Below are 288358 nucleotides of genomic sequence, written 5' to 3' on the forward strand. Positions count from 1 at the left end.
AGCGATAGGACAGTCCTTGGCCCAGGAGATCACAGTCTGGGTAACATTTACTTCTGCTTAAACCTGGGGAAACTCTACTGGTGCAAATTGTGGCTTTCCTTGCCTATAAGTGAGGGCTGTTCTGGTGTAGGTATATTGAAGTCTGGTCATTGGTTACTGAGCTAATTCCTAAAAGAGATGAGGCCTTTGTCTGGGACCTGAGCAGTGTTGAAAAGCTGCTAGAAAATGGTTTCTGTGGCCTGGTTACAACTCCGTACCACCACCAATGAATGTAGTCTTGTTAATGAAAGTGAAGCACTCTGCTAGGTAAATTCTAGTGAGCACTTTGTGGACTCTTCAGTACATAAAACTCATTTGTCTGAGCAACAAAATGGGTGAGTGTATTACAAAGCAATAGGGCTGATTGGCTGTGCCTCCCTTGCATATCTGCATAACAGCAGGTGTCTAGCTTCCTCCTGAAAAAAGTTAGTTTCTCTTTAAACTTTGAAGGAGTTCAATATGGGACTTCCATTACCAGGCATTTGAGCCAAAATTCACATGGATAGCAGATGAAATGGCAGACTCTCCATTCCCAGCCAGCACACTGCAGCGGTTAAACCATGACTTTAGCCCAAAGTCAATGTATGTTTCTGGCTTTGTTACAGATCAAGGTTGCCATGGTGAACTGACCTTTTAAGCACCTTGAAAAGTTCAGCCATTTGGCTGAGAGGCAGCTAGTCTTCAATGCTGCTTGCGAAAGCCAGTCATCAGACTTGTTATACTAGCAGAGAGCAGGGCCCTTTGACAGAGTTTATTCACCCTGGAGGTAGCAAAACCATTTCTCTGCCCCCATTCCCAATTACAGAGTTTTTCCCCTCTGCCCTACTGTTTTATAGTGACCTTATTGCTGGTGGCCAGTGCAGGATGCAAAGCTCGTTGTTCTGACATCAACCACAGAGGCTACTAACGCCATCTGATTTGAGCATAATATAGCAACAGAAGAAGTAGAGTTGCAGCAATTTTTTTTATGGGGTTATGATTAACAGAACTTCAGTCCGAATGCAAATAGCCCCTAATCCCCTCCTGAGCTTTGTTTGTGTTACGACACAAAGAACAAAACCCCTTATGTTGTCTTTGAGGCATAATACATGGAGGCAACATGTCTGAAATTAGCTGCTTACTGCTCACCACTTAGACACCCACTCGTAATATTGCTGACCACACAGCAGTCACTTGGCTTTGTTCCTTAAAATCAGGAGTGTGGGGCCCACCCAACAACATTAAGCTTTGGGGATTCAGGCTTATCCAGAGTGCAGTGGTGGCCAGATCTGGGGTTTTGGGTCAGACCCATCTGTGTTATTTATATGAGCAAAGGTTTATTTTTTTCCTCTTGAACAAAATCCTTTAGCAGAGTTACACTGTTATGCTCCTGAGCTGTGGCTTATAGACCAGGCATCAGATGTATTTAGAAGACGTAGGGGAATTCCCCTATGGGGGAGCAACAATTGCCCCCCTCTTTTCCAGATGGCTCCTGCCATCTCATCCCTTCCATCACCTTCCTCCTGAAGGTAAACTCTGTTGCTGCTACTCCCAGTCCTAGCACGTAATGTGCTGAGGGGCATCCAATGCAAAAGGACACCATGTGACTGCACTGTTTGCGCAGGCCTAGCTTTTCTTTCTGGTAGCAAGCAGCAAAATGCACAAGAGAGATGTCCTAGGTAATTGTAATTCCCATATTTGGAGCAGCTGGGCTGCAGCCCCACTGACTTGCTCTGTGAGAGTCATGCTATTCTGCCCAGAAATCTAATAACCAGGATTTAAGAGGGATGGGTGAGGTGAGTCAGGAGACTGGTATTGGGTTACAGTCTGTCTCCAGATGAAATCCTGCCCAAGTCAATACACGATCCATGGCTGCTACTGTCTGATGACTGGTGGCCTATGTGAAGTGATTTTGGGAGGTCTCAGCCTAGTTCCACCACTGCATTTGACAGCAACTGCCACCCCTGTTGGCAAACTCAAGAGGCCAAGAATGTGACGTGGCATGTAGGAGCTTGGTCTCCAGGGCTATCAGTCCCTCACCCTTACCTGAAGGGACAGGCCTTTGGTTCCTATCCTAGTTATCAGCTAGGCTGGCACCTCTGCCCAGTATTAATGCACTTTGATACTCACCACTTACTGATGGGAGCTGGTAGAATCAGATGCTTTAGAAGTTGCATGGAAAATTAGCTAATAAATGTGCATTTGCTTCTTTTGTGAAGTGGTGCTGGACACTTCATTAATTACCAGCAAACAGCCCCCTGCTTGCCACTTTGCAAATCCACAAATAGTTTGGAGAGATGACACGTATGAAGTTATAAAAATAGGGGCCGGTAGGACGGAATAAATGGAGTGAGTTGGAATTCTATGGGCCTGGTTCTCCTTGCCTAAGTTTTGCATTGGGGTAACCCCACTGACTGCTACTGGGCTACTCCCAATTTACATCTAAATGACAGGATGATCTAGCCCTGTATCTCTACTGCAAAACCACCTTGTAGACTATTTTCAGTGTCTCCGCCTAGATCAGAAGTGTTTAATTTTAAATTCTTAGCTTCATCATTCATGATTATGTTCTCACCAACATGCATCGTATAGTCATACTTTGGTTGTATTTTTTATTGCTCCAACTATTTGCCTAGTGGCAGAACTGGGAACTGTGTTCAAACAGCAAGTGAGAGGTCACTGTCCCAAGGAATTTAATCTAAACTAAGCATTTACAACCTAAATCCTGTAAGCCTCCTTGCTGAATGGAATCCTTAATGGGGAGTTAGTGGTGTTCCCTTTCAATGAACCCAGAGCAGGAGAGTTCACCCAGCCACCATCCACAGTACCCATCTGCACTTTCACAGCCAGAAGTTTATGCTGATCTTGTGCACCTCACAATTAAGTAACAGTTCATCAGGTGTACAGCACTTCTGGCACCTACACCATCCTGACAGAAATAATAAGAGTAGAAGTACAAGCTACTGACAAGAACTAAAAAAAGCCCCACAAACACAACACCCCCCATGAACTCTGGATTTGTGCTACAGTTGAAATGAAATAATCTCTTTAAAACCAAAAACAAAATCTTTCTTCATGAAGCAGAGGTCCTGGAACAATTCGTATAGTGGGGGTGCTGAGAGCCATTGAACCAAACTGTAAACCCTGTATATAATGGAACTCACTTCCAGCCAGAGGGTGCAGCAGCACCCCCTGTATCCCAAGCTCCAGCACCTGTGTCATGAAGGATCCCATAGTGTGTGTGCACTTGCTCTCTTTCTCTCACACACACACGCCTCCCCACTTCCCCCCTGCATCATGCTGACCAATATTGTCTCATTGTTCACTTGTACTTCGCCATCTGTTTATGTGCCTCTATCGTCTCTCACTTGGGGCAGGGATCATCTAGTTGGTCTGTTTGTATAGCACCTTGCACAATGAGGGTATGGTTCATGACTAGGACTCTGAGGCCACATGAACTTACAGGATTCCAATAAAAGTTCTCTGGTGCCTAGAACTGTAGCATTCCCCTTTTAATTGGGAAATTCAATATAGGCATCTCCTCAAAATGCACAAGAGATTTTTGCTGGTTGGCACCCACACAGACCAAATATTATTTGCAAGCTGAGTCATCCCTACACTAATGGTTTTGTATGTGATGTACAAGTCACTCTTCTATGTCTCAGGGGTTTTCATTATTTATTGGGCAATTTTGACAATTCTATTTTCCCTGCCTACACAGACATCCTGCCATTCTCTCCCTGAACAATTCCATTTGAAGCCAAGAAAGCCCCTGCATCCTCTCTCCTCTGTATTCAGTCCTCTTCAGATCAGTCTCTAACAACATTTCCCCAGGCGGTTATCCGAGGGATCGATTAACATGCAACCGCAAACAGATTGGATTCCTTCCCCTCCCGCTCCAAATGTAGCATCACAATCTCCAGGGCCATGACCTAGTAAGTCTGTAATAAATCTGCTGCCCCTGTAGACTGGCTCAGCTCTGTACCTTCAGTAGAAACACTCTCTCTGCAGTTACATCTACTTTAGATTTTTTTTTCCTCCCACCCCCACAGGGAGCTTGTCTATCAGAACCACAGCTCTTGCTACCAGCCAAAAGTGCTACTGAAGATTGTTGGGAGGGAAAGTAAATGGTTGTTTAAATAAAGCTTAGGTTCAGGGAGGCTGCAGAGTCACCCCTTCAGCAGCTTGGGAGTTTCTGGCACCCCATAGTCCCATTCCCGGGGCAAATCCTGCCCCTACTTTACTCCACGGGCATGGACGAACCTGCCTGCTGCAGAGCTGCTGAGGGTCTGCTGCATAGGGCAAGAGGCTAGTAACTTGCATTCCAATAGGCCAGGGTACAGATCCCAGTACAGGGGGAGAGATCTGGGGATGGTGGTGGAGGAGGCATGGGGATAAGAGTAGATCCTCACCTATGTATTTATTGGCCAACCCTCTCCCATCCTGCAGAATTGGGTGCAACAGACTGCCTAGGGATTCAGCAGGAATAGAACTCGGGGCCTCTCACTCCAGAAACCACTCATCCCTGCCACATGAACTGTAGCAATATGGGGGCTCTCTGATACACTTAAGCAGGTGTGACATTCCACTTGGAGGGTAGTGGTAACAGTATTGTAAATACAGCCTGTCTCTCTCAGGTGCACATGCTCTGGTAGAGACTAGCATTCTCATGATTAACTCTGGCCATTTGAGTTTTCATCCTGACTTGTGCATGCTTTGGTGCCTAGTTTTTCCTCCCAACCCATTACCCCTCAGTGTTTCTCATGCAGGTGCCTCCTAGAGCTCTATGCAGACCTTTACTTCAGCTACCTCACCTAACCTGTGGGCTGCAGGGGGTTTGCTGAAAAGCTATATCTTGCATATACGGAATAGGCTTGTTTGAAAGGTGATTAGTAAATAAAAGCAGAGAAGGCTGTGGTACGATTCAGGCCCTGGATGTGAGTGTGCCCCAACATTCATTCTCCATCCCAAAATGCAAAGCATGCTGTAGAAATAGACTCAGTGCGCCCCTGCCCCCCCAACATTCCCCAGCCATCGGATTAACCTCAGCATGAGGATGTCAGCACAGCTGTGAGATAGGTGGGGAGACTATTCCAGACAACAACTCAGAAATCAGCACACTAAGTACCTATCTACCACATATTATGGGACCTGCTTACAGCCTGGGTCAGTTCTGGCTACAGTAAATCATTAGCCATGACAGAATTAAAAGCCATGTTGTAACCAGCTCCCTCAAGAGTTGTTTTTTTTTAACCCTGCTGTGTTTGAGTTCCTGTAGTGAGTACTGTCACAAGAAGTAGCTTTCTGAAGTGTAGTGGGGTTTATACACCCACACATGCAGCTATGTCTTATACAGAGATGCAGTTGCGAAAAAGGCTAATTTCATTCTGGGGTATATTAACAGAAGTGTCATATGTAAGATAAGGCAGGTACAGCATTAGGAAAAACTCTCTCTGTAAGGGTGGTTAAGCACTGGCTTCCCGAAGGAGGTTGTGGAATCCCCATTTTTAAAGTTAATTTTTTTTAAAAAAACAGCTTGACCAAACATCTGTTAAGGATGGTGTAGGCTCACTTGGTCTTGCCACAGCTCAGGGGGCTGGGCTGGACTTGACTTTGAGAACCCTTCCCGCCCTCCAGTTCTACAATTCTAAGATTGTCAGGGAGGTGATCAACCCAGAAACCACAGTCATTTTTAAAAAGCTGTAGGAACAGTTCTAGTTCTGTTTAAAACCTAGAACAGCAACTGTGCATGATCATCTCTATCACAATCTGATTGTGTTACCTCGTGATAGCTCACCCCACTTTTTGTTAATACAATTATCACAACCTTGATGCCTAATGATGATTCAAAGGCATTAAATAGCATGCTGTGGAGACGGGCAGATACTAGGCTGCCAGCGGCAAACCCTGATTTTCCTATTAATAACACCTTTACTGGACTAGTGACAGACTTGCCACCCTGGTTGCACCCAATCTCATCTGCACTAAGAAAATAAACAGGGATGGGCCTGGTTAATGCTTGGGTAGGACACCGTGTGGGAAGACTGTGTGCTGTAGGTTAGGCACTTAGATACCAGGAAAATCTCATAAAACCTAGATGGGATGATTTTGCTCTTTCAAAACAAAAAGCAACCAATCACAGTGGCAGGATCTTTATTCTCTTAAGCCTCTTCCTACCTACTTAGATAAACTAGGACCCAAACCCTCCACCTCAAACTCAAAGGAAGTTTTGCCGTTGACTTAGCGGTTCAGAGGACAGTTCAGCATTGCTTGTCCACAACGGAATTCCCACTGAAGTAAATAGATGCAAAGGATCACAGCTCTTGCTGAGCTTACGTACCAGACAGATGCTGTGTGGCAAGGGATTCTATCATTGTAATAGCCACAAACCCGGACTGTGGCAGCAACTTAGTCAGTCAGCTGACAGGATACCGGTGCCTCATCTACTCCTCAGGTATTTGGTGACTTAGTGCTTTGGCCCTGATGCTGAGCCAAAAAGTGCCCCCCTTCTTGGGTGACTGACTCAGGGGCTAACCAACATGTGTGTGTGTGGGGGGGGGGGGGGGGGGAGACACAAACTTCCTCCAGTCTTTACTGGGTCTGCCCTACAGCCAGAGCCTCCTCACCTTCTCCTCTTTCCAGGGTGCAACAGCATTTGCCCTCCCTGGCCCACAGCTTCCTTCCCCTTGTTTGTAGGAGTTTCCACACCACCACCAGATATCGTTGCAGGGGAGTGCAGGCCCAGGCCTGTCACATTGTCTACTACAATGGGTTGCTGCCCTCAAACTCCAACCCTACCACACTCCTCACAAGGCCACTTCCTACATTATCTATCTGTAGGATTTCTCCCTGACCTCATTCCCCAAGTCTCAGATAGCTACTCTTCTCCAGGTATCTCTGAACCCAAGTGAGACAGCTTAAACACAAATCTTACCTCTATACTCATTCTCACCTGGAGTGAATAAAGCACTTGCTTTATATAGTCCTGCCCCCATTTCCCAGCAGGGCTGCCAGCTTGGTCCCAGAATGCCTGTCCTTAAAGGGACACAGCCTTGGAATGGGGTTGGCCGGCCTCAGGCCTGCCCTGATGGGGCAGACTACACAGTTGAAAGGACTATTGGCATAGCTAAGACCCTTCTGCTCCCAGTAAACTCTCCCTCTTCACCCAGATGCACAGAAGAAAGAAAAGGGAGACTGACATGAAGGATTCGTGAGCTCTGAAAATGGTTGTAGACTGAATATCCTTAGATAGAGAGATCTCTGAAAAGGGGGCCTGACCAAGACCGAGCTCTTTTGTAGCCAGTGGCCTTTGTCTTCACTGTGCCTTGATATGATAATCACTGTTTCCATATGGCATCACCAGAGGCACATCTGTGACTCCGTCTCCCGAGTGTTTTGCCAAATCAACTACCCACCCCTTTCTGCAGATTCGCTCTTGTTACATTGGATCATCCAAGCTGTATTTAGCCAGATCCATTGGTGAGTGTTTTTGGGAGTCTCCCTTCCAGGCCTCTTTGGAGATCTACCTCAGTGCTGCCAAATTAGGAGAATTCTGTTTTTCTCATAGTTGAACCATAATGTCAGTTACTCAGCCCAAGGTGTGTTTCTGTGTTCCTCACCCCACCAGCAAGAAGCAGGCAGTTCAGTCAGCCTGCCCAGTGCTACCACAAGCAAGCTGTGTACTTGTTAGCTGTGTGAGAAATTGTCCAAAAAAAGAAGGGGGGAAGGACCCAAATTCGGCCCGGTTACACCAGTGCATTGTGAATGGTTCCATTGGAAACTGACAGCTGTAACTGAGAGCAGAACTTGGCTCTGAGTTACTAGAATGTGCACTAATTTTTTTGTCCCTTCACTGCTTAGTTCCCCTGCCTAGAGATGGGGGGTGGAAGGGGAGAGAAGGGACACGGACACCCAAAGGAAAGCACCTGTATACTGTGCTGTCTCTTCCTCTGCATCCTTCACCCCTTAGCTAACTCAGCCTAAGCGAAATGGACTATGGGCTATGCTGCAGATGGCCCGACCATATGGATCTATCTGGCATATAGGTGACTATGTCCTAGCCAAGTAAGTAGGGAGAGAGAAACAAATTGAGAGAGAGAGAGGGAGCGAGGGAGGATGGGACCTCCGGACTGTTGTAAAAATTCCTTATTCTTCCCCCAGTGCCTCCTTGTGCGCTGAAAGGTGGCAGTGAAAAGCAGATGTGGCATCTGGGAAGCTTTCTAAATTCATCTTTATTATAAAATAAACAAATAAAAATCTCTGGGAGATAGTCTATCATCAGTAGAACAGGATGGGTAGCTTGAGCAAAGAAATGCAGGGCTTGCTGATGCCAGCCACCTGGCCTGGATCCCCACCCGAGCCTTTCAACATGGGAAAATACATGTAGGTTCATAAGTTCTTGTCATGTATTGGTTCTTGCACAAGGCCCTGGAGTTTATAATGTGGTGGGGGAGGAATGAGAAAGGAGGATGGGGCCTGTGCTACTGCTGCTTGATAGCTTGACAGTGTAGTCCTGGCTTCGTCAGCATCTCAGCGAGAGTGGTCATTGCGCGGCCCTTCCTCCAGAGACATCCTTACATGACTGCTCTGAATACACTACTGCTGCATGGTGCTCTTAGTGATAGTGCAAAAGCAATGGAGCGTGGCAATAGCACGTGTGGCTAGTTGACTGAGTAACGATGTTAGGACAGGTCAAAAAATGTTCTGTCAAAATTGTGCTTCAAATTGAAAAATGAGGTTTCTGACTAAACAGATTTTTTTGTGTGAGAATTATCTGCCTTTTCTGTGAAATGCTTCAGTTTCTTGTTGCAAAAGTGAATGCCAAAACAGTGAAAAATGTTGGCCAAAAAAAATTCTATGGTGCTGCAGGGAGTTGTAGTTTGCCTGTTTCATGCCCCATTCGCCTGTACGGGTCAGGCTTACCGGACAGATTACATGGTTCTCATGCACCAGGGCCAGGGATTCCTGTCTTGAAGAGGGGAGACAGGGCATCATGGCAGATGTAGGCCAACCAGAGAGCCCAGCTTATAAAGAAGAATGTTAACAGGTGGTGCCCAAACTTAAACTCCCATGAGACACTGGGGCAGTATTTCTGAATTGAAAATTTTGGGTTTAGAACTAATTTTTTTGGCATTCAAACTTTTAACCAAAAAAAAAAAAATTCCACAGGAATCCACTCCCCACATTTTGTAGCTAGCTCTAGGTGGGCCCCATTGTTCTCTTCTAGGGAAAGCTCCTTCTTCATCTTCTCTCTGCTCCGGAAGCTCTTTTGAGCTCCACCCCATGGAGCTGAGCAGCTTGGGGGGAGCAGGACTGTAAAGCCTCTCTTGCCAGCCCTACTACACTACCACCAAACATCTCAGCCAGCTGGGCTTCAGCTGCTTCCATTCATTCTGATTATGGGTTCAGTTCCTGCGAGGGAAAAAGGTTTTGTTTTTCTTAAATTATTGTTTCCCACTTTTTTAAAAAAGACATTATATTTTAGAGTGAGAACAACCTGGGTGAGCCAGTTTGTAGGAAGGGTGGGTGTCATGCCAGCCAGAGAAAGGGATTTGCAGTATACAGCATGTTCAAGAGAGGCCTGGATGGAAGTTCCCCCTCTTCCCAACCCCAGTGCCAGCACCCCTGTTATGGTCACTTTTCTGCTTATATTCAGCTTCTTTGTGTGTTGGTCTGCAGAAGAGTGCTGTCATGGGGGCCAGGGGAAGTTCACAGTGGAGAAGAAATTCCAAGCTAGCTTTGGCAGGTTTAACTAACATGTCGGTTTCTGAGGAAACTGATAGTCTGGCCAATTATCTCTTGTAACCCCACCCTCTCTAAGCAATCCAAGCTCCACTCCTTTGAGGAGGCAGCGGCTCTAGACTTACACATGGTTTCCACAATGCAAGAATCCAGTCGTATGACGCTTTAGACCAGAGATAATTTGTGCCTGCCTTGTGCAAACTACTATGTAAACCTCCATAAAAGGCCCTTGGCATGGCACATGCAACCATTGAATGAAATGCTGCATCCCTCCCACTTGGCATAGTGTGTTGCTAACCTCCAGCCTTTCCAGCTGCAGTGTGGGTGTACCCACCAGGAAGGCAACAAGGAGGAAGATACATTTTTCAAGGGGTGAAATTCATCTCTATGCATAAAGCCAGCCCCAGTGTTAGACCTCAATTTAAATCCCACTTAGGCCCGATTTCAGGGGCTGAAGTGTGGCCTCGCCCTTTGGGCTGGCCCTCTGCACGGGGCTGAATTCCTTTAATGGGAAAATAATAATCAAAGCCTATTCAGTCAGTCTAGTAAGAGACAGCATGGCAGCATGACCTTCCGGGATACCTTCAATGTCCTGTTTCTCAGCAGCCAGTGCTCTAGGCCCAGTGAGATCTCAGCACCGAACTGTATCAACTCTGCATCTCTGATACTGCACAGTAATTGCTAGATTGGGAGTCGTGCCTGAAGTAATGCTTTTGAAGCAGACAAACACCTATAATGTATCTAGCAAGCTGCAGAGTGCTGTAGAAGGAAAATTCCTTCCTGACCCCTGTGGCAAACACCAAAGACCCTGACAATGAGAGAGGATTCCCCTTTTCTTATGTGTGATTGCTGAGCACAGGATACTTACAACAGTCTCACCTGGACCAGTACTTAAGAGAGGAAATCCATAACCTGAGACTTTACAGAAGTGAATAGGAAGGCAGGGAGGGGAAATATGCAGCCCCACGATATATATTTTCCCCTTTACAGTTTCATGTTGTCTCTGAAATTGCAATGGTGCCATCTTGTGTTCAAAATGCAAGTCAGCTCTTCGAACTGCACACTGTGGATTTTGTTTGATTTTCCCATTATGCATCTGGAATAGTCACTGAATGTCATGATCAATAATTCACATGATCTGTTCCCTTTCTCATTGCTTCACTATAAATATTGCAAAAAACAGGGAAGCCATGCCTTCCCAAATCTTAGCTTATTGGCTAAAAATAAAAAAAAAAATTTAATTAAAGATAATTATGTGCTCACATGGTTACAACAGGCCCAGACAGGCAGTCGAGTAAAGCTTCTGCGTGTGCCAGGAATATCCTAAAATGCCATGACTTTCACAGGAATGCTTAGTAGAATTATGGTCACATCTAGAGGCCACAACTGCAGTCAGGGACCCTAAGGTATTGTATACACAAGTCTTAGGAGAGAATTCCTGCCCCAAATCACTTACAATCCAAATAGATGAGCCAGACAAAGGGTAGGAGATAAAACAGAGTTACAGAGAGGTGAAGTGAGTTGCCCAAGGTCACACATGAGATCAGTGGCAGAGCCAAGAATAGCCCTCCTCACTTCTTTCCTGGGGTTCCCTGGTCTGTGTCCTGTCCACACTGCCTCTCTGAACACTTAATTTCAATAATATCTATTTTAGCAATGTATTTTTTTAAGTTATAAAGCTTCCATCATGAGCAAGGCACCCAAGCTGCTCTATAATATAATAAAATAAACAATTAGCCACCTCCCCTTTTAACCCTCAATCAGATAAAACAAGGGGGATGATCTGGGTGCATAGTTGATGGCAGCATTGTAAGTAGTACAGGGTGTGGAGGCCACTACAAAAAAGGCAGGGGAGAAAATGAAAGCTCAAGATAAGAAGAGACTTTTCCAAAGTCCATAGACAGTAAGGTGGGGGTGGCACTAATTGTTTCTGGCTCCCATCCCATACTGAGGCCTTTCAATGTAGTAGGAGGGATCTTTGCCATCAGCTCAGATGTTACAGTTATAGTTACCATAGAAATGCCTATGAACATATAATCTGTGGAGCCACTCTTGTTTTCCAAGTAAATAACATAACTTGCTTAGCTCAATCCCCTGCTAAGGGGAGTCCATTCTGGCAGTTAGAGCAAGCGACTGAGCGTCAGGACTCATAGGGTCTATTCCCAATTCTTCTACTCACTAGAAAGGTAACATAGTAAGAAAATTAGATCATAGTTCTAAACGATACATAAAACCCAGTGAATTTATCCTACCGGTCACTTGCCTTGCAAGCAAAATGTATAATAAAATCATAAGTACAGTGTATGGTAGCCACAATCCAGAGACGTGCACAGGAATAAAAATCTGGCCACCTTTGAAGGGGCACTTTCTGTGCCCACCATGGCTAGAGGAGCTGCCTCTCCCTCTCCACCCCTCGCGGCTAGAGGAGCTGCCTCTTTCCTCCTGTGGCCAGAGGAACTGCCTCTCCCTGCGGCAGCCATGGCAGAGCTGACTCGCTCTCCCTCTCTCTCCTCATGGCCCTGGGGCCCGTGGAGATCACTCTCCCCCAGCAGCCAGAGGAAATGGCTCTCTCTCTGCAGCTCTAGGGCTGAAGGAGCTGTCATCTCCCACGGTGGCCCAGGGCCAGGTGAGCTGACTCTCCCTATCCCGGTCTCAGAGTTGTTCTGTGGCCTGTGCCCCTGCTTTGGCCGCTCCCCTTGCACACACCCCTGCCACAATCAGAACATGAAAGTGTTTATCAACCCACCCAAGGCCACAGAACTTTTAATGTCCAGTCTGTCCCCACAGATGTCTAAAAACCACAGCAAGGAACTTTTTGCAAGCAAATTTCTATAAGGATTTCTTTGGGGGAGACTCCCCCCAAATTGTTCCATCCCAGGGGCAGAGTTTGTATCCCCAAAGGAAGTATTTCTGGCTGCCAACTTTCATAGTGTTTGACTTAACCTTTTATCAAACCCTCACTTCACTCTCAACTATTAGGTATGAGAAACACCTCTAATCTGGCAGTTCGCATCTAAGTATATGTTTTGCAGTCTGGGTTCATTATATGATGCTTCCAGGCCAGGGGAGGGATGGGCAAATATGTAGGTTACCATGTAACACCCCTGCCTGAACAAGAGAGAGATTTGCTGGTGCTAAACTGAGTGACAACTCGGTCACCCCAGTCTGTTAGCTACCCCTGCAAAACTTCTCAGGACTCTGCCAGCCCTTACTTGCCTTGTTGGTAACACTTGGTGCATCCCAATTCATCAGCCACTTAGAACAGTGTTCCCCTGGAGTATCCAGCCTCTGGCACTGGACACTCACAGAAATGACCACATTTACTATCTCCAAGAGGCAGCGTACACACCAGCTTGTTTAATTCAACTAAGAATTCACACTTTACTTAATAGTACAGCTTTGAGGTCTACTTATGATAAAACAAAGAGACATTCACTGACAAAGCTTTAAGTGATATAAAACAAGGATAAGGGAAACAGAATGTTACAAAGGAAGCAAAAGTATAACACGCTGCTAAGAGACTGTACATAATTTTAGCAGGCTACACTCCTTTGGCTAAAGCAGTTTTCTTACCCTCTATGTTTTTCTGTAGAGCTTGCTGATTTTCAGTCAAATCAGGCTCCAGATTTTCATGATTCCCCATGCCCTGGCAGGGGGTCTCCTCAGTAAATAGATAACCATATGTCCTTTTTCTTCACTCTATGCTTTCCAGAGTTAATTGTCTTTGTTTCTAGGCATCCCATGCTGATTTTACATCTCCCTGTCAATTTGGCTTTTCCTGTTGATGTCCCTGCAAATGCAGCTCCCATTGCATTTGGTTCCACACTAGCTCAATTTGTATTAGAGACATGGAGATAACTCCCTACCTTCCCCCCTGTCTGGGAGAAAACCTGTTTGTCCCTTTGGTTACAAACTTTAAAGCATAATATCAATAGGTAGCCATAGTCCTCATTCAGTGTTACTTCATAAGTTTTACAATTATATCTGTCACCACTGGTACCAGCTTTCATCCAGTACCTTTCAAGACAATATGAAGGTAACAGCAATGCATTGGGTGTACTGAGTTTGTCAGGCCTGGTAAGCGTTGCTGTCACAGGATAGTGAATCCTTTGCCTGTTGGCATCGGGGGGGGGGGGGCGCGGGTGGGTATGTGTGTGTGTGTGTGTGTGTGTCAGACTGTTAGATGGGTCATATAAGGTCTACTTAATGTATGAGTGTGTTCCAACGTACTGCAGTGGCTTTTGTACATTTAGGATCCTATTATGTGGTTTGATTTTAAACGAGGCACGTTGTTTTGTAAGACCACTGCAGCTAAAGAGCTTCTTTTTGGGGGTTTGCCAGTCATTGCTGGCGATCTCTGCATCTCAGACTGTCATTACTGCCATCCTTTTATAATATTCTTCATGGTTTAACTGCCGTGAAAACAGGAGGTAATTATCCCCATTTTATCAGAGTGGAAACGGAAAGATAAAGTGACTTGCCTAAAGTCATTCCAGTCACTGCCAGAGCTGGGAGAACTCATGCTCCTAGCGTCAAAGTCCAGGGTGGAGCCTGGCATGCATCTGTGTACAGTGGACAGCAGTGATTGTGCCTGCACAGTGGTAAGTGCTCCAGGAAAAAGGAACTTTGGCAGCAAATCAGGTTCAGAGATGGCAAGCTGAAAAATCTTTGTAAAACAAGCTGCAGGGAATCTTTCAACCCCGTAGCGCCGAAACTGTGATTTGCCCCAGATAATACAGGGGGAAATACATCAATCTGCCCTGCACTGACTGTGGCATGTGGCACTTCTTGGAAATTGCAGGGAGGAAGTAAAAAAATAGGCTTGTAAGGGTAAGTTAGCTTCATCTTAACTAGCATCCATCCTATAAGGCTTTACCTTGTGAAAGTGCTGTACGCTTAACTGAGTTAGTGCTGTAATGAGATGACCGAAGAACCAGTTTTGAAAAGCCACTCACAACTTTAGCATGTCACTTTCCTGTTTTTTTCCCACACAGAGGCACTGCAGGAGGGAGTCTGAGCCCATGTAGCTAGTAACTCCAGCTCGCAGGGAGAGTGCTATGACCCTCAATAGAATGCGTCTGGCAAAAAAAGCAAACCAAAACACCCCCCCCCCCAAAATTTAACCCGCCTCCCCCAAAAAACCCTAGGTAGCACAAAAGTTTAAATCAGGAAGAGATGTGGCAGACCTACACATTGGCCTTTTTTATTTGATCCCAATCCTCCATTCCTGCCTTTTAACTATCCCTCTTAATCCTTTTTTCTCTTTTGTCACCAAAGAATGTGTAAAAATGTATTCATAGGCTGAACTTTAGCAATTTTCCCTTGTAACTGATCTATAAGAATTTTCTTTTGTTCAAGAACCCATTCTCTCTACATCTATTTCTTTCTAGTTTCAAGTACTCAGCACTGACTTAAGGAGGCCAGCTGTAAATGGATGTTCATTGGCAAGAGGCTGTTGCAAGAAACTTCTTAAGTTTTTAAAACACTGGTGAGTAAAGCCACAGTGGAAATTTTCTGAGCCATGGACTGTTTTACGCCAGAACACACGCTTCAGTTTAGGCATGGTTTTATAGTCCTAGCAATCCTTAGCACCTTGCTGCACTTCTCAGCTGTAGCTCAGGGTTATCCCAGATGGGGAAATGAGACACTTCGATTACTTGCTCATGCTCTAGCTGCTTTAGTAGAGGCTAATTTATCTACCAGAGACAGGTAACAGTTGATGGGGGGGGCACAATTTAGAGGTTCTGGGAGGCCACCTGACCACGCCATATGTCACTTCTGCTGCCCACCCATCAGCCATTTGCATGCTTCCCTGGCCAGCACCATAGGAAAGCCCAAGACCCTCCCACACGGGCCACTGCCCAGGAGGAGCCAAGCCCTGCGTGTGCCAAAGCCACCCAGAGCGGCGCCAGCTCAGATAAGTGCTGGAGGGGAGATGAGAGGAAGCGATTTCTAGACTGTTCCTGCCCCAAACTCGCAGAGTCTGCAGAAGCCCCCTGAGCAGGGACTTAGAACCCTCTTTGCCCCTCACTGTGCTGCTTGGTGTGGGGCTGCTCTGTTCCCTAGGCTTTGTGAGTGAGGCAGCAGCCACATGTGGTGCTTCTCCTCCTGTGGCGGTGCCCTTCCTTGCTGAGCCACCTCCAGCTGGGCTCCACAGCTGCTGAAGCCCCTGCAGAGCCCAGCACCTGCAGCTAGTTCAGGGAGAGTGGGGGTGGGATCTGCTGGTCCCACCCAGCTCAGCTCCCCACTGCTGGGCACTGGCAGTAGCTCTGTCCCACCTGCTCCAATGGCCCCAACATACTGCCTACCTGAATGGTCCCCTCCAGGGAGCACCCTGGGATTCAGCTGCTCCTGCTGAGCCCTTAGGACTGCGAGGGCTCTGACCCATAAGCCCCCGCCAGCGCTGGTGGATGCCTGGCTAGAAATGAAAGACAGAAAGCTGGGTGGGGGAACACATGACCCCCATGTCTCCACACCCATCACCTCTGTTATCTACCATAAAATGTTTACAAGACAGGTGTATCTTTTAAATACCTATCATCACTTGACATAGGTTCTACAATGGATTGTGCTGAACTACACTATCCTCAGCTGTAGCCTTCGTTGGCAGGGAAATGGACTAGATGATGTAACTAGTGTTAGAACTATAGCCACATTGCCTTATGTCCCATAATGCTTTGGGGGAGGAGGGGGGAGTATTTTCAACTTTCTAGAAGGCAGTTAAAAATATTAAATAGTTTTAAGCAAATGGCCGTCTGAGTTTACTTTTCTGTAAATCTTTTAAAACTAAGCCACACATCTAACAGAGGGCTAAACGGAAGCAGGTAAGCCAGCAAAAGCTGGAAGCTGACTCTAGCTGAACATTGTGTCCATGGCATGAAAAATGCATCTCTTGGCATTGTCTCTCTCCTTTCCTTCTACCTTTGTAATTCACTATGTATTTCCTGTGGGTGTCTGGCCTCTAATAGCTCCACTTGTGTTTTGGCTTGAAAGAGTCAAGTCAGATACTTTGGCAACATGTAAAGAAAACTTGGAAAATAGAGGCCAGAAACTATTTCATCTGTGCTGCAATCAGAAGTGGAAATCCTCTAGATTCTGAGCATATGAATTATAGGTTGATTTGTCTGTGAATAGAGCCAGCTTTTTAAAACAAAAACTATGGGGAGGAAGTGAATAAGGCAGTAAAAATGTCTCTGAAAAGGGAGGAATAGTTAACCAGAGAAGTCATAAGCAGTAAACAAGAACTGGCTATAGCCAACAAAGCGAGCTAGTTTTCATGTGTTCCCAAGACCAGAGGGAAAATGCCAGAAAAAAAAGCAACACCAAAAGTCTTTAAGCCGCTCTATCTGAACAAGCCAGGGTAAAAAAGTTCAATGAAAGGGACAGCCTGAGCATGGAGCAGCTACAACTTAAAATCCACCCAAACCAGCCAGACGGACTCCCTGAAGAATGGAGTGAAAGGCGAGACCATACCTTTGTGATGTCAAGGTTAATCATGTGCAACCTGAAAGTCACTTAGGCCTTGTCTACACTTGCAAGTTGCAGCGCTGGTGAGGGGGTTACAGCGCTACAACTTAGCAGGTGTCTACACTTAAAAGCTCAGCTAGCGCTGCAACTCCCTGTTTGCAGTGCTGGCTGTACACCTGGGTCTGCTTCCAGTGTAGCGAGACCAGCGCTGGTGATGCAGCGCTGGTCATCAGGTGTGGACACTCACCAGCGTTTTTCTTGGCCTCCAGGGTATTAGGACTTATCCCAGCATTCCTTTTCAGCCTCTCTGGTCAGGCTTAGCACTCCACTGCCCTGGGCTCAGAGCCTGGAGAGGAGGGAGAGCGGGGCTTGCCGGAGCTCCGTCCGGGAGAGCAAAAAGGGGGGAAAAAAAAAAAAGCAAAGAGAATTGGGAATTTTTTTCAGCCCCAAACGGACCCGTGGGGGGGGCCTTTTTTGGGAAAAAAAAGACCGACCCAGGTGCCCTGCTGGCCCGGGAAAGAGACAAAGCCGGGGGCAGCTGGAAGGGTCAGTCTCTGGGACTCGGGGAAGGCCCCTGGGCTCTGCCCCCCCACCCCCAATGCACTTTGCTGAGTGTCCCTGGTGGTGCTAACCAGCCCTGTCCACGCTTTTCTGTGATCAGTGCCACTGGCTGCTCTGTCTCTGGGGACTGGGTGAATTTTCTCTGTGATTTTTTCCCAGCACCTGGTCTGCCTTCCCCCTGGCCAGCAGGTACTGAAAGCCAGACAGGGACCCAGCCTGACCCCCCCTCCCCCACGAGCCCCGTGTTCAAGATGTGTTCAGACAATGGTAGACATGCAGGCAGACCATACCGTGGATGCCTCAGTCCATCCAAAACTCAGCACATTGTGCCCCATGTCTTCTCAAAACACCCTTCTCCAGCATCCTGGTGCTTACCACCACCAACTGCCCCCAACACCTGTACGTTCACCTCACAGCCCTGATAACTACGACCGTTACCCAATGCACTCAAGACCCATCACCATGCAGCATTTTAATCCCCAAGTGCAGCAGCAGGCAGTGCCCACCAGTTGCAGAGCAGCGCAGTGCCCCAAGTGCCAGCAGCAGGCAGTGCAGAGCCCTCAAGCGAAGAACATATTCAAACCTGTGAGTGTAATGCTAATAACCGTACCCCCCTTCCTGTTTTATGTACTGTATTTTTAATAAAGGATTTCTTGTTTTTTTTCACTGTTTATTTTACAAACTGTAACATCTACTACAAGTAAAAAATAGGAACGCAAATCAATAAACCACTGCAAGTAACTGCTGTGAGCAATGCTCTTAACTGCAGTGGAAGGCACCCAACATTATGTTGGCTTTCAGCCTCAAAGTGCTCCTTAAGGCATCCCTTATCCTTGAAGCACTTGTGTGCCTCTCTATTAGCCCTGCTCTCTGGCTGGGCAAATTCAGCCTCCAGGCGTTGAACCTCGGAGGCCCATTCGTCACTGAAGGTTTCACCCTTCCCTTCACAATATATTATGGAGATACAGCACGCGGTTATATCGCTGGGATGCTGCTCTTCCAACACGTGTTAGCTTCCCGTAGAGACTTTCCATCTCCCTTCAAACGGCCGAAAGCACACTCCACAGTCATTCATGCACCGCTCAGCCTGTAGTTGAACCGGTCCTTCGCTCTGTAGCTTCCCTGTTTACAGTTTCATGAGCCAAGGCATTAACGGATAAGCGGGGTCTCCAAGGATCACAATGGGCATTTCGCCGTCCCAACTGTGATCTTACGGTCTGGGGAAAAGTCCCTGCCTGCAGCTTCCTGAACAGGCAACTGTTCCGAAAGATGCGTGCACATGCACCTTTCCAGGCCATCCTGTGTTTTACATGTCAGTGAAACGCCCACGGTGATCCACAAGCGCCTGGAGAACCATTGAGAAATACCCCTTCCGATTAATGTACTCGGATGCCAGGTGGGGTGGTGCAGGATAGGAATATGCGCCCATCTATTGCCCCTCCACAGTTGGAGGAAACCCATTTGGGCAGAAAGCCATCCACATGCTCCTGCCACATTCCCAGAGAACTCAGCGGTGTCCTGAACACGGATGCGATTAATGGACCTGCATACTTGCATCACCACTATTCCAACGGTCGACTTTCCCACTCACAACTGGTTTGCGAGCCGTCGGTAGCTGTCTGGAGTTGCCAAGCTTCCAGACTGCAATAGCCACCCGCTTCTTCCACTGACAGGGCAGCTCTCAGTCTCGGTCCGTGCGCCGCAGGTTGGGGCGGCCTCAGCACACAGTCCCAGGAAAGTGCTTTTCGCATCCTAAAGTCTCTGCAGCCACTGCTGCGTCATCCCAGACTGCAGGAACGATGTGATCCCACACTCAGTATTGTTTCCCGAGCCCAAAGGCGCGTTCCACGCTGCCAGGCACGTCCGTTACTGCCCCAAGCAATTAGTGTCAGCAGTTGTCAGCAGCATCTATTTCATCATCTGAGCTCTCACTGTCACTTTGGAGCATAAGGAATAATCAACTGCCAGACGGGGATGTGCTGGCACATTCATCAGCAACATCCTCAGCAGCTCGGGCTCCATTTCCTGAACACACGCTTGCAGAATCAAATGGACCAAACGGGCTGAAAAGGGAAGCGATGCACCACGGGTGTTGGAACAGGAACGGAATGACCCGCACCCTTCCGTCCCCTTCCCCACAACCCCAGCAGCCCAAATTGGGACGATGGTGCTCTGTGGGATAGCTGCCCACAATGCACCACTCACAACAGCGCTGCAACTGGTGCAAGTGTGGACACACTGCAGCGCTGGTCGCTGTCAGTGTGGACACACTGCAGCGCTGGCCGTACACAGCTGTATGACCACAGCTGTAACGGCCAGCGCTGCAAAACTGTAAGTGTAGACAAGCCCTTAGAACATATCTTCCTGCAGTTAACTTCTGTGTTGTTCCTAACTGTCCACACAAACCCTAAATGTGAGTGTGGTGATGTTTTAAACTAGAGCTGGTTGCACTACAGTCTGAGTCTGGGAGTGGGAGATACCAAGACTTGGTGGAGGGGTGATGAGAGAGATGGCTTCAGGCTGAGAAGGAAAGTCCTGGGGATTCCTACCTGCCGCTCCTAGGCCCAATCCTGGGCCTCACCGTGGTAGCTCCAGCCTTGCTGGGGCCCACTTTCCTCCCCTCCCCCAGACATGAGCAAATTTAAAATTTCCATGGCTGGGGCACTAGCCCCTCTGGCTAGAGTAGTTCTACAATTCTGAGTTAGCTGGTCATCCAGTCACCATTGCAGCTGGAAGTCTGTATCACACCCACAGCTGCTCTCTCTTGAGCTAAGCTAACACCAGGAGTTGACTTGAATTAACTCTCCCATGAAGACAACCTTAGAAGCTTAAACTATTGCAGAATCTGGATAACTGTGCAGGGTCGGCTCCAAGTTTTTTGCCACCCCAAGCAAAAAACTTTTCCCGCATCCCTGCTGGCCCTGCCCCAACTCCACCCCTTCTCCGCCCCATTCCAACCCCTTCCCCAAATCCCTGACCCCACCCTGGGCACACTGCATTTCCCCTCCTACCCCTCCCTCCCAGGCTTGGGAAAAGCAGAACGGGAGCACGCTCAGGAGACTAGGCGGAGGTGAGCTAGGTGGGAGAGCAGTTCCTCTGTTCCCCCAGGTTACTTTCTGCAGCCCTCCCCACGCCCCCCACTGCCGAAGCTCACCCCCGCTCCACTTCTCCTCCCTCCCTCCCAGGGTTGCCGCAAAACAGCTGATTTGCATAGCAAGCCTGGGAGGGAGGGGGGAAGCGTAGCAGCAGCATGCTTGGGGAAGGAGGCGAAGGTGAGCTTGGGTGGAGCAGTTCCCTCTGCCCCCCCAGGGTTCCTGCAGCCCTCACTGCACCCTCCACCACTGCAGCTCACCTCCGCTCCACCTGCTCCCCTGAGCACGCCGCCCATGTCTCCCTCCAAGGCTTGCTGCAAAACAGCTGATTTGCACAGCAAGCCTGGGAGGGAGGGGGGGAGAAGTGGAGCAGCGGCATACTCGGGGGAGCAGTCGGCAGTGGAGCGGAGGTGAGAGGTTCCTCTGCCCCTCCCAGGGTTACTTCCTGTGGCCCTCCCCATGCCCCCCACCACCGCAGCTCATCTCCGCTCAGGGCCAGCTCCCAGTTTTTTGCGCCCCAAGCAAAAAAAAAGAGAGCTGGTGTGCCGTCCCTTGGAAAGTGCCGCCCTAAGCACATGCTTGTGTCTGTTACAGCTATCCCCCTATTCCATTTTGTTTCTTACAGCTGTCCCCATACTCCATTTTGTTCTTGTTCTCCTGTGGCCGCCCCTCCCTGGCTGTTAAATTGTTTACCAAGAGCCATTGCCCTTCTCAAAGGGAGGGCCACTTGTGCTAAGTGGAACCACTGCCCTGTTCAAAGGATTAGTCCAGTTATCACCTTGTTAAACCTGGGCTCGGTGTAGGGTAGGCAATGTCCAGAGCTGCAAGACCTATTGTGTTTTTAAAATCCTGGGCATGAGTCATAGGCCTCATGTGCTTTTGAGTCACCTACTGCACAGGACTCTGCCCAGACATGTCTCTGTGCTCACCTACAGTTTGTCCCTGCCCCCTCTCCTCCCCTGTGACAGAGGGAGCCTATCAAAAGTACTGGCGGGAAACTGCCTGAGTTTGCCTTTAAAAACAGACATTTTTAAAACTAAGATCAGAAAGGTTCCTGCATTGCTGCCTGGTCTGATCAGCCAGGGGTTCTGGGGGGTCCTTTCTCCACTCTCGTTTTATTTTTGAGCGTACCCCCATTTTTTAAACCCCCCCCCACGAAGAACGAATTGCTGCCTGAGAGATCTCCTGATTATTGAGACTGTACCCAGCCTTCTGATGATTTTGCTGCTTTTACCTCTGCTGCTTCCTTTGGGGCTGGTAAGAATCCCTCTGTGAAATTCTGTGAAATTCTCTATACTTTTATTTTATTATCTTAGCTGCTCTCTCTCTTTCCCCAGCACCCAGACTTAACCAGCACCCAGCATAGCTGTGGTTAAGTTAGGTTTAGAGAATTGTTTGTATTGTGTTCTGTAAGTTAGGTTTAAGAAATTGTTGCATTGTGTTCTGTTACTTGCTAATTTGTGTAGTCTTGGTTAAGTTAGGTCATAGATAAGATTTTGCTGTGTTCTGTATAGTTGTGGTTAAGTCTGTCTTCCTGCTGCCCCCACCGAGCTCTCCAGTCACCCCATACCCCTCAGTCTCTCTGCTGTTTAAACCTGCAGCCTGCCTGCCCTCTGTCTCCTGAAGCTTAAATCTCCCTCTGCTCTCTGCTGTTTAAAGCTGCAGCCTGCCTGCTCTCTCTCTGCTGTTTAAACCTGCAGCCTGCCTGCTCTCTGTCTCCTGAAGCTCTCTCTCTCTCTCTCCTTTTTAATCCCTTCCTCCACACTCTCCTATTACCCCCAAACCTCAATTGTATTACTGAAGTCTAGCATAAAACCCCATTGGTTACCCTTTTTCTCTCTAACACACCTCACATTTTACATTTATACCACTGTGACACATTTTTACCTAGAGTTGGTTACTTACCACATTTTCCCATAACTGTTAGTTGGCTATATGCTGCTGTGACACACCTTTTATATAGAAATTGTTAGCTACTTGTTACATTTATACTTCAGTGTTAATTGGTTACCAACTGTATTGTACCCCACTGTAGAAACCCCCTATACTATTTGCTAAAAGAAACCCCTCCCCAATTGTCTACCTTAACAAACCCCATACCCCTCACTATTGAATTTTCCCTGTTTTTTGCATTTTCTTAATAAAGTTTATTTTGCACCCCACCTGTGTGGTAATTGCTCCCCAAGATCCCATATACCTGCTGGCAGGGACAGCTTGGAGCGCTGGTGCCTAGAGCTGGCCCTGTAGCTGTGTCACGTACAGCAGTGCAGTCATTACACTTGTGCTTGATACTCTGTACTAAATCCTTCTAGACCAAAATCAAGATCCTGGCTACTGTCTAGCAAATCCCAAAGGTCTAGTGTTCTGTAGGGACCAGTAGCCTTGTGAGAGTGGGGAGCAGAGCCACAAGGACGCAGTCTCCCAGCCAACACAGAGAGATGCTTTTTGGAAAAGTGAATGATCAGGCCAAATTCTGAACCCCTGCCCACACCCACCCTGTGGTGGTGAACTCCACATTTATGGGGCTGCTGAATAGATGTGGTCAGGATAGGTACAGGGGCCATGAGGAAGCCAGAGCTGGTGCAGTGTCATGAGGTTTGTGAATGGATTCAGTTCTTTCCACCGAGAGGTAAACTCTGCCCGTTCATCCACCCCAAAGCAATCAATGAGAAACTCCATGAAGAGTTTCCTTAGCCCCCTTCTGCTGGTTTTACCATGGGAGTATGCAACCTGGCTCTTGGTTACAGATATTACACATTTACATCAGTTACTTAAGATGAAGTTATTTGACCATTAGTTTAAAACTATTTGACAATTGTCTTCTGGTACCAATTGTTACACGTTTAGCATGAGGCTACAAAGAAAACACCAAATCCAATGTATGTTTCATATACATATTTATATATTTAATGTACAAAGTTACATTCTGAACCCCGAGGATTCAATAGAAATAAATACTGAAATAACTACACGGCTATATGAGCTTTCTTGCTCACAGAAAAGCCTCAAATTTTAACAGACAGCAAGTTGAACGCTGTAGAATCCATCTCAGATTACAGAGGCAAGTAAAATTCAGCATAAGTGTCTAAGACAAAACTGTCAAATTACAGACCATAAAATGTTTAAAATATGTTTAAAAGGTTGAGAAATGTGCAACAAAATTAATAAAGGAAACTTAATTTTGTTAGAGGATGGGACAGACATTTAGTGTATAGAAAAATGCTCTGAGGTGCAACATATGTTGTTACAATATGGCATAACCCTGTTAGAAAAAATATTTAACTTTCGCATAGAGCTGTATTTATTTATTTATTTATTTTTTACTGTGTCTTATTTTACAGACGAGGGTCACTCACAAGACCCCAGCTCAACAGGGTCACTTACAAGAGTGCTAAATCAGGTTTAATCCTTTGGTAACTTTCATAATACTCACATGGAAATAAATATTCAGTTACACCATTTTAAAGACATACGTTCTTTAGAACAGTTAGTATAATAAAACAGATTTAACATTTGTTACTAAGGCAGCCTATGATAAAGTGTCTACGCTCTGCCAGCTCTATCTGATCCAACGCAGGAAGACCTTTACAAGAAATTAACAATACAGCAGCTTATATAAGTCATTTTACCTTTACCATGCAAACACACTTATCCAGACAAGTAATGTGCTGCATATTTTGTGCTCGAAATGTTTTCAAACTATTAACAAGCTGTAGCTATCAAGAAATTCATTCCTATTTAAAGGACTTTTAAACCACAAAAGTCTGTGATGCATACATACATTCTTGAGATTTAGATTCTTAGGAGTTTGTCATCTTGATGCATGGGGTTTTCCATGCTTTACCCACCTTTCAAAGTGATCTGGAATTTATAAATCCCAGTGCATTGTGAGGAGAATAAGTACACCCTTAATCTATGTTCCTTAGAACAGGGGATAAATTTTAAAATGAATAATGCAGAGCAGTGTGCAACCCCCTCTTCTACACCCACAGTTGTACTGTAGTGACAGGTAGTGTTTCCTTTAAAACCCTTCCACTATTGGAAAGAAATGACTGTCTCTGCAGCCATTTGCAAGAGCTGGTCCATTGAAGTGAATAGAATGGCACAGTGACCAGACTGGGCAAAAAAGATTAGGTATGCACTTGCCAGACATATCTGCTCTATTTGACAGCAGTGAAGCAGTTCAGAGAAACAGTGCATTAATAATTACAAATAAAATGCTATACAAGATTTACGGAACAGAATTGTGCGTTCTGAGAATACATGAATGAAAATCCACTGGCGCATAAAGCTTGTAGAATATTTTCCAAATAGCCAATAAGTTAAATTTAAAAGGAAAGATGGCAGGAGGAGCAATAAAATTGCACCAGTTGTAGTGATGTTTGCATCACTGTTAAAGTTTAGTCAGCATTTTTCCCAGACACCAATTTCATGAGCTATAACTCAAATGTCCTTGAAGTTCAGCATACAAATCTCAATATATTTTTTTTAAATAGGTCTTTCTTATAACAATGTTTAAGACAGTCTGCCTCCCCCCCGCTACCCCCCAAGTTCTCAGATTCCATATTTAAGCCAAAGCAATTCAAGATTGATTTTAAAAATGAAAATTTGGGAAGTGATTTGTGAACATCACATCACATCACATTTGGCATTCTGGAGAGAAAATACACTACCAAGATATTAGGCATTTTTAATAAGAATTTTTACTACATAGCCTATGTCCTAAATACATATTTACGAGAGTGGAACATGTGTACAAAACATGCTGTTTAAGAAGTATTTATACATATAAATCTAACCAATAGACCTGAATGGAGTTTTTCTGGTTTATCAGATATGATATGCATTTGAAAAAAAGCTGCCTAAATATATATTTACACAATAGACCTCAGCTAAATGTGTTTTTAAAAAATTAAGAAAAATATATAAACACGTTTGCCTGATAGACCAGAACTGCTCCTATTGCATAAAAATGTTTAGGCAGTTTTAAAAAAAAGTTTGTCTACATTTATTCCTTTGAAACTGTTCCATTCTGTCACAGACAGATTGCTCAGACAGTCCCAGTCTTTTGGGGATACGTGCTGAATGCTCAGATTTAAAAAAGTCTGTTTTTCAGAGACTAAATTAAGGAAAAACCTGCCTAAGCGTTATACATTTTACAGAAACTCTATAGAAAGGGTTCAACTCAGTTCCAACTCTGGAAATTCAAAGCAAAAAAGAAGACACTCAATCCTGAACTCACTCTATTGTGGTTAAAAAAAAAATATATGGTGAGTAGACAGAATGTCCGCCTTGATATTAGACTCTCCTGGCTTCTATCAGTTAGCTTAATCAGTTAATGTGTTTTTCTTCTCTCTAAATAACATAGTATTTCACTACCTAACAAGGGGTATGAAACTAACAATTATGTGTTTTTTGCCTAATTACAGAGCTGAAGTTCCTTCGCAATTTCATTTGGGCAGAATGTATTATCTTTTTTGTCAGTCAGTTCTCTTGCTCTGTTTGAGGTCTCTAACCTCCAGAACAGTTACTCAGGAGTTTGACTAGTTAGGCAGAGAAGAATTGCTCCAGGGTCTAAGAGAACATATATGGATTTAAGTCATGAAGAAAATTAATGTATCCCCTGCTCAAGGATATTACAACCTTTCAGTTTTATAATCATCCCAATGTCTAAATGTCCTTTGGAAATTACTGAAATGTTGCCATTTGACAAGGAAAAAGCGAGAAGACGGTTCTCCAAACTGCTCATTATTGATGTTCTCAAATTTTAGAGTTTTTCAGCAGTTAAACATGAAACTTTAAGTATTGTTGTTTTAAGTTATTCTATACAATCCCCTCTTCCCCCAGAAGTTTGGATGAAAACCACAAACAAAACTGTACACACTATATAAACAAGATTTGTCAGGTTTGAAAATAAAAGTTAGAATTTACAATTCACTTTAGCCCTCACTGAATGTATACATGAATCTTGATAATTCATTTGATAGTTTGTCAACGTTATAATACACTGGGAATAACTTTGCTGTTTCACTCAATATGTTGTGCAGAGAAATTAATCTCAGTTGTAATGAAGTTTAACTCAATTAGTGATAAGAGAGTGATACTAGCAAAAGAAGTGAACTACATTAGGTTGTTGTGGTACAGTAAACTGTCTGGATTGCTTACCAGTAGTCATCAGTTTTGAGAAAGAAAAAACACTGATTTCTTCATTATACTGATCTTACCTATGTAACACTGGTGCAGTAAAACAGCACAAGCTCAATCCTGTATTGTTACGGTCTGACAGATTTGCAATATAAAGTTAAACAGCAAAGATGCTTCAACACCATGTAGTGAAACAGATTCTGCAAAAATAAAAACCAAAAAAACATGCAGAAGCCTTTTTTCAGTCTCTAGCTGCTTCTTAGTGGGTTCACTCATTGCCATACATTACTTGCCACACTATCAGGTGACTCCTCTCAGCTTTGGCTACAGAAGGTTCCAGTTGCAGAGCTTCTCCAAGAAGTTCAGATTCCCCACCTTCATCACCTGAGAAATGACAACTTAGATTCAGCTGAACATACCAATGAAAATAAACTGGTATTACCACTACACACCAGTGTGGTAAGAGACAAGAATACACAATAAAAGATAGTTGCCATCTGTCCCTAGAGTAGCAGCAGATTTCAAAACCCTTAACAAAAAACTAAGTTAGCAAGCTGGAAACTTGCACTACAAATATTCCACAACAGTGCATTCTGAAGATCATATTTATTAATACTAGCCCTGGCCTAAGTTAACTGTAACTGATAAATGTCTCATTTCATTTATTTTCTGCTAATCTAAGGTTTGATGCTAGGGTACATAAAGCAAAGTAGAAAAGGGACACTGTTTACCCTGCATATCACCCAAGCAGAAGTGTTGACATGGGTGGGACTGCAACAGAGAGGAAGAGCTTGCAGACATACAAGCCAAATAAACAGAGCCATGCATCCTGATACATAATATGCTTCTCTGACCTAGGAGTGAAAACTGAATGCGAACTGTCACCATGAAATGTTAAAGTAATCTGTACAGAAGCTGTAACACTTAAATCTGCTGTGAATTCTTTAGTCTTTGCTTTCTCATTACTTGTTCTCATTTTAACTGCTTCACACCATTAGTTTGTCTCACAGCTCAACCACTGTACCTCAGTCCTAACCTGCATTAACCCTCCAGTACTGCAGTGCTGCACTGATGCCCTTGAACAGAAACCAGTCATGGCAGAACAAGTGATTTTGCAATACATATGAATAAATGGAGGTTTGGCCTAGAACCACCTGAACTACCATCTGAAGTCTGTTTACAGGTGACAGGCTAACACACTAACCCATACAGCATATAGCCCTCACTGGAGCTTGCATGTGACATCTGTACAGAAGAGTTTTTATATATCCAGGTGATGTGGGAACAGGCTGAAAACATTAGAAAGGCTTGAAATGGTTGTCTGAGTAGGTTAGACTGATTAAATCAAAGTATGACTTAGGAAGCTAAACAATGCCTGCATCTTTAGACTGAACTTCAATTGTATGTTACTGTTTTTCACCAGACAGTAGTGTGCTAGAAAATTGCGCTGTCTTCATGGACTTTGAGAAGATGTTTTGTCTTTATATTAGAGAGCGATGTAAAAGTGCTGGAAGTGAAGCAGTCAAAACTAGATCCAAACATGAGATCAGCCACACTTTCTTCACTAAATTATCCATTTGCAGGCCAGTAAATTAATTTCTGACTTTGATTTGATTTTATAATTTTAGCCAGAAGAGGTAAGGGGTTGCACATTGTTAATTGCTTTGTAGTGGTTACACCTATTAACTCTGACACTTCTCATTCATGTATTTCTTTCCTAAAGCAAAGGCTTTTCATTAAGTAAACCCTTGTTTATTTGGTAAACGTACACCAAGGCTATACAGGTTGGATCAATGCAAGAGTTTACCAGAACAACAGGAACTGTTACAAGCTTCTGTATGAAAAAAGGGCAAGTATAGAACTAAATTGATTTTTCCTTTTTTCTTATAAAGGAAACTTGAACATTTTCTGGACAAAGACTCATGTAATCTTTAAAAATCCAGTTTGTTAAAAGGTAAATTAAGACAAAGGCACATGCTCCAGCAATGTAATATGTTAACACAAAAGGACTTAATTCCTTGTTGTCAAAGTAGTCCAAGAAATACAGTAACATGGCTCAGGGCTTAAAAACGGGGTTTGAATGAATATTTGTATGCAGACTGCATTAGTCTTGAGGAAGACTTAACTAAAATCTTTTCACTTTATCCATCTCTCCTCCACTTTTCCACAGCCTGAGTTCAAATGCATCACTGACTTATTTGCCTAATAAAAAACAGGAAGACATCTGCCACTCCCAAAATAAAGTGTTTGTCCTAGCTTAGGTAGTGTACCTGTGAAACAGCTGTTCGGTTTTATCCCAAAGGTGGCTGCATTTCAGAAGTGGGTGAGTGAAGAGATTCCTAGATAATATATGAACTACAGTGTATCTAAATGTACAAAAGCATTCTGAAATCCTTCTGGATGAATGGCATTAAGACTAATATAACTCATTTTCACAAAGAACACGGTTACAGTTTCAATTCAGTCTTATATTAAATCCATACAGCACTTTTATCCAAATTTAGATACCAAAAACGTTCATAAATTACTGTCCCCTTCCTCAGAAACCTCATAACAGATTTAGCTTTTAAATAGGAAAATAATCAAGTCATTAACTATCATAAAGCACTTTTACTGCATTATACAAAGGTAATGAAAACACATTTCGCAAGATCCAACTTCTTACCCATCCTGAAGTCAATATATCCCTCTCCTCCACTTATCACCAACATAGATTTTAAGGGAGTTTGGCTGAAGAATTCTTGGGCAGATTTATCACCTGATAGTTCTGCTCCACCACTGCTGGCTGGGCAAACAACTTGACCTGTATTTCAGAAAAAAACCACTGTTTTTATTCGGTACCTTGAATATGAAATCTTTTCAAACCAACTGATTAGAGACTAATAGCGCAGTGGCTTTGCTAGACGTATTTTATGGCCAACCGTGCATTCAGCTACTTGCAGCCTTGATGGTAGAGGTCATTGGCAAGAGACAGAATGCTGGCCATGCTAAGATTATTTCCTCTTTAAAGAGATGTGAGATATAAAGGTTACTTATCCCTAACTGGAGGCTCTTTGAGATGAGTGGCCCCTATCTGTATTTTGTATGTGTGTACACTATGTGTCTAAGATCGGAAAATCTTGCAAGTAGTGTCTGTTGATCCATGCCTGTGCCCTGGAGCGCCTCATACTCTGTACTCAGGGTATAAGGGGAGGAGCGGATGGACTGCCTCTCTGGTTACTTCTCTACCGCGAATCCTGTCATGATCTAAAGCAGAGGAGGAGGGCAGGTAGTGAAATACAGATAGGGACCATACATCTCAAAGAGCCTCCAGTTACAAGTAAGTAACCTCCATTTCTTTGAGTGCTGGTCTCTGAGTATTTCACACAAGTGACAGGTGAGAGGTAGTCAAATAGGAGGGGGTGCAGATGTCTAATACTGCCATTCCAAAGGCTGCATCTTCAGAAGAGGCTTGGACTAAAGTGTAATGAAGGTGTGGCTGGAACTCCTAGTTGTTGCCTTACAAGGCGTCCAGCATAGGCATTTCTTGAAGAGATACCACTGAGGTTGCCTGTACTCTAGTGGAATGGGCGCTCACCTCATCCGGGGAAGCGAGATGCGCTGATATCAAAGGAGCATACAAACAAAAATCCACTTAGTCTCTGAGCAGATATCACTTGTTGGCATTCTTGCTCTGTTACAGCAAGTGTCTTGGCATTTTTATAATTGATTTCGTACTCTGCAGGTAGAACACTTTGCAAAGAATACTGGTAAGTTAATTGATTGATTTATATGTGTCATAAACAGATAGCTAAGGGTTAATGTTTCTTTTACCTGTAAAGGGTTAACAAAGGGAACCAAACACCTGACCAGAGGACCAATCAGGAAACTGGATTTTTCAAAGCTCAGGGAGGGAATTTTTGGGTGTGTGTCTTTTGTCTGTGTCTCTGTTGCTCTCTCGGCTCTGAGAGTAATCTTTCTATCTCCAGGCTTTCTAATCTTCTGTTTCCCAGTTGTAAGTACAGGTATAAGACAATATAGGTTTTTATATTGTTTTCGTAATTACATGTGTGTAGTTTGCTGGAATGTTTTAAATTGTATTTCTTTTGAATAAGGCTGTTTATTCATTTTGTTTTCTTTTAAGCCAATGACCCTGTATATTGTCACCTTGATACAGAGACCTTTTTATGTCTCTTTCTTTCTTTTTATATTAAGCTTTCTTTTTAAAACTTGATTTTCTTTTTCTAGTTGAGGCTCAAGGGATAGGAATCTCTGTGCCAGGATTACGGTCTCTCTCAGGGAAAGACTGGGAGGGGGAAAAAGAAGGAGGGGGAGAAGGTGAATGGTCCTCTCTGTGTTTGTGTTTCAAGGACTTGAACACGGTGATCTTCTAGTGTACCCAGGGCGGGAAAATCTGGGAGGAGGTAAAGAGGGGGAAGGGAAGTGGGTTATTTCCCTTTGTTGTGAGACTCAGGGCATCTGAGTCTTGGGGTCCCCCAGGGAAGGTTTTGGGGAGACCAGAGTGAGCCAGACACTGGAATTTCTGGCTGGTGGCAGCGCTATCAGATCTAAGCTGGTAATTAAGCTTGGAGGTTTCATGCAGGCACCCACCTTTTGAACACTAAGGTTCAGAATTGGGACTTATGGTTTATGACAAATATGCAACTCTGAAATTACCTTACTAATGAATTTCGGGTGGAGACGAATGTATACCTTTTCTTTATGAAAAAGTAGTGTATAGTAGGTCAGCCAGAAGTGCCTACAGCTTGCTCACCCTCTTGGCTGAAATGATGGTGACAAGGAAGACAACTTTCATGGACAGGTGGGACATCGAGCATGTGTCCAGTGATTCAAAAGGTGGCCTGGTAAGCAGTGAAAATATAAAGATTGAGATCCCTTTGCAGTGCTAGCTTCACTTTTGGTGGGAAGGTCCTAGTGAGACCCTTCAGGAATCTGGTTATCAGGTGGGTAAGGATAGAATAGCCCTCTACTTGAGTATGGAAGACACTGATTGGTCAAAGATGGACTGCAGGAGCTAAAGAATAGATCCAACTTTGTGAGAGCAAGGAGGTAATCTAGAATAGCAGGAATACCTGCTGTTTCTGGAGATAACTGATTTTGTTGCACTCAAGTAGAGAAACGCCTCCATTTACCTAGATAGCATTTTCTGGTGGAGAATTTTCTGCTGTGGTTGAGAATGATTTGAATGGTCTCTAATGTGAACACTCCAAGTCTCTCACCCATTCAAATACCAGGCCATATGGCAAAGAGGGGACATCTAATCCTGCCATTTACTTGAGTTAGCAAATTTGGGAAGGGTCATACACAATGGGAAGATGGGCTGATATGTGCAGGAGGGTCCAGGAAACCAGAAATACCTGGGCCAGTTAGCGCTTAGTTGTGATGAATCTTCTATAGAACCTGTTGTAGTAGTGGAATGGGAGGAAAACTGTACCTCAGGTGGTCTGTCCAGGATAGTAAAAGGGCACCGCTCTTGGGAGTCCCAACTTAGTGGCTGCTCTGGAGCAATACATGTTGGATTGCTTGTTTGTCTGGGAGGCAAACTGGTCCCAAGATGGTATTCCCCACTGAGTGATGATTTCATTTAGCACTGAACTGTGTATCTCCCACATGTGGTCAGTGGAGAAGTGCTTGCTGAGATTGTCTACCTCTTGTTTTGTGCACCCAGGAGGTATGTCACAGAGAGTGTGATGTGATTCCAGAGGATCAACTCTATGCACAGAAGAAGAGATTTCATCCCTCCTTATTTGTTTATACAGAAGAGAGTCATCAAGTTGTCTGACATTATCCGGACATGTTGGGATCGGATACGTGGGAGGAATGCATTGCAGGCCTGTCTGGCTGCTCCAGGAGACCGATGGGCATTCCGGCCTCTGAAGGTGTCAACGCACCCTGTGTCATGTGGTCACCCATATGGGCTCCCTAGCCTATGAGGGATGCCTCCTTGATTATGATTGTATCAGATGTGAGAGGAAGGAAAGGGACTCCAGCACACACTTGCTCTGGGTTCATCCACCAGGTGAGAGAAGCCCTGACATTGGTGGGGACTGTCACTTTGGTATTCATATTGTCTGTCTGTCAAGTAAAAATATCAAAGTTAGGCCATTAAACAATGGAGATGAAACCTGTCAAAAAGCATTATGCAAGTGTAAGAAGAGACCATGTTGCCTAGTAGGGAAAGACAGACCTTGACAGTAGTTGGAGGTCTGTGAGTGATGTCTTATCAGGCTGCTCATGGCCTCAAATCTCTCCATAAGGAGGCATGCCCTTGCTGAGGTCAAGGCTAGGGTCACTCCTATTAAGTCTATGGTCTGAGAATCGGTAAACTTCTCCATGTTCATGCAGATTCCCAAAGACGCCAGGAGGCAAAGCAAAGATGAACTTTGCAGCTGGATCTTCCTGGTTGGAGCAAGTCCACATCTCGGAAGATGGTGTAGCAGTTTTGTCTCATATGTGCCACCTCCACTGAGAAGACCTTTGTGAAGACCCTGAGTGCTGTTGCCAAACAGAACAGGAGTACCTGGAACTGGTCATGTTCCTGCCCTACTAAAAATCTGAGAAATCTTCTGTGCCATGGATGAACATTCACATGAAAGTAATAATCTTTCATGCTGAAAGCCACAAACCATGTGTCCTCCTCCAGAGATGAAATTATCAGTGCCAACATAACTATGCAGAATTTGCAAATAAAAGTATTTAGTTGATGCAAGTCAAGAATGGGCCTCCATCCCTTCTTGGGAACGACGAAATGTGAAGAGTAGAACTCTTTCCCTTGATGTTGGATGGCATTTGCTTTATAGCTCCTCACTTGAGAAGAGTGTCCACCTCTTGTCAAAATATTAGATTCATCTGATGAAACAGTCAGATCCAGTTCCATCTGTGGTACTGTTGATGCTGGTGGACAGAGACACCAGCTTTTGGACAGAGCAGGAGGTTGATTCCTTTTCCGGTGTTGAAATGTCTCTTGGAAGGACTGGAGCTGAAAGCAGAACAGATAGTGGCTATAGGAGGGTGAAGATATCCTCCAGGGAGGTTAACTCTCAGTCCATCCGGAGCATGAGGGATCCCAGTAGTCAGTACTGTCAGAACAGGCACATCCACAGGCTTAGTTGTTGGTGGGTCCTTATGAGATTGGGCTGGTACCATTGGAGGAGAAGAGTCCCATCTGGAGCTCTTGGCCAGTGCTGGTAATGCCTATTTTTTGGCTTACTAGCTGGTACTGAATTGGTACCATTGGATCCTTGCAGTCAGGAGGATTAAGCGGATCAAAGTCTTTAGGAACTGAGTGAGAGAACTCACCCAATTTGGAAGGAGTCAGGAGACATTCTCTCTCTTGGGAGCAGATCTGAAAGGGATCTGTTTCTGTGTCAGTATCCACTACACTCATGAGAAGCGCAAGACAATACGTCTTTTGTTTTTATCAGATCTGGCCTCTGCTTCGGAGCTCGTGCTCAGAGCGGAGATGCTTGAGGGCTGAGGCCATGTATTGGGGGGTCCTCCCCAGCCTGCATCTGACTGGGGTCTCATGGCTTTCTACATAAGATACTTGCTCTCATCTTATTTGGCATGGGCAGAGAGAGAGAGCAGCCGATACTGCATTTGGAGGCGATATGGGCCTCCCCAAGGCAGCAAAAACAGCACTGGTAGTCATCACTGGCCGAGAAGGAGCAAGGCACAGAAAACAATTCTTGAACCCCAGAACTCTGGGCATAGTCCTTCCTGTAAGGAGGGAAATGGAGAGGATGAGGAAAACTAATTTACACTACTTATAAAGAGACTACCAAAACCACTAAAATCTATATGCCACTATATTTACAGATAAAATCCTGCAAAGTTAGCTTCAAAGACACAGAATTCCAACTCAGGCCATGAAGCAATAAGAAGGAACTGGAGAGGTGGTCAAGTTTGCACCTGCCTTTATACCCTCAGTACTGAGCATGTCGGGCTCCAGGTGTGGACCAAGAGACACTACTTGCAAGATTTTCTGGTCTCGTATGCACATGTACCCATCTGTGGAAAACACATAGGGACCAGTGCTCGTAGAATTTCAGCTTCAACCTGAACAGTCCAATTGGACAGATAGAAAAAGACCTCTGTTTAACAGCTCACATGTCAACTCATGCCTGCTGCTCCCTGACTGGTAGAGCTATAATGCTGATAATAAACTTGTTATTGAATAGGAGGAGAGAAATGGTCTAAGGCAAACTGGAATACCAGTGAATAAATAGTCTCTTTCTAAGGAACATCTAATCCAAACAGGTTCAGTTTCTCATGTAAGGTTTGAAGCAAAACATCGGTGGAGTATATTTGCACATATCTTGTGTTTTAACCCCTCATGTTTTAGGGACGAGAAAAATTGATGTAGGGTTACTTGAATTTAGGTAGCAATCATTTGTTTATTGTAAATTAAAGAATGCAACAAGTCTAGTCTGGTTACTTGACATTGAAATGTAGTGAAACAGAATTAGCTTTACAACATTTAAATCCACTTTCAACAGAGGCTTTAGAAAAGAGCACAGCAATTGCAATTCTTTACGTATCATCAAAGCACCATCATCTTTTGAAGCAAATAATCTAACTTCTGCCTTTCTGGGGCCAACTCGTCTGTGTGCATGCACATTCAATAAGGGCATGCATCTGGCATTCTAGTTTTTTTAAAAAATGGCTTGGCTTAGCCTTTTTAACCGAGATTCTTTTACAACAAGGGCATTTGCTATCAATTGTGCTTCATTCATACAGAATGTTCCTTGATGACAGGAACTGGGCTACCTAATGCCAAATTCTTACGCTACAGCTGAAATAATCTAGTTTTCATTTCACTACCTTTTTAACAGCAAAGTGCTCAACTCCTCTCTTCTTCACCACTGCATAGCATCTCTTCCCAGATGAAAGCAAAGCATTTTCTCCGCTTCGGCCCAGACCATTCTCGTACCATGAAACAGGGTGGAGCTTTCTAAACTGAAATGCTTACCCACTGTCTCAGAAGCAAGGAGGTCTCCCTCCAAATGCACTATGGTCTGAAGTCTAGAATCCTAACTCCATTTCTGAACATGGGGTTTTCCTCTCACATTGGCTCTGCCTGTCTCAACACTGCATCCACAGAGCAGAGATCTAAAAAAGGAAACCCCCCGCATTTTAGAAACAGGAATACAGAGCTTACCAGGTACTGCGACAAAGAATTTAACAGCATCACGGTGCCCATGGAAGCAAAGCTGTGCATGTGCCATTGAACAATATGGTATGAATGTTCCAGGAGTCACTTTATCACTGTTTTCATCCCCATATACACGTATAACACTCCCAGGACGGTTTCCAGAGCCTGCTGCTGTTTTATTAGCTGTAAAAGAAAAGAACAAAAATGTTTTCCACTTGAAATTTCAGTCTGTAGAAGTGGTTATTTGTTAAGTAACCTTATGGTACTATCTAAAAGCTAAAGCCAATTCAGATAAAATGGAACAGAAGGGCAGAAATGCCAATTCAGGACAGAGCTGGAAAGAAAAAATAAGACTGCATGCTTGGTTATTTGAAGTACATCACAAAATGGAGTAGGATTCTTATTCGTCTAGCATAATTGTTTTAAGATTTATTTTTTAAAAAACACTAAATTCATGAGGGAAAAATCTCTAATATATAATACAGCTAACTGATGTCTCAATGAACAAATCCTAAAGCATTCAAATGTATAACTAAATTAAAATGTTAAAGGAAGATTTCCTTAGCATCTGTGATTATAGGGTATCCCATTGCCAGCACAAACCCCACCAAAAATAGTCAGCTGTGGGCATAAAGGAGCTACACCATTATAAACACTGTTTAGTTTTTGCTGGGATGATTTAAAATCCACTGACAGAAAAGTGCTTCTTATTCATGCTAGACAGACAAGCCATCTCCATTCCAAAGACTATCAAAGGAGTGAAAGAAATGTGATTTGTAATGAGACAAAGTCAACGATGTGGATTAATGACAAAGTTATGAGATATGGTATCAAATTATTTGCTGGAATAAAAACAAAGTCTGTATGAAAGTTCAGCTGCAACACAGAATGATACACTAAACTGCTGAGCAGATTGGTGGCCATTTAGCAAACATAAAACTGCTGCAATGCAGTAACTGAGTGGAAAAACATTGAGGAACATACAAAGGGTCAATCTATAGAAGTGGGAAACAGCCTCAAAGTGGCTATTAGAAGCCTGAAAATAGATTTTTGTTCAGGATCTGCACTTACCCCTCAGCCCCAGTAAACGTCCCTGGTGGAGGATTACAGCTAAAGTGAGAAAGGAGGAAAGGGGAAATGGATAGGTATGACAGTAGAGGATAAGTATTAATGAGAACCTGCCATTCTCATATTTGAGTATTTGATAAGACAGTTTTAGATTTTAGCTCCTAACTTATGTTAAAAAACCTAGTTAATTAAAGAAGATTCAATAAAAGTAATCAAGAACAATACCTTGTTATATGGTTTCAGGATAAATTGTCAACGAAGGCCATGTCACTTTAATGGGATATTTTTGTTACTGTTAAGCTATATAATTAAATAGTAAAGTTTCCCCTTTCTCTCTTTTCTTAAATGGACACTATCAAAACCGATGGGCAAAACAATGTATAATTAAACAATATGTTTTAACATTTCTTCCTCACCCTGAAAAATCCATCAGCTCTAGAAAGTGACTACTATGCACTAGATAAGATATCCAGCTCATCAACGCACCAACAGACCAATGGGATGAGTTTGTTCATAGTTGTGCATGCATGCAAGCTATGTGGTCTGTTCTTGTAATCATGAACGTTTACAGTGGCAGGGTACTGAAATTTACAAAATCCCCTGCCTACTCATAAATACAATGCAGGGAGAGAAGCATAATTGTGTTCATGAACCAGAACATTAATAGACCTAAAATTAAGCCTACAAGCATTGATAGGGTCCTTTTTTAAGTTCACAGTATTCAAAAAGGAAAATCCCCACCAAACTTTTAAAAAAACTGACTTTGCTACAAACTAAGTGCAACTATTTATTTTTTGGAAGCATGATTTAACTATTTACGTCTTTGCTCAATACACCCATGCAATGCAAAAACAAACATTTATTTAATGGATGATCAATGTAATGGAACAGTATGAGAAACATAATGCATGTGCTATCAACAAAGGAATTGAAACATGAAGATTTACCACCAGCAAATTTAGAAGAACGGTCTTCCTCAGGATTGATTTACAGTCAAACCTTAAAAACCTTATACAGTAGGATGTTTAACATCACAATTAATACTATAATTAAAGTTGCCATCTTTTCCTTTCAGAAACCTTTGTTCACGCATTTTCTGTTATTAAAAGCTTTGATCCAAATTTCATCAATGAAGTCTGTGGCAGGGAGCTCTTTTTTTTTTTAATCAAAATTTTAGGGAATGAATTTAAACAGATGTTTGGGATTCGTTCATAGCATTTAAGACTAGTTTCTGTTTGAATTAATAGTGGTTTGTTTCTTGGGGGGGGGGGGGAGTGGAGAGGAGGTTGTCAGTTCTATTAGCCTTTATAAAGGCTAACTGCTTTTCCTAGAATGCAACTATTTCATTTTTAAATGTACCACCAGCATACAGCAAAAGTTCACAACTTTTTTTTTTTTTTTAAGCATAGACTTTTTGAATAACCAGTGGCTGAATTTTACCCACCAACTGAACTCCTCTATTTGAAGAATGTGGTTACAACTCATATGCCCTTGTGCAATGCCTTTAAAAGCAGCTCAGTTTCACTGCCTGTCTAGTCGAAGACGCCAAGGACATTATCGATTGTGTGATGGATTCTGAGAAAACAAGGCCATTTCGAATTGTGCTAACTATAGCCTTACTGTCAAAATAAGTTTTAAAATGTGAATTTAGAGCTCAAGGGAAGTGCCAAATTGTCATGATCGAGAAGCTGAAATCCTCTATTCACAAGCAATACGTCACAGGCAGTGCTATCAAACTGACAGATCACTGCCAATATCTCTACGTGCTTTAAGGTACAAGTCCCAGTATCCATCCAATCCATGGCATTCCAAAGGTGCCTTTTGGGATGAAGTGTTTTATATGGAGAGATGTCTGCTACCAATCCATTTTATGCAGGCTAAATAGCCCTCAGATATTTACTAACCTAGAGCAGATTCAAACCTGGAGATGAGTGTATCTACATCCTTTACCAAACCCATGGATGACACTTCATATTTTAGTCTTATTGCTATAGTAGTTTCATTGATTTTTTTGGTATTCAGCTACAGACATTCATTCACATTTTACTTACTTTCTGTTAATGGAATGGAGATGATGACACCATTTCCTGTCCCCACCCACAAACGATTACAAGACACCATAAGAGCTGTGATTCTCACAAATGAGAATCCTAGTTTTCCAGTACCTAAAAAAAAAAGTGCTTCAGTAAAAATTCTGGGCACCAATAATAATCATCTGGATTTCTAGAGAGCTCAGAGCATTTTATAACGTCAACATCCACGTGAGATGGGGGAATGTTCCCTCTTACACAGAACCAAGGCATAATGGTTGTGTCCAGAGTCACAATCTAGAGTGGGAACTCATGTGGGCCAATTTTCAGGCCTGTTCTCTAGTCTAATCTTGATTCTGTAAGGAATAAAATACTATACTTATATAAACAGTTAATTTTAAAGAATGTCATCATTTTTTCACGCTGCACATTACAGTAAAATGCTTCTGGGATTACAAGGCAAAGGGATTTAACTTAAAGGCAAGTTCAAAGAGCTCTGACACCATATTTTTCTGGGCTAGTTAAGAAACACAATACTGTTTCTTGCTTTAAAAAAAAATTATACAGAAATAAATCTCAAAGACTAATTTTAATTAGAGCTATCTCGGAAAAAACAAAATGATAGCAACATCAGAAAACAGGTATTCAGTTTTACGAGAAGCAAATTATGTGAGGTTTTGCCTCAGTATTCTCCCCATATAAGTGCAAGGCAACTTTTTTAGGCAACCTACAGCCTCCTCCCACATGTACAGTCTGCAAAACTGAGGCCCAGTTCCAAACAAAAGTTGAGGGGAACTAGGAAGGAAAATCTCAAAGGCTTCATACACTTCTTCCCACTACTATCTATTCTTCCGAAATAGTTCTGAATTCCTAACGGCTGTCCAGAGTGTCCTTAAAATCAGGAGATTGTCTGTAGCCAGTATTAGACAGTTTGACTTGGACTGTAGAATCAGATGGGTTGGGGAAGTTAAATTCCATGCCACTATAGGCTTTTGATGTCTTGTTTTAAGTTTCTTCTTTGGTTGAGACAAGCTGTTTGACCCATGGTAGATAAAAAAAGATCTAAGTAGCAACAGGAATGAAAAACACTATGGTTAATTTTATTACAGTCAACAACTTACCTAGCATTTTGCTTACATAGGGTTCAATGTCCACATCTTGTAGATGCTGATATGTGTGTGCGTGATAGAGTCGGAGTGTGGAATCCAAACGAATAGAGACCCACACGCCATCACCCACCCAGGCCAGCTGTCTCACTTGGCTCTCTTTCCTTGGGTGTGCATCAAACGATTTCTATGGAAGATTGTACTTTGAATTAGATTAGTCACGAAAAAGACAAGATGATCTCTCTTCTCAGCCAGATCTTACACATATTGGTAACTTTTCCCATAAACTGTCTACTAACCTTGCCCTGAGTGTTTTGTCAAGGCATGGCATAGTGTTGCCTCACAACACGCATCTCTACAGTCATTTGCTTTGACATCCCCATTTATGAGCCATTATGATCTACCAATCCTTCTATCTAGAGAGAGAGCGCGAGAAAAAGAGTGAGACAGAGAGAGATCATATATATTTATATTTTTGTTATTAGGTTCGCTGGTACAGTTTGAGACATTTGCCTAAAAAGTGTTTGGCTCTTTCCACTGCTATCCTGTCCTCTTGTGCACAATTAAATATAACATACCAAATAATCCTGGAGCTACAAGATGCATGCCAAACCTCAACAATAAGCATTGGAATGAGGCTGCATCAATCCCTTCTATTCTTCACTTCCTTTTCCCATATATTGCCTAATAGATTGCAAAATGCTCTGAGCAAGGATCTTGGCCAACATTTCCAGAGTGATTAGTGATTTTTGGAGCCCAACTTGAGATACTTTAAAGAAACCTGCTTTTCGAGAGATGCTGAGCACTCAGCCTCTAAAAATCAAGACCCTTTAATGTGTTCTCAAGTTAAACACCCAAAAACTAAAATGCCTAAAATCCCTAGTCACTTATGCTGGCTATTTCCTGTATATGAAACATGTCATGTACCTGTAGGGCACTGCAGAAACAACAGCTTAGACTTCTAGGTAAATTTTAAGTTTGCTCGAAGTGGAGGGCAAACGCTCTCCTAATACTACAAGTTAAAAAAATCCATCCCCTAGAAATAGAAGTATGGAAAGCCAAATCCTAGAAGAGGCTGCTGGTGGACGGGGGAAGACCACAAAGTTCAGTGTGTTGTGTGCTCCCCCTCTAGGCATTGCAGCAACTGGTTGGTTACTAGGTTTTATTTCACAGGATCTGTTCAGGGAGAGGAAGTGTTGGTGATGCAGATTCCACAAAAATTGATGTACACCTCTACCCCGATTAAGACAAATTTGGATATAACACGGTAAAGCAGTGCTCGGGCGGAGGGGTGGGTGCACGCTCCAGCGGATAAAAGCAAGTTCAATATAATGCGGTTTCACCTATAATGCAGTAAGATTTTTTGGCTCCTGAGGACAGCATTATATCAGGGTAGAGGTGTATTAATTTAATCACTTTTATAAACAGATGTGAGATACTCAAAGCAAAAAAGCTGCTTTTTAAAAACCATAATGTGAAATATTATCCTTGAATTTTAGAAGATATTTGACTAATTTCTCTCCAAAATAATAATTTGTTAATGATGGCCTGTTTTTGTGCTGATGAACAGTGTCTTCTTAGGATTCATAGATAGGGAAGGGGGGATGTTTAGACAAAGATAATGGCAAAAATTAATTATACTTTAACTAAACATTGTTTTTCACTTGCCTCTATTTTCATGGCCTTTGGTTGAACAACATAGATTTTGTTCCTGTAGCCACACCAGACTTTATCATGTACGACAGTCATGCATCGGATGGAGTGATGAGGTCGGCCCAGGTCTAAGAGATGATAGTTTGTCAAGTCCCACTGACCATCTTTGAAAAACAAACAGGAATAATTCACAGAGGTTAAGGTAATTTGCAGAAGTTAATTTGCATGCATATGTGCTTTTAAAATGGTACATCTCTACTTTTAGAAGAGTAAAAACAATGAGGAGTCCTTGTGGCACCTTAGAGACTAACAAATTTATTTGGGCATAAACTTTTGTGGGCTAGAACCCACTTCATCTGAAACCTTTTAGAAGAGTGTTAGACTCATTTAAAAAGTCAATTCAAATTCAGGGTTATACTTTCCATTAAATTGAAACAACAATTAAGTGTGGGACTGTTGTCTAAGGAAATAAGTGCAATTTTTGTTCCTTCAGAATGTGATTGTACATAGTGAGTCAGTGAAAGTATGCCAAAGCATTTTAAAAAGCAGTCAGATACTGCTAAATGCATTTGCTTGGATAGGCATATAACAGGTACAATGAGCAACAGCCTACACATAGCACTGAACATTAGCTGTTTGACTGAGCATGGAAATGCTGGCCATGCACTGAGATTATCCCCTCTGTTGTCTAAGTGTGCTATGACATCTTTAAATGCTGTCTACTATCAGTATGCCTTTTTTAAAAATAGCACATACAACGGCGTCACTCACCATTAACTGGAGTTCTCCTCTAGGTTAATCTCCTCCAAAGATCATCATTCTTTGACATATACTTGAGATCCCTCAAGGACCCTGTAGTCATTGGAATTTTAGGTAACTAAAGTAAATATCAGTATCAAGCCAGTTGAGCCTTTCCCTATATTTGCATCAGTGCTGCATGCCTGCTTAATATTGTTAGAAGCTGATTGCAAGGATCCAAAACACCACAAGGAAGAGAGCAAATAAGTGAGGAATCTGCGGTGATGACCCAACAGGAGAATTCCAATTACTGGTAAGGAACACCCCCTTCTCTCCTATTTGAGATCTCCCATAGAGATCCTTACTCAGAAGACAGAGGAACAGTGCCTGCCCAGGAAAGGTAGGGCTGAGAATTTTGAAAATAGATTTTGAGAAACAATATTATCAGAAAGAGGTTAATGTTGGCAGCCATGACCAATTACTAATGTTCACAAAAAGGTGGGGGTATATAGTGCATCTTCTGGACATGATTAATTGGCAGAATAACCTAAAGTCAATTCTCAAAGCAGAACAAAGTATCTTTTGCTACATAGCTTGTATATAGAGACTTCCCCAGCTGTCCCATCTTCTGCCCAAAATATGAATGAGTTTTAACAAACCAGAAGGATCGTGGATTGGTTTCTGTAGAATTCAGAATAAGCCCTCACTTTCCTCAAACTCCATTAATAAGAACAATGTTATTTTTATGGAAAAATAATTGATGGGACAAGATTTCTGGCCGCCACAATGGTCAGGAAAAAAAAAAAAAAAAAAAAAAAGGCTATCCTGCTAAAAGCAAGTCTCAGAAATGCTCAAAGAGCCTGGAAGACTAAACTGAAGTTTATGGAGGATATAAATCAATGTGAATGTTTTAAGGAAAAGATTGGAGAACAAGAGGAAAAAAACTGATCTCACCAAGGGCCTGCAACTAAAAATAAATTTCTATGACAGACAACAGACCAGTTATGAATTGTTATGGAGATTACTTACAGCTTTGAATTATGCATTTGAAATATTTGCAGCAATGCTAAACTTAGAGAGGAAGATGCAAGCTTGATGAAGTGAGACTGGATAATAAAAAGCCTCCAGAAATTCACGAGACAAAGACAACTTCCAGTTAGAAGATTTTTTTTTTTTTTTTGGACTTGTTGATTTCAAAGGGAAATATATTGGAGTATATTAACTCCCAGTGTTATTTTTAGTGCTTCTATGGTGCAAAGGTTTTTTGAACTGATGGATGGTTTCTACCATTTGACATTAACAGAAAGGTCTTGCAGAACAAGTCAGAATGGTGGCCTTTACATGGCTAAGGATTCAAGGCAAAAAATATATAACAGCCTTCAAAAAGCCTAACTTTGGACATAAGTGACAGTAAAAAACCGTCCTATATTTATGACCTGATACATCAGAATTGGCACAAGACAGAAATAAACAGCAATCTCATTGCTCAGAGGTGGGAAGAATAGTGACAACATAAAATATGGATTATTGACTAGATTCAGCTACACAGTGTGGCCAGGATCAATAGATAAGTAAGGTTTAATATATACAGTTCAAAAGTATAGCGGAAGCCTAAATATGACAAACTCTGTTTTCAAGTAAGGGCATTAAGCATTCTATGACAAACAAATCTTCGAAGACCAGCCTCAACACCACAATACCCAACTAAGGCAAAACAAACCAAGCTAATGTTAAGTTTCTCTTTTAAAAGCAAGAAGAACTTGAAGTAGAGACAGGCCTGAGTGAAACTAACATGGAGTTCAGATCACCCAGCTGCCTGAAAAAAATCTGTACTGAAGGGGTGCACAACAAATGATGGAGATACAGGCAGAGGGTCGACTGGCTTAATGCATGCACTTTACTTACTGTACCTATAATTCAAAATTTCAATTACTCCACAGTCCTGGAGGCAGCTCAAAAGAACTTCAGAGTGAGGATCCATGGTGGCGATTCCAAGTAGGAGAAATTCTTGGCTATTTACTAGAGAGAAAGGGAGAACAGGGGAATCCCTAATTACTGTAAAATAAGTTTGTCTGAACATATCTAATGCTACACTTCATCAACCAACATGCTAGCAAATTAAGTTTTTTTGACAAGGTACACAAAACATTAGAGATACTGGAAATGCTTGTTGCAGTAATACTGTTTGCAAAAATCAGATAATTCAGTGCATTCATTTTCAAAGTAAAATATTTACTAATGATACATTTTATTTACTCGGTTTTGATTATGAAGCATCTCTGTACGGTCATTGATTCTGTTTAAGATCATTCAGCAGAATGCTTACCAACTCCTCTGTGAAATATTGCTAATGTTCCATCAGCTAGTGCGACTAATACTATTCCTTTTACATGTCTGGGAAAAGAAAGGAGGCAAAAGTATCATTAGTGTTTAATTCATATTATCAATATAAAAATATAAATAGGACATTTTACAGTAAATATAATTTTACAGTTCAGCATAATTTAATAAATGAAATTCACATTTGCTCTTAAATACATAGTTCTCTACTTTTTAGAATACGGTTGATTGAACAGAAGGGGCCGTGAGACGCACAGGCTGAAAACAGAAAACTGATAACAACAATACATTAGCTACAAAGTAAGTAGGATGTATCTCTAGGAAAATTATAGTTTCCTCTTTATACGAGTCCCCAAAACCTGGAAATACCCTTGATATTTCAGTATCCATAAAATCCCCTTGATTTCCCCTTCGCCCCATTATGCTGACTGAACCCTCCTCTCCATCATCTTCCCCAAAAGAATAAAGAAATGTAGTTTTTTTTTTTAAAACTAGCGTCTCAATGAACTCAGACTGGAAATCTACTTAAACTACATTGTAATTACTCTATCTATAATAAAGGTTTACTTTAGGTTAGCAAAATTTACAAAACATTATTTCAGACAACTTACACAATACTGAGAATAGAATCTTTAAGTTTAATGGCATGAACACATTTCCTCCACTGGGCCACTGAAGAATGAACATACAAGCTGCAAGGACATAATTGGGATGAATTAAACATGAATACATCAAGACCATGTTAACGTCTCAGACAATACAAGAATTTTAATCAATTTCGGCCAGGGTAAAGCTTTAATTATGGAGAAAAAAATCTCACACTGATAACTGCAGGATTGCTACAGCTAATCCACCAGCTGCCCAAAACATTACTGAACATCTATCCACAGAGCCTGTAACTGGGATAGTAAATGTTCCTAGTGATTGACATTCAGCGCTACAGAATCCTCAGATAATACCATATTTCTTTCAATAAAAAGAAAGCCTTTTCTAGAGACATGTCACAGACAACTTTGTTTAATTTGGTATTGAAAAAGAGATATATTTGTTAAACTCCTACAATATATAGTACAGTATATTACACTACAGAATGATACATTCTGTATGTTCTATAATGCCAAGACACAATAAGGCATAGTGAATGGTACAACTATAGCTTTGGTTCAGAATTTTCTTCCCTTTGTGGGTTTCCTCACACTTCATCTTAGTTCTTGGAGCCCCCCAGGTTGATATTTAAACTTTCTGAAAGCAGGTTTAAAATGACTCCTAATCTTTTTAATTTAGTAGTTTTATAATTAGCATTTTCTTACCATCCATTCTGTGCTCCAAGCCACATTGTAGGTAAAAGGCTACTCATTTTCTGTGCTTCTTCTCTCACTAGATCTTGCTCATTTGGCAATTCTACCACATCTTTACACAAGTCTGATTCACTACTGAGAAAAACAATGGTAAAGTGATAAAAAATAGTCTGAAAACAAATGCACAAACTGCTCAAACTGTAACCCAGATTACAAATTCAAAGCTGTTAAATGTTTAAATATTCTGTGTATTATAAGTATATCTAAAGCAGAGTAAGAATCCCATTAAGCATACCAATTGTACGAATGAAATTAATACCTTTTTAGAGTAAATTTCATGAGGCTATCTACTTCTTATGAGGAATGAGAGATTGCATTCAGCCCCATTATTCTGCTCCCATACAAACCAACACACGGGATGGAACCTCCTGTGAATAGCTGAAGGCCTTGAAAAATCTGAGATGTTCCAACTTTATTTCTTTATTAATGACTCCTACAAACCTCACTGAAGTTTTCTCTCAACTGCCACAGCTAATGCACAGCAGTTGGCTGGACTAAGAGGCAAGTTACATTTGTTCCCATAAACTTCTGAAGAGCCAAGTGCCAGACATGACTAATAGAGCAAGTGTGATATCAATGAGTACACCGGGGTTGAACAATACTAAACCAGCAGTTGGCTGAAATGGTGGGCTGAAAGGAACAAATAGTTAAAAAAAAAAAATAGAACAATACACTCCCTTTTGGAGGTACCTGCCTAGAAAAAGTAATGAAGTTACATTGAAACTATTCTTCATTCTCACTCGAGACCACTTTAGAGAAACTAGTGCAAGACATTCTACATAACTATTGTGTAAAGCTTAATCTGCACACACACCTAGAAACACTTCAGTTATATAGTGCTTTCCAAATGATGGCCTCAAGTGCTTTACAAATATATGAACCTTTGTCTCAACAGTACTCTAAAATAGTATATTTATGAATTTTAATACATTTTAATGGTGTGGACCATTGACCATGTACCTAGGCTGGTATACTGGAGAACCCTCTGTTGTATTCTGCACCCCCAAAGGATCTGTGAAGACATGCTCTGTATACACTCCAGTTTGAGCTGGATCAGCTACATCTTCTCCTGACCCAGCACTGACTTCCGTTGCCTCCGTTGCTTCCTCTGCTGTTGGAACGTTTTCATCTACCACATTACTTTCAGCTGCAGTTTCTATGAGACAAATATTTCAGTTAAAAATTAACTTGAACTCATTCTGTATAGACACCGTGGCAAGTTCATGGGCAAATTACTATTAATTCTTTGCCTTCTATTTCCCTATGTGATAGACTATTCCTTTGGATTCCACGGAATAGCCCCATTAAATGGGAAAGGATTAGGAACTGAAGGACATGAAAAGACAGCTTTTGACTGAACTAGCGCTCTCTCCAGGTTTCTCTCAACCCATCTCTGCTCTGTTACTTTATTGCTCTATCTGAGGTACTTCACACTATCCCTATTGCCATAGTTTCCGAACACCTCACCGCCTTTGGCACATTTAGTTTGTCACCCCTGTGAGGTAGGGAACTAATACGATTACCATTTACAGATGGGGAACTGAGGCAAAGAGTCTACATGACTTCCCCGTGGTTACAGAATAAGCATGTTGGAGACCAGGTCTCCAGAGGCTGAGGTTAGCATCCTCCTCTTCCTTCAATACAGGTCTATTCAATTTGTTTTGATGCTGTTGACAACTTACCCTGTATCCCCACTTAAAACTCTAAACATACATGGATGAATATTTTCATACCTGGCTGTTTATCTGTCACAGATGAGGCACCATTAGCATTGTGTGTTATGAGAGATCCTGTAATACCCTCTGCAGTACAACCAACCACTGTGATTCCTCCTAACAGGCTATCAGTTTCTGCTGAGCTGTTGCTGGTCATACTTCCACACAATGAGGTCCTGTCCACCTGATTAGAGTCTGCTTCTTGTGACCCTTCCTCTCCTACAGGATAATCCGTTTCTCTAGCCCCTGAAAGGCAGATTAAGCTTCATGTAATTTCTTGGATACAGTAAAACACAGTGCATAATCAAGCAACAGGATCCAAGTTAGACAATAAAGATATTTACAGTCTACAGAGCCTGAGAGTCACACGACTAGAACATCCTATAAAATCTGCTTTAATGGCACAACACGAAAAGGCATCTTAAACCAAGCTGCCGCCTTTAAATTAAAATGGGACAAAGATCTAAAGAAGTGCTGCATGCTTCTACCTTGCATGTCAGGTTTCTGTTTGAGCAAAACTTTGCAGCCAGGTTAAAAGCAGAATTGAAACAGATCCTGATAACAGGGGGAAATGCTAACAGACCCTCATCTAATTCCATTCATTCTGATTTAAATTTATGCACATAACTGCTCATTTCCAGAGGCAAGAACGTTGCTTGTGTTTTGTATGATATTGTTTGAAATATGGATCAGTCAAGACAATCCCAATAGTAAGAATCATCATATGCAGGCTAATTCAAGAACTTGCTCTGTTGGAACTATTCCATTTTCCTGTCTCACTTTCAAGGTCTGTCCAACTTCATTGCTCTACTTGCCTCTCTACACCACCTCCAGCACATTCTATTCTTCTCAAAGTATCATGTCTAAACATGCTCTGCCTTCATTTCCATATATACACCTTCATACCTTACTTCCAGGCTCTCTTCTGCACGGACAAACCTCCTCGATTTTACTGTGCTACGTTAGCAGCCTTACTCAAATCTCCACTCAAAGGAATTTGCTTTTTCAAAGCCTACTAGCACAAACCTTCCACTGGAGGCTAATTTTTAATAGATTTTTTTTTTTTTTTATGAGTTAACAAGATGCACATAAAGCAACCAGCCTCACCTCCTGAAGTGTTGTATCCACCTACTTTTCTTGCCCTTCCTATATACTCTATTGTCTCTTAATTAGATCTTTGGTTAAATGCTAAATGGTAAAACTCCTTGGGGAGGTATCTCACTGTCTCCTGTAAAAGGTATCATACATCTCTATGGGCTCAATAATGTGGAGATCTACGGAATACTCTCACTACTGAAGAGACTATTTACCTCTAAACTGGCGTATGGGAAGATAGCAGGCCAGTTTACTGGTCCTATTAAGTCACACTCCTGCCTTGGTGTGATTAAGGGCTGCTCTAATTTATGATAATGGCCAATTCCAGGATCAGAGATGATAGAAAAGTGGCACAGGCCTGATATAAGATTAAGCCCAGTTTCCCCTCAGCTATGCTGTTTGTTATGCTGCCAGCTACAGTGTATTTTTATCATCATGATTAATCACAGAACTTGTATCCTTTTAGTTCGTCACCTCTAAAACGTTCTGGCTCTAATTTTCTGAGATGAACACTCACCACTCCTGGGGAAGTCAACTGGCACCAAGGACCGGGTGATTCTCTTACCTGGAATGCTAGCAATACAAAGAACGTGAGAATTGCAAACAATAAAATTGTCTAGGATGTTTCCCGGCTGGTTAGCATCAACAATGATCACTTTTGTAGCTGAGTGTGTACTAGTGCAGATCCAAACTAGACTGGATAATTCTTCCTGATGTTTCAACTGCTTCTGCTGTTCCTGCAAGAGCAAACAAACAGCAGATGTACTAATTACCAGAAAGGAGTCTGAAAGTTATATACCCATGTATTATATAAAATTCATACTGGACAGCTAGGCATGTGTTTAATACTATTACAAAACAAAAAGAAAGTGTACTTGGACTTAGTTTCCTGGATGCACAAGTAATGTATAAAACTTATGTTCCATACATGAATAGGAAACTAAATGAAAAGTAACAAAACTACACAAAACTATAAGTTTTAACTAGTGACTAATCTAAGACTGGTGTTGTCAGAAGAAGAGTTACATTTACATGCCTGCACGCTCTCAGTATTGCCAACTTCAAGTGTTTAATAATCGTGAGTCAGGCCCCAAACCATCATGAGATTCAGTTTAAAAATCATGAGCATTTTTAAAAGTAAGTTGAGTTTTTTCTTTGCTTTTTAGTTTCTGAGGAAGTTTTCATGTTTTACTTGCAATTATTCAGGATAGAAATTTTTTTAAATGAAAACAGATTCTCATGCAATCTCGAGTTCAGAAGCTGGAAGTTTAAGCAATACATAAAAAATGTGGAATCATGATAGAATTGTGAAAGTTGGCAATGCTGGTATCTAGATCAAGTAACTACACAGATTGTGTAAAAATACTTAGCTATTTAGATTTACCTCAGAGCCTGTAAACATCAGACAAAACGTGAATATTTATTTCAGTAAGTGGATTCAGTACAAAGCACCAGGTTTTTTTGTCTTGATCATCATTTCAGTTCTACCTGAGAAAACATGCTTATCCATTGCTGACTAACAGAACTGATTTCCAATGAAGTATTATTTACGGTAATGTTGTTTAAATATTCAACATTATAGAACAGAACTGATCTTACCTTGAGTTCCTGGTCTAGTCTATCTAAACTACTCTGAGATCCTGTTTGGTGCTTGTTCCCATCTGCATCCGAACCCCCTACATCATTGTAGAATACACTGGCACCAACCACAGAGCCTCCATCTCTTGTTTTCCCTCCTGATAAGTTCACTCCTACAGCACACCAAAGCTTGAAAGAGAAGAATTTGAGCATTTCATTTGCAGAACACATGGGTTTTTTGGCTTATGAAAGTAATAAAGGAACTAACTATATAGGCTATAACAGTGCTATGTAGGCTGTAACAGAGGAGTCGAGTACAATTTTTTACAATACAATTTATGGAAGACAGAGAAAATGAATCCATTATTCTTAAGAATGCAATTTTGAGAGAGAGAGAGAGAGAGAGCGCGGATGAATGTAAACTCGAATAATTGTGATTCTGCTGCAGTGTGCATTCTGTATCTCACATTTGCTTTAGGTGCCCAGCTTTATTACCTAAACAGATAAGAAAATCATTCAATACTTTAAGGTTTCAGATCAAGTAAGTTACCAGTTCAATGTCTCATTGTCCTTCATCAAGGACTACCTCCTCTAATTTTCATAATTCTATAAGTCCCACCTTCATAGATGTATCCTTTTCATCTAAGGGTCTCAGATAGACAGGCACAGGCAAATTCTTCATCTTGTTATCACCCTGACCACCATTTGCTACCTGAAGAGAAAGAACATTATACTTTCCCCTAAAAAAAAAAAATCATTGTTTGTGAATCTTGTCAAACACGCAGAACAATATTTTGCCATGGCTCAGCGCTGGTTTGGCTCATGGCCCATAGTTTGGTCAGCACCACTCAAAGGAAACAAAGATGACAGCAAAAACATTTCAGTGACTTTTTAAATAGAGTGGCTATCACAATCTCTTTAAAACGACTGAGCTTGGAGACCCCAGCCTTCCTGCAAATTAATGCTCCAGTCTTACTAAAGAAAAAAAAGTGAGTTTTCTTCTACAGATATTTGCCCTCGTCCTTCAGTTGGACGATTAAAACTGCCTTCTCAAGGTACTAATTCAGAAAGCAGACTTATTAAAAAGCTGACAACTAGCTATAATATACTAGCATCAAACACCACAGTTTTATGGAGCCTTAGTACTTTATCCAGTAATTCTTATTTATGGTTATTGTTAAATACCCTAGACAAAGTCATAATCTTAATACCTGTTTGTACTTCTGAGGCAGACTCCAGCCAAAAGCTTGCACTCTACCATCTTCCTTTTGAACGTGTGCTTTCACTTGGCGGTATTGTTCTCGTTTCTGTTCTCTGCGTGAGGCTAAATTGGCTTCAGATCTAGAGGGAAAATGGATATTTTTTTCCAAATTCATCCCTGTTCTCCTAATAAGTTCTTTTAATGTGTAGGTATGCCACAGCAGAAGTTGCCCCCTAACTACTGGGGGTAAACAATCCAAACTATTTTCAGAAATATTTATTACAGTAAAAGAAAAATGCTACATTTGTTAGTCTGAGCCAAGGATTGTATACTTCTATTTAGTCCTGTCTCAGTGCAGGGGTATGAACTAGATGGCCTCTTGAGCTTCCTTCCAGCCCTACAGTTCTATGACTCTAGATAATTAAGTCTATTTCTGCTTTCTCCCAATGAGCTTAAAAAGGAATGTATTCAAAGACTACTGTGAACTTCGAATTGCCAGGGGATTCAGTTATCTGGTAGAGACCACAGAAACAGCACATCACTATTTCCCCCCCCAAGTTCCTTAAAATGTATGGGGTTTTTTTTGGTTTTCTGTTCACATTTGGAAGGGTTTTCTTGGCAGTTGAGAGCATCATCATCTACTCAGGTCCACTCTTCTGCCTCTCCCCATTTTTCCATCTGTGATCTGCCTCCTGAGCTTTAGCTTTCCTGTTGTTTTTACTGGTAATCACTCTTCTGCAGAGCTTGAGGAAAGGCAAATGAAAGTGACTGCACACACAATGCTGTCAAATACACCAAGTACATGGATTTTTTTTTAAAAAAATTTTGAATTAAAGAAAAGTAACCACAAAGGTTAAACAGTAGTAGATACAACATTTTCATGTGGAATATTATTTTTAACTTAAGTGTTCTTTTACCATGTAGCTTTGGAGAAGGAAGCTAAAGAATTTGTACTAAAAATGAAAGCAAAAGAAGATGTGCAACAGGCCAACTCGACAGTGTCCCTGTGGCATGCAAGATGCATCCAGCTAGGGCAAGGGTGACCATAAGAACAGCCATACTAGTCAGAGCAAAGGTTCATCGAGCCCAGTATCCTGTCTTCTGACAGTGGCCAATGCCAGGTGCCCCAGAGGGAATGAATAGGGAATCATCAAGTGATCCATCCCCTGTCACTCATTCCCAGCTTCTGGAACAAAATTGTTCTACATAAAATTCATACCAATACTTAAATAATTTCATTTGATGAAAAATTAAAGCTTTACTGGCATAAATTATATAAGCACTAATACAGGTTCTTGCTCTGATCTAATTTTGACTGTTTTATTATTGTGCTAGTTATGATCACTATACATACTGTAATGGGTGCAAAAATTGGATTTTTTTTTTAACAATGGAGATTTTTTTAAATTTCCTAGGTTCATCAAATATTTTACCTGCTTTGTTTATCTCAAAACCTCCTTATGTATGGATATTACCAGATTACATCAGCTATATAAACAAGTCTCTCAAACTGTACTATATAACTGCTTTGTTTATATTTTCAGTTATCTAAGATTGTAAATTTACAGTAGAAAGACTAACTATGAAATACATTGATCTTTTTATTAGCACAATTATATAATCCTTAATTATGAAATATTTCTTGTATAGAGATATATTAATTATAAAAACACTGTTGGAACAGTGTTATTTTGTTGAAAGTCATGATGCTCATATAGTAGAACCTCAGAATTACAAACACCTCAGGAATGGAGGTTGTTTGTAACTCTGCAATATTCATAACTGAATAAAACGTTATGGTTTTTTCACAGGTTTACAACTAAACATTGATTTAATACAGCTTTGAAACATTACTATGCAGAAAAAATGCTGCTTTTAACCATCTTAATTTAAATGAAAGCACAGAAATAGTTTCCTTATGTCAAAAAATTTTAAAGCTATTCCTTTTAGTAGTTTACGATTAACAGTACTGTACTTGATTTGCTTTTTTGGTCTCTCCTGCTGCCTGATTGCATATCTACAGTTTCAAATGAAGTATGTGGTTGGTATGTCATATGAGATGTTAGTTTTTAACTCTGGGGTTCATAAATTGGAGGTTCTACTGTACTTAAAACATTCTTCTGAGTGCTAACTATTTCTCCAGGGCCTAGAGGTAATTTTTTGAGGGAGCAACACTTGAAAATAGCAATGTCACCCATGCCATCTCTTACATGCAGCCATCACTCTACACATTACAATTTTCATAATCCTGATTTCATGAGTATCTTCTTTAACATGTTCACTCTAAGAAAAATAATTTGACATAATGTGAACAGTCAATGGCAAGTAATACTATTGATTTTTATCCTGTCTGCCTTTATGGTCACTTGATAAACTATAATAAATATACAATTAAAGATTTATTATTAATGAACAAATTAGTTAAATAGCATAAGTTACAATGGGAAAATAAAAATGTATCTTACTCTTCACTGAGGAAGTCAAAGGCTTTAGATTTGTCACTAGGTAACTGAGATAAAGTGCTGCTTCTTTTCTTTACTGATGGAGTAATATGTGAAGTTGGAGCATTATACTTAAGATTAACAGGTGGTTCTGGTTTCTTAGCAGTATTGCTTGATGAACTGAACAGCCTGCTGAAACTGAAGGACAAAAGAAGCGTGGTAAGTCTGTATGCATCCAACAAAACTGACCTCCTTTTGTACTAGGATGACGAGATAAGTGTGAAAAATAAAGACCAGGAGGGAAGAAGGGGCAATAGGCTGTCCATACAAGACAAAGCCCCTAATATCAGGACAGTGCCAATAATATTGGGACATCTGGTCACCCTATTTTGTACACAGGGCATTGTGCATATTACACTGCTCAAATCAATGTATTACAGTGTTTGGAAGCGAGTGGAACCAAACAGCAGCTATTATGTGGTTAGCAATGCCTTACACACAGCCATAACGTGAACCTGTGTTAAGAGGAGGCATGTTCATTGAAACATTGGTATTATCCCATCCTCTTCCTTTAAAGGAAGACTGGATCTTAAGTTTCACTTGAACATCCACCACAAAATGGGCAAAAGGTAGCATATGTTCTTAGCTGAAGAGAAGTCTTAAAGAGTGCATTAGCTCCATCGTGAGGAACTGCAGGTAAGCCCAAATCCTGGTGGATCCACAACCTTCTATTCACTTAAACCCTCTAAGCCCAGTGAACCTACAAACCTTCCAGACCAGAAGTGAACTATTACCAGTTAAGCCATTCACACAAAATTTTTTTTTTTAAATTTACGGAGATTTCAACATTTATCTCCCTTTTTTAGTTTTGACATTTACTTTATTTAAAGAATTGACAATCAGTAAACATTATTTCAGGGGGAAAATAAAAAGTGTTGAAATTATATGCAAAAAAAGTTTCATCATTAAAGAAAGTTACAAAAATGCTCAGGATCAGTGTATTTAAAACCTGTTCATCTTCTGATAAATACTGTACCATTACTTTGAAGCACATTAGCATCTAACTCCAGTAAATGCACAACCATTCACTATAGGATCCAGTTAATGACACATTTTGTCTTTGAGAACAGCCGTACCAAGTTAATATGCTAGGTATCAGAAAGAGAAGCATCTGAAACATCTTTATCCCAAAAAACAAAATAATTAACTGACATACAAAACACATTAATACCAACTACTTGGGCTTTTTCGCAGCATCTCCCTGTATTTCAGTACTTACAACTGCCAAATGCTTGATCTCTTCTTTTCTTGCATGGCTGGATTTTCTCTTGATGCTCTAAAGAAAAAGGAATACTAAGTTTACTAAATAAGCAACACCACCAAAGGTAAGATGTACGGGAATACACACAACTTTGGGTATTTAAGTAGAAGGCACTGCCTTGAGCCATGGAGACAGAGGTTGAAGGTGTCAATACCTGCATGCATGTCTCTTCAAGTCAAAGACTAGTTTTAACATTTAAACTCAGCTGCAGTTGGAGTGCTCTCCTTCCAGTAAGTTAGTAAGCACCCTTCCCTAGTCTTAGATACCCGTTTTATTAATAGGGTTATTCTGTTATGTGCCTTACAGCAGTGGATACTGATCCAACCTTTTGCAAAGGGAAACTTTCAGGTTTGGGCTCCCCCCCCCCCAAAAAAAACACTAGTTTTAAAGATTTGGGGATGATAATTCTCAAATCATCTTTAGAGAAGACCAATACTTAGTGTTCACTTTCAGCACCAGAAATCAATATAGAACACTGTACTTTATCAATTAGAGTAGAACCCATTTATCCGAACCTCCATTATCCGCCTTCCTGTATTAAGCAAACCACCAGTGCGCACACAGGAATCTGGGAAACTGATCCTTCAGCCCCACTGCCCAGGACTGATAGCCCATGCCCTAGTGTGGGGGCTGAAAACTCACATCTGTTTTCTTAATATATGAACAAAATATTGTTTGCAAGAACTAGGGGTCTGTATATTCTGTGAAGCAGATAAGAAGGGGGGGTATTTTTTAATGCTTTTCCAGGAGGGGCCCGCTAGTTTAAAAACAACTCCACATCTTAAAATAACGGATAGAAAGCTCTTTGCCCATTCTCCTGATTGGATAATCAAAAATTTGGACAATCTGGCCCTGGTCCCAACCAGATCAGATAAACGGGGTTCAACTGTAACTTGTAAAAGGGATTCCTTAACAGGAAATTGAGAGAAAGGTGCGTACATTAATTTTGTGCACATATCAGTGGATGTGAGGAAACAAAGGGAGGGAAGGGAAGCAATGGAGAGAGAACATACAGAGAGCTCAAAAGAGCAGTGGGTGCTCTGTACATATTTAAGAGACAAGACTTTGGGAGCAAAGAGCTTACACTGAATATAAAGAAAGCACCCAGGTGAAATGCAAAAACTTGTTTTTTGGTGTTTTTTTTTTTTAAACACTGCAATGATTTTTCTAAAGTTTCCTTTTTAATTTTAAAATTTCCACTTTTAAATCCCTATCTTTTTAATAAAACCTTGGAGTTAGTTTTTAACTTAGCTGTCACAGTCCAATTTAGTGCTTAGGAATTAGCTAGTGACAAAATGATTTTTTCCTGAAGCAAGCCAACTACTGGTATTTGAAGGAAGAAGAGAGAGCGAGCAGAATTCCATTACAGAGAGTAACCATGGAAAAATGAGCCATCTCTACCTAAGAAAATGCTGTTTTCCCACCAAGTTCTGGAGTCAAAATGGCTAACATACCAAATATGTTATAATTAAAACCCTGCTTCAGTTGCAGAAGGATTGTCAAAAAATTGAAGCCAAATTACGATCAAGCCATGGAAAATTGCAGAAAAATAATAATGGACTTTATTATTTGCAGGAATAAAGTCTATTATTTTTCCACAAATTTTCCACTGTCAGCCACCCAGGACTGAGAGTGGGGGCCTGGGGCTGACAACAGCTGCCCAGAGCTGACAGCAGGGGCTCCAGCTCTCTGCCCTGGGGTGGCGCTGCCACTGTCAGTCCCACACACTATGGGGCTCCTGCTCTCAGAATCGCAGTGGAAGCCTAATACTGTGGAATCCACAATTTCCGCAATATTGCACGTTAAGTAGAGTCTTAGGTCAATGTGCGGCAGCTTACATCAATCTAATTATGTCAGTGTACACACTACAGCCTTGTGCCACCGATGTAAGTCCCCTACTACAGACATAACTATCTCCATGAAAGGTGTTGGGCTTATGTCGCTGTATATAGGGTGACAGTGTCTATCTAGACACTGCATTACTTACATCAGCTATTGGATGTCTTGTACATTTCAAGGCTCTATCCTGGAGTCCTGATGCTGACCAGAAAGCTGGGCAGCTAGAGCTGGCTTCCACCCACACTGCACCTGCCCTGATCCCTGCCAGACTGCTGCCTGAAAGCTCCCCACTCAGGGAGCCAAGAAACCTGGGTGGCTGGCCACCACTCCCACCGGGGAGGCAAGAGCCGGGGAGAGGAGGTGAGAAGGATAGCTGGGTTCCCATGCCTGCCTCCCGCCCCCTTCAGTCAGTGGAAGTGCTCCTAGTGAGGATGCACACCACCAACAGAAGGAGGGTAGTGTGCACATCAGCCACCACAATAATTACTGTGGTAGCTGTATGTCAATCTAACACAGGTTGACTCAAATCAGTAGTGTAGATATATGCCCTCTGTTAAAATACTGTAACGGAAAAGTAAACGTTAGATGTAATCATTACACCTGACCACTAGATGGCAATATATGGTGGTATGAACTATTGGATGACATATGGGAGCATTGTAAGAAGTGGTACAAGGAAGAACTTTGTGTTGAGGTCGGAGGTGAGAAGCCACGTTTAACTATCCAGAAGGACTGCTGTGTACTTTCTCTGAAATTCAGGACACAGTAATTGATTAGGACTGTTCTATTTCCAATCTTTATTTCCTAAATATGACAATTCTTGCACCTTTTCAAAGTTATAATAATTACTTTTTACTTGAGCTGACCAACCAATTCTAATTTAATGATCACATCTGAGCCACAGACCAATTTTATTTTATTGTTTGTATGACTGTCTTAGATGACTTGAGTACAAACAGTAAGAATTCTTCCTGCCCCAAAAACTTAAGGCTGAAGAGACTTATGATGCACTTAACATTACAAGCTCAGAGGAGTCCCTTTGGCTTCAGTGGTGTGTGTTTCATACTTGCTTAAATCTTTATGGGACATTTTGATAACAGCAAATGGGTAAACAGAGGCCCAGAGAGGGGAAGTGACTTGCCCAAGGTCACCAGAGGTCAGTGGCAAATCTGGTAACAGAATCCAGGTCTCCTGGTTACCGACCAGTGTCCTATCTTCTAAACCATGCTGCTCCCCAGAAACCAATCTGCTAACATGAAAGGAATATCAAAGGATCGCATGTCATTTACCTTATCATTTCAGTCCATCGCACAGCTTCCTGAAGCTCCATCAGCCGCTCTTTATATTGATTTCTTTCCATCAGGACACGGGCCATTTCAACACGTGTAAAACGTTTTCTCTGAGCAGTGGGAACATCACTCTGCACGTACAGAAAGCAAGCTTATAGTACTACAAAGGAGTATCGGGGCATGAAGTCAGCCACCACCATTCTGCTTAGAAAACAGGGTAATTAGCTCAAGTGCCTTGAATGACTACAAATGCCACCGAACTGGACAAGGCAAGAGTTGGATAGCCAGGATTCAAACTGTTTTGGGCTCGCAGGCCTAAGACAATACCTTGAACTCCACCTAGAAATCGATAAATAGCCAGTGGAAACTAAATCAAAACCAGTTTACTACAGGGAACAGGAGGCAGGAAAGGATTAGAGCAGGTTAGTCTAAATAAACTGACATTTTGTTTCCCTTAACTTTTCATCTCTTTCCCACATGGAAAATAGTTTGTATCTTGATTAAGCCATGCAAGTTTCATAGAATTAAACCAATACAATGGAATATTAGAAAAGGGCATGACACAAACTTAGTGTTAAATATATACCTACATCATCATCCTCTTTCGCTTTTTGTCTTGCTTCCTCTGCTTCTGCACGAGCTCTAAAGAAAAAAGATGAGGTAACTAAGAGAATCTTTAGCAGATGTTTTTAAATTTTCATGAGGACAACACTCACTTTCTAAGCTCTTCTTCTAATTCCTTGTTCTTCTCTTCAAGCTTCTGCTTGGCTTGTTTTACAGCTTCTAGCTCTCCATGCAGTACATCCTTCTCACAGGTCAGTTCATCCACTTTTGCTATCAAATCATTCTTTACCACATTCAGCGCATTTCTATGCAACAAACATTTGGAATACATTTTTATAACAACTCCATTGAAACCTAACAGCACATAGCTTTGTAACACTAGCATAATTTAATTCCTATACTTGGAAACCTCCAAATATATAGTATTGTATGCAACAATTAGAAGTTGGCACTTTCTAAAACAAGCTTAAAAAGTACACAACATGCAACACCACCACTGTGTTGTAAACACGTGACTTCAAGTGTCACCACCTTCTCTCTAAAGCTGCTAAAAACCTGGAAATAAAAATATCCAAATGAAATTAAAGTTCAAATTCACGTAATCTACATAGCGAATAAATTCCTATAGTTGGTTTCAATTCCGAACTGGAACACATTTTCAATAGCTGATCAAAACAGGCAGAAAAAAGTAAAAATACTTGACTACAGTCATGCTTATAATGGGAAGTACAGTGGCCAAATGGTAGTATTGTATACTACAGACATGTATATAACAGAAGTTATTGGGTGCTGCTATTGTACTAGAAAACAGACTGGCCAGGTTCCTAGGGCTAAAATATAATAAAAAAAAAATCTTTATTTACACTGGACATCTTAGCCCTGAAAATTCCTAAAAGAAAGATCAGCAAAGCCACAAATACTCTGCCAACAAAACCTACAAAGTAGGGTTGCCAGATGTTCGATTTTCAACTGGAAACTGGCAGTAACTGGCCTTCGCCACTGGGGGCAGGAAGAGCAGCAGCTGCTCCTGGAGCCCGGAGGAGTGGCTCTGCTTAGCAGCTGCTGCTCTTCCAGCCCCCCAGCCTGACGGACCGGACTCCAAAGTAGGTACCAGCGCTATGGGTGGAGGGCAGGGGTAACCTATCAGTCCCCCCGCCCTGCTGTGCGCCAATTTCCCCTTCCCAGCCCCTTGCTCGCCTGCCCCCCTCCATACCCCTGCTGTGCCCTGGCATGCCCTGATTGGACAGGCAGGAAGGCTCCATGTCAGCTCCTCCCAGCCCAGCTCTGCAGGTGACAAGAGAGTCCCAAGGGATGGGGGAGCAAGCAACAGGGATGGGGATGGAGAGTGAGTGAGTGACTGGTGGGAGGGGGTGCCTCAGGGGGGGCAGGGGTGTTCGGTTTTCAGGGATTAGGAAATTGGCACTGCACATTGTTCTTGTTTTGCTCTTGGAAGCTAGTAGATTACTGAAAATGACAAGATTTCTTACTCCTTAAAGTTTTGTATCATTTTAATACTCTGCATACTAACAAGAATGAAGGACGCTGGCAGAGTGCAATTCAAGTCTACCAAGAAAAAGTATAACTGGTAGATTGAAGTGACATTTTAGACAAAATCAAATACACTGTGCTTCATTCAAAAAGCCAGACATAGTACACAATTGTGGGCAGCTCTGAATACTAATACATACCATTTAATGCTAAAGTAAAAATGTCACCATTTGTCAGTGATCCCATATGGCACGGTCCATTGTGGAAAATGATAAAGAGTGAAAGCAGAGGGAGCAGGCAGGAAATACTCCCTAATTAAAAGCTAAAGTTTGACACTTACTTGGTCTCCAATAGCTGGGTGTTCTCCAGAATAAGATTTTCAACTTCACGGCCCATTCCTTTCCAAGACAGAGTAAGAGAATGAATTTCAGAAATAAAGAATGAATATTTTTACAACAGAGAAATCAAATAAAATATTTTATTTAAATATGGTTAAATCTACATTTTGTCTTCATCTGCCTAACAAGATGAATAGAGAATCACTTCACAGAAGCAATGTAAATACTCTCACTGAGCAAATATCTGAAGCTTTCTCTCCCATCCTTCTCTGCTTATCTTTGCTTTCATCCTTCTCCAGGTGATGCCTGAAGACACCCCTACCTAACGACCAACGAAGTGTCTCTGCTGTTTTTCCCCCTCCCCAATATGAACTGAAAGCTTTAGGGAACGGTTAAAATACTTCTAGGTCAAATAGAACATCTATATCCTTAATGGATAAAAAATTAACCATTTACAATGCGCAAATTCAACGAAGTGTTCTACAAAAGAGGTTAGAGAGTATATTTTATGTTCAAAATATGCCATTTTTAATACACACAGGACATGCTGAACAAGAAAGCTCAGAGAAAGTGTGAAAGCCTTGAAGAACTCCCCAAAGCAGATGGTACCTTACCAAAGAAATTATGGTCTTTAAAGCCCATGCATTCCATGTACAGCAAAAACAAGAACAAGAAACATTTAATGTAAGGAGTAGTATGAGCAAAAAGCAACAACAAATCAAGAGCTTTGTAAGCTGTCAGAGTGAATTAAAGAAAAGCCAGCACCGAAAATATGAAATGACATGTTCCATGATTTGAAGCAGATTGATATGCAAGATAGACAGTAAAATGAGTATCACCAAATGAGTTAGCCAGGCATAAACAAAGCTTTACAATGGATTAAAAGGTAATCTTCACTTCTGTAGCACGATTTAGAAGCACAGTACACCTCTACCCTGATATAACGTGACCCGATATAACACAAATTCGGATATAATGCAGTAAAGCAGTGCTCCAAAGGGGGCAGGACTGCGCACTCCGGCAGAGCAAAACAAGTTCGATATAACAAGGTCTCACCTATAATGCGGTAAGATTTTTTGGCTCCCGAGGACAGCGTTATATCAGGGTAGAGATGTACTTGGAACAAGTGCTAAACCAATCAATGCAAAATTCAGATTAAATATTCGATTCTGAAAACAATTCCAAGTTTTGAGTTTAAAGGCTTTCAATTGTTTTATGCATCCATAAGGTTCATTCATATTTCTAGGAAGTTCCTATACATTACTGTCTGTATGCTTAAAGAATATTTTAAGTAGAATCTACTACTATAGAATTAAGTACTGATTTAGTTTTTAAAATGTATAATGAAATAGCAATAATAGTTGTTAAGTCTTGTTCAGCAGATTATTTTCAAGACAACCAAGCCCAGCATTATGTACACACTGATAAAAGGAGCAGTTATGCCAGAGGTTAGCATTACACAGCAAAATAAAAAAATCTTAAAGAATTACCCTCATTGTAAGAACAGTGTGCACGTCTGGTTTTAACAAGTTCCCTAAACATAGTAATATCTTCCAAAATATTTGGAAAGGAAAAAAAATTAAAAATGAACAAATCTTAATAGTAAAAAGTAACAGTTAAAATAGGCATGCAAGTTGAAATTTATTTAATCTTGTGAATGATTAGTGTATCATATTCCCCTAAAAGAGAAACACCAGGTCTCTTATAGAGCTCATTGGACTTTAGATTGAAAGTAGTAAGTTAAAATAACTTGTATATTGTTAAGGTATCACAGTTATAGAAAACAGAGGTTTGCAATCATCAGGAGGTTTTGCTTGTTAGAACAGAACAGCTTTGCTTTTTTTTTTTTTTTTTTTTTAAATAAACTGCTATTTTACAAGCATACCTAGGAAGATTTGCACAAAATGCAAATAACTGTTGGGATCCCTACATTGCCAAAAAAAGTGGATAATACACCGCTGGAAAGCCAAAACGACACAAGGGCAAAAAATGTTTCTAAGCAGAAACAACGCAGATAATGTAGTATATGAAAGCAGTAGCCAAGAACGCCTAACTGTAGAAGCAATAGTTTTCAAAGTATTTAAAAGCATACACACCAGAATATTCCCCTGGGTATGTAGCCCAAGAGAAAACAGATTAGAGAATCCCAATTAACTAGGTTTTATACAACTAGAAACTCAACGCTAACATTAATTTAGAATGGAACAATCCACTAAAAGCACACTCAATACACTGTAAATAGATATGGCTTGTGTGAGATGCACGTTAGGAAAATGTATGATTGAGACAAAAATATCCATGAGCTGTAATGCTACATAAATGAAACAATATGATCATATCAAAGTTAGTAAGTCAACACATATTTCCACATGAGAAACCTAATTAATTACATATATTATAGGAATAGACTTAGTAAAAGAATTGTTCTCTAAATATAAGTAACAAAATAAAACTTTGCTTAAATAATGGGAAGACTAAAAAAGGGTGTTCATTTTTGTTCAAGGAAAATGGGGTGCCCAATATGCAGAAAAGTCTTATAGATTTAAATAACTATTTTGTAAGATCTACTATGTAGGAGTAGGCACTAAAAGTTGCTGCTAATAGGCTATGAAAATTCATCTCAAGATCCCATTTTTGAATGCAGAATGTCAGTAGCAACTAAAAAACACCACTGTATGAGGACATGTAAACTGAGTTATGGATGCCTACCAAAACTAGGAAGAGATGACCACATAAAAAAACACCGTAACAGTTACCATCATTGCTTGTGATCTCAGCAAGGAAGTCCAGAGTATGAGAAAAAGAACAGAACTATTTTCCCCCCCAGTGGTGGTCTTTCCAGAATAGGGACAATGGCACCTAACAATAGGTACATTGCATTGCTGCTGCCTATTCAAAATAAAACCCGTTCCAGTGCAACTCTCTATCCAGTCTTCCCCACTAAACAAGAAACACTCAGGAAAGCGCACAATGTGAATCACTAGAAATACACTATTCAAAAATATATGTTTGGTCCCTGCAAATTCTACACCACACCTCCTTAGAGAAGACGTTTGAGAGTCAAACTGCTATTCATGCTTTCTACACAGCCCATTTTCAGACTCAAAAATCAGCTGCTCCTAAGGGCTTGTCTACACTACTGCTTAAATCGATGTAATTTATGTTGCTCAGGGGTATGAGTGATGTAACATATAGACTTAAAACGGTCCCTACACCACGCTATGTTGGCAGGAGACGTTCCACCACTGACACAGCTTCCGCCTCTCGTTGACTAGGATTAATTACATTGACAAGTGAGCGCTCTCCCATCACCGTAATGTGTCTTCACCAGACACACTGCAGCAGTACCGATTTAGCATGGTAGTTAAGACAAGCCCTAAGATATGTTCTCTAATGTTTACTGCCATCTACTCAATAAAATAAAGCATGGATGCTGAAATATGGCTCAGTTGTTTTACCACAGGAAAAATTTGATGGTACAGATATTACTGAGTTATTGCTTTTTGTTAAACACTCAGGGATGCTAAAGAATTTCTAAATTGTTTGGTTCTCAAACATCACCAATTGATTTCACAACGTAACAGCAATATACAATCTCCCTCATAGGCAAAAATCCAAATATGAGCAATATAAAAAGCACAGTGAGGCCCAATTTGTTACCCAAAAGGTTTTAAGCAATGTTAATTTGATTGTCCAAAACGAAGAAAAAACTGCTTGGTAAGAAACATAGCCTGTTCCTGTGTCATACCATATACAGAGCAATTCAAATACTAAGCACTTTAAAGAATTGATGAAAGGCTCAATTTTAAAGAAGTGTGCTATACCACAGAAAATTCACACTGAACTGTGAGATGGTTTCATTTATCAGTACAGGAAAATGGAGCCTTATTCAGCTTCAGGCAGCAGCAACTAGAAGAATTATCCTAACTGAAGTGAATCAGAGTTTGAACAGTCACCAAGTTTACTATTGCATTTGTAATCTTGACTCAAGACCTCAATGAAAATAAATTTGTCTCCACTGAGTAATACCCAAATTAATCCACAAAAAATTTAGGCATCACAGCAGAAGCTGAATAGGGCAGTAGAGATTTTGCAAAACGTGGACAGACTGATTCCAGTGTTCTTGTTCAAGTGACCTTTGTCAGTATTAAGAAAGGAACAAGAAGAAATTTCACACTGAAAAAAACCTAACCATGAAGTAGCACACACATTTATTCTACTAACTTAACTGAACCCTTTCAAGGCCACTGAAATAGGAGCTTAATACAATGAATCTTGGTGTATATTTCAGGAAATATATTTAAAGGGAGCTGCAATTACCAGAAACAGGCTATAAATACACTAGCATAATTATTTCTTCAGCTAACTTGTCTTACCCAATAAATCTGCTCCTTCATCCACATCTCCAATTAGGCCAGAGCCAGCAGAAGACAGCTCTTCGAAGAGAGATTCTGTGTTACGATCAAATGCTTTGTTCTCTATACCTTTGGTAGGTGTGCTAAGCAACAGAATTTAAATTTTTTAAAAAAAGTCAGAAAATGGAACGAACTATCATTCAAACATTTCACACAGTTGTACAGCAAAGGAAAAATGTGACTTTAGACAGCTGGTCTATGGTTTGGCTTATAGCTCATTTATTAACATAGAAATGAACTGAAAACCTTGCTGGATATTTCTTAAGTACCTATGTTGGAGGAGTGTACCCCACACATGCCCTGAAGGAGTTAATGTGAGCCAGAGAAGCCACTAATATACATGGCAGCACCTGGGAGAGACAGAAAGCCAGGAAGTTTGCTTCCTGCCATTTCTATCCCCCCAGAAAGCAGGCCAGGGAGGCAGCAAGGAGTCAGAAGGAATAGACCTTGGCTGCCAGCTACAGGGTCCCTGGACTACAATCAAGAGCAGAGAGAGGGCCTGCATTTCCCTACCAGCCACCAAGGAAGGTAGTGTGAAACCCCCAGAGATAAGGGACGTAAGAACCATGGAGCCCAGAGACAGACAGAAGACCTGCTGTAAGGTCACTAGACCATAGCTGGGCTGGAGACTGTTACCTTGGAAGTGGTGGACTACCGCCTGACCTGGCTAGAGGGTCAAGTTGCAAGAAGAGAGACAACAGCAGCAACAGAGCAACCTCAGCAGGTGGTACCGTAGGAGGAAACAGTCGCTGCACTACACTTGATCACAAGGAAGTGCTCTTGCAGTGAGCAAACCCCTTTACAGTACCTAAGAGCTTGTCCACACAGACTTAGTACTCTCTGAAGTAAGCACACCACGGAACTTTTAGCGCATGACAGCAGGATCCACACAAAAGAATTAACAAACAGCAGACTAGCGCACTATACATTCACGCCCTGCCTTGCTGTGCAGCAACTCTGCATATCCACAAGCCCTCATTGTCATTTTCAAAAGTGACTCAAGCACTTGGGTTCCTAAGTGCCCACTCACTTGCAATAGGGCTTAACGTGCTCTTGAAATTTTTACCCTCCATCCTCTCATACAGCAAGGGATTGAGGTCTCACAAACAGGAGTTTGTTGCAGTAACGTGAGAATGTGGAGTGCATCTGAATTTGCTAACATCTCCGGCAGCAAGCTCTGAATGACATTAGACACTACCCCATCTTCTAGGTCAGTGGTTTTCCAACTTTTTCTGGGGACCCAGTTGAATAAAATTGTTGATGCCCACAACCCAATTGAGCTGGGGAGGAGGGGTTTGAGGTGAAGGAGGGGCCCTGGGTTTGGGAGGGCTCTGGGGTGGAGCACAGGAGGGGCTCCGAGTTTGGGGGGCTCAGGGCTGGGGCAGGGCCTTATCTCTGGCAGCTCCCAGTCAGCAGTGCAGTGGGGGTGCTAAGGCAGCTTCCTGCCTGTCCTGGCACCGCAGACCACGCTGTGCCCCAGAAGCAGCCAGCAGCAGGTCCAGCTCATAGGTGGAGGCGCGCACAGGTGGCTCTCATCCGCAGGCACCGCTTGCCCCAGCTCCCATGGGCCGGTTCCCAGTGCGGAGCCAGTGCTTGGGGTGGGGGTAGTGCGTGGAGCCCTGTGGCCTCACTGCCTAGACATTGGACCCGCTGCTGGCCGCTTCCAGGGCATAGTGCGGTGTCGGAACAGGTAGGCATTAGCCTGCCTTAGCTGGGCAACACCACTGACGGGACTTTTAATGGCCAGGTCTGCAGTGCTGACGAGAGCTGCTAGAGTCCCTGGGTGCTGACAAAGGCAGCCCAGTGCCCTACATGCCTGAACTTTGAAAAATCATTACTCTAGATGTCCGTAAATCTCCAAATGCCAGAAGCTGGGATTGGACGACAGGGGAGGGATCACTCAAGATTGCCCTGTTCTATTTATTTCCTTTGATGCATCTGACACTGGCCACTGTCCAACAGGATTACTGCACCAGATGTACCATTGGTCTGACCCAGTATGACCATTCTTATGACTCTGAAGGACAAATGCTGTGATGATACCGCAACATAAGGGGGTAGACAGGATTTTAAAGGGATGGGTGAAAAAAACTACAAGAATCCAACTTAAAATGACCCAGTATCCTGAGCCCTTCTCTTAAAAAGATAAGAGCCCTCTTTTGCACACACTCTTAGCTGGGAATGGGAAAACTGCATTTAGGTGTCCTGAGTTCACCACAATATACAGCATTTTGTATATTTGTACTTCAAATGTAGGAATAAAAACAAAACATGCTGTTATAAGAATTCTTCAGGGAAGAAAAACAGGTCATGGGAACTCATTACGCAACATGTGCTCTTAATCGGTTGAAACTCCAAACAAGTCATGCAAATTCAAAATGAGTAACTGTGGTACCTTTTGAAATCCTAATCTGTGTACTCAAGTCACAGTAAGCAATTTACCTTGAACCTTTATATCCACTGAGGTCTTTATCCATATCCAGCTCTGGAGTGGACTCAATGATTGCTTGAACTTCAGATTTTTCTTCATTTTCATTAGCACCTGGGGGTGGAGGTAGGGAAAGTAATATATATCCATTAACCACATTGAATAGTCACATACAAGAAAATCTCTGTACGTTATTGGCTTAAAGAGAGTCACATGGAAGGGTCCTCCTGACAAATTTCATATATTATTGTGGCAAAGCCTCTGAATTGTACAAAATTTGAGTTCATATAGTGGTAATTCTATATCGGCCTCACAAGTTTAAAAAGTGATGTCATTCATTAAAATAGAAGGACTAATGACCCAATTCTATTTAACTCTACTTAAAAATCCATTTTACAATGCCCAGATTTCAGGTTCTTTCTGAAATGGTGCCAAATACACACTACTTGGCTCTGCTTGCTGATAAAACAGATTGAACAATGGTTCGGGTACAATTCTCATTAGCAATATGTAAAAATTAATATTGTAAAGACAAGGCCTTAAACCATGCAATAGTCTCCCAAAGAAAGTGGTGGAAGACCCATTACCTCAAATATTTAAAACCAGACAGAACAAAGCAGTCAAAATATATTGTAAGGGAAAATCATGAAGGGAGGTGGAATTAGCTCATTTAGTCTCTTCCTAGTTTTTTTTAAAATAACCCTGGAATGTAGTTAATACATAGATATACTTCACATTCTATGGAAAATAAGGTGTGAACAGCCCAAGAGGTATAGTGACCCTCACTTCAACATCACCAGTACTCTGCACTCCCAAACCACACATACTACTTCCCTCCAGGGATCAGTGACTGACTTTGTATTGCACTGCATTGAACTGAATTGCGTATCAAGCACATCACATGCTGAACTGTTACAGCAGCTTACCGATGGACACAGTTCTTGTTTCTTGAGCTACCTGCACTTCAATGTGCTTGCTTACATCTGATTTCTTGTTCAGTGCATCTGCACTCTTTGCAAGCCCTTCATTATCCTCTTTCAGGGGAGTTTCAGCAGATAACCCAGGCACATCTGAAGCAGCTGTTGATGCTGGGGTAGTAGATTTTGAGCCTGCTTGACTAACATCAGAAAGTTCATCCTAAAATTGAAAGTTTTATTGTTTACACAATTGTCACAGGCATTAGTTTACACAAGAAGGATTCCAAATGAAGAAAAAGCATTAGTGCATGAACTTACTTCCCATGCTCACTGTGTAAACTCCATTCAAGTTGAAGCAATAATTTAGATGTGGTAGAATATGCTGACTCTCATATGAATTGGAACCATTAGATACATCTCCGTGATTTTAATATTTAGGTTTATGGTAGGTACGCTATAATAAGTAGAATGCTAAAAAACTTGGCTTGCATGGTCAAGAAAGCGTCTCCAAAAGCTATCAAAGACTATCAGCAGTATGAATGGAACTTTATTTGAGCTTCCTTAGGCAACAACCTGGGTGTACCACTTCAAGAAAAAGCATTGAAAAAAAATGGGTAACACTCTAATTTACACTACTGTTCACTGAGAACATTAAGACAGACAAAAAAATAATATTAATATGTCTAAGGAACGGAAATCAGTTGGCTATGAAAACTAATCTGATCAAGTTGGTTGCATGGAATCAATCATTTCTATTATCGTGTTTTCATTTACCAATTAAGTCCCCACACAGTGGTGTACTATGATGGCTAAATGCTACCTAGCTGAGTAAAAAGGACTACTTCATTATAGGACTTCCCCTAATGAAAAGACATGTAGAAGCCTTGTCTAGACTGAACTTTGCGGAAACCTCCCATTGTTGCAACTCCAGTGCAGCTCTACCAGTGTTAAGAAAACTAGCACTTATGGAGCTCCCTGTCCAGAGAAGCTCTACACAACAACAATAGTAAGGTTATCCATCACTAGTACACGCTATCATTCCCCTGCTAATTTCCCATTAATTCTCAGGGCAGACACTCTTCGGAGACTGCCTTCTAGACATACAGATTCTGAACAGATAGATAGGCACCCAGACTTAGTCGAGTCACCAAACAGACTGAGACCTGGTCTACACTAGGTGTTTAAACCGAATTTAGCAGCGTTAAACAGATTTAACCCTGCACCCATCCACACAACGAGGCCCTTTATATCGATATAAAGGGATATTTAAACCAGTTTCTGTACTCCTCTCCGATGAGAGGAGTAGCGCTGAAATCGGTATTGCCATGTCGGATTAGGGTTAGTGTGGCTGCAAATCGACGGTATTGGCCTCCGGGGGGTAATCCCACAGTGCACCACTGTGACCGCTCTGGAAAGCGATCTGAACTCGGATGCACTGGCCAAGTAGACAGGAAAGGCCCCGCAAATTTTTGAATTTCATTTCTTGTTTGCCCAGCATGGAGCTCTGATCAGCACAGGTGGCCATGCAGTCCCAGAATCCAAAAAGAGCTCCAGCATGGACTGTACGGGAGATACTGGATCTGATCGCTGTATGGGGAGACAAATCTGTTCTATCAGAGCTCCATTACAGAAGATGAAATGACAAAGCATTTGAAAAAATCTCCAGGGTATGACAGACAGAGGCCACAGCAGGGACTCAGCACAGTGCTGCGTGACAAGCTAACAGAAAGCCAAAGAATCAAATGGACGCTCATGGAGGGAGGGAGGGAGGACGGAGGACTCCAGCTATCCCACAGTCCCCGCAGTGTCCGAAAAGGATTTGCATTCTTGGCTGAGCTCCCAATGCCTGTAGGGTCAAAAACATTGTCCGAGGTGGTACAGGGTATATCTCGTCAATTTACCCCCCTCCCCCCCCAAAGAAAAGGGGAAAAAAAAATCGTTTCTTGCCTTTTTTCAATGTCACCGTATGTCTACTGCATGCTGCTGGTAGACGCGGTGCTGCAGCGCTGAACAGCAGCATCCTCCCCTTCCTTCCCCAGTGGCAGACGGTACAAATGACTGTATCCATCCTCATCATCATCCCATGTGAGTGCTCCTGGCTGGCCTCGGTGAGGTCGGCCAGGGGCGCCTGGGTAAAAATAGGGAATGACTCCCCGTCATTCCTGGCAGATGGTACAAAGAATGGCTGGTAACTAACCGTCCTCATCATAGCAACTGGAGCTGAGCTCCATCAGCCCCCCCCCCCCTTTCATGTCTAAAGAAAAGATTCTGTACTGCCTGGACTATCATAGCAGCGGGAGGCTGGACCTCTCCCCCTCCACCCACCCTTTAATGTCCTGCCTGGACTATCATAGCAGCTGGAGGCTGCCTCCCCCTCATTTTATCTCACTAAAAAGTCAGTGTTTCTTATTCCTGCATTCTTTATTACTTCATCACACAAATGGGGGGACACTGCCACGGTAGCCCAGGAGGGTTGGGGGAGGAGGGAAGCAACGGGTGGGGTTGTTGCAGGGGCACCCCCTAGAATGGCATGCAGCTCATCATTTCTGCGGGATCTCTGGGGCTCTGACCCAGGCGCAGCTGTGCTCTCTGGTTCTCTAGTACACTTGCCCCATATTCTAGGCAGGACTGACTCTATTTTTAGACAAAACAAAAGAAGGAAATGACCTGGGAGTCATTCCCATTTTTGTCCATGCGCCCCCGGCCGACCTCAGCGAGGCCAGCCAGGAGCACCCATGACAGCAGCAGACGGTACAAAATGACTGATAACCGTCATCGCCAATTTCCAATTGCAATCAAAATCATGATAACCAATTTAATTTACAAGGCAGACGGTGCAATAGGGATGGTAACCGTCTCTGCTACCTTGCAAAGGCAAATGAATGCTGCTGTGTAGCACTGCAGTACCCTCTGTCAGCAGCATCCAGTACACATACACGGTGACAGTGACAAAAGGCAAAACGGGCTCCATGGTTGCCATGCTATGGCGTCTGCCAGGGCAATCCAGGGAAAAAGGCGCGAAATGATTGTCTGCCGTTGCTTTCACGGAGGAAGGATGAGTGATGACATTTACCCAGAATCACCCGCGACACTGTTTTTGCACCATCATGCATTGGGATCTCAACCCAGAATTCCTAGGCAGGGGAGACTGCAGGAACTATGGGATAGCTATGGATAGCTACCCACAGTGCAACGCTCCAGAAATTGACGCTAGCCTCAGTACATGGACGCACACCACCGAATTAATGCGCTTAGTCTGGCCGCGTGCACTCAACTTTATACAATCTGTTTTACAAAACCGGTTTATGTAAAATCGGAATAATCCTGTAGTGTAGACATACCTAAGTGTTCAGTTTTCTACAACAGTATCTTGTACCTGGGATCTGTAGCCAGAGATGAGGCACTCCATTTAGCCAACTTGCTTTATACCATATTTTCTATATTAGGCCACGAATATTTTCTTTTATTCAAGCTATGGGGAACTTTATGTGACAACTTGAATTCGGAATATTTGCTAGGCTTTTGTCCAAGACACAAACTAACTTCTAACCTGAGAGAGGCAAGAATGAGGTACTTAGATAAAGAGGGTTGCAATTAACTTCTCCAAACAGCGCCAAAAGGGACCTTGGGACAGTCTAGCACTGATACAGCAAGAGCAAAACATGACAGTTCTAAGGCTTTTTACACTGAGTATGCAGATTAAACATCTTGAGACTGATACACAGAAAAAGTACATTGATTTAGACATTACAGTTTAACCTTTCCAAGGCTTTCTGAAACAAAACTAGAAGAACCAAATAGCTGCAAGCAACCTATTTAAGTATCAGGAAATATGGCTAAAAGCACAACACAGATTTGATCTTGGAAATGCTTTTAGATCAAGACACCAAAAACAAAGTCGAGGTTGAAACAAAGTTTACAATTCATGACGCACAAAAGATCACGTTGAGGAGAAATTCAATTGGATTATATTAAATGATCATTCAATTAAAAAGCAAATATAAAAATGAGCATATGTAACTGGATCTGCAGCACTACCAAAAAAAGTTTTCACCCATTCTTAACACACAAAAGAAGTTTAATTAGGATTTCAGTCTTCACATTCATGTTGAGAATTTCTTGCAAGATGAGATTTTTAAATTATTATTACAATAGGGAGAAGCTAAACAATGTGAATATTGCCACTTACATGGGAATTTTACTGCAGAGGGAACTGAGAGTGAGGAAGACAGTCAAACAAAGCAGCACTTTTGAAAAACAAAATATTACACACTTCGGATACAGTATTTTTCAATGATACCAGAATTTAGGCAGTGCTCAGTATGTGTCATTTAACCACTTTACATACTTATGGGGAAATTACAAAAACAGAGGAAAATGTTGCTAGTTTTTGAACATTAAATTATACACACTGCACATAATCTTCAAAAAATCTGTATAGCCTCTAAAAAGTAGATGGGCATTGTACATGTATAGGAAATTTAAACTGGTGGTTTTTTGTTTTGTTTAATCTCGTATTAACTAGTTACAAGACAGAAAGCCAAATAGGATAGCAAGCAGAACATGTAGCTGCATTTTGAAAAAAGACTTTGGGAGGGATGGAGAGGAGGTTTTAATGCAAACCAACAATAAACAGTGTTGTAATCTCAAAAATCCTAAGCATTCTTCCCTTTGCCATTTAGTTTTCTGTACCAATACTTCCTGTAGCATCCTCCATTGTTTGGTATGCCAATCCAATTCACTTTCTATTCAGAATAACTGACTGCATGTGAATTTACTGCTGAAATACAACATTACTATATGGAGCGTTCAGACATTTATTCTGAATTTTACTCTGTTGTCACTACAATATATGAAGTAACAAGCTGAAGAGGAAACTGGTTTAATATATTGACTATTTATATGCAGAATTATTCAGAATCAAAAAGATATGTAATAGAAATAAGGTCATTGCACAAAAACGTGTAATATATACAAATAAGAGGTGACACTTCAAATGTAGCTGAAAACTCTTGGTATATTCAGACTGCTGAAATGTTTGATTTTCCTTCAGACATGGACTCAGCTGTAATTCTTTGTAGTCTCCAAGAAGTTAACTAGGTGATCAACAACCTCCCCTTTCTTTTAAAGTACATTTTGGTTCACACCAGCTAATAGTTAAATTATGAATCCAGATCTTATGCTTACAGATGTTTATTACAGCTGCACCGAAAAGCTCTAACCAGGATTGGGGCTCCATTTTGCTAAGCACTGTAACAATACGTATGAAAACAGTCTCCGGTAAAAAAAAAAAAAAAAAAAAGATGACAATCTAAGAAAAGTGGGCTACAAATGGTGTGAGGGGGATTGCACTGACTATGTTTAAAATATATACTTTCATACCTATGTACCTATGCACATGTTCCCTGAGAATTATAATATAAAGTACCTACTATCCCCATCATCCCTGAAGATATCAACTAAAACGTAAACCCTAGTGATATTTCTGAAGTTGAACCACACAATTTGGATATAATATGGAGACGGCTTTCAAAAAAGCAATTAACACTGAATTTAAAATAACTAACTCCACAAGGCTGCCAACTTCCACATCATGTGTGCCTCTCTATCACAATTGATCTTCCCAGTTTTTTATGAAACAGTCACTGGGATCCAGGAAGATAATTGCCATATTGCACCGAATTAGACAAATGGTCAAATCTATTCTAGTATTCCATCTCGCACTGTTGCAAGTACCAGATACTTCGGAGAAAGACAAGTTCTCCACGATGGGCAATTAATGCAGTATCACACACCAGGAAAATATTTCCTCCTAACTCCAGGCGGTCAGTGACTAGCTTGTGTCCTGAAACAAGAAGATAAATATCCCTATAATATTTAAGTATCTAATGTAATTCCACATAGTTTCATTAACCATATTTTAATTGTTTGCCACCATTTCTTGTGGCAATGAGTTCCAAAGATCGTGTTGTGTTAAAAATTTAAAAAGAAAATTTGTCATTTTAACTTTGTTACAGCTGAGTTAGAACAAAGTGGTATAGCTGGAGATCTACTGTGTCACAATACCCACAAGTCAATTTACATGTACATATAGACTAACCCTGATAGGGTTCAAATAAATAGTTTGTCTGTCCACTATGTTTAAAAGGTGCTTTCTAGATCCCTAACTAGTCTAGAAAATAGTTTTAACACACTATCTTGTTTGTTCCTGCCACAAGTTTGCTTGCTTGAGCAGGTTCAGGGAACAGTTTTAGCCTCAGTTTAGACTGGACTACTGTAAACATTCACATACTGAAGTGTATACAAGACTTTGCATACTGAGGACCCTTGGGCTCACAGGTATTTGGGCTTAGGGCCTCCATCTGGATGCTGCTCATTCAATCTTTCAAACATAAATGATGGGTACTGTATAACAAACATACTCTCAGTTGTACACCTTCAGGTGTGCATCTAGATTAGTCTAACTCAGTACATCTCAAACATGAAGGCAACAAACGCCTCTCTTCCACATACTTCAGCTTACTTATGAAATTTACATGTTTTACTTGGAATCTGTGTAATTACTACTCTGGGCTCCCTCTCATCCTTTAAATTCGACTCTTGACAAAAATATTCAAGAACCAGAATGGTTACACAGCTTTCAGAACAGCAGACCCCTGAATACAGAGTTTTTCACACGAGTAACAAGGCTTTAAAAATTATTCAGCATTTATTAGCCTGGGGACCAAAACCACTATTCAAGGTGAAAAATATCTGTACTGTCATGTTCTGAAACCCAATCCCTCCTCCCACATCCATAGTTCAAAGGAATAAACAACTGTGTATTCAATAAAATATTCTGCATTTGTGTAGTATACATTAAATAGGAACATAATATATTCTGTATGTAAACTTACTATGCCTCTCTATTTTGTTTTACCGTATTTCCTTCACTCCCACTTCCTCACTACAGCCTAAACCTGCTTCTGCATTTTCCACATTATTTCTACTTCTCTTCCGCATATATCCCTTTTGCTTTCCCAACAGTGCTTTCTGCTATGTCTCCTTTATTTTCCATCCCATTTCCCTCCCGCTCCTCCAAAAATCCTGACTTTGGATCTTAATTTATCCCTCCACTCTCTCTGGCACCATCCATCACCCATAGAAACACACCACACCCAGCCTTGCTGATCATCCATCCCTTCATACATAGGGCTTGAAAATAACCAGAAGACTAAACTAGACCATTTAATTAGATGAAGGGCCTCATTGTCTAGAGGCAACATCCAGCTAGGAAGCCAGCCTCCCCACCAGTTTGTGCTTTGTGCTCCTTGGATCCTGCTCAGAGGCTCCATCCTTTATGGCCGCCATTTAATAAGTGTGAAATAGGAAGCCTTCCTACCTTCCAGCAGCCAGCGGTTTAAGAGGGAGTTCTATTTCCCCACTCCTAATCCAGAACCTCTAGACTACTGCAAAGAGAGGACATCCTCTACTGAGCTGACCCTATAACAACCTTTTTATAAAGCTCTCATTTAACCTGCCTCTGCTGCTGCTTACAGCTGTCTCCCAGCCAGCAGCAAGAATCTGACTTGATCCACAGGTCCTTAATAGCAGCCGTAAAGTTTACTAGAGGCTTGTTAATTTCACTCTGTGGTTGAACTCTACCAGCAGCAAAGATGCTGGTGCTATCTAAGGATTTAGACAGGCAACAACTAGTTTGTAATCTATTGTTTGGAAGAGGTTCTCTGCAATCATAAGTGAAAAGCAAATCTTACTGTAAATGCATAAATTAATGGTATTTACCCCAGATGAAGTTCCTAGTCTCATGAATTTTTCAAGCCCTTATGATTAATTTTGCACTTTTAGGTCCGGCCCCATCAATGATATCAAGCTTCATCTTACCATATTCTTTACTAAACACTAAGAGTTCACTGTACTGGGTTACATATGTAATACCAAATTCTGAACATCTGAAACAACTTGCTGTTAATAAAGTCTCCAATTGTTTGGAAGTGTCACAATTGCTTGCATTGTCTCCATATACCAATATCCTTCATCATAAATTTAAAGGTGACCAAGATGGGACGAGTGAATATTTATTAATCTCACAGTGAATCAACTGGAGACTATAACACAGCATGTGTAACACCTGACCATTGGACATCTCTGATGGATTCCAAGAATATGTATGTTCCCCCCAAAGATACTCAGGAAGTCATGAAGCCCAAAATTAAGGAATTATGGCAGACAACTGAAGTCCATTTTCTAAGAAGACTACATGATTAAATATTATAAGCCACCTTTTGAATGTTAACTTGTAATAGATTTTTTTTTTTTTTTAAGGTTAAAGTTAAACAACCGGATAATGATTCATTTTTTAACAAACACGTAATGAAGGGAAGAAATTGTACTCTTACCAAGTGAATCCAGAGCTCACCCACACGGAATAAAACCTCAACATGAATGTTGGCTCTGTTCAAACATTTCTCCAACTCTGTATTCCGAATGCATCCACTGAAGAATGCAGCACACACTGACCATTGACTGTAGCACACAAAAAGCCCCAAACAAATGGGTTGATTGCCCAACAGAAAGTGGCTGTGAAGAAAAAGGGTCTCAACTGATTTTGAATCAATTGTTTGCAAAAAGAAGGGATTAACCAAGGGTTTCCGTATAATTCAATTGTTTTGCTATAACTACTTAATTGCTTTCCTTGCATTTGGAAACTGGATTTATCAACAGATTCAGTGGATAGCAACCATGCGCTCCGGAAATGAGTGAGAGAGTTAAATGTAATTCCATTAAGCAGGAGTGAATCCAAATATTTCCCCCAAATATTTTAAAAATTTGAAATAATCAAATTGTATTTTATAAGCAATGTTTCCTAAAGACTCTTTACATGGAAAGAAGTTATGTATTTAAAATTCGGTCACTATGTTTGTAGAGAACTAAATAGTGGTTTGTATGCAATGCAATCAGAGTAGGGATAGAAGAAAACAATACACAACTGCATCTTGTCTTCCAATGACACCCAATATCGTCCTTACTGTACAAAGTTACAGAATATCCAGATCAACTCTGGTCTGTGTTGCTCCTGGGCAACTATACAGAGATGTTTTTGTGTGTATCATTCTGCATCCTTCAAATACTACTGCATGAATAAAAATGCAGGTATTTGAAAGCAGTAGTACAAGACACTGGCAAGATAGATCATGTTTAAAACTATAATAGAGAGAAATTAATATTCAATTCTCAATAGTGACTGCAGCGTATCATGCCATTCCACAGGATCATTTATTAAATACAGGCACTGTGCTTGGTACTGTGCAAGATAAATAATATCTAACTTACAGATATGGTCCCTGCCGTAAGGCACCTAGTCCTGTAACTAGACCGAGATGTGTATATATAGAGCAGCAAAATTGTGCATGCAAGGTAGCCATTTTTAAGTGTGTACAAGTTAATATTTTTAAAAGGACTAATGCCAAGAAATATAATTTGACAACATGAAGTGACAGGTATTGTTTTCTGGAGGGGACAGAATAGATATCAGAAAACCTCCCTTTCTATCTCAACTTCACCCACTCTTAAATCATATGGCTCTAACCTGTATTTCAGCAAAGTAACTCCTTCTAAAGCCTGTCAATTTCGGAATTACTGAAATTGCCATGGGGAAATACGAATACAGGGGATTACTTGGGGGTACACAAGACAAATCTGACTCCTGAAAAGGGTACAGTAGCCTGGAAAGGTTGAAAACCACTGTACTATAGCATTTCTGTTCATGGATTGCAAAGGGACAGAAAGCTTTCACAGGGTCTTCTGATCCTTTTTCAGTTTCTGTATGCATCAGGATCATGAAGTATGCTATAGTTTAGACACATTTTATCTCCTGAGTTTGGGGTACTTAACCACTTTTTGTACCGCCAAAACTAGATGGGTTCATTAGTGGTAAGGCCCTGGTGACACCCCAATAACCTAATTACATGACGGTGGTGAATATGTTTTGTACAAAGTATGTCTTCTGAGGTATTCTAAAAGTCTTGATCTGCTAGACATCAATATCTTGTTGGATTGTATGTGTTATTGTTGTATGTGAAATTATGAAGCTTGGCTATGCACATGTTACTGAAACATGTGAGGCTGAAAGCACCCACAAGCAGCCCTCCAGGTACAACAGTAAAAAGGCCAAGCAATGTTAATGGCTTATTGAGAGAATGCACACAAGCACAAGGATTACCCTATGAACTGTGCACAGTGGAAACCTCTCAGAGACAGCATTACACAATGGGAACTATTTCAACCATCACAGCAAAAGAGCTTTCCAGCAAATGGGAAGAAGATAAAAAAGGGGGACAGTGACATCATGGGGAGGACTCTCTGCAACAACACACCTGGAAACACCCAAGGAGCAAGGACTGAACTGTGGGAAGCAATGGTCCCAGGCTAGAAGAATCTTTACTCTGTGTAAGAAAACCTGGGAAACCAAGGCAACTTGTGCCTTAAGAATCTACCAGCCTGTTTATCACTCAGGGTGAGAATTTGCTAATTTATATCCTACTTATCTAGTGTCTTAAGCTCAGTTGCATTTTATTTATTTACTAAAGTAATCTACTTTGATCTGTTTGCTATCCCTTATAATCATTTATAATATCCTTTGTAATTAATAAACTTGTTTGTTTCCTTAAACTAGTTTGAAATTCATAAATGGGGACAAAATGCTGTGCATATTCTCCTCCGCACTGAGGGAGGGAGGAAATTTCATGAGCTTGCGCTGTACAATTTTCTGTGCAGTGCAAGACAATACAATTTTGAGTTTACATCCCAGAGGGGGAGTGCACTTGAGTGCCGGGCAATCCCCTAGCTGAGTTCTCTCATGCAAAGCTGATTTCAGTGTCTGTCTTTCTGCAGCTGTGCATGTCCCCAGGCTAGTAGAATGGGCGGGCTCAGTGGTACCCCAGTACATCCAGTGGCACGTAGAAGGGGGGCGGGGGAACACCACCGCCCTTTTTAATAGGATAGGAGAAAAGGTTAGCCATGTGGTATAGTCTCACTCTTGCTCTCACTTCCTGGACTGACAGAGTGATGGAGGTAGCGCACAGTCCATCACAGAAGGAGTGTCTCATGAATCCAGTAGTTTAGACACCTGCTTTTTAGGCCAATTTAAATTCTCTTGGTTCAAGGATCGAGCATCTAGGGAGCCTTACTCTTCCAAGAAACTGTTGGAAAGCACATATTTGGTAAACTTGGATTAGAGGACAAACCCTGTGGGCATAGCAAACCCCACAGGATTTATGTCCTCATCTTCAGGTACTAACAATTAAGGTCTTCAGTCATTTCAATAAAAAGAGCTCAAAAATTAAATACTGAATAACAGAGTTAAAGAGGACAACCTCTGTCATTCCATCAATCAGATTTCCTTCTTCCTTCTGAAATGCTGTAATCAGATGGTCTCTTGACAGAAAGCAGCTGTAAAATCAGACTCTTTCCAAATTGTATGTGAGGCAGAAAGCTTATTAGTTCTATAGAGCTTTGATATCAAAGTCCTTTTGAATGCTCCAAAAAATTATTATATAGTTTTAGTCTTCCCAAAAGACATCTAAAGAGGATAGGGCCATTCAGATGTTCCTTCATCTTTTTATGGCAACGAGTGCGGGATTATATTTAAAAACAGTTCAAGTGGAGAACACTTTTTGTACTTCATTTGGTATTTTTAAATATATATATAAAACATGTTTCAGGAATCTCATATTAAAATTAGAACTATTTTCCTTCTCTGAGACACCACTGAATATTACTGATTTGATATTTTAATTTTAAACTACGAGCACTAGAATTACACAAATTTTATATACAAATATATACATATGTATGTCACAGCACTTGAATACTCAAAGTTTTTCATCCCATAGAACATTAAATACCCAAAACTGTTTATACCAGGGGTCTCAAACTCAATTTACCTTAGGGCTAGTGTCAGCCCTCAAGTCCCCCCAGCGGGCTAATGTCACTCATGCCGCCCGGATCCTGCCCCGCTCCCCCATCAAAACTCCACCCTCCACCGAGTAGGGGATTGGGGCATGGGCTCTGGGAGGGAGTCTGGGTTCAGAAGGGGATGTGTGGGAAGGCGGTGCAGGCTCTGGGAGGGAGTTTGGGGGTGCGGCGTTTACCTGGGACTCCAAAGCATTTGGAGGCCTCCACACATTTCTGCCCCCAGGCACCACACCTGCACTGTCCAAATGGCCTCAGGGACACTCAGGGCAGGGGCAGTGCCCAGAGGCACAGCCCCGCCCCTGGGCAACAGGGAGGGCCCTCAGCCACTGGCATGAGCAGGCAAATGCCGCTCAGCTCTGCTGCGCTGCCAGGGCCCCTGAGGGGGGGGTGCTCGGGGGCGGCAGGTGGGGCCAAGGGAGAGACCTGGTGCCAAAACTGATAGAGCCCCGTGGGACACCTTGGGGAGCCCCTCAGGCTGGGAGTTTGAGACCCCTGGTTTACACTGTCTGTCCTGTCTGTAAATACTGGAATTGCAGGTCTTAAAATTTTTTACTTCTGAAATAGCAGGAAGCAGATCTTGTGTTCCCACCCCATGCTGGAAGTGCAGCCCAAATCCCCATTCACTGAGCTCACTAAGTTCCTTTCAAATACAAGGCTCACTAAAAATCACATGCAATAACTGATGCATTGAGGCGTTTATATAACCGGAGGACGACGACAGTTCAGCCTTTCTGGTAATGTAATTATCACCGACAATGTACTGAATCCATAAGATGCAAAACAAACCTGAAAAACCAATAGCTAACCTTTAGGCTGGTGTGGGAGCGTGGCTGGCTTAGCTCATGGAATTTCCAGTGCTCTGACCCAGGTGTTTCCCCGCCTTCTCTCTGAGTCTCAGGTGTAAGCAGTGCATCTCCTGGAGGTAATGGGAAGATGCCCAGTGATGTAGGACGCTCTTTTCTGTTTGGAAAAAAACAACACAAAACAAAACCAGATTTCATCAACTTCAATTTCACACATGCACTGCCTATGCTATACCTGCTTCTGAATATGGTAAGGGAACAGAATTTAGATTCAGTCATGCATACTGTATTTCTCATACACACATGCAAGTATACACAGTTTGCATTATTTCATTTAGTAATTCCTCAGATTCTGCTTATAAATTCCAAAACTGAGTACTTTAGACTGATTTAACAGATTCCAGTTTTGAACAACTTTGTGCAGTGTTTATGCTGGACATCCCATAGCCATTCCAGGTGGAGAAGACTAAAAATTTTTAATATGAAATAATTGTTGGACCATGAACATCAGAATCAATGTTTTAAAAGCAAGTCTAATTTTTTTCTTTAATTCAATGAAGCACTAGCAATCCAATTGCATTCAGAAGCTGCTTTTGAAAATGCATTTCTCATTTGCGCAACTGTTGTACAGCACCACAACTTTTGTAATGATCAACTACTAAATCCAGACAAATCTTTTCAACTTTCCCATCCACTTCAAGCAAAAAAACTCCTTACCCTGAAGTTTAACTCCTATCTACTCTTAAAAGCATTTCACATTTACAAGTACAGTTTGTACATCTAAAGAGCACAGTTTGTACTCTGGTTAGCTGTATATTTGGGTGTGAACAGAGAGACCTGTTATCAGAACTGGAGGCTCTGAAAATTAGGCCACTATTTTTGGAATGGACTAAAATTAAGCTTATAGCTTAGTTTGTAGGAGAGAAACTATACAAAACCACTTTCCCAGTTAAACACTTAGATCTTATGGTAATACCACTGAAGAGTTTTCAGTCTTGGTGTCCTTAGATCATTATAGTTCCCAAATTAACAAATGAGATGGCAGGAAGCCTAAGTTGAGATATGAATTTAGATAGCCTTTTTAATACACAGACAGATGACAGAAGTTACAGATTGGCTTTTTTTTTTAAATCATCAACAGTACCAATATTATATGGGGCATCGAGAAAGCTGGTAGCAGAGAGGTCTGTCGGGGCGCAGGAGCAAGTTCATGGAAGATTTTAATCCTCATATTACCTGTCATATTACCAAAGCTGCTATTCAATATTCAGCTGTTAAACTAGATAAAACAATCAAATCTAAAACACACCAGAAAGCGCACAGAATTCCACAAAATGGCATGAAATGGGTCCTCTCTCTCCCAAGATCTTTGAGCTATTTGGATAATGGTCCCTTGAAGTATTTTGAAGTGTTGGCACCTGTGTATGGGAACACAGCACCAAAACTAAATATCACTTTACAGCAGAGAAGACTAGTAAAAGCCAAAAGATTTCACCCTCATCTTCATGGAGAAGACACAATTTGGGAGACCCTGAAGACTCATCTTGAAGAGCCTTCCCAAAAATCCCAGGACTGATACTGTGGCCAGTGGTGTGATCACAATGAATAAAACCAGATTACATCTGGGGAGAGAGACAAAAATGTTGTTTAGAAAATCTGCAGAATGATGATGTGGCCAGCTCTGTAAAAGAATGTTAGTGTCTGACACTTTACTGAAGAAAGTTAAGACGAAGCAAAAAGTTTGCTTGGTCAAAACAGCATGATCCAAAAAGAAATATGTGCAGTTAAGCACTACTGCCAAAAGTAAAGCTGTTGTTAAAGTTAGAGATAAGTTTACCAAAGGTAAGGAGGTAGAGACAGTACACGATAACCGCAGAAAATTGAGCTTTGCAATACAAAGCAGGTAAAAATATAGTCCATAAACTTGTGGGCACCTCTCAAAGAGAAAACCAGGGTAACTGTTTTCAGAGTGATTATGGAGACTCAAGTCTATAGTATTGACTTGTAAAATGGTTAGGGCCCTATCTACATTAGCCAGGACAACTTCACAGTCTGCTAGCAAGACCTGTGCTGAAACACTAAATATAGCCAATGGAAGGTCCATGCTCCTATGCAAAGGGTGCAAAAAAATCTAAAGTAAAGATAGATAGTCAAGATGTGCTCGTACTTGAGGCCCAAGAAGCAATCAGTCCTTCTGAGAACATTCACTATGTATGGATAATAATTTTCTCAAGAGATTAAAAACTTTTAGGAAGTTAAGGAAAATGCCTGAGCAAGCAACTTGTGCGTACCAATATAGAAAAGACCATGACGTACAAGTATGTCTGTATGACTAAATATGCTGTAAAAAAATCAATACCAAAGATTCTGCACTAGGAAACTAGTACACACAGGAGATCTCTGGGTAGGCTCTTAACCAATACAGGAAGACAGCTGGACATTCAGTCAGCATAAATATAGTTAAGCACAGATAATGTGAAGCAAATGAAAAAAGCAAAAGCAATCAAGGCCACATAGATAAAAAGTATTGAAATAATCGGGTTATGCTGGAACAGTAACAACTTTGAAGAAAAAAACCTTACTAAATAGCTGCAGAACTAAACAGAAGTTTTTTCTACAACAGCAGGAGTCTTTGGAATCTATTCAAGTACTTCCTTTGTTTAGAATTCCCACATTTCTAATTCATGTTGGGGGAGGAGGGAGAAGATACACACTTAGTTTTCATTTCAAGTATTGATTTTCTGGAAAAAAAAATCAGTGCCAAAAATCAAGTTGTACCCCTTTCAGTTTAAAAGAGGGCTCACTTTAAAGCATGCTCTGTGAGAGGCCCTTAGCTTTTGAAACCACCTTCTGCACCAATGGTACAAAGAAGCCCAGATCTGTATCTTCAGAGTATGCTGCAAAACCTTCTATACAGGCTTTTAAGGAGAGGAGTTTAATGGGGAAGAGGATTATGGACTAAGAAAGCAGATGGGGAAAACATCAAAGACAAATTCTTTCTTGGGTTGGGCTCACTTTATTGGAGGGGAATTAGCTGGACTGTCATTTTTTAAATTATAGTCACCTATAGTAAATAGACAGAGGTCTTGTATGTATGACATCAAAATCAAAATACATGCAAGGGAGAGGTCATTATGTTGTAAGGGGGTCTGTCCTCCTTTCTGACAAGCAAGATGTTCTCCCACTAAAAATAGGGTATTAATTTGTTTATGGGATGGGGAAGAGTCCCCCTTTCAGTTTCCAAGAAATATCTGGAAAGATGCCATTTTGCTGAATTAAAGTCAGACATTATAATTTACTTTCTAAACAATAAAAGTATTTATTTAGTCTTTATTTCTTTTAACAGTGGCTTACTGAAATATTATAGCTTTACTAAGTATTTTCGCAGCCACTCTACATTATATCTTTTTGATTACATAAATAATCAAGTTAATATATTATATATTCAGACCATAATGCTTTATCAATAACAATTTTCTACAATATTTTTCTTCACATTAGCTAACAAAAAACACCACAGTCTTTAAAAGGACTGGCTTATTTACATATTAAAATAGTTCTAAAAGTTAACCAAAAGGCTCTACTAAAAAGACAGCACAGTTTCTGAGAAAGACTTGAAATATAAATATTAACTTGAAAAGTGATGACATGCTACTAGAAGATTATTTCTTTATCTAGCTGATAGCATTAGTTTAAAGTGTTAGAGTTCAGACTTTTTAAACATACAAAAGTGAAATATTATGCTTTACTTTTAAAGTATAACACCTTAGTAATTGATTATTCTATAGTAATATATTACCCTATTTGTCACAAACAGAAATAAAAAAAATAAAAAACCCACTGAAGGCTAGAGACCAAATCCAGGCCATGTGCTATAGCTATTCTTTTAAAATAATCTTCCATTAGAACTAATTTTCCGACAATCACATTTTTAACAAGTTTACAAATTTATTGAAGCCAGAGTAACAAATAGTGATTAAAGAATGCCAAGTTTACAAGTCTGAAAGATACAATGGGCCACATTAAAATTTTATTTCATTTAAAACTAGCACTAAAACATGTCAATTATTTTTTTTCTCTTTTTTGTAATGATGCAGATCTGCTACTACTCTAGCAACCAGGAACAACAGCACATAACTCAAGGGAGGAAAGAATTGGTTGACTGCCATACAAGTAGAGAGAGAAAGAGGAGAGAGGATAACATTTGACTGAACAATAGTGAATAAGCTGTTACAGCTCTAATACCCAAATACAAGATTTTTCTTTCAAAGTGTTTTAAATGATCAAACAGTATTTTTTTAAAATATGTAAAGAATACTGAAATAATTATATCTGAACGAGCGCCCATTACCATATGCTACATATAAACTGGGTAAATGAAAGGCCTAAGCCATCACAAATTTAGGGATATATAATATTTGCTAAATACCTTACAACACAATGCGTGCAAGCTCTGTCCACAGTGTTTAACAAAGCACCTCTATTCTGCTGGCAAGTTAGTGACAAAGAGATTGATTTAACAGATTTCTAAAAAAAAAAAAAAACACACTGACTGACCTTGTAATTACTTAAACCACCAATGCAAATTTCCGGTAACCATTTAAAAAACAGTGCCTTGCCTTAGTCTATGAATACTAAATATACAGGACTTCAAATCCCATTGCCTCCTTTTATAGATCAAAAGATGAGGAAAAATGAGGACGATAACAAAGAATGCAATAAGCAGAGGTTCAGTAGGGCAGAGTACCTGAGTATCCTTGGTAGAGTCTGCGTCAGAGCTGGCACACCAGTAGAAATAGAAAAGTGCACAAGCAGCAAAACAGAAAGAGATACTAAGATAGCTGAATTAATGACCACCGCCCCGCCAACGAAGCCAAACACAAATAGCAGCATGCATCCAGGACTCATGGCGCTGCGCTGGCATGGTGAAACGCCGAAACCAAGGCTACAAAGACGATGAGGGTGTATCTTTGTAGTGAAAGTCTGTCATTCAGCTGCTGCCACAAAAACAATGCCATCAGCAGCAGATTTCCACTCTCTCCTGCAGCAGCTCCAAACCAATGACATCACTTCTCTCCTCCCCCACCTCCATAAACCATAGAGCTGCTGCTCTTAGCATCTATGCAGCAACCCAGAGAGACAACCAGCTTATTAGCTATTCTCTCCCCCTTCCAGAGGTCATTGGCAGAAAGCTTTAAGATCTACATACTATATTCACATAAAGCTCTCAGCACAAGCAGACATTTAGACATGTTGCTTTGTAAATCTGTGTATAAAGCAGCAGCAACAATGCAATATTCTTTAAGTATTTTTTAGACTCTCGTATTTCTGCTGTCTGTTATTTTGAAGTTATCCATACCCTAAAAGAAACCCTGTCTAAATTTATAAAAATGTGTGCCAAAATTATTGCCCAAGACCAATGTACAGAGTATATATATATTAATATTTAGTGTTACAAAAGCAAGTGTTTTAGCCCCCCCCCCCCCCCCGATTTCTATACTATTCTTCTATTGCATTCCAATCACTCGACAAATCTTTCTGACTCAGCCAAACTGTTGTTGTAGGATTAAAGAACAGACAGTCTTGCAAACATACATGAATGGATTTTTCTTTCATTTCAGGGTGAGAGCATAATAATGCTTACCTAATTCTACCATGTGTGGTGGATTCTAGCAGATCACCCCCTGTTAGTTGATGAAGTTTGGTTCTTTCCAAGTGTTCCATATAATTGTGAATCATCTGTTTAAAACAAAATAGAGATACTATAAGAAATATTAAGTATCATTTAAATGTATTGCAGTTGTGTATTTTACAGCCAATATTGTACACTGCTTTGCAATCCTCTTCTGCATATCAGAAAAAAAAGATACCAGGAGCCCGCTCCATTTTACAGTTTAGAGTTAATTTCTTTCAAGAAAGTAAACAAATGTTAGCAAAATATTTGACATTTATGGCCACAAGTCTGAACTGAGACCTTTTCCTTAAAAAAGGAGTGTTAGAGAAAGAACCTTAAGTTATTTTTCAAAAATAAAAATTCAGTTTCACTTTAACCCCCTTGAACATATTCCCACATTCATGCACAGGAAATATATGAATAGCAACATAAATGTACATGGTATTTCAGACAGAGTTCTGCAACTAAGTGCCCATAAATGGAAATAATGAAACACCAATGACTGTAACCTGCTGTTTAAACACATCCATGAAGTAAAAGCAGGGCTTGTGATGTTTCTTTGAATGAATGGCAACTAAATCTTTTATATGCAGCGATATTAAGTATTTATAAAAACACAGAAATTAGTATTATATATGTCGAAAGTTTATTGCATTAAGTGTTAATACAGTACATAGCAAAGACAAGCATCGATCTAGAATAGTCACCAAAATAATTTTTTTTTAAAACTACATTATCTAAGTTTTGAGCAGTTAGTTCCTTTATCAAAATGTGGCTTAATTTACTAGTTAATACATTAACGAAGAACATGGTAAGTGTTTGGAATTTAGAAAACTGAAGTGAGATTTGGTGTGTGTTTCAGGCTTTCCTTTGCCTTCTTGGTAAAATACTGGTTAAAATTCCCCATCTGCACCAAACTGCTACATAATGAAGATAAATATCAGACACCAGAAGACTGAAAACAGACACTGAAAAAAGTCACTGTGTAAAAGCGAAACTTCCTTTGACTCCACTGAATAAATTAGAAAAAGCAATACGCAAAATCACAGATAGATACAACAATTGGTCATTATCTCTTTTTTTTTTTTTTTTTTTACCACCACATGTATGGTCTTGTAAATTTATATAGTTTTCCGAAAATAAATTCCGTATTGAATTTTGTGTTCTTTAAATGTGTATTTGCGGTAGAATGTAAAACAGGAATAGGTATTACTCTGTACATGGTAATCTGTATATATTTCATGCTTTTATTCAGTGAGGGTTTATAAAATTGCAAGCATGGTGATTTCTTACTAAACAAAGTATTTGTAAACAAAACAGTTATAGAAACAGCCAAGCTATTTGAGCTGTGGATGTACTATTAACCCATTTTATTTGTTTTTATTGCTTAAGCAGTCCTCTGTAAAAAGACAGAGTTGCACTATTTTAACAATTATTTCACACCCTGGATAAATATAAGCCAATAACCAGAACCCTTCCTAGTTTATTAAAATTTGATCGTATCTAGGATATCCTTTGTCTAGATTTTGACCTGAAAAAAAAAAAAAATAAAATAAAATAAAGGAACATTGTCTGATTGGTATCTTAGGTAGTACCCACGATAAACTGAGGGGTGCATTATCAATACCTAATTTGGCTAAAATTTGATCAACCCCTTTCCTTCTGTTACCATTTCCTCATAATTTTGCATTCCTACTTTCCCTTCCCTCCTCCACTCCACAGTAACAAGTTTTGTACCTACAAAATGAGGAAGAAATAAGACATCATAAAAGGCAGTACATTTCAGTTTTAAGCTTGTGAGTAGTTAGAATTTTTTTCTGATCCTTTTAAGCTTTATCTTATTTTATTCTTAAGGTTTTCATTATTAAGTTATGCTGTTCTAGCTAGAATTTCACAGGCATTTAGAATAATGTTTAATCTTCAATAGCATGTGTGCTGTTACACTGGAGCACAACAGGGTTTTATAAATCTATCAAGCCAATCAGGAGCATGAAGCATAGGGCTGAGTGAAATTAGAGTGGTAATGATAGAGCAGCCGATTTTATTAAATTTGTTTAAATGATAATGGTCATAATTGAAAACAGGCATTAAAACTAAAATAATACGTAACAGCAGATTTTATATCGTTAATGCTTCATCGTAACCACCATTGTGCAAAGCACCATAGAGTCACATCAAAACAGTAAATCCATCACGCAAGTCACTGACCAGCAACTTCCTCTACATTTTTCATGCACACCTGAGAAGTGTGCCATACTACATCCTGTCCAGCTAGCCAGCCACATCATCGAACCACACTTGTTGCAGGTGTCCCCTGCCCCTGGTCCTTGCAAAACTTGCTTTGGCTATCTTCCTCCACTTATAATCCTTGACTATTTTAAAATACCAAGAGACCATAAACATTCCAGACTTCTGTACAATATGGTTCCGATTGCATTTACAATATAGCCTTAGTAAATTTACCAGGTCAGGCCCAAGACCATGGGATGGTGTTCAGAAAAGAATATCTGCTGGGAAGACAAGGAGCGCACTTCACCAAGAAGGGGAAGAGCATCTTCACGCACCAATTCGGCAATCCAGTGAGGAGGGCTTTAAACTAACTTCAAAGGGGACAGATGACAAAAGTTTGCAGGTAAGCATAAAAATATGACCTTAACAAAAAGCTAGATGGGGGTGGAGTCACACGGAAAATTACATTATGGTTATTAGAGCAACAAGAGGGAAATCAGTGAGGGAAATCTGATCCACGTCTTCTCCATGTCTATACAAATATGTAAGGAGTACGAGGAACAAACAGGAAGAACTGGAACAATTAGTACATTAGCTAAATTTTGAGTTCATTGGTGCTAGAGACTTGGTGGGATATTCCAGACTCATGACTGGAATATCGGTATAGAGGGGTATAGCTTGCTCAGGAAAGACAGGCAGCCTAAAAATGGAGGTGATGTTGCATTATACATAAAGAACGTGCATACTCGTTCTGAGGTGCAAAAGGTGGTCAGAAGCAGACCAGTTAAGAGTCTCTGTGTAAAGATAAAAGGGGTAAAAAACAGGGATGATATCATGGTATGGCTACTGTAGTCCACCAAATCAAGGAGAGGAAGTGGATGAGACATTTCTAGAACAAACAGAAGTATACAGAACAAGACCTGGCAGTAATGGAGGACTTTAGCTACCCAGACTTCTGTTGGAAAAGCAATACAGCAAGACACAATGTTTCCAACATGTTCTTGGAATGTACCAGGGATAACTTTTTCCCCAAGAAAGCAGAGGAAATAAGGGGGGGAGTCATTTTAGACTTGATTCTGACCTACAGGGAGGAATTAGTAGTGAATCACTCCATTCACGCCTCCTCCACCCCCCCGGCACTCAACTCTCCCTCACTCCCTCTCCCCGACCCTCGCTCACTTTCACTGGGCTAGGGCAGGAGGTTGGGGGGGGGGTGGGGCGGTGGGTGTGCGGGGGGGGTGGCGGGGGAGGGGGGGGGGGTGGGGCGGTGGGTGTGCGGGGGGGGTGGCGGGGGAGGGGGGGGGGGTGGGGCGGTGGGTGTGCGGGGGGGGTGGCGGGGGAGGGGGGGGGGGTGGGGCGGTGCAGGCTCTGGGCTGTGGCCAAGGGGTTTGGAGTGAGGGAAGGGGCTCTGGGCAGAGCCTGGGGCAGGGGGTTGGGAGGGCATATGGGGTGCTGGCTCTGGGAGGGGGGGGCTCATCAGGCAGCACTTATCTTGGACAGCTCTCGGTTGGGGGTGCAGCAGAGCAACGCCGGCTCCCTGCCTGCCCCAGCTCTACATCGCTCTCTGAAGAGGCCAACATACCCCTGTGGGAGGAAGGGAGGGAGCACGTGGCTCCATGTGCTGCTCCTGCCTGCAAGCACCATCCCTGCAGCTCCCATTGGTTGCAGTTCCCCATTTTCAGCCAATGGGAGCTGCAGGGGTGGTGCTTGCAGGCAGGAGCAGCACATGGAGACTCCACTCCCTCAAGAGCTGTGGGGTGTGCTGGCCACTTCTGGGAGTAGAGTAGGTCCAGGGGAGGCAGGGAGCCTGCCTTAGCTCTGCTGCACTTCCTGACTTTTAGCAGCCAGAGATTGTGATTGACTGGCAGAGGCGCCAGGATTGACCAGCCAATCGCGCTATACAGGTTGGTGACCACTGATCTACATATATAGGCTAAGAGGAAGGTTATATTTACAGGGCTACACGGTTCAATACATCCTATCCCACTGACATTATGATCCTTTATTCACCATTACCATTTTTAATCACATATTTGTAAGTTATTCATTAGCATCTCATTAGGAAATTACATTACAGAAATCCTCCTATGCTGCACAAGCCTGAATAAGAATCCTTCAAAGTCACTGGAATAAGCCAAGATTAGTCATCCAGACCAAAGGTTGCCTGTCTCCTATCACGAATAGGTTTCTTTCCTCATAGTTTCTTTGTCTGCTAGAGACTAGCAGGAAAGTCCTTCACTTTAAAAAAACAAGCATTCTACAAGTTTATTGAAAAATAAGCAAGCCGACATTCACTCTCAAGACAGATGCACAGATTAAGCCATTAAATAAACTATTCTTGCAGGTCAGAGAACGCTTCCTGTGTTTCTCCAGGAAATCCTGCATTAACTCAGCCCACTGCTATCAACCTCTTAGTGTTTTCTCCAGGAGTTTTGATATCCTTCTGAGATTACTCCTCCCACTTCAATCATCTTAAAAAAAAGTTTTAACTCCTCAAGTTTTCTACATTTCCTGTGTTTATTTTAAGAGTGGATCTAACTCGAGGCAACAACTCCCTCCTAAGCATTATGTTTGAGACGTAACAGATTACTCTAAGTGTTACAGAAGTCTTGCATTAGACATTTGACCTTTAAAACATTAGAAACTTTTGCCTTCCTTCTCCTCTCAGTTATCTCTTCTTTTTGTAAGATTTGCACTCCAGATTCTATTCAATTCCTCATGACTTCCTAGTATTGTTAGCTCAGCATCCTGTCTCCAGATCCCATGAACATTTCTGGCCAGGTCCAGTTGTCCAAGTGAAGCCAGCCATACTGTTTTAATTGAGCAGCCTGTTATCTTTCTGGTCATGATGTTGTGGTCAGGTGCACCACTTGGGCAGATCTTCAAGATGGATTTAAGTCTTCTTCAAGTCTTCCAATAGCAGCACTGACCAGAATCATCCCCTGATGATAATCCAGGCAGGTCTAATTTCTTCAGACTTCCCCAGCAGATGTGTGTCAGTCAGCTCTCTGTCCTAACAGGTACCCAACACATGCCTCTCCTCTCTTGATAAAGTCCCTCTTAACACAGCCAAGTCTCTTTATGCTTGCTAGTTCCCAGAGTCCTGCAGGCTCAACACAAGATTGAGCCAGATTCCCCAGAGCCAGTGAATGTCATTGTCCCATCATACAACCATGAAGTGTTTGCCAAGGTGTTTTACCTTGAGCTAACTCTTCTCTGCCTGCTTGTTTTCCTTAAAATCCCTTACCAACATAGTTCTACAATAAACATCCCAGTAAGCTGATTAACACATAGTATACAGTATTTATATATTAAAGTAGCTCCATTTCCTTCATATACTGCATGTACTCCTTCCAGTCTGCAATATTCCTGTGTCCCAGATAATCCACTTTAATGTGGCATTTCTATTTTAGCAGAAATTTAAGGGACTTCTGCATCCTGTCACAAAGATGTTCTTCTAAGCATAGTTTGCACTTTAATGCTACTTTTAAAAAAAAGTTATGCACCCATTGGGCAGAAATTATCTTGCCATCTTAATTTAAAATTAAAAGCATTCTTCCCATTAACAATGACTTCTGCACAGATGTATATCAGTTAAATAAGATGATGCAGATGGCTATGGTAACATTCTGAGGCACTAAGCTTGTTATTTATACATTACATTATATAATATTTCTGAATATTAATTTTAACACAAGGTCATTTAAATCTTATTTGGGAACACTTTTGGGGAAATCGTTTTACCTCAATTAGATACATACGATTGGTTTAACTCTGCTTTGCCAAATTTGTAACTAAAAAGTTATTTGCATTTCTTCTATGCTAGCCATCCTCCTGGCACTAGGACTGCTCAGGATATTTGTTTATCTGAATGAGTTTGACAAAGTATATTCCAAATGCTAAAGAAATGCTCACTGTTCTGTCACATTTTATCAGACAGAAACAGTGAAACTTACATGGCCCAATTATGCTTCATTAAACGAAGCCAAAACTCACTGGGGTGAGGGAGGGAATAAAGATATTTTGTACAGTACCTCTATGTTTTCCAAAGAAATGTTTCCATATAAACAGGGAAGGTATTTGGGAATTGCTATCAAACCATCTTTATTATACATCATTTATAGCGTGTCACTTTTGTCCAAGCTAATTACAAATTGAGAGTTTCCTCAGCTGTTTGTTCACACAAGTTCTTCCTCCCAACTTCCCACAGGAGGTAAGGAGAAAGCTGTCTTTGTGGCTTGGCTTTTCAGTACAGGAATATCCTTTTCTTTGCTGAATACAGCTGTTAGTGTCAGACACTACTTACAAATGCTACTGCAAGCCTGAAAGGTTAGATGTCCTAGTTACATATATATGCAGGTGAATGAAGTAGTACAGCAGTTCCCAAACTGTGGGTTGTGACTCCATTTTAATGGGGTTCCCAGGACTGGCGTTAGACTTGCTGGAGCTTGGTGCCCAAGCCCCACCACCCAGGGATGAAGCTGAAGCCCAAGCCCCACCACCTGGGACTGAAGCCCCAGGGCTTCAGCCCTGGCTGCTGGGGCTCAGGTTACAGGCCCCCTTGGGGCTTCAGCCCTCCCCCATGACGGGACTGGGGCTCGGGTGGGCTCAGGCTTCAGTCCCCCCCTCCTGGGATCATGTAGTAATTTTTTTTCTGTCAGAAGAGGGTTGCGGTGCAGCAAGTCTGAGAACCCTTGAAGCAGCAGATTGTGTATTCATGAATTACAAAAATATTTAAATCTATCATTCCTTAAGTTCCCCAGCATCTGGTTCATGCATTGCACTAAGAAGTCTACTGTACCCTATACATTAGCAGCAGAGAGAAATTTAATAGAATATTGACAGTATATTTCAGTCTGGTGCAGAACTACTACTGCTTTGAGCAGTAATGTCAAAAAGAGGAAAGGATAAGAGAACACCCCAATGAATGAAAGACGGGAAAAAAACCTAGACAAGCCTGATACACTAAAAAGTGGCATGAGGAGAGCAAGAGAAAAAAAGGGTAACAAACAGTAAATAAAAGCAGAGGACAGTCACATTGTTTTCAGCAGTTCTCAAACTGTGGATCAGGACCACAAAGTGGGTCACAACTCTGTTTTAATGAGTTTGCCAGGGCTGGTTTGGACTTGCTGGGGCCAGGTGTCAAAGCCCAAGCCCCACTGTCTGGGGCCAAAGCCTGAGGGCATCATCCTTGGATAGTGGGGCTGAGATTACAGGCCCCCTGCCTGGGGCTGAAGCCCTTGGGCTTTGGATCCCCCAATCCCCCAGGATAATGGAGCTTTGCCCCCCTCTACTCCCACCCCAGATGGCAGAGATCGGGCAGACTCAGGCTTTGGTCCCCCCTCTTGGGATCACGTAGTGATTTTTTTTTTTGGTCAGAAAGGGGTCGCAGTGCAATGAAGTTTGAGAACACCTGGTTTAAACAGCTGTCAGAGCTAATACTACAAGCTTCAAACGCTCCTTTCATTATTTGATCAACTGACAGGAAAAATCAACTGTTATTTCAGTAAGCATCACGGATTATTATTTGCAAAGACAAAACTGAAGTTGATTAAAGAAAAGAAAAATATTCCTATTTAGACAGATGAGAGTAGAAGATAAGTTCCTCAAGCAAATATTGTGGTGAAATCACTCAGCTGAATCAGAGGTTTGATTTCATGCAACAGACCATTGAAGGCAACTTCAAAACTACATTCAGCAATCTGTAGAGTGATGTTATCCAAATAATTTTACATTAAATGAACAGTGAGGTTACCAAAGCAGAACTGAAATGCCAGGAAGGGTAGTGAAGGGGTTAAACAATAGGAAAAAGAATGAAAAGACAATATCAGATTTTCTCCAATCTCGTTTCTCTCAGTTTGAATCCAACTCCATCATGAATCTTTAAACAAAATAAAAGAAAGACATGTGCATAGGCCAGGTGAAGACGGACTCAGTCTTGTACTGACATGACAAGACCACCTCTGAGCCGCAATATAAAGAAGCAGGTGAGGTATGAAAAGAGGTTCATGTTTTCCAGGATTCTTTAGTGACCCTGTAATGGTGCTAGAAAACCCTACAAATTAAGAGGAGACTACAAATTAGTACCCTGTTATTTCCTCCACTATTACGTGTATTGCAGTAATGCCTAGAGGTCCCAGCCAAGCCCATTATGCCAAGCAAGGTATACACAGTATGAGAGAGTTCCTGTTCCAAACAGCTTAGAGTCTAAATACACACAACAGGCAAGGGGTGAAGAGAAACACATACAACACAGAAAGAATAATGTGAAGTTTGGCAAGTGTCACGTATGATTTTTATAAAGGGTTTGCGGAGTATTAGGTTGTGAGAGGAGTTACTAAAGGGAGAAAGCCAAGGAAAAGAAAGGAGGGGAACATGGAGTGACACCTAAGTGAAAGTGACTGGAAAGGAGTAGGGTAGAGCAATCAGTCAAAAAGCACAGCACAGGAATGCCCAGAGTAAAAAGGGAGCAAGAATTGTGACTTGAAGGGCATGGGACAAGAACGAGCTGCATTCAATCCTTTTCCTTTGTGGTAGAAGATAGTCACCTCAGTGATGATAAAATCTAAGGAAACGACTTTCCCACCCAAAAGAGTGCATTTTAAATTGTAGAAATGTTTGGTAAATTAATTGAATAAACCAAACCTGCATAGCTTGTTGTCCGTTTTGGAAGAAAGTCTAGATAAAAACAAGACATTCCAAACATTCTATTAGTGTTCATTAAATCAAGTTAAATTGATTATACACATTTGTTTCTCTCTCTTGTAAATGGAGTATTGGGGAATGGGGAAGAAAAATTTAAACCTTTATATTAATTTCTATTATAGTCAGGACCAAGGCCCATTGTGCTAAGTACTGTACCAATACAAAGAGACATGGTCTCTGCTCCAGAGAGTTCACAATTTAAACAAGCAACACGAAAGGGTGCAAGAAAGTGATTCAAAGTCTGAACATTTTTTTAAATATACCATACATCTTATATGAGGTGCAACTAGCCCTGCCTATTAAGCTTGCTTGTCACTTCCCATTACAAAACCCTGTTTTCAATTGCTTATAACTTTACCAAACTAACCATTTGGGCTGAATTTTTCTATACCACAGGTCTGCCTTTTTCTAAAAAATGTAAGACTGTTTCAGCCAACACAGTTCAGTTGTATCCAAGACTGAAACCAAGGGAAAAAATTTGCAATGTTAAAAATAATCCTGATAACCTTTGAGACTGCAGCACTCCTGTGCTTTGGAGCAGACGTGGTGTCTGTGCCAGGGATGTACCTTTTACTGTTCCTGTGATAATCCACCCAAGTCTGGCCTTTGAAAAAATATCAGTTCACAAACTCTAGCACTTCTCTACTTGAGCAGAACAGCTAAAATGCCTGAAGAATCCATGCTCAAGGAGCATGCTCCAGCCCCTCACAGCTCCTAGTGCTGGCTAAACGAAGCATGCACCATCCTCACAGAGCACCTGAGTATACTCTATTCCAGGGTCAGCAACCTTTCAGACATGGTGTGCCGAGTCCTCACTCATTCACTCTAATTTAAGGTTTCGTCTGCCAGTAATACATTAACGTTTTCAGAAGGTCTCTTTCTATAACTCTATAATATATAACTAAACTATTATTGTATGTAAAGTAAATAAGGTTTTTAAAATGTTTAAGAAGCTTTATTTAAAATTAAATTAAAATGCAGAGCTCCCTGGACTGGTGGCCAGGACCCAGGCAGTGAGAGCGCCACTGAAAATCAGCTTGCCATAGGCTGCCTACTCCATCTCTATTCCCAGAGGGGGCCAGGGAGCCTGTATCTCCTGCCTTTATGCTCTCAATGACACCCTGCTGGCACCTAGGCAGCCACCTGACTCAAACACAAAGGAAGTACTGAACTGGGGGGTGGGGGAGGAAGGGCAGCAGGATATTGGACTGGAAAAGGATGGAAGCGAAACTGACTACAAATTGAGGGGGACCAGAGCTGGCTAGGCAAAAAGACTGAATGGAGCGGCAGGCGAGTATTGGTTGGGCATCAGACCAGAAGCTTAGGGCAGAGGGGACACGGACTGGCCAAAGCAGGAATCAGTGTGGGGGAAACATGAGACAGATTGACAAGGAGCGGGGAAGCGAACTGGGACTGGCTGGGCAGAGTCTGGGACAAAGAGCTGGGTGAGAGGCACTGGAAGACAGACTTCTCAAGGATCCTGGAGATGAAGACTGAGAGCCAGTGTGGGGAGGGGTAAGACTGGAGGCCAACAGGAGACATGACAAGACTAGGTTAAAAGAGACAGGGCAGAAGGGAACACGTTTTGATGGGGGGGGGGGAAGGTGCAGAGGAAAGACGTGCAGAAGGGACAGGGCAGAGGGGATTAAGACATGCAGAAGGGTCTGTGGCCACTACAATCGACTCCAGAGCCTGGAATGGCCTTGGGATATTCACAAATGGGCAGTAATGACACAACGGTTGTGGACAGCAAAAGATGAGCCACAATTTGAATTTTAACTGGTTTTGATGTAAAGTTCATTTCCAAGGATTTGATCAGAAATTTCCAACTCAAATTCCACAGCTCAACAGATATTAAAGTTCTGGTTCTGTCTGGGAGACAACTTCTATTCAAAACCAGAAAAACAGGCAATATGTCTACACAATCTGTTCAGAAGGACAGTCTGGCCTACTTGTAATAATATGAATGGAGGAATTAAGACTTGTGGGTACTAGTCTTAGCTGTACCACTGATTATCCTCTGGAGATAATTCTGCATTGCTCACATACTCTTAACTTCAGAGGCTACAAAAACTTCCGAAAACCCACATCATGGGATTCTCCCAGTGCTCTGTCTTAAGTCACCTCTTCTTGGCTCCCCCCCCCACCCCGTTAGGCCTCTTATTTCCTTTACTTTCTCATCCCCATGAAGAAGCCATTCAGTCTTGTCTTGATTTTTGCTCTTTACAGCTCTTTCCCTCCTGTTTGGTTGTTTCTGGTTCTCTTCCTTTTTTTGGTCAGCTTCAGGACTTCAATGAGAGATTTTAGATGTATAATACAAGGACTGGGTACTCACTCTCCGTTTTCTTGTCTACTAAATGTATGCAAGTCTCTCTCAGTATTGTGAGGCTAATTCTTAAAGCATGGAGATCCTTACATTAAATGTATAATATAAATTCATTATATAGTTTAGAGTCTCAAACCGTTATGCTCCAAGCTTTGCTAAACTAAACTAGTGGCAGAAACAGTTATCTACCCTGTAGTGTTGTTTCAATTTCTCCTGTTTCACAATTTTAAGGTCAACTAAGTCTACTTTAGGGGTGTTATTTTTCTGCATTAAAAAAAATATTTTTCTTTAGGAAAAATATGTTATGGAAGTCTATATACATATAAAGCCTACTACAATAGACAAGAGTTATATTAACATTAACATTTATACACTACAATAGTGTGAACATGTATTTAGAATAATAAACATGGATTTCTGAAAACACAGTTTCAAGGATACTATGCTTGATCACATACTTCAAAACTCTGTGCACAATTTGTACACTCAAATTTCCACATTAAAAAACAGGTTAATTAACAGCTACAGAAAAGAACAAACTAAGCGTAACATTTTCAAAAGTGACTTTAGGCATTTAGGAGCTTAATTCTAGATGAAAGCCAGTGGAACTCGGGCTGCTAAGTGCCTAAATCATTTGTGAAAATGAGACTAGGGCCAAATTTTAAAGGCAGTTAGGCACTGTTATGCTCAGTGCTGCAATCCCCAACTGATATTAGGAGCATAAATCTCATTTTCAAGAGAGATTTAGGAACTGAGGAGTCTATATCTGCAGACAGAATTGCAACGCCTACATACTCTTAAAAATATGGGCTGTAGTCACATCTGAAAATTTTATCTTAAACTTTTAAAATTAATAAAAAATTTTCTGTAAAATCTTTAGAACCCTAACATCATTGAATTTTATTTTTAAAATCTGGACTTTTAAACATAGTTGAGACCCTGTTTTGTACTGTTTGAAAGCCCCATAAACATCATGGTTCCAGCTCCTATGAAGCTTCCATACCCTTTTTGCTACTCACTGTCAGTATTGTGATGCCTCATTCGCCTAGATGAAAACTATGCTAATGTTACAGATAATCTAATGTCATGTTTTAAGGCACAATATTTTTAGCTGAAAAGGCCAGAAGAGAATTGCTCTCACTTTGAAAGATCAAGTTTTACTACTACTGGAAAGCTAAGAAAGAACAGAACAGTAAAAGGGCTGGATTCAGAAAATAAAAGGATCAACAAGCAAGATTCTCTCAATATCAGAACATAGTAAATTTAGTTAATTAAACGTACTCAAATTAAAGTTTTATTAGACTGAAATACTCCCACATATACATGAACACTGGGCCAGCTAGGATCCCTGCCTGCACTAGGAAGATGACCCTTTGCTAATAGTCATTCAGTACAGGCCTCTTTCACATGGTTTATAACTGTTCAGCTGCAAGAACAGACCACACTGAGAACAATTTTGTTTGGTCTCACGTAGCAGTTATTGTTAATAGTTGAGAGAAAGAATGAAGGGAAACTCTCCTGACAATGGTTGTCAACACCAAGTTGATTTCCTATGGTAAATGAACTCTCAAGGAAGAAAGTGGAACCACTGGCATTGAGGAAAATGCATGCAGAACCCCAGAAATAAGGGGATAACATTGCCTTTTTAGTTATTTGTTTGCAGCTCATTACATTTGCTTTGAAAAATTGTTTTGGAGGCATAGAAACTAGAAGGGTTGATATAACTGACAGTTTTGTACAAGCAAAGTAACCTGGAAAACATACATACACTCAAACATATGGCAAATAAAAACTACTAAATGTCAAACGGAGCCTGTGTACAATGGATGCTGGCAACAAAAGTATCAAAATCCATAAACAGAATTTTGTGTACACTGCTTAGCAAGCTAGAATGGCTAAAAATTTTCCACTTTGGCATTAACTGCTGTACATAGGAAGCTTAAGTTCACACATGGTGTAAATATTTTATATCATTTTGATATAGGAGTATTTTGACACCTACCTCTGTATGTCTTGAATGAAGTGCATTGTATTCTTTCTTCAGTTCTGCCTCCCTCTCCTCAAGTCTGCTAACTGGAAAAAAAAAAAAATTAAGGTTAACCCAAGGAGACTCAATACTAGCTACTGAAAGTCTGATTTCCACAGACCAAAACTCACTCCAGACGTCAGGGTATTCCAATTGATAGATATCAAGCAGCAAGAGGGCACTTGAGTTGAGGAAATTCAGCTCTATTATTGTCCTTCAATCTTTCTCACCTCCCCCCCTTCTACAACTAAAGAAAGCACTTCCCCAAAAGGTTGCAAATAGCCATATGAGAGCTGAAATACATTTTTCACCGACAAGTAAGACTATCAAAATCATCAGATTTCCAGTTAAATTTGTTTAAATTTGTCCAGGAAAATTGTTTACATTAGTTCTACCAGTTCAGCTCTTTTCACACATGCACAACAAGAGAAAGTAGGAAGCAACAGAGATCCTATCACATGCTATAGTGTTAATCTTGCATTCAGAGGTCACATCTATGAAGAGAACTGCAAGCTATCTATCGGCATTACCAATAGGAACTCACACAAGATGATCACAATGGTAACTTCTAGCCTTGGAATCTAGAAAACTTTTCTTCTACATTAACAGGCAGCCAACTCACAGGCCTAAATCAAACCTATATTTCTCCACTGAAAAGTTTTAAATGGCCGAAACAGAGAAAATATTAACCAGATACGCTATGTTACAGTGATCTAAAGTATTAATCATTTGGCCATAACTTACTGTATTCTGCATGCCATAACTAGAGTTCTTACATTTAAGAGTTCAACCTTGCACTCCATTGTATATTAAAGTAATGGTCCTGCAGATCCAAAACTAAACTTTTCATTCTCTTTCAATGCTTACATTTGAAGACAAATGTACTGAAATTAATCTCAAGTTTATTAAAACACAACTTAGAAAATTTTTTAGCCACCAGTGCAGTCTTAATTTACAAGATTAAAGATGATAGGGTTTTTTGGTTATGGCTTGTCTTCACATATGCTACAGCAGAACAGCTGCACCGCTGTAGCACGTTAGTGAAGAGACTAAAGTAGAATCACTACTGGGGCCCAGCTGTACTGATGTAGTACTGTTAGTGCAGATGCTCTACACTGATCAGCGAAAGCTCTCCCATTGGCATACTTATTCCATCTCCTTGAGCAGCGCTAGCTATGTCCCTCCCCCACTGACATAGTGCTGTCCACACTGGCGCTTAGGCTGGTATAACTTATGTTGCTCGCAGGGTGGGTTTTTCATACCTGAGCAAATTAAGTTATACCGATGTAGGTCTGTAGGGTAGACCTGGCCTTAGACCAAGTTATCTCCAAGGTTATCGTATCCCTATACCACATTTCTCTTCCAACTGTTTATAAACCCAATGCTCTCTTCACACTACATTTTTAGTATAAGAAGTAGAATTCTGAACAGCCAGGCCTATGTTAGAATTAGCTCTCACAGTTAAAATGTTGGTTGTTTTTTTGTTTTTGTTTTTAAATTTAAAAATCTTATGGCTACCTTTCAAAATGTAAATTATTTAAAAAAAGGAGTACTTTAAATCTGCATACTATTGGTATGTCAAAGATATACCAAATTGATCAGCTGCTCCCCACAACTTAGAAATGGGTTAGAAGTAAAACAAGTACGTTTTCTGTCCCATTCTGAAAAGTAACAAAGTACTTTACCAGTACAGGATCATCTATAGCTCTCAGCAGATAAAGCCAAGGTTACCCTTGGTTTTAACACTTTCAGCTCATAACTTAACTGTAATTGGAATCCTCACACTAACTTTCATATAACAAAACATGTAATTCTAATATTTAGTACAGTGTTAGGAAGCTTCTTAGAAAATCCTTTTTCCAACCAAAATGGTCTGTCATGGCTTTCTGCAGTGTTCACTCATGTCATTTTAATATAAGCTGTTATCTGAAAGTTTTGTTTTTTCCCTTTCGTTCAGCTGTAGAGCTTTTTTCCCCCTGCCATTACAAGTTTGTCAACTCTAACTTTCTGCTTGTGGAACATGCGAGAATATTACATTATGTATTCTTTTGATTTAGGCAAGTGCTCCATATTTTCTAGTTGAGGTTCTCTTCTTCCACTTGTCCTGTTTAAACCCCTCAAGGATGATTTATAATACAGTTACCAACGGTCTGCAGCTATAGACTAAGTGTTGTGTTAGTATCACAAGACCTATGCCAATATTTTCTCTGCAATTTGTGCATTTCTACTATTGCCAGAGTCCTCTTGTCATTAATATTTCTCAATGCACCACTTTTTTAGTGCCCTACATTTTCCACATAGGATGTATTTTATATAGGTACTTTATATAGATACTAGTTTTAAAATGTTCAAATTGAATAGATTCAAAAGATGTAATCATAACCTACAACTGTCTGTGCATGTTGATCAACATTACTCTAATCTCATCTTGCTCTTCTAAGAACATTAATATATTTGACAAGACCTTTTGCACTCTAGTTATAAATACCAAACTGCTCACAAGTATCACACATATATACACATACACATACACACACACACCTATGAACCATTCTTACAATACAGTAAAAAAATCTAATGCACGTAATGGCAGGCTGAACGAGAACTCTAAGGTGAACTTAGCAGCAATTAAGGATGTATCCTTAAAATGTAAATATAGCAATAAATACATGAACATTAATTCTGAAAGGCTTGATATAGGATGCAAGATGCTTAGCTGTGCGTTTCTAAAGAAATTATCAAGGCACTGTAGAGTAAAGCAGACAAGAAGAATCTAATTTGTCAGAGGCAATGTCCATTCTGAACACTCAGGGAGAGAAGATAAGTGCATTGAAGCTTTGGATAAGTATCCAGAGAAACAACCGATTTTACTTGAAAAGCCAACTTTTGCCTACTCTATCAGACTATATGAACTATTATCTTTTAGTACAGCTAGACTACAGCATATCAGTTTACAATCTAAGTTAACTATGCCTTGGCCAGATGGAAAGATACTGTAAAAATATTTACAACAAGCAAGGCTGGCTCACCTTAGTTTTTCCTGTCACTAATACGTTTGTCAAATCATCAGCTTTAGGACTTTTAAGAGGAAAGGTATTATGGTCATTCCCTTTTGCCCTCACAGCCAAATTTTTCAGGTGCTCAAAAACTGCCTCTGTCCAAGCAAGCAGTTTGGAAATCAGGAAGAGCAAATAGCATTGCTCATTTGCTTCATGTTATGGGAGACCAGTTCCCTTCCTTAGAAACAGTTTCCAAGTACACTGAAATAGCATCAGGACCTAGATAATGCTAAATATTAATTAATGATGGCTTGGGTTTGAAATTTTGCTTCTCAGTGCTGGTGACTAGATGATTATATTCACTGTAGTCACAGCTGGAGATTAGCACAGAAAAAACACACTGATACAAGTTTAAGTCCTCTGACTTATGTCTTAACTAGTACTGGCTCAATGATTTTCCAGAATTCACCAGAGGTGACCTAAACACATGCCACATTTAAATGACTATCACTTTACAGTTAAACTATGAGACTAATTCCCAACACTTCATTTTGATCACCACAGTCTACCTAAATGAAATCAGCAGTAAAATCTGCTTTCTACAATTTACTGTGGTTAACAGTTTAAGATCACTGATGCTGTCCTACTGCTACCCCAAATTAGGCTATTTGCCTCCTTCATTGGGCCTATTCTAACAAGAATGGCAGCTCCATAATTAAAGCTATGGATGAGTTTCACTAGATGCAGGCACTAAAGACCCAGGGTGAACACCCACATAGATTTATTTCATAACCATTCTACTTGTTGTGGGAACATTTTAGTAGAGGAAGGCCCTGCAATGTGACCAAAATGTCTAACTCTGGTTTAGTCTAATCTCTTCAGGAGTTCTTTCTTCAGCAAGATGCCTACAACTGAATGTCTAGTCTCTTGCTCACGCATTTCATCCTGGGATTTGCTAGTCAAGCTGTGACAGCCTTACACTCAACTTGATGGCATTTTCTTGTCTGTCTGTAATGAAATAACTTTTGAATGCCACATCTGATCAATTACAGAATTTCATGGAAAGTTGTAGGCATCAATAAACAAAACCCTATTGATTTTGAAGAAAAACTGGAAACCAGAAGAGGAAAAAGTGAGACAGATGAAGCCCCTGTCAGCTTTTCATCATAGTCTCAAGCACTTCTGCAATTGTTTATAGATCAAAAAAAACCTGCACAACATTCCAGCATAATACTCTCACCTCATCTCAGTCCATCCTCCCAATAAAGTTTAACATGTTGACATCCTGAATGACTTTTCGCCCAAACAGAAAGAAGAAATGGGGGGGAGGGGAGAGGGGACAAATGACAGTGCGTGCACAGTCCCTGGGGGGCAGGGGGAGGAGAGGGAGGATGGGAGCACACAGCCCTTGCCATGGAAAGAAAAACAGGCAAACTCTGAAATGAGGACAGGAGCCTGTCCATCTTTTACCCAACACTGCAACATATTTTTTTTTTTTTAAAACAAAAAAGCCTTTCATTATAGCAAGAATGACAACACCCACAACCCCATCTGAGACACAACTCACTTCCCCCCCACAAACTAACAACCCCGTAAAAGAAGCCAATGAAGCAAAACAAAACCCAATACACCCAACCCCAAGATTTTTACTTAAAAAGGGAGAATCGGACACTCCATGGAATCCTTCAGGGACTTCACTATTGCTACTGAATTTTACACAGACGATGCTCAGATACAGCACTGATAAACAACAGTATAAAACTCTAAGACACTGAGTAAGGGTATCAGAACCTGGTTCAAAAAAGAAACAAAAGCTTAGCAATTAATATGGGCTTACAAATGGGTCTCCTATTCCCAAGATAAACAGGACATCACCACAGCAATAGGCTAGATGGCAGCACACAAAGCTCTTTAGACTGGCAATACCACCACCAGGGCAACAAATTTAAGTCTGAAGGTTGCCTCATTTTCATTTTGCTCAGCTTGCACATGGAGCAGAGTAGGAGTCTGAAATCGGCCAGGTAACATCCATTTCAGTAGGCTAACTGTAGTGGTAGGCTAACTGTAGTGCCATTTGGAACACCCTACAGCCTCACAGCGAAGGGATTTAAAAACAAACATGTAGAAATTTGAGATTATATTAAAGAAATGATCATAAAGCAACTGAAAAAGTTCCTTTTGCAATCCAATGTCTCAGACCCCTATTTCTGGCTAGAAAAGTATTGAAAAGATATCACCATAAGGATGGTGGGGTGAAGGAAGCCTACAGAAAGTTTCAAGCAGAGATTAAAAACAACCTGTTTTGGCCCTTTCATTGAAATAAATACTTAAATTGCTGAAAACAAATCCATTCTCAATTTTCCTGCTAGCCAAATACAACTATTCAGATGAAGGGAGAGATCTAACAGTTAGCCTTATTTATAATTATATTCACATGTATTTTAAGAAGATGACTTGGCAAGATCATTATCTGCTGCCATTTAAGACAGACAGGAGAATCAAGAATTGAGCAACTTTTGTCAGACTTAATCTGTACTAAATTGTGTGTCAGCTACCAAGAGTATCTAACCACAAACAGTCCTTTACTTCTATTGTTTAATATTCAGCATAGATTGAAGTCTAGTTTCTCAGATCTTGCATATCACCAATTTTTTTCAGAAAAAATTACAGTTAGTGAAGTTAATTGAATGCCCAATTTGTCATAACACATTACAAGTTCAATACTGATTTTGCAGTACTGCAGAGTAGATTTTCTTCTAAAAGTTCAATCTTTCCAGGTACAATACACACCTACTAAACAACACCTTACCTAATTCATTTAAATGGTGTTTTACACATTGAAAAATACTATCCTGAACAGTGGAAGAATCCCCATTGATCAATTTAAGGAAGTAATTTTTTTTTTTAACTAATTTTTTTTGGACAATTCAATTTTTATACAGAGCTCTAAATCCTCAATCAAGTTCTGCATCTATACAAATTAGACAGCTTTGAATGTAGTATGTAAACCAAGTTGTAAATATTCAAAAAATCAGAACACTAGACTGAAAAGAAAACAGATTCCACTGAAAAAACAAAGCTTCCATGAAAGAAACTGTTTACTTTAACACACGCTCAAGACTCATCTGCAATCTGATATACAGCACAAAGTGAAACAATATCCAAAGATCTGAAATACCAGTACGCCATATGAAAACTTAAGCCTCCTTGATTTAAACTTATCCAGTTCATCTCAAGCTGAACCAGTCAAGCCTCAAAACAGGAAATAAAGTATTAAGGGAAACTGAGGTGAAGCATTTGGAACTTCCACCTCCATCCTGAGAACAAGTATGAAGGATTAGGCAATAAAAGCTGCCTGGCCTGCCTGTTCAAAAATCAGATCTTACCTCCCAAGTTTGATGGCTTTTGCCAAGTTTGGAACACCCTCCATCTGTTTGTTGTCCTCTGCCTCAAACTGCTGATTAGCCTAAGGGGGAGAAAGAGAAACAGACCTGCTAGAAAGCCAAATCCAACTGATCAGATGCCTCCTTAAGAGGAATTATCAGCCCCTGCCATGCAGGCAGGGCAAAGAGATCCCATTTATTAGTGGGCCTTACTTGCATGACACTTAAGCCCATTCTGAACGTTCTCCTTGGAAAGTCTTCCTTCACCTGATTCCCTAACAGCATGTCTCATACCAACTTTAAAAGATACAGAACACACCTTCTTTAATCTTTAGTGACTACTTGTTAAACTGACCATCCCAACCTTCGCAGGGAAAAACTAAATCGATTCAACACAAAGGTTTAACTACAAAGAAATAAGAAAGCTAGACAGAATCTGAGGGTAAAACATACTGTTTAAGACAAATAGTAAACCCAGTTCCTTGGCAAGAGTTTTAACACCTTCAAATAGTTCACATTTAATACTTGTTCTACACTGTAGTTAAAGTTTTTAAATTGACAATATGCTGATTTAGACTTCCAAGATTACAGAAATATTTGCTCTTGAGAAAATAACAATGTGCATATATTCAGTTTTTTGCTTGCAGAATTCCATAAAATGAACAAGCAGCAGAGAGTCCTGTGGCACCTTACAGACTAACAGACGTATTGGAGCATGAGCTTTCGTGGGTGAATATCCACTTCATCGGATGCATACCCACGAAAGCTCATGCTCCAATACGTCTGTTAGTCTGTAAGGTGCCACAGGACTCTTTGCTGCTTTTACAGATCCAAACTAATACGACTACCCCTATGATACATGAAATGAACCGACATCCATTACCTTTAGACTGTAATGTGTCCACTAATATTGCTTTAAGTCCCACTGAGTTCCCAATTTGATCGAGTAGAAACTATCACTGAAAATCTTTAAACTTGACAAACAGTGAAATTTTTTAAATAAAGTTATCATCTAAAATGCATGTTATTTTCATTTAATGTTTATATAACAGTAGCACTCTAGGATCCCTCCATGCTCAAGAGCTGAAGCCCACTGAGCTAGACTCTAAAGACACAAGCAAAGACAATTTCTGCCAGAACAACTTGAATCTACCACATTGTTTAGCCAACCTACATCCAGAAGTAACGGAGCATCCTGACAATGACTACAGGGCGAAAAATGGACAGAGTGAAGAATGGAATCACGATACAAAATGCTGCTGTTTCTGAAAGAGCTCAATACCAGGAGAACAGTGATGCTAAAACTACAGTGCATTAACTTTATAAAAGAAGCCAGGTTACCAACAATGACAAGCCATAATGTAAAATCCAAAAAGACATTTAAAATCTTACACACCCTTTGCTGTAAGTAACAACTACAGCAAGTCAAGTTTTTTGGACAAGCAAAATTTAGAAGGCAGTCTAAAATTTAACAAACTAAAGATCCTCAACAAATCTGTAGCTTATCAGGCCTGGGCAGTAGCTAAACCTTTTATTGTTAACTTTCCCCTGAGAAATACATCAGTGCTGATATTGGTCACGTAATATTTATGATTAATACTGGTTAACTTTAAACGTCCTGTCCCCTTCACTCCCCGCCCCCACACACTTAGTTTTATTAATAGGCTTCACATGAGTAGAGTTTAAAGCACACTGATCCATTATGTTGTTCTGATTTTCTACTACATGTGTGTCTCCAGTTCTGTAACATGACTGACTCCTATGACAAGCTCTCTAACTGTAGCTCTGCTCCATCTAGTGGGCTATCGATTTCCACAGAATACAGAGGAAGAATCAATGCCAGTGGGTGCAGTAGGTCAACAACTACATTAAACAGGCCAGCCTGTTGTCTCAAATAAAGGATTGATACTGAAACAAAAAACAAGGTTTTTCTAGAAAACATTTTAAGTTGATAAAGTTATGCTATAAGACCGTGTCAGCTGGATCCTCATCCTTTTCCGGTGCTATATAAATAATTTTTTAATACAGGTTGAATGCCTAGCTCAAGTTCAAGTGAATAATATCCAGAGTTTGGCCATCTGATGTCCAGTTTTGCAATTTATGTGAAGTTTGTAGGTGGTTTTCATTCATTTCTTAGAGACAGTGAGGGATCAAACCACAAAGCCATTTCAGGTAGGCCCACCAGTACCAGACTTGGCAATAGTTCAAGAGAGTTGAATGGTACGGCACTAACTACCTCACTGCACTACGTGGTTGGTTCCTCCCAGGGAGGTTACGCTGTCAAGACCAGGAGTCTCAAACACGTGGCCCACGAGGTTATTTTCTGCAGCCCGTGAGCTCCTTGTGGCCTCCCCACCCTCCCCCAGCATTTACCTAGAGCAGCTCCGGCCTGACACGTACCAGGCTCCTGCCCCCACAGTGCCTGAAGCAACAGCAACACACACAGACTCTTGTGCCCCTCCTCCCCCAGGTACTGGGGAAGGGGCTGGAATGGGAGTAGGGAAGGGATGGGAAGAGGAGGGGCAGAGGCAGGGCCTCATGGAAGAGGTGGAGTGGGGTGGGGCCGAGGGCAGCGCGGGAAGGTGTCAGTAATGCAGCCCTCAGGCCAATGTACAAGTCCTCATGTGGCCCTCATGGTCATTTCAGACTCCTGATCAAGACAATGGATATGACAGGCAGGGAGAAAATTGCCCTCTATCTGTGACCCAATATATTGCAAATAAGACTTCAGCTTGTATTGCTGCAATTCTAGACTCAAACTTAGTTTAAAAAAGAAATTTAAGTTAGTGCTCAACAAGAATGTTCTGAAGACTCACATGTTTTGCAGTTATTTTGTTGCACAATGGAGTTTAATCAATTTTCTACAGAACTAGGCAATGTGATATTTGCTTCAAGAGGTTAGTGTTCAAAAGCAGCAGCACTTAGGATTTAAGAATACATGCATTCTAATAGGAAATGGTATCCCACAAAAATCCAGGCTCTTAAATTCACATCATGTATTAGCTGTAGAAAGTCTTTCGGTTCAAAAAGCAAGAGCTTTTAATACCACAATATACTATATGCAGTCCTATTAATTTAACTGTTATGAACAATTAGGGAACAGCATTATTGTCTAAAATTCCAGTATTTAGTCATTTATTGGAGATCAAGGCAGCCTCAGTGTAAACAGTAAATTAGAATTTAAATATGAAAATGTATCACTGGAAATATCACTTAAGCAAGTATGATTTGTAGTTTTTCCAAGAGTAAGCCTCTACAACCAGGCCAGGATCTTATGAGCAAGACTTAAACTGCCTAGTTATAGTTAAAACAATGGATAAAGTGAATAATTAATTCTATAAAATTTGCTTCTAGTATGATAAAGCATACGAGACAGTTAATGGTGGATAACTTATATAAGACAGAATCTACCATCTCAAAACAGTAACACAGATCTAGAGTGGCTCAATTTGTCAAAGAAAACATGATTTGGGCCTTTCAGATGATTTCAGAGACAGGTAATAAGTGATTTCTGCAGTAGACAATTATTAGGGCCAGATTTACATTCAGTCCCACAGAAACATTCCCATAATAGGTTTCTGAAACAAGAAGAATGATTAAGGAGGCATTCTGATTTGTGTATACAAAATCACAAAGTACGAAGGCAGGACATTTGTAAAAACCCAATTTATTTTCAGTATGTTAATGGTCTTATCTAACTCCAAAAAAAATCGGCAGTCAAAAATTACTAAAGAGCAGGAATATATTATTTCTGTACTGTGTAATACTTCTATCCTAAAGCTTAAGTTTACACTGGAGATGCGTGTAAGAGTAAAGTTTAGCATAGAAGAAGTACTTGATCACACAGAAAGTAATAACATCTTCAAAGAGTTACCACTCAGAAAAGCAGGAGTCTCTACTCATTTCACATGAAACGAAACAATATCACATCCAAGAAAACTGCTATGTAATCAAAAGTGTGAAGGCAATTCCAGGCTAACACACTTAGTTTCAAGTTGACATCTTAATGACAAGAATCTTCCCAAATGCTCCAAAGCCTAGTAACAATTATGGTGCACCTTTATCTAAATATCACCCTTCCTAAATAAATCAGAAATACAATAGTCAGGGGCTAAATGGCTTCTTGAATTATACTCTTGCGCTCACACTAACATATACATGAATCCCTCAAAGATTAGTAAATGAACATGCACCAGTGCAGTTCCGAAAGGGCTGAGCGCTATTTTACCTGTTATTTCTCTCTACAGCCACGAGGTACTGTGGACCCAGAACTGAGAGTGGAGGGACTGACTCCTGTGCTCCCAATGCTCCCTGCTGGTGCCCAGAAAGTAGAAAGAAGTAGAAATACATAGCAGTGAGAAGCAGAGAGATGGAAAGGGTAAAGCAGGGATAGGCAACCTATGGCAAGCCGAAGGCAGCATGTGAGTTGATTTTCAGTGGCACTCACACTGCCCAGGTCCTCTGCATTTTAATTTCATTTTAAATGAAACTTCTTAAACATTTTAAAAACCTTATTTCATTTATATACAACAATAGTTTAGTTATATATTATAGACTTATAGAAAGAGACCTAAAAACATTAAAATGTATTACTGGCATGCAAAACCTTAAAATTAGAGTGAATAAATGAAGACTCGGCACAGCACTTCTGAAACACTGCTGACCCCAGGGCTAGAGGGAAGAGATGCAGAGGTGGAAAGGAGCAGGGAGAATGGAACATAAGAAGGTAGGGACACTAGGGTCTTTAAACACTAGAGTGGACTTGTCCATATAATACAAAAGAACCAAGAAGTCCCAACATTCCTCTGCTGTCAAGCAAATAACTGTGAAACCCACTGGCAGAAGATGTGTCTCAGCCTCCTCTAGTAGCTGGTCTATACAGATAGTGACTGAGGGCTTGTCTACACTACCCACAGGACTGGTGAGCAGCAATCGATCCAGCGGGGGGCGATTTATTGTATCTAGTATAGACGTGATAAATCAACCGCTGAGCACTTTCCTGTCAATTCCGGTACTACACCAGAAGGAGAAGCCTAAGCAGAGTAGACGGGAGAGTGTCAGCTGTCGACTTACCATAATTAGATCTAAGTACATCGACTTCAGCTATGCTATTCATAGTTGAGTATCTTAGATTGACCCTGCGCGGTAGTGTAGACAAGCCCTTAGTATTGCTGCCAGTTTCTCCACTGGATGAAGTTGTAGTCATCTGTGCTGCGGTCCCCTCTTCCAACCCATGAGGAAGTCAATACGGTTCTGCAAGATTTTTATTATGTTATGAGCATTGAGATGGAAAATTCAAGCATTCAGAAGTTATAATGTGCTAAAATTCAGATTCCTTTTGAAACCTTAACAATCCCCCCTAGCACAGATGTGTTATAATACAGTCTGCAGTTATATGATCACATTTGATTGTCTGCAGGACTCTGCTTCATTTAGTGCACAGGATAGAGGGTGCTCAAGAAAATCAATCAGAGTTGTGGAGTAAATAAGGCATCTGTCTCTATATCCTCTGCCCTATTTGCAGCAGACGGCGTATAGTAAATAAGGCCGATAACCACAACAATATCCTTTCCCTTCCTGTAGTTAAGGGAATTAAATGAATCGTAGAGAACAGGATTCTATCCCTGCTCTCCCATGGAGTTGCTACGTGATGCTGAGAATATTAAAATCAAATCAAATTACGTTTCTCAATTTCCAGATATACAACTTGAGGGACCCGATTTGCAGAAGAGCTGAGGATCACAACGTAGCCCAAGCTGATGGGAGCTGCATCTTGAACACATGAAGTGCTGACAAAATGCTAAGTACTCTGAAAAAGTTAGTTCCAAGTATCTCAAGCTGGGCATTCAAAATTAGTGGTCTCTTATGATAGTTTTACCTTGGTTTCTTTGTGTCTCAATTCCTCAGTTGCAGAATGGGAATATCAGCACAACCATACATCTTGCAGGAGTGTTGTGAAAATAATTTACTTAATATCTGTAAAGCACTCAGATACTATAGTGATGATCTCAGTAGAAAAGCCCATGAGAAACCTAAAAAAACCTGTATTCATTGCAGTATTTGGAAGGTATGTGGTAAATAAAACATGGGGCCACACACTGCATGATAATCATCATATAACTAACCATTTGAAGTATGCACTGGATGAGGCAGGGATCGTGTGGAAAGCATATTATATGATCATGTAATTAAATACATATACACAAGGAAAGAACCATTTCCTATTTTTTGACTGCTTGACTTTGCAACCTTTGCAATCTTAATGCTTTTAATGTACATTTTTAATATAATTTGATTGTAAAAGTCACAGAAATAAGTACAGAATCCATGATTCCCCTTTTATACGGTTACTCTGCAGATCTTAATCAAACTTGAAGTAACTTGCCCAAACTATGGAAGGAATTAACTGCTGGAATAGAAACTAAGGAGTCCATGTTTTCAGACCTGTTCTCAGCCACCATTAAAATTTGCAGCTAAAATTTCAACCCTCATTTGAGCTTTTAAAAATTATCATACCATGCACACAACAGGAGACATTCACAAATCAAGCTTCCAAAATCTGCCAACATCCACTGATATTAAGGACCAATAACAGTAATAAAATATTGTATCTTCAGTATACTCAGGTCATACAGTGTTGCCACCTTGGGCTCTCTGAAGAACAAGGCAAAGTCAGGTCTCAGTTTCCTTACTCTGTCTCAAATGTTCACTCCATGTCCTTTAGCAATGCTAGCATAACATCCAATAAGTAATTAAGTGTTACCAAATGATGCCACAGGATAAGCCCCTTTAAAAGCCCAAAAGTTGAGGGAAGCAAAAGGAGAGAGAAAAGGAATGTAAACAAAAAAATAAGCATGTAGCAGTATCCAGGGAATTGAAAGGGGGACATTATGTCCCATAGTTTGGTACCATAGGACAGACATCTAAATAGGTCTCTCAGCTAAAATGGGAAAGATGACACCACCACAGTACAACTGGACTACCTTATAAAATGACGTGTACATCAGTATGATTTTCACAATGCCAACCACTCAGGTCTTTTTTTTTTTTTTTTTTTTACACGCACAATCCATCTGTAATGCGCTATTTGTCAGGCGTCAACTGAATTTTTTTGTCCCATTCCTCTTTTACACTCACTTTCCATTAATCATCTGTTGAATGTTTGCAATCTTGTTTTCAAATTCTCCATGCCAAGTTGGCCACTGAGGTAGCATATGAAAAACTCATTAAAGTTTGATTGGTGCACTATTTAAGTATTCAAAAACCAGTGTTTCTAGCAATATGTATACTTCCAAAATTTTAGAAAGGTTTGCTAGTCAAGTTTCTAATCCTTGAATTCTATGTTTCTGATGACTTATTCCAAAAGCAAAATGCAATTCTCCCCTAAAAACACCACTTATCAGTACTAAATTCCGCTTCTGGAACAAGCCTTTTTCCAAGCAATTAATATGAATTAACTTCCAAATATGAACTAGCAAACTATTAACTGTTTCACATAGTAACTATTCTGATCTATCAGAAATGGCACTGAAACAGAACGCCAAACCTGCACTGCTTCCAATAGCCTTAACGTGCCTACTGCAATAGACATGCCAAATCCGAACGAACAGCAGAGTCTTCACATTAAAAGGCAGTAAAGTAACCATACATAAACTGATTATAGCAGATACTAAATAGTATAAAAATGTGGCATTCTATGGTGTTATGTACTGTCACCATGTAACAAATCCATCTTGATTTAAAAAGACATTCCATAGTAAAAGTAAGCAAGTCCATTTTAAAAAAAATATTAATGTTTGAGGGCTTTATAGAAATCTGGGTAACTCAGACTGAAGTTAGATATTGTATTTAATTCTCCAATATTTCTAGGTTATTTTAAGGTTAAAAATCTTAAATACACATTAAATAGTATTAGTTTGGCAGATCACTTCCAAATGTGCTGAATTTCTACCAAACACCTCATATTTCTTGTCTTAAAGGTGAAACATGGAGCACTCAATTTACACAACAAAAACTGAATCAGTGCTATAAGAGAAGCAAAAGTAGAACTGAATTTAAACCACCATTCCTCAGTATGCCACAACTACTTCCTAAAGAAATCCAATATCGTATAAAGTTTAGTGAAATGGCCTGCGACAACTTTAACAGGAACTGCACTTTAGAAAAAAGTCAGGCTGTAATTTAGCATTAAGAGGCCAGACATGAAGCTAGCTTTTTCCATTAAGGCAACCATTTCCTCACGTAACTGCACAAAAAGGAACACATGGAGTGATCTACCAAACTAAATGCTAGACCACCACAATTTTTTAGGTAGATGGTAACAGGCGAGGAGTTAAGAGTCCTGAGGTGAGCCTCTTCAGTAATACGCAGCTTCTGACAGAGAATATCAGAAAAAAATGCTCTGGCAGGCTTATACATACACCCTGTGCTGTTACAGTTTCACTGCTTTAATATTTAAGCCAGCTAGATCAAAGCTACCTCGAGTATGCCTACACATATGACAGTCATACCTCTGCTTGCAGTGCAGACATACCCAAAAGGAGACCTAATCCCTCCAAGAAACTAGAAAAGGAAGATAGGTTATGGATGAGCAGAGAGAGGCTGACCAGAACGTACCAGACATTCGGAGACAGGAGAAGGCTAAAAGCCATGAATGCTTTTTCTCCCAACTAAAAGATGGAGAATAAGCCAAACGCACTTGAGCTATGGATAGAAAGGTAAGTTTAAGTAAGGAAATATGAGTGTGGGTCTGTATTTTAAATCTACTCCTCTGTTGCAAATCTTTTGGGCAAAAATAAATCCTGCTTTGTTTTCAAGAAGCTGTTTATGTCTCCCTACAAGCATATGCTGTCACAGGCTCCCAAAAGGAAACCCTTGCAGGGACCAGCCCTCATTGGATCTGCTGAATTAGTCAACATTGTTACTCAGGGGTTGTAATCTAGAGACCTAGACAGAGTGGCTGGATTGCAGGATCTTACTGCAGAGAAGTGGAGGCATGGGTGTAGCATTTTAAAGAGATCCACTCAGGGGACTGAAAGAGGGTCTTAGGGGGGCAGCCTATCCAGGGTCAGTGACACTGAGTTTACTTTGTCAATTCCTATAAGAGTGTCTCTGTTTAGCATATCATATACAGTATCTGAGGCACGTACTCCTGCACAATGCACTCTGCAAAGATCTGCCCATAATATTCTAATCCGGCGAGGAGCAGGGTCTTGGTCTAATCAGACACCATATAACTCCAATATTTACTTTAAGAAAAAACAGTTAAGATGATCTGTATCACCCTCCTTTTACATACTCCAGAGCACAACATTACCTAGCTCTTCAATCTCTAACCTTGCTGTAGATGCATGCATGCCACCGAAAAACAAAACAAAACACAAGTGTCTTCCTGTTTTTTAGGTGAGAGAGGAGAACAAGAGCTACATATTACTCATGGAAAAAAAGACAGCTACACATTACTCATTAGTATTACAGAGAAATCATCCACCATGAAAGAAAGAAAGCTGGCTGAGGGAAGGAACAAGAGGAGACAGGAAGGAGATGGTACAAAAAGTGTGTTTTGATAAGTAGTATCATGGTTAAAAGGGTGGAAACTGAGAACCAGTGCCAGGTAACAGCATCTGGACTGGCAAGGCTGTGCTGTAGCCCAGCATTAGGCGCTATATATATATATATATCACTACCTTTTCTAAGTCTTTAATGTAACATTTTTCATCAACAGTTTAAGCAAATTTTAAAGCATTGCACATCCTTATTTTGTTAAGTTACCATTAAAAGAATATTCACATTAATAAATGTGTAGAACATTTCTATACCTATGCTATGAACACCACTAGATTAACTCATATAATCTAGGGACATTTAACAGTAGACTAGACAAAACACTAATCAATTAAAAATCAATCTAGCACCAATACTGTAGATCCTTCATCTTCAACTTATGATTTGTGGGGAGAGGTTTTTTTTTTTTTTTTTTTTTTTAAAGAAAAACACCTTCTACAATTCAGTTAGCTAAAATAAATTAATTTCACTTCGATTTTCATGTAGTCCACAATCTTTGTGTCAGAAATAATGCAGCAAAAAACATAACCCAAAATATATTTAAATTATTTTTCTTCAAGTTTTCAGAAAGACACTTCTATTTGCACAAGTTAATTTTGGGGCTAAGTTATCAGAAAGTATCCCTATAAGATGAAAGAGTTCTATTTAAAAATTAGTTTTCTGTAAATACTTGGTCCCCCACTTAGGGCAAAAAAGTATTTGAGCAATTCCTCATTTCTCATAAAACAGGCTAATCAGCATTAGAGGTGAAGTTGCTCTCACTTCTAAAGCCTCAGCTGACATTTCATTTAAAAGTAAACTTATTCCCACATTACTGACTTCAGCACAACAGCTATTTTCCTACTCCAACAATATGCCACAACGAAATTACATCAGTATTTTAAGGTAATTATACATAGTAGAGTAAACTAGTGTAGAACAAATTCTCTCTGCCTCCAGCAGAATTAACTAGACTAAGGAGGATGCTTCACTAGTGGACCTATATTGGAAGAATGTATATCTGAAAGTTAGTCAACTGACTAAAAATTTGCATTCAGTACTTCAGCAACTATTCACAAACAGCATACAATTTTTCTATCTTCATGCAATTGAAGCATCTTTAAAATAACCCAAAATATTACACTTTAAAAAAAAAACCAATAGGTTGAAATAGCTGTTTCCTAGAAAGACAATGGTCTCAGCAGCTCCACATGTTCCAGCAGCCCCTTTTTTATCAATGACTAACGCATTTATGATACTGAATCTTGTAGAAGCCATGGACACACCACATTTACCTGTCCGGATGCTGCAGAAATATAGAACACCCTTTCACAAAGCATTACTTTGTCAGGCTGGTAAAATATCAGTATTCCAAGGTTTATAATGGTGGTAATAAAAATATTTTCTGTTCATGCCTGGCCCAGGAAACTGGACAAAAAGAATGATAACATTAGGGCATCCGCCCTTATTGCTAACCTACTGAGGACTGTTCTGGCTGATTTCCCAAAGTCTGAAAGGTAGATGGACACACCTAAAATCCCAACAACTTCCAAACAGCTGCCTGTCAAATCCTTACAAGAGATTCCTGCTCAAGCCTGGACAAGAGGAGAAAAGTAAACCAGGGAGGATTAGGAGTAGTAATTAGAAATGGAAGTGAGGAATTACAGATGGCCATTTTATGATGAGAGTGAACAGGAAAGTGGTGTTAATAAAAGGTCCAATATTGCTCTAGGCAAAATGAAAGTCATCAAGACTGCCACATAAAGAAATAAAATGAGACATTACTCTAGAAAAAATATGGAGTCTCATTCATCTCCTGTTTGGGATTTCAGTGAGTTTCTGACTCTCACGTTTCTAGGTTTCTGTGATTTGTACTTAAGGTATTTTCTCCTCTAATATAATAATCTTGCGTCCCGTTATCATACATAACCTTTTGCCCTGGGCTCTGAAGGAGGTCAGTCTAGAATTTATTCTAATCTTTCAACAGGCCACAGCCTACGGCCCAGTACCAAACACCCTGAAAGGTCTTTGTAGCTAGAGCCTGGAACAGTGGAAATGATCTCTCAGCAGACAATTGGCATTCTCAAACACTGAAATTGAAGCAGGAGATTGCAATAAAGAGCAAAGATGGGGGTAAACGTTCAGATTAAACTTTTTTTGCCAAAAATTGAAGATTTAGGTCAACCAATCCAACCGTTTCAGTTCAAAAAAAAGTCAGCATGTTTCACTGATATTTTCTACACAAAGTGTTATGACCTTTCATTTCAAATTTTACTTCAAGTTTATTAAAGTATAAAATCTGGAAACATTTTAATGTTTCATTTTAGGTCAAATGGAACATTTAATTTACCGAAATTAATTTCTGACTTTTGTCAAAATTTCTGAAGTATTTCATTTCACATCAAAACAAAAATCTTGATTTTTCAGTTTGGTCAAACGAAAAAAACAATTGGTTATTTACACACACCTCACACACTAAGAGTCTTCTTAAAAGCAGCAAAGTGGAAAGAGTCAGTAATCAACATCAATTTACAGACTGGATCGCTTAACACTTCTTGCACACTAAGGCATGTCTACACTATCCCTTAGGTCAGTATAATTTATGTCACTAGGGGTGTGAATAAGCCACCACCAAGCAACATAAGTTACATCAACCTAAGCGCCAGTGTGGACGGTGTTATGTCCGTGGGAGCACTGCTGCCACCGCTCATTGAGGATGGATTAATTAAGTCAATGAGAGAGCTCTCTGCTGTTGGCTAAGGGCTACACTAGAGAGCTTACAGTGGCACAGCTGCAGCAATACAGCTACACCACTGTAAGCTCTTTAGCATAGCGATAGTTTAAGACTTACACCCTGACCTAAAAAGTGTTCTGTAAAACGAAGATAGCGTTGTGTCCTAGAGTACAGGATGATAAAGGAATCATCAGAATAAAATGTGTCGGCATCTAAACTTCTATCCTACTTAGAGGTGGAACATTAAAGCTAGTCTAAGTGCATATGTCAAGAGTGGTAGACCAAGCATCAGAAAAAGATTTGTCATGTATCACTATTGTAGGTTAAATCAGAGTGAAATTTAACATCATCCTGAAGTCATAATGTAATCAAAGTGCAGTTACAACATAAGCTATTTCTACTTACTTTGATCAGCATAATTTTTTGCTTTCAGTTCAAGCTGTCGTGTTTGTGATTCTAATGATTCCACTCGGGTCTGTAAGTCCTTTTTTTCTTGTTCTTGAGAATCTTCAAATTCAATGAATTTCTGACAGACAAAAAAAACAAATAAAATATTCACTAGTGTGGTTAGACACTGAGCAGCAAGGTTAGGATTTTTATAAGAAGCCAGAGTTAGTCCCCTAAAGCTCATAAATTCAAAGGAAGTGGGTAGCTAACTCCCTCAGGACCTTTTGAAAATCCTAACTTAAATTTTATTAAGAGGAATATATAGTAGTTTACTTTATTATAAAAGTATGTTATTAGTTAATTATTTTTCCTGAAACACTAAGCTGCAGAACTTCAAACATTTTAGATACTGAACAGCAGTTCTCACTAGTGTGCCAACTTTTCAAAGTCTTAAAGAACTTAAATTAGGGTGACCAAATCTGCAAGTTTGGCTTCTCCACTTCCTCTTACCTTTTACATGTAACTATAGACATTATTCTTTCTACTCCAACAAAGTGGTTTTTTGCTTTTAAAGATGTAAACCCTATTACCTGCCCGCCTCTGAATCTCTTGTCCTGCCCATACACCAGAAGAGGTGTGAGGGGCTTCATGTGACTTCTAAGGCAAAGTTTTCCTTCCCAGCTCCTACTGTGGTACAAGTAACAAAGCTCTGACACAACATGACCGTGCTCCACCTTCTTTAACTATTAAGCATTCTGTGTTACTTTGAGATCAGTACTGAGTCAACACCCATTCTGGATTTACATGAAGTGTAGAAAATTGATCTTATTCTCTTAAGTAGAATAAATTCTTCATAAGCCAACCTGTTTTACAAAGAGTAAAATATGAAGTATTGGAAACAGTACCTATTTGTTGCACAGGCTACAAAAGAGCTAACATGCAACAAGTTTTGAAGACGTGCTAAAGAAAGGTGAGTAATTCTACTATCCACAGCTTAATCATCAGCCATACCACTAGTCCTCATGTTGCAACATCTATTTATGATCCTATAAAGCTATGGTCATCATCCTAGAACAGTTTCATTTCCATAAACTATTTTCAATAGACTGACTTTCACTCCTGAATGTAGAAAGCAGCTCGTGGGAATAAAAAAGTTTGCATTTCACAGGAAAATGTTGTGTAGTCAAGAGTTTACAAACAGAAGTGAATCTATGAACCACACTTGAACAACAGGTTTCAGAGTAGCAGCCATGTTAGTCTGTATCAGCAAAAACAATGAGGAGTCAGGCAACTCCAACCTTTTCAGGTGGTGTAATATATATTCTGCTTAATGTATTTTTCACTCCATGCATCTGATGAATTGGGCTTTAGCCCACAAAAGTTTATGCCCAAATAAATTTGTTAGTCTCTAAGGTGCCACAAGGACTCCTCGTTGTTTTTACTTGAACAACATTTACAATTTATGTTTATAGTGAGCACACAGCATGCCATTTACCTTATGTAGCATTCCAGTATTAATTTTTGGAGCATTTTGTCCAAATTAACTTCCTTTGATCACTTGGCCAATAAGGTGTAATCAAAAAACTTTAAAGCAGTGCCAAGCAGACTAAGATAACTTAGTCCTTGACAACCACTCTGGCCCTTTCTAACCATAGATACTTGCCTTCCAGCACAAAGTATGAACACATACAGCTATTAAGCATCTCAAAATCCTTTGCACACAAGTGGAAGTGGGAAGGAGGGAAAAACAGGAAATGTGTGTTAAGGAACAAATGCCAGCAGCACTGCTGCCATCCAGTTAAAATCACACCCAGGAATCAATTTTTTAATACCTGCCTCGCCATCTGATAGTTATTACTATTCAGTAGCCTATGAGAAGTTCATGATCTGAGTCCAATTCCTATATGGGCATTATGCAAAATCAATTTGTACTAGTAGCTGAAATCCCATGCTGTCATACAGGTGTGGTGGCTGGGCCACGTAATCCACTATCTGTGTTGTCTCCCTCATACAATGATTAAAAATGGCAAAGTATACATATGCCTAACCAACTCACATACAAATCTTATTAATAATACTGCGTGGGGGGACAGACAGCAGTTTTAACATGCATAGCAAAGTTTTAAATTGGGAGTTAAAGACATGAAAGCTAAAAGGGTTTAAATGAGAGTTAAAATTCTAGATGAGTTGTTCCAGGTAACGTTACTCTTCGTTGTTCAAGCAAATGAGTGCACGAGTAATTTAAGTACAGTTGTACAGTAATGGTATTATATGCAAGCTGTGGGAGCAATGTAATGAACTAAGTTGTAGTAGTTCCAATATCAGAAGCGTCCAACAATCAATGCTTTATTGTAGCTACACTGTACATAACACTTTTAAAGTTCTAGCTAACTTGTTTTGATTCTTTCAGGGATGGCTGGAAAGTAATAATAAAATAGTCCAGTTACTAGCTTCACTTCATAGTAACTAATACAATATATTATCCCATATTCTAGTATTCAGCATATATAATAATGAAGATAACAAACAATAACCTAAGCCAGAAAGCTAAAACACAGTGTTATAGAAAGGGTGCAGCCTTATCTTCTGAAATTGTCCCCCCTCATCCCATGACTGTGATATGTGGAAGTGATATCAGGAGGAGGAAGTAAACCAGATACAGAAGTATGCACAATAAACTAAATTCAAAACTATGCAGATAGCGAGCACAAAACCTGTAGATCTTTGGCAGTGCATAGGTCTTGTGCTTACCCTCTGCGCAGGGTGAAATTCACTAAGTATATTTTGTAGGTAATGGGGCTTCAAAAGTAGACAACAACAAAAATGAAAGTGATACATGAAGTTCTGACTGCTCAAAAGTACCTTTTGGGTTCAAATAAATTATACTTGAACTGATTCGACAGCCTAAAAAAGGGTGGACTTTAAAAACCACAGAAGTTATATTGTTAGGGAAAGCACACCACTTCAGCAAACAGACCACAAAATAAATAAAGAAGGCCTGAGAGTCATTCCCTTCCCATAGTAGAAAGCTGAGTTCTCTCTATATTTCTGATCTAATGACAATAGGAAAAAAAAAAAAACTGCTATAGGTATGCAGCTCCTTTCAGTGACAGACTCCTTGACCTCACTGCAACTTCACTTAAATCATCAATCGTCATGCTGTCACACATGGCGCACTGGTGGCCCAGAGAACCCTTTCTTATGGACCTAAGAGCTAGCAGGTCGCATGGCACTCCTTGTTTCTAATTGCAAAGAGCGGTCTATTCTTTACCAAAATTACTTGTCCACATAAGCATCTGGCGTAGTTGCAACAGGGATGATACACAATTATGAATAAAATTAACAAGAAGTTGGGAAGATGATCCACATGATGATCTATTTAGATGAGGCTGATCTAGGACTCCTGTGTGAGCAAGTAGCTTTTCAAAAATATGTCAAAGTTGAGCGTCACTTTTGAGATTATCCCCTATATTGAAATAGCTTGTTCATAATTGTTTACACCTAATTTTTTATGCTCCATTAAATTTTAGATCATCAATAAAGGGAAATAGAGAAAATTCATAACACTTTATAAAAGCACTTCATTTCTACTAATGCAGACCAACCAGCAAAAAATTCTGATTAAGCCAAATTATCTAAATGCATGGTTTTCTATTCATACTATAAACTTGAACAAGAGTGCTTTCACATAAGCTGTTACATGGCTATCACAGGACTCAATGGTGTTCATATGACAGTGCTTGGAGCAAAATGCTAAGAAAAGCAAGAAACAGCTGATGCTGAAAGACAGGTAAATGTGTTTTTGTGGTTCTCTGCTTTAATGAAGGGAGTTCATATATAAATGTATTAGTTTATACCAATATTCCTATGAACTGCCGGAAGAGGGAGTGAACAGTTTAACCATTTTCCTTTGTTTTAGGAATATTCACTAGTGAAATATATGGTGTAAAAATACAACAGGAAACTAGAAACATACAACTTGCACTTTTTTATTCTGACAGACAGAGGGTGTAAAATGTTTTTTTGTTTAAGTTTTTTGGCCTTTTTTATGAACATTTAAGACCAGGTCTAGCTTATACATTCTTGTTAGTCCTGCTTCCCTTTTAAAATGAAGAAGTTTAACACAGGCCTTGCACTGATTAACTGCTTCTACCACACTACATTAAAGTAAGCAGAAGAAAATGTGTCAGAATAGGTTTAAATACAACTGCAACATTGTTGCTAATCTTTTGCTCTCATGTGACACACATGACTTCTGGAAATCTAGTGTTAAATAGAAGCAAATTAACAATCTTACTTCTGAATCAACAGCTTTTTTAAATCAATTTTAATATCATCACACAAAACCAAATATCAAGTTTTTCATTCTTACACACAATTTCTTCTAAAGCTGTTCAGGACTTAGCTAAAAAACACCCCAGTTTTCAATTTAAGGTTGTTGTAGTTTTGTTTGCTTGTTTTTTTTTTTAAACTAGTTACATGTAATTCTCTTGGACATTCCACTGCTGTTTTAAAGATTCGCACTGGGCAATCTAAAGAGATGCTAAAGACCCAAGTTCTATCCAAAACAAAAGAATATTCACCAAATAAAAGAATATTCAAAATAGGTGAAGTTATTCAAAGGGACAGCACCAACTTATTTTTATTTTTGCCCATATTGTTACAAACACCTAACATGAGAGAAATGTCAGGTTTTTTTCCTATTCTCCCCGTTATGCTCATGTTTACTTTTTGCATTTGACAGCACTATGCAGAGTCAGAGTCACTATTTCCTTGTGTAGTTAGTTTCCCCTGTTTATGCAGATCTTTCACACAGCAAAAGGGAGGGGGAAAAAAAAACATTTTGAAAAATAGCAAAGTTATTGTGAAGCCACAGACATTAGCAAGGCAGTACAGCTTACATTACTTCTAACTTTTAAAAGGGACTAGATTTCAGGATAACATTCCTTTAAAAGTCAATTGACATTGAGGACCAACTTCAACAATTCTATCAAATGACATTCCACAAAATGTCAATTTGTAACAAGCATTCCCTGAAATTTAGATGAACATAACACAGCAATTCAACATCCCACGTATAGCCACTCCTTGGTTTTAAAGGTTAAATTACACTAACACTTCATACTTCTTCAAAGCGTTTTCTAGGTAATTATCTTCACAACACCCATGTAAGGCAGTTAAATTTCCCATTTTGCACACCGCGAAATAAAGATATTTAAGTAACTTGCCCAACATCTCAGTACATCAACAGCAAAACCAGGGGTGGGACCATATGTTCCTGGCACTCAGATTCATGCTCCATTCACTTGATTACTACTTAGCACAGATCAAAAATTACACACTGAAAGTATGTGACATTCAAAATGTTAAATCTGGATACGAGTTCTACTCTTATAAAAGTTAGAGTATTTGATTTTACTCACTGCTGAATAAGACAGTAATTTTAAATATTTAACACTGTTAACCTGAAAAACACTTAAGCAGAAAAACTTTTGGCCATTGTCTTCCTCGCTGTTTCCAAGTAACATATAATACTTAAACCCATTTAGTGGGAAGCTGAAAACTAATTCCCTTTTCATGCCTACAAAATAAAAAAAGATGTATGTATTAAAGATATCATGTTTCAAGAATAGGTTCATTGAATAAGTTATGGGGCAAGTCTATGAAACCCAAGCCCCAGATAACTCTTTCTTTGCTGAAGAAACAGGGCTTTGGTGCGAAGCCCAGAGCTGGAGCATGGAGCAGCTCCAGAGCAGTGGAGCTGCAGGTTTTCACCTAGAGCTGGTGCCGAGCCGGAGCACAGCTCCAAAGCCCTGGAAACAAATTGTTCGTGGCTGTTTATAAAACCAGAAGTAACATTAAACAACCATGTGACTCAAAGCTCCCGTAACAATTTTCTGCCAGCTACCTAAACACAGACTTGTGTGCTCCTATGGGAACTACAGTCAGAAGTATATTTATACATAAGACACTGCAGCATAAAAGTTATTTTCTTCCTCTTCCTCATTTCTTTGCTGCTTGGTACTTTGGCTATACTGGAACCTTTATTAAACAGTTTGCCTAATGCTTATTTTTGTAAATATAAATTGTCACACAGCAGTTACATGCAAAACATTGGCAAAATATCCAGATATCCCATCTTCTCAATGCTCATGTTAAACCAGGAAACTGAACAAACATCACATACATAAAGTTATGCAGGCGGTTTCTTACTGGTTATGAAAACTGATCACATCCATTAGTCATTAAAGAAATGACTGGCACCCAAAGAAAAGTTAAAATCTGCTTCTTTTAGCTACTCATTTTCGGAAATCATTACCAAAAGAAACCCACAATCACAATTTGCATCATGTCACACAATGCTAATGAGGAAGAAATCCAACAAAAATGGGAGTTTGATGATTAAAAAACAGTGAGGCAAAAAAGGTTCTGAGTTAAGAAACATCATGAATATTTATCATGAGACTACTCGAAAGAAAAAAATTCCTATAATGATAGTGAGAAAGGGGAAGAGAATTATTCAGAATAGTCAAACTTGGCAATCCAAGCAATATCAGGCTTTTACTAGAGAATATGGAAAAATCTCTTAACCATTAGGTCAATCGAGCAATGAAAGTTCACCCAAGTCAGTCAAAGAACTATTAAAGCCAACCATTTGTTAAAAAATTACCCCTTAAAAGAAAGCAATAGTACAAATCTGTAACTCATGTACCTTCCTCCTCATTTTATTCCTGCTGGTTACCCTTTTACCTCTACCTCGATATAACGCTGTCCTTGGGAGCCAAAATAATCTTACCGCATTATAGATGAAACTGTGTTATATTGAACTTGCTTTGATCCACCCGAGTGTGTAGCCCCCGCCTGAGCACTGCTTTAGCGTGTTATATCCAAATTCGTGTTTTATCAGGTGGCATTATATCGAGGTAGCAGTGTATTAAAAATGGTTGCTATGAGTGCATTTGGAAAACGGATGTACATCTTTGATTGTATCATGCATTTTTTAAATTTATCATGCATGTGTTAATGGAGTAACTGAAAACAGCCTGTGAATACTACAGGTGCGTGTTCATGTTGAAAGGACAAGGGGTGTGTTCACATCTGAAAACACTACCTTTAAGTCAGCTGCAGTTTTAGCAACTATAAGGACTTCTGCTGCAATTCAATAACAATTTTAGTCTATATTAGTCACCTCAATTGACTTATAGAAATAGAACACTACTATAATGCCACAGAGATACCTACAGGTGTGCAACTTCTGAAAAGTCCATAAGAGCTGAAATAACAGCATCACATTTTGTTTCTGTGATTTGTTATAGTTTCTGCTCCATGATGCTGAGACTCTTTTTTCATATTCCATCTAAGTATGAACCATCCTTGCAATACAGTCATGAAAATTTATCAGTCCAGGAAAATAAGTCAAATACCCCCTCTTCCTTGTCACTTTGATAATAAAGTGAAATTCAATCACCTATCAATAAACTGATTCAACTGGAGTTAATGAGCAATTAATTTTGTAAATCTGGTATAGAAATTTATCACTCTTTTTACTCGTTTGGACAAAAACTAGATGTAAGTCTTTAGAGAAAAGTTGTGTGTATTCATACTGTATTTCTTCATAACTTTACAAAACAAAGGATGTTTGTTATAGTCTTCTTGTCTGTTCAAGTGTTACCTACAGCAGTTTGTATCTTAACCTTTTTTCACACTTAGAACTATTTCCATTGCACCCTAGGGTTTTGTTTTACAAGCCATGTAAAATTCTTTTTCTAAGTTAAAAAAGACAACACTAGTACAGAAAAAAGCTACTTTCAGTAACAATGCTTTTCAGTTTTCAAAACAACAGAAATTAAAGAACATACAGGTGAGTGGAGGACAAGAAGCCTATGTCTGGACATGGAGTATTTTTAAGATAGCTGGCTAAATTAAGAATGGTGGTTTCACTCCAATTTCTTACTGCAATTTCAGAGAGAAAGTGTGTTGGAGGAAATAATTAAAGCAACAGTGCAGGACAATATTGTTTGATACTTTTACACAAGGATGCTTTACAAATATCTACACTCTGAAATAAAAAACTAGATGAACTACCTTGACACACCTAACCATGGGGCTTATTATGTATCATCATCACTGAAGGACTATGCTACTGAACAATCTCTAACCACATGTTGCATGGCTGAAGCTTCCAACCACCAGCCCAGGGAGTTACAGCCTGAACAGCACTGTCCATTTCTACACACCACATAATGTATCTTTTTTTTAAAATCACACCCACACAAGATATTTATAAGGAATGACAATAAAAATAACTATGGAGCTCCTTAACTTTAGAAAATTCACAGTGGGGAAGTTTGAGATACTGATTCATTTAATGCTTGGTTCCTTGGTTACGCTCAAATAGTATTTGCTTCTGTATAACCCAGGGGTCGGCAAGCTTTCGGAAGTGGTGTGCTGAGTTTTCATTTATTCACTCTAATTTAAGGTTTTGCATATCAGTAATACATTTTAACGTTTTTAGAAGGTCTCTTTCTAGAAGTCTGAAATATATAACTAAACTATTGTTGTATGTAAAGTAAATAAGGTTTTTAAAAAGTTTAAGAAGTTCATTTAAAATTAAATTAAAATGTAGAGCCCCCTGGACTGGTGGCCAGGACCCAGGCAGTGTAAGTGCCACTGAAAATCATAGGTGCCATAGATTGCCTACCCTTCGTATAACTGATGTGAATAAATGAAAAACAACCTTCTAGAGCTGTTCTAGGCAGTTATTTTAAGAGTCCCAAAGAAAGAAGAGCCACATAAATGAGTGGAAGCTGCGGAATAAGATAAACAGCTTGCTGTAATCAGCTCTGTATTCTCATTTCTAACCACAGGGTTAAAAAAAGAATATGATGTACAATACATTCCTCTGACCAGGATGTTAAGTGCCAGTACAGTGTGAAGAAAAAGGAAAATGTCTGTGTCCCTACCCCTACAAATAAGCCAGTTTTTTAGCCATGATATGGTCATCTCTGCACCTTAGGTGAGACGGTACGAAGCTGGGTGTCTGTGTGTAACCTACCTCGTACGGGAACCGGGAGGAAGGCAGCCTACTACAGAGTAGGGCCACTTGCACGCTGGGAAGAGGGGATCAGCTCCACCGTCCCACCAGCAATGGGAAGAGGATGTTAAAAACACCCTGCACCTCTCCCTACGAGGTGGAAGTGAGACCCGGGAAAAGGAGCTCGGAGCCTCCATCCCATTCCCCGGAAAGGAAACTAGGCTTAGGAAACATACAGCCGACCCCGGACCTCGTCAGCCCGGCCCCTACTCTCACCTACCGCGACCCCTATATTGCTGTCTCCTCGGCCTGCGCCAGCGGCACCGCCTCCCAACTCCTGCCGAGCCAGCAGGATGGCCCGGTCCCCTCAGCTGTGCCACGGGCCAGTCCCGGATCCCCGCCCAGCGCCTCCTCCAGCTCGTACCGGTGAGCAGCCCGAGCCCGCGGCCCCTCACCTCCTCGGCCTGCTTGCGCAGCGCCTTCTCGCGCTCGTACTGGGTGAGCAGCTGCTCGTTGTCGTCCCGCAGCAGCTCCAGCTCCACGCTGGCCTCCTGGCTGTGCGCGCACACCGAGTCCAGGTTCTCCAGCACCGCCACCACCAGCGGCATCAGCTCGGCCACCACCTCCTCGTCGTAGCGCCCGATCAGCCGCTCGAACTCGCGGTAGATGGAGCCCGCCAGCCCCGACACCCGCTCCGACATCATGGCGGGGCCAGGGCCCCCCGGGTCTTCCTGATACACCACGCCGTCCGCCAGCTCCATGGCCTCGGTGCGGCCGGCCCGCCTGACTCCTTCCCTGACAGGGCCCGGCCGGGCGGCGGCTCTCAGCGCCTCCTCCCCACTCTGCGGCGGGGCCTTGGCTAGAGCGCGGGCGCACGGCACTGACCTCACCCACAGCGCCGGGGCGGGGCGCGGGGCAGCGGCGTCACCTGGACAAGGCGGGGCCGTATGCGATGGGGGAAGGGAGGAATGGCGCGCGTGCGTCGCCGGACTCGCCACTGCACAGGGGCGGAATCGCGGGCCACGCTAGAGCGTATAGGGCGGGGCTTGCGTGAGGGGGCGCGGCCTTGCAGAAGGAGTGTGGGTGGGTCGGAGGTCGCTGGGGAAAGGGGTGGGGCTTGTGGGGGGAGGTCCTTGCGGGGACGGGAGTGGCCCTGTGGTGCTACGGAGACAAAGTGGGGGAGGGGCTTAATGAGGGAGGGAAAGGAGTGGGCGGGGCCTGTTGGCTGAGGGAGAAAAGGTGGGGGGGTATATGGGGAGGAGACTTATCAGAGGCTTTAGGGGGCTAAGGGGAGGAGGATGCCTGACCTCAGGGAAAGGAGAGAATGGGGGGGGGAGAAGGGATAGGTGGGTCCACACCTAAGTCTTGTGATGGTTTGTATGGGATCCAGGCCAAAAGCCTTGAGTCATCCTGTGTGTCATATGGGTGGGGAAAGGCATGGGGAGATAATACATGTGGCAATATTGTACTGTAGCCAGCTCCTACTTCCTGAACATCTGAGTCAACAAGAAAATACATTCCAGAAAAATGACATCAACAAGCTGTGGAAACTTGAGGCATTTATACTGCTGTGTGCTGCATAAATGGTCTGAAGTAAATAGGCTGAACTTCAATAAGGACAAATGCAACGTACTCCACTTAGGAAGGAACAATCAGTTGCACACGTACAAAATGGGAACTGACTGCCTAGGAATGAGTACAGCGGAAAGGGATCTGGAGTCCTAGTGGATCACAAGCTAAATGTGAGTCAACAGTATAACACTTGCAAAAAAAGCAAGCATTGTTCTGGGATGTATTAGCAGGTGTGTTGTAGCAAGACACAAAAAGTAAACTTTCCACTCTACTCCGCACTGATTAGGCCTCAACTGAAATACCGTGGACAAATTAGAGAAAGTCCAGAAAAGAGTAACAAAAATGATTAAAGGTGTAGGAAACATGACCTATTAGGGACGTTTGAAAAAAAATGAGTTTATTTAGTCTGGAGAAGACTGAGGGGGATAGGGGAACATGATAATAGTTTCAAGAACATAAAAGGTTATTACAGGGAGGAGGGAGAGAAATTGTTACCTTTAACCTCTGAAGATAGGACAAGAAGCTATGGGCTTAAATTGCAGCAAGGGCAGTTTAGGTTGGGCAGTAGGAAAAACTTCTTAACTCTCAGGGTACTTAAGCACTGGAATAAATTGCCTCGGGAAGTTGTGGAATCTTAGTCATTGGAGATTTTTAAGAGCAGGTTAGACAAACACCTGGATGGATGGTCTAGATAATACTTAGTACCCTGCAGTCAAATCAGGACTGCACGAGAAGACCTCTCAAGGTCCCATCCAGTCCTATGATTCCGTAAAGCACTTGAAACAGCTGTAGGAAACACATCAGGCTGGTTGACGGAGCCCAGGTGAAAGCATTTTCTGTAATATGTTTTATTAGCATTTTCACAAATTATTAGATAATGAAAAAAGTCTCACAATCCTACTCACTGTACGTTCTCTAACTCAGTAAGTCCTTCAAGAGTTTCCACGGACTAGGTCATCCATGTGTTCCTTTATAGTAGGTTGGTGTTGCTTATAATTTGAGCGCCCTCTGCTGGTTATGATGCAGTAGAATTTTAGGATTACAAGTGACAACAAGGGTCATCTAGTTCAGTGTTTCTCAGTGACTGGTCTGTGGACTGGCGCCTGTCCCTGAGATCAACCTGATGCAATTTAGGAAGGTAGCAAGCCTGTCCCTGGTATCAAAAAGGTTGAGAAACACTGACATATAGTCTAAGCCCATGCCATGAAAATCCTACATTAGCAGAAGTTCTTGGAGTTTTGAGGATATTTTTTCCTCATTTCTTGGTGCCAACTGCTGGATTTAAATTTTTTTTAACCTGGAATAAATTTCGCTCCAGATAATAATTTGAAGGCAGGTCAAATTTTGGGATTTAAGCAGATTGAACAATTGCTCTTTAATTGTGATAATATTTTATTATAAATACACGAATGAGTGAAGCCTCACAATATGCTGGAGAAGCAAGCAAACATTATTATCCACTAATTACATATGAAGAAGTTGAAGAACAAAGAGGATAAGTGAATTGCTTAAGGTCCATTGTGAGTCGGCGACAAAGGTGGAATTAGAATTCAGTAGTTCATGGTTCCCAGCCCAGTGCTTAGTTCAAGGGCTTTGCTAATCTCTTATCATGTAGTTTTATGAAGGAGTTCAAGGAATTAATATCAGGTATATGTTTCAATACCGGTAAAAACTTTTGGAAAAAAATTGTACACTTGCTGATAAAAATTGGTTTATAATGAAAGATCCCTAAAATATAGAATGATGAGCTCCAGTTTCGACATATTATATTCATATCTGAATAATATAGGCTAATTTCTATACTATTTTAACATTAGAGACAGAAACAGAGAAACTTAGGTTTTAAAAAGTGTTAGATACTCCATATTCCACAGTTTTCATTGGCTATTTCAAAATTGTTTTGGAGAACGCCACCATAGAAATTTTCTGCAGATTGCTGTGAGCTACTGGCTTTCTCTGAGTTTTAATGCTATAATGAACTGTATCGCCTGAACTAATATTAATATTTATATCGCTAAGGTTACAAAGTCTATCAAATTAACAAATACTATTTCAAAAAATCAAGAGCTAATCAGATAGTGAAGATCTAACTAATAGCTATTCCATTAATTTCCACTGGAGAGCAGCAGAGGCTCATACTGCATTTTCATTTGTCTGGTCCGGAACAATTACTGTACCTATGACTTGTGTGTTGCTTGTGTATTTACATATATCAGATCAGCGGGGTTGCATAGATGTCAGTCTAGTTATGACAAGTAGATCCAAGCTACAAGGTGTGTACCCAGACTGGAACTTTCCCAATATTTAGAGTTGTAGAGATGTAGGTTTTTAACTCAACACTACAAAGTAGGGGCCAGAGTCACTAACTTAGGATCTAGACATGAACTCTCCTAAAAATTGAGGGGAGGTGTTCATTTCCAGGGCTTTGGGTCAGACCTGTCTCATAAAATGTCAGCCATTTCTAGGTGGCATACAAGAGACGTTAAACAACTTGATCAACACTCCATTGTTATATTGTGTAGACCTGTGTGTCACATTTTCACTTCATGTGCTGTTCATTCACTGACTATCCTGTGGTGTGACCATCCCTCCTCACCTTCACTTCTTCCTTTCTTCTCACTATCAGCTCGTTCCAGAAAGCTACAATCTCTCTATCATAAGCATAAATCCCAATTCTGAACCTTAGCGTCCAAAATGTGGGTGCCTAGCATAAACCCTCCAAGCTTAATTACCAGCTTGGATCTGATAGCGCTGCCACCAGCCAAAAATTTCCAGTGTTTGGCTCACTCTGGTCTCCCCAAAACCTTCCCTGGGGGGACCCCAAGACTCAGATGCCCTGAGTCTTACCACAAAGGGAAATAACCCCCCTCCCCTTGTCTTCTCTTTACTTCCTCCCCAGGCTTCCCCTCCGTGGGTTATCCTGGAAGATTACTGTACTTAAACTCCTTGAATACAAACAGAGAGGGCAATTTCCGTTCCCCCCTCCTTCTTTTTCCCCTCCCAGATCTTCCCTGAGAGAAACCGTAATCCTTGCACAGGTTTTTATCCCCTAGAGCCTCACTTAGAAAAGAAAATCCAACAGGTTTTAAAAAGAAAAGTTTATATATAAAAAGAAAGAAAAACATAAAAATGCTCTCTGTATCAGATACAATATAACAGGGTCATTGTTTAAAAGAAAAATATGAATAAACAGCCTTATTCAAAAGAAATCATTTTAACATTCCAGCAACTACACACATGAAATACATAAAAACAATAAAGCCTAATTGTTTTTCTACCTTTGTACTCAACAACTTGGAAACTGAAGATTAGAAGCTTGAAAGATAGAAGATCCTCTTCATAGCCCAAGAGACAACAAAAGACACACACAAGGGACACACACCCAAACATGCCCTCCCTGAGCTTTTAAAAATCTGGTTTCCTGATTGGTCCTCTGGTCAGGTGTTTGGTTCCCTTTGTTAACACTTTACAGGTAAAAGAAACATTAACCCTTAGCTATCTGTTTATGACACTCTCTTATTTGGATTCATTATATAATTGTATACTTACCTAAAATACAATGAAAACTTTTACTCAGGAAAAAATATGCTGGCATGGTACATTATAATTATAAATACAGCAGACTTTTATAGCATGTTGTGTACTTTACATTGCTCAACATTCTGTGCTAATCATGGATTAGTCTCAGAAGTGGCAAAGAGAACCCTGGTTTAATGGGTTTAAATGATTTGGCAAAGATCACACAGCAAGTCTGTGGTAAAACTAGAAATAGAACCCAGTTCTCATGGCAAGTTCTGTGCGTTAATCACTAAATCATGCTTTCTTTTTTTAAATTTCTACTTAATGATGAAAAAAATGTACAGTCAAGAGCACTGATAGCATACCTCTTTAGGCACCCATTCCTGCAGACACTTATTCTGACTTTAACTGTTGTTTTTCCTGAGGAAGGACTGCAGGATCAGGCTCTATATCAATAATATGAAATATCTTAAATAAAGTTGCACTGAAATAATATAGAATATAACCCAATGAGATATGAGGAAAATATTCAGCTTTTAAAATAACTTTAAGATAAATATGCTAGAACAAGTAGGGCTTTGTATTTTGTAGTATCTTTCAATAATTTTTTTTAAAAAAGGAAAATTTAGCAGATCACAGCCATGGTGAAACCAGAAAAAAAGAGAATTGAATACTAATAAACATATCATGTGAATACAGGACCACCAGCGAGATGCATCTATTTACACCAAGCCTATGTTTGGCCCATTGCAACCAGAAATAAAGATAGATGTGGATTTTGGACAGAGTAAACTGTCATAGGGAAAAAAAGAAGAAATAGGGAGCAAAAGTCCTTGTCCTTGAGCTTTATCCCAGATTGTTGCTAAGGTCTTGAGAAAAGGAAGTCAAATCTACCCAACTTTTCTATCAAGAAAAGCCAGGAAGTAGATCTTAGAAAGTTTGTCTCAATCTCAGAAATAGACTCAGAACAACATGGGAACACACTTTTCCCACTACAAGAAGCAAAGGGAGAGCCTGCCCATTAACTTCCCTTTAGCAGAGCATTTTGGAAATGGGAGAAGCCTGGGGACTTATATATTATAGTCTTTTTTATTGCTCAGTTAGTGCTGGGGACAAAAAACAATCGCAGGAAAGAATGTGATAGCTCAAACAGTTGTTGGAGATCTGCAGGTAGCATTTTCGTATATAAAAAGGCACACTGATTCATGTAAGGGGAAGAATTAAACCAGTAAGACTTTGATAATGAAGTACCTTTGGACGATTAGCTTCTATGTAACTTTCTGTATCTACTGATTTAATAAAAATCACTATGTCTAGGGAACAATTCCATCTCTATCTTTCTTTATCCCACAAATTCGGTGGTATGTGCAGAAATTCTGGCCTGTTGATATGACTCAGCAGCAAGGAGAATATTAACTTAAAAATAAAAGCTAAACATAGGCTAAAAACAAGACTTGAATCAATGTTTAACAGAGAGACGTATGGAAAAATGACTTACTTGTAAAATTCTTATAAGGCCTTATACAACCTTGAAGCTGTGCGAGCTAAATATATATATATATATATTATAATATAGCTGAATTATATGCATATACTTCAAAAATATACTCAGAGAAACTTATGGTGTAGACATGGGTATAGATTGTTTGTAGTAGAATCCACAATGTGCTAGTTACTTTCCATGCACTTCATGAGGGATAGTCTTTGCCCCAAGAAGTTAAAAGAATAAAACTTGCCTTCTAGAAGCCATTTCCTGTTTGTGCTGATGTGCTTGCCCCTCACTTATGTTGATTAATGGACAACTAGTTGCAAGGATGGAGTTGGAAATTCTTTAAGCATTGCTTGCCTGCAAACATATTTCATCTTGTGAGAATACCAGTAAGTAGGATGACCAGATATCCTGATATTATAGGAACAGTCCTGATATTTGGGAATTTTTCTTATATAGGAACCTATTACCCCCCACACCCGTCCCAATTTTTCACACTTCCTATTTGGTCACCCTACTAATAAGAGCCTTTTATAACTTGACTTACCTTGGCTTTAAAATGACCTGTAGGATTTAATCTGTCTTTGTAAGGCAAAAATTCTCCTTCTGTGCAAGTCTGATTTGACAAACTCAGGGACCTCTGGGGCTGGAGTACTTACCACTTGGCTACAACTATCAAAACAGAGGTACTTAAAATAGGTTTTTTGTGAAGAGAAGAGGAAAAATAAATTACCTGTCAGGGGAGTTACTGAAGGGTTGAAAACAAGGAATAGATATATTAGAGAGGGGAATTTTCCTGGCATCCCCGCTGCAAATAAATTGCGGAAAATCAGAGGTCGTGGGCATAAAAATACTTCATTGGACTTACATTTTATGTAAAAGGAAAGAAGAAAACATATATCAGGAAATGAAATGAGAGCTAAAGGTCTGATGAAAAAAGGATCAAGGGCATCCACAGGAAAATAAAACGGTAATAGAAATAAAAATCCAATTAGTGGATTAAAGGTAAAGGCCAAGGTATAAATAAAAGGGTTCTAAAAAAGGATAGTGAAAGGATCAGAACAGGACAAGGCCAGGAGGCTAATACTATGCAATTGGGAAGGGAGGTTAGAAAAGGAGAATATAAAAGAATGAAGTGAAATGAGAGATAAATATACAAGTGAGAAAGGCTTAAACGTGAAGGGACAGAAGGTAGAACCGTTTATTTATAAAGAACCACTTTATTTCACCATTTCCAGAGAGTAGTTTTCAGCGGTTCCCAGTCAAGCTACAGCGGATCAATTCTCGGTCCAGTTTTGTTCAATATCTTCATTGATAATTTAGATAATGGCATAGAGAGTACACTTAATCTGCAGACAATATCAAGATGGGAGGATAGGATTAAAATTCAAAAATTATCTGGACAAACTGGAGAAATGGTCTAAAATAAACAGAATTAAATTCAGTTAAGAACAAATGCAAACTGCTGCACTTAGGAAGGAACAATGAGTTGCACACATACAAAATCGGAAATGACTGCCTACCAAGCAGTACTGCAGAAAGGGATCTAGGGGGTCACAAGGTAAATGTAAGTCAACAGTGTTACACTGTAAAAAAAGCAAGCATCATTCCAGGATGTATTAGCAGGCATGTGATTAGGCCTCGACTGGAGTACTGTGGACAAATTGGAGAAAGTCCAGAAAAGATTATATCTATAATCTGTAACACTTCCCCATGTAGACACAACTGCATGTGTATGACTGGCAGAGCACAGGGCAGCGTAGGGTGACCAGAAAGTGTGAAAAATCGGGACAGGGAGTAGTATGGCAACAGGCGCCTATATAAGAAAAAACCCCATATGGGATGTCCCTATAAAATCGGGACACTGAGCACCCTAGGGTGGTGCCTGCACCTGGTTTGCACCCACTGTGCTCGGTTAGCATGAGCGAAGTCTCCTTTGAAACCGTATCCGGCATATACACTCTCCGCCCCGTCTTCCCTGCTGGGAAACCCTGGGACTGCCCTGCGCCTCTGCTGGGAAAGCGCCCAGAGCAGCCCCTGGCCGCGCGCCAGAAGGGGCGAGCAGAGCCTCCAACCTCCCTTTCCCTTCCCCGTCCCTGCCATAGAGATACGCAGCAAGAGCGCCGCCCACTTCCCGGCGCAGCTAGGACTCGATGGTATGAGAGTCGCTCTGCTCCTTCCTTGATCTTACGTCCCCCCTAGAGCGTCGCCTCAGTCTTCCCCGATGGCGTATCCGCGACAAGGGTCCCCGTGGGAGTGGGGAGGAACAAGGACCCCATGCGGCTGCCCGGCCGGCTCCGGCCCGGGATGCGCTGACACATTGGCTACTCCAGTATGACTTTCTGACCTTCCAGTCCCCATGCACATTCTTAGCATACTTCATTACAACTCTGACTGGCTGTAGATAACGTTAGATCAAAGTGATACACCTGGTCTTAGTTTAGCCTGTTTTGTCTTAAAGTGAGGGCAGCATCCTATCAGTGTGCATCTTAGAGTACACTGACCTGCAATACAATCTCCATTCAACGCTTAATATAAAATCTCTTCATTCTTGGTATGGACTAATTGCTCTCTTCGATATTTATAGGGGTGCTACGTTTACATTTATTTCTGTAGCACCTTTTGGATATTATTTGACTTATTAGATCAGTACACATAAGCACAATAAGGTTGTGGAAGATTGTGGGTATGCCTTCTAGATTTCTGTTGCGGCTGCATTTGCCTTCTGGTCCTGGAATACGGAGTCCCTTTTTCTCCTCTTGTAGGACGATGGCATCCATTTCCGAGCGCACTTTCATTGCCATCAAGCCTGATGGAGTCCAGTGGGGACTAGTGGGAAAAATCATCACGAGATTTGAACAGAAGGGTTTCAAATTAGTGGCCATGAAATTCATGCATGTGTTTCCCTCATTTCTATATTTCTCCTTTATGTATGAAATGAAATCTTACAGCAGACTAGTGTACTCCACTTAGTGGAAAATCTATTGTAATTTTTTAAAATGAAATCTTAGCAGAAATATCAAATGTCAAATTTTGTGTCTAGATATTTTTGGAGACTTTCCAGCATCCAGCTGTTGCTAAATGCTTTTGACAGCCTAAGCAACTTAATTTTAGTAAATTGAAATCCTTAGTCTGCAAGGAATATTCTTATAGGTGCCATTTACACTTAATAGGCATCTATGGATCATCCACAGCAAAAAATAGGTTTCTTCTCAAAAGTAGTTAGATATTGATGAAACAACCTTGCTGAGTTAAACTGCACTGATATAATTTTATATTTTAAATTCATATAAACCAAACAACACATCTAGCCAGTTGCTGGAATCACTTATTTTTAAAGAGCATGTCTGTTTAAGGATTAATAGTGCTCTGTGGTTAATCTCTTGTGATTTAAAGATGCTCTTAAGTTCTTACAGTAAACTGCTTTTTTTTTTTTTGTGCAGGCGTCTGAAGACCTTCTGAAAGAACACTACACTGATTTGAAAGATCGGCCATTCTATGCTGGTTTGATTAAATATATGCGCTCTGGACCTGTTGTAGCTATGGAAAGCTTTTATAAATAAAACTTGCTTAAGAAAAACTAAGCTGTTGATGTGTCTTTTGTTCATAACTTTATTACATATTGAAAATGATACTAACAACTTGAAATTAAATATTTAAAAAAAATTGAATAAATGTAGTTACAGGTACAACATGTTTCCCTTTAATGTGTGGTTTTACCAGTAAATCTCTTTTTTTTTTTTTTATAAAAACCAAAACATTCTTTTCCCAAGGGGGTAGGGGATGAACAGTGGGAAACTGACTGCACAAAGTGCTGTCAAATACACAAAATAAGCAAACTGGAAAAAAGAGCAGTGAAATATTTAATCTTTCAAGTAGAGAACTCCTATGTGTTAGATGTTGATTGTAACCTATGATTGCTACAAGTGTCACTTTTGAGGGGTGGGGGGTACAGAGTGTATACCTCTAAAGTATTTGAGATCTCTATGAAGCTTTATGTATTTAGGAAATTTTGTAATGGTCTGCTTACTTGTTTGTTACACTGAAATCTGTTCAGTACCCTCTCACTTTGGCTAGCAGTCAGTGGAATGACCATAGCTTGTCCGAGACAGTTTCACTCCAATCCTTCTATGCCTTGCCAATAGATTGAAAACAGGGGACTTAATACCCGTACCATGATGGGATCAAGTTTAGATAACATGGCCAACTCTTACTGTGTTAGTTACAGTTTGGATTCTGTAATCTTAATGGATTTTATTTTTAAGGTGTGGGAAGGTCTTAATGTGGTTAAAACTGGCAGAGTAATGCTGGGGGAAACTAATCCAACAGACTCCAAACCTGGCACCATCCGTGGTGACTTCTGTGTTCAAGTTGGCAGGTATGTTCTGAAACTATCTTATCAAACCTAAACCAATTTTTAATCTTATACATGCTGACCTACTTAGTTAACTGATTTATGACGAAGTTTTGTAATGTGAATCCAGCTGAAACTGACAGAAGAATTCAAACAGCAGAATGTAAATATTGGAATTTGATCAACCTTAGAGTAAAGACATATAGACAAGGCCTGAAATACTTTCTACAGAACCTCCATTTTTTTCTTGGAGGTCTCCCATTTGAGTACTGACACAATCCTACTTATTTATTTTATGAGAACTGGTCCCTTTCTATAAGACTGTCCTGGTAAACAAGAATATGCCATTTTGTAACATGTATTTTTAAATGTTAAATAACAATTGGTACCAAAAGCTTGCTAACTACTGAAAAACCTCATTATACATGGAAAGACCCCCATTAACTTCATCCACATGCAGGGGTCCAGTAGATAATGTAGAACTGGAGTCAAAGGATGTAAATAGAAATGTGGCTTTCCTTCTCATTCCCCCACTATCAAAACTGATGAGAGAAGCAGCTTATGTTGCATATTTACATGTACATTTTATTAATACTTGTAGCCATAGTAACGAGAGGTTTTTTTCTAAAAGAAAATTCATGTGCTTTTAATTCTATAATTATTAACCTTTATCTTCTCTTAGGAACATCATTCATGGCAGTGATTCTGTAGAAAATGCTGAGACAGAGATCAACCTGTGGTTCACTCCTGAGGAACTGGTTGAATACACAAGCTGTGCTCATCAGTGGATCTAAGGGCTAGTCTACACTGGCAACATTAAAGCACTGCTGCTTGTGTCGTAGCGGCAAAGTGCTGGGAGAGAGCTCTCCCAGCGCTCTAAAAAACCCACCTCCACGAGGGGCGTAGCTCCCAGCACTGGTGCACTGTCTACACTAATGCTTTATTGCACTGAAACTTGTTGCACTCGGGGGTGTGTTTTTTCAGACCCCCGAGAAAGTTGCAGCGTTGTAAAGTGCCAATGTAGACAAGGCCTAAGAGTAAAACCTGGGTCCTATTGCCATTATCCTTTAGTTATTTCAAGGCACTTCTGTATAAACTAGTGGAAATCTCTCTCTTTAATCTGTATTGTGAATATTATATGTAACCAGTGTTAATAACTGCTGCTCTAATTAAAAAGCTATTGAATTATTAATTGGGAAGCTTTCTAACTCTGTGTGGACAAGAGAAGACAATTACAGTAGGAGAAAGGATCTTTAATTAACGAATAAACACAAAGCATAACCTTTCATGAAATACTCTGTACCCACAGAGGATAACTTGGTATCTGGTACACATCAGCAAACAGTCTAAAATGGCTTAGTGGCCTTAATTTGTTATCAAACTTTATTAAACCACCAGGTCATGCATCCTGCTATGTAAATAGATCCATAATATCCCTAAAATACAGAAGTTAAAGAATGATATAGAAATAAGGTTGAGCAAAAAATAATTTAAAAAACAAACATCTATGGGAAAATTTCAGTTTTTTTTCTCACCAGAAAAGTAGTGCAGTTATACATAGGCAACAGCTTCACTTTGAAAATAAGAGGTTTTATGTAGATTGATGAGTTTAAAGTAGCATTTTCCACCTTAGGATCAGTCATTTATGTAGCATTTTAAGGCAGGATTAATATGGCAGCTTTTTAAAATGGCCTTTTATGAGAAAAAAAGATTAACGTATAAGGGCTGCTCAGTAAGCTTTACTGCCTGTCACTTCAGTGTAGCATTTTGTTTGATATTAGTAAGCATATCAGCACTGCATCATATCTCCATACAAACAACTGAGGACAGCTCAGATATGTTCTTTCCTTAATTGCTTGAATGGCAAAGTAAACTGTGCTTAGATAAGCTTTTTCAAAAGTGACTTTGGCACTTAAGAGCCTAAGTTTCAGTAGTAGTCAACGTGCTTTTTAAAACTTTACCCATTGTATTTAAACTTATTCATATGACAGTGTTTCCTTAATATTAAGCAGGTCCCAGTTGTGCAGTTTAGTTCTAGCCACAAACCTTTCAGCGTCCTGCAGAGTTGCTATGGCTGTCCTCCATGTCCAACTGTTGTATTCAGTTCAGGAGCCAGAAGTGGTATCTGGCTGAATAGTGGACACAGCAATAAATGACTAGCATATTTATTCAGCTGTAATAGGATATTAGTTAAAAAGAACAACACAACAATAATTATCTGAACACCCTAACATTGCAAATCACCATTAGAAATAAAATTTCCTCGTGTTTTGCTAATAACTTGTTGACATCACTCATTCCTAAAACAAAACCTGCACATAAACATTTGCCTTTGATTAAGCAATAGAAATTTAGTAATATTTCATGTCTAATACCCAAGCACGATGAAAGCATTAACCCATTTTTTTAAAATGACACTGGCAATTTAAATCTATTCAGAAATCAATATATTTGTAAAAAAACTTAATTTTTCTTTAAAAAGTAGACCAATGTACTTCAGCACAGTCTCTGTTCAGAATGCTCCTTTGACTGTAATAGATACTTCTACATCACACTATTTAGATCTGCCTTTTTAAATATTTGATACCAGTAAAGTGAGTGTTGGAAAAACTCAGATTAGAGAGAGAGGAATGATGAATAATCTGCTATCGCCCTATCTCCAAAACTGTACTCTTCCACAGTCTGTGGCTGTGGGATGCCAAAGGGAAGGGTAGTGAGATACTCTATCTCCAAGCTTTGAGGCGGAAGAGATAAATGGTTATTTTCACTGGGAGGAACCAGAAGAAAGTAGAGCTTTGCCCCAACTTGCTAGTCCGTTATCATAAATGATCAAGAGGAAGAAGTGGCTGAATTAAACATGTTGCACATACTGCAACGGAGAAGCAGTTCTTTGTAATTTGGCTACATCTGTATATTTGGAAAATCACTGGGCAAATCAACTGAATGTATTAGATGGACCATTTTGGGATCTGTTAGCTAAGTCTTTCAGTTCACATTAATGTTTTTTTAGCTCATAATAGCATGTACAATGTTAAAAAAATGTGAAAAGCATCACTCATCTTGTTTCTTTCCTTTCTTTGTTACCTACTAATCTCTTAATGATCATGGTCGTAGTCATCTTCACTAAGCACAGTGGATATGAGACTACATAAAAGACTAATTTTCTAAGGCTTAACAAACACTTTGTCCTTTCTGTTTAAATAGATGCACTTAGGCCTTCAACAATGTTATACTCTGAGGCAGACCTCTACTCTCTAATTCATCTATGCATCTCACAATACCACTCGTAATCTCGTATTATATAGTAACACCTATGAACCCTGGCCCCAGAACTCTCTCTTAGAAAACTTAATCCATGGAGTATAAATAAAATACACTACATATTTTTATACAGAAGAAATGTGTCTCAGGTAAGCAGTTCAAAACACAAAGCAATGAGAGAAGTAAGAATACAGTTACCTCTTCTGTTGTATTTCTCATTCTTATTTTGCTCTATCCCTCCTTTACTGATCTTGTTTTTCCTCCTTTGATACTGTTGTTCTTCTGCATTTCTTCCTGCTTAGGGCCTGGATCTTGTTTTTTCTCCTCTACAAAGGTGTAGATTAGGTGCCCTGCTGTTGTCACTATGCTTTCTGTTTGCTCAAATCTAGCTCTTGCTCCCTCCCAATTGCAGTTCTACCACTATCACTTCTCCTGTTAAAGGACAATGACCAAATCATTCCACTGATAGTCTAAATAGCAGTGGGGATGGGGCGGTATCACTCCCATGCATCTTTTGTTATAGTAGTGCTAAACAAAATTCTCGATAGTAACCTCATTTAGGCATTCTCAGCTGTGGGCAAAGATTCCCGTTTTATACAAAATAGACCTTAGGTACCATTCTTTTGGACTACACATAGCATTCCTCTCTCAAATCCCTGACTAAATAGTATTATTCATACTGAATGAAACAATATATAATGTGATATTACACAAGAAATTTTCACTATTAAAAAGGTGTGGGGAGAAAAAAAAAATGATATTCACCATTTCAGAAGTGAAGTTAAAGCTTCTATTCCCTGTACTCTCTTATACTGTACAAAAAATGTCCATTGGTAACCACTATACAGGGGCCACGTCTACACTACGGGATAATATCGAATTAGCTAAAATCAGTTTTATAAAACTGATATTATAAATTCGATTTCATGCGGCCACACTAGGCACAGTAATTCGGCGTTGTGCGTCCATGGTCCGAGGCTAACGTCGATTTCTGAAGCGTTGCATTGTGGGTAGCTCTTCCGTAGCTATCCCATATTCCTGCAGTCTCCCCGCCCTGGAATTTTGGGTTGAATCATTAATTGTCGCGGGTGGTTCTGGTCAAATGATCGTCAGTCATTCCTATCCTCCGGGAAACATCGCTGGACTCCTTTCGCGCCGTTTTTCCCTGATTGCCTGGCAGACCCATAGACGGCAACATGGAGCCCCGTTTCAAGCTTTTTTTTTTCCGGCACCGTTATGTGTACTGGATGCGCGGACACGAGAGGCTGATACTCAGCGGCTACACAGCAGTATTCACTTGCTTTTGCATGATAGCAGAGATGTTACAGTCGTTCTGTACGATCTACTTGCCGAGTAAACTGGCAATGAATGCGGTTATCTTCCCCCTCTGTTACTGTCCGCTGCTATCATGGTGACCCCGGCGTGAAATGGCTGGTGGCGCAACGCAAAGCAAATTGGATTGGACTCCCCGAGCAATCTCTCTTATGTTTCTTAAATAATAGAGTCAGTCTCTAGAATAAGGGGAATGTGTATGAGAGGACCAGTGTATCAGAGAGCAACAGCTGCTCCAGTGTTCAGTATTCACAGGGGGCCCCTCAAACAACCCCACCGTTGGCTTCCCTTCTCCCCAACTTCCTGGGCTACCGTGGCAGTGTCACTGCCATTTGTGTCATGTAAGTATAAGAATGAGGAATAACGGAAAACACTGATTCGTGACTAAAATGAGGGGGAGGCAGCTCCCGGCGCGTGATAGTCAGCAGGACATTAGCGGTGTGGGGGAGAGGGCACAGCTTGCTGTTGCTATGACAGTCCGGCAAGTACGAACTTTTCTTTACACAGTAAGGGGGGCTGAAGCCCAGTTGCGATGAGAACTAAGTTATTAGCCTATCGTCCTATCTACTGCGAGTAACCAGAATGATGGCTCATGTCAAATGTATGATATTCATGAGGAGGTTACATAGTCTACTGCCGTTCTACCACCAGGAGGGGAGAGGTGAGAGGAGCGGATACTGCTCTTGCTGCTGCACATCGCGATACTACTGCAGCAGGCATTCTCAGTACACAATAGGGTGACATTTGAAGAAGTTCAAAAAATGATTTCTTCCCGTTTTCTTTCACTTGTCTGGGGCGGTAGGAAACTTGAGGAGCTGTCCTGAACCACGCGACACTGTGTTGTTGACCACAGACATTGGAGCTTCAGCCAAAATGCAAATTTACTTTTCAGAGACTGCTGTGGACTGTGGTAGCTGAGTCTCAGTCCCCTCCACTTCTATGAGCGTCGCATTGATCGTCGGCTTCCCCGTTACGCTTGTCACGCAGTGCTTGTGTATCCTCGAGATTATTTCAAAACGCTTTGGCATTCGTTTCTGTAACGGAGCTCTGATAGAAACAGATTTGTCTCCCATACAGCGATCAGTCCAGTATCTCCCGTACGGTCCTGCTGGAGCTTTTTTGGATTTTTAGATCTGCATCGCCACCTGCTGTCAGAGGCTCACGCTGGCTAAACAGAAGAAGTAATTCAAAGTTCGGCGGGGGCTGTTTCCTGCTTACCTGCCGCGCATCGAGTCTAGATTGCTGTCCAGAGCGGGTCAGTGGTGCATGTGGGATACCTGTCTTTGGCGCCTCGGAGGGCCAATAACGTCGTTTCCGTCCACGCTTACCGATCGATATGTAATATCGAATTTAGCGCTACTCCTCTTTCGGGGAGGAGTAAGAAATGATTTAAAGAGCCCTTTATATCGATATAAAGGGTGTTGTAGTGTGGACGAGTACAGCGTTAAATCGATTTAATGCTCTTTAAATCGATTTAAACGCGTAGTGTAGACCAGGCCTGGGTACTGGGAGGCTACACTATTTCCTCCTCACTCCTAATTTTCTTACTAGGTTGGGGATGTCCCAGTCAAACAATTCTCAGCCTGGAGCTGCAGAGCTCCTGCATTATTTTCATTCCCCACAAAAGTGTGTATTTGCATTTAGGCTTACATAAAAGCACAATCTGTTATAGGTTAACAAATTAACTTATCTGTCCTTTAGCATCAGTTGCACATAAACTGTAGGAGGTACTATAAAATAAACTAAAAAGGGAAATATGCTTAAGTATCCAAATTAAAAAACAGACAAACCATAACACTGAGACTAAAACTGTCCTCTATTATAAAAGTTTGATAGCAATCCAGTCCATTTTTTCTTTTCTCTGTATGTGGTTGGAAATAGTCAAGAGAAATGTACTGCAAAGTACCTCAGAGTCCTTTAAAGAACTGGAACACAATAGCTTGTTAAGAACCACTAGGAGGAGATATCATTCTAATCCTACATAAAAGATCTCATCAAGTACTGGACAGGTTTAATAATCTCACTCACCACTAAAATAAATTGCTGTGGTAATAGCATCCAAACTAACTAGAGGCTTTCTTATATACAGCTGGAGTAGCAATGTTCATATATTTAGTCACCAAAGGATTATTACTCAAACCTGCATGAAAAGAAGCTGCCTCAGTGGTTTCAGCATTGGCCTGCTAAACCCAGGGTTGAGAGCTCAATCCTTGAGGAAGCCATTTAGCGATCTGGGGCAAAAATCTGTCTGGAGATTGGCCCTGCTTTAACCAGGCGGTTGGACTAGATTGGGGGTCCTCAACATGGTGCCCGTGGGCACCATGGCACCCGCTGGGGCATCCATGGGCACCTGCTGAAATGCTGCCAAGAAGTGGTAATGTCAAAAAGTGCTGCCGCCGAAATCCTGTCAAATTTCAGCGGCGATGCCTCTTGATGACACTCCTTCACAGTGGCTAGTGGTCCAGAGCCCGCCTCACAGAAAAGGTTGGGAACCACTGGACTAGATGACCTTCTGAGGTCCCTTCCAACCCTGATATTCTATGATTCTATATCTGACCTCTCAGTCCACATCCTCGAAGCAAACCTGCACAATACCATCAAAAGACAAGCCTGGGAGCTTTAATTCATAACTTGCTAGACATGAAAATTATAGACTCAATAAGACACTGAATTTATGGTCATTACAACCTTTAAGTAACCCACTAACCCTCCTTTGTCCCCTTCACCCTCCTTGCATGGTTTCAGAGCCCAGGCTCCAGTCCAAACCCAAATATTTATACTGCAACGTTTATTCCTACAGCCCAAGCCCCACAAGTCTGAGACAGCTGACCCAGGCCAGTCATGCCATGGGTCTTTTATTGCAGTGTAGATGTACTCTAAGAGGACATTCTCCCAGCCCCAAAGAGCTGTGTGTCTCAAAAGCTTGTTTCTTTTCACCATCACCAACAGAAGTTGGTCCAATAGAAGGTATTACCACATATACCTAACACCCTTCCTGACAGCTAACATTTCTCACCACTTTTACCTTAATACAATCCAAGTTAATATCCCTTTCTTTGTACCATTAATTGTGGTTCATGTTTAGAAATAATCCAATTACATGATCTACAGGAAACTCATTTCAAACCCTGCTGAACATCCACCAGATTAGGAGACAAAATCACTGTGATAATTGCTGAAGTGTATGTGAAATACTGTATCTTATTAAAGAAGTAATCTTGAAGGAATTGAGCATTGCTAGTAGTGATTAATGGCTACGTCGTCACTTAAGCAACATATTAAACTGAGACTAGCTAGTGCACCTGCAAACCAATACACTTTTTTGATGTTTCTGGTGCATTATTGCACTAAAAAATGAACTAGAAACAAATAAATTGAATTTTCAGCTCAAGATTTGTATTTTATCATTAGGGTGTAGATCAAACATAATTTTGTTCATATATGAACAAATTCCATTCAGAAATTTCCATGGAAGATGGGAAATTCAGTGTTATGTTTAACAAAACGTATAATTGTAAATAATCCATAATTTATTTATCAGGATGGGCAATACCAGAAAGGCAAAGTTACACAAGTCTTGAACCACATCCTTGTACCCACGATGCTCCAAAATATAATTGTTTTTTGGTAGGGGGAAGAGATCATATCCAAACTTTCAGGTTAGTCCTTATCTTAATAATGAGTCAAACCAAAATCTCACATCTAAATATTTTTGAAAAGTTCAGTTCCAGGTCTGGATCCAAACTTTGCAGCTCAGGTCCATCTCTAAAACTTGACATGCTCAAATAGGACCCAGTCCACTCCCTCCTCATCCCCCAGTGAGAGAGTATTTCTGTTAACTTGAATAGGAGTGGATTCAGGCTGATAGAGAACAGCCCCAAACACAGCACTCTCCCTGTATATCTGTTTTGCTCAAGATTTGACTCTTTGTACTTTTATATTTGATATGGTTTTTGCTTATCATCTTAAGCAGCAAGATCAACAGAAGTCTGCATGAACATCTAATGAAATCAGAGTGGATATTTGTTTAAATTCAGCAAAGACTTTCCTATTATCTTCCTTATTGCCAAAACAAATAATTGTGTACTCAAAATAAATGTAAAAGAAAAATAGCATTAAACTGATGTCACAGTGTGAATAAAAAAGGTGAAGAAACAGAAAAACCAAGATAAGCCAATTTTCTATTCAAATATGTAAAGGAGCACAACAGGGAAAACAAATCAGCAGACACTGCAAAACACAAATGGGTGAATAATGAATAATAAAATGTTTTGCACTTTTTATGCATCTTATGACTTCAAAGTCAAACAAACAAACAACACTGTACTTATGGCACTTTTCATTCAAAGATCGCAAAGAAATTTTCAAAATGTGGGGACATATCATTGCCTCCATTTTATCAATGAAGAAAATGAGGCAGAGAGGAGTTAAGTGACTTGCACAAAGTTACACAGTAAATCAGAGGCAAATGATGAAGAAAACCTTGGAGTCTTGATCCTCACTAGACCACACTCCTAAACTACGTAATCTATGCCAGTGTAGTTTAGTGTAATATACTGAGACACAGAAATATGCAAATTATAAAATACAGTGAACTCTGTGGAGGGATACAAATTATCAGGATTTTACAGGTAAACTGAGATAGGAAAGGTTCCCAGAATTTAGCTGAGAATTCAAGGAGAGATCTGATACATCAAGAGAAGGGAAGGTTGTCAAAGGGTTTTGAATTGCCTTCCAGTGTCTACAGACAGAAATGAATGAGAAGGGGAAATCAGTCAAGATCAGGTTCTTCTGGAGAAATGCAATATTTGCCACATCTGAAGTGACTGAATCAGCATTTCCAAGTTCATAATTTAGTAACTGGATTAATCACATATTTAGATTAGATAGAAACCTGGATTAATCTTGAAAGCAACTGAATATAAACTGATTAAATACTGTAAGTTTATGCAGTATTACAATTGTAATTGGTTAGAGTAAATTAGGGGTAGAAACTGTGTTTTCTATGTGTTGTAATTATTAATAATATTTGAAATAATATTAATGCGGGAAACCACACCACACTAATTTAACCATAAATTCCTTTATTAAATGCAAAGGCCAACTTATACAATTGCTCTCAACATGCCTAAAAAGGCCTAAACAATCAGCAATTTACTACAGCCACAGAGTAACAAAACATTTATAAATATCTGATCAAGATACTTTACAAACTGGCTAAACCCAGAGATGCTTAGCCACCGGAGCGTGGGTTGGGAAAGGGCTGTGTTGGCTCATTTTAAGCAATTACCCCCTATCTGTCAAGGTCCTTCTTTTTAGAAACTTCCACTTATCTCATTATTCTTTGAACCAGACATCTTCCCTACTTTATTCCTTCTGATCTTATCACTTCTTATTTTCAAGGCTTTCCTTCTACTTGCTAGTTAGGGCCTTTCTTGACTTTACAACCAAACTTAAGCTAACTAGCAATAACAACAGTAATTAATAAATAGCAACCTAGTGCTAGGTCTATTGGTCTAATCACAGCAGTAGGAGCTGCTAAGTTTTAGTCCTGATTCTTACAATTTTCGCTATTCTTACTTTTAAACTTCAACCACGGCTTCATTCTCCTATGTAATAACTAAAGAATCTGGACCAGTCCTTCCCCTGGCCTCTGGCCACTTTACATTACCTCTTTGTGGATGATGTAATTTCGAGCAATTGTGAGGTGCAGTGCAATTTGGAAGACGCAGCTTCACTAAAACAGTGGCAGAGACCAACTGTCTCAAAGCAAAAGGTGTTAAGAATGCAGGACTCAAATTGCAAGACAAAGGTCTATTCTCAAAAGATTGTGCTGGGATAATTAAACAGCCTTCAAATATTTGAGGTGTTGTTGTGAAATCACATCATACTGTGGTTCAGAGCCATAGCTGGCTCAAGACTAGCCTTTGAGAAAGGCAACATAAGTGACCTCCCAAGCTGAGACCCTCCTTTGTAAGGTTGCCTCAGTGTCTGTCCAGGGATATGTGATCACCACAGAGTTTCTAGCGAGGCTTTTAGGGTAATACCCTGTTCCTAGCCCTCTTCCCTAACCCTGGCCCTGGCCCTTATCCCTCAGCCCCTTTGTTTGGTATTTGTCTCGTGTCTCGCCCCTCTGGCCAAAGCCTCAGCCCCATGCCCTTTAGCAGATGCCCGCTTCCCCTCCACCCCCAGTTTAGCCGTGGCCTTACCCCCTGCGGCCTGGGTCTCTCCCATCCCCCTTAGCCTGGCGGTTTGGGAGCAGCCGGGCTTGTGCTCTGTCGCCACGCCGGGAGCGGGGACAGCCCCACAGCGGCTTGGGGAGCCGGACGAGCTTTCTGCGAAGCCCCGGAAGTGCAGGCTTCCCTGGGCATGAGGGCGGGCTCTAAAGGCGCCATATTCCGCCAGGAGGGAGGCCAGCCCCTCTTCTTCGGGGGTGGGTTCCGGCTCCACCCGACCTCGCTCCTCCTCTTTCCCCGTAGACGCTGAGGGAAGTTGGTGTCCAGCTCAGCAGCCGCCTTAACAGCTCCAGGAAGGTGAGGCCGGTGTGGGGGCTGGGGAGGCCCGCGGGAGAAGGAGACTGTGCTCAGACCGGGAGGCGCTGCCCCTTCAGCCGGGGCCTGTGCTTCCCGCCAGGCCGCGGGAGGGGGACTGTCGGCCGGGCTGGGGCTCCAAAGCCGGCCGGGGCGGCGGAGCGCGGCTGGAGACTGAACGGCAGGCCCTGGCCTCGCCCGGGAAGAAGCCGGGGTCGGTGGCCTCGCCGCGTGGGGCAGCCAGGCGGGGCTCGCCGGGTCCCTGTGGGGCGAAGAGGAACTGAGCGACCGACACGCGAGAAGAAAAACCGGGGGATCCCAGCTACCACGTGGCCCCTGGGCTGGGAGCCATTGAGGGAGCGAGAACGGCGGGCGTGTAAATAGAGGTCTAGACTGGAAAGGCTCGGGGCACCGCAGTAAGGACTGAGCGGGCTTGGGGGCCAGGGAGAAGGTAGCAGCAGCAGGGATGGATCCTGCACGTGTCTGGAATAAATCCCTGTAAGTGGCCTCCCTGGGTGGCATCCCTCGCCCCTTGAAGCACCGCTGACCTTGAATCCACCCCCGGGGTGCTTGAAGTCACCTCCTGGGGCATGTCTGTTAATCGGGACAGGATTGCGGTGAAACTGGCTCTACCGGTGTTGTCGCCTCGTTTCTCTTACTGCTCCCCGTTTCCTTTCGCAGGACAATGGCTTCTAATAGCGAACGCACTTTCATTGCCATCAAGCCGGATGGAGTCCAGAGGGGCCTGGTGGGAGAAATCATCAAACGGTTTGAACAGAAGGGCTTCCGCCTGGTGGCCATGAAATTCATGCATGTAAGGTCCTTAGAGGCAGGGCTGTTGTGAGGCTTAATTAATGCTTATAGGGCTCCCTGCAATTCTTTGCGATAAAAGTCAACCTATTATTACTACATGTGTGTTGTTTTTTTTTTTCCCCTCTCTCGATTTTACTTGCAAATCCTAGGCAGCAAGATAAACTATACAGAAGCTTCATTTTCCCATATTGTTTTTCCCACATCAAGGAGTTGTCAAAGTGAAAACGTGTAGTCCAGTCTGCACAAGAGTTGATATGCTTATTAAGTATCAGAGGGGTAGCCGTGTTAGTCTGGATCTGTAAAAAGCGACAAAGAGTCCTGTGGCACCTTATAGACTAACAGACGTATTGGCGCATAAGTTTTTGTGGGTGAATACCCACATACATCTGACGAAGTGAGTATTCACCCACGAAAGCTTATGCTCCAGTACAGGACTCTTTGTTGATATGCTTATTGTAACTTTTCAGATATAAATACACATACCAGGCCAAATTTCCTCACACAGTCTATTAACTGGATGAAGCTGCATGAATGTAACTGAACAGAAAATGTGAAAGAACTGTATTTAATTTAGGCTCTGTCTGGTGTAGCTTCCTTTCGGTTGTGTCTTGTCATATCAGACCATAACTATACCGGGTCGCTTATATTTCTTGTGAACCAGAAAGTTGTAATCATGGTTTGATATGACACAAGACAACTTAGCCTAAATTAATACAACCTAATGTTCAGTAAGCAAAAATGACCATGACTAGAAGGTTACATCAGGAAATGCAGTCTTCCAGATGTCTTGTATTCATAATAATCCGCAGCCATAAATTAATATAAAGAAGTAATCACAGTTTAACAAAGAGCTGATGGTATTGAACCTGCCTCAATGTAAATTCTTTAGTTAATAAAGAAAATTAGACAAAACTTGTCCTGAGTTGCTCTGCATGTAAAATATGGAACAAACATAATTAGCTTGCAGACTTCTTGCTGTTGATACTTGTTTCATGACTAATAAGAAGTATTTAATTATTAACGCAGTAATGGGCTGCTGCTGCTTTTTATATTTTATTTTTTTAAACATTGCTCTCAAAATCTCACATTCAACTTTTCTTTAAAGGCTTCCGAAAACCTTCTAAAACAACATTACATTGACCTGAAAGATAGGCCATTCTACCCTGGTTTAGTTAAATACATGAATTCTGGACCTGTTGTGGCCATGGTGAGTAGTACTGTATTTACTTAAACATAAATTATGCAGGAAATGGTTAGGTATTTTTTTCTAATTACATAAGCTATTTTTTTAATTGTTAGCGTCTGCGGACACTTTACAGCTTTAAAAAAAATTTCCTTTTTAAATTACACTGTCCGAATGTATAAAATAAAGTGGTAAAAGAAAACAAACCAATTTCCACATCATCCAATGCTGCCCAGAGCACTTTTGAATGGGGATAACAGTCTGTTTATAAAACTTGACTTGAAAAGCCTTCCCCACTTCCTATGAATAGAACATGATGACTTCATTAGGATTCTCTGCCATTCATAATGGTTTTTGGATTATAGTGAAACAGGAGGGATGTGGGAAGAGTCCTGAAATTTGCCTAGCAGGTGAAGTAGTAAGTGGTTGAGATTTCCAAGGCAATCCAGGGGATTTAAACACTTCAGCTGACTTTAAGAATTAAGGAGTAGACTTTCAAAGTAGTATAATTTTAAACAGGGGTGTGTGTGTGTGTGTGTGTGTGTGTGTGTGTGTGTGTGTTTTCACTGTTTTGTGCTGAAGTGGCTCCATGGAGTCTGAGCTATTTAAAGATGTTAATTGCAGGCCACTTCATTAGAGATTTTTCAAGTTGCATCTATGTGAGAGCCACTCAGGAGTGGAAATAAAGTATCTTCTCTCAATAAGCTTCTGTTTACTAGTTTAGTGTTAACAATGGTGTCCATTATTCTTCAGGCCAGGTGTCTCTTTTAAATCTCACTTGTTTCAGATATGTTCTGGTAACAGGTAGCCATTCTGATTCTATTTACTCTCATGCCTTATCACATGAAAGATAACCAATGAAACAAGTGTAATTTACAAAGAATTGTAGCCATTTATTTTATAATTTTCTCTTGTTCCTAGTCTTTTTCTTTTGCAATTTAATTTATACAGATTCTAAGATAGATTTAGATCTTTGTGGGGGAGGCCTTTGTCTCCTTGGAAAGTGCCAAAGCTGAATCTTCTGTGATGGTTTGAATGGGTATGGAATAATAATTTTTATTTTTTTTTAAAAGGTTTGGGAGGGTCTTAATGTAGTTAAAACTGGCAGAGTTATGCTGGGAGAGACTAATCCTGCAGATTCAAAGCCTGGTACAATCCGTGGTGATTTCTGCATTCAAGTGGGAAGGTTGGTGCTAAAATTATTATATAAAAATTTTTTCTAAATATTTTTCCAGAGTTACAAGATAAGTATATTTACTGCTTTCATTGTAAGCATCACTTGAATAAAAAAACTTAAGAGCAGAAATTGTGCAGTCCCCAGATACCTTTCAAAGAAAGAAATGGATATGTTCTTACCTATACATAATGTATATGTATAGAGAGAGAGAGAGTCATTCTGTGTTAAAGCCACAGTAAAACAGCTTGCTGTACTGTTTCCTATTTAGTGATCCAGTTTGACATAGGATGAACTTCATGTTGCCTTCTGGAAAGCTTAGGTAGTTAGACATAAGAATCCTGGTCTGAAGCTGAGTTTAATTTGTAGGACACATTCCAACAAGAATGTTGCTTATACCAGGCATTTTGGGGTTTTAAACTATACTTCAGAATGTGATGAATGATAATCAGGTCATGGTGATGCTGTTAATAGTTTCTATTGTGTTTAATAGAACTATATCTGTTATAGACTGACTTCACAAATAGAATCAGGGCTTTTTTTCTTTAAGAGCTGTACCACAAGCTCAAGCTGTTCAGCAGTAGATGAGTATCCAGACTTCTGTCCATATGAACAAGTTACCAACTGTTTCTTTGAAATTTTGTGATTGGCTTTCTTCATAGGAACATCATTCATGGCAGTGACTCCGTAGAAAGTGCTCAGAAGGAGATCCAGCTGTGGTTTCAGCCTGCAGAGCTTGTGGACTTCAAATCTTGTGCTCATGACTGGATCTATGAGTAAAATGATGTCTCTCTAATTTAATTGTGCCGCCTTAACACAGCATCTCATTCCAGCAGCTACTGAGCTGGGAGCAACTATTATGACAGTTACCTTTACATAGTACTGTAAAGTTTATTAAACAGATTATGGAAACTAGGTGTAGTCTGTATTCACTAGAAAGCATACTTACGTATGCATGGAGTAGAACTGGTCATTTGTACAGTAGTATACAACTGTGCTTTGGGAGACAAAATGAAATCCACTCAGAGAAAACCACCCTGAAAACATGTTTAAAATGAAACCAAATCAGTGCTGTTATAGTGCTAAAAACTGGTATGTTAAGTTGTGATGAGAAAGCAAATTTACTGGGGCAGGTGAGACTTCCTTCAGACTGCCCCTTAATCTACAGCTTTTGCAGCTTATTGGCTAAAGTGAAAGCAGAGGATGAAGGAAGCATATTACTTCTCCCTCATGGTGTCTACTGGTGCTTAAAGAAAAGCACATGTCTCTGCTTATGTTTTACACAAGTTGACTCACCAGTCAGAAAAATCATTAAAAGGCAGAGTCTGTACTTTTTTTTTTTTAATGCAGAGTCCCTTTAGGGAATTTTATATTTTCTCACACTCCTGCCCTGTTTAAGTCAGTTCTGCTTAAACCATAGCATTATTATGGTCTACACTCTACATTATAGGACTACCACTTCAGAAGTGCTTTAAGCCCATATTTGAAATTAGACCTCTGAAGACTGGCAAATAATTCAGTTCATAAACTGATCCTCTACTAAAGAGGATGTAAAGTGAAAATGTACAGTGTGGTAACCAGACTAGAGTAGACCTGTTATAGTGATTTTTGAAACTAATAGTATACACTCTTTGCAGCAAATAATGGGGAAAGTAGGATGGAAGCTCTTGACCCACACATTGCATGTCTGTATAACATAGTAATGGGGAAAAAACTACTCAGGAGCTTAACATGAGCTGTCAATAAAAGATCTTAATGAATGGTGTGAGTAAACAGGATCAGGTACCTGTCTCAGAATGGCCAAGATATGAAACCCCTGCACTGAGAAGCTGAGCCATTACAGCCCAGTGCTGGCAAAGTTACATATAAGAAACTGATTTGAAAAGCTTCAAAACTAACCTGTCACTTTTTGGGCAAGTGATAGAAAGTTTGCTTGAAGTATCTCCTATGGATTGAACAGTATTTCTACAGCGGTGATCATACGTATGAGAAAAATGTTCAAAGGAACAAGTTGATCCACTATAATATAAACTTTTCATATATTGCTTCTAGCTGTAGATGTGTCTGCACTTTAAGTGAAATAAGTATTCCCATTTAATAGATAGTGAGCCACAGGGGTAACTGACCGTAGCCATGACAGCATAAGACCCAAGTCTCTTGACTGCTATCCCAATGCTCCCATTCATAGGACCATGCTGTCTCCTATAGGCTACAGTTATATAAGAGTAATATGAAATTTAATAAACTTGCCATGTTCTTACACTATGATAAAGCCTTATGGCATGCTCAGTAATGATGGCCAACATGGAACATGGTGTACTAGTCAATCACACTAAATCACTTAAACGATGCAGTTAAAGCACTTGGCTATTTAGCTTAGTAATTGATTATACAAGAGAGATTTCCAAACTGAATGGGCTCAAACAACATTACACAACATAATATGATGTGACAGCTAATGTCCTATGTATTCTGCAACTATTACCTATATTTAGTGGTACTCTAGCAGAAATTCTCAATCACTTTCACATTAAGTAAGTGATTGAATTTAATATGAATAATCCAGTCAGTAGAACTGGTTTACTTTTATAGTGAATTTAGTTTTTTAGACTCTCCCCATATTCAGTTTCATGAACTGGAGAACTACCATGTGTAGCTTTTAGAGGAAATAGCTTTCTAGCTGCTTGGGACAGATTACATTGTCCAGTTGTTTCAGGGTGCCTGAATAGCCTGGAAGACAATGCTGCACTAGTTTGTGCTCCCTTCTCCTTTACCAGTTTATCTTCACAACTGTGAGGATACAAACAGCTTTTTTCCTCCAGTGAAAGCTGGAATTTTTTTGGTAAACAGTTCTGTAGAAACAAAGTACATTCCACAGATTTGCACCTAAGCCATTACTCGTCTACAATGCAATTTGTTCCTGTGCTAGTTGGCAATGCAGTGTCTATTGTACATACCACTGCACATGCAGATGTGCCCTACTTAGGGTGACCAGATAGCAACCATGAAAAAACAGGACAAAGGAGTGGAGGTTAATAGGCACCTATATAAGAAAAAGTCCAAAAATGGGACTGTCCCTTTAAAAACAGGACATCTGGTCACCCTAACCCTACATCATAATTAGTACCCGTGCAGTCTTACTGCTCCAATGCATCCCACTAGGCTAAGTAGCATTGGGTGCAAGTCACCTTGCACTAATGTCAATTGTGCTGACAGTGGTACAGCTACACTGGTGGCTAAATCACAATTTAGACAAGACTGTGGCAAGGACTGCTCAATAATGTAGATTTGTGAAAGGTCTGTGATATGACTTGCAGCTTTAAAAAGCTTCCCTCTCAAAGATAAAATCCCACCCCCCCCAGTTCCAGCAATGAAACCTGCACTGTGTATACGGCATCTTAAAGGAAAAATGATAAATTTTCATTCCCATTGAAAAGCAGTTTTCAAAAATAATTGAAGTGTAATTTAAAAATTAAAAGTATTTCCCATGAGTATATTTAAAAACATTAACTGATTTCTAATTTCAGTTCTGTTATTTGTAATGGGCCCAATAAAGACACTACAACATATCTGAATATATACCTGAATTAAAAAAAACAAACTACCATACACATGGTCTTAGTTTAACATTTTTATTTTGTGTAAAAAAGGCAAATTTAGTGAATTATTTTCATCTTGTACACAAAGTTATAATTTTAATGCTTTTCACATCCATGCTGAAAATCTGCAGTCTGGTAAAAATGAAAGTAACGTTAATTTCTCCAAAAGCATTTTTCACTTAGTTATATACATTTCATGAGAAAGTTTTAAACACTCTCTCATTGACCACACAAATTACCAAGAAAATAAAAGATTAAATTTGTACAGATATTGATCTATATATCAAATACATACAGAAATGATGTAAAAACCCTATTCATTTCATCTTGATTCCCACCCCAATATATTTTCCCAAGGGCAAAAGCTGATGCTTTTTGTTGTATAAATGGCTGTGACTTTTTTTTTTAAATATGAAAATTAAAAGGAAGAAAAATTCAGTTTAATCACAGTTTTTTAATCCCTTCCCAATAAAGGATTGTTACCAAATATATATTAGCACCATAGTACAAATATTGGTGGGAGAGGGTATTCACATCACATAAAAAACAACAATAATAAAAACAAACAAACACTGAAACCCGTGTTAGTATCCGTAAAACAAGAAATTGATAACTGCTTTAGCTTTCCTTATACACAGCAAGGAAAAGGTTAAGAAGTTGCATTTAAAACATAAAATCAAGGTCAGCAGTAAAATTCATTCTGAGCCATAAAAGAAGGGGGCAGTTACAAGGTAAGTTTAGTTATTTGCACTACCCCTTGGTTATAAAAACTTGCTATGCCAAATATTGAAGTGACTGTTTGATCCCCAACTTTAGACATCAGTAGAGATTTCAGACTTCTAACACCTCACCTTTCTTTTAGCCAAGTAACATGGTTCACAGTAGAATGAAGGAAGAAAATTCTTTGAACCTTGTTATTAATTAATATTAGAACATATTCAGTGAAGCCTGTACTAAAGACACCACTGCCAACAGGTAACCCCACCGTTTTAAGAGATCACTTGAAAGACCACTCCAGGTATGAATCTAGTACAATTTTGCTCAACTTTTACATAAACAAACTTCTCCCAAGCATGTGATTTTAGGTGATTCCTTACATGCTTTGCTTAGGATAGGTTACACTGTACTTGACAGATAGGTATTCTTTGGATTCAGAAACCAGACTGAAATTCCACCCTCAAATACACGTGAAATTCCCACCAAAGTCAGCATGTGTGTATGAGGGTGGAATTCAGCTTGCAGATAACCATGTTTAGTTTTTAAATAACCAATTTTCAAGAATTATTATAAAGGTTGACAGACCCCCAAATGTGAGACACACAATTCTCCACCCCTCCCCCTACAAGTGCATTTTACTATAAAAATAATCCAAAGAGTCCCCTTAAAATCTGGCCCAATTCAGGGTTATAATAATAGTTTGGATAATCCAAGTTCTGAAGCTGGGCAACAAACACAAGCCCAGGAATCTGGATTTTTTGCCCTCACGATCTGACATGTAACTATGGACCCATTTCCGCAACTCCTTTTTACATCAACCCTTATTCATACAACAGCGGTTCTCCTGAAGTCAATGAGCTACTTGTGCCACTAGGGCTAGTCTACGCTAATGCTGTAAATTGATCTAAGTTACGCTAACTCAGGTCAATTTACAGCAGTCTCTACATCGCGCTATGTCGATGGGAAACACTCTCCTGCCGACTTACCTTTCACCTCTCAGGGAGGTGGCATACAGACTTCTGATAGGAGAGCACTCTGCCATCAACTTAGCTTGTCTTCACCAGACCCACTAAATTGACACCGCTGCATCAATTTACAGCAGTGCCAATTTAGTCACAAGTGTTATTCTATGGAAGTAGAAGCTTTATGAAAGCAGATGCATCTCATGCATCCCTTGTGCTCTGTGGGCCTAATTCTGCTAGCTTTGCTTTATATTACGTGCAACTAATCCCAGCGACATCAATGCATTCAAATACTAACCAACTTGAGGAAGTACCAGCAGAATCTGACTTTTTGATAGGTGAGAGAGACAGTACTTGGTGTGACCGAGGCTCACCAAAATGCCTTTGTTTCAAGCATATGTCATCCAAAATCCTGGACCTGCCTTTACATCCCTCTGATCAAGAACTGGGATTGTAAAACTACATTGCAGCCCCTTGTTTTGGAAGGCTCTGATTTTTAACTTTTTTTCCTTTTTTCTTTTGCGTTTTAAATAAAGTAAATGAATTGGAGGGACCGGGGGCTAAAGGGAGTAAATTTGAAACTGGTCAACCTTGACGGAGTCCTTTTAATATGGGTATTTTAGAGTTAAAATCTCTTTTCCACCTGAACTCACCGATATTTCACACCTGATAACCAGCTTTTATTGATATGAGATAACAGTTGTCAAAAAGGGATCAATATTACAAAAATATGACTGGGGGAGAGGAGAAAAGGTTTCCATACATTCCTACACTATACAGGACAAGTTTTACTTTCAGTAGTAACTACAAAACTTTACATCATTATCCTCTCTTGCATAGAATGAGGTAAACCTGTGCATATTAACAATGCTTGTACCCAAAGTTAGAGCAATATTTTAGAAAATAGTCAAATTGCTGGTTTTCAACTTTCTATGCATTTTTTTTTTAAAAGTTCAAAACAATAATATACCAAAAAATGGTATCCTGGGGCTCTGTGGGCTGGTTTCATTAAAGCATTTCTTAGGCTGAAGGACCGTAGAAGTTATTAATTTTGACTGATTTCTTCTAAGCCCTACTGTATGGGTCAAGACTCAGATGATCATTGTACTGCTCTGAAGGGGACCTGCAAAGACCCAGAAGCACTTATAGAACATATGCAGTTTATTCCTGAGAATTTAGTTAATGAACCTTACTGGTAAAAGCTAACGCTCTTGATGTCCATTCTTCCAGTCACAACTCTGCAGGATGGAAAAAAAATCAGGCTGCTAATCAACTCCAAGAATTAGGCCACCTGCCAAAATCCACATGGATTTAAAAATGGGAGAGGAGATTAAATTATTCAGCACTTATTAAAAATCCTCATATGTTGATGTTAGTCTCTATAATCTCCTGCAAATATGTCTAAAAATATCTGTTCAGTTAAAGAGTCAAAAATAATGGGACGATTAAAGTGAGACTGGAAGGATTCCAGTCTTCTAGAACCAAATGAGTCCAATTTACCCCCAAAAGAATTTTCTTTTCAGATCCCAACTCCATTGTTATATTCTTGGAGAGCAGAATATTAAAACCTCTGCAGAACTGAGTAAATTTTTGCCTTCATAGTAAGTATTTTTCTAGTTCATCTGGTACATCTCTTGAGGATACCAACATACACAAGTATTTGAAGAGATGGAAAGCAGGAGTCTAGATTTTTCTGGGGAATAAAACCAAAGAAAAGGTCCTCAGGTTCCCTCCTACCCCAAACATGTTTTCCATCCAAACAAGAAACAGGAAAAGGTCCTGTATTTCTAGTTTAAACACTTAAGTTTCATGTAATTTTCCACAAGAGAATCTCCTGAAGTTCCAGTTTAACACAGGGCTCTGTAAACATTTACTTGAGCATCCCAAGATTAAGGGCCCAATCCAAGAGCCACTGAAATCAATGGGCATTGAATCAGGCCCTAAATGGAGTAACCATCTTGAAAAGTTAATACCACACCTCATGAAAGCACCCCCATTGAAATTGGGCTACTCACACAAGTAAGGCTTGGCAGGGCTGGTCCCCTTAAACCATGTATATGTTTTTATGCTCCAAAGTCAGGATTTCAGTATTTTCACAATGAAAAACCAGAGGTGTGACTCATACAGCTCACAAAAGTCCAAAATCTCCCAACTTGTACCAACAAGGTTCATTTGTAATGACAGTTCATTTGTATTTGCAACTATATCCTCCTCAAACAGTTTCCTGCAATCCTGCTAATTAAACTTTAATTTTACCAAAAAATTAGAATTTCAGTTTAAGAATGCACAATAAATCTGAATTTGAAAATATTACAAAATTCTTTCAAAAGCTTCAAATACAACACAAAAATGTCTTTTGTTTAATAAATTGTAAAAATTTTTCACTAAAATAGTTTCCCTGCCCCTCCAAAAATTTTGCAACTGATGTTTCATCTACAGTTAGCAAAGTGCCCCAAATACAGCTCTGCAACTGTACCATCAAAATGGGAACAAAATCAGTCAGTCAGTCTTGGAGAAAGGCTCTTTTCTCTACTATCACCACCCTGCCCCTCACATTTTTGAGCTGCCTTATGGTTCTTGTTTGATGTAGTAGCTGGCAGACCCATTGCTTTCCTGATCAGATGCTCCTTGAAGAAAGTTATACTCCTCTCCATCTAGCAACTCCTCCTTCAGCTGCAGTGAAGTCACTAAAAATAAAAGATAAAGTTAAAGACCCATAAAGAATTCAAAATAATTGTTAAGATTTCCCTTCAGTTTAACTAAAACCTAATGTTATTTTTCTTCCTATTAATAATTTTAAACTGGGCACTAAAAAGGCTAAAGTTTAGAGAAATTATTTTCAAGAAATAATACATACATTAAATAAAATAGCTTTAGAATCCTGGATTTAAAGTGCAGTTATAATTAGGAAAAGGATTGTAAAATGTATAAATTGGCGGGGGGGCGGGTTTCCCACACTGATTGCTTCTCAGTAAGTCTAGATCCAGCTTGTATCAAAAGATTATTTGCATTTACTTCCAGCCCTATAAATTTAACTTGAGATCACTGTCGTGGCAAAGAATCACCAGCCTAACCCAAGATGTACCTTTCACATTATCTCCAGGCTGCATAGTTAGAACTTGGCTGACAAGCTATATCAGGCAGAATAAATTCTGTTCACACCTCTACAGCTGGGTTGTCTCCACAGTTCTAACAGTGAAGTGGGAAGATCTATTAATCACTAATACACATTACTATAGCGCCTTCTAGTCAAATCCCTAAAGGCACCTTTCTCACCAATGAATCATGAGCTCCCTGGTGAGGCAGGCTGATATTAAACCCATTTCACAGATGGGAAGACACAGAGAAAGATTAAGAGGGCAAGCATGCCCAAGATCACATTGGAAGCATGTAGTAGAGCTAGAGCAGAACCCAGATGTCAGGTCTAGTTCTTTGACCAGCCTTCTTCTCTTGGGACTCAAGCACCCTCACAGGAAGCAGATGCTTTGACTTTTCTGACAATAACTGCACTTTAAGTTATACCCTTAACATCATTTCAAATGATAGAATAACTTAGCTTTAACAAATGCCCCTGAGGTTTAATTTTAGCCTCAGGGCCCCCTTATTAATACTTCTGGTTAAGCTAAATGACAAACTGAAAACTGATTACCCACTGTTTAGAAGAACAAATACTGGACAATGATTGAAACACAGTAACTTGGAAATTATGGTAAAAATCCATCTATGGATAGGTCTACACTGCAAAAAACAAACCAATCCATTGAAGCAAGTCTCAGAGCCTGGGTCGACAGACTCAGGCTTGTGCTACAGCACTAAAAATAGCTGTGTAGATTTTCCCACTCGGGCTCTGACACCTGGTGAAGGGGATGAGTCTTAGAGTTCGAGCAGGAACTTATACACTATTATTTCTAGTGTCATAGAGCAAACCTCATCAGTCTAAGTCTGTAGATCTGGGCTCTGAGACTTGATGCTCTCGGTGGGTTTTCCCCCCCCCTCCCCTTTCCTTTTCTGTAGTGTAGACACAAAAGGGTCAACCAGTAAGATGTGCAAAAATTAAGGTGATTTCTTAAAATACAAATATTTTACAAATACAATACATTGCATAGCAAAATAATCTAAGTTCCAAGAGAAGAATTTTTTTTTTTTCATTTTTCTTTCAAGTCTGCCCTTTCTGAGCCATCTGCCTATAGCAACCATCTTAGCATAAAGAACAGTTGATACAATAAGGAGGGTCATTTTAAGAAATGGTAAATTAAGCTTCATCTTGTTGCAATGCTGCTTCCACATATAAGACTAGTAACTGAATTAAGAAGCTCGTGTCACTGGAATTCCACATTGTGTTTTGATGAGCAAATGTGGCAAGTTATGTCCAACCAAGAAAAACAGATGTTATTTCAAGCATGTCACTACTATGATTATTTCTGGCAAAGTGACAGATTGAAGTCTGTATGCAAGGCTGGTTTAGCTGTGTCAGTCCCAAAATATTAGAGAGACAAGGAGGGTGAAGTGATATTTTTTATTGGACCAACTTATGCTGATGAGAGGGACAAGTTTTCACAGAGCTCTTCTTCAGATTGAAATTTGACTATTTTCTCAGATGGGTGCTGGGCTTCAAGAGTGAGAGTGGCCTGCTGCATATTTACAGAACTGGTGCACTTTGACTGGTTTAGAGAATAGACTGTATCAGTCAGTTATACATTGCTTATTTGGGACAGTAACTCAGTTTAATTGGGAAAGTGCAGATGAGTAAGTAATACTTACATAGGGCTCTCTGGGTTTTTGATATTCAGGCTGATGTGCTTTATCTCCCCCTATAAATCTTCTGCTTATAAAAAGAGAACATTTTTAAACATCACTCAAAGCTAAAATCTTTTCCGACTGGTAATATTACAAAGGTTCTCAAACTTGGTGGCTATGGATTTCACTAGTTCAGCTCATTTTAGAAGGGGGAAAAATGTCACTGAGCATTTTTCCTTTAACTTCAGTGCACCAGCACATTTCATAGCAATGAAGTAAAGCAATCTGAAGGTACAAAGTGAGTATTTGTGTTTATTATTGTTATTCAACATTTACTATTGAAGTAGCAATCAGAATCCAACCAGACTGGACCTCCGTCATCCTAGGTGCTATACAAATATATAGGAAGTGACAGACCCTATCCCAAAGAGCTTGCGGTCTGGAAAATTCTGCTTACTCAGGATGAAAGGCTGACAAAGCATCCTACACAAACAGGTTGTATAACATTAAGGCTTTGGTCCTACAATTAGATCCACTAGCACAGACCTTTGGATATTAGTGGGTCCGTTGCAGGACTGGGGGGTCTTAGTTTTTAAATAAAAATGTGAAGAGTCAAATTCTGCTCTGGGATACATGCATAAGTCTCCAACAGACTTTAATGGAATGGACATCTCCAAAACCAGAATTTGTTCCTTAATGTATATATAGCAAGAGAGTTTTGTCTGTTAAACCAGTTTAGAAGGAGCACAGTAATCCACTCTCTCTCATATGCTCAGCTCCTATGATATTGACATAATCAATTCTGTCACTCTTTAGCAAGATGGTTGCCTTCAGGAACTGGCTAAGAAATGCAGACTTCAATTAAAACCAGCATTTTAAGTTATCATTCACAGTTTGCATCCAAGGAGAACATCTTATCTTGTGAACATTAAGATGAGTATTCTTTCTCCTTCATCTTCCAAAACAACAGATGGCTGAATTTAAAAGCTTCCTTTACTACAGATGTGTATGCACAGCATTCAAAACCAAGTTACATTATTTTCATTACTAACTGCGAAACACAAGCCTATAATTTCACTGTTTAATTTCATGCTTTAATTTTTGCTAAGCAGAATTAAGCATGATTAAAAAACATGTACTATCTTCAGATCACAGATGCCTCATAATTCATTTTCTTTCATGTAAGTGACAGGCAGAAAAAATTGTTTACAATACAGGGTTTGCAGCATATTTGCAATTAATTTTTAAGACCCAGGATACTTTTTTAATCTTCTATCTTCCTATTTAAAAAAAAAAGTGATCTGAAACACAAAGAAGAATGATATTATGGATAGCAGTACCAAATAGGTTACAATTAACCTCCCAATTTGATTGAGTAAGAAAAGTGATACTTATCAATATATGAGCATATATGAAAAGCAGGAACACTGAAAAGAAAATATGGCAACGTTTTCATTAAAGGTGCAGTACCCACATTAAAAGGTTGATTAATATACAAAAACTGATGACTACCTGATGACCAAATGAATGAGAGAAGCATTAAAAAGTTTCAGTTACTGAATACCAAGTTAATAACACCAATGTCTTTTGAAATGCAAAAATTTGATGCAGTGAAATCTGAAAATAAATCCCAAAACGTGTTGCTATTTGTAATCCTGCTATAAATTTACAAGACATTTGATTATTCTTTTATTATGGTCCTATATCATCTTCAATGTTGATACACACTCCTGTGCTAAATAAAAATAAAATTTAAAATATTAAAATATTTTAAAATGGCTAAAAAAGCAGCAGAGCATGATGTAAACCTACAAAAATCAAGCAACCTCACTACCTTGCATCATGGAAACCTCTTCCCTCCCTACTCTGCCCCCAAAACCTTGATTATTTTTGCCTGTCCCTGTGTCACATCTAATGTACAGCAGGGTAGTCTGCAGAGGACCACGCACACATAAGGCATGGTGTCTTTACATAATAAGCAGCAGCAGCAACAACTAACAGAGATATGCTGTGCTATTTACTCTAGGAAAATGCTAATATACAGGGGTTCAAATTACTTTCCTACAATTTGAAATGCTTTGGTCAAGTTCCCATCCTCCCCAGTATTTAAATAATGCATGTCCCCAATATTTCAAGTACACCTGGTGAGTTAGCAGGCTTCACATTTTGTCCTAGATCTTTCAATTAGCACTAAGATCCCAACAGTTAAATATTAAACCACTACTTTCCCCTGCTAACAAATCTCTTGAAGAAAAGTTTATCAACACTATGGGTTCAAGCTACACCTATACAGTACAACACTTGAATGATAAGCAAAGAGATAAATACTTAGCTATAGTGCCTTAAATCATTCAGCCAAGTGGCTGAACATCCAGCTGATGGAAGGTTCTGAACAGAAGGAAAGACACACAAGGTGCTCCCTCTCCTCATTAGCTCAGTGAGATATCTGCGCAATGGTCTCAGTACCTTGCTACCCCAGGAAGCCCCACCCTGATCTCCCTTGTATCAGGGATGTGATGTCAGTAACCTGCCCTGCCAGGAAACATCAGAAGAAACAAGACCCTGACTTTAGGGGATAACACATGTCAATAAAGAAAGTGGGACTGGTTTTGGAAAGAGACTTCTTTCCTTGACTGCCCAGAAATCATGTCTCTCTCAACATAGAGCTGTATGAAGGCTACATTTCAATGCTGAGAAGTCATCACGTATAATTCTTAAAGTTTCAAAATAAAGATGAAAGTAAAAGAAAAGCAGCATGACTTGTGTCAGAGAGCAAAAGCAATTCTTAAAGAAGCAAGATGAAGTACTATTGAATTCTGTAGCCATACAGATGGTGGATGAAAGGGCAAATGAGGTTATTTAATGAACCTGATATAGATTTTCTGACAGAAAATGAACATTCAGAGCAGACTGGATATCAGTCAGCAATACACTGTTTGGAAAATGAGGGCCTAATCTTGAGAGCAGCTGAGCACTTCTGAGGGGTGCTGCGTGCCTTTTGTTCCCATTTAAGTCACTGGGAGATGAGGGGATTCAGTTCCTTGTACAATCAAACCCTGAACGTAGCAGTGGCCACAACAATCCAGGGAGAAAGCTGCCAGTAAGAACATGATCTTAGATCAGCATCCAAAGCCACATTATGGTGTCCACAGCATTTCATCTAGGGTGCTTGAAGAAAATTACCGCTAACTGGCGATAGATCGCATAACTACACCCTAACAGATGTGAAGGATATTTAGAGAATCTGATATATCTATCTGACTATCCTACATTTGAACGGAGACAGTCATGAGGCTCTCATAGAGCTTTTTTCATTTCTAACGTCTTTCATCAAGGATTACCTTATACAAAACACAAGACTTACATAAGACAGAGATGTTTTAATCTGCCAGACCAATACTATTAATACATGAATTCTTAAAGAGTTTTCCCTAATCACTAATTAAGATGGATAAACTTCATTTTGTCAGTATTCAAATAAAACCAGCCTTTTGGTTTTGGAGCAAGCATGAGGGGGAAGAAAAAAAAAAACAGATTTGTTTTCAAAGGGTAAATCCTTTCAAATTTATTTCTTATCAAACCCAACCGTGGTCTGTAGAACACTGAATATAAGAGACTCAATTATGCTTAAATTCAAAAGACTCTTTTTCCAAACAGCTGTTCTCTTATACACAGGCTGTATGCAATCACAAATCTCTTTCTAGTTATATATGGTGCCCAAGCCTTTAAGGAATAATGTGCAGAGTTCTAACAATGATGTTGTGTTACATAGTACAATTCAGTAAGTTAATTGAAAGTATCTGCACATTTAAAAAAAAAAAAATCTGCAGAAGTGCAGTTTGGTAGTTAAATCACAGTGTCCATAGGCCTCAGCGATCTATAATCCGTATATTTGCCCTAGGAACCATTGCTCTCTGATGAATTCAGTGAAGTGGACTGATATGGACCAGTGGAAGCGACTATTCCTCTTACTTTACAGACAGAAACAAGTAAACAAGGTAGCATATTTCATGCCAGACCATGCTTTGTCCCCCACCCTGTTCAGCATTTTCCTCTGCAGTAACCGAGAGACTTTGATGGTGCTCATTACCTGTTTTGAGGCTGGGACTGAACTCTTGGCTAGTCCTGGGAGGCTGGAAGGCCTCCGGGGCTGTCTGTGCTGGAAGGGTTCGATATGGAGGAGGAGTCAACTCTTCATCACCAGAGAAGCTCCTCCGCACCCCACCTGTCATGGGTAGGCTCGACAAACTGACAGGCTTCTTCCCAACTGGTATCTTCCTCTCTAAACATCAAGTCAAACTAAAGTAAACGCTTGGGTCAAAGTGAATTAGGTAACTCAGACTGGTCACTGAGAAACGTCTGCCTCATATTCAGCTTTGGAGTCTGGAAAATAAGGGTCTTGATGTGAAATTGCAAAGTTCACTCATTTTGGGGGATATTAAAAATCTCAACTCAACTTTTTTTTTTTCCTTTTAATCTCTGAATTCTAATAATTAAAGAAAGTGTCCCAGCCCTAATCCCTTTTGTTATCTACCAATAAAATAGGAGCACTTCCAACTGTTACTGCAACAGCTGCATTTCACAGCCAACACCTGATCTCCTGATCACATACTGAAACAACTTTTGGTTCTAGTTCAAAAGTACAATTATTAGATTTATACAGTGTGACAGGAATGTTTGTTTGTGAACCAATCTCACTTAAAAAGGAGTGTGTTTTTTTGCTAATTCACTACATATAAAATCTTAACTATGTAGACCACCACAACTTACCTAGCACTTCTATAGTGCCTTACAAATGTTAATGAGTATTCTAATTTGGAAAACCAAATAAACCTGTTTTTTCTAAAAAAAAATCTTCAAGTTATCGGATAACATCTTCATTCCATAGTTGATTTTCCCTCCAAACGCTGAATTTATTCCTGCCTCATCATATAATAAAACTCTACTTCGTTTTCACCTCCAAACAGAGGCCCTGGTTCTGAAATTAACTTCTGGGGGCAAGCCCCTGTGCCTGGGGAACCTCACTGCAGAATCAGGACCTTAAAATGCTATGACAGCATTTCAGCATCACCATTGCTTACACTTGTTCTCAAAGCTACATTGATGAATGCTAAAATATTGCCAGTCAAATCAAGTAAATGTACTTTGGGCTAACACAAGAAAACGGCCCTCAAGAAAGCTCTGAAATCAATGGGCCTATTCATGGTAAGAGAAACATATGATTAAGTTTCTTGTCTAATCAGGGCATAGGTGACTAAGGGTTGGCAGGTCTGGCACCTTAGTTTGTTCTTCTAGGAAGGAAGAGATGCAATCAAGCAGCAAGTTATCTGTTTTTAAAGCTCTGGTTATATAGACAAGTCACATCATCTATTAAGTGGCCTTAGAACAAAACCAATTACTAGTAAACAGTCAGTACTGGTGCATACTGTAAGCTACCATACTATTCATTAACTGTAAAAGAAAATTGATAACTTGTCATCACCGCCGTCTTTACCGGCACAATATTTGGTCATAAGAAACCAGTACAATATTCCATCCATTTCAAGATGACACTGAAACAGAACTGTCTCCAAAACATTACAGGAGCATGCACAATGTTTTTAAGTTTGCAACACTTTCCTTATTTGGGAATTATTGCAACCTACATCAAAACACACTGGCAAGATCAGACACAATTAGGAGCAATCCATCATCTCATAATTACAGGGTCCTGTCCCTTCAAAAATCCTGAGAAATTCTGATGTCCTATAGTTCCATTTTAGAACAGAATAACCGTCTACCCAAGGTACGTGCACAACAAATTCAACCTGATCCTCCCTACTGTGAATAAAAAGCAAGCATCAGTGATGGATATACTGATGGATGAGAATCTAGTGACTGACCTGAAGATGCAAAACCGCAATATAACTGTTACGTTATTGCACATGCACACAATTACACATAAAGCACATTGGATGCTATCACTGTAAACTGGTGTCACCACAAAATAGGAATGCTGGATATGAGCCTACAGTAGTAGCAGAAAGTTCTGAGGAGTTAGAACCATATGACCTGATAACTGGATCTTTCAATGAGCCATACCAATCCTAGAAAGGATAACAGTAATTTCTTTACAATCCAGATGTTAGTGAAAGATTTGCTGCTCTCCATTATAAGCAGGTTGCACAGCAACATACAATTAAGAAAAGAAGATTAGATTTATTGAAGGTAAGGCCAAGCAGGATGCTGGCTGATTTCTGTTCCCCTTTTGATTATCTCCTTTTTCAACATGGAGCCTTTTTAGGATAGATTTCTAAAACCACTTACAGGACTAACTCAGATTGTACTACTTCACACATCAGTTAAAAAAACCTATAAAAAGCTTAGATTACAACAACTGAAGTCAAACATGGATTTTTCAAACAGACTCCAAAATCCAATGTCAACACAGATGTTAAATAATAAATATTAGAAGTTATAATTTTTCTTATTGCCTCCTTTATATGAAGTGGGCAACAAACATAGCAATTTTAAAAAATATTTTAGTACTAAATTTGTGCTTATTAACTCCTTGTAAATCACATTTAAAAAACTACAAGAAGCATTTTAGCATTTATTTCCCCCAACCTAACACTTAAATGTTTTGGAATAAAAGCAAGGATGTAATCTCAGCACCAATGTATTTGCTCTTAGGAGCTTAAAATATATATATCAGACTTTATGTAATATTCTTCCGGGGAGGAGAAGGGGAGAAGCTTTACACTGTGGGACCCATTTCCAGTTATTATCAGAGGGGTAGCCGTGTTAGTCTGGATCGTAAAAAGCGACAAAGAGTCCTGTGGCACCTTGTAGACTAACAGAAGTATTGGAGCATAAGCTTTCGTGGGTGAATACCCACTTCATCAGACACATTTCCAGTTAAATTGCTCCCACCATTCAACACTAAATCAGGGATTCACTAGTACCTGTACTACTGTTCGCATTATTAAGATATTTTGGAACAATTTGGGACTTTCATTCTAGTTCACTATTAACAGAGCTTCATTATCTCAGGAGTTCACTATATGCATGTCCAATGGAACCAATACTATCAGCGTACTCCTTCCAACTGAGTGGACCCATTAACAATCTGAAATATTGCATTAGAAATGTTTCCAATACACACTGAAAACGTTCAGCAGAATGACTCAAGCCATTCTAGAATGCAACATGAGTAAGTGTGAGTGCTATGCATGTAAATAATAACTCATATTAGTAAAAAAGTTACTCAGGATGTATGGTAGTTTCTTGTTAAACCCCAGTATTTTGGCTGTTTTTGCACAGTGTGTGTGTGGGGGGGAACACAGCACACTAATACCACAGATTTGTACACTTCAAAAAATGTTCTTTCCAAAACCAAATCTCCCCCCCCTCCCCCCCGCCAAAAAAAAATTTATAACCGAAGACTATGGAAAGAATAGTTTCTCCTTGACATTATTATTTGCTGAGACACAGCACTTGTGCCACTGTAACTTATCTGACACATACGAAAAACCGGAGGCAGCCAGTTACAAGAAGATGTTTTCATGCCCTTGTCCTCTCTTCCCCTTTTGGCCAATTAAATAGGTTTCTTAGCTAAACAGCCCACCAGACTCTTCTCCCCACCCCACCCCACAAATCCACTCCAGGTTAGTAAGAACAGAAGAATCTCAATCCCCTTAGGGCAAGAGTCTGCCCTGGTGGCATTGGGTGAAGGAAGTTTCCTTTCGTGACTCAGGCCATGACTACACCTACAGCTGTACAGCGCTGGGAGTTACAGCTGTCTTCGTACAACTGTGTAGGGAAAGCGCTGCACCGGTAGCTGTCAGTGTGGCCACATTTGCAGCATTTGCAACGCTGTTGGGAGCGGTGCATTGTGGGCAGCTATCCCAGTGTTCAAGTGGCTGCAACATGCTTTTCAAAAGAGGGGGGTGGGGTGGAGCGGAGCGTGACAGGGAGAGTGGGGGAGACAGAGAGAGTGGGTTTTTGGAGGTGACACTGTGTCAGCTCCCTGCCTTGCAAGTTCTAAGCACTAGAAGATACACAGCACCAACGTTCAATCATTTTAAAAGTTTCGACCCTCTCCCCCACCGCTCTCTTATTCACTAAATGCAAATAGCCTTCAGACTAGATAAGCAGCTGCACCAAAACGGACTCCCCCCTCCCCCCATGTTGCTTCTCTCCTCAAGCAAACACTATCAAGCTGTGAACATTCTAAGGGAATTCCCCTGCCTGCCTCTGCTCCAGCAAACAAGCTATGTTTGTTTTTTAGATAAGCAGCTCCAGGAGCCCAGAGTTCACAACAAAACAGCAGAGTGGCTGAACAGGCATTCTGGGATACCTCCGAATACCTCGGAGACCAATTACAGCGCTTTTGGTGGCCACACTTGCGGAGCAGCGCTGCATCACCAGCGCTGCAATCCTTATACCTGAGGCAGAGCAGGAGTACAGCCAGCGCTGCAGCCAGGGAGATGCAGCGCTGTATGTGCCTTGCAAGTGTGGACGGTGAGTAAGTTGCAACGCTGCAAACCCACCACCAGCACTGCAACTCTCCAGAGTAGCCAAGGCCTCAGTCGTTTTCAGTGTTGTGTGAAGCAATGGTTTCCAAATAGCTTTAGGGAGACTTATGGTGGAGAGGGGGACAAAGCAAAAAGGAGAAAGATTGAGCAGACTCTGCTTACCAAGCTCCTTTCAGCCAAATCTGACGTTCTCCAAACAGAAGTACATCAAAATGCAGCACAGAAATTTTGGTATGCAGTAGCAGGGTCCACACAGCGAGTTACGGCATGGCAAGCTAGTGCACTGTAGATACACACACTGGCAAGCTGTGCACTGTCCATATCGACAACCACCTAGAGCTTTTTCCAGACAATATGAGTCTTTGAAAGCCCCTTGGAGTGTATTACATCCTCCTGTTCCCATGCTGGGCATTTAAAACAATGCTATGCAAAGATCTTACTGCTGACGTACAATTTATAAACTAAATTAATCTTAAAAACAAAACAACCCCCCCCCCCACCATACTGAAACAGATCTTCAGAACAGTTATGTCACAGGTACCATAAAATATGGGAGGGGGACATAAGTAATAATCACCACCAAGACTACTTGAGAGTAGCAAGTCTTAGCAAGTGACCAGAGGAAGGAGATGACAAAATAGCACTGGGGGGTGGGACTGTACCAGTTGTTTGCTATTCCTTATTGAAGGCCCCGCTGCCTTGCTTCACGCTGTCTTTTTGGAAGACAAGAGCAGTGATCTCAGCCCTTCAGAGGTTGCCTAGAGAGGTCTGCCAGAATCAGCTGCTGATAGAAACCAACAAGACTTGGTCCTCCATTAGAAGGGCCAGGAGCAAGCAGAGGTCCATCAGGACCCAGCAGCCCAGATAAAGAGAACTGGGTACCTCTTTCAAAAGCTAGTTCTGGATGAGGCTATGACAGGAAAGGAAGGCTCTCTCTATCTTGACCGGGCCAGGTTTCTTGGGTTAAGGGCCTAACTGACAATACATTTGTGGATCAGTGAAGGACTTTTGTCTTATGTTATGAACTTCAGTGCTGACATGGACATTTAGAATTAGTGCCAACTTATTTTCTGTAAAATTAAGAGGAGTCCTCTCTGTGGGACATTCTGGCACAGGCAAGCCAATGATAACTGGTACTAGCAATGAGATGTCCAAATCCCCTTTCATCACAAAGGGGATGATGGAAGACTTACTGAGGCTTTCAGTACAACAGCAGGCCCAAACTGAACAAGAAGCTCAGTAGACTGCCAGCAACTAATCCTGGGAAACTTCTCTAGGGAAGTTGTCAAGGTCTGAACTTGTTTCTCTTCCCTTCCAAAAAGATAGACTAGTGTCTCTATATAGACCCTTGTTGTCAATTTTGAGTGAAAACGTTCCTGGTGGCAGTGATTTCAGCTTGTACAGCAAGTTAAGGTCTGGTCCTAGCAACTGAAGTACCTTACATCAGATTTCACAAGATAAAAGATTTCTCTCCACAGTGGTGCCAAAGCTTGCTAACATTCTTCCTATACCATTCTCAAGGGAGCATTCTTCTCCATATGCTCAATGGCAGAGTCCTTTGGGTTTTACCTAGTCCTTGGAAAGCCCACTTAACTTTTTGTTTTTGACACTCTGAAAGGATGATTGGCCCTTTAAAGGGAGATGGCTTCAGCCCTATATGGGACCCACTCAGCTCATCTCTCCAGGTGGAGAAAAGGAACAATGTCACATGACAGGAAGGACATGTGGCTAAACCAGGTCTTTGGGGTGGAAATAAAACAGAAGCCTGTGGAGAGAAGGAAAGAATCCAGATAGCTCTCTTCACAGAGACTCTTCTTAACTCCCAGGCACACTGCCTCAGGAGCGCAGAGAACAGGTACCAGCTGGGAAGGCTCGAACAGGACTATGAACCCTGCCAAGGTTGTGAGCCTGCTAGGAAGGCTGGATGGGAGTTCTTATGAACTTAGTTAATAAACCCAGACATCAAGAAGGGGTGTTACTTGACACATGCAAGCTTATGTTGAAGTTACTGGGGAGCCCAAGAGGGGGAAACTGAGGCAGTGGCTAGTCTGAAGATAAGTGAAATAGGCATCATTGCTACAGACTCCAATTAATTGAGCAGAGCTGTTGCCAAGAGAACTGCATCTAAATGGATGTCTGATTGTATTTCACACTGTTGTAACGTGGCTGGCCTGAAACTAGAGAGGCGATCTCAAGGCTCACTTGGTCGGAGGTGTATTTCCACAGCAGATACCTACAGTGCAGCTGGACGGCCGTCTCACCACACATTTACAAAACAGTATTGCTTACATTTGAGAACTCGCCATGCTACAAAGCTTGTTTTCAAGACAGAGGGAAGCCAAATACTCCCATCTTTGAAAGACGTTTATTTCAGGGTGCTCCTCATTTTAAGTTATTTAATCACTGCATGAAGTGTTGGTTATTTGTCTCTTTGTGCATAATTGAACTTCGTGGTCCACTTGAATGTTTATCTTGGTCCTCTTTGAAAAGATACTTGGCATTGACCTTGTTATGGTTGTCTATTGCAGCCTCACCAACTTTTTCTTCTGGGAGATTCCTCTTCCATGACTCAGTATTTTTTATATCAAGAATCTACAATAGTGAAATACAAGGTTTGGTGTTTAACCGAGAAACATGGATCTAAAATCATCTCATTTGTAATCAAATATAATCAAAACACTGTTTTCTAGTTATTTATTGAAGAGGATTTCTGATAAACTCAAGAGCTGCTCTGCAAATGCTAGCTATGAAAAGGGTCAAATTCAGTAGGTAGGTCTTCCTAACGCTGTCCCTTCTCCCATCACCGCAGACTCAATTTTTCTGCCCAATGAATTTTAAAGGAATATCAGAGCCTCAAAGAGACTAGAAGAGAAGTTTAAAGTATGAGGTTACAATCCTCGTCAGGAAGCGTTAGTAAAAAGTTTTTAAAACTTTCTGTGGTGAGCCTGCAGATCATACCTACCATATAAAAGGTATGAGGATTAATGTTAGTAAAATTTGCTAAAGCTGGCACACCCTATCAGCTAGAAATTTAATTTTGTACATGCTCTTGCGTAGAAATATTTTGAAATCCAGGTTTTTCCCAGTAAAATCCTGACAATTTCACTACAGAGTAAAAATGCAGAACCCGACAACCTGAATGGATTGAACTGCAAATTAGAAATGTTGTGTGTGTTTAAGATACAGATTGTAGCTGCAATAACAGCAGTTAATTTGATTAATTTAAAGAAAAAAAAATGTTCAAGCTTATTAGGAACTTGCAAGTAGTAATAAGGGTCTTTAAAGCATATAGAAAAGAATAAAAAAACTCCCCAAAACCCAAACACGTCTTTTTCCTCCAAAATGGAGGTGCTGAAGCTAGAGTTTTCTTAACTTTAGAAGTATTCAATGCTTCATACTTCAATGAACTCAAGATTACAAAACAGTGAACTGGTAACTCCTCAGGAAGAGTTTTGAATAGACCAGAGTCAGACAAGACAGAGGTTGATGATCAAACTTAGAATTTAAGCCTGGTGATAAAGCCTAGACTCAGGGCTCCACACCCTGGATCTCTTCCAGCAGTATGTTAAGGGCTGTCATGCAGCTCTTAACCACCTAAGTCTGCCGACTTGTGGGGAAGTCATGTCCTGTGTCAGCAGAATTGCCCACTTCCTAATACAAAGGCCTCGCTGGCAGCCAACATGAAGGCAACTGGACTGCAAAAGAGATGGTGTGCAATCCACAAGGATAAAAACTGATATATTTGCATTCTGCCTTCTTTTACAGTTAATTTTGTCCACTGCATCTTCAGCACAAAGTACCAGCTGCTGTTACAAAACATCTCTCTCCTGCACCAAAGAAATACCACCTCTTGCCAAGGAAATACCAAGAATGGCTTAGTGTTCCAAGCATAGCTAGGCTGCCTTCTAACTAGTGCCTCTTATTACGACACTATAGAATCAGCCCTTCATTTTTATTAGGCAGATAAATGAACTCCTCTCACTGTATGTTGGTTCTTCTCAAACACTTTTAAAGTGTCAGCTCTGATTGGATATTCAAGATGTTGTGGCACTTTTTATTTTATGTATTTTTTAAAATAAGGAGCTTGCCCTGAGTTCTTGTCTAAAATTTATCGTCTCGCATAAAAATTTGCCATGAACTATGGGTTGGTGATATCCTCCAATGCTCTCTTGCAGAAGCATCCAATCTTTTGAACAATGCCTTGGCATCCTTTGGAATAAAAGCTGCAACGTGAATTTAAGATAAATATAGATGTATCTGATCTCCAGCAAGAAAGGGCAAGAGAAAGCACAAAGTCTTTTTGTGACAGGCTGTTTCTACTCCCTTAGTTACAGACAGAAAATAGCTTTGGTTTGAAACAGAGTCATGGAAACAGGACTAGACGGGGAAGGGAAGGTGCATCATTGTAACTTAAAAATTAAACAGATTTGTTTGAATTTTTGAAGAGAACAATTTTCGCCCAGGGAGACACTACTAACGTGGAAAGAATTTGGACAGTTGTTAAATCCCTAGTATTTTTTTTTTTTTTTAAAGAACCGTATATACTCGTTCATAAGCTGTATTTTTTTTTAGTAAAAAAGGGAAGCACCAGGGAAGGGGGTCGTTTATGAACGGGTATAAAGAGGGGGAGGTGGGACACAGCCCCTCCCCCCACCAACAGCGGGAGCAAGGAGAGGCAGCACAGCCAGCAGACTCAGAAGGGAAGAGGCGGAGCCAGAGTCTCTCCACTTCTGGCCATGTTGCTCTCCCCCTGCCTCCGAAGCAGCTGCAGCTCTGGGGTTCGCAGGCTGCGGCCATACTGCTTGGTCCGGCCCACTGGAGCAGCTCCAGCCAGGCCAGAGAGATCCTCCCCAGGTAAGGTGGGAAGGGATGGGATGGAAGAGTGTGGGGGTCCCGGGCTAGGGGTCGGGGGTGTGTAGTCACAGGGGTTACTCCCCTGATTCCCAGCTTCTCCCCTCCAAAAACTTTTCCCCACCAGTTGCTGTCCCAGCCCATCAGGGTAAGCAGCTGGTATGCCAGGACACTTTGTTTACTTGGATTTACCTCCTGCCTGCGGACGCTTGAGGTAAACAAATCATCTCAGCCCACCAGCAGCTTATCCTGATGGTTCAGGAGCCAAAGTTTGCTGACCCCTGAATTATAGGGTTGGCTTATGAACGGGTTATACACATTTTCCATTTTTACGTATCCATCTTGGAGGCGTCAGCTTATAAACAAACCGGTTTATGATTAAGTATATACGGTAATACTCAATTGACAAGAGTAGTCAACTATAGCAATACTATTGAGTACCTTTGTAAGTAACATTATTAAGAGCTTCCTACAATTGCCCAACACCCATAAAACTGATAAACTTGTCAATTTAAAAATTAGTACTGTTTTATAAAACTAAAATTTGTCTCCTCTTGCAAAGTAACTGAGAACAATAGATTGCCCTCGGTTTTCTTCATCTCATTTACCTTCTGCTTCAAAACAACCTGGTTCTTATTTCTACAGCTTTGCTACAAAGAGTTAAAAACGAAGAGCCATGCATATATGAGCATTTTGTTCAAGACCACCTTACTATATCTTCATGCTTATGCAGAATTCCTTACCTAAAATTGGTTCTAGGAGTATCAAAACTAATTTAACTTATTTGTCCATGTACAACATACACAGAAGTTATGAACAGTATCAATCCTTTCAAAACCACTTACTTTCCATTTGGTTACTTTGCTGCAAGTTATAAAAAAATAAAACATTTCTCAATTAATAAAAGGCCTCCTTTTATGGCATACTGCACCTTTAAGCATAACACTTATTTCATGCACAAGCAACATTTCCAACCAGAATAATTTGAGACAAATTGCACAACTTTCTAACAGCTGGGAAAGAGCATACAAGCACCACTTTGTCACCCACTTTTCTTGTGTCCTTTGTACTGTTGTGACTTAGCCTTTTTCTTTTGCTTGGACGAACTTGACTGGCTATCTCTTGCTGCTGAAAAATATTAAGAATTAAAATTTTGAATTAATGATTTGGGAAAATACTGCACAGTCTTTCATGCTAAGGAAAATTCACAAGAAAATGTTTTCCTCAATGAATGAAGACAGAGCTTATGTCAAACAGAACACATTCACATAGGAAAAATCCTCTACTTGAACTGCACCCATTCCAGTAGCCCCTGGAACACAATTATCCATATCATGTTTCCTGACCTAACAGACTACGAATAGTCATGTCATCCATCGTTATGGGACAACATACACCTCCTGCTGCCAGGGTCATACCTCTGCTCCTTTGAGCAACTAGTTCTCATAGCAATTATTTTCCTGACTGGAGAAGTATAGCTGATGCATCATAAAACTGAGTCTTGCTGCCACTCGGATTTCGTATAAGGTAAGAAGAAAAGTTGGGAGGAAGAAGGAAAAAAAAAAAAAAAAAAGATAGAAACTGAAAAAGATTAGAAAACCAGACACACAAAAAAGATGATTTACATATGAAAAATGGACACAAACACACAAATTAAGATATCAAAAAATTCAGACTACAAAGAGAAACTATTAAAAGAATGGAAAGAGGCAAGAACAAAGAATGAAATAAAAATAAGCCCTGGTAAGGCAAACTAATAGGAAAAAATTTGAAGAGTAAACTAAAGTAAAACATTTCAAATCAGCCTTAACCTGTAATACTTATTTTTATATTACAATTAGTTTATACTCCTCCAGTATGTCCGTCTAAAGAAAGAAGAAAAAAATGAATCTGTCAGTTGACAGAACTGATTTCATGTATTCCTCAACACCTGTCAACATTTAAAGTATTCAAATCATAAGCTGCCAGATACACTGAAGAGAACATCTGGTGTTTACATATTCACTCGTCAGGCTCTGGACAGTTTTATGGGACTGAAAAGCCAGGTACGGACACAAGCAGGCTGTCTGGGTTCTTTAAATTAAATCAGTGCATACTACAAGATCCCATATTGCAAACAATTGTGCATGTGAATAACTATGCATATGCATAGTAACATTGATTTAAATCCATAAAGTTACTAACACATGTTTGCAGGATCAGGGCCTCTTAATGTAAAGTGCCATGCAAATTGATTGTGCTATAAATGATGAGTAATGTTATTTAGGCCTGATGCTTAGGCAGTCTGCTTCTTCTCTGGCCCAAACATCTGTTAGCCCCAGATTAAAAATAAACAGAGCACAGCCATGCAAATACTCTGAAGTGCTTTATCAGTTATACAGTGAAACCGATTAGAATGGTGTGCATCTGAGAATTAGCAAGGATCTAGTCCATTTTTTGTTGCTGGTGGCTACCCAACCCCAAAAGGGTAAAGTTATGAGAATGACCACGTGTATAAACACTGGAAGGCAACTGGTAAATTTTAGATTTAAAAAGAAGCAAGAGGAATCATTTACAAATGCAAAGCAACTTACTTTGTGGTGCAGGAGGCTGTAGTTGATATCCAGTTAATTGGCACCACCCTACAGGATAGAGGTCAGGGGACTCGCAATCCACCCACTGGTCATATTCTTCTTCCCAGCCATCAAAATGTATCCTCAATAGACGATGGATGATGCGAGTTACTGTGGCCACACATACAAGGCGCGGTTCCATAAGATCTACAGCCTCCAGTTTCATTCGAATGTGAAACCCATGGTTTGGAACTTCCTGAAAAGGAAAATGAAGCAAGACAGCTAAATATCAGGAAAACAAGTCTAACATCTTACTCTACACGAAGTTTACATTCTTCACGGGGACTGCTGTTTCAGTCAAGTTTAATTTCAAGTGGCATTATTCAGATGGTGAAAGTGAACATGGTGGAATACCAAGGTATCATTTATGTAATTTAATGTGCTCCTATTTTCTTCCATAGTAAGATTTTTTTTCCCCAGAGTCTGAAATGTACAAGCTGAATGCACACAATTTTTTTTATTTCTAATAAACAATTTCCCAATTTCCATTTCTATTAGATATTTTTCAAAGCATACTCACATGGACTTTGAAAAATCACTGTCTGGTTTCGTGAACAATTAGCACATAAGTGAAGAAATATATTTAAGACAGCTGAAGAGACTGATTAACCTCATGGGACCAAGCAGGCAGGAATTTACAGCACAAAATCCACTGTAAATAGCACACATGCCATACAGTTGGCTTTACCAATGATTTATCTTACCTTATTGAAGAGTTTTACAGGTGCTGCTATAGAGTCAGTTTCCCTGAGGTAGTCAAACCATTTGAAAGGGAGTTTTGCATAACCTGTGAATTTTAAATAGTACCTTCGTACATAAACTGCAAATTTTGTTCATTTAAAAACAACACTGTTAGTGCTACATTGTCACTAAAAATACAAAGAAGCTAGACACAAATATCAAAATATTTTTCTCAATTTGAGTTTTTGCTCCATATTGGGTTCCACATAAATCAAACAGAGAAGAAAACCTCTTTAAATGCTATAACAGCCTTTTTATAATGATGTGACTAAAGACAAATCTGCAAAATGATCTACTCTTTCCTGTGGGAGAAAAATATTATCTTTGAAATGTTGGATTTGTTTGGAGAAGACTGGCCAAAACACAATCAGTGAAATAGTGTTTTTAAGATAGAGATCATAGTGTTAGAAAACACAGCAACGGAGGTAATGAAGGGCTTTTCTCCTCCTTATAAACTAGAAGACACACAACTGTTTCTCAATAATGTATTTAATTTTGGTTAGTCTATTGAATATGCATGTGCTAGAGAGGACAGTTTTGGGGCAACTTTTCCCTTCCACCAGCTTCTTAGACCAGAAAGTCTTGAATTTTGGCCCTTGAACCAACAATAGTTTCCAGATTTCTTTGTGGTGGTCTGTAGAATTAAACATTTTGAAAAACAAAGAGGTGATGGGGGCTTGGAGTGATGGAATGGAAGATAGTCCCCATAGGATCTCACTAAAAGTGGTGTGCAGAATAATTAATTAAAAAAAAAAAAAAAAAAAAAAAAAGAGAGCAAGAAAGCCACTGTTTTAAGTCCAAGCTGCCACTTTGGGTCACAGCTCAATACGACAGGGCTACAGTCGTCTCACACATAATTAAACTTCAAACTCCGGTCCCAATCCTGAAAGGTGCCAAGTGTCCTCAACTTCCACTGATGTCACTGGGAGCCGAGAGTGCTCCGAGCCTTACAAGATTGAACCCTATGTTTTAAGGCCCCTTTTTTCCACAGTGTAAAATTTCAAGCTAACAAGGTGAATACAGAAAGGGTGGCAGCAAGCCAAGTTTACACCACCCCCATGAACTGACATGTCTGATTGGCTGCAAATTCATCAAGACAGCAGGGAAAGAATTTTTTTTGTTAGCATACAGAGATCTTCTGACACAAACGTTCAATAATTTTTTTTACAAATGTTATCTAATTAATCCTCACAACAAGCCTATGGGAAAGATGGGAGCAGAGGAAGGCCATCCCAGAGCTAAGATTAGAACTCAGGACTTCCAATTCCCATAATTTAGCCACTACAACACACCTCTCACAGGTATTAAGGGGGCTCTGATCATTATAATAATGCATTTGCTTCAGAAATAATTTAACCTACAAAGAAGGTTAAAGTTCTAGAACATTCTTACTGTTTGTTAGTCATACACATAAAACTAAATTTTACAAAACTGAATATGATTTTTAATAATAGTCTAGCAATGGATGATACAGGATTGCTATCAAGAATTCTAAAGAGAGAACGGGAAGAAATGCAGAGATAAGCAGAAAAGCAGGAGAGCTGCCACGGTGTAAGAAACAAGGCAGCATATTAAATGATATTAACAGAAGTTCACCTTCTGTCGTAGGTTCAGTAATTGAAGAACAAACATTTACTCAGGATTCTTCAAAGATACACATCTATCATTTATAGTGTATTGGCCATTTAAAAGTCTAGTTTTACCAGAGTGTATATATACCTACATTTTGTCATTATTAAATTTTCATTCTGTAAATTACTCCAAAATCTCTTATTTTTTTGGAAGTGGCAGAAAGTTGTTTGTTTGTTTGTTTTTTAAGTCACAGGATGAACTATATGTTTTTGGCAGGTCAGATTATCCCCATGATTTTCTCTGCAGTAATTCCACTGAATGTTACAGCTCCAGTAAGCAAGGGTAAATCTGCTCAGCTATGGATTCGCCAAATGCTCAAAGACCAAACAGATTCATATCAGCCAACGGGAATGCTATGAAATGTTTTTCTTTTTGTTGCAGGCACAACTGTCAGTACATTCAAAATTCAGAAAATCTCTGCACTCAGTGCCAATAGAAGCTTGCACTTAACCAGTAATATAGGCTCCGCCTCTCTCCTTCCAATAGTTTAGAGATTTTGAATGAATAGGGACAGAGACAGAATTCTTACAAAAAACTAAACAGTGAGCACCTATCATCTACTATGATGCAATTACCTATCTCTCCCTTTATATGTAGCTAAAGTAATGTAATAAAGTTTAGAGATGAAGCCAACAGAAAACCATCTGCAGACACGTATGATGGTGTTCAGGCAGTTTTGCTCACAAAAATCATTTCTTACCGCCTTGTTCAAAAAATGAATCCCTCCCACTCCGATGGATACTGGTATGAAGGATAAATTTATGTGCATTTTAGCAAGAGAGAATAATTCATCATGCCTGATTAATAAATCTGCAATGCTTTACAATGCTTTTAATATGGACGATTGCTCTATCGTAATTCCAGTCTTCTGCTGGCCCAAGACTCCCTAGCACTGATATTCTTGAGATAGTTCTGGAAGTGCTCTGCATCTCACTCCCCCCATCCCAGCATTAATTGATGCTGAATATAACTAATTTTACTCAGTAAGAGTTTAGTTACATAATGGCCATATTCTACCTTTAATCTTTGCGTAGTCAAAACAAACCTCATTTTATTTGCCCATGAATTAAACAAACATTCATTGAGTTTGACATCCCTGTTTCAGACCATTTTAAGTAGTGCTGAAGTTTCTGTTTGAAATCAAGATGGTTCTGAAAATGAAATGAACGCTGCAAAATGATTTAAGAAACAAAAGAATGTGATTATATAGAATACCACTGAAAAATAATCAAAATAGAAGTTGGTCAGAATAGTGTAAATACCTCTGGGTGGAGTTAGCTCAATCGCATTAATTTCACAGAAACCAACAGGGAAAATAGAAGGGGAGGTGGCATGGTAACAAAACCAGTCAGACCCATCTGCTGCTTCTGAGCCATCAATCCCGATCATTAGATATCCATCTGCTAACACCTTTGGAAATAAAAACAATATTGTATATTAAGCACCTTTATACCTGTGAAGGCCAGGCTAGAAATTTAGTATGTCACGTTTCAAAGTGGAGTAAGAAATTAAACAAATGATAAGCAAATATGTATAAAGAATACTGTCATCTTAATAAAAGGTCACTTCTCTCCAATATTTCTTGTTGTATATGCTATTGCCATCATTAACTGGCAACAATAATAGAAGAGCGAGATTAGAGACTATTTTAATTTTCAGGTTTTTTCCTTTGAATATTTGACCGCCATGTGTAGTATCAGTTTCACTCTATCTTTGTATAGTTAGTTTCCTTTGTAGCGTGTGAGGGTCTTCCACACACAGGGAAAAAAACAAAAATATTACATATAAAAAAATAACTGTAAAACCAAAAATGTTGGCAGGAATATTTTTGGGCAGATGTATTATCCAAAGCTTTTGTGAGGGATTAGATTGTCTGCAAAATAGCCAGATGAGAATTAACAAGAGGTTCCACTGCACATTAATTTCACAAGCATACTGCTTGTCAATCAAAGTTCAGGAGGGAATTTTGAGCATTGGTGAATGCCACATACAGGTATTTTCCATCTGCCACTATAACAATCAACCATTCTTAATACCCCAGTAACAAGAAAGCAGCTAATGAATGGGAGCCACTGGTAAGCATTCACAAATTGCACACATTATCCTGTTATTGGACGGGGTGGATGGGGAGGGAGCAGACAAGAGTACATGCAGTTGACCAACACATTGGCCGCTTTTTTAAAATTTTGTTTTAAATAAAATATCAGTCTTTATTTAAAAAAAAAAAAAAAAAAAATTTCCAACAGTGACAGACCTTTGTACAGTAATTTGGTATAATTTCTCAGTTAATGCTTTGTCTTCAAGTGATGGAAAATTCCTCTTCCAACTCTGAGTAAAACAATCTTAGCATTCTCATTAGCAATCTTACCTTTGCAAATAAGTGTGGCGGTGCATCATAATGTCCGTCTTGTTTCTTTGTAATATCTACAAGGGACAGTTATATTATTAATCAGCAAATACTTATGAAGAGACTAATAATACCCATCCTCAAAACAAAACCACCTTTTCCTAACATTGTACTACTTAAGAGAGTCATAACTTTACAAACATAGACTTCAGGCCCACAAGGAGGTCATAGCTGTATGCCACCTAGACAATTTGGGAATGGAGCTCAAATCATGCAATTTTTTTTTAATTTTTTTTAATTTTTGAGGACACTGTTGGACAAGAGATAAGACAGCATTCAGAGAACACTAATACCCGGAAGGCTTTATTATAGCACAAAAGTGTCAGTGTAATACATAAGCTTTTGCAGAAGTTTGACAAGTGAAACTTGTTTGCACTCTCAGAACAGTTAAAGCAGAGAACTGACAAATAGACTCATACACATAAGTGACTTAAAAGCTTAATGTAATTAAATTTTGAAACATCTTGGTATTGTAGTCATGCTGTTTGTTATCTCATTTTTGTACTAGAAATTCTTGTTTTTGTGAAACATTTTTGTAGTGTGGTGAGATCCATAGCTCTGATTGTTGCTCCTCTGCTATAGGATCCTAAGAGTCTTGTGGCAACTTAATGACTAACAGATGTACTGGAGCACAAGCTTTCATGGGATGAAGTGGGTATTCACCCACGAAAGCTTATGCTCCAATACATTTGTTAGTCTTCAAGGTGCCACAGGACTCTTTGTGCTTTTTACAGATCCAGACTAACACGGCTACCCTTCTGATACTGTAACAGAGGAGCCGACGGATCTTTGCGGCAGTTTGCTGCTACTGGTTGGATCTGCTTCTCTGAAACGAAATCCAACAGCTTTGTGAAAAGCTCTTATGTCCATTTCCAGGAAGCAGTCCTGAGCATGATTTCTTTGAACTGCTTCCCTTTTATTTTTATACTGATTTCAATGAAGATTTCCAATCAGTAAAAATATTGATATTTTAGTGTCCAAAGCTGGTGCAACATGGAGCTTTTTTATTCCTGTTCTATGTTACAGATGAATGGCTTACATGCAAAGGAGCAAAGACAGTCTCAGCAACAATGTTAATTTATCATTAAAAAGAGGACATAAAATATTTAAAAAACAGAAATGTTTTGATTTTAGGTGATAAAAACTCCACTACACATCTGTCAGCCTCTACTTTTCTGTCCCTCTTCTGACAAATTCTGCAATGCAGTTATATGTTGCCATACAAAAATATGAAGCACATCCAAAGGCTGAGGTCAGAGGAAAATAAACTGAATTAAATCAATAACACAAGCAATACTTGTGCTGACTTTACTGTACCACATGGGTGGTGGCAGCTGGTGGGGCTGTGCTGTGTAATTCCAGGGTGCCAGCAGCAAGACATGCTAAATACACAGAACATTGGGCTTCGTGCATAAAAACCCTTGTTTACACTAGCTTATATTGTAAACATTCCTAGATACGGTCTCATGGATGGTGTCTCATTGAAGTTTACCCAAGCTCTTCCAAACCCTGAAGGAAAAACACTGATGATAGTTTTTAACTAAACCATATGGAGCAGAGACCTAGTGGCTGAAAAAAAGTCTTGATTAACACCAAAGCATACGTTTTTGAAGATATAATTACTTGAATTAGAAGCTTTTTCAGTCAGCTTGCTCCTTTTAGCCAAATCATTGCATGAAGTATCTTTCAAGTAAGCCTCTACTGCTGACAGGGCATCTTTGCAACACAACTTGCTTACCAGATCTTTTGAAGCGATGTCCTATACTTCGGGACCAACCAATGTGATGAATGAGTGGGCTGTACATATGGCACCAGAAATCATCAGTTTTGTCTTCACATTCTTCATATACCAATCTTAATCGTCCTCCAATTACACTGTCTACAACCGCTACCCGTGTTCGACAAAGATGAGTTTTGTCAACAACTTCTACTCTCATGGAAGGTTTGAAAGGATACTGCATACTTTCTGAAACCTTAAAATAATAGGGAAAATGTTTAGTCACATGTCATATTAAAGCACCTTCCACCAATTTCAGTCTCCAGTTTCTTTGCTGCAAAAGCCAAGCGGTTGAGAACTGCTCATGTAATCACTGAAGTAAGAAAAATGGGAGTAGCTGCAGTTCTATCTTCCTCCACAAGAGGGGCCAAAGTGCCATTACAAAACAGTTCAATTCCTCACACAGTAATGAGGCTGTGTTTACATTACATTATTTGTATCACATCAACTTACCTTCTGAGAAAAGTCAGGAGGAAGAGTTTTGGCACCAGTAAGTCGCTTCACGAGAAAAGCTTTCCAGTTTGTGTATTTGTGTTGGATTGCTGTTGAAAATGAAGGGGGAAAAAGTCAATGATTACTAATTGAAGTTGACCCATTAGAGATACAAAGTTAAAGTCAGTATTTGTAAAAACAATATAAAATGATTGTTAAAATACTGAATGAAAATATAAGAATAATTAAAACGTATCAAAAGCCTTAAAGGCTGAATTCTGCTCCAGTTTCACAACTCTATGTGTGTATATTTTTGGGCAGAAGACAACCTAAGATTTTAATAAAGAATAAATTAAATAAAACAGAGTATGCTTTAGCAACTGATTAAATTAATTACTTAGGATCTGATCTTAATGACCCTTATTCACACCAGTAAGGGTGGGGAGGGATAGCTCAGTGGTTTGAGCATTGGCCTGCTAAACCCAGGATTGTGAGTTCAATCCTTGAGGGGGCCACCTAGGGATCTGGGGCAAAATCAGTACTTGGTCCTGCTAGTGAAGGCAGGGGGCTGGACTCGATGACCCCTCAGGTTCCCTTCCAGTTCTATGAGATAGATATATGAGAGAGAGAGAGAGAGAGATTCCTATACATATATAGGATATATATCAAATCCTGGTTGGTACCCAACTTTCCAGTAGAGGTCCTTGGGCAAAAGACCCCCTAACGTTTCAACTGCCTACCTCAAATATGAGAGTGACACGAACTAGGAGAGTCATGCCAGCTCGGATGTTGCCCGGATTAACAAGGTCCGCGTCAGATGTTGAGGAACCAGGACAATCTGACGATAAGTGGGGTACTGGAACAAACCACTCATGGACAAGACAAGAGAACCTGGAATTGATGGAATGCTACTACAACAGTAGACCTAATGAGAGGGGATATATGAAACATATGAGGGGACTATGGATGGACAAAAGACCTACATCCACACTTACTGAGAAACAGCTAGTTACCCAACGCTTCAACATAGTAAAGAGGAAGCTGCTCTCACAGCTTGAGATAGACCAACTCCACATTACATCCCAGACTCAAGAAGACGAAAGAACAAGTGGATGTGCAGCCCACACCTGAAGCTGAAACTTCACTGCCACCCCCTCCATTGCAGAGCACAGCAGCTCATATGAGGCATAAATCATGGAGAAACTAGCTACAGTCAATCCTCGAGACCGATTACCAAGCTCAGTGGAGAAGTACCATCAGATAGTATGTTAGAAGATGCCAATAGAGCCCTCATGACAATCCCTACTACCACCATAACTCAAACCAATGAACTGGTATACGCTACAGCCTCTGTAATCCTGGAGATGCTTGGCTACACGATCAAGAAGAACAACAGTATGTACCCACCCTGGAAAATGAGGTTTGGAGGATAAGATCAAGGCGACTTGGAGAGAAGTTTAGTCAGCTGTGGAACTACAGAAGGGTGTAGAGATTAAGGATAAGACTCAGCTACTGAAAAAATACAAGGGCCTGACTCCATCTGAAGCCCTAGAGACTGCTAAACAAAGGCTCACAGCACTGGCTACCAGGCTAAGGAGATACACTAGAGAAGCAGAGGCCAAAAAAGTAAATGCCCTGTTTCTTCCAAAGAACCATCCAAGGTGTACTCCCAACTGCAGTGCAATCAACACAATAACAGCAGAGCCACCAGCAGCAGAAACTGAACAGTACTGGAAGAACATATGGGAGAAAGAGAAGACTCATAACACCAGTGCAAAGTGGCTGCAGGACCTGAGAACAGAGCACAGCAATCTCCCAGAACAGAAACCAGTCACCATCACAGTAGAAGACATCCAGCAGCGGGTCAAGAACATGAAGAGCTGGACAGCACCTGGACCAGACATGATCCACACCTACTGGCTAAAGAAACTAACAGCAGTGCATGAACGCCTAGCAGCACAGATGAACCAGCTGCTAGCAGCAGGCTCCCACCCAAACTGGCTAACACAAGGAAGGACAGTGCTGATCATGAAAGACCCCTGCAAGGGAAGAACCGTCCAACTACCGGCCAATAACCTGCCTCCCCACAACATGGAAAGTCCTATCAGGCATCATAGCTGCCAAGCTACAGGACCACATGGGCCAGTACATGAGCACAGCTCAGAAGGGCATTGGGAACAACACCAGAGGCTCAAAACACCAGTTGCTCATAGATAGAGCAGTCGCCCAAGACTCAAGGTCTAGACAGACCAATCTGAGCACAGCCTGGATTGACTACAGGAAAGCCTATGACTCAATGCCGCACACGTGGATCTGTGAATGTCTGGCGCATATACAAAGTCAACAGGACACTAAGGACCTTCCTCAAGAACTCAATGGGACTATGGAAGACAACACTGAGAAGTCAACTCAAGGCAAGCTTGCACAAGTGGCCATCAAGTGCTGGCATATACCAAGGTGATGCACTGTCCCCGCTGCTGTTCTGCATAGGCTTAAACCCCCTCAGCCAGATAATCACAAGGACTGGATACGGGTACAGGTTCAGGAGTGGAACTACCATCAGCCACCTCCTCTACATGGATGACATCAAGCTGTATGCTAAGAATGAACGAGACATCGACTCGCTAATCCACCTGACGCGGATCTACAGTGAGGATATCGGGATGTCATTCGGACTGGAGAAGTGTGGCCGGATGGTAGTGAAGAGAGGGAAGGTAGTCAAGACTGATGGGGTGGAACTACCAGCGGGCCACATAGCAGACATACAGACCAGCTACAAGTACCTTGGCGTCCCACAGTCACATGGAAACCACGATGAGGAGGCAAGGAAGACAGCAACATCCAAGTATCACCAAAGGATAAGACAGGTCCTGAAGAGCCAGCTCAGTGGGAAGAACAAGATCCACGCCATCAACAGATACGCCCTGCCGGTCATCAGATACCCTGCCGTATAGTGAGCTGGCCAAAGGAGGACATGGAGGCTGCCGATGTGAAGACCCGGAAGCTCCTCACAATGCACGGAGGTTTCCACCCCAAGTCCAACACCCAGAGACTGTATACCAGCCGGAAAGAAGGCGGGCGGGCTTGGTGAGCGTCAAAGCCACTGTCCTGGATGAAACCCGGAACATCCAGGAGTACATCAGTAAGATGGCCCCCAAAGATGAGCTGCTGAGAGAATGCCTGAGGCAGCAGCAGACATGGGAGAAGACCAAGCAGAAGAAGTGCCATGGCAAGACAAGACCCTGCATGGGATGTACCATCGACAGATAGCTGAGGTGGCTGACATTGGGAAATCCTACCAGTGCTGGAAAGGGCTGGACTAAAAGACAGCACTGAGGCACTGATCATAGCAGCACAGGAACAGGCACTGAGCACCAGATCCATTGAAGCAGGGGTCTACCACACTAGAGAGGACCCAAAGGTGCAGACTGTGCAGAGAGGCCTCAGAGACAGTCCAACACATAGTGGCAGGATGTAAGATGCAGGCAGGAACAGCATACACTGAACGGCACAACCAAGTGGCTAGAGAGGATGTGGAAAGTGAAGGCCAAAGTGGTCCCAGTGGTGGTAGGAGCACTCGGGGCTGTGACTCCCAAGCTGGGTGAGTGGCTCCAACAGATCCCAGGAACAACATCAGAGCTCTCTGTCCAGAAGAGTGCAGTGCTAGAAACAGCTAAGATACTGCGCAAAACCCTCAAACTCCCAGGCCTCTGGTAGAGGACCCGAGGTTGAGGAAGACACATACCACCCACAGGGGTGAGAGGGGAATTTTTTTTTTTATTTTATATAAATTTCCTGTGAAGATCCGCAGGATCAGGTCCTCACTGACCCATAGGCAACAAGATTTATTCACAACTTTAGATATTATTCATAAATGAGAGCTGCATCTGAATCACAATGAATTCACTTACATGTAAAAGATTACAATCTCTACTACTGAATCAGGAGTGCTAATATTTACATACTTCTAGGTGGGACTAGAGGCTTCCCACTAGTTGCACACCAACCAACTGGGTGGATGTCAGACCCACACACGTTGCACCAGAAGTCAACACTGGAATCGTTTTCAAACCCCTCATATCTCAGCAAAGCATTGTAGCCTGAAAGAGAGCAATCTCATGTTTAAAAGCTATAGCTGAGTGAGGTTATAAAAGATTAATACTATTCCATCCAGCATAATGTATGTCCACTGAATTTTTTAGACTGTATGATTCAGAAGGCATCTTGCCTGACTTGAAGGTATTTGGTATCAATGCAAAAGAATAAAAACATTCTGAGGTACTATACATGTGTATCTTATATGGTAGGAAAATGTGTATATCACATTTGAGATATAGTATATGACCTTATAATTAAAGATTGTTGTATTGCATATACAGAGGAAGTGCATTTAATTATAATTTTTGCAGTCCTTGACTTTTGAGTGTTTAGCTATGTAACCTTTAACTTTGCAAAAAAGATCAGTAGTGAAGTTTATGGAGTTCACTGATCTGGAGCTATTTGATTTCATATTTCCTGATCCCGAAGCATCCATAATGTGAGGAAGCTGTTCCCTGAAAACTGAGCCAATGCAAAATAGGCCCAACCAGCACAGTTTAACACCTGAACAGGAGAAAAACTGAGGAGTTTGGAAACTCTGCAGGTGGGAGTTTCTCTCCCTTAATACCTCTGCAAGGGTAAAGACTCATACTTAATCTGTGTGTGGTGAAAAGCATTTTCAAAGAAAACTGTTGATAGTGGAAACTTTTATGTAGACATTTGCTAAATGAATACTGTATATACTCATTGATAAGCTGAATTTTTTTAGTAAAGCATCAGAGAAGGGATTGGCTTATGAACAGGTAGAGACAGGTGGAGAGGTGGGACACAGCGCTCTCCCCCCGCTACCCCAACAGAGGGGGCAGCACAGCCAACAGAGCCAGAAGGAAAGAGGCGGGGCCGGAGTCTCTCCTCTTCTGTCCACGCTGTTCTCCCTCCAGCCTCCGAAGCAGCTGCAGCTCCAGGGCTGGCAGGCCTGCTGGAGCAGCTCCGGCCAGGCCACAGACATCTTCCTCTGGCCCATCCCAGGTAAGGTGGGAAGGGACGGAAAAGGGAGAGTGTGGGGGTCCCAGGCTAGAGGTGCGGCAGGGAGGAGTCATGTGGGGAAGTCTCAGGTTAGGGATGGAGTCATGTGGGGGGTGGTCACAGGGGTTACTCCCCTGAGCCCCAGCTTCTCCCCCATCCCCAAAATTTCCCCATCAGCTGCTGTCCTGGCCCATCAGGGTAAGTCGCTGGTGGGCTGGGACATTTTGTTTACTTAGGTTTACCTCCGTGCCTGAGGACACTCGAGCTAAACAAACTGTCTCAGCCTGCCAGCGGCTTATCCTGATGGGGTGGGAGTGAAAGTTTGCTGACACCTGAATTATAGGGTCAGTTTATTAAAAATTTTCCATTTTTACTTAGCCATCTTGGGGGAGGTCAGCTTATAAATGAACCAGCTTATGACTGAGTATATACGGTAGTTTAGGATCCAGTGAAATGAAGTAATAAGCACCTTCAACTCCCATTGAAGCAAACTGGAGTTGAAGGCCCACAGCACATCAAAAGAGTCAGTTGCAACATCTTACAACATTTACCTTAGTGTTATAGCGCTCAGTGGCAGCCCACTACTACTCTCATTGATTTAAACTGGAGGAGTAGCAGGCTTTGTATTAGTTATTACTTCATATGCATGAATAAATTTTCAGCTCAATCTTTTTCTCTTTTAAAACAACCCTTTCCCCCCCAAAAAACCTACAGACTACAGTAGTCAGAAAGAACACTGAATTGCTTTCCAGATACTACTAGATAGCTTCTTAAAGGCTATATTTATCTTTACACATCCTTCTTGCTTTTAAAAGAAAATTGCTCAGTTCCCTGAATTGTGACTTCCCCAATACAATTATCATTGCAATCATTTTAACACATATGATCTTAAAAAAAGTTAACCTGCTAATTTCATAATTCCAGCTATCCAGAAGACTTTGGTAGGTAGGCTGCAGTCTGTGTTCGGAACTTCCACTCGCACTCCTTCTGAGATATCACCCCAGCATGTCCCCATGGGTGCCTGTCATTTAAGTTGAGGGAGAAAAAAAATCACATCTCTTTATTCCATTTGAAAGTGAAATATTCATTTTTGTTTATTAAAGCTTTATCAACGATCTTCAAAAACTGGAAAAACTCAATACAAATGATACACACAAACACATATTTAGGCATTAGAACTCTGAAAAATCACAATTTAGAAGGAATTTTGTTATACAATTACTATTGCTAGAATATTTCAGCAGTTCTGCGACTCTCAATTTAATAGATACAAAACATAAGCACTAGTAAGTTATACATACTCTCAACGCAGCATCATTTCACAACGTTTCAATCCAAAGCTAGGATCTGATCTCAGTGACATTGTTGTAAATCCACAGCAACTCTGACTTGAGTAAAATTTCTTTGGATTTCTATGTGTACCAGAGATATAACAACCTGCCCATAGTCTCTACAGCAGTTAATTTTTTTTCAGAACTCTCCTTGAATCTCTTCCGCAGATTTAATGGATGGGGTTTATCTCCCACTGGTTAATGCAGTTCACATGCCTTTATAGGAATGGGCTCTCACATGGCCTTCAAGTGATCATCTCATCAGTTAAGAACAATGAGAGATGCAGTCTAAGTCAGAGGCACAACTCACATGAATATCAATAGGAATTGCACTGTTTTGAAAGTGTAGACCGATGTGTTAGCAACAACGACAACAACAAAAAGCTGAATGGACTTAAAGCGTTTTTGGAAAATTGTAGATAGAAGCCAAATGTCCTTTTACATTCAGTTTGTGAAGGGAAGTTTCATTAGGTTGGACATGAGGAAAAGACACTTGATCGATAACTAACTAGTCAAAGGTGGTGTTGTGGGAACAGTGAGTGTGTGATGCTCAATAGTCACGAGAACTTATAGTTCACTAAGCCAAGGTTATTAGCAGCAGAATCTTCCGTGTAAAAAGTTACAGCTTGCAACTATCACATAACACTATTCTCAATAACTACGTAGCTACTAGTTGCGTTATCACATCACATGAAAATAGAATTGTCTTAAGTTTCTTCTTTAACATGGACTCACTGTCCTTTTTAAAACTAGAAACTACTCAGAAACAGGTATTCAGATTTTTGAAAATTCAGAATAGCGGCCAAATCCACACCAAAAGATGTACTGAGAGGAACAGACCCTGATCGGTGCAGACAGTATCTAAGCAGATTTTGTGCGGGCAAATGAAAGAATTTACTAGTTTTGTACCACATCAGGCAGCAAACATCTTTCATTTAAGGCTCTATGCCTTTTTACTAGTCTCCTTGCAAACACAATTCACTGGAAAGACCACAGTATTCAGTCCCCAGTCTCTGAGAAGCCAAGCTGTGAAGGAGAGAGGAAGAAGAGTTGCCCTAGTTCTGAACACTTAGAATGTGCAAGTCCGGAAGTCTACTAGAGATCAGCTATGGCCACCTAGCAACAGTGAATGTCAAATTTATACTACGGGTGAAACACAGGATACTCTTACTACTGAGAGTATTGGAGGCCAGACATGCATGAACTGTTTTCCCCAGTAAGGGAAGACACATCCATTACAAATATGACAAATTTCTTTTTCTTGAAGCCTGGTCTCTTCCATGTTCTACTATATCTCCTACACCATTCTAAACTGTAGGGCTGTCCCTTTGGCATTTGAAACAGAGAAATAACTTGAAGAAAGACAATTTAGGTATAAAAAATGCAATTTTCTACAGTTAGATTTCTCCATCTAGGAGGATAACCCAATCAAGCTACTGTTTAATCAGTTCTGACATATTGTTCTTGCACCTGGATTTTTTAGGAAGCTCTTCCTCTATTTAGCTTTCAGTGTGGTCCTACTACATATCTTCTATTAGATCTAAATTCATACCTGTGGCTTTTTAGAAAAGGAAGCGGAAAAGAAGCTTTTTAAAACTTACATTTATGGACTGTCTGTAGCCTTGTATACAATGCTACAGATGGGTCCAAACAGCTAAGAGGGTTAATATCTGAAATGATCTGATATGGTACACAGGCTTTTGTTTAAAAATAAGTTATGTTTTACTAATAGTTTGCATTTTTTTGTTGATCCAGAGAACCCAAGTACTTAAACTGTTAGGGCTTTTTCTTTCTCCTCTCCGCAGGTCAACCAATATCTGAGTTGGCACAAAGATTTTACATTCTAGATTGTGGATTGGTATAGGGGTAAATAGCAGAAAGTTAAATTTGTCCTTGTCTGTGAAAACAGTGGTTCTGCTAGTTCCTCCTACACCAATCCATATGGCTCAGCCTTCAGAAGAGAGCCATCCTGGGCAATGATCACTTCATAAGAGCTAGGTATCATTGTTGTATTCAGTGATGATATACAATATATCTAATATACTGTATATCTTTTTTCTTTCTCACCTAATGCAGGTTCTTAAGGGAGGAAGATTAGGTAACGCAGGGCTATGACAGCCATCTTCCTTCATGTCTTCTCTCTCTTCATCTGACTAATCAATGTTTGTACAGTGCTTTGAAAAGAAACTTAAAGCACTATGTAAGTTCTAAATCTTACTCATCTGCTTACTGGAGGGGGGGTAACTCTGAAGTCTGGATTGGCATAGTATGAACTAGCAGAACCATAAATTTACAGCTAAGAACAAATTTACCTTTCAGACTCATGACGAACAGATCCACCTCAGGTTCCTCCCCAATCAAGGAAGATCTGGTTCACCACTTCCTGATCCAGGGACCACTCGTGAGGGTTAATCTGAGAGTGACAGTCGTCTTCCCTGCAAGGTAAGTTGCAATCAGGAAGGTCCTGTTGGACACCATCCAAATTCAAACCTCCAGGGTTTCCTAAGATGAAAAGGCTAAGCTTGTGACTCCCTACAGGATAAGCATCTCAGCTTGCCTGTCTATTTGTACAGAAACCTTTTGGGGAACACATGGTTTCGCCAGGCCCAGGATGCCTTCGGGATTGCTCTTCTTCTAGGATTCTGATATGAAATTTGGATTCAGAGGGTTAAATGCAAAGAGATGCTGCTGATTCCTGAAATATGTGAGGACAGTATCCTGATGTGTGTGTAGACAGTATCTACACAGACGGTAACAAGAAAAAGGATTGGAAAAGAAGATTAGAAATACAGTAGTGCCACCTAGTGTAAAAACTGAGAATGCCACTTTTTAATCAGAGAACTAACAATTGGACTTCTTTTTAATGGGAAAATGAACGTATTCCATTCTAAAATAATATTCATCTGAAAGGGATTTTGAAACATATACCACCAGATAAACCTGTGAGCTTTATATTGGCAACAGAGTGGAAAGAACATGAATACTGATCTTGTACATTAAGTTACCTAATAGCAAGTATTCACTAGAGACTCAGTTATCCTTGCTCTGCTCCTGAGGAAGATTTTGAGGTACTCTCCCTATTTTTTTTTTATAACTATTGGGAAAAGTAAGCTCTTTTGAGAATCAAGGAAAATGAAACAAGAATTTAGGTTAGTTACAAAAATCACAAATGGGAAAAGAAATACCAAGCCTATCTAGTGATGATGAACTATACTAAATTACTATTGCTGTAGAGGGCCAATCGACTTAAATATCGGACTGGATTTTGCAGACTACCCGATACTAAACAGGAATGTGAAAGATTGTGATTCAGAGACTACAGGAAAGAGTCCAGATACACAAATTCTATTCATGGCTCTGCCATCAACTCACTGTATCCCATTAAATACATTACTTTTCACATCTTTACATCTAAGTTTATCCACCTGTAAAATGGGCATAATACAATGTGTCTGAGGCAGATAAGTGAAACACGGAAAAGCTGGACTGTAAAGCAATACAGAAATGCACAGTAGTATCTCAAGCATCATCAAAATACACTAAAGATTACAGTTTCCTCTCCATGTGCAGGCAGCGCTTCCATTAAAGCAAACAACACTGAAGGGAAATAGACTCTTACATTCGGCATTCAATATTGAGCACTAAGAAAGGCAAACGCACACCTGAACTGCTGAAAGCTATAGAATCATTAGACAAATCACTTCCATACAAAATTATCAACAAGACAAAATGGGATCTGAAAACTGCTTATCTGTTGTTTAACCCTGCCCCACCCAACCAGCTAGAGCCCATGTAGCCAGATATTTTCACCCAATAGCAAATTTAAGGACAGATACTGCAAAATCTTACTCTACTGAGTAATCTTTACTCATGTGGTTAATCCTATTGACCTTAACTGGAATGGGATTGGCCCTAGACGTATTTAGTTTGGTCTTGTGGATGTGGAATGTGCATTCAACACATAACACATAAGTGCTAAGTAAACACCATCAGATTAGGGTTATGGAGCTGTGTTAATGTACTTCAGGCATCGGAGACTACTAGGACCTAAAGGTCAAAATATTCAAATTTGATTGCCTAAAGTCAGTCACCTAATAAAAGAGGCCTGATTTTCAGATTTCAGCTCACATTAAGTAGAGTGGCAGGTGTTTCAAACCTCTAAGAATCAGGCCACTTATGTCTTGGGCAACCCTAAGCACTTGTTAATTCTAAAAGCAAATGTAAGCTCTTGTTTTTTGGATTAACAAACCTAGTCAAGTATTAAGATACATGCTTATACAGAAGTCCTGCTGTAAAAGATGAAATACAAAGAAGAAAGTGCTCAATAACTTTTCAGATAGACAAAAACAAAAAAGTTTTATGTTTTTTGTTACAAATTCTTATTACTGATTAAAAGACTTCCTGATGTCAGGGAATATATATTAGACTCAGTAAAAATAACTGGTGCTCAATTAGCAGGATAATATTAATAGCTTTTGGGGGGGGGGGGTTGTTTTTTTAAGGAAGATGTTCTTTGAAGCAATATGGGGACAGCTGTCAGATTTTTTTGTTTGTTTGTTTGTTTTAGGGTATAGCCTTCAAATGGTTCAGTACCATTGTTCCCCCAAACCATGAACGTTTTCAATTTAGCACCCTGGATAAATCATCCATTAAGAATCTATATAAAGACTTGGAAGTGTCTAAGTATTGGGTTATTGGTTTCCCCTCAAAAAACCATTTTCTATTCTAATTGAAAAACAAATGCTCTTATAACTTTGAATTCTTTATTTCTGAGCCAGTTGGATACAGAAGCTGTGGAAAGGTAGCTTAATGCCTTACCAGGCACTAGTCAATCACTAATCTGAAGTCCAACTACCCTTACGGTACAACAACATTGGGAAAATTTGCAGGCATTTTTCCACACTAGTATAGTTCCACTGGTGCTACCAATGGTGGAAGCTGTAGCATATGCAGGGTGCAGGTTCTGAGATATCGTAAGTGACTCAGTGATAAAAATCCACACAGCTTCTAAGGCTGGTAGCACAAGTGAAGCTGTGCTGTTGCAGAAAAATTAATATAAAAATTTCCCCTATATCTAGGGCCTGTCTTTACTACCAGGGTAAGTCGACCTAAGTTACATTATTCCAGCTATGTGAATAATGTAGCTGGAGTTGATGTAGCTTAGGTTGACTTGCCACAGGGTCTTCACTGCGTTGCGTCGACGGGAGACACTCTCCCGTCGACTTACCTTAATCTTCTTGGGGAGCTGGAGTACCAGGGTCGACCGGAGAGCACTTTGCGGTCGATTTAGTGGCTCCCCTAAATCGACGCCTGCTGCATCATTTGCAGCAGTGTCGATCTCCCCGTAGCGAAGACCAGCCCTATGAAAGATGTATGATTATTTTATTTCTGCATTTATGGAAAGAAAAATTCTATGATCCTGTCTGGGAATGTTAAATAATAATTTTTAAGAGCAAACAAAAAAAACTTCACAAATCATAAGAGGACTATGTTCCAAGAAGGGAAGAGGAGTGATATGCCTACAGATTCTTTGATGAATAGTTGATACTGTGTTCTTTGAAGACTGGTGTAGAGCAAAACTGAATATCAAATCAGACCTATAGTATGTCGAACAATGCCCAAAAACTCCACTAAAGAAGTGAGAACCTATAAGAGACCTTTCAGGAATGCTGTTGGACTTACGATACAGAGTACAAGAGACACTACAGGGCAGGAAGAAGAAATAGGTTTCAGGTAAGAGTACGTATGTAGTAGCATGCCAATTGTTCTTCAGCACTGCCACCACACTACATAGTTGTGTAAAATTCAGGATAAAGTATAAGTATGAATATAGTGTGTATTTTAAGTTACTGATGTACTATTCTAATTCATCTGTGCAACAGTATGATACCAAAATGTAATTAAATCTTTAAATATTAAGTAGCATAATACTGTGAACAGGCCATTCATTCAATTATTTCAGATTTTTCCTAAGTCAGTTACATTATCCTTGAGATGTTCCAGAGTTTGGAACGAAGCAGTCAAAAACAACAACAGTGCATAGCTTACACCGTTTTACTTACACACACATGAGATTTTTTCAAAGGAAATCTTCTTCAGTTATATGTGAAAGCACAATTAATTATACTGCCTGTCATTTAGCATTTGCTGTTAAAAATGGCACAGACTCTTCTTAACACTATCTTTCACTATGCACTAACGAAATTACCTTTATAGAATGTACAATATTGTGAAACCAGAAGAAATGCTTGTTCAAGCATGTGGATTTTGGCACTGAATCACACAGCTGTACTACTCCAGGGCTTTGTTCTGTACAACAATAAGGCCCTTAAGCATGAAGGGCTCAATTCAGCAAAGTGTGAGTGCCCTCAGTTCCCACTCACTTAGGAATTGACAGTGCGCTGCACCTTGCAACATCCAACATGAATTTTAGATCTGGGTGGAACATGTTTTTAGTTATTAGTTTTCTCCCATGGAAAATTTCAATAACCTGCCCCTTCATCACCTTAGCCCCAGCGCACCAAAATAAATCCATTTTCATTGAAAATGTCGACAGAAAAATTTGACTTTCCATGAAAGAAACTAAAAGTTTCAGCTAAAAAGTTTGTTTTCCCAATACGCAAGTAAAATAAACCAGAAGCTAAGAAAGCAAGTGCTTTCCTTGAAAATCTTCACTCTCTCGAAAACCCAATTTCCATTAAAAACCCCATTTTGACTGAAAATTTATGACTAGCCCTAATGAATTTATTTTGCAGATATGAAGCAAGAAAGAATTTTTAAAAATTATGGATGTAACTTGCACATAGAGCTCTTAAAGAATATCTTCTAAAATGTTTCTGAAACATAGAGATGTGCTATCTAAAAGATCAATTTAGTATTGTCTGTTGTAGCCAAAAAAACCCATAGTGCTGACAGAAGCTTATATCTAAGTTGTTTAATACATAACTAAGAAATTTTTTTTACTTCCATAATGCTATTTACAAAGAAAAAGAAAGTGAAGAATAACTTTAGCTTCATAACTACAGAAATGCTTCCCCCCACCCCCTCAAGTAACACAGCTGACACGAAGAATCTGATTAAGAAATAAAGACAAAAACAAATCTAGACCCAAAAGACCAATTTTATACATGCTGCAAGAGGTATGACTTGATCTAATAGGTAGTTTCCAGCTTTATCTATTACTGCGTTTCCAACTGGTTTGGTTTAAATGTTATAAATTTGGACTAATCTACGATTGTGCTTTGAATGTGGGAAAAATAAGTTCCCAAAGGCTTAAGATACCAGCCTTCTATTTTGTAACTTTGAACCTGAATCATATATAACAAAAGCGGCTGATGATATTCAGAATGGTTTCAAGTAGAAGAATAAGGCACGCATATTTTCTTCTATATTTTTCATTTTAAAAGTGTTTAAATATTAATGTAGTGCTAAATGAATTAATTGATAAATACTAAGTAACTGATTTGGCTGCTGTTTCTTGATTAAAATAAATTTAAAATGTCTCAGAGGAAAAAAATAGCGGAGGATACTTACATGTTTAAAACAGGTGACAGGAGCTGCTGTTAAATTATTGCTAGTAATGTAGTTACCCCAACTGAAACCTTCAACAGGGACAGCTGCTAAAAGAAAGTTATTTTGTTTAGGAAGCTGCACAAGGGGTGAACAGCAGATCTTATGTTTCCAAGAATTAGTTTCATTTCTGTTATACACAGTTACCTGTTTTAGTCTTCACTTGATTCTGCAGTGTAGCCTGGTACTGAGCATATGCTGCTAGTTTAGCCACTAAGGGTTGTTTCTGCAGAACTTTAGCCTTTTTAGTTGGAGGTTTACCCTAGGACAATAAGAGTTAAGTAAATAAAGCCTTTCAAAACTCCCAAGTGGAAATTTTCAAAAAAATATGCTTCTCACACTACTACACAAAATCAGTTCTAAAAGGCTCAAGAACATTACACCATTAATTTTGTAAACAAAATGCATCTCTCATGAGGCTATCCTGGCAGGCAAATATTTTAACAAATAAAAGAATACGGAAGTTGTCCATTCAAGTACCACGAACTACACTTGGCATCAGTATAGTTTAAACCCATAGAAGCAGACTCAATGGAATGTCAGAAACATTATTTTTGCCTAAGTATGGAAACTTGAACAGCACACAGCATCAGCTGCTGTTCTACAGCTAATGGGCAAAGGGACTAGACATCTGTAACTATCAAAAATATGACAAAGGCAGACTCTTAAATCTAATTCTGAGGGTCATATCATGGCAATCATTAGGCAATACTCCCACAGACACTGGAGTTCCATGTGAGAGACTATGATAGAATATAACCTTGATCTCCTGCTAGCTGAAGTTTCAGTCTCTATTAGTGTTATTCTTATAATACATCTATGCAATTACCCTTTTAAATAAACTAATTTAACAAAAGGGAAAAAAGAAGGAGAATTAAAACAGTTTACAACATGCCAAAGTTAATACAGTTCAATATGTCAATCTCTATACAAGGTCTTTTAAAAACTCTATTTGTGAATAAAGTGACAGTAATGGTTTAGCCACTGTGATCTGTGAAGCCAACAAGTACCTTGAGGCTAAATCTATGGATTATTCAGATGCCACACACTTACATTTAAAGGATTATCCAGCTCTTTCCACTGCAAGTGCAGCGGGCCCATGGCAGCAGAGTTTATTTAATTCCTCTGCAGAAGAAAACTAAATAGCCAAAGGAAGTGCACCATAAGAGTTCCTTGAACAGCACCAGGCAAGGCACAAGCGGATCAGAGCAACAGGAACTGCACAAATCTTCCCTTCGTCCACCTGCCCTGGCCTGTGGACCACAGAAACTATTTTGGCTACTCAGTTGGTGGAAGGGCAGAAACTCATTTCCCACAATCCCATTCAACATATATGCACAATCCACTCAGGTTAGGTGGATTAGGTCAAGATTTGCTCCTTGACCCTTACAGAAGTGTTAATCTCTATTTTTGTTAGGTGAACACACTGCTAATGTAACTTTTTAATTTTATTTTCCTAAAAGAGCTAAAAAGATCAGGTTTAGAATTTACTCAACAGGAAATTTGCACTCAATGTAAACAGCAGATGAATAATATAAGTTTTGACGCACTAACACAGTTACATTACTATGAGTTTACTAAAAAACAACCTAATTTTTTTAAAAACATGCATGAGCTCAGATAAACCAGGCCAGACAGATAAATGCTTATTTGTAAAACATGCAAGGATAAGTATATAAACAAGATAGTTTCTGTACCGTTACCTGAAGTCTGGCCAGAATGCTGGCCTTCTTGGAATTTGATGAATAACTTCTGGAGCATGAAACACTACAGAAACGCTTCGTCTTAGAGTAAAAAGCATCTCGGACACCGACCATCCCACACATCTCACAGGTAGCTAATCAGAGGAGAGAAAAGGCTCAACTATAAAGCGTGATAAAAATGTCAGATAAATGAGATGTAAAACCCAAATGTAAGGATTCCATCATGAAGGTTTTATGGGTTGCAGCCCCACTTAGCTTCATTTTCACTGTTTAGACACCAAACCATTTCTTAGTCCTTTATCTTACAAAGACTTACATGTGCTTAATTTCACAAAATGACTAGTCTCACTGACTTCAGTAGAGCTACTCAAATGTCAAGGTCCTTGTTGAGTCAAGGCTGATATGGTCCCCCCAGTTTTCAGTAACAGAAACTAACGACTCATCGAAGGCTGATCTTCATCCTACCCAGTCCTAGGGTTAAAGAGACTTCAAGTGTGTGTCTGTGAATGCAGACTTCATCTGATGTTTACTACTCACAACCCAAAAATCAGACTCATGTCTCTACTTTCCCTTGAATTATGCATAAATCTCTCTCATGTGTCATGGCCAGTCAACACCCTCATCCTGCTGGCATTACACATGTTATATACTGTACTACCCAGTCAGCTCTAGGACACAAAGAGGTTGCAGGTGACTTGTGCCATTGTGATGCCCCAAGTGGGTTTTACCACAAAAGAATTCCATTGCTGGGCAGTATATCTGTCCTATTGTTTTTCTATAATGATGAAGGCGATCTTCTCTCTTTCTCAGAATAATGTGATTCCAAATATGTGGGGGCTGAACACTGTGTGCTGAAAGAGTGGAGTTAATAGTGGTAAAGTTATTTTACTAGCACATAAAGAAAGCCAATATAATAAAAGCATTAATGCACTACAAAGTTGTACAGTATAATGTAACTCTAGATTTACCTTCTATAAATGTTGATGTTAAAAGAGGGTTAACCCAAACTTTGAGAAGGAAGACTGGCTTAGCACTTTAACAGAAGCCTAAAAACTAAAAATTATTTGAATTCATTTACTTGATATAAAAATAAAAATATATACACATCACAAATATTTGCATAGTGTCTTTCTTGATAGGTGAACAGAAATTATTTCTTGTTTCTGGCTGTTAGGAGTAAAAGTCTTGAACGGATCTGCTTTGTTCTCACAAAGAAGGAGTCAACATGTGTTCTCAGACCCACACAAATGACACCTCAGGTTGAAATAAAACACAGAATATGGTGATATGCGAGCCATGAGATCCAGCTGAAAACCCACAAACTCAATTCCAGAAAATCTTTGTACTCACCCATGCCAGATTTACCATCTGGATAAGTATAGACCTGTCCATTATTCTTGATAATGGGGAGACTGGACGGTAAGGGAGCAACTTCTTCTTCACTCTCATCAGAGCTTGAGCTGCTACTAGTGTCCTCACTACAACTATCATAACCGTCAAACATCCCGAATGAGTCACGTCTCTTCCTTTCTGACCGTGAAGAATGCTCAGTCTAAAAAGCAAAACACAAAAACACAAGACAAATTAGAATACTCTTAGTTTAAAGATTCTGGAGATGCAGTAAATTACAGGCTGAATTAAAGTGTCTTCTCTCTATACACAGAGATATCAGCCATGTACCTGCTAATAAAATTGTTCAGAATTGAGACCTTCTAGAGGCAGAATTAGCCAGTATTTGATAGTTATATACAAGTAAAAAAAATCCTGTCTCGTAACAGGCTGAAGAGCAATGTGACAAGTCAAATCTCTTCTTTTGTTGACTTCTCTTCTAAGTTCAGTAATCCTGGTACCTAGAGTATCGATAGCCAGTCACAGCACATAAGCAAATGAGTGCATCCTAAACAGCTGCAGCCAAGTTCACTAAAAACTTTTAATATGCTTGTGTTGAGCTAGTCACAGACCTTAGAATATTGGGTAGGGCACTAGTCTAAGATTTGGAAACTTGTGTCCAAATCCCAGCTCCACCACAGACTTTTTGTGTGACCTTGGACAAATCACTTAGTCTCTCTGTGGCTCAGGTCCTTCTGTGTAAAATGCGGTACTTAAGATTGTAAATGCTCAGATACTATGGTAATGAGGGCCACACAAATGCCTTCAGTAGAAAGGTGACTAATTTGTTATTGCTACATACAAGAAGAAAATCCTGCCTGATGGTAGCTCTTTCCTTTAACCACCTTATGAAGAAACATACACATGTGAAATTCACTAGAATGGGAGAAGTTTCAGAAATTTACAATGAAGACATTCAAAATGTATAAAACAATAAACGTATTAATGTCTTATTTTGCTGAGCATCTAGGGTATATATTTTACATGCCATCTTTCACCTCAAAAGATCCTCAAATGCTTCTCAGAGAACCACTGAAATGTAACCACTGCCAGAATGGAGAGCAAGAAATTACTGGTTTGGCACAGTGCACAATAATCCAAACATGGAATTTTGGCCAAAGACACCAAGGCCCTATTCATATCCATTCCCCCTTAAAGTTCACATAACAGAAGACAGCGGGCCTCATTCTCCTCTCACTTACCACCATTTTTAAATTGACAACTCCAATGAGCTGCATTAGTGCCAATCTATGATGGTGAGAGAAGATTCAGGCCCAGTGTCTGTTTAGCTATTGTTCTGTACTGCTTTCCCTTTGTGTTAACTGCTGAATGTGATCAGATACTTCTGTGCATCCACTAACCTGCCTTCATTTCCCTCCCACATACTTGCAAGCACCACATTGGGAGAATCCCAAAGACTAACCATTTGTCTAGTGGTCCTTCCCTTGCACCTGCCAGAGACAGAATCACATTCACAAAAATCACAGACATCTGTGATTCCTTGCCTTTGCTGTGCATGAAGACAGTATTTTAAGTTAAATTTGCATGTTAAAGCAGCAAAGAATCCTGTGGCACCTTATAGACCAACTTCCACTACATGCATCTGACGAAGTGGGTATTCACCCACGAAAGCTCATGCTCCAAAACGTCTGTTAGTCTATAAGGTACCACAGGATTCTTTGCTGCTTTTACAGATCCAGACTAACACAGCTACCTCTCTGATACGTGCATGTTAAGATGTTATAACAAGAGGACACCCCTTGCAGCCCACAAAACTGACATGTTACACAAAATAGGTAGAAATAAGATGTAGGATTTACATAAGCTATTTCATTAGAAGATCTCAAAGCATTTACAAACATTAATTATGCTTCACAACACCCAGGGAGGTAGACATCCCCATTTATAAAGGGGAAACTGAAGCACAAGGAGATTACTACAGTTGTCTGAAGTTGGACTGGAAGTCTGTGGCCAAACCAGGAACACCTCACCAAGTTGCCTGCTCTCTACCCACTGGTTATAAATAGGAATTGGTATGGAGACAGATTAACAGAACAGGATAAAGAAAGAAATTCAATTATTTAAGTGTGTGTTGGGGAAGGGAACAGTTGCAAGAGGGCGGAAAGAAATTCAGAGCTAGGTCTTGTCCCTGATATTTTTGATGAGCCAACCCAGCCTGAAAGTTGGCGTGTTCACTAAGAGACTGGAAGTGATATTGAAAGACTGGATTTCACTTTCCTTTTTTACACTGGACATGCTATCTGTACTGTTAGTTTTAAGACTTGCCCACAATAATCCCCTGAATCTTTTTTCCTGATCAACACGCTAGGGGACTGTTCCATTGAGAGCATACTTATTTTACATTTGCCACCTGCTGGTCTAATCATCTAATCTGGTTGGATCATCCCTCCTCTGCGTGTCTTAGGACATCTCTTTCTCACGCTCTCTCTCGCTCGCTCTCTCTCTTTTTTTTTTTAAATGATGATCCTCTGCTCTTGCCTGGCAATATGCCTAAATCCTGGTAGAGACAGAACTTTTCTAATATTCAGAGAGGAATATAGTTTCCACACCACTCAGTCCTAGCCTTCCCACCCCCTTAAAAGCTAAATAACCAATACGTAATGGGGTGAATACACATTTACCTCACTAACAGCTCTCAAACTTCAAAAATTTCAACGCACTGTAAACTGCACAGATATTCCTCAGCTAGTAATTCAAAATTATATTTTAAAAAATGACAACTAGGTAAACCAAGAGAATTTTCTTACAGTCAGCAACTGGCTGAGGAGTGGAGCATTCTTGAACTAGACCCCAGTTTGACCCAAACTGAAATCAATGGAAAAACTTGAATTGACTTCAAAAGACCAAGACCAGACCAGGTCCTCGCTGTCAGGAAAAGCCTCACCTGCAGGCCATTATTTATTGCTATTATAAGCCAAAGAGATGCAAGCTCAGCTATTACCTCCTATGTGTTAAAATTAAGTTAGCAATTGAACAACAGGTTGCCATGGATACAGTGTTCTAGTAACAATCCTGGTCAGTTACAGATCAGCACACTAATCAACAGGAAAGCAAGTCTTCACAACATTCCACTAGATTTGTAATTTCTTACAGTTACGTTTAACACTGTATTGACCATAGCATCCAGTCGGCCAACTTCTCTGCCACATCATTCACAGATGAAAGGGAACACACTAAGCAAAAATGTTTTAAATTAACAGATTTCAAGAACACATGGAGCTATCAATCTATCCATCTTCAAAATGACCATACATATCAAATGTATTTGGCAGTACCAATATATACTTCCTGAAGGCGGCATAACATTCCTCCTCCATAAATCTTGTACTTGGTCAAACTGTCCCATTATATCTTAACACACTGAAACATGGAAGTTTTGGTTTGGAGCGGAGGGGGCTGTCTGTGTACGTTTGAAAAGAAGACTGTGGCCTCTATAAAATATTTGTATTCAGAGGTTTGCCAGAAGGTGAATGGCATCTGTGTTTAGGAGAGGCTTTGCTTCTAACACTCTTGGTGTTGACTAATATTTGCATTGGATGTGTATGCTCAGGGATTTAGATTAAATCTCAGGAAAAACTTTCTGACTGTAAGAACAGTAGGACAATGGCACAGACTGCCTCGGAAGGTTGTGGAAGCTTCTTCACTGGAGGTTTTCAAGAGGAGGATGGATAGCCATATGTCTTGGATGGTTTAGATACAACAAATTCTACATCTTGGCAGATAACCCTTGCAGTCCTTCTAGCCCTATGAGTCTATGATTTGTGCAGTACACATTTTATAAACTAACAAAACTACAGTTTTTCCAAAAGGAAAAATATATACACTTTCAAAATAGCAACTCTAATGAAGAGTCTTTCAGGCAAAAATATTTATATCATGCATAGCCCCTAAATATTTCATAAGCCCATTCTCCCTTGGCCAAATAACTGCAATACATGTCAAGACTCCAGAATCAATGTAGTTATCCATGAACCAAGAACCAAATTTTCAGGATATCAGAATGGGGAGGTGCATTAAAAAGTATACCATGGACAGACATTTATAACGTAGAACAAGCATCTGATCTATGCAGAGCTGCTGAACTACATAACAGATGTAGCCTATAAATAATGAGAAATGTGGCAACAAAGGAGTTAAGTCATGCCACAGGAATCTATAACTTACTCCTGCTGTACAGGCAGGGTAATATTTCTGGATGATGTGGTCTGAAATCTGAAAACACAAAAGGCTATAGATAATAAAACAACAATATTCATATTTCAATGGCTCAAATGAGAGATTAATTTGGCCTGAAATACAATTAATTAAATAAAAATGTGTTTATGTTGGCGTCATACTTATTTTTGGTATAAGGAACTTACTCACATCTTTCTGTTGGGAGAGAAGCGACAATACAACAGAACATCTCGAGCAGCCAGACCCAGGAGGAAGTGTTGGCACCCTTCTCTTTCCTAGTTCTTCCCTTGCTTTTTAGGTTTCGATCTTAACTTTGAACCACTCCAAGATGCCTGCAGCTAGATAAGGAAGTGAACTTGCATCATGATTCCACTTCTGTGACTTCGACTCCCTTGTGGCATTCATGATGATCACTACTCTATTTCACACTGTCTGGGGGGTGGGAAACCTGCTAAGATGCAGGGACATAATCCTAATACATTCTGTTTTTCCTCATTCTATGAACTAGCCCATAGCCACTTCTGTTGCCTTTTCAAAGCCAGTTACAACTACTAAAAGTAAACCTGACTGAATACAGCTGTGGGGATTCCCCCTAAAATCCATAAGGTGTCTTTTAGTATCCAAGAATATTTTCCTTTCCTTAAGAAGTCATCTTGTATGCTCACTCCCAGCAATCTCAAAAGCTCTCAGAATTTGCAAGCTTTTGAAGAGCTACATACAACAGATATTTAATCCTGAATAGCCTTAATATTTACTTATTGGACAAGATCGTAGATCACACTCTAATTAGTATAGAAATAGGGGAAAGCATATATATTCAGGAGAAATTTAGGGAGACAGAATGCAATTTATTGAAACTGGAATTTTTCCAGATCACGTCTAGCACCTCTACTCTTGCAATGTGTGCCACAGAAGCATCCTTTTAATATCTTGTTGAAAGACAGAATCTGCTGCAGCGTAAGAGAAGAGTACTAGTTCTAGAGCCACTGATATTGCTTCCCACAGGACTTGGATTTGCTTAGATTACAAGACCTGACATCACAAACTTAGGCGGAATAACGATAAGCAGAAGGGGACCTTCTTTCAGATTTGCAGTCAAGTACCTTAGAAATAATCAAAAAGTGGAAAGGACAGGCTGAAAGCACTGAGGTTTGGATAACTTACTCTTTTTAAAAGTCTGCCTGAAACTTAAAGCAGTTTTAATTTTCTCAACTAGAATTGTACCCCATTAAGTAATTGACCATTAGTACATAGATATACATGGTCTGAACTACACATGCAAAAAAAAAAAAAAAAGGGAAAACCCAAGCACTTTTCGATGCTGGATTTAGCAGGAAGCAGGCTATAGAAAGTTTGCATCAATGTCAAAATTAGAATAGTATAAAGGCCAGCTAGCTTCACGTACAGATGTTAGTTATGAAGGGAGCATGCTGGAAATGGGAAGCGTCTGGGACCGTACAGATATTTTTTTTAAACCTCAGTCAGCAGGAAGAGTGGTAGCACTGCAGAAGGGTGTCTTACTAAAGTGGTTTTGGGAGAAACAGCACCAGAGACAGGTATGCTAGCACAGGGAAGTCACAGCTGCTGGAAAGAAGGTACTGAATCTGTAATTTTGGGCACATAGGCTGTGGCTTGCTTCCTTAAAGGGATTATGGCATCCTCAGCAGGAAAAAGGCTTTTGGCACACTGAAAATTTCTGAGGAAATGGGACTGAATGCAGCTGCTGGTGAAATAAATGTGGCTTTTTAAAGAACAGTTTAATCTGTGTCTTCCAGGACGCAACTCTCTGACTCATCAGTGAATGCCTAGTAACATACGGCCTATCTGTATGAAATATCTGAAAACACGTAACTATTCTAATAATCGAGTGCTATCACACCAAAAGTTAACATCTTCTCCCTTCTCTAAAGCTGGGCATGCAAATGTGTCTAAATTGGTATATGCCAATCAGATAAGTGGAAACAATAGTCTCTACAATATGCAATTATCTGATCTGCATAATAGTAATAACTGCATGTAGAAACTAAGCATATGACTGCATGTGTTCTTTGTACACAGTAGTGTGCTTTTTTCTTTTTTAAATTGGGACCATGTACAACGCCACTGAGAAAAGTACCTTACGCAAGCCAGAATAGAATAAAAACTAAGCAAAATAAATGAAGAATCCTGTGGCACCTTATAGACTAACAGACGTTTTGGAGCATGAGCTTTCGTGGGTGAATACCCACTTCGTATTCACCCATGGAAGCTCATGCTCCAAAATGTCTGTTAGTCTACAAGGTGCCACAGGATTCTTTGCTGCTTTTAAAGATCCAAACTAACATGGCTACCCCTCTGATACTTGGCAAAATAAATGAATTACCACAACATCCAATATATAAATACTTCATCAAAAAGCTTCCTAAATTGTGTCACTTTGGAGATTGAATTCAAGCTGTGGCAAACCATCATGGGCAGCAAATTCCAAAAGGTGAAGGTCTTCAACTGAGAATGTCCTACTATTGAGCCTGAGTAGCCTGACAGCAAGAACATCACGGCTGCTCTTAACTCCCATGACAGGACACGATGAAAAAGTGGAGGTGTGGGGGAGGGTCTAGAGAATCCAGGTTCAAGACCATCTAGACTGTTCAAGAACTGCTTACAGAAGAAAACAAGGAACCTGCACAGAACTTTGCACACAGTTTATGAGCTATTAAAGGCCTATCCAACATAGAGGTTGGCAGCTGCATCCTACTTCAGGCTCAGTCTGCAGGTGATTTTCAAAGCTAACCCTAAGTACATTACACCAGAAAGGAGGTGAATGTGGTATGGATCAACAATTTTGCATTAAAGGATCAGCTTAACCTCTAGGTCGGGGCACAGAACCCCACCATTGCTACCCAGTATCAAGGAACAGTGACTATTTAAGCAAATATTCTCAACTATCAGACACTATCTCTATGCAACATTTCTCTTCATGTTAGAAGAATACTGTGATGTACACATTCCTTCTAGTCACGAGACCATTGACATTATAAGAAATTATCTCAGTCCTAGCTCTTGGCTTGATCAAACTCTAAACCAGTGGTATTTCAACTCGTCTAAACACTTGCCCAGTTTTACAACAGGTTACATAAAAAGCACTACCAAAGTCAATATAAACTAAAATTTCATACAGACAATGGACTTGTTTATACTGCTCTATACATTGAAATGCAAGTACACTATTTGTATTCCAATTGATTCATTTTATAATTATACGGTAAAAATGAGAAAATAAGCAATTTTTCAGTAATTTGCTGTCTAATTTTTGTGTCTGATTTTGTAAGCAAGTAGTTTTTAAGTGAGGTGAAACTTGGGGGTATACAAGACAAATCAGACTCCTGAAAGGGGTACAGTAATCTGGAAAGGTTGAGAGTCACTGCTCTAAACCACAAAAAAAAGAAATTGAAGTGGTTATATTACAACAGCTTTTAAATCAAATCTGGTCAAAACAACTTTCCTTACAGCAACTTATTAACAGTAGGAAATGTAAACCATTAAGCAGCAATCTAAAGGTAACATGTGATCAGCTTTTAAAAAAAACCCCAAGAACAACAAAAAAACACCCCCCGCCTCTATTTCTGATTCCCTAGAATCCTATAACTGACCTACAAGTTTTGAACAGGGGGTACTGAGATATTTACGAATATAATTTCTACCTTAATGTTTCACAAAAGTAACATGTCGAATGACTGGCTGAAGAGTTATAGCAATACACTTTTCTCTTCAGTGTGTATATTTGACATCACTCTTTATAGTCTGTTTCCCCTGTTTGTTTGCTGCCTCCATTTTATGGGCCTTTTGCACAGCAACAGAGAGAGAAATTATCTTAGCTCCCATTTGACAGTACTCAGCACCTTGCAAAATTAGGCCAAATTTTATGGATTAAGGAAAAAAAAGTAAGTCCAGGAACATGAACCTTAAACACCTTAAACTATGTTCCCCCTTTCAGCCATATTTTTTAATAAAGTAAAAACTAAGGAAATCTTGCCTCCATGCCCCATATCTAAGTGTTTTCAGGACCAAAGTCTAAATTATTTGTTCCTTTGTATGTTATATAACTCCCCAGCTAGGAAACTTATCCTTCCTATGTTTTTCAGTAGTCTGTGTTATAACTTGCTCAAAAAAGCTATTTACAACTGACTATATACACTACTAAATTACAAAAATGCTATTTTATAGACCAAGTGACCTTCTCCTGCCCCCCTACTTGTAAGGCAAGTTTAGCATACAAATTTAATTTTCTTCTAGGTTGGTTACTTAATACAACAACAACAACAAAATCTAAAGTATAACTGTGTTATTTACCTCATCTTGAAGCTTTGAGACCTGTGTGTGACTCCCTGACACTAAAAATGTCAAATCACTAGGCTGTCTCTCAAACTTTAAAATGACAACTTCCCCATAAAAGGAATACAAACTTTTAAAGGGACAGTATCAATTTAAATATAGCCCAACATGTACGTTTTGTAAGAATAAGGTTTTATAAAGACCACTATCACAAACAGAACTGGTTAGGTCAATTTTTTTTTAACAAAAATTCTGCTATAACCAGCAGCTCTTTAAAACCAAGAATTTTCATGCAGTATCTGGAAATCCAACTGCTACAAACTTGAAAGTGAAACTAGCTTCATAGTTATATTGCTCATGGTAAGAGAAATGCCAAAGGTAAACCAAACCATAAACTAACACACTGAATTTTTTAAAAGTAAATGCAGTTTAAAAATCCAAAGCCATCATTAGTAACATAGGTAAAGTGACTGCAACACTTGAAAAATCTAGTGTCTCATTAAATCCTCATTGCTAAAGCCTTAATTCCAAAAGGGATAATACTATAACAACAACAACAACAAAAAATAGTATCCCCAACCAGCTCCCCCACCAGTAAATGGGAATCAGGGCAGGCCTGAATTGTTCAGTTAAAAACAAAACAGAACAAAAACAACCCATTGCTATTGTTACCAGTTGTCAGCAGAGCCTGCAGAGACAATAAGTCAGCCTACAGAAACCTTCTACCTACTACAGTCTTCTAAAGGGAGAAGGGATCACAACAAAAGGTAACCTGTCTGAGCAGGGTTGTGCTATCCTTCTCCACATTACCAGTTTCTCTCCTGGGGATGACAGATATTGCAGTGTATCTCAGCGAGATATTAAAAGTCTCTCATATAACACCGCGAAGCACTCCCCTCCACTATGCTCATTCACTGCCCCAGCATGAGTACCTTCTGGTAATTATACTAATTATATATCAAATGCATGCAACCTACTCTACGTTTACTGCAACCTACTCTGGTTGCATAGTCTGTTCCAGAGCTGCTATGCAGATTAAAGTTGCACGAATAAAACTCCTAGCGAGAGCTCTCACCGGAACTGAGGAAAGCCTGAACATTACCGCAGGAGCAATCGCCACAAAAGAAAGCAGCAAAGCAGCCCCGGGATCAGAGCTGCAGCCCTCCCTCCCCGCAGGCACACACGAGGGGGCCGGGAGGGGCGGAGAATCCGGAAAAGAGAAGAGCAAAGCAGCCTAAAGCACCCAAGCTTGTGACTGCTGCTGCTCTCTTTCCTTCTCGCACAAAGCCCCAGTGCTGTCCCCTGTCTCCCCCTCAGAACCCTCGTGCGCCGGTGGCTCCCTCCCCTCCCACATGCACACGGGGCCCCTCCGCTTTGCCCCCTACCTCCACCAAATACATGCAAATGAAACAGCAACAACAGAAGTTGGAGGGTGCTCCTGGCTGCTCCCCTCCCACACAAATGCTGCGGCCAACACAGCTGCTCTGCTCCCGCCCCCAGACACAAGGAAAGCTCCGTCTCCCTCCCACACTGTTCCCACGGCTGCTGGCTGCCCTCCCCACCTAATAAGCTCCGAGCCCCCCCGCCCCGCACCTCCCCTGCACCCCCGCCCCGCAGCCCCAAGGCTGCTCCCCACAAGCACTGCACCCACACACACACCCGGTAAGCCAGGCGAGCCCACCGCAGCGGCGGCCGCTGCCCTGCCTCCCCCCGGGGCTGTGCTACTCACCAGGTCCTTTGTGTTTTCCATCAGGCCCTCATGGGCAGGGGATGCCTGCTGCTCTCAGCCCCCCTCCCCTCTGCTCAGCCCCCTCCCTCTCTCCCCCCTCCCCTCCGAGGGGCAGGGCCCGGCTGGGACAGGAGGTGGCCTAGAAAGTTCAGCCTCTCACTTAGGCAGAGAAAGAAATTCAACTCCCTGCCCAGAATATCAACAACATTAGCATAACGGCAGCGCGCACGCGCTGCGCCCAGCCCACCGCGCGCTCTCATTGGGTCCCCAGGTCTTCAGAGCCTCCTCGCTCGCCGTATCCCTCTGGACGGAACCATTTTGTGGCGAGGGGGTGCGAAGCGCCATGCTAAAAAGAGCCTGGCAATTGACTGGCTCACCTGATTTGCTGCGTCTGAGCCCAGTATTGCTGTCCGGAAGATTAGTCGTTATAAGTGGGATTGGTCCCTTCCGTATGGGCAATAGAATAGTCCGGCCTGGGGGCCTATCACGTGGAAGGGAGGAGGGAGAGAACGGGTCATGTGAGAATGTTTTAAGTGAAGGGGAACCGGATTGAATCACGTGAAAGAGGCGGAGGGGGCTGGTGAGCTAAGAACTTGCTCACGTGGGAGGCAGACCTTTCTGTTTCCGTTTCCGGTTAGCGAGCGGCGCCGCCTGGTTCGGCCATCGGGACGTGAGGCGCTGAGATGGAGCGGGCGGGTTCTGCGGCCGCTAGTCGGAGCCCCGCCCGGAAGCGTGTCCGGGCGCAGAAGAAGCGTGTCGGGGCGCAGAAGAAGCGGCGCCCGGCGCCGCGGACGAAACCACCCAGCGATGGGGGCGAGGAGGCCCGACGCGCCCGGCACCTGGGGATGCTGGCCGGGAAGCCGTTGGTGGAGCGGTGCCTGGAGGAGCTGGTGTTCGGCGGCAGCCAGGATGCTGAGGAAGAGGAACTGCTGCAGCGGTTGCGGGGCCCGGGCAAACAGGTGAGGAGGCCGGGGGGCGGGGAGGGAAGGTGAGGTAAGGTAGGTGCCCGTCCCCTTCCCGTCAGGGAGGAGGCGGCGGGACATTCTCCGTATCCGCCTTGCTTGCCCACCCAGTCCTCCGAGCGAGATCTGGCGCCCGCGTCCTGGCCCCTGCTGCGGCCGCGATGGGGCCCGATGCGCCTCTCGTCGTCTGTTTGCCTAACAGCACGGAGGCAGCGAGGACCCTCTCCCCGGGGGCACCCTCGGCCCTTGCAAGGTTGACACAGCACAGCGCGGCTCCCGTGGAGGTGCTTCTGGCAGGGCATCTCTGTTCCTCAGGCTGGCTACGCTTTCCGCCTGCGTGGAGTAAGTGCGCTGCGCTCTCGGTCCCCAGCACGGGCGCAAATAGCGATGCAGATGGCGAGGCACTGCTTAGGCGAGCAAAGACCACCATAACCCTGTGAGCATGCACCCTAGGGTGCCCAATCAGTGACTCCCCCCACACCCACACACTGCTATTGGTTAGTGGTGTAGTGTTCTGCTGCTTCCCCCAGTTAGAACCTTTCACTGCCATGTGTGACTAGCTACACACCGTACTGTGGACACAGCCAACTTTTCACTGCAGCGCATATCCACATATACCATATGTGCTGCTGTCAACATAGGCAAGACCTGAGCCCTCAGCCGAACTATGAAGGGGAGGGGACAGAGAAGCCCTGAGTAGAATGGGATAGGGAATTGTCTAAAGCTCTTTAAACTTATAGATGATTTTTTTTTCCTGAGTAGTTCTAAGTATAATGTAAAATAGCTTGAGGTTGTGCAGTGGTGACCCCTTTCACACAGCAAGCCTCTGAGTGTGACACCCTCCCCCCCAATAAATTAAAAATACTTTTTTATATATTTAACACCGTTGTAAATGCTGGAGGCAAAGCAGGGTGTGGTGGAGGCTGACAGCTCACGACCCCCCTGTAATAACCTCATGACTCTCTGAGGGGTCCTGACCCCCAGTTTGACTACCTCGGTTGTAGTGGCTATTGATACAGGCATTTGGGTGTAGTGAACATGGGTTTAGAGGCAGAAGCAATTCCCAGATCTAGTGGGGTTAGCCTTTTTTCCCATGGTGCACAGGGCATTAAGAATAAAAGAAATACAGGAATACAGCTGAAACTTACTGAAAAGCTTGTTTAAAGGTGCATCTTATTACACTTCTGGAACCTGTGGGTTTAGGCTAGTCTGTTAGTAGCAAAAGCCAGGCGGCTTTTCTTTTAATGTGTATTTTCTAGTATGAATAAACTGTTCTCTAAACTTACACCTTTTGTGAGAAATAGTGGGGAATGGACTGTGGGAGGGGAGGTAGGTAGGTATCCATCCCGTTCCCATCAGGGAGGGCACTTGGGGGAGGTGATAGATAAATATCAAAGTTGTAAAATTGTTCTATTTGACCAGTGTTTGACCCAATGATATGGATTTTTTTAAGCTTGATGTAGTCACGGGAAATCTTGTAAAAGAGGACTCCAGTGACTCAGAAGTGGAGAATGAAGCAGAAGATAATTTTCCACCATCTAAAAAACCAGCATGGGTGGATGATGAAGACGAAGCCAAGGAAACGTGAGTTAAGCTCTGAAAGTTGTAATGATGGAAACGGGAAAATAGAGGTATTAACTTTTAAGACCTGGAAGAAATACCAAGTTTGCTATTTTAAATGGCTGCTTCTTGAAGACTTAAAGAAAATAAGAGCTGTTAATACACTTTCTGCAAAGCTTTAACATTGAGAATACGATTTTGTTTCCTAGAATTGACATGACCCACCGTTATCGGAAAGATATGATGAAAAGTGATGCAGAGGAGAAGCTTACCAAAGAAAAAGTTCAAAAGAGGCTTCAAGAACAGTAAGAATTGTTAATTGATTATGTTAACATAAATTTACTGCTAACTTTAGTAACATGAGATTAGCTATGCTGTGGTCAAGTGAGTTTTCCCCCTATTAGGAGCATTTAAAATGCCCTTTTCTCCTTTTGACCAAGGAATTTAGGCGAATAACTTAAATTCCTTAAAGCTAGTGTGCCCAACAGCATCAACCATGTTGTTAGGACTTAACAAATAAACAGTATAATGAAAAAAACTACGTTCTTGTTTTGTAATTGTGTTGCTTGTGTCCTTGGGGCAGACAGTCTTGTTTCTGTTTCCTTACCATTATTCAACAGGGTGGAGCAGATAATTTACAAATTTAGGCTTGATAAAATCTGTCATATGTAACTAGATATGTTGCTTCATCAATCAAATGCATCCAGCCCTAGAAGGGGATCATGTTAGCTGTCTTTATGTGCAACAAAACAATTGAGAATAAGGAAAAGAGACTAATAAATCAATTCACATTGCAGTTTAGTCTTTAATAAACAATGTAATCAAGACTTGAATTGTGAACCAAACAGAAGTATTCTGCAAATAGCATAATATTTGTGCTCTTATTGTTGCAAACTTGTGTATGTTACCTTACATTTAAAGACCCTTTTTGTATGCATGTGAACTTAACTATGTAGGCAAGTCTGTGTATAAATTAAGTTTTACATAAATGGCTAAGTATTTTGCTCAGATTTAAAATCATCACTACCCTACTCAAGCATTATAGATGTATATGTCATATGTTTTAGGTTGTTTACAGATTTTTATGTACTGAATTCAGTTAATGGAAGCTAGAGTAGAAAAGATCTGTTAAAAACAGCAGCCAGCATCTTCCTTTGCTGTTTTTATCTGAATGAGGTGATGTGATTGTTGGGATGGTGTTTTAATATCTCCCTATTACTGTGGGGAAAAATTGCTGAAAAATAATTTTTTTGGCAATATGATGGTCATTACGAAAGAATGGGCATATGAAAGTTATTTTCTTTTAGATTTCAGCGAGCTATGGGAGGAGTGCCTTTCTGGGCCCAGAAAGACACAAAGAAAGCCAGAAAAAGTGCAAATGATGGTAAATATATTTAAATACTGTAGAAAAGTATTCAGTTCTTCCAACATGTTCCCATATTTTGTGTGATCTTTCAGAGATTCGTTTGTTGCCTGGCATTTTTCCTATTCTAATTAGAAAACACTGACTGTATGCTAGATACCTGCTGCTTTGTGCTCTCTGTGCTTTTGCTTATGGTTTTGACTTGCAGCTGTGGAGAACATGTAAGATAATGTTAAAGAACATGTATGTGGGGCTGCAAGAACAAATTGTATGTTCAATAAGCAGTTTTAAATCTGTTTTGATTAGATGACAGTGATGAAGATGAGCTGCTCCGCAAGACAGGCAATTTTCTGTCTGCGTCAGAGTCTTTACCAAGAGGCATTTTACAGGTAAAAACTGCCTTCTCATTTCCTTCAAAGTGTTTGAATGTAGTTACTGTTGATCGGCATATACATATTTTATAACACAAGTACCATCATTCTGGTTGGGCAGCAGTTTTTGCCAGTGGTTCTGTTGATGGCTTACTGCACGGTTTCTCAGTTCTTATATCTGTACCCCCGGTTAATCCTCAGTACTCTTCCCTTCCCTCCTCCTACCTTGGGAGACACTGGTATAGGTCGTCTTCATATTTCCCCTCCTGTCTTGCATGCTTTGAGGAGTGGAGTACCCTAAAGTCAACATTAATTATTATTGGCATCTTATTATTTATTCTTATTATTTATTTAGAATATTTTTTTATTACACATTGAAATAAATGAGGCAGTCCACACCTCAGATGTTGTTTCAGGTTCTCTGCAAGCTCTTCAGTCAGTACTCTTGTTTTACACTTTGAAGGTTTTATTTATAATTATAATAACTAGAAACTTACTTTTTAATTGAAATTGAGCAGAACAATTCAGAGAGATTTCTGTACCTCCAGCTGGTCTTTTGGGGGCCCCTGTGTGGTCCACTTCATGTTAGGAAACACTCTCTTACTGAAACAAGTAGTCTGCGTCAGGTTATTAATCATTCCAGATTAGCTGACTGCCAATTTTTAAATTGTAGAAATTGGGTAAACTATTTCCTGACTTTTTTTTTTTTTAAAAGGGCTGCATTTTGCTATTGTATTAATACAAGAACTCATCTCTACCACTGAGGCTATTGTTCATTGTTGTTGCTGTGCTACATTTAAGATTGACAGTCCTTTGTGGCTTGCAAAAGTTGAAGTGGAGGAAAAGCAAAATTAGACTTAATGGAAGGTTAGCTGAAACCTTATTTACAGCTACTCCATAGTGTGCTGTGGATGACACTCTTTTTAATGCACGGAAGTATGAGAACTAACTTCAGAATACCTTTATTCTAGTGTGTGAGATAGGTGATATTCTGCAGTTAAGCAGAATGTTTATAAGGTTAACCCAAGGTCCTTCCTGCACTTCTGGGTTCTACAGGATCAGTGAAACTGAAATCCAATTAAGCCCTGTTTCCGTGAGTTGAGTTGGGGAGGGACATGCAGTTGAATTGGGAACTGATGCCTGCATTTAAACCACATTGGTCCGGTCTTTTTCTAGATGAAAAATTGCTTGGACGCTAATAATGAACGCCCTTCTGATGCTAAACTGAGAACAGTGCAGTTCCATCCTTCTGCACAAGTAGTTATGACTGCTGGACTAGATCGGTCTATATCACTGTTTCAGGTGAGCAGCTTGTGTTCAGTTTATAATATGTGAAATGAACAATGAGTTTGTGGGTCACTTTTAATATGCTTCTAAAGAGTTGGCTATATTAAATATAAAACAAGTTATTGTGCCAAAAATAACTTTAGATAGGATTGTTGCTGGGATCACCTCTCCATGTGTCACCATAGGAATTATGGTTGGCTGAGTTGCTTGGCTGGAGCTGGGGTGGAGTATTCTTAATTGAGGGCCTCTTATCTGGAAACTGTTCTCACCTGTGATCTATTGTACTTTGGCCACATCTGAAATATGGGAAATTTGTTTTCATCAGGCTGCTTAATTTGAAGGTTTCTTTGGGATTGAATGGAGTGATCTGTTGTTTTAAGCTAGTATTGACTACACACTCTTGATTCTTGTACTTACATACAGAAATAGATTTGAAAGACACATTACAAATGAATGTATGAAGGACAAAAACAGCTTTTTTCTGTTTTCTTGAAGGTGGATGGTAAAACTAATCCAAAGATACAGAGTATACATCTGGAAAGCTTTCCAGTCTATAAGGCTCATTTCAGTGCTGATGGAGAACAAGTTATAGCTACTGGTACACGCAGTAAACTGTTCTATGTGTATGACATGATGAGTGGACATATTATTCCTGTAAACCAAATAAGAGGTGAGGTTTTATTGCCATATTCAATGCCTTTTAAGGTCTACAATTATAAACCTTTTGAAAGAAAAACTAAAATGCTTAATGGCACCAGTCCAGATTTACCACAGATCTCAGTCACTTCTGAATGTAGTATATAGTAAGTATACACATGTTGCAATACTTTTAAAAATCTAATTGACACTCTGATTTGTCAATATTCTAAGGAAGCTCTCTGCCAAAATCTTATTTTTAACCCTGAACTCTCTTTTAAAGAATATTCTGGTAGAATAAAACTTGAACACAAATCCCTCTAGTCTGTAAAATAACTCAGTCTGAACTCTTACAAGTTTAGCTATCAGCTGTGTCATGCTTAGGCCAGATGCAATATGAAACTTGTCAAAATATTTAAAGTTTCTCTGCCAGCCAGATGTTGTTAGTTGAAGAGACAGCTCATCCATATAAGAAAAGAGTGTTAAATAGTTGCCTTTGAGATACGGACTTTTCACAGTGAATCTGTATCTTTTTTTTTTCCTTTTAGTAATGTGATCGTTATGCTTGTGTTGAAATTTCTGGATCCCCTCATGAAAGGAAAACTTAGAAAATCTATATTTAGCAAATGTCTTGAAGTGTGTGTTGCGTTGAATGTATTTTATAGCATTAACTCTGACACAAAACATAAATATTAGTGTTCTGAGTGGTACCACACCAGTTTATTGTACTCTGGTTTTCATTCTAGTGAAGTCGTAATTCACATTACCTCATGTTAAATTCTGCACTCAAGTGGTGAGAAAAGCATGTTGATTGGGGACAGTGAACAGTGTCCACTGCTTGATACAGTGAGGACTGAACAGTCACAATGTGCCTATATTTCCTCCCCACCCCCCAAATCAAATGTATGATACACAGTGGTGATCTCATTGGTGTAAATTACAGGTGTTTTTTTTTCTTCCGAGGAATGCAAGATAAATTTATCAGAAAGTTTGAAGTATCTCCAGATGGATCCTTCCTGCTGCTTACTGGGGCCTCAGGTTATCTTCATTTGTTGACAATGAAGGTAGCTGTCTTGTTTATCATTAATAGTGGCTCTCAGCCCCCGGGGTATGTTGTCATGGGATCAAGGAGTTGTGGTTACCCAGAACAGCTAGTCTAAAACATTTCTGTCTCTTTGGAAACCATTAACTCTTGCATCTGCTTAATTTGAAAATACTTCTGTACTTAAAATGAAGAGGTGGACCATTTTTATGATGATATAACTGTTGCTTTAAAAAAAGGATTGTGTGTGGCAGAGGTTTTTCTTAAAACAATTTTGTTCATGGTTGGTAGTGGAACTGGATAACACATGATACTGGTGATGGATATGGAATTTTTCCGCTCTCTTTGAAGTCCCATCCATCTGGTAGTGATAGACTGATTTGCAGTTTCTTAGTGGGAAACAGTATTCATGCCAAAAAAATGCTACCCCAATGGCCCTAATGAGTTGAGTACTTCTTTTGGCAGAGGTACCTAAAAGTGACCAGGTAATGAAGACTGACCTATACTGTCCATTGCAATAACCTGTACTATATGAAGCACATTAGTGGGGCTATGAATAAACTTACACTGCTATTTCGCTCTGCAGATTTCTAGAAGTTTTCATTCTGAGGCCAGCTCTTTCAGTCACATTAAAAACACTAATGCACACTTTTTGGGGAAAAGCACAAAAAATATCCACCTAAAACCTTGTAAATAACAATATGTTGGTGTCAGAAAAATGGGAATGTGGATGAGCTATTTCAGTAGCTCATGGATTTCCATGTCTTATGTTGTGTTGATAATTGTCCTGATACATTTTCTTTTCACTAAGTGAAAAGAAAATGTATCTTGCATAGAATACTATATATTAAACTACAGACTTCATACTGTATTTGGAGCCAGCCAAAAACACATAAAGGAGATGAAATACCCTGTCAAAAATGAGGGTGAAAAAATGAGTAGGCCGTGCATAGGTTTGATTACTTAATATAAGTTAATATATTCATGTTTTAAGAAATATTAATACTTTATGGTATTACAAAATTGAAGAAGAGAGAGTGTTCTTTTCCTTTGTATAGGTATCCTTCCTGCCCTTGACTATCTGACAGTCCTTTCTCAAGAGTGATTACTTTGCCCTTTTGTGGCAGCAAGTTTTGGGGGAGAGAGCAGCAGAGAACAATTGTCTTGAACTTACCTAAAAGCATTTAAAGTTACCCATTTCAGCAGGGAATGTTTTTCTAATGGATTGGAAGCTGCCTTTTAAAATCAACTTACTTCTAATTCACAATATGCAGTAGACCCAGTTGTACTCCCCAGCTGACTACTTACAAACAGTTCTGTTGTGTTCTTCTATAATCGTATGTAGTGCATCATAATGGGAATCGGAAAAGGTCCTAAAGATCATTCATATTGCCTGCGAGGAAAAGATTTATAGAGAATTTTGTCTAAAACATCTGGAATCTTTGGTTAGATGCGATAGCACAAAATAAACTACTCTTATTAACATTCCCCGTGACCCTGATGTGCAACTGTTTCTGTGCAGAGGGACCCTTGTGCCTGTGAAGAGCAAAAGCAGGACTGGAGCCTTAGTTCGTAAAACTGAAGTCCTGCTAGATGCAGGAGGAATCAGATATTCCTTTGATTATACCTACTCTGATACCTCAATATTAGGGTTGATGGGTGGGAGTTCAGGCAATAAAACAGGGATGTATCACTTCCACAAGTGACAAAGATCTGATTTCTCTTGGTCTTCTGAATACATTTTTTAACAAATGTTACTCTTTGTTTTCCTAGACAAAGGAGCTGATCGGCAGCATGAAAATAAATGGAAAGGCTGTTGCATCAGCATTCTCTCCAGATAGCAGCAAAATTTACACACATTCCAGTAAGTCATCTGAGTTTTCTTAAAGAATATTAACTTCAGATTTATGGATTTTATTTGTAGTTGCTTAGGCTGTTAAAGAATGGCAGTTGGAAATGATACCCTTAAACTTCAGACTCCATGTACCTCCCAAGTATGTTTATAAACCCTAACCTACTTTCAGGCATACACTGTCATCTGCCACTGGTGTCTAGACAAGATTACAGGATTGGTGAATACAGGGTAAAATAGCAAGAAGGGAAATAAAAGGAAATTTGTTTGATGGTGAGCAGAATAGAAGGATGACAAGTATTATGTCCAGAATGTTTGACAATCATGTACTGCTTATAGTTTACTGAAACTAGATTTTTCATATCCTGTTGAAGTTGCTTTTTAAAAAAATCATTTATAGGTGAATGCTTATATCATACTCCGTAATATTTAATGGAAATGCTTTACTGGCTTGACACACTTGCTAATACAATTTTGACCACCACAAATTTTTTTGCTATTCCGAAGGTAGAGGTTATGACACATAAGGGGGGGGAGAGAGATTACTGAAATTTACAATATTCAACAATGTTTTCAATGTTCTTTACTCTTTTTTTGAAAGAAACCTTCTAACAAGAAGATGGTATATTCAGCATTGTCCTCTCCTGCTTTGAATCAAACAGCTCATTATTTCTGGTTGAGGATTTATATCTTCACTCTTTACATCTCTGCTGCGTGATGTTATGCTGCTGTTGGCTGTGTAGATTAGAACACAAAACCAAGGGCACTGTACACTACATATGGAATACTGAATTCTGGTCAAGACACTGCCACCTTGCTTTCAGCTTCTCTCACAAATAAGCAAAAATGGTGGTTCCTTAATGACTGGTGATTAACTTTGTAGCTCTTCGTGGGGAAAAAAAGCAAATTTTAGCATTGTTGAATGTTAACTTACACATCCTAGCTATACCAAAGAATTCTGAGCAAAGTGATCTTTTAGTTTTTCTGAACAGGCTGCATAGCATCTCAGGAAACTTGACCTTTATTGCCTCACTGGCATATTGGTTATGGTGCTGGATCAAAGACACATATTTGAAGTATAAAAATCTCTCGGGCTCAGATCTGTCCTTGAAAATATTCCCTCCCAGTGACTTACTGGAATTCAATTCTGGACATGTTTACCCTGACTGTACTGTTGACCTCTATCCACTACTGCATAAATGCCCTGAACATGCAGGCTCAAAAAAAAAAAGAAAAAGAGAGGAATAGTCTTTGAATTGCCTTCAGATGCACGATTGGAGTAATTGGAACTCATAAATTCGTTTTGTTATACTGAAAAAAATAAGTCTTTCTGTGCTGATATGGCCTGTTGGAGAAGCATCTACCTATCCTTGCTTTTTGTACTATTATCCCTTCAAGCTGGTCTTGTCTTTCCCTCAGAAGGAGGGCTTTCTTTAGGCTTAAGTTTATTCAGGCCACTGATGGGCGGTGGCAAGGTCTTTGGCTGTGTTTTGACCATATATTGCATAACACTTGGAAAGAGGAGACATACTCACATGGTTTAATGTTTTGAGGCTTGAATTTAAAACAATACTTGAATATTAGGTAAATCTAGTTCATACCAAATGGGAAGGAGAGTGGCCTAAAATTCTGGCTAGATACAGTTTTACTGGTATCTATGTAGATTCATGCCTTCTTTTGTACAAAAAGTAGTATCAATAGAAGTGAATTGCCATATTAGGCGAAGTTAGTTTTACGTGTTAACTCCTTCATCTTTAACCTAAGAATGTACAAAGAATTGATTTGCAAGTATGAAATCTGAAAGTCAGTCCCAGGTTTTTTTCTTCTCTCTGTCATCTCGTCTCTTCTTCCCTCCCCCCCCCCACCCCCCCCGGGATGTGTGTTTGGTTTTTACCAAGGCTTTTCCTACTATTCTGACAAACTTGGAGACCATAGGTATATCTGGACATGCATGGTTCAGATTTCTCCTAAAGGAGATCTTAAAAGTAAATTTTGATCTTGCCCAATTTTTTCATAGTTATTTAATTGCTACTAGGTTTTATGCACTAGAATTAATTAACAATTACTTTTCTTTTGCTCCTAATTAGATGAGGGTGAAGTTTTCATTTGGGATGTGAAGAGTAGACGCTGTCTAAACAGGTTCACTGATGAAGGATGTTTGCGTGGAACATGTCTTGCTGTATCAAAAAATGGCCAGTACGTGGCATGTGGGTAAGTGATGATAAACTAAACATTTTAAAGTTTTTGAATGTCCTATTTGTTTTCCCTCTGTCATCTTGATGCTCTTGGGTAAACTGTTCATAATGTGGTAAGTACAGGAATAGGACGTAAGACTAGATTTAGATTGTGTACACTGCAAATGCCTCTGTAAGGTCTCCCATGTAGCCACTCTGTGCTTACAGGAGAGAGCTCTCCTGCTGGCATAATTAAACTACCCCTAACGAGCGGCGATAACTATGTCGATGGGAGAGCATCTTTCGCTGACATAGCACTATCCATATTGGTGCATTTGTCTGTGAAACTTTTGTCAGTCAGGGGTGTTTGGTTTTTGTTTTTTTTTCACACCCCTTGTCGACAAAAGCTTTACTGACAAAAGGGCCAGCGTAGACATTGCCTGAGTTTATTGGGTGGAGAGCTGCATGGACTTGCAGTTCTTTCTCATGAACACCTAACCATTGTGTTCCATAGCTATCCATAGTACTGTAATATTACCAAATCTCTCAGTTTTCCTTCCATTCAAGTCAGGTAGCTGTGGGTGAATTGTGATCTCTTAACAAAGATTCTAGTATAGGAATTTTTTTTCTAAATGCCAGGAACCTTTGACTCTTTCTTTCCTGCATATTTTTACTAGTACAGCCACTGTTAATGTGGTCTAACTATAGAACTGTTAAAATGCAAACTGGATTTATGTGACCACTTCATGTTAATAAATGTCAGCTCAAGGTTTGTTTGTTATTAACTTCCTCAATCTCTTCCCAATTCTTTCCTTTCTCTAATAGTTAATTGCTTGTTTGGACCCTTTTTAAAAATAAATATATATAAAAATATAGCACTCATTTGCAAGGAGACCATCAATTTGAAAATTGCACTAATAGCAAATACTCAATTTTTTAAGATAATTCAGTTGAAAGAAGCTGATGGAAAAATGTTTGCTTGGTTGGTGCATTTGCTGGCGCTTCTTGTGCTGTCAGTTTCACTGCTTCCCTGATCAGTCTACCCTTGCTTTAAAAAGATCCTTAAGTAAAATTTCAACAAGGGAGCAAAAAAAACCCATTATAAAATATTTTAAAAGGAATATGAAGAAGCCTGGTACATTAAACTGGAATCTTATTGAAATAATGATTTCAAAGTTTAAAGTTTTTTACAAAAACATTCCTGTATTCTCTTAATCCCCAGCCCAGCAACTAGGGTCTTCCTTTGTTCCTGAGAACTTACTTTCGTTCGGTTTTTAAAGAATTTGAAAGTTTCTGGATCCTATATTTAGTAGGGTGAAATTACCCTGTATCTTGTCTTGCATAAGTTTCTAAAACTACAAATTATTCAATTTGTCTCCTTTATATACTTTTTAATATACATAATTTGTGTTTTTTAATAATTCCTTACTATATCCATTTTAGGTGGAGTGCAGTCTTTAACACAGAACTTCTATAAGTTTTTCTTGTGTCTTTTTATAACTGTTCAGAGGGCTTAATTCTAAGACTAGACAGAATACAAAAATGAAATTTGTTCTTTATAATTGATGTAACCTTCAGACTGTTCATGTCTTTGTTACATACAACTGCACTGTTAAAGACTCATGATTAGTGCTGCATTTGAGTAAACATAGTATTTGGCACTTACTAAAGCATCTGGAGTAGGATATGAGTCTTCACCTCAAATCCTTTTTTAAACTAGTTTATGCTGTAGAAGTAATTACCAATTGATATTATTTGACCTTGATTTGGTTCATCTTGAAGAGACTCACTGGCTCAGTGATGAGATTATTTGAGTAAATGTAGGTTGAACAAAGTGACTTTCCATGAGGAGGAAATCTATAGATGGGTTTCAGTAGCTGGAATAGTGGTAACAGTTTTGTATTATGTATGGAACTGTTGTTGGTTAGAACTGAATACAGTATTCACAGAAAGGGACCATTAGAATTGCAGGGTTCAAAAAAGAGCTAGATGAGTTCATGGAGGATAGGTCCATCAATAGCTATTAGCCAGGATGGGCAGGAATGGTGTCCCTAGCCTCTTTTTTTTTTTTTTTTACCAGAAGCTGAGAACGGGCAACAGGATGGATGACTTGATGATTACCTGTTCTATTGATTCTCTTTGAAGCACCTGGTATTGGCCACATTTGGAAAATGGGGTACTTAGCTAGATGGACCTCTGATCTGACTCTGTGTGGCCATTTTTATTTAAGGGTACATTTTACTACTTCAGATGTGATCTAAACCTGAACATACATCTTTTTAAATGAGTAACCAGAAAATAATGTTTAACATTTGTCAGTTGTATGACACATTTATCGTAGCCTGCTCCAGATGAGACTTGCTGAACACAAAATAAGTGTCCAGAATTGTGACATGTAAAGCGAGTAACCATTTGGAAACTAGTAGTTCAGAATGTTTAGTTATTTAATATAGCCTTGAATTTAGAATACTTCATCTTTACTGGTATTACTTCTAGGTTACAATACTTAGCCTTTTATAAAAGGCTATTACACAATCTGTGCAGTGTCTTCTATCGATAACCAGGCCAGAAGGGACCATTATCATCATGTAGTCTGACCTCAGAACCTGGAATTGAACTAGGGACCTCCAGAGCTGAAAGCATTGATCTCTTCAGCTTGAACTAAGGTCCCAGGCTCACATTTGAGAGTTAATGCTTTGTTTAGCTATTACTGTGAATATTAGTAAATATTCAGTTAGGGGGGAAAATATGGTTTAGATTTACTTGAATGGTATATGTAGATATGAAACTGCTTCAGATATAATCTAAAATTATGTCACAACCTGAGACTGTTTGTTTCTTTTCCACATGATCTTTTTGAATAGACTATCAATTATTTCCCTCTCTCTAGCTCCTGTTCGGGAGTTGTGAATGTGTATACCCACGATGTTTGCCTCAGAGAAACCAATCCTAAACCAGTTAAAGCCATAATGAACTTGGTTACAGCTGCTACATCTTTGACCTTCAATCCTACCACAGAAATTTTGGCAGTGGCCTCCAGTGCAGCAGATGATGCAGTCAGGCTGGTAAGTCAAGCCTTTATTCTTTTCAGTGAAGGTTTGCTGTGATGCAAATACCCAAATAGAACGGGGTAATGGCATAGGGAGGTGATTTTATTGTTAACAGCAGTATACACCTGCGCCAGCCTCATTCTGCTATCTGATACTAGGCCTATGGAAAACGAGGTTACTTACCTCTGTAACTGTTGTTCTTCGAGATGTGTTGCTCATATCCATTCCATTTAGGTGTGTGCGCACCGCGTGCACAGCCGTCGGAGAAACTTTTCTACCCTAGCAACACTCGGCGGGTCGGCTGGGCGCCCCCTGGAGTGGCGCCACCACGGCGCCGCATAGAATACCCAGCCGACCCAGCCACCCTTCGGTTCCTCTTGCCGGCTACTCCAACAGTGGGAAGGAGGGTGGTGTGGAAATGGATATGAGCAACACATCTCGAAGAACAACAGTTACAGAGGTAAGTAACCTCGTTTTCTTCTTCAAGTGGTTTGCTCATATGCATTCCATTTAGGTGGAATTCCAAGCCTTACCTAGGCGGAGGGGTCGGAGTGAGACGCGGCAGTCTGGAGTACAGCCGCCCAAAGGCTGCATCGTCCGAGACTGCTGGACCAACGCATAGTGCGTGGCGAAAGTGTGGACCGATGACCAGGTCGCAGCACGGCAAATCTTCTGGATGGGCACGTGCGCCAAGTAGGCTGCTGAGGAAGCTTGAGCCCTCGTGGAATCGCCGTGAGGTGTCCGAGGGGAACCTGAGCTTGCTCGTAGCACGTGCGAAATACAAGGCCCTGACCCAGGAGGAATCCTCTGGGAGGAGATTGGCAGACCTTTCATTCGCTCTGCCAACCGCGACAAAGAGCTGCGGAGACCTTCGGAAGGGCTTGGTTCTTTCCACATAGAAAGCCAGTGGCTCTACGCACATCCAAGGTGTGTAGCTGCTGTTCCTCGCAGCAAGCATTGTGGTTCAGGAAGAAACCGGGAGAAAAGATGTCCTGGCAAGCGTGGAAGGCAGACACCACCTTAGGGAGGAAAGCAGGATGAGGTCGCAGTTGCACCTTGTCTTTATGAAAGACGGTGTACGGAGGATCGGACAGCGAAGGCTCTGATCTCCGAGACCCGACGCGGTGAGTGATTGCCACAAGAAGACCGCTTCCACGAGAGGTAGAGAAGCGGGGCAAGTTGCCAGCGGTTCGAAGGGCGGCAACATAAGTCTGTTAAGACCAAGTTGAGGTCCCAGAGGGGCTGGGTGACGAGTGGGGGGATAAGTACGGTCCAGACCCTTCATGAAGCGAGGGACTACCGGGTGAGAGAAACACCGAGCAGCCACCATCTCCCGGATGGAAGGTGGATATTGCCGTCAGGCTGCAACCTTAAGAGAGGAAGTCACTAGGCCCTCCTGCTTAAGGTGCCAGAGGTAGTCTAGGATCGTCAGGATTGGACGCCTGTAAGGGGGAAACATCGTGGGATGCACACCAGGCTGTGAAGCACTTCCACTTGGTCACATACTTCTGCGAGTGGAAGGTTTTCTGCTATGGAGGAGAATGCGCTGCACCGGACCGGAGCAGCGCAATTCCTCAGCATTCAGCCAGTGCAGGAGCCACGCCGTGAGGTGGAGGGATCGCAGATCCGGATGAAAGTCTCCCATGGTCCTGTGTGATGAGGTCCGGGACACTGGGAGGGGAATTGGAGCGGCTACTGACAGGTCCAGGGGAGGTGTGTACCAGGCTTGCCTGGGCCACGCCGGCGCTATTAAGATGAGCTGCGCCTTGTCTCTGCGACCTTGAGCAAGACCCTGTGTATCAGAGGAAAACGGAGGGAAGGCATATAGTAGCGGTGGCTCCAAGGCAGGAGAAACGCGTCCGTTATCGACCCGGGGAGAGGCCTGGAATGAGCAGAACTCCTGGCACTTCCTGTTCGAGCAGGAGCGAAGAGGTCTACGAGGGGAAAGCCCCACTCTGGAAAACGGAGTAAATGACGTTCGATCTGATCGACCACTCGTGGCAGAGGAAGGACCTGCTCAGCCGATCCGCCAGGTGTTCCGACTCCGGGCAGAAAGGATGCTACTAGATCCACCGGAGGGCTATACAGAAGTCCCATAGTTGAATGGCTTCTTGACACCAGGGGAGACGAGCGAGTACCCCCCCTGCCTGTTGATTGTAGTACGATGGCCGTTGTGTTGTCCGTAAATACGAAACCAAACGGCCACGAAGATGCTGCTGAACGTCTGACAGGCGAGACGAACGGCCCGTAGCTCCCGTATGTTGTTGTAAGGGTGAGCTCGTCGGCAGACCAACGGCCCTGGGTCCGTAGCGACCTAGGTGGGCCCCAGCCGAGGGATGACGCATCCGTCGTTAGGTTAGTGATGGTTGCTGCGGATGAAGGATCCCTGCACAACCTGAGACTGGTCCAGCCACCAGTCTGGACGGACGGAGAGGACCGGAGGGATGTGAGCAGCACGTCAGGGAGTCCCTGCTCGGACGGAAGACCGAGTGAAGCCACGTTGAAAGGGCCGCATGCGTAGCCTCGCATATTGGTGACATGGGTGCATGCGGCCATATGCCCCAGCAGAGCGAGGCAGTTGCAAGCTGAGGTCAGACGAGCTTGCTTGCAAGTGCCGGACGAGTGAGACGAGCGCTAGGAGCGCGCTTGAGGCAAGTAGGCTCTGGCAAGGGAGGAGTCCCAGTGTCGCTCCTATGAAGTCCAGTCTCTCTGCGTCGGCTTGGAAGTGGACTTCCTCGCATTGAGGAGGATCCCCAAACGGACAAAGAGGTCCTTGATTACTGAGACGCGCTGATGGACTTGGGCATGCGAGGCGCGCCCTGATGAGCCAGTCGTCCAGGTATGGGAAGACATGTATCTGCTGCTTGCGAAGGTGCGCGGCGACGACGGCCATGCATTTTGTGAAGACCCTCGGGCAGTAGACAGGCCAAAGGGGAGGACAGCAAACTGAAAGTGGTGCTGTCTGACCGTGAACGAAGGTACTTCCTGTGCGGCGGGAAAATGGCTGTGTGGAAGTACGCGTCCTTCATGTCGAGAGCGGCGTACCAGTCTCCAGATCCAAGGACGGGATAATGGTTCCCAGGGAGACCGTGCGGAACTTCAACTTGCGTACCACTTGTTGAGTCCCCGCAGATCTAGAATTGGTCGGAGGCCTCCCTTGGATTTGGGAATGAGAAAATAACGGGAGTAATACCCTTCCCCTCTCGGTAGCGGAACTTCCTCTACGGCTCCTGCAGTGAGGAGGGATTGCACCTCTGCCAGAGGATTTGCTCGTGAGAGGGGTCCCTGAAGAGGGACCGGGAAGGGGGCGGAAAGGCGGGATGAAGCAAACTGGAGGTGGTATCCTTGCTTCACCGTGCGCAGCACCCACTGATTGGAAGTAATCTGCGACCACGCCGGAAGGAAGTAGGAAAGGTGGTTGGAAAGGGGGGAAGAGGATCCTGAAGAGGAGTCTGGTACGCCATCCCCGGGCGTACCTTCAAAAGCTGCTCTTGGCCCCTGATGTGGTTTTAGTGGGGCCTTGAGACTGGGCCGTGTGGGGCCAGACTGGCGTCTTCGCCCCCCCGCCGACCCGCCTCCTGGTAAATCCTGCCGTGTTCGAGGCGGGAAGTACGGGCAGCAGGCTTGGGGCCTAAATGGTCTCCGTTGAGCCACGGGGGGTGTGCATCCGAGCGACTTTAAGGTGACCTTGCCGTCTTTCAGCTTTGAAGGTGAGGGTCTGTCTTATCGGAAAACAACCCCGGCCCTCAAAGGGTAAGTCCTGCAATGTGGTCTGCAGTACTGGTGGTAAGGTGGAGGCCTGGAGCCAGGAAATCCGTCTCAGCGTAATTCCGGAGGCTACAGTCCTAGCAGCCGAGTCGGCCGCGTCCAGGGCAGCTTGGAGGGAGGTCCTGCCGATCTTCTTGCCCTCCTCCACAAAGGCTGCGAACTCCTGGCGTGAGGTCCGGGGGCAGCAACTCTGTTAAAGCGGCTAATCTCCGACCAGGTGTTAAAGCCGTATCGCGCCTAAGAGGGCCTTGCATTGGCGACTCGGAGCTGTAAGGCGCCTGCGAATAGACTTTACGGCCTAGAAGGTCCATGCGCCTACCCTTTAGATTTGGTGCCGGCGCCTGTTGACCATTGGCGCTCCCTCTCGGTTAACTGAATTGGACAACTAACGAGGAGGGGGGGTGGTGGACGTACAGGTGTTCATAACCCTTGAGAGCACCATATATCTGCGCTCCACGCCTTTTGCCGTCGGTGGATGGATGCTGGAGACTGCCACAAGTGTATCAGTAGTCGCCTGTATAGTTTAATGAATGGGAGGGCTATGCCGCTTGGGGCATCGGCAGCCAGAATAGTGACTACCGGATCGTCGACCTCCGCCACTTCCTCACCGGGAGGTCTATGTTAAGGGCCACCCGGCGAAGGAGGTTCTGGTGGGCTGCCAAGTCGATCACGGGGCCCGAGGAAGAGGAGCCGCCCCGGCCTCATTGGGGAGAAGAGGAGGAGGATACGCCCCGGACAAGAGGGTCCTGGCAGGACTCGTCCCTGTGGGATCCTGCTGTAAGACTCCGGGAGTGCAGAGATGAATGGCATGATCCTCTGCGTCTTCCGAGAGGACGGTATTGGTAGCCTCTGGTGCCCGACGTTGTGGAGCAGGTGCAGGGCCGGAACCAAGGGAGCACCCTGGCCTGATGGTAAGCCCAGAGTGTCCACATGGCCCATTGCTGCTGCGCGGCGGATCGTGGAGCGACTGTCCTGGAAGAGTCCCACGGGAAGTCAACGTCTCCCGTCCCGGCTATAGCTGCTACCTGCCCTGGAGGAAGCAGACTCTTGACCGGACGGCCACGATGGCCGCGAAGGTGGGCACCGACGTGCAATGACCTGGCAGAACCGGAGTCTTGGAGACCGGTGGCGAGCCTGGTGGCGAGATTCTGCTCCGGGATATCGCCTGCGTGGAGTGGTTGCGGAGCTCGACTGGTGCTGCGAATAGCGCGGACGGGGACAAGTTTGCGTGACCGGCGCCGCGCGGTGAGCGGTGCCGAGGCGAGTGTTGCGGAGGCGAACGGGAGCGGTGCCGCGAGAACGGTGCCGCGATTGGGAGCGTGCCGCGATTGGGAGCGGCGAGGAGACCGAGATCTGGAGCAGTTGACCTGAGCAGTGACAGAGGGCGGGCCGAGAAAAAGGCGCTTGCCCTTGGAGAGGGTCAAACGGACTGGTGGTACCGGAGGTACATGAGGTGCCGGCTCCGTGATAGCAATCAGGTCTCGTGCCGCCGAAAATGTCTCGGTGTGGAAGGCAACGCCAGCTCGACCGCTTCTCGGCGCCGGACTCGACGGCCTGCGCGGGGCTGGAGTCAACGGGCCGGATCTGACGAGCAGTCTTAGCCTTCGGGGCGGCTGCAGGAGGGTCCGCCCCAGGCTTAGCCGACGTCGACCTCGGAGAGAGGGAGCGGCGCGGAGTTGCCTTCGAGCGTCGCGTGCTGCCGTGCTGAGGAGCCTTACCGGACGTGGACGGTGCCGGAGGAGCAGTCTCATCCGCTTGCTGGCTCGTACTCGTGCTGTGTCAACGCCGCCTCCATGAGAGCTGCCGGAGTCTAAGTTCCCTCCTTCTGGGTACGCGGCTGAATGCCTTACAAATGGGGTACTTAGACGCTAAGTGCGACTCCCCAGGCATTTTGAGGCAGGAGTCGTGGGGATCTCCTGTCGGCATTGGCCTATTACAGGCTGAACATTGCTTAAATCCCGGCGAGCCAGGCATGGCTTCGGTACCGGGCGCGGGGCAGGGGAAGAGCCCCCGGCCCCGCGAAAACTACTAACAAATACACTAACACTATTACTTCAACTATAACTAATTAACTATGTAAACGAAACGATTAACTAACAAAGAACAGCGATAAGCGAGTAGCTAGGGAAGAATGTGGAGGTCAGGCAACTGCACTCCACTGTTCCAAACCGACACGGGCGGTAAGAAGGAACTGAAGGGTGGCCGGGTCGGCTGGGGTATTTATGCAGCGCCGTGGTGGCGCCACTCCAGAGGGCGCCCAGCCGACCCGCCGAGTGTTGCTAGGGTAGAAAAGTTTCTCCGACGGCTGTGCACGCGGCGCGCACACACCTAAATGGAATGCATATGAGCAACCACTCGAAGAAGAACAAAGACCCTAACCTTTTTTTTTTTTTTTTTTTTTTTTTTCCCCCCTTTGTACTGTTCTAGTGCCATGGGGCCCTAACCCCAGTTTCCTTTGCACTGTGCAAATACGTAACTTAAAAGATGGTCTCTGCCTTGAAGAGCCTTACCTAACCTTGATATCTGGTTCACTCCAGTGCCTTCTGGAAACCCTTTTTCATTCCTCTTTGATCAGCCCTACTTGGTTGATCTAAACACTAAGGGTAACAGTCTGCTAAATACACAGTAGTAGTAATTTAGACTTAATTGTTAGCCTTTTAATGCGGCCTTTTAATGCAGCCTTTAGTTGTAGCAGTCTCTTCATTATGGATTTTCTTCTCTAGCTCTTTGAGGATTTTGGTTCTTCCTTTATCCTCTTTCTCTCTAGCCAGTAATAGAGCTGTCCATTGATAAATTGGAATAAAAATTACTTTTAAAAATAGGATTTCCCCACACTCAGAAAAATAAAATGGAATTAAATTAAGCAGTATCCAATGATTAAATGGAAGATATAGTAACACACCCCCACATATAGTCCTCATGTTCTTGTAATTACTCGCCAGCTGGGAAGGTTGAACTGAATTCAAACTGAGAACTTAGTGCAGCTCCTGGCTGGCATGGAGATAAGGCTGAAAGCAAAGCTCAGCTACCTTCCTTTCTCCGTGCTGCTATTATCTGTTTTAGGCAAATAGGGTGATACTAATGTATATTTTCTTAACTGTAGTAGTTTGAGAGGCTATTGAAATTAGTGTAAACTCAATATTGAAAGATGTAGTTTAGTCTATTGGTTTTGGTTCTGCATATCAGAGATCCTCCACAGTAAAGCTGAGGCAAGATTACATGATTTGTATTCATTAGATTAGTACTGTGGTAGTAGTCAAATCACATTATTGCTTAATGATGCTAAACCTGTGATTTCTAATGAAAAGAAACCAGACACAGTGTCATTAGAATGCTTGACTGGAAGAAAATTAGAGGTGAGCTGACTGGTTTCAGTGTATAAAACGACTTGACTTAGGACAGTTTTATCACATAACAAAGCTATGAAAGATAAACTCAAGATAATGAGATGCACTACACTGATTAGAGAACAAGCAGTATAATTTAAATGCACGTATGTTGCAATGTTGAGGGGAAAATTCTGCTGAAATACTGGTCCATTAAATCTGTGTAGTAGTATATTATTACGGATAAGTGAGCACCTAAAATATCTCTTAATCTGTTTCAAATACAGGACATTTGCTGTTGTAACAAGATGACAGCTTGAATTAGTACCTGAGCTGTCAGGGTCTCCTTAGGATTAGTTCTAGACTAGTTATAATTTAATTCTCAAAACAAGGAGAAGCTTCTGAAGTCAAGATAAACTGAAAACAAATGATTCTACCAGAACAAAAATCTGAACTCAGATTGGGTGGGGTAAAAAGTGAGAGATCTTCAGAAATTTATGCTAATGCTTTGTTAACTAGACTTTCTGTTTGATAGATAGGCCTTTAAAGATGGAAGGAAAGAGGAAATATTTTATCTCCTTATTTTCTGTGCATTTTATAAAGAGCTCTTAAAGACTTCAGCTGAGGTTCCTTACTCTGAGGCATGCCTGTCCTTATTTTTGTACCAGACCACCTTACCACAGATGACATCCACAGAAAGGGCTTTTTTTCTATGGTTATGCAAGTGCTGGTGGATTACCAGGGCTGCTTCACTGATCTGTTGACTAACCAGGAAGGGTGCGTGATACTCATTTCCTTAAGAACACAGGACTATTCAGAAAGGTATAAGCAGGGGTTTCCTTTCCCGACTGGCTGATTCAGGGGTGCTGGAACAATTTGTACAGTGGAGGTGCTGAGAGCCATTGAACCAAACTGTAAACACTGTATGTTGTAGAAACCTCTTTAAGCCAGGGGGTGCACAAGTACCTTTAGTTCCAGCACCTGTGGGCAGATTACCTTTGGCAATGTTGAAATGCCAGTAGTGATCCTAGGGGACCCAGTCTACCCCTTGCATTCCTGGCTCATTAAGCTGTACATTGGCCACCTCAACAGCACCAAGGAAAGATTCACCTTCCACCTCAGCAGCTGCAGAATGACAATTGAATGTACTTTTGGTAGATTGAAGAGGCACTGGCATTTGTTCACTCACACAATGGAATCTCTGAGAAAATATCCCCATGTTTTTAACTGCGTGATGTGATACCTGTGAAGCAGAGGGGTGGGCTGAGAGGGGAAATGGCTGCTGGTAGCCTCCAGGTTGAGTAACCATCCTGCGTAGTCTCAAGTACATGTCTGATTAATTTGAAGCCTTTCGTTCAGTTACTGGAAGGCAGGCAGAAAGATGACTTTTTTTTTCTTCCTAATCCACAGCCTTGGCGTTGATGTTGGATTTCTGTTAATCTAACCTTTCCCAAACCTCTTAAATCCTCAAAATGACTGCCTCTGTAGTGGCTCATCAATATCCCAAGCTACAGCAGAATGAAATTGAGCTAATTTCTTGTTTGTTTTACTGCTGCTTCCTTATTCCCAACAGGCAGCAGACTTGGGAGGACAATATTATAGAATATCACTTAAGCTTCAAAATGTGATTCTCTGTGTGTTTCTTCCTGAGCATACAGGCTAGAAATGTAACTTCAATAATAAAAGCTTAGTTTCTATACAGGCTGATGGCACTTGCTAAGTAATACTTTTTAGTATTTAGTGTTACTGAACAGTAACAATTATCTGGCTTTCATTTCAACAGTGTAAGGTGGTTTCAACATTCTAGTGAATCAGCTTTTGTCAAAGAAATATGTCTATATGAAGCTCTTTAAAGTGCTACTTTCTTAAAATTGAGTCAATTAAATATTCATGCTTTATTACGGGCTTTAAATGTACCTTAAGTGTTACATTATTTTGAGTTGCTGAATAATGTTAAATTAGTTAATAGAAACAAATTCTACAGTCTTCTCCAAAGTATTAGTCCTGGTGCTCGGAATCATTTTAAAGTAACCATTATACATTTTTTTCTCCAAATAAACTCAACGTGCAATAAAAGGATGTCCTGGAAATTTAATGCTGGTATGAAAATGAAATGAAATGAAATCCTCTGAAAATAGTCTTTTAAAGTGGATACATTGAGGTATCCTATTAACTTCTTAAACTGTGTTTTCTAATTTTATTTTTATTTTTTTGAAACTGCATGGATTGTGGAAACTTACAATAGTTAACTATATACTTCTCTTAATAGGTACATATTCCTTCACTTACTGTGTTCTCAAACTTCCCAGTGTTCAGAAGAAAGCTCATTTATCTTGCTCAGACTATGGACTTTTCTCCCAGAAGTGGTTTTTTTTCCATAGGAAATAACAAAGGCACAGCTTTGTTGTATAGGTATGTATTAAATTAGCCTCCTTAACTTTTTTTTGTTTGAAACCTTTAACTGTATTTAAGGTGGGGAATTTAGATGGCTGCAGAGACTGGTATGGTAAGGATAGTCTTTGATATCTAGGGCACTAGCTCTAATTGGAGACTCAAGTAAATTAGCTTTTATGGAATGTATCAAGTATATACAGTGGTTGACAAAACATAAGATAACATTTCAAGTTCCAAAGAGCAAATCTTGTGGTCATTTCAATAGAATATGAAATGAGTTTAGTCCCCATATAACTCAAATGTCCATACCAAAAAGCACAGTCATAGTTGTTTCAGCGGAGGCCAAGGACTGAACAAGGCAGATTGAATTGTTCTAACCTTTGAGGCACAAGTTTAAAAACTCCTCTCTATTTAAAGCTTAATAACTAGAGATTAAAAATCTCACTCTGTAAATTAGACTTGACACAAGTTGACAGGTGGTGTTTTGGGGGCAGTTATGAGGATAAGATTTTAAAACTGAGACTGCAAAAAAAAAAAAAAAAAAAAAAAAAAAAGTCTTGTCACTTCCTCCTTTAATATGAATTTGGTAACAGTATGTCTGTGTTGATTCTTCATGTGCATCTATTCCCTGAGCTGTTAACATTTGAAAAATATACTTTGTACAGTCCTGCAAACTACCCTGATATGTGGTGTAACAAGGATCTCGTAATATATACTGTATAGGAAAATGTTTGGGATTATACATGAGAATACCTAATGTTTCCAGACACACTAGTAACAAAAGTTGTCTGCCTCCTACAGTAACACTTGTAAGGTTGTTTGTTTGGTTTAAGTGCTTAACTTTTTGTTTCAGGTTGAAACATTATTCCGATTTCTAAGAGAGATGGTATGAGGAAAGCTACTTTGAATCACACAAGTGTAAGTGATTTTGGGTCAGCTGTCAATAGCATAATTCTGGGGAAACAGAAGTTTTGATATCACTCCTCTTCCCTTAATTAAAACTTCACCTTAGTGTGTTGGGGGGGAATATGGGAGGCATTTCATATTTCTGTGTAATTCAAGTCACCATGATATGTGTGTACTTGAGGGCAGGATTTAATGATCGTTCGCCAAATTGTTGCTAAGCAGGTTCCAATCTCTGCTGCTCTGCTAATGGATCTCTAGTCAACATACTACCCCATCAGTCATTAATTTCTTGTCACCTTTCTTACAAATAAGACCCTGCTCTAATGTAGTAAATATTCTGGCCTCAATATTATCAAACAGTAGAATAGTTACACTGCAGGCTTCAGTGGGGAGACACACAAATTGGTTTACAGGTGGCATAGCTTGATTTGATGATTGACTGATTTAGGTGTGTCCAGAAAAGAAGTTTAATTTAGACAGCCTGTGTGGTATTTATGCTTTTTAATTTTTTTATATAAAAGATATACGATACAGTCTCATCATATTCTGTTACACATCAGCTGGGTGGCTTCCACCAGTAACCCAGGACTATAGATCACTGAACCCAAATGCCTGGAACAGTGCAAACGGAACAATGGCACAGACTTCATATGTAAATGTCAAACCAATATTCGCTTTCTGTGGCGTCTAACGTTTTGCAGATACTAATGTCTTCCTTTGTACTGTTCTCTCCCCAGATGCTGTAATCTTCAGTTACAAGCATGCTGATTTTAAAAAAAGCAACACAAACTGCTAATTTTTAAAATACTTTTGTATGTTTTCTGAAAGTTTTATGAAACTACATAAGTTCCAATGTTGTGCTTGTTTGATGGCTTTTGTGAGTATTGTGTTGCTTAATAAAAGCACCTGATAACATATTTCCGGACGAGTCTTTCAACTTTTTTGGGGGGTAAATTAGTGTTCTTGGAAGTAAGTAGGATTTGAATGGCTGGTGTGCTAATCCCACTGTGTGAGCTATCCCTTAGTTATTCTAGGAATATCAACTATTGCAGTGCCAGAGACGAGCTCAACACATTGAATTTTAGCCAGCTTAGTATATTAAGCATTTAAGATATTTTCCAAGCCATTGGAACCTAAGTTGGCCTTACGGTCCTAAAAATACATCTCTTATAAGAAACTAATTGTACATCTGAATTTTATCTTAAACTTTTTAACTATGAAACTTTTCAGACGTGAGTCAACTAGCAGGGATAATGTATAGATGCCGATGCTTCATCACTGGAAGCCAAATATACAGCATCTCTAATTTCACTCCTTCAGTAGAGTCATAGACTAAAGAACAAAGGTGAACAGATGTCTATTCCTGCATAATTGTAGTGATCTGTGATCACTAAGTATTAGCTAACAATTTTTTTCAGTGGATCAAGGAAGTCTTTTAAATACAATTGTCCACTTTACAGAAGGAAAAATTCTAACCTAACCTCTTTTGAGCCAGTGCACATTAGAGATCAAGGACTCTTTCACTTTACTTAGGTAACAAATCAGTTAGCCATAGAATAGCTCTAGTTACCAAAGCAATTCGTAGCTATGGAATCACTGTTAAGCCTCCACTGAAGGTGGAAGTACAAAAGAAGGTATTGAGTTCATTTTGAGCATTTTAATCCCTCAAGTAGCAGAAAAATGCAGATTTCAAGTCTTAATGCTCTCAACATCTTTTGAAGCTATAGCTATCAATCTTTTCTGTAAGCTATGGGAGGAAATGCTAGTGTGCTTAATAGCATATACCATGGTGTTGTAGTCATGTTGGTCCTAGCGTGTTAGAGAGTAGGTGGGTGAGGTAATATCTTTAATTGAACCAACTTCTGTTCTCTCTCTTACCAATGGAAGTTGCTTCATATATACATATTTAAGGGATTTTTTTTTAAACATCTCACTGTTGCCCTCAAACCTACTTCTTAGTGATTTTGTCTAAAACCCTATGACGGCACAAACCCAACAGTGATGGAAGAATGAGTTTGCTATCAGTGTATAAAATTAAGAATATCTGAAACGTTTAATCTCATATCACTTTGACATTTGCAATAAATATAAATTAAAACTGGTTGATTTTTAATTCTTCTTCCTGTGGGACTGAAATATGCACTTAAATAAAATGTCTGCTCGGGGATTATTCTTCCTGTGGCTTTGAAGAAATCTAGCTAAATTTTCCGTGATTGAAATTTTACTGAATCTTTGAAAGCCAGTCGCACTGAGGTAGCTTTCTCTAATTATTCACTAGAGGGCAGTATTGTTTCACACAAACCAATGCAGGTCTAAGTAAATGTGAGCTTATATTTCAAGCTTGTTCTGTGACAGTGCCCGCATTCAGTACCAGAAAAGATATTAAACAGCTCATTTTGCATTCATCCAAGTGTTACAAGTGTAGTGTTAAAGTATTACAAAGTTGAGTGTTAAAACGCACACAATTATGTAAGAAATTGTTTTCAGAGGACAGCAGTGGCCTAAGCACTGCTAGGACTGAAACACTACTTCCAAGAAGGGCATAATAATTGGAAAAATTTAGTGACATGGATCTTTTTGGTTGCAGAATGAAGCAACTTCATAAATGCTTTGCTTTTAGACTGAGGTCTATAAAATCATTACTGGTGTAGAGGAAGTAGATACATGTTGTTTACTACTTCTCATAATACAAGAATTAGGGTCACCAAATGAAATTAATAGGCAGCAGGTTTGAACAAATAAAAGGAAGTATTTCTTCACACAATGCACGGTCAACCTGTGGAACTCCTTACTAGAAGATTTGAAGGGCAAAACAATAAGAGTTCAAAAAAGAACTAGTTGTTAAAATACATTTGTCATTCATTGGTTACAATGTTCAAGATTCCAAATAACCAATTTTAGCCCAATTTATTGTATAAAGGCAAAATAGTGCAGCACAAAAAGGAGAGATGTAGTTTCCTTCCAGGGAGCAACTCTTATCTCGGAGTGTGTTTACCTTATTCAGAAGGCATGCTTCAAAGACACACACTTGAGCTAGTGCATGGATAGTATGATTTTACAAGTTACAAAATGCCTTGCATGTCATGTGAAGTTTAGCCCTACTAGTTTGGTGCCAGCTTTGTCCCTAGTACCTCCCTCTATTTTCCCATATTTCATACTACATTCCAAATGTTGATGAGTTGTGAAAGTACTCCCTAACTGTACTTAGTGAAAAATATTCATGCATCTTTCTGTTGACAAGTTTCCCATTTTCTAATGCTAAAGCTGACTTCAGCTTTGCAGGATTGTGAGATTCTTGACAAGTTGAACCAAAGTGGGATAAGAGCATAATGAATTCAGTTAACAACTTCCCAGCACCTATATATGTATTGTTTTAATATACCATGTATATAATACATATATTGGCTAACACTGGAGAGGAGTTGGTGTGAGAGCAAGAGGAGAATTTTCCACATCAGAATAACCTTTAAGCCCCAAATGGTAGCTTCCAGGAAGCACAGGTCGTCATTTTGACAAACAATACATTACAGTAAAACTACTAAAAAAATAACTAAGCTGTCAAGTGATTAAAAAAATGAATTGCATGATAAAAAAAAATTGCAGTTAATGGCACTGTTAATAGAATACTATTTAAATATTTTTGGATGTTTTCTACATTTTCAAATATACTTATTTCAATTATAGTAGAATACAAAGTGTACAGTGCTCACTTTATATTTACATTTGATTACAAATATTTGCACTGTAAAAAAAGTTTTTCAGTTCACTTAATACAAGTACTGTAGTGCAATCTCTATCAAAAGTTGAACTTACAAATGTAGAATTATGTACAAAAAAATAACCATTACCAAAAAAAATGTAACATTTGAGAGCCTGCAAGTCTACTCAGTCCTACTTCTTGGTCAGCCAATCTCTCAGACAAACAAGTTTGTTTACATTTGCAGGAGATAACGCTGCCCGCTGCTTGTTCACAATGTTGCCTGAAAGTGAGAACAGGTGTTCTCATGGCATTGTTGTAGCCGGTGTAGCAAGATATTTACATGCCAGATCCGCTAAGGATTCATATGTCCCTTGATGCTTCAACCACCATTCCAGAGGACATGCCTTCATGCTGATGATAGTTCAATATAGGTTCAGTCAATGATAACAATCCAAAACAGTGCAAGCTGATGCATGTTCATTTTCATCATCAGAGTCAGATGCAATCAGCAGAAGGTTGATTTTCTTTTTTGGTTATTTGGGTTCTGTAGTTTCTGCATTGAAATGTTGCTCTTTTAAGACTTCTGAAAGCATCCTCCACACCTCGTTCCTCTCAGATTTTGGAAGGCACTTCAGATTCTTAAACCTTGGCTTGAGTGCTGTAGCTATCTTTAGAAATCTCATCATCCGAGACTACTATAACGTAAAATATGGCAGAATGTGGGTAAAATAGAGATGGCGACATACACTTCTTGCCAAGGAGTTGAGTCACAAATTTAATTAATGCTTTATTTTTTTAACGAGCGGCATGAGAATGGAAGCATGTCCTCTGGAATAGTGGTCAAAGCATGAAGGGGCATATGAATGTTAAGCATCTCTAGCATATAAATACCTTGTAATGCCAGCTACATAAATCCCATGTTGTAAAGGAGCATTAAAAGGAGAAAGAGAAGAGCAGTAGATATAAAATTGCTGATTTAAAAAAAATTAAATGGGGGAATATGGAAAGGAAAGTCATGGCAGGAAGAGGTTAAACAGAGAACCCAGGCCACAATTATCTCTATTACAGTAGTACATCCGGATCTCCTCCAGGAGTGGGGCCCCATTGTACAGCTTGCCTATATATTGTACAGAGCTTACTTCCTTTCTCTGTATTGTCCCTTTAGCATGTAGCACCCCTTTTTACCGACAGGGAATTGAGACAGGGAGAAAGTCAGTTCCTTGCCCACATTTGTGCAGTAACACAATGAGCTGAGGCTTTAACCTGGACTTCTTGAGTGTTGAGTGTGTGCCTTCATGAACATTTTCTCCTCTCCATAACCCTGCCTTGTTTGTACTGAAATATTTTTCTACCCTACATAATGGTCAGTAAATAGAGGTCTTTAAGTGTTATTGACAGCTAAAACATGAACACACCCAAACTAGAAATCCCTTGTTTTTCTCCTCACCTACCCTAAATTCTAGACTGGGTCACCTTCATCGGTATAGCTTATACCTGTATGGGAAGTGAAAAAGCTATACAGATGCAAGCACTTTTATATCAGTCTAACTGTCCACATTAAGGGATGTACCACTAAAGTATTTTGATTTTAAAAAAAATGGCACCCTTTACCAAAATGGTTGTATGAGTGTAAAATGTATGTGTGGACCAGACTGAGAATTTAGGAAAAACATGATAAGTGAATGAACAGACAAATGGGAGAACAAGATAATAGCTGAGACAGATGAGTTTGTCTGAATTACTTATGCCAGTGGTCTCAATAGTCATGTGTAATTTGCTGTATTCCACCTCTCTGAGACATTTTTAAAACACCTTTCACCTTGTTAACCAAGGGCTGAATGGAAAGCTTATGGATGAGACATTAAAAATCAGATCCTGGCTGCTTTGTGTGGACTTTAAAGATCCCATTTCACCTTTCCTAAGAGCAAAGATTTGACTCCATGTCCTTGGACAAAATTTTCCTTCCCCACTATGGTTGTGTAGTGTGTTGTTATGCCTCATCTGGCTGCTGTCTGCAGAAGTGGCTGCGTTTCACTGGTGCTGTAGCTGCAGTGTAGGGCTTGTAAAGCACATTGGGACCCTTCAGGTGGAAAGGTGCTATATAAATGTAAAATATAAAGTGCTTGCTAGCCCTGGAGGAGGCTTAATTCCAGAGATATAATCTCTAGAAGAAAGTGCAATTGTAGGGAAAGTGAATGATACCCTGCCACAAATTCACAGTCTGGCCAGTTTGCAGCATTAGGAGTCCTTGCTGCAGCTGTCCCATTCATGGCTGTTTGATGCTTCATTCCAGTCAGCCCCTTTAAATGTCAATTTCTTTAAATGTCTGTGAATGAAGTCACAAAATTCACTCATGATATTGTATTCATGCTTTTAATTGATTATTAAAAAGGAAACCTCAAGGCATTATTTGAATTCTATGATTAACTGTGAGCTTTTCTAAACTCCAATCACATAATGATGCATGTTGGCTTTTTTTAATCAAATGGAACAGGGTTACTGCAGGTGCATGAATTAGTAGTAGGCCGGTGTTGCATTTTAAAAAACATAGTGTTGCAAAAGTGCTTGGGGTGTTTTGCATATTTTTCTTATCAAAATGTTACTAATTTGGAATCTAATTCATCATCTTCAATATTTGGCACCTTGAGAATTATGTATCTTTTATAGCTGGAATCGTGCACCAAATTTCATAAAATGATGGAATTGGCCATTGCCTCTTTCCCCTCCACCTCTTCTAACCTGAGAGGAATTCAAACTCCTATATGCTGTACTGAAGATTATGAAATGTCATTGCTGCTTAGAGAGAGTCAGTCTGAGGAGTGGTAGTTGACTAAATAATCTCCTGGTAAAATATTCCATCTGATGAAAATGGTTTCCTAAAGTATCACATTGCAACTCTCTGAAGTGGTAAATGTAGAATTTTGGACAATTTAAAGGTCTGATCTAGATACAAAATTATACCTATATAACTTAAGGTGCAACTTTATACCAATTTAATTAAATTGTGCAAATTTATTTGAATACTCATATATTGGCTTACCAATCTAAACTGAACTGTTTTATACTGGTGTGCGTGAATCCATATACCAAAGTTGTACCAATTTAACAAAACCAATTAAAGTTAAAACCCTGCACAGACAAACGGTAAGATATGTGTTAGCATCTGGTTCTATGCGATCCTGGACTAGTGTTTTACAAATTGTTCTTTAAGTCATAGTAGCATGTCTGAAATTTACCTCACGTTCAGGCACATCACACATTTTAATCCAAAGTTCCCTATGTTCCATACAGATTTAGTGTCCCACTCTTTTAATGTTGACAAATATCTATGTAAAAATAATTATGAAATGGAGGATATAAAAATTATTTACACTACAGGATTGAATCTTATGGCCCTTTAATTTTCCTCCACAAATCATTTGTGGCATCCGTTATTTTGGTTCTTTGTCAAACATCACATCCCACATTTGGACCTAAGCAGGTAAAGCAGTTTGCCTGGCAGGGCCGGGTAGCTACTTTCACAATTTTTGCCTGCAGAAGGATTTTGACATTGTTGCCATAATGGAAAATCTCTTACCGTAACTAACAGGTGGGATGGAAAGTTGTCCAGTAGTTAGTTCAGAGGACTGAACTCTAGAATTTCTGGACTCTATTTTCAATTCTTTTACTATGCAGTTTGGAGCCAGTTGCTTAAATGAACTGTCTCTCAGTCTGCCACTCTAATAAATGAAGATAATTCAGAGCTACTTCACACTGTTGTTGTGAGGCTTAATTAATATTTTTAAAACACTTTGAGATCATCTGATGAGAGTCGCTAAAGAAATGCAATATATTATTTGATCTTGATAGATCTACAACTTTTTTTTCCCCTAAGGCTGATGCTTAAAGGGTTAAATATGTAATTCTGATTAAGGCTGGAATTATTTCCCTAGTGAGAGAAAAAAATAGAATGTTGATAAAATTTCTAATAGACACCAAAATAAATCTGCCCCCATTTACAAAATGTGTTTGCATTCAAGTCACGTGGAAAGATGTTTAAGTACTGCAGGCATTTGAAGCTATTGCTAATATTGTCAACACATTTGTTTCCGGTGGAGTTAACAGACTCTTCAAAAGTACATATCATGGTGCAATTTCTTCTAATTTTGAAAGGCTCAGCTCTTTGTTACTGTCACTTTGCTATGGGTTAAGTTCTTAAATTTCTGACCTATTTTCAAACCTTTGTGCTTAATTTTTCTTCTAGTATGGCTTATTTTTCTTGCTTTTCTATGCCGAGTTCTTTTAATGAATTATTTCTCTCCTTTTCCCCTTTCTTCTGTTCCCATTCTTCTTGGCAAAATAAATTTTATTGATGTAATTCATTAAATATTAAGCCTTGCAGTCCTTCCACCTCAGGCTATGATCTTGCCTGATTGTACAAGCTAAACAGGGTTAGGTCTGGTTAGCACTTAGACAGGAGACCACCAAGTAAAAACCCAGATGCTGCAGAGAGTGGTATTGGAGATTCAGAAGATATACTCTATCTGTAGTTGCTTCAGAACCAGTGCCTTAGAATTAAGAGGGAGGAGATGGTAGATCTGGATGTGTTGACACCGCTATTGCTCGCTATAGCAATTTCATATATAGTTCAGAGCTGTCTTTACCAAAAGGGTGTGCTGTATCTCTCAAAGATAGACAGTGAAGAATGGAAACAGTTATGGTCAAGAGAAGCTAGTTACCTTGGTTTAATATGCTCTGGGGGTTGAAGACTACAGACTGAGCCTGCTCCAGCCTCTATTTAGATTTTTTTTTTTTAAGGGCCAAAGGGTCTCTCAGCTGTCCACAGTTAAATCCACAGCTGCTCTTTTCTGTCACAGGGAATGAAAGAATTTACACACAGAATCCAGGCTTGCTCCCTTAGAAAGGGTGCAGAAGCTTGTGGTTCTATAAACTTCACCCACACAGGAAGTGTTGTCCCTACTACATACCCTTTCCAAATCTGTTCACTGAATACAGAGAGCTAATTACAATCCTCTCATTGGAGGTGGTTCTGCAGCTTTCTAGCAGTCTGTATACTCCTATAATTAGTAGCACGTGAACATACTGGAAGAAAACTGCCTCTTCTCAAAAAGAGGCTATCACCTATAGGCAGGCATCAGCCTGCTGCAGTTCCCATGAGCCTATTGTCACCTAGGGCATTCAGCTTGCAGGGGAGTTGCTATTCCACAGGCACAAGGGACTTATCTTTTAGGAGTAGAGTGTAGACTTTTGGTCCGTATAGGCCTGAAATCTTGTGGAGTTCCCATTTTCCAGCATCTGGACCAGACCATGTACCACAACCATTCTTGACTCATTATATATTTATCATTATCTGTCTTCAGTCTATCTGCAGGGTCAAATGGTGGGATAAGAGCCCCAATATAAGAAATCCTTAATTATTATTGGATGTTTGGCATTCAAAACATGCTCATTAAAGCTCAGTTACATTGGCCTGGGCATCTTATTCATATGGCTACCTTAAGAATCCCCCAGGGCATATTTTCTGGTCAGCTAAAGCAAGGCCCCTGTTCTCATGGTGGCCAGTAGAAATAATATAAAGACTCACTGAAGTCAAACTTGACAGCAAGGCAGCCTGATCCCAGCAACTGGGACACAATGGCCCATGATAAGGGAAGCTAGTGGCAGACTTGTCATGTCGCCATTAACTGCTTTGAAGCAAGTTATGTGAAAAATGTGAACAGCGCAAAGCCAGGGTACACCTGCAATGATCATGGATAATTTGTCTGTCCTACACGTAACCATATTTGCAGTTCTTACATTGGTCTGCCTCACATCGCGGTGTTCACCTATAGTGTTTGCTGAATTCTTGTATGTCAGCATTAATGTGAGACTCCGTCATGATGATGATGATGATTTATTGCTTGTAGTGCCAGTAATGTGCGGGACAATTTACACAGAGCTATGTAGATGATACATTCTAATCATCCTTTGTATCTTTTAGTCAAAGCACATGAAACATAACATTATTTGGTCCCAGAACAAAACATTAACTGTACGCTCAGAACAAAATGTGTGTCCCATGATTGGGTCACACTGATGAAACGGAAATGCACAGTCTGACCTATTCTGAGTCAGTTTCATTAATGATGTCTTCCATCTGTATTTTATCTTCTAGTTATTGCATTCTAGCTGACAATCTATACAAGTTATATATTCATTAGATGACTTTGAGATTCTCTAACTTGAAAGAAAGCCTGTTGATGCATTTTGGAATTGCTGCAATATGACAATTCTCGTAATAGGCCCAGTAAAATATGCTACTGAGAAGATTAATGCATTTGCACAGTGTTGCATTTTGCACATAGAATAATTTGCTATATAAGAGACATGTATTTCCTATGTGTAATGCCTCTATGGATGTTTCTGTTAAATGAAGGGGTTTGGCAACCCAGTCCTGGAACCTTTTTCATGTAGCTAATCACCTTTTCTATTCTTACAGAAAATGTTACAGAGTTGCATTTCTCTCTGATACAAGTGCAATTGATACTCTACTGTTCTTTTATTCCATTACCACTAGAGTTTGAATTACTGAAATTAGATTTAATGGCACATTTTTTTATTCAATTATTCCATTAGGTCTTTTCTTCCCCCCCTCCCTTCCTGTTTTGACTATTTCTAATTCAGAATCTTTGGAGAAAATTAAAAAAAATGATTGAGGCTTATTTGAATAAATTCTCATAATCTTGATTTTGTTGCCAGCATACTGTGATGTGGAGAAATATCTAAGGGGCTGCACTACATACTGAAATAAACACAATCCAACACAGATGGGTTGTTTTACTGTGCTTTAATTTTTTCTTTTGTAAGTTATCTGAATGGATGCATATTTCTGGGTTGTTGGAGAAGAAAAGATGAAAGCTTTGAATATTTTAGGAATAAGAAAATTTAGTTTTTCATTCAAAGGCATCTCTCTGGAACTCACCACCACAAACATTGATGAGACAAGCCTTACAAAGGTCTTAGGAAATAGTGGCTCTTTGCCTCCATTCTACAGATGGGAAAACTGAGACAAAACAATTAAGTGACTGTCCTGTGGTTGCCCTGCACACTAGTGAGACTGATAAGGACTAAGGATGTACTAAAGAGGACTTTGCTGCTCATTTGCACAATTTATGCAAATGAAGAGCTAGACCCTCCACGGGATTAGAATACATTTTTGGAGTACAGTGGGTCTATCAAAGTGCTGCATCAAGCGTCTCAGTACTAAAGCACCATGGGTCTTCACCTACTTCTCAATAGCACTGATGTGGGATTTACAGGCTTCATTGGATCTGAAAGGCCAGACAGGCTTAGGGCCCTAATTCCACATGCACAAGACACCCCTTGATATCAATGGGATTTCTGCTCAAATAAGGGGACAACGTAGCATTTATTCATTTTAATTGCCATTGAGTTGTGATGTTTTTGCTTCTACCAGTGACCAGTGCTACCAGCTACTGTAGATTCTCTTTTACCTCAAGTGACAGAACAAAGGTTTTGCGTCCCAGGACTGAAGGTTCAAATCCCTGCAGAAACAGATTTTTGGCAGACAGAGGGACATTAACTCAATTACAGAATTGATTTTACATTGCTGACTGGAGCAATAACAGGTTGCATGAGGACTCCTAAATGGTTTCTGGAGGACTGCTATTTGTGCTGCTATGGGTCATGTAAAAGCCCAGGAAAGTGCAGCACCAGATGTTTAAATAAAATAAAGATTTTTTTTTAGCTGTAGAGTCCCTTTCTAGCACCATGGATATCTCTAGACCAGGATTAGTTTAATTGGATGCAAGATTTCAGAAGGGTTGATTCACTGCTGTTTTCTTAAGAGCACTCTTTCAATCTGGCATTGCCAGGGAGGCATAACTCTTACATGCTCAAGTACTAATTCTCAGTAGGTTTGGGATGATTATTTATTGAGGGAGAAGTCTGTGTAGCGCTCAGATTCTCTGGGCACCTATACATTCTATGGCCACATGTGGTCCAGCATTAGTTTAAGCAGCATTTAAAATAGATGTACATGGAACAATCTTGAGAGAGCAAAGTTTGCCAAGGGGCCCCATGTAACCTTGACCCAGCCCTGCTCTTACCTGTGATTCACCATGCAAAGAAATGAAGCAGTCCTGTAGCTCTTAAAGATGACACTTCACTACAAAATAAATCTCTCTCTCTCTCTCTTTGTATCAGTTTGTGGGATGACTGCTGCAGCTTGGACACAGCTGATGGACACAGAAAGCACAGCCTAGTTCTAACACGGATAAACAATAATAAAATATTGCTATACAGTATGAGACAAGGGAGTTGTATTTTAGAACTGAATGGAAAGCTCTTGGGAATAGGAAATTCAAAGTTACATTTAATTTAAAATAGACTGAAGTGGTATGGTAAATACAACATGCAGATGACGTGGATAGAATAGTAAAAGAAAAATCTGCTTATATTGTTTTGGCAAATTACAGAAAGCCCTTAATTACTGAGAGATATTTGTCCATGTTAACACACAAATTAGGGGTCACATACATTATTTAGCAGGGTCAGGGCCCAAGGTTACAAAAAGAATTACCAAAAAATTAACTGGCTGATCCTTATTTCTCAACCCATCCTCTTGTGCCTAGGTATTTTAGCATACTTGGTACTTTATGTCACATCACATACTGATCTGAGGCTGAAGAATAAGGTGTTGTATAGTAATTAATATCAGGAACTGGGCATTAAGACAAATTGGGTATTGATTTAAGACTAGAGCCTGTAAGCCCCCATCCGCTGACTGCCCCCCAAACCTCTGCCCCATTCAACCGCCCCCCCCTGCTCTCTGTCCCCTGACTACCCCTCACCCCTTATACAATCCCCCGGCCCAGGCCCACTTACCACATCGAGCAGAGCATTCAGAGCAGCATGTCTGGCTGCCGTGGCGGCTGGAGCCAGACACGCCACCACTCTGATCAGCAGAAATGCGCAGCTCTGCCACCCAGAGTGCTGCCTGTGTGGCACTGTGGCTCTGTAGGGGAGGGAGGGACAGCGGGGGAGGAGCCAGTAGTTAGCCTACCCAGCCAGGAGCTCAGGGGCTGGGCAGGATGGTCCCGTGGGCCGGATGTGGCCACGGGCCATAATTTGTCCACCTCTGATCTAGACTAGTCCTGTCTTCCAAATGTGGCCGATGCCAGATACTTCAGAGGGAATGAACAGAACAGGGCAATTTATCAAGTGATCCATCCCTTGTCATCCAGTGCCAGCTTCTAGCAATCAGGTTTAGGGACACCCTGAGCCTGGGATTGCATCCCTGACCATCTTGGCTAACAGGCAGGTCAGTGTCTCACCTTTGTTCTGAACCTTTTTTGTAAATATGCAATGGGGAGTTTGAATCAAATATTAGCCACTAATTAATGTGTGTGTGGAATGATCTCCAGATGCGTATGCTGGTTTTTTTAGGAAACTGGTAAAATATAAGAGCACTACAAAAGCCTGTTTATCCACACACAGTGCATGTTTGCTGACTCTCCTGCTGCCTGAACAGTAACATTGTGACATCAGAGATAACCAACCACTCAGCAACACTCCCTCTCTCCAGTTCATTTGCATACCTGGGCTTCTCTATGTTGTCATGGCAATGGCTACCTTAAATGCCAGATTTACCTCAGATTACCATAATATTATTACAAACAAGGGTCCCAAGGAGAATTGTAATGAAAGCAAACTGGGTTTGGATAAACCTGGGTTAGTACTGGGGTGAGTTACACCGTTTCTTTCCAAAGGGTTACTGTTTGTTACTTTCCTCAAGGAAAAAAAAAAGTTTCATGACTATAAGATACAAAATTCCAGCTCCTTTTCATGCATATTGTTTATCTGCTTCTTACAAATTGGGGGCCCATGACTTTCTAAAATATTTACCTTTTTAAAAAAAGGCACAAAATTATAGATACAAGTCCCCCCTCAGTTTTCTGTTACACAATTTATATAAAGTCATTTAGAGACCACAGTAAAACTGAAGAAGTTAAAAACAAACATGTTTTGTATGAAGACAGTTGAATTTAATTATGTTCAGTATATTGGCGGACATGAGACCGAGTGGTGAAATATTCACAAAGGTAACAGTGGCAAGAAAACACATTGAACACTACAAATGGGTACATGCTTTATTATTTAAATAGCATTTCTATTAAAAACTCAGGCATTTCACATGCAAAAAAAAATCATTTAACATTAGTTAAGGTTACTCTCATCAATAAACTCAACTATGAGGCATTACAAAGTTAAGGTTGCAAAGTCAAACACTAAAGGTAGGAAATGCCAGCATAACTGTTGCCTATGCAACTGTCACACAGCCAGCCCCTTTGTGTGGATGCAATTTCATAAAATCAGCCAGAATTCCTAAATATCACATAGACAAATTTCCAGACTGTCATGCTGGGTCTTTACATTGGGAAAGACAAGCAGTTGTAGCTTTGTGAAGGCCATTTTGATTCTGAGTATTTCTCTTTTTTAGATAGGGGAAGTACATTTAGTTTCTTTGTTCTCCCTGTCTCTCGTTCTCGAGGCTGCACTACAGCCTCACATTTATCCCCAGTCATGTTGTGAAGCAAAATTAATGTTTATAAAATCCTTTGAGATCCCTGGATGACAAATGTTACAGAAGTGCAAAGAATAGTAAAGGTGCTGGCTTTACTGTATTATGTATTTACCCACCTTGTCTCTCTCATATCCTGGGACCAACCTGGCTACAACAACACTGCAAACAGAGAACAGATTTGTATTTAGTTAAAAAATCATCCTATCATGCCGTTAACATTCTTTGGTTGCAATCATGTGCACTTCCAGCCTCTTTTATCTGAGAATCTATGATGTGTCATTGAGTAAGTGCAGTAGAAATATTTGCTTAAAGAAGAAAAGGAGGGCCAGCGCACTTAGGTGAGATACACAGGGTGTCAGAACTTGGAATACAAGCTAGGTCTCTTGACTTCCAATCTCTCGTTAAAAACACTAGCCCATGCTGCCTTAACTTTTGTTAGGATTGAGTCACCAAAAACTCTGTGTGGGTGAATGCTGTGTTTCCTTTTTTTAATTCTGCTGTTCCTTGAATGGCATTTGTGATCTTACATTCATTCTCTTCCAATCTATTCCCTTCCCCAAGGAACTTCCAGTAATTATTGTGAAGATAAGTATTTAGACTTTGTAAAGAACAGTGCTCTATTGGAAACTGATACTTCTGTAAAGAGAGGATTTCCAGCTAAATGGGAAGCACTGGCAATTTTCTGCTAAAATGGATAGAGATCTTGCAGATCATCAGATTCTTGCGGAAAATTCAGCCCTGTGTCTAAACTGGTAAGTTTCTTTGGCCCTGCTGGAAAGAGGTAAGGGAGAGGACATGCAACTCTAAAGTGGGGAGGCACATGGAAAAAGCAGATACTGTAAGAGTAGACTGTGGTCATGGACACATAAGAACCGACTACCTATAAATCATAATAATCCTACCTGAATCTAGAATAGGATCTGATGTTTCTTGACGAGTTTCATTTGCTCAAGTCAGATCATAAGCTCTCTAGGCCCTTCTATCTTCACGTGTTATTTAAAGCACAAGTGATGGTGTTTGGAGAGCTCATGTACCAACCCTCATAATCTGTTCCACCATATCAGAGACAGTAACTTGTTACATTCTGCTATCTCTATATACGATGCCTTGGATACCTCTGTTTATATTAGGTGTCTGGTTTGACCTAGTGATCAGGGGTTCCAGGTCCCAGCCCTGCCCACATACAGTGGGTACCTACCTTCTCCCTGGTCCTGACCCATTCCCTTCCTCTCACTGCATTGAGCTGAGGGTGGGAGTGCACTGAGCACAGGGCTGGGGGTTGGGGTGTAGGGTCTGGCCAGGAGCTAGAATGAGGGAGGGGGCTCAGGGTTGGGGAAGGAGGTTTGGGTTTGGAGCGCTTACCTGGGCAGCTCCCATTTGGTGCAAGGGGTGCGGGTAGGAATGTGTGTGTCGGGGGCGCAGGAGCTCCTGTTTGGTGCTCAGGGTGGGGGTGGTGATGTGGGAGGTGCAAGAATCAGGATGTGGGGGGTGCCTGGGGTGTGAGGGGCCTGGGTATGCATGGGGGTGCCAGAGTCAGAGCTGGGGTTGTAGAGGGGTGAAGAAATCAAGCAGAGGGCTGGGTGTATGTGAGGGAGGTACAGGATTCAGGGCAGGGGCCTGGGGGGTGTGCGGGGTGCAAGGCTCAGGACAGGGGCCTGGGGGTGTGTGTGGGGTGCAGGGCTCAGGGGAGAGGGCTGTGGGGGGGGTCAGGGCAGAGGGTTGGGGGTCTGGGCTGGGTCAGTGAGGTGCTCCCTCCAGCCCCCTGCCGTGGATATGCCTCTATTCCACCCCCTTCTTTCCCAAGGCCCTGACCCTGCTTCTTCTCTGCCTCCACAGGCTGACTCCACTTCTCTCCCATCCCCTCCCTCACAAGGACCATCAGCTGATTAGCCGGCAGGGAGAGATGGAGAGGAGAAGGAGGGGCAGGAACCCAGCACACTGCGGGAAGAGGCAGGGGAGCTGGCAGGGTCAAGCTTCTGCCCTCCTGACCCCATGGGGTGGGGGGCAGAGAAGCGTGGGCCGGGCTGGACATGATTTTTAATGGCATGCTGCTGCTGCCTGCCAGGACTCTGGGAGACAGTAGTGTGCCATTAAAAATCAGCTTGTGTCTTGTCTTTGGCATGCGTGCCACAGGTTGCTAACCCCTGAAATATAAGCTATGCTAATACCTTGGATTCACCAATATATACAGTACATAACTAAGGATAAGTAACATTAATTATAAAATGAAATAGACCAGTTAACTAATTTATTCTACCACCTCAATCAAGGGCTCGTTCCTTATAATTTGTTATGATAATTAAAGTTACAGATGGAAAAGTACTGTTGTATCCCATGACCAGCAGATGCAGGATATAGTTCCCCAGTTAGAGGATAGCTTTAGAGCCCTGCAAATCCCCAGATATCCGCAGATCATTTTTGCAGATCACATGTGGATACAAATTTTGTATCCGCACAGGGGTCTAGATCTCTTGGCTATTACCCAACAGTTACATTTGAGCTTAGCCAAAAAAGGCCAAAGAGCGATCTTAGAGTGCTCTTACATGAGAATGATTTCAAAAGATACCTACATATTACACCAATGTACTGAATAAGTATATCAGTAACTATCAACTAAGGGCAGTGCTGACATTCAATCATGATGATACCCATCTCCATGACATGTTTACTTTATTATTGCTTTGGTGATCTATATTCATTGCATTTCAATAAACACATCCAAAATCCAGTTGCATGCACAAAACATCCCCAGCTCCACGCAAGAAAAAAAAAAAAGCTAACTCTACAATACATGTAAAAACTGCATTTCTTGAGCAGACCTTTTAAATTAAAACAGCTGCAACAACTCACCAACCATTTGAACAAATCCTCAAGCAATTGATTTAATCACCTCTGTGCAATTAAAATAACTGAACCAAATTTCACTTCAATACATTTCAAGCTTACCTCTTGGTTCTTGCCATATGTTGATCCTTCCTAGAGGAAGAGACTCTCTGGAATGTTTAGTTTATAGAGTAGCATATATTTTTCAAATAAAACAATGAACAAATGAGTGCTTGAACAATGAGAGAATGTGTATTATGAGTGAGAGCATTTAGGCCCAAAATATATAGGTGTCTAGCTCCTATTGAAAACAGTGGGCCTTACTATTTTAGTTACAGAGAATAATCCCAACATTAGCAGATCCCTATCATAAAGCTGAATTACTGGAATAAACCCTCAGAAAGGATCCCAGAACAAATGACTATAAAACACACACACTACAATGGATAAACAAACCAGGCCTCTAGTTCCCCATGTTCCAGAGCATATGCAAACTCAGCTCTGGAGACTTTTACAGGAGCCCAAATTCCTGCCTGAAGTGAAAAGGCAAGTTTTTGCTGCAGGTCTCTGCTTCAGTCCTTACTGCTGCAAATTGCTGCACCCGTGACTGTCTAATATTAGGCACCTGTGGGCCTGGCTAGGGTCTAACAGCATCCAATTAACAGAAAGTAGCTGTAAGGAGAGTCAATGTTTGTTTGCAGAGTCAAGTAGTTAGGAGTTACCAGTAACTCTTCTTCAGGTAGGAGCTTCTACTTTTATTGGAGAAATATCACTGCTCCGGTGCAGTGGGAGGTAAGCTGTATATTTTGGATAATTCATTATGTAGGAAAGTAACACAAAGTTAATGTTTTCTTCTGCTCTGGAAGAAGTTAGCCCAAACTGGCAGTTTAAAGGAAAGTTAGGTATTTTCCATCCACAATCTAAATCCATTTCTCGCTCTTGAAGCTCAAGAGAAGAAATTCTCAGTGTAAAGAAAACATTCAAAAGTCAAAAGGAACATTCTTCCTCTTCTGTAATTTTTATTTGTACTAAATTATTGAAATAATTTAGGAAAGAAATAGACAATTTCAGGTAGGATGTAGATCTTGGTAAGCAAATGATACAAAGCTGCTGCTCCAGGTGTATGGAAGCCTGTTTGTGTGTCTAGTTGTGGCTGTTGTCTTTAATATGACTACTGTTAAAGAAGGTCAGTATTTTCCTCTTGCTTGGCATTTTCAGAGGTCCCAAACACAGTAGATTGTCAGATTCCCCACTCCCTGGCATGTTGCACCCTGGGAGTCTTTCCTCCCTAGCACTTGTCAAACATGGGTGGGTGGGGGAAGACCTAAGCACACTTAACCTACAAATATGAGGAGAATAATTGCTGCTAACACTTGCTGCTGCTGTAAGTCTAAGCAAAGTTATCTAGCATTTCCAGTGGGGCTGCTTCATAGTTAAATTACATTCTGCTTGATGAGTATATTGTTGCTTCATTAGTTTTCTCAGTGATAGTTTGCCCACATCTTAATAGCAAATGATCCCTTGATCTCAAGGACATAGCCAGAGTTCACATTTCTGTGAAACATATTGAGTTATTATGATAGCTGAAGTGAGAACTGAATGGAGATGCTATCCCCACAAGGCAATATCTATCTCTGATATGTTTTGGTATTTGGCTACTAAACATGCAAAGATTAGGTATAATAAGAAGGGGGAGGTGAGGGGAAACCCGTGGAAAAAGTATATTTAGTAAATTCTGATGGTGGTTGTTAAAAATTGTTTGTGATCTAAGTGATGAAAATGAAAAGATGGATTTACTCCAGATATTAACATCTACTTTAACTCTTTTGTTAGGCATAATTAATTACTTAAGACTTCATGAATATCAAATGCTATTCTCTGCACTCCTGGTGATACCATAGGATTTCTAAGCATCATTAAGTATTTTAGCAGAAGCAAGACCACTCTAATGATGTCCATTGTATATATAATTTTTTTGTTCAAATTAATGTTATGGGTGGATGGGAATTTTAAATGTAACTTAAGTAGTTTGAGTTTACTAATTCCTTTGACTTTCTGACTTGGAGCCTGATTCCGCAGCCTTTACTTAGGCAAAACATGGAGTGAGGGTTTGTAGGCTCAGGCCTTTACTTAGGTAAAAGTCAGGCCCTATATAACCTATCAATCATTCCAACAAAAGTCAATGGGAGCTACATGTGCTCAGCTCGTAACATGTGTTATGACAAACATGGAATTCATTCCTTCTATTTCAAGTGCTATTGAACAATATAGTCTGGGAAGTAACACATGACAACCTCACCTGCAGCTATTCACCCCCTGCCAAGTCTCTCAAATGTGGATCAGGTAAAAACAGGAATTCAGTATAATACAGTTTTTTTAAAAAGCTTTCTGTAGGTGCACTGGTCATAGGGTCAAACCTTGATCCTACTGTACTCTATAGGAGAGAGTACAGATTTTTCCATTTTGGACTACAACCTGGCTACATCTCAGGTCTTTCATCATGCATCTGAAAAGTTGCCTATTAGCTACTGAGAACCATTACAAAATACCTTGGATGTGTTAAGTCTAAGACCCTTTTTAGATAGTGAAATTGCACTGGTATAATGGAGGGTAGAGTTTGGCCCTAAACAATTATATGTGCCAGTACTTTAATAGTGAGACTTGAGGTTCTAGGGTCATCACATTTGTTGGTAACTTTGCTTCTGATAAGAGTTTTCCAGAGAACTTGAAAAGGTTGCCTGGAAGTTCCAGGGATGTTTCAGTCAATCTAAAATTGGTCATTTATTTGGGAAATGTTAGCTCTGTTATGGGGTTGACCAGGCCAAAGTTTAACTGAAGCAGGATCCAGTCTCCCAGCTGATGAGATGCCATTGATACCCACAACATTTGGATCCCAGGATCCATTAGAGGTCATTGACCAGAAAGTAGTCTACTGTCAGGTTGGAGAGCAGGAGGGAACATTGGTAGCGCAGGTACAGCCTGCAAATCCACAGATATCTGCTTTATATCCACAGCCTATTTTTGCAGATGGGATGTAGATACAAATTTTGTATCCATACAGGGCTCCAGGGACAGGAAACTGGGGTGTTATTGCCCAACTGCTGCTTGGTCTTGTCCCTACCTCCCAGCTTCTTACTGTCAGCTGTCTCTGCCTGCTCTCAGCCTAACAGTGCAACTGTTGCTGACTGACTGAAAACTAATTACAGACAGTTAGCATGCAGAAGAGGGAGCTGCTATACTCCATCTTCCTCCTTAGTGAGTTAAATTGAGCCTTCCATAACATGGTTGCATGAAATGACTGTTTGCTTGTTGTTAATTAGTGCTCACTAAAGTCAGAAATGTATGTATCAGAATGAGATAGGAAATGCACAGCTATGGTGGTAGAAGCTCTTTTGATAAGCACCCCATTTAATTGTTAGTGTGTCTGCCATACAAAGTTTTAGCAAGTTCGTTAACTGTTATCGCCTGGCTGCTCCACCCCTAGCTGGGTTCCATCTTTCTATAAAAATCAACTTTGCTGGAAAATCTGTTCAACACAGCTGTCCCCAAACGCGGTGAAAAGGCGGTCATGTCTATAGTAGGCTTAGGAATGTAACCTTTTGGCCTTGTTTTCCATGTACTACAACTTTAAATTTCTAAAAACAGTGTAAGACAGCCATTTTGTGAGGCAGAGTCATTGCAGCAGCATATTGTAGAGAAAAGATGTATGTTTGTGTGCGCTCTCTCGCCCTTGAAGACTGTTTTTGTTCTTGTTTAGTTTGTTTCCTGTAAAGGAAAGTCATTCAGATTGCTCTTTGTGTATGGAAAAACATAACAAGGTCTTATTGTGTAGATGGCACTTAATCATGTTATAAACATGTCCCTGAATAATGCCCCCATATATTTTGGGACACAGTTTGAGCATAAATTAGGAGATGTCTCTTATGTATGTGATCATTCATCCCTCTTAGCAGAATTACCATTGGTACTTAGGCTCTGTGAGGATATTTGTTCTGTGGTATCTTTACCCACTTGGTTCTTTTCAGGTTGAAAGATGTGCTATTTGTATAAAAAAAGGACTTCCTTTTCTGAATAGGCAAAAATTACTGGAGTTTGCAAAGGCTTTTAATATTTTTGAGTAAATTTCATGGAAACATTTGCCCCCCCCCCCCCCAAAGTGCATTAACTTTTTATAAAGTGAGCCTTCTGCACTTAAAGGAACCACGTGTTAACATGATTAACACAGGTAAATGTTCTCTCACCCACAGGCGCTGCCTCCTCAGCTCCGATTGGCCAGAAACTTGCCAATGGGAGTGCAGAGCCACTGCTTGGGGGTGGGGGTAGTGCACAGAGCCTTGTGTGCCCCCTGCCTAGGAGCAGGATCTGTTGCTGGCCACTTCCAGGGCACAGTGTGGTGTCAAAACAGGTAGAAGCTAGCCTGCCTTAGCCAGGCAGCATCGCCAATGGGATTTTTAACAGCCCAGTCGGTGGTGTTGACCAGAGCCACCATGACCCAGTTACTTCCAGTATTGGATAGCAACCCACAGTTTGAAAACCACTGGTCTAGGGGACATCTACAATGTTTGAAAAGCTTCCAGGCTCCAGGTTAATCTTAACATGGGCATGTCACTTCAAGGAGCAGGCTGTAGCCTAGCCTCACATGCTGCTACTAGCTAGAGACAATAGACTGAACACAGTTAACCACTGAAAGCTTTAAAATAACATGCTCATAACCCTGTTGTTGCGATAGGCCAAAACCAAGGCTTTTTAAAATCAAAATATAGTCTCACTCTCGCACACAAATGAATGTTGAGTTTGGATCAAAAAGGACCTGAATCCATGCCCTTTTCTTGTTGTGTATTGCACTAGCACCTAAGAATCCCAGTCATGGACCAAGACCTTGTTGTGCCAGGTGCTGCACAAACATAGATCCTGACCTAAAGGGTTTTAATTTTGCAAAATCACAACAGATTTAATCTAGCTCCAGTTTTACTCATTTTTTTTTCTCATTTACAGGTGACAAATGCATTGCTTCTAGCATTTACTCATGAAAGCCTCTAGTATTTCAAGAGCGTCTGTGGAGGGGAGGGTTGTTTTTTTTTAAAAAAAGATACAATCTTTCTAAAATTTAAAATGAGCAGGTTTCATAACCCAGCAGATTAATTCAGAAAAAAATGTGATACAAGAGAGTTTTATGCATAACTACAGTATGTCAGGACAAATGATGTCAGCTTCATTTGAAAGTAATTGTTTTTGAACATGAGTAGCATATAAATCACAATAACCTGGCTCTCCAAAGTGCCTCTCAGTGCAAATGGGCAGCAAAAGCAGATGTTTTATTTAATATTCAGATGGCAGAACTTCAGCAGCACTTAATTCATTTAAAAAATATATTTCCAAAGACTAAACCATCGTAAAGCAGAACGATTGTTTCAAATGCTGATCTGCAACTTGTCCTTGAGAGCTCAGAGCATGCTGTGATGCGTTAGTTGGTGGATTAAATGTGATGGGGAACACAGGTGGTCTGTCTAAATGCTGCACTACAGTTAGGTGTGCACTAATTCTCCTGGGAATGTTTTAGTCCTCACCTTCAAATCCAGGCTGGTAGATGGAAAATGATGACTGATGGCCCGTTGTTCTAGTGGGTGTGAAATGAGTTGGTGGTTTCATTTCATTCCCTAGTAGACAGGTGTCCTCATAAAATGATCGCCAGATTTAGCGCTGATTAGCAGCCTTGTTGGCAATTTTTGCAGAGAAACTAAAAAGTGAGACACAGATGTTAAAATACCCTTAGATTGATGCTCCTATACCTTGTCATTTATACATGTGCAAGTTGACATTGGTGTAAATTGCTACCCTTATTCAGCCTTTGACACAGAGGTAAAGAGTGACCCAAGGAGTAAGGCAATGGAGAATTGGACCCAGCCTCTAATGGTTGGCAATGTGAGATTTGCATTGATGCTACCTATGATGTGGGTAAACCAAAGACTTCTGTATCCTGTGCTTCTAGTATGATAACTTTACAAACACTAAATATACAAAAATATGCGATAGCCCTAGGAATGGTTAGTACAGGGGTAGGCAACCCATAGCATGGGTGCCGAAGGTGGCATGCAAGCTGATTTTCACTGGCACTCACGCTGCCTGGCCCCTGGTCTGGGGGGCTCTGCATTTTATTTAATTTTGAATGAAGCTTCTTAAACATTTTAAAAACCTTATTTACTTTACATACAACAATAGTTTAGTTATATATTATAGACTTATAGAAAGAGACCTTCTAAGAATGTTAAAATGTATTACCGACACACAAAACCTTAAATTAGAGTGAATGAATGAAGACTCGGCACAGCACTTCTGAAAGGTTGCCGACCTCTGGGTTAGTAGTTGGTCAAAATGATATCAAGCTGACAGTGTGCAGGAAAAGCTTAGGAGAAAATGATGGGTGGGTAGTGAGGTAGGGGAAATCCATGAGAGAGCTGGGATTTTTTTTGAAGATTGTCCAGCAGACCATTGAGAGGAGGTCAGTATAGCATATCACTAGTTTTCTGGGAAGCTGTATATAACTAAAAATTGTGATCTGTGCATGTACAGAGCATCTTCCATTCAAGGGGTTGGCAACCACATAGGTAAAACAGGTGGTAAGAGTTGGAATCTGCCATCCAGATTCAACAGCAGAGTCTTGCCCTTAAACAGTTGAAGAAAAATATCTAGTTTCCCCTGTTTGCAGTATTGTTGTAGCAGCTGTGTTGATCTCAGAATATTGCAGACACAAGGTGAGGAAGGTAATATCTTTTATTGGACCAACTTCTGCTGGTGAAAGAGAAGGAAAGCTTGTGTAGCTCTCAGGCTTGTCAAGTTCTCCCTTTAATGTAATGTTGCACTTCTCCCTGTGTTACTGCAAATCTTTTTGTTTACCTTCTTTTATGTAATCTCTGCTATTCTCAATTGACTGAATCCACTTAAAGCTTTTAAGGAATTTAAAAATCCTTTGCATTTAGGAGGTTTCTTACCTTCTACTATTTCAATTTTGTTTGGATCAAAGAGCGCTGTTGTGTAAAAATAAATAAATAATCAGCTACATTATACGTTTCATGTATAGCAAATGAGTTGCCAAAGCCCTCAGTCACATGCTAATTAAAATCTAGGGAGGGAAACCTGCCTTCATGAAATGTGGCTGAGCAGAAAAAGGCATGAGCAGAATGATGCTGGCTGTGTTTGACACTTGACGTCCAATCAGGGCAATATAGAACTGGAAAGTGTAGAGTGAGTCAGGTGCACCTCAGTGCCTCTCTGAAACAGAGCAGTATGCATTCCTTGCTTACGTGTGCTGTCAGTCACAGCTCCTGCTCTTGGCCATAGCCCTATCCAGAAACCCATTCCCTTTTGTGTCAGAATTGTATCAGCGGTTGTGACAGCTGGGTGCCCCGCACCCTCCTGTTGAGTGCTTCATGTGGACAAGAATCCCCCCAGCAAATGCATTAGGGAAGCAAAGAATCTTTCTGTGCCTCTTGCAGTAATATCATGCCCATGCAATGCAGGGAAGAAGTAGCTTTAAGTATGTTGGAAAATGTGACTAATACCATCTCATCTTTATGATCTGCTGATGGCTACAGATTCTATGGGCTCAACACACTTTTAAAAGGAAAAATTGTTTTGTTTTTTTGTATAAAAGATTAAAACTCAGCTAAACGAGGCCACTTCTAAAATCTCAGCAGTTCAAACTTCTCTGTCCTTTTCAAAGAGTATTTATTTGGGGGCAAACTTAGTGTGAAGGTATGATATTAAATTATTTTTATTTCCTTCTGTGACCTCTACTGTCTGAACTCCTCACACTAATAAACTTATCCCTTCATCTCTTCTCTGGGATAGAGAAATATTAGACTCTGATTCAGCTGAGTGACCTCAGAGGTATGGGTTCTCAGAAACCTTTGAAAACTGAGGCCATAATTTCCCCATTTGTAAACTGGAGCACAGAGAGACTAAATATATAGAAGAATCAGGAATTGCACCCAGTTTTTCTGAGTCTCAGTCTAGTGTCTTAACCAAAAGTCCATCCTTCCAGAACTGAGGACCAAAATATTCTATTTGTCTATGGAACAGGTGTCGTGCAAGCAATGGCAATTGATTTTTCCAACAACCTACTGGAACAAGTATTCTGATGGTCTTGTCTAGACTAGAGATTTTGGTTTAGGATGCACACGTTTTTTTACCCAGTAATGGTTCTCCCTAGTGCCAGCTTTGTGATGGGTTTTGTGATGTGATTATCTTTCTGCCAGGAACAGTACAGAAACCACCATTTCACTTAATAAAGGCCACCAGAGAGCCATAAGACAGAAATGAGTTGCACATTGCTGACCTTGGTGGGTTTTGAAGTGATAATGTAGAATTGAACAACTTTCCCTCCATAATTACCAGTTTCCTGAGGCATGTATTCATCTCCATATGTACCTTTTTAGGAAAAAAAAATAAAATTAAGGCATCTTCTGGCATGATGTGGATCTGTTTTTGTTTTCTGTGTAGTGGCTTTGGTTGGGTATTCATGTGTTACTCTGCTACTATTTGGAAAGAATCATATTTTTACAGCAACATAACCCATTTTCTCTTCATTGTAATTGTTTTGGAATGAGAAGTAATCATCCAGGACTGACCAACTTGCTTTACTAAGTGTTCTGTTCTCACTTCTGGTAAATTGCTTTGAGAATTGAACAAAGCTCTGTTCAATCATGCAAGATATCCATTCCAAAGAACACCAGGAAAGTAAATCTACTTTATCCCACTACAGTCATGCCTTTTACTTTTTAAAGATAAAGCTGTGTAAGAGCTTGATTCAAATGCACAGTACTTATGAGTCTTCACTCATTAAATAAGGGAATTAAGTTGATCAAATAACTTCATCTGTCTCCCTTAAATCCCCATGTTTGATAAGCGTTTAATTCATAATTTATTAGCAATAACATCCTACTTCATCTTTCTACAGAACCTTCCAACTGAGCACCTCGATGTGCTTTGCAAACATGAATTAATCTATCTAACTCTCCTGTGAAGTATAGTAAGTTTTATCATACCCAGGGCTTGCACTGGGGTGGTACATGGTGGTAAAGTGTACTGGCACCCATCCAAAGCTGCTATCTTTTGCTCTAGAATCTCAGTTTTTCTTTTAAAAACAAGTCCGTCTTTGTCCACACACATGATCCCTCTGGTTTAGCTAGAGGGGTGATGTTAAACCAGTGCTATTTTGTGTGTGGACGCTGGCATTGATTTAAACTTTTATATTGGTTTAGCTTACACTTGTAGTTTAGGGCTTGTCAACACACAAACTTAACGCTGGTTTAATTAAACTGGTCATATGTGGATACAATGGCTTAGCTTACCCCTGTAAATGGAGGGGGGTTCCACTGGTACAAGTAAGTTTGTGTGTAGGTATCATAGCTTTTCTACTCGGATTTGAACCTTAGCATTCATAACCTGAGAAGCTAGCATAAACTCCTCTAAGCTTAATTACCAGCTTAGATCTGATATCGCTCCACCATCCAAAAATTCCAGTGTTTTGGCTCACTCTGGTCTCCCCAAAACCTTCCCTGGGGAACCCCAAGATTCAGAGGCTCTGAGTCTTACCACAAAGGGAAATAACCCACTTCCCCCCACCTCTCTCCCACCCAGAATTTCGTCTCTGGGCTAACCTGAGAGTTACTGATGCAACCTCTTTACATCACAATACCAAGAAGCATGTCTCTTCTCTTCCACAAAGAGACAACCAAATACAGGGAACAGAAAAAGTTCTATCTCTCTTCCCCCTACCCACCAATTCCCTGGTGCTGCCAGAGATTCACCTCTGGTTAGATTCTAACTCAAGAGAATTTCCCTCCCCTTCGTCTTTTAGCCTACCAGAGAGAAAAACTCAAACAAGTCTTAAAAAGAAAAACTTTTATATAAAAAGAAAGAAAAAAGACATAAAAGTAATTCTCTGTATTAACGGTGACAATAACACAGGTTCAATTGCTTAAAAGAAAAAGGAATAAAACAGCCTTATTCAAAAGAGATAACAAAAAATTTAAAACATTCCAGCAACTACAGACATGTAATAAAAAAAAAACAAGGAACAGCCTTTATTTTTCTACTTTTGTACTCACAACTTGGAAACTGAAGATTAGAAGCTTGAAGATAGAAAGATCCCTCTCATAGCCGAGAGACAGACAAAAGACACAGACCCAAACATTCCCTCCCTGAGCTTTTAAAAATCCGGTTTCCTGATTGGTCCTCTGGTCAGGTGTTTGGTTCCCTTTGTTAACCCTTTACAGGTGAGAGAAACATTAACCCTTAGCTATCTGTTTATGACAGTAGGTGTGATGGCTGCCATCTAGATCAGTGGTTTTCAACCAGGGGTGAATGTACTCCTGAGGCTACACAGAGGTCTTCTGGGGGTACATCAGCTCATCTAGATATTTGCCTAGTTTTACACCAGGCTACATAAAAAGCACTAGCGAAGTCAACACAAACTAAAATTTCATACAGACACTGACTTGTCTGTACTGTTCTATAGACTATACACTGAAATGTAAGTACAATATTTATATTCTTCCAATTGATTTATTTTATAATTATATGTAAAAGTGAGAGAGTCAGCATTTTTTCAGTAATAGTGTGCTGTGTCACATTTGTATTTTTATGTCTGATTTTTTAAGCAAGTTGTTTCTAAGTACTTTTACAGTGGTGGATTTTAGAGTTAGTGAGGCCCTGGGTGCAGCTTCATTTTTGGGAGCCCCAGCCCCTCCCTCCCCCCCTGAGACCAAGACAAGAAAAAGACCATTCTCTCTTATCTCCCCCACCCCCTGGTTTTTATTCTTTTTTTTTTTTCTTCACTCTCCTCCTATATTATAAGTTATGGGAAGTAAATGAAAATAAAATGAGGTACCTTGACTGGGGCAGGGGGTTGATGTGCAGGAAGGAGTGCGGGGAGTGAAGTGACATGGAAGGAGGGAGACAAAGTGGGCAGGGAGCTGCTTTAGCCCTGCTGCACGGCTGCTGGCATGTCTCTGCATGCTCCTTTGGGGGGTGAGGGGCAGGGGTCTCCATGCGCTGCCTGGGATGGGGGCAGCGTGCAGAGCTGCCACCTCTCCAACCCCCTACCAGGGGCATGCAGAGACGTGCCAGCAGCTGGCCGTTTCTGGAGGCGGCGTGGGGCTATGGTATGCAGGCAGCTTTCCTACCTGAGCCATGCTGCCCACCGTCTGGGACTTGGGGGCAGCTTGTCAGATATTGTGCATTTTGGGGATGCCCCTGTCATTGGGGGGCCCCCATGCCACTGCACTGTTTGTTTGATAATAAATCTGCTCCTGACTGTGTAACGTGGGGGGTACACAAGGCAAATCAGACTGTTGAAAGGGGCAAGGTTGAGAGCTGCTATTCTAGACTGACACCAGGAACTGAACCGGGGACTTCCGTACCTAAAAGAATATCAGGATGTCCAGTTGAGAGCTGTAACAAGCTTTCATTCTCCCTGGATTGATCATTGAAGGAGTAGAGAGGGGGAAAGAGACACACAACTTCCTGGTCGCTGTGTGTGTTACTCTTGCAATTCCTGAACCCAGCAGAGTCCCGTGGACGTTCTCAGACACCACCTATGGGAAGTCTAGCTCAGAGAGTCAGGACAGAACACAGTCATATTTTGAATATCTGAGCAATCTATTGGGAGTGGCACTTCATTTTGGCAACTTGCTGGGTGGAGTTCATTTTGTGGGTGGAATTGGGAACTCTGTTTCCCAATGTCTCATCCATCATGCAGATGATAAAACTGAGATACAGAGAGGCTATATGCCGTGCCAAAGATTACTGTGGGTCAAAGCTGGGCCCAATGAACCTGAGTTGACTTATTGTCTCACATCAAAATCATGTAAAATGTGATTGAATTTTAGTGTCTTGGATTCACAATGATTCCTAATGTGTACGAATTACATAAATAGAAAGTGATTGCCTCAATTTTCTTCTGAAGAGAAATGCTGAGTTCTACATAGCTCTTCATTAAATACTGATGCGGGTGCCTGTATAGTGGTGCGGCAGTAAACCAGCTAGTGAATCCAAGAAACTCTTAGCCGCCACAGGATTTCAGTCTCTTCAAGGCTAGCGTTCTATTTTTCCTAATAAAAACTTAGCATACGTTCAACATATAAATCATGTCCTTTCCCCTAAGTTGAGCATAATGACAACTATGAGGTCCTAGAGGGCCATGGATTTGTTAACTATGGATATGAAAGAGCATCCGCCCTCAGAAGCAAAAGCCTAGCATCCTTCATCTGAATGCAGGAAGTTTTCCTGGGCTTCATTGAGTTTATAAGGTTGATTGAGGCTGCTAGCCACTGCATACAATATTCGCCTAAACTGGCTTCCTACTCCCACCAGTTCATCAAGCCCTCTGGGCCAAATCTTGCTCTTTCACGGATGTATACACCAAGGGCAGTAAGTAGCCACTGGACTGGCATTTCAGACATGTTAATGAAGGGCAAAACGTCCTATGGGAGGTTTAGAACAATGTGGTGCAGGGATGAACATGCTGTGAACTCCACATCACAGAATTAGTTTGCCTGCGCCTTTTATTGGTGGCATATGCTGGCACACTAAATGTACTCCCTAAAATCCAGATTAATCCCTGATTTTTTTTTTTTGTTTTTTAATATAGGTTCCTATTACCCCCTACCCCATCCTGATTTTTCACACTTGCTGTCAGGTCACCCTAAGCACAGCAGGGAACAAGACTGGGCCCTATATCGTCTTCTAACTTTCCTTTCCTCTTTTCCTTTTATTACTGTTGGTTAAATCTGAAATTAAATGTAAGGGCTTTACTCCAATACTGTATGTTCGTGCAGATCCACAGTCTGGCCCTGTACCATTCTCTCCTTTATGTACTTAGGCAATAAAAACCTCTTTGGAAAAAGAAAAGCAACACCTGGAAATTGCTTTGGAGAAGCAGATGCTTCTCACAAGCTGTTTTGTAAGGCTTTCCATTACACACCATCCACAGTATTTATGTGGTAGGTAAGATGGTAACTGCTCCACAGAAACCCCCTGCCTCTCTCATAAATAATATTGTATAGCCTCCCATCATGAATGTTTTTTTTCCTTTTTAAAAAGCGTATAAAATATTAAATACAACAGAAATGAAAAGTTGGGGCTTTGCAGTTGCTTGTGTATAGCCGGTTAATGGCACATGCATTGCTGAGGGCAGAGCACTTGGGAGGGGTGTGGATTCTCACTGTTAGTGTAAATACAGGCTACTAAGCCCATTGAGTAATTCCATTAACCTTAACATTATAGTCACCTCCCACCTCTGGGATGGGAGCCACCATGTCCTCTGTGTTTGGATTTTTCTACTGTGACCCCTGGTTTGTGGCAATGGATTGTTCATGTGCAGAAGTCCTTTTAGGGACAAATCCTGCAGTCTTTACTTAAGCAAAACTTTCATGTAATTCTTTCTGCTTTTTGCCGCTGGGTCCTAGTCATAGAGTTTAAGGCTAGAAGGGAGCACCAGATCATCTAGTCTGACCTCCTGTATATCACAGGACACAGAGGCAACTCTATGTTTTTTGCCGCCCCAAGCACGGGAGTGTGGACAAGGGTTGGGGCAGTCAGGGAACAGATGGGGGTAGGGTCCTAGGGGGGCAGTCAGGGTCTCTGTTATCAAACAATCCCTTTTCTGCCCATCTAGGGAGAGAAGAATGACTATCCAAAACTAACTTTTGTAGGTGCTCTCAGAAGAGGACATTGTGGTGGGTGTGCTACCCCTTTAAGAGGCAAACTGGAGCTTACAGCCAGTTGCAGCCTGGGAACAGTTAAGGAGCATCCTGTCCTCAGGTTGAGGCTACATATAAGCAGGAAAAGGAAGCTGAGAGAAAGAGAGGTGGGACCAGCAGCCATGTTGACTGCTATGGGTTTTGGGCCTTATGAACTTTGTTAAATCATTCCTTCCTCAACCTGCTATCTAAGGGAAAGGGAGAATGCCTTCCTGCCTCTTAGAACAATAAGAGAATTAGAAACTCTGATGGCCAAACTTGGTTTGGAGGCATTCTTAAACGGGACACTTTTTGTCGTTTAAGCTGGTTTTGGTCTCCCCCTTCTTGGGAGGTCAAAATCATACATAGGGAACTTAGATTTCCATATTGCTTTCATCTGCTAGATTACTCATGTTGTTGGAAAGTTCTGTGTTGTGTTCCAGGATACTCTGAGCTTTGTCAGTCAAGTCACTGATGTTTGATAGCGAGTAACCAGAGTGGTTGTGAACATGGTGGTACTGCACGAGTACTTTGCAAATAGTGTACATTAATGTCTGAAAGTCCAGTACATTTGCAATATTTTTTTTGAGTTAAATGCTAATCCTGAGGGACTGAGCTGAACTTTCTTACTCTTTTTTATGCACATGAAAATAGTTCTGGACAGGTTGAGATGCAAAGCATGGAAAAATTTATCCCAAAATAAACTTGAGAAAGATATGATCACTAAGGACTTGTCCACCCACACCAATTATACTGCTCTAACTATTCCAAAATAGTTAAAGTAGCTCATTGCAATTATATCACAATAAGGTTACTTTACATGGGTATAGCTATTCTTCTCAGGAAAGGGAAATAAACTATGCTAGTGTAAGGCACTTTTTTATACTGCTATAAATGTGTCCACACTGGGGTGAATACCACTGCAGCCATTTTGATTAAGCAAATCACATCCCTATCCAAATGAATTATACTGGTTCAAAAAAATTTGTGTGGATGAGGCTTAAGTCCCAATTTCCATTCTAACCCCTCTTTGTTATCCACTATAATGCTCAGTAGTGCAACTGTTACCAGCCTTCAGTAACTTTTTTATCTAATAGATTTGTTAGTCTTTTATAAAAAACTCGCTCCACCACCTGCTATCTGGATGAACCTATCATGTAAGGCTGATCCTGTGGCTGAAACGCTGTCTTCGGGTTTAGGAAGTCTGGATTCAATTTCCGATCGTGACAACTATGCCTCTAGGAAAACCACTTAATTCTTTTGTGCTGCAGTTCTTCTTCTGATAATACCACTTCCTTTACCTCACATTGTCCTTGAAGGGAGCTGTGGATAAATTCATCTAATATGGTAATAGCAGCATATTAGTACTTAAGTAGAAAATATATATTCACTAAATCATGAAAGCTGCTTAGGTGGCTTGACCCCCTGGGAACTCTTTAGCTGATTTATAGAGGCTGCCATTGACTGCTGTTTTGATTGGGATAGTCTGAGTTTTTTAAAAAAAAATTAACTTTAATGGAAACTGTTGGCTGGTGTTAATTGATGTTTAACCAGCTATTAAATCAGTGTGAATTTCAGAGCTTTGGGTTGGTTTGTTTTTTAATATAGACGTTCCCAAATAAAGATGAAAAGTGGATGAAATGCACTCTTTTATGCTTACTTTTATTCAGTACCGTATTTTATTTCATTATAAGTATTTTCAAAGTTACATCATTTATAGCTGTGCACATAATAGACTTAACTCTTTGGAAACTAGATAGCCTTTATCTACTCAGAATAGTTTTTGGATTAAATTCTCTTTGGATTAAAAAGTTTAGAAAACATCACACATTATGCCTTTCAAGGATGATGAAGTGTTCTGAATCCTGTGATAGACTGGCACTCTATTATATTTAATAATAATATTTTGCACTCTGAGCCCCTTTCATTATAGGATCACTGAAGCTCTTCATACACCTCTTTGAGGTGAGTAGGGTGAAATGAAGGAAGAGGAGGTTAGGAGACTTGTTTTAAGTAATTCTTTAGCAGTCAGGATTAGAACCCAAGAGCTGGGAGTCATGATTTCTTGCTCTATGCAAGACTCCCTGTTTTATGTGGTACAGGTTTCCTTGCAAATTCAGGAGTCTGACTACAAAAGCAGTTGGAGATTCATTCACAATCTAGTTGTATGTATTAAAACAGGAAGAGATATATTTCAGAGCTGGGAAAAACCTTCACATGTGGATAGGTGTGTCCCTCCCTACTCAGTACGTTGGTGATGTTTGGTTGATTGTGATATAGGGGGCATACAAGAGAAAATGAATGAAATTTCACATCACAGTGTAATGGTCTCCTGCTGTTACATAAACACCTGAGCGGAACTGAAGGCGTTTATTGAAAATGAACGTGTAAGCAGAGCCAAGATGTTCAATTTTAAAGTGAGAGACCTTCATCCGTTGACACTTTTTTTCCCTTATGGACCCATTTCCATTATGCTGAATGATTTGTCATACAAATGCTATCATTAGGCCTGTTGCTTATAATATCAATATTAGAAAGTAGCATTCAGAATGATTTGGGAATTGGTTTTGTTCTGCATTTCATCTAGCTGATGACCAGTAATTACTAAAATTCACAGTGGCCAGCAATTTGGAAAGTGACTGAGTATCCAAAATTATTAATCTGACACACCCAGATTTTTAAAGGACATAGGCTCAGCACTTTCTGCAAATCAGGTTCTCTTGAATGTGTTTCAAGCTGAGCATCCAAAATCACTAGTTACTCTTGACCCCTGCTCAATGTTTTATATTTATGACCATGCTCACTGATTTTAGTTCTGTTTTGTGACTGAGATAATTGACTATTACATGCAAGAAAATATGTTTATAGCTACAATCAGTATCAACATTTCTGAATGTGTTCTTTTGTTTTTGTTTTTTTTTGAGGGGGAGGGTTGGAACATACATTCCTATGTAACATAGCTGTATAAATAGGGTAGTTTTTTGTTCCTTTTGTGTGTGTACAGACAGCTATTTTATTTATATGTGTAGGCACTTCTACAGGACTCACCACGGTGGTATCTGAATTAATTTTTTTTTAACCTCATAGCACCACTCTGACATAAGTATTATCCCCATTTTACTGATAAGAAAACAGACACACCAAGATTCAGTAGTGGTTTGACAAATGTCACACAAGAATCAGGAATGGAACTCTGATCACCTGATTCTGTCTTGTCTTCACAGCAGGGTCATCCTGACTCCCACACAGATTCTCTTAGTAGTTCAAGGCAAGTTACCTCTCAATATACTCCTCTGTTAAACAGGGATGACAATGTGAATGTGAGGATCTTACCGGGGGCAGGCGGGTTTTATATGAATTAGTTACTACGGGAAAAAGTCTGTTAATGAGTCCTCTTAATGTACTTTAACCCATGTTAACCAAGAGGGAGGCTAAAGTTTATTAACTGATTTATTGGACACCTAACACAAAGGACAATATAAAGCAAGTACAAAACTGCCAGGCTGAATTCTCATCCTGATCAAACAGACAGCTGGCATGGGGAAACCAACTCATTTCCAAGGCAAAGAAAAGGATCTGTTTCCAAATAAATATGACGGGCAACTAATAAAATAGTAGCCTCAATAAGGGCTTGTCTACACTGCAATGTAAGACTAGGATTAGCAGAATTCACGTTAGCAGTCCCTGGATTTGTTAATCTAGGTCTTGAGCATCTGCACTCTTCTGTAACCCCAGGTTAGGAATAGTTGAACCCTGAGTCCCAGCCTGGGGCTTCAGGGTCTACACTGCATTATGTGGGCCCAAGTCCAAGCATCACTATCCCAGACTTCCTAGTTTCCTCCCAAAACGTGGCCGCTCTAGTCCTTTGGTCATGGGGCAGTGTGGAAAAACTTGACTGTCCACTGAACTTGACTATCCAAAGGACAAAGAAAGTCAGCCCATGGGATTTTGGGTTACTTTTGGTGGATTCCCAGAGCACTAGTCAAGTGGGGCTATGTCTGCACTGCAGAACTATAGAGCTTGAACCCTTGATCTAGGCTTGACTCAGGGTTGGACTTTCCACCCCTGAGGGGTTCTGAAATCCTGAGTCCTATGTTAGCACAATTTGTGTGTAGACAGAAGGGGGGTTGGCTTGAGCCTGAGTTTGAACTCTGGCTTCCATTGCGGTGAAGACATACACTATAAGGCCAAGAATACAAGGCTTGAAACAGAAGGTTCTTGTAACATGCCATAAGGGTAGCAAATGGAAGACTTCCTCCTCTGAAGAGTGTTCAGGAAAGAACCGGCTGTCAAGAAGGACTTGATCCTGACCAAAATAAGCCATGATGAGTACTCCTGGTTGCTACTATACTACCAATGATAAATAATAAGCCAGACCCATCCTGACTGGTTGTCACTGCTGGACAAGAACGTACAGTGGGAGGTGATTGCTCAAATGTAAAATGCACACACATTGAGGAGCAAGTGAGTGAATGTTGTGTGAAGTCTGAGACGTTAAAAACAGCTGGTCATCTAAACAATGGTCACCTTCACGCTATTTGTAGTAGATGTCAATTTCTTCCAGTATTAATGGTGATAATGAGTGCATATAACCTGGCATCATGATGTGTGGACTGGGATGACTAAATTCACCGTTTCTCCCAGGACCAACTCTAATGATGCTAAAAATCACAGTGCACATACAGCTCTCATTGCATTCAGATATTAGACAGCAGATAATCAGAAAAGGTTTCTCTTTAAGGCCGATGAGCCTTATTTTAGTAAGGTATTTTAAGGGCATCAACTTTTTTTATTGACATTTCTACCTAGGAAACATGAAGTCTTTTTGTGTGTGGGGCATGGCTTTACACTGATTTGTGATACAGCTGATTTATCTTTCACTGGATTACACTGGTGTTTTCTGGAGTATCATTTTCTTTTCTGTCTGGATCAATAGCCTCCTGAAATTACTATTTCTGCCTATAAATTGTCGCAAAATATTGGGCTGATTGCTTCCAATAATTAATATTTTTCGGGGGGGAATTATGCTTGGATCACATACTCTATTTAAACAACTAATATTTTATGTAAAATAAACTCAAAGTAGCCTGGAATTTTCAGCTTGATCTCCTGTTCTTCTGTAAGGTACTAATTTAAAGAGGTTCAGGCTGAATTCATTAAATGAGAGAAGTTGCATTTTGGGCTTGGGTTTTTGGATCTAGTTTACTACACCTCTAATTCTAAGGACCTCCAGGGCTTATTTTTAATAGCCATCTCTCAGTGTTTTTAAGAAATACATTCTGAATGTATTGCAATGTGTATTTTAATTACAGTTCAATTAATCAAAACAATTTATGGGTGTGTGTATAATACATAAAATACAGAGCTATAGGAAAAGTTCAAGTGAATTTTATGAAATGGTACATTTCTGCAAAGAAAGGGTAATAATCCCATTGTCCTGTATCTGTAAGGAACTTGATAAAATGGGCACAAACAGAAAAGTATTTGTATTACAGTACAAGCCCAGCTGCCCCAGTCAGGATCAGCCCCTACTCCCCAAACAATCCATAATCCAATTCTGCAAACCCTAGGAATCTGAATTTAGCATGGAATGAGTGTTTTCAGGACTTAATAATCTTTTTAAGACAACTCAGTCCACTTCAAATAGTGTTATGCTAATAAAAGTAATCTTGGGTCTTTCACAATGAGAAATCAGTCTAGCTCTTCATGTGTCAACAACAATTTCATGGTAAATATGTGAAGTGTTGCCAAATATAGTGCACATAACATGGTCATACTAAATATTAATCTTCCAGATAATGTATAACAAAAGGTTGAAGCTGTAAATGGAGACTCGTAATAGAGGCAGTTAATTTTTTCTTCTATTTTTTCACTACTACTTCTCCTTTCTTCCTCATTTGCGGTGGTATTTATGGTTATGTTTGGTCTTTCTCATTTTGTCTGATGCATCATATTATCTGCTTTAATGGTTTTGTATCCTAAATTGTTAACAGCTGTAGAATAATATATGCAATATCTTCCTCTCACTGCATTAGACATGGGTTCAGTGTTTCTGAGTACACTTAATCTGTATCTTTTGTTAAAAATCAGCAAAATTCTGATCTTTACTCTGTGTGAAGAATTTATATCTAATATGAAAATACTAGGATTTTTTTTAAACTGCTGCTGAGCTAGGCAACTTGAGGTTGATAATTACATCTGCCTTTGGTATTAAATTTGTAATCTGTATTTTGTAATACCCAAAGATATGCAGTAACACACGCTTTCAACCACAGTGCACGATATTCGTGGTATAGCTTTATGAAGTAAACAGAGTTGTGAGGGATGAATGTGGTCTAATCTGAATACATCAGTTAATAAACTGATCAAAGGGGAGAGTGTCACCTTGACCTGAACAATAATTCTGTAGCGCTTGAAAGCTCCTCTCTTTCAACAGAAGTTGGTCCAGTTAAAATTACTACCTTACCCACCTTGTCTGTGTCCTATATCCTGGGATCAACATGGCTACAGCTAGGGTGACTAGATGTCCTGATTTTATAGGGACAGTCCCAATTTTGGGGTCTTTTTCTTATATAGGCTCCTATTGTCCCCCTCCAACCACCTGTCCCGGTTTTTTTTATATTTGCTGTCTAGTCACCCTACCTGCAACAAAACTGCAAACTTGAATTACAGTCAGTCTAAAAAGTGTTAGGTAGTTTCAGGCACTACATCTGCCCTTGAGTCTGCCTACCCAATCAGTTTTTGTGACTTTGCTATCACAATTTTCTATATTTCAAGTTGTATGTGCGTTTTTTTCTTCTGCTGCTGCTGTGTCATAGATCTACACAAAGAGAAACTGACTAATTAGTCCAACAACCAAAGAAAACAAATTTAAAAAATAGAGCATACTCTTCCCTCTAATCCCAGTTCTAGTGATACTTGTAGCAATAACAGATAAACTTATGTGACAGTAGTATGATTTTTAAATTGACTGTGTTCTTTTTAATTGGAATAGGACTGCTTTGATTCCTTGTGCCTCATCAGACTAATAGTAAATAATCATATAGTGTGTTGTGTGTGTTTTTTTTTTTTTTTTTTTTTTTTTTTTAACAGCATCTAAATGACTTGAGTAGAGCTGAGCTAATAATAATAGTTTTTCAGTTGAGGGAAACTGAAAAATCAGGTAACAAAAATCTGGTTCGGCTCAAACTTTTCTTTTTCTTTCAAAATTGTCAAATCAAACAACCAGTAAAATTGTTTTTGAGATGACCAAAATGCTCTGAGACAACTGAAAACAAATATTCCAATTCTTTCAAATCAATCAAAATATTTTGGCTGACTCATAGCAATATTTGGGGCATCTTTCTTTTAATTCAGCTGTATCAGGCATTTTTTGTCCTTTTTGTGGTAGTGCTTGTTGGTTGTTTTTTATTTTGTAATTAGCCAAATTTTGAAATAAAAATGCTGTTTTGAAACTAAATGGACTTTTGATTTCTCCCCCCCCCCCCCCCCCCGTTGAAGCTTTTCATTGAACTTGACCCAAATTCAGCAAATAAATTCAGGTCCCCCAAATGCATTTTTCAGGGGGAGGGGAGAGGCGAGGTCAATTTTTTTTTTTTTGTCCAGTTCAACTTAGGAGGACAAGTCCCATTGAAAGCCAACACACTTCTGTGATAAATAAAGAGGGGGATTGCTCCCTTTGAAGGACACCCAGGCAGCCAGTTAGCTGTAAAATCCCTCTTGGTAGCTGTTCTTTTCTTTACTTTACCTGTAAAGGGTTAAAAAGTCCCCCCAGGTAAAGGAACAACAACAACAAAAAAAGTGGGGATCTGACCAAAAGAGCCAATGGGAAGGTAGAACTTTAAAATTGGGAAAGAAACTTTCCCTTCGTCGGTTGTTCTCTGGGTCCAAGGGACAAAGCAGCCATGTTATAATCAGCTTTAAGCCATGTATGATCATAAATCATCAGATCATGCCTAGAACTACTTACCTGACCTCCAAATGTATAAGTAGATCAGAATGTTTAGCTAGATGTGATTAAGGTTATTTCTTATTGGTTTGTGGATCTCCTCTGTTCTAACCCCTGATGCTTTTGTTTGCTTGTAACTTTTTAAGCTGAACCTCCAAGAAAACTATTTTGGGTGCTTGATTTTTGGAATTGCTCTTCTAAAATCTAACAAAAGCCTAAGTTCCAAATGTTTTTTTCCTTTCTTTTTATTTTTAATAAAATTTTACCTTTTTTAAGAACTAGACTGGATTTTTGGTGTCCTAAGTTTGTGCATGTTGTTAAATTAACTCATAGTCACAGCTAATTTCCATTGTTTTCTTTCTTAGCTGTTCCCCTGGGGTGAGGGGCGGGCTTGAGCGTGTCCCACAAGGAGAAATTCCCAAGTGCTCCTTCCTGGGTTCAAAGGTTTTTTTGGGGTTGTGGTGGGGTGTGTGTGTATGTGTTTTGTATTTGAGTGGTGGCAATGTTTACCAAGCCAAGGTCAGAGAAAAGCTGTAACTTCGTGAGTTTAATACAAGCCTCAAGTGGCAAGTATAAATTTTTAAAATCATGCAGGACCCACTTCTGCACTCGGCATGACAGAGTTGGGATTCAGCTTGGCCATCATTCCTCAGCCCCCTGTTGGGAAAGAGGAGGAAAGAACTTCAAGTCTCACTATCCCTCACACCACATGTTGTCTGCATGGCTGTGGAGGGGGCCAGTCTTGCTTGCTGCATGGCTTGTATTAGTGGGCAGACAGGAGTGGCGGAGGAGGGGGAGAAGATATCTAGCAGGGGGTGGCTCATCAGGCCAGGCAAGTGAGGCACAGCCTAATGAAGAATTACCAAATGCTACAAAATACATTTTGCATAATTTTTTTAATTAATTGATAAATATAAAAATATTAAAGGACAAATTGTGATTTGATTGAAATGTTTTAACTTCTACTCCCTCTCCCTCTCTCCAGTAGTGAAACACAACGCCGGAAAGTTCAAAGAGTGTAGTGCTGCATGAGGCTGAAATCTTGTTATAGCTAATAGTGAGTCATAAAGCGGCCTTGTTACCATGACAATTTACTGTGCCCAGGAGTCCCTTTATAAGGTCACTACTGTGATAGCAACTGCTTGGTGAGGCCACAGCAGAACTGTAGCCATTAAACTGGGGCAGGAGGCTGTCCTGTAATGCCGTGGACCCCACAAAGCAGGCCCCACTCATGCGCATGAGGGGCCCACAGTGGTGGCTCCAGCCCCCCCAGTCTGCCTGTAAATATGCTAAGTTTTTAATAGGTATTTCCACCCCCTGCCCAATGTATACTGATAATTAATATAGCTATCTTGTGATTTGTATCTCGCCTGTCAAAGTCTCCGGCCACCATTGGAATCCAACTGGTTTCAAATGGAGCTTGATAAGTCTATGAATAGGATGATATGACATGGTTGCCTATGACAGCACAGCAGGGGACTGGACTAAGTGACCCAAGAGCTCCTTCCCACTCATCTATCCTTAGAGTAGGAGGAGCTGGCCACTCTGCCCCACAAAACCATGACTGGTTAGAGAGTTGATGGCAAGTCCCACCCTTACTGCCTTCCTCTCATTGAAAGATGGGACTGCCACTTTGAAAGAGAAGTAGAGCCCTGGCCAGTAAAACTTTAGATAAAAAAAATTATCTATCTCACCAAAAATAACAAAACCTAACCTGTGGATCTATTGGTTCTTTTTGCAAGAACAAAAAATACAGCATTGAACGGATTTTTCAAAAGCTAAAACTTTAAGATGTTCAGGATCCACATTTTGTGTTTGAACCCATTTCTTCTCTTGATGCTTAATCCAATGCCCACGGGAGTCAATGAAAAGACTCCTGTTGATTTCAGCAGTCTTTGAATCAGACTTTTTATTAGGATAATACAAATCTATTAAGCAAAAGAATGTCTGAGTGGAGTATTCTTGGCAGAATAATTTTTTTTTCCACATTTAGATTAATTTTTCTTTTTTCATTTAACCACATTACCAAACCAAACGTGTGATTTCTAAAATTCAAGTGTGAATTTATATTTGACAAGAAACTACTTGTCCTTATATCTGTTTCTTGCCGGGGATTGTAACTCACTGGTTGAAGGCTTCCCTCCAAACACTTTACAGTAATTTGTTAATCCTGGATACAGTTGCTGACACTTTGAGAGAGACTAAACATTTATGTATTCTGTTATACTTGTTTGGAAGCTATTGCATTAATCATCCAAATACTTCAATTTCAGATTTCTTTTGTAATTCTTTCTGTAGTGACATTTACTACACAACATACACAAAGAGCTGGAAGAACAGTGTATTAATTAAAATAGATTTTGAGGGTTGACATCAGATGCAGACTTGTAGTTGATAGAGAAGACTTTCTATTTGGTGTTTTGGGTAATTAATTACCATTTTCAGTTGGTTATGGTAGACTTCCCTTTCTATCCTAAAGTATCTGAATTTCAGTAGAGGGTGAACTAATTTATCAACATAGCATGTAAAATGTTCCAGGATCCTTTTGGTAGAAAGACACTAAGGGTATGGCTACACTTGCAGATGTAGAGCGCTTTGGGTTAAACCAGCCTTTGTAGAGCTCAGTAAGGAGAGCGCCGCAATCTGTCCACAGCTGCCAGTGCACTGTCGTGGTCACATCTGCAGTGGCATTGGAGCAGTGCATTATGGGCAGCTATCCCGGCGTTCGAGTGGCTGCAACGTGCTTTTCAAAAGGGGGGTGGGGTGGAGTGTGACAGGGAGCGTGGGGGGAGAGAGAGTGGGTTTTTGCAGCCGACACTGTCAGCACCCTCCCTTGCAACTCAATGAGATGATAAACACTTTTGACTATACAGTGTGTTGAGGACTCTACCTTTTTAAATTGACCACTGCAAGATAGCCAAGAGTCTTACAATGTAATGTTTCTTCATCACTTAACTGGTAGCACCCGGATATAGTAACACCCTTCCTAGAAGTTACCTGGACTGCTTTTTACCTGATACAGTGGATTCACATACAGGTTCTGATTCTGCAACACTTGTACACGAGTGGGCCCACTGAGTTCAATGGAACAACTTAGTCCTACATAAAGTTATTCATATCGATAAGTATTTGCAGGCTCTGGACCACAGGTTGTGCACAGGATACTTTGCCCTTTCCATATATCTGTCTATTGCTCTTAGTTTTACACTGAAACACCAGACAGTTAAATATAATAAACTTTATATGTTTGTTTCACGTACACTTAAGGCTGACTCATCTGTGTGTTAACTGCTTTTATGGAAAATACCATTTACACATGAAAAACTGTTTCTATTAAGTCTGTCAAGTATTTTATTAAAACTAAACTGTCTGTATTTTAATTGGTATATTTAAAAATAACTTTCAACATGACTTCGGAGCTTTTTGAGTAAAAATCTTAGCCTGTTGAGACAATTTTGTTGAAGAAAGCTGGTTTTGTCAGTCCATTACTAGAGGTGACACTGTAGTCTTTATGTGGAACATAACACTTAATGCAATGGGAAGATTTTTCAAAGGCCCCCAAGTCACTTAGGAGCTGAAATCTCACTGACTTTCAATACAACATAGGTTCCTAAGAACCTAAATGAGTGAGACTTCTGCTCCTAAGTGGGTTAGGTGCTGAGGGTAAAAATTTACCCTATACCATTAAGTAAAGGACTGCCAATAACTTTTGCTCAGTAGAATGAGCATGAACATTAGATATAAAGTGGGATTTACAATAATGGACAGTGCTGGACTTACTGTGCTCCTGTTGCAGTCAATGGAACAAAGTTAAGGCCATATTGAGTGCCTTTGAGAATCCCACCCAGTAAAGTGGGATCAGTAAAGTTACTGTCTCTGTGTGAGGGCTTAGTTAACAGCTCTATGTAGACATGGTTCTGAGCAGAACAGGGGTGTCTCAAACTGTGAAGCTACACTGTTTCCTCTAGCTTTGCATTTAAGATAACACTTCAGAAGGATTGCCTCATTTGAAGGGTTGCCCCACCTTGCCACCCCCTTCTTGGTGTATGTGGGAGACTGTTGGCTGGATATTCTGAGTGAGGGCTATTTGGCTTTGTACTTTTTTCCCTTCACCTCCACCCCCTTGAGTTGTCAGAACCTCTGTTTGGTGGCCTTTGAAAGACAAATCCATTTTATGTAGTCCCTTCCTGGGAGGGAGGAAGAATAACTGAGGGTGACCAGAAGATACTCTGTGCGATGGATGGGACTGGGAATAATGTTTGGAGTAGGGTAGACCTGGCAAGGTTAAGTATGAATGTCTTCTAGATCATTCTAACAGATGGTGGATGTTGTCTATCTGTTGAGTTGTTAGTTTTTCTTTTTTTTTTTTTTTTGTACGTCACCCAGAGGACTGGATGGGCACTTTGTAAATGTAAATTATTCTTTACAGGCGCAGGAAGAAAGACCTTTTCAGAAGAGGCTGGAGCAGGGAAAGAGAGAAGAGTGGCCCTTGGTAAGTCTATTGCCTGATACTACTGCAAATCTAGATGGAACTGCTAAGGTTCTAATTGCATTTAGCTTGACTGACTCTTTGAGAACTAGAAGCTGCATTTTTTTTTTTAAATCCTTACCAGCATTTGCCTTTCAGTTCCTATATATGAAGCCTTAAGGCTACCTTTCTGTCAAAAACTGTTAGTGAAATTTAAGACTTTGAATTACTTTTGTCCCTTTAATGAGCATTACAGAATTTGGCAATTTCTCTCCCTCACAGTTCATGCTGGGAACCTTTCCAAGCTTCTGCCTCTGGGTTTTGTGGTTGTCAGAATTACAATGTATGCATATTTCATGCTGGAGATGTGCTAAACTACACAATAAGTCAGTGAGCAGGAATCAAAATGCTTAGCGGGTGGTATAAATATAATTGTTTTGCATGATAAATTTTTATACCCACAGTGGAAAAGTGTCATTTAGTTTCAAATTTGTGGCGCCTTATTATATGAAATTCTATGGCAGTGACTTTAGTGAAAGATACTTGCTACTCTAGTAACACAGCCCTGTATGAGGTCTAAAAAGTGTATTCTGAACCACTGGCATTCAATTTAGAAAAACTAAATTAAAAAAAATCAGCATCACTTTGTACCTTTTTATTTTTAGCATAAAATTCAAGAAGAGCTTTTATGAACAGATGAGAAGCATTGCTCAGAACTGGAACCAAAATAAGGGTGTGCTTATACCACTGAACTGCTCTGTTACCTTGGTTGAATCACTTCATTGTGCCTCAGTTTCCCCATAAGTAAGTGGGATTGGGGAGCCTGCAGAATTTTTTCACATGGTATGCTCCACACCATCCTGACCCTCCTGGGAGCTCCTGCCTACACTACCATGGTTCCTTGTTCCTGACCCCTCCCTGCTGGCAAATGTCAGAACTATCCTGCTTCCCAAGTCTGAGAGAAGCAGGAGACCGAGTTGCTGCATCAGCATATGGGGGTTGCCGCGCCACTCAATTTTGGCCCTGCTGCCCCCCCATCCTGACACATGGGTTGAGGGCCCAAAACTGAGTGGCATGTAACCTAGTGCACAGGGGGCCTTCGGATGCAGGATCTGCGGGGTCAATCCCTTATTATGAAAACTTTTGCTCCAAATGTTTAGTGGCCATTAAATTTTCCAGAGCTTTTTATTAAACTCGGCCTCAGTTCTTGCTATATAACTGGTTGCGATAGTCACATGATTCTGTTGTAGCCAATGACTAGTTACTAAATAGTTTTAAAAAAAACAACCCAAAACACACACTTTTTGACTGGCTAGCTGTATTGGACCAATGTGTCTTGAGATGAAAGGATGTATGTAGACATTGTCCAGTGATGTGGCAGTTGGATCTAGACTAGATGAAGGGTTTGAGGTAGAACAATGACACTAGTATTTTGCAATTTGTCCTTCATGAGTTTTTGACTTAAAATTATGAAAATGAGTTCAGGAATGCTGTCGTGTCTTAACTGGTAATGTGATCCCATGTGGTGTTTGTTCCTTGGGGTAGGGGGCGGGTATGACCAGCTTGGTTGGGGGGTTGACTATCCAGCCTACGCTACACATCTGTTGGTGCCTAAAGGAAATACTTGAGGGTAGCTCGTGCTGCTCCTTGTTTGGACCAGCCATACAGGGTACTGCTCTGGGAGTCATTTTGCCTTTGCCCTTTTATGAACAAAATGGTTTGGAAAACCTCTGCTCAGCTGCTCCAGCTCTGCTCCCAAGCATTACTCTGGCAGCAAAAGCCAGGATTTATCCTTCAACGAACAGTAAAAGTACATAAGTTCCCAGAAAGATTTTGGAGCAGTGAATATTATGGAAAAGAGATTTCTGTAGCCAGAAGATGGCAGTCACTGAGCAAATTTCACACTGTCTCAGTCCCTCTGCAGGATTCATGACATAAATTAACACTCTGCTCCTTGAACTGCAAAGATGTTTATAAAATGGTTTAATAGCTGAGGAAGGATACTCTGCAATACAGAATAGGCAAATACATGCATATTTTCAGAAGTTATTTCTTTTTCTAACAAAAGTGTGTGTGTGTGTGTAAACAATATAGAATCTTAACTGATTGAATAATTCATCAACAGTAATTTTTTCCAGTTTATCTTCATTATACAAATGTATGTATAATAATTCCAGTATTCTTCAGAACTGTTAATAGTGTTTTTATTTTAGCACTCACTGAAGACTGCATAATCATTTCTGATTATTTTCATGCTTCAGGCCTGGGGGTGGGGAAAAAAATCACTGTAAAAATCAGTTCTGTTAAACTATTTTCATGGGTCAGAGGCATAGTATGAAAATATTTTTACAGAGAAAATAACCACTTCTATAGGACTTCCTTGCCGTAGGCTCCATTTACACACGTAACAAAAAAAAAACAACCCTTCCCCCACAATCTTTCTCCCTGTTTCCCTGCTCTGTGAATGGCTACAGAAGTGTTATCAAAGTCCATTGTGGTGGTGTGGACCAATTCTGAAGAAACTACCATATCTTCAATAATTTTTGTTTTAGCCCATTTTGCAGGGATGCTCAGAGCTCTAGGATAGGGGCTGTGTTCAAACAGATCTCTCCAGCATGTTTCTGCTTTCCCTTGATTTTAACATGGTAAAACTTCATTTTGTGTTGCTGCAGAAATGAATTAAGGTTAGAGCTGCATAACAGATGACAATATCCTCTTAAGCAGAAGTGTATCAGTTCTGAATGGACAGCTGCTTCAGTGTTCTTGGCTGGAAATCCTGCTTGCAGCACCAGAGTTCTTACACATACATGGACTGTTGGCAGCCTATGCTTATGCCTATATGTTAGGATGGCTCAAGTTTGTTGGGTCTAGTCTTTAAGAGCAGCAAATGCCATCTTTCCTCAAGACCATCTCTTGTGATGCCCATGAAGCTGTAGTACCTCATTCCCCTTTCAGATGAACACATCAGGCTTTATAGATTTTTAGACTTGTTTAATACTGAAGATATTTTTTTTACAGGTGATTATATTGCTACAGAGTTGTATGTAAATATTTTGTATGTAATGCTTGTCAGTACTATTGTTAAGCAGTCAAGTACTTTTCATTATTAAATATTTGAGGCCAGATTTTTATACATGCAAAAATGCATTTGTATAATTTGTGCACACATTTGCAGCCATTCCTTATGTAGGCACTCTAATTGCACATACAGATGTCTAGTTGGACATCTAATGGGTCATTTGCACATGCAATTATTATATATGTCTGCAAATTCATACTAATTCATTTCTGTGTGCACAGTTTCAAACTCTGAGACTTAATCTCTCTGACAGGGTTCTTCTGCATATATCAACAAATTTAGGAGTAAGGCCCTAGTTTAGCATAGTGCTCTAAGCAAGTCTAGCTTTAAGTATTACCATTGACTTCAAAAGAACTTGTGCCTAATTTTAGGCGCACATTTACACACCTTGCTGAATCAGGGCCTAAAAGACTTGAAGGACCCAAGAGAAATAACTTTTTCATGATAGGAATATGGCAGGTTCAGAAAGATTTAAGTTCTTAAGAATTTCTGTCTATATTTTTGTAACTCCTTTTAACTAGGACCTCTCAATTAAAATGTGAGAAATTAGATTTGCCTTCAGCCCACTGACTTGATTCCAGTTTCTAATCAGGTTAGGCAGTATGAAAAGCTGGAATCAAATGTGAACCCGGGGTCTGCTCTGTTTATAACCTTTCTCTGTAGTTGCTCCATCACAGCACATCTTTACTTTGTCTTATATTTGACATTGAGTGGAATGTGGCGTGTGCTCCTTAATACATCTGGCACAAATTCAAGCTGGTTGTCCTGGCAGTGTCAGGTCTAGCTTAAGCCATCAAGGTGGTATTGCTTATTATATATTCATTTTTATCATTTTCTGATTTACACTACTGGAATCTTTTATAGTAGAGGTTAAAAACATAATCTGTATTGGGACTCTACTTCAGCTGCCAAGAGTTCATTTTATCTCTGACCCTTTAAGCTACACAAGCCAGCCAGCTTCATCTGTCACTAGCTTGAACTGAAGCCCTGTCCCTAGAGGTGATGCATCATTTATTCTTGATTTTCCCTTCTGATTCAATGGACTTGGAGATCGTTATTTTGCAAGTTAACAGATACAAATAAGTGGACTTGACTGAAACCAAAGATATGAGCGACCTCTGCTGAAATCTTAGATTTTTCACATTCTGCAAAACCCTTTGTTCATCCGTGGTTTGAAATGTGATTACTAAAATGGAAATATAGAATCTGTGTATACTACAAGGAAGAAATTTTCAATTTAGTTATCAGGACATAATAGAAACAGCTGATTATTAGCGACATTGGTTTTGACTTTGTAGGGGGCTGCTGGAGAGAGAAAGCATCATCAAATACTAATATTGTGAGCATCTGTATCTAGACATGTATGGGGGTAACACCTCTCAGTGTGTGTTTTTGCATTCTGTTGGTTCAAGGCTCTGCTTATTCAGATCCTAAAGAGGTCTGCAGGAGAACATTGCCTGGCTATAGTAGCAATTGTATAGTTACCCAAAGGACTTGGAGCTTATTTAATGAAGAAGGCTGGTCTAGATCATTTGGGCTCACTCTTGAGGTTGCACCTGTTCTTTATTGTTCACCATACAAGCTGGATTCATGTGAGGCTGAACTGGGCAGAGATTTCTGAATTTAATCTGTGTTGTGCTTGCCAGAGCCAATGTGATACAGCCATGTATCAATTTTAGGAGTTCAAAAGTGTTTGAAAAATTTCTCTTTCCCTCTCACCCTCAGCTTCAGGTCTGAAAATATACAGTAAAGAGTCAAGCTGTGCAAATAACTGATTTTTCAGTTGGATTTCTAAACAAAAAAAAAAGTGAGGAGGGGAAAAAAAATCATAGTTGAATTATAGTTGAATGAAATGTTTCATTTGGAGTTTTAACCCTGTTCTAAAATTGAAGTTAATTTCAATTTGAAATATCAAATCTTTTTTGAAAATGTCAAAATGAAATGTTGCAATTTGTTTGGAATTTTTTCTTTTACATGAATTCATGAAATATTTTGGCTAATCCAAATCTGCCCTTTTTTTCGAGGGGAAAGCTTTTTATCCAAAATATTTCAGGCAGCCAAAGTGAGGAGCAAACCTGCACTGGCAGGGGCTGTACTAAATGCCAGTTTTTGTGCAGGTGCATGTACACACAATATCTAATTCTGGAGAATTGCAGAGCTGTCCATGTACTTATCTCCAGAAATGTTATTTTCCATGATATGCAAAGTTTTCTTCAACTTTATTAAAGTTGCTGGAGTAATACAGTAAGAAACCTTTTTAATAGAATTTAAATTAATTTTGTCATCATTCCTTCTCTTCTCCATCCCTCTTATCTATCTGTTGTAAATATACATGCTATAAAGGTAATAGGGTATGAGATCTGATTTGATATGTAGGGTAGGAAGTGTCAAATCTTGCTCACTTCATCCCAGTAGCAGCAGTATGACTCCAATGGAGCTGCTCTGCCAGGGAACCTCCCACAGGCTTCTACTGCCCCTGAAGCAGGCAGCACAGTAGGGGAAGGTATGCAAGCAAACGGCATGTATGTGACCATTGCCATTGTTAGGAACTTTGCTGTAGTCCTGCAGGGTTGATGGAGAACTATATACTTCTCTCTTGCCCCTGTTCTCTCTCGCCTTTGGCCCACTCCTCTCTACTCTCCTACTCTGAAGCCCTCAGAGGTCCTTCTGAGTTGGGCAAAAGGAGCAATGTTCCTCCCTTTTGCTTGTCCTGGCTGTGTCCTGTGGGGGTTTTGTTGCCTCTGCCCATGAACTCCAAAGGGATGGTTTGAACCATCTATGTTTAATAACACCAGTGATGTGCATGGCAATTTACAAGCAAATTAATAAACACGGTCCCTGCACCAATGATCTCTCAATTTAAATTAGATCAGAAATCTGACAGAAGTGATAGCAAACAATCAT

General features: G+C 40.5%; 5 protein-coding genes and 1 long non-coding RNA gene across 20 annotated transcripts; 3 read left to right on the top strand and 3 right to left on the bottom strand.

Annotated features, from left to right (window-relative positions):
• Positions 1–23759: 23759 nt before the first annotated feature.
• On the bottom strand, positions 23760–129905 carry SPAG9 (sperm associated antigen 9). Of its 12 annotated transcripts, XM_075071829.1 has the most exons (32): positions 119900–119988; positions 107221–107300; positions 100812–100882; positions 89219–89286; positions 87520–87614; positions 81879–82032; positions 69109–69319; positions 68197–68296; positions 65716–65837; positions 62830–62889; positions 61342–61399; positions 59666–59818; positions 59540–59591; positions 58950–59080; positions 55780–55836; positions 54525–54698; positions 52070–52199; positions 51478–51570; positions 50880–51047; positions 49846–50017; positions 48204–48431; positions 47431–47626; positions 46423–46545; positions 45724–45804; positions 45099–45166; positions 42050–42198; positions 40397–40568; positions 39297–39410; positions 37249–37287; positions 36184–36360; positions 29689–29826; positions 23760–27407 (listed from the first exon to the last, which is right to left on the bottom strand). In XM_075071829.1, exons 4-32 carry the CDS (start codon positions 89237–89239, stop codon positions 27292–27294), a joined length of 3552 nt encoding a protein of 1183 aa, XP_074927930.1. In that variant the 5' UTR covers positions 89240–89286; positions 100812–100882; positions 107221–107300; positions 119900–119988; the 3' UTR covers positions 23760–27291. The 12 variants fall into 12 exon arrangements, with proteins under 12 accessions (XP_074927930.1, XP_032641054.1, XP_032641053.1 ...); XM_032785163.2 differs by lacking the exons at positions 89219–89286; positions 107221–107300 and adding an exon at positions 129371–129905 and having other exon boundaries at positions 46423–46542; positions 119900–120020; XM_032785162.2 differs by lacking the exons at positions 89219–89286; positions 107221–107300 and adding an exon at positions 129371–129792 and having other exon boundaries at positions 119900–120020.
• On the top strand, positions 129012–141041 carry LOC142047672 (nucleoside diphosphate kinase A 2-like). 2 transcript variants are annotated; one of them, XM_075071832.1, is made up of 5 exons: positions 129012–129341; positions 138261–138393; positions 138939–139039; positions 139760–139873; positions 140532–141041. In XM_075071832.1, exons 1-5 carry the CDS (start codon positions 129040–129042, stop codon positions 140641–140643), a joined length of 762 nt encoding a protein of 253 aa, XP_074927933.1. In that variant the 5' UTR covers positions 129012–129039; the 3' UTR covers positions 140644–141041. The 2 variants fall into 2 exon arrangements, with proteins under 2 accessions (XP_074927933.1, XP_074927934.1); XM_075071833.1 differs by lacking the exon at positions 129012–129341 and adding an exon at positions 130303–130657.
• Positions 138076–150754, bottom strand: LOC142047673 (uncharacterized). 3 transcript variants are annotated; one of them, XR_012656936.1, is made up of 3 exons: positions 150652–150754; positions 141896–141978; positions 138076–138324 (listed from the first exon to the last, which is right to left on the bottom strand). It is a non-coding gene; the product is annotated as an uncharacterized LOC142047673 (long non-coding RNA). The 3 variants fall into 3 exon arrangements; XR_012656935.1 differs by having other exon boundaries at positions 141896–142583; XR_012656934.1 differs by lacking the exon at positions 150652–150754 and having other exon boundaries at positions 141896–143950.
• A 118-nt stretch (positions 150755–150872) lies between these two features.
• LOC116827539 (nucleoside diphosphate kinase) lies at positions 150873–155054 on the top strand. The gene is made up of 5 exons (XM_032785177.2): positions 150873–150975; positions 151654–151786; positions 152891–152992; positions 154042–154154; positions 154805–155054. The coding sequence occupies exons 2-5, from the start codon at positions 151658–151660 to the stop codon at positions 154920–154922; spliced, it is 462 nt and encodes a 153-aa protein (XP_032641068.1). The 5' UTR covers positions 150873–150975; positions 151654–151657; the 3' UTR covers positions 154923–155054.
• A 2706-nt stretch (positions 155055–157760) lies between these two features.
• Positions 157761–214610, bottom strand: MBTD1 (mbt domain containing 1). Its single transcript, XM_075072063.1, has 15 exons — positions 214419–214610; positions 204143–204344; positions 202793–202926; positions 201237–201351; positions 201054–201136; positions 193093–193210; positions 191091–191225; positions 187147–187235; positions 186655–186889; positions 184814–184933; positions 183772–183933; positions 180841–180923; positions 180098–180332; positions 178575–178652; positions 157761–162107 (listed from the first exon to the last, which is right to left on the bottom strand). The coding sequence occupies exons 1-15, from the start codon at positions 214437–214439 to the stop codon at positions 161989–161991; spliced, it is 1929 nt and encodes a 642-aa protein (XP_074928164.1). The 5' UTR covers positions 214440–214610; the 3' UTR covers positions 157761–161988.
• A 156-nt stretch (positions 214611–214766) lies between these two features.
• UTP18 (UTP18 small subunit processome component) lies at positions 214767–240028 on the top strand. The gene is made up of 14 exons (XM_032785176.2): positions 214767–215377; positions 216834–216964; positions 217150–217245; positions 218248–218324; positions 218610–218692; positions 219851–219976; positions 220457–220631; positions 221561–221661; positions 223413–223503; positions 225579–225702; positions 228556–228730; positions 238079–238221; positions 239057–239121; positions 239847–240028. The coding sequence occupies exons 1-13, from the start codon at positions 215102–215104 to the stop codon at positions 239079–239081; spliced, it is 1623 nt and encodes a 540-aa protein (XP_032641067.1). The 5' UTR covers positions 214767–215101; the 3' UTR covers positions 239082–239121; positions 239847–240028.
• The last annotated feature ends 48330 nt before the right edge of the window (positions 240029–288358 follow it).

The sequence above is a fragment of the Chelonoidis abingdonii genome, chromosome 13 (assembly GCF_003597395.2).
Source record: "Chelonoidis abingdonii isolate Lonesome George chromosome 13, CheloAbing_2.0, whole genome shotgun sequence".
Classification (NCBI taxonomy): Eukaryota; Metazoa; Chordata; order Testudines; family Testudinidae; genus Chelonoidis; species Chelonoidis abingdonii.

Coding starts and splice junctions, on each gene's coding strand:
- LOC142047672 (XM_075071832.1), top strand. CDS start 129,040: ATGTTAAAAACACCCTGCACCTCTCCCTACGAGGTGGAAGTGAGACCC. Junction 129,342..138,260: donor GCCTCCTCCAGCTCGTACCG/GTGAGCAGCCCG, acceptor CTCCTCTTGTAG/GACGATGGCATCCATTTCCG. Junction 139,874..140,531: donor TTCTGTGTTCAAGTTGGCAG/GTATGTTCTGAA, acceptor ATCTTCTCTTAG/GAACATCATTCATGGCAGTG.
- SPAG9 (XM_032785162.2), bottom strand. CDS start 129,676: ATGGAGCTGGCGGACGGCGTGGTGTATCAGGAAGACCCGGGGGGCCCT. Junction 120,021..129,370: donor TGCGCAAGCAGGCCGAGGAG/GTGAGGGGCCGC, acceptor TTTGTCTGTCAG/AAATTCATTGAATTTGAAGA. Junction 87,615..100,811: donor TTCATTCAAGACATACAGAG/GTAGGTGTCAAA, acceptor TGTTTTAAACAG/ATGATTCACAATTATATGGA.
- LOC116827539 (XM_032785177.2), top strand. CDS start 151,658: ATGGCTTCTAATAGCGAACGCACTTTCATTGCCATCAAGCCGGATGGA. Junction 152,993..154,041: donor CTGGACCTGTTGTGGCCATG/GTGAGTAGTACT, acceptor TTTTTTTAAAAG/GTTTGGGAGGGTCTTAATGT. Junction 154,155..154,804: donor TTCTGCATTCAAGTGGGAAG/GTTGGTGCTAAA, acceptor CTTTCTTCATAG/GAACATCATTCATGGCAGTG.
- MBTD1 (XM_075072063.1), bottom strand. CDS start 214,439: ATGGAAAACACAAAGGACCTG. Junction 204,345..214,418: donor TGGAAAACACAAAGGACCTG/GTGAGTAGCACA, acceptor TTTGCTTTTTAG/ACTGAGCATTCTTCACGGTC. Junction 183,934..184,813: donor GGAAGAGGAATTTTCCATCA/CTTGAAGACAAA, acceptor ATACAATATTGT/TTTTATTTCCAAAGGTGTTA.
- UTP18 (XM_032785176.2), top strand. CDS start 215,102: ATGGAGCGGGCGGGTTCTGCGGCCGCTAGTCGGAGCCCCGCCCGGAAG. Junction 221,662..223,412: donor TTCATTTGTTGACAATGAAG/GTAGCTGTCTTG, acceptor TTGTTTTCCTAG/ACAAAGGAGCTGATCGGCAG. Junction 225,703..228,555: donor GGCCAGTACGTGGCATGTGG/GTAAGTGATGAT, acceptor CCCTCTCTCTAG/CTCCTGTTCGGGAGTTGTGA.